General features: G+C 41.9%; 1 protein-coding gene and 1 long non-coding RNA gene across 10 annotated transcripts; both read left to right on the top strand.

Annotated features, from left to right (window-relative positions):
- Positions 1–6,030: 6,030 nt before the first annotated feature.
- LOC102459119 (uncharacterized) lies at positions 6,031–9,454 on the top strand. The gene is made up of 3 exons (XR_331368.4): positions 6,031–6,830; positions 8,906–8,985; positions 9,359–9,454. It is a non-coding gene; the product is annotated as an uncharacterized LOC102459119 (long non-coding RNA).
- A 10,839-nt stretch (positions 9,455–20,293) lies between these two features.
- Positions 20,294–221,213, top strand: CHD7 (chromodomain helicase DNA binding protein 7). 9 transcript variants are annotated; one of them, XM_075920641.1, is made up of 40 exons: positions 20,294–20,725; positions 22,504–22,606; positions 91,746–91,873; positions 93,534–95,383; positions 146,781–147,211; positions 156,752–156,887; positions 167,075–167,212; positions 168,361–168,426; positions 175,158–175,213; positions 176,584–176,698; positions 178,637–178,720; positions 180,799–180,936; positions 181,033–181,154; positions 181,620–181,863; positions 187,974–188,150; positions 190,760–190,903; positions 193,530–193,785; positions 197,917–198,127; positions 199,005–199,200; positions 199,417–199,584; positions 199,884–200,063; positions 200,372–200,482; positions 200,561–200,766; positions 201,900–202,099; positions 202,722–202,881; positions 207,556–207,645; positions 208,133–208,236; positions 209,582–209,711; positions 210,063–210,135; positions 210,337–210,394; positions 211,209–211,437; positions 211,620–211,828; positions 212,006–212,671; positions 213,691–213,851; positions 215,479–215,706; positions 215,971–216,414; positions 217,039–217,260; positions 217,685–217,825; positions 218,264–218,368; positions 219,288–221,213. In XM_075920641.1, exons 4-40 carry the CDS (start codon positions 93,707–93,709, stop codon positions 220,227–220,229), a joined length of 9,018 nt encoding a protein of 3,005 aa, XP_075776756.1. In that variant the 5' UTR covers positions 20,294–20,725; positions 22,504–22,606; positions 91,746–91,873; positions 93,534–93,706; the 3' UTR covers positions 220,230–221,213. The 9 variants fall into 9 exon arrangements, with proteins under 9 accessions (XP_075776756.1, XP_075776760.1, XP_075776761.1 ...); XM_075920644.1 differs by lacking the exon at positions 20,294–20,725 and adding an exon at positions 21,142–21,156; XM_075920645.1 differs by lacking the exon at positions 22,504–22,606.
- Positions 221,214–222,607: the final 1,394 nt, after the last annotated feature.

Raw genomic sequence — 222,607 nt, 5'->3', positions numbered from 1 at the left:
AAGACTACACTATAAACACCTATATTCCTAGAGAGTTAATGCCTCCCTGGTCCCTACCCAACTACAGTTCCTCTGCCATATAGCTTATGTACAACCTTATTAACAATGTACAGTAGTAATTTGTTTTATTATGGTATCGAAGTCTCAGTTTGTAAATAATCCATGTCACTGCCCTGTAAGTAGCTGATGAAATGTCTTTACTAGGTTTGCTGAGCATGAAAGAAACCACACCATTTGGCAATAAAAACTACTAACAGAATCTAACCAAACCAAGACCACGACAAAAGCAGCATGTTGTCGATCTATCATTTTTATTCTTGGGACAGATTTTATTATTTTTGGAGCTATTACAAGACCTATGTTAAATATTGTGGATAAGAGGAAACAGACTCTTGGCAAACGTGGAAAACCAATTACAGCACATTACTCTACTCTGGCTCCAGAAAAGGAGGGGCTAAGCCAGACATTTATTGCCTGCTTTCCTTAACAGCTGAAAAAGTGTTCTAGGGTAGGAGCAGCTTGAGGAAAGAGACTATAACTATGATAACCTTATTGCTAGCAATCCAAGCTGGGGAAGGTAAAATGACACACTAAGCAATCCGTTCTAAAGGGATATACTGCTGTCAGGGGGGCTTTGATTAAGGAAATCACTCTTCTATATAGATATATTGCTCACGTAAAAAATAGTATCCTTGGTTGCAACCTTCGCGCTTAGGCATTCCTATCAAGGAAGTGAATACTTCTGAAACTTGCTATAGGAAATAAAATGGAATAGGCGCCTGATGTCCTGATTTGACAGATTTATAATTTGATCCTTTTTTTTAAAAAAAAAAAAAAGAGGAAAGAGGTAAAATATAGAGAGGAGAAAATCATTTTAGTTGATTTAACCAGCATGAAGTCTAAGGTAGATCAAAACACCCCTAATCAAACTGTTGTTACAAATTAGTTTGGAGATACTATACCTGTTTCTCTTTTTATCATTTGGGAAATTGCATCTTTGTCAGTTGGCAGGTCTTTTTGAAGCAATGTATCAATGTGTGTGGCATTTACAACGTGTATTTTTTCCAGAATGTAGATGGTGTTGCTCACAATTTACCTCCCATAGAGTTTGGAGCCACTGATGGCCATATTTATAAATGGGGAGACAGTCTTTCATGTCTTTGGGGAGGGAAAGTAGGAAAGGATATGGTGTACTTAATGTAATCTGGGACACCTCAATGGTTCCTCCTTCATTTCTGTGTGCCAAGGAAAGCTCAGACAAATGGACTGACTTTTATGGAAACTGAGCATATTCACTATTTCTTTGGATCAGTCACACAGAATATTAGGAGGCAGGAAGTTGAAGAGCACAGGTCAGAAGAAACTAAGGCAACCATGAGGGAACTATTAATTGAGCAGACAAGGTACAGGATAATTGAAAAAGGTAGACGATCTCTAATTATGACTGATGAATAATTAGAGAAACTAAGTTTAGATACAGGAGAGGATGCCCTTCATCTATGTGAACTTGCATACAAAGAAGGTGGGTAAGAGAAAAGTGTTCAAGAGGCAACATGGCAGTTAAACTTACTTCCTACTCCTGCAGGCACAAACTAAAACTAAGAAAGGCTTAACACACACAGGCTCACAGTTTCTGTTTAGAGAAGGTAAGTAAAAGGTGAAATAGATCAACTCTTCATTGAAAGAAAACTTTTGTTAAACTATTTTATTTCAAATCTTTAATAAACATAACATTTTTTGAATTTTTCTGCTCAAGCATTGGACTGGTTTAAAAAGACACTAATTCAAGCTACAGTTGTGTAGGAGGGTATGTCTACACTGCAGAGTTTTTTCGGAAAAACAGCTGTTTTTCTGAAAAAAATTCACTTATGTCCACACTGTAATTGTGTTCTTTTGAAAAAAAATTGAAAGAACAGACATTGATAAACCTCTTTCTACAAGGAAGAAGCCTTTTTCTGAAAGAGCTCTTTCGGAAAAAGGCATGTGTGGACGGGGAAGAGGGAGTCCTTTAGAAAGAAGAGGAAAGAAAAAAAAGCACAGGTGCCCTGGTGGCCTCTCCATCCATAGTAATCATAGCTTAAATGTGAGAGTGTGTCCATTCAGTGTGGATTCTATCTTTTGAAAAAGCAGATCGCTTTTTCGATTTGCTTTGGCAGTGTGGACACTCTGTTTCGCAAGAAGTTTTTCGTAAGATCTCTTCCAGAAAAGCTTCTTCCGAAAGAAGCCTGCAGTCTAGACATAGCCTGAGTTAGGTGAGGTAATTGGGGAAAATATGCAAAAGTATCCTAAATCAGTGCTTAACCTTCCCAGGCTGCTGTACTCCTTGGAGTCTGATTTGTCTTGCATATCCCAAATTTCACCTTACTTAGAAACTACGTGATTACAAAATTAAACATAAAAATACTGAAACATCATAGAATACTATGATGAAAAATTTGCTTGCTTTCTCATTTTTACAATATAATTATAAAATAAATCAATTGGAATATATAGTACTTATATTTCAGTGTATAGCATATACAGCAGGATAAATAAATCGTATGAAATGTTAGTTTGTATTGACCTCACTAATGCTTTTTATGTAACTTTGTTGCAAATATCTAAATGAATTGACGTACCCCCTAGAAGACCTCTGCCTTTCCACAAGATACATGGACCCCTGGTCGAGAACCACTGCCCTAAGTAGCCAACTACATGGGGAACAATTGACCTCTCTGTATCTAACTGATGGTATGCGTAATTCAATTTCTTGGTGTTTGTTTGTGAAGCTTGACAGCAAGAGGAATTTCAGGGGCAATGTAGTCAGAAACATATATATAATGTATTTTTGTTCTAAACCACTCTATATTTTAGAATGTGTTGACATCTTTTAACAGTGGTATTTTCCCCCTTAACCTTTGCAATTATTCCTTTGTAATTATTTTCACTATAGAAAGCTGTGGCCTAGAAAAATATAAACACAAGGCTTAGCTTTACAGAATTGTAGCAGTGGAAACATTTTAGCAGCTCTATGTGTAGCCATGCTAATTAATGGAAACAGGACTGCCGTGTTATATTAAACTCAAGGATGTTTGCCTTCTTTGGTAGCAGCAGTGTATCTGGAAACCATAATGCAATAATTTTATATCCCCTTTAAATTTCCTGCCCCTCTATATCCTTAGAAGAGGGGCATCAGGGCAGGTAGGGCACAGGCATGGGCCAGAAATCATTGCTGTTCTAAACAATTCTAATCTTTGGTATAGGGGTATGCAAACATCCAAGACTGGAATATAAATAGACAATCACTTGAACATCAATTATATAAAGTAACTAACCTCTTTTTCCAGTAGCTTCCTGAAAAACAAATGTGTGACCGCATTATATCTGAATTTCCGCACAACGCACTTAAAATGATCTTCATAAAAAACTGGACAACTAGATAGTTGATCACAAAATGATGATAAGCTAAATTCTAGACTATCTGAGAATAGTAAATTGGGCTGAAATGAAAGCAAGCCAATGGGAGCTGGATAGCTTGGCTTGCATCCAACAAAGTTCAAGATCTAAGAAAGGTTTCTTAAATTCATTATTTTAATTAAGGATGTGTCACTAGAATGAATGAATATTTGACTACTTATAGAACATTTTCAAAATATCAAGTGTTCTACAAAGTATTTTTATTTCTAAGTATTGTAATGTTTTATTTGCTTTATATGTATTTGGCAGTAAATGGCTTCTTGTAATACTTCCATCTGGTTTTGATTTGGGGAAGTGGGATGTTGTATATGTTGTGAAGGAAATAATGTCCATCAGACAAGAGATGCTGCATGCTGTTTAAAACTAAAAATAAAATCATAAAATAAATAATCTTCTAATTTTTTTGTTTATTTTGTAAAGCTCTCAACTTTATACAGATTATAACACTGAAAACCTTTTAGCAGAGACGACACATGGTGGGGCTACAATGTAAAGGTTGGGGCCACATGACCAACCCAACATATTACCTCTGGAACGGGGGAGACATGAGGTAAGTTAAAACTTACTTGCTGCCAAGTTAAAACTTACTTTGCCAGCAGTTGGAGCAGACATTCAGACATGAGAAGTCCTATCGTGTGAAGTGTATGGCCAATGGACTGAGGGAGGCAGGCGGGATTGTGATTGGGAGTCCTGTAGACTGCAAGGCCAGTGGGCTGTGTGAGGGAGGCAGGTGAGGCTGTGACTGACTGGGGGAGGTTTTGCTTGGGGATATAAGCCTGGAAGGAGCAGTGGAAGAGAATGGTGGGAGAAGGGGAGGAGCTCACTGCAGTCCCATTATACAGGTTGCTTCATACTCCAGTGGAGAATGCGGGGAGGTGTGGGCTCAGCCCCTTCTCATCTCACTGCAGTTAAAGATGGCAGGGGATTGGGTGGGCTCTGCCCTGCTACATCCCTTCAGAAAGCAAAGCCAAATGGAAGGCAGAAACCTGGGGGGCACATGATCTCATGTCCTCTCCTCCCATTCATTATCTCTGCCTTTTAGTATTTGACAGACTTACCACAATAGCAATCAGTGGAGCTGACCACCATAAACCATTAACTAAATAATTCTTATACCTTCACTGGCTTTATCTATGTTTCTTAATCTAATTCAGATGATCTTCCTGGTTTTCCAAACTCTATAGATCTTTCCTTATGTGTATCCCACTGCAAATTATGCATTTCATTATTCTCTATTATTTGCTCCCTCCCAGACCCTCATCACACCAACAATTGTTTTTGGAAGAAGTTGTTAAAGGATGTGGAGCAGAAGTGAGGCAACACGGGGGAGAGAGGCTGCTGTTTTACTTGTAGTACACTAGCTCTCTGAAAAGGTTGTATTCCAATTAGGCACGCAGACCAGGGAGATGCGGAGCAAAGCCGCGGCAAGAAAAGCCGCTCTGCGTCTCCCTGGTCTGCTGGGGGGGGGGGGGGGGGGGGCAGAAGACTAGGGAAACGCGGAGCAAAGCCACGGAGGCTTCCTGGAAAGCTCTGCCCCGGGCTTCCTGGAATCAGCCACTGATCAGTTTCAGCAGCAGCTGACTTGGGGACACCTGGAGTAGAGCAGCTGGGGTGCTGCCAGGTTGGTCCCCGCAATGTCGAGGTGCGGCACTGTGGGGACCTACTCAGCAGCGCCCCAGCTGCCCTGTCCCAGGCATCCAGATTCAGCCGCTGTTGAAACTGATCAGCGGCTGATTCCAGGAAGCCTGGGGCAGATCAGCTTTGCCTCGGGCTTCCTTAGTCAGCCGCTGGTCAGTTTCAACAGCGGGGGCTGAATCTGGACACCAGTTCCGACTTATATACAAATTCAACTTAAGAACAAACGTACAGTCCCTATCTTGTACGTAACCCGGGGACTGCCTGTACACAGAAGCTGCACTTGTAAAGTTTTGTTTTAAGTTAAACTAGTAATTCTCTGAATTTTTGTGTCCCACCATAAACCAGAATCCCTAAAACAGTGGCCTCTTAACAAAAGTTGTTCTAGTGTTGTTTTTAGCTTTTGAAATCTGTAACCTCCCTGTTTCTGTGGCACCCTGATTTGCAGGTTAGAAGTGAACTCACATTCCCCTGCCCCGATCCCTGTGTCTTTTCCTGTTTGTTCTTTATGCTTAAGTACCCAGATGCCAGCTCAAGGGCACCCCCTCGGACTGGAGTCCTACCAGGACAGGAAAGGACTCTAGCTGCACCAGGGCCAGTTTCCCTCCGGGCAAAGTCGAGGGAGGCTCCTTTTATTTTGGGCGGAGCTGGCGTAGGCAAAGCAGGAGGCCCTCGCTGAGGTCAGGGCCCTGTCCTGCATGGTGGGACACAAACACAGGGGAGGAAGGGAAGGACTTTCAGTCTAATCAGACCGGACGAGGCGGGGAAAGGCCGAGGCGAGGGCGGGGGGGGGGGGTGGGAGCGGGGAGGACTCCACCTTGTATTATCCGCCTAGCTGCGGGCGGACCGAGGGCGCCCCGAGGCTGGCACCAGGGCAGGCCAAAGGCGGACTCCCTCCCCCAGGTGCTGTGGCAGGGCCCTACTCGCCCCCATGGGGCACGGCAGGGGGCCCGCGGGAATTCCCCGCGCCACGCAGGGGGCAGAGCGCGACCAGCCCGGGCCGCGCGTGCAGCGGGACCCATTGTCCTGCCCTGCTCACGCGCAGCGGTGGGCCCTGTCTCTTTAAATGGTGCGGGGCAGCTGTTCGGGCATTTTCGAGATTAGCCCAGGGCCACCTGGTGCCTGAATTCGCTCGCTCCTCCCGCCTCCCTCCTGATGCCCCCTCCCCGGGGAGCGGGGAACCTGCCCGCGCCGCGCCAGCCCAGCAATGGTGTGTGTGTGGGGGGGGGGGCCGCTTCGTTTCCATTGGCCCGAGACTCCGGCCAATCAGCGCGACGGGGAAAGTGCCGTCAGGGAAAGGAAAGCCCTGAGGGTGACGTCACGGACCGAGAGGCACCTTCAGCGGGGATGGAATCCCGGGCAGAGGGGCCGGCCGGGACTTGCGGCTGCCGCCGTGGAGAGGGGCCGCGCTGAGCCGATGATGAGCGCGCAGCCGCCTCTGCGCAGCGTGCTTGGGGAAAGAGCCCGGCCGCTTGCATTGGTGTGCGGGGGCTAGGAGATTCCGTGGAGCAGGGGGGAGCTGCCCACGCGTGGAGGGGGAACACGGGGTGTTTACGACGGACCAGTTCCCGGGACCTGCCCACTCGAGGGGGGTGGAAGGAAAGATTTGCGGTAGCTACCCACGAGGAGACGTGGGGGGAGCAATCCCGGGGAGCTGCCCCCCAGGTTGGGGGGCGATTCCAGGAGCTACTCAGGGGATGGGGGACCCCGAGGAATTGCTCAGGACTGGGAGCTTCAGGGTAAGAGCATGGTGGAGCGGAATAGGGGGAGGGTGTCAGCTCTGGGTGTAGTGCGGGTTGAAGGGCACTCTGCGTGATGTTGGGGGAGGGGAGCCTTGTGGGTTGCCATGGGGAGGGGACAGAAACTGCCACAGAACGGGTTCCCAGAAGTCTGTGGAAATGGGTGTATCGTGGCATCATGCTCTGTTATGGGAACTGGTAGTGGCTGATGTATATCTAATGTTATTTATACAGCTTCCATACTAATCACACTGTACCATAATCATACTATGCCCTATATTCATTTTATGCTGCATGTTACATTACAAATAAAACTCCAAATGTACTTATAGCTAGTATTTTTCAGTCTTTTTTCCTCAGCATAACAGTGGGAAAACAAGACAGTATGATGAAAATTATAAGTAATCTTTTTTAAAATAAAAATAGCAGCTGTCAGCTACTATTTGAATTACTGATTTAGATTTTCAGACTGTACCTACCCAATTAGTACAAGGGTGAATATAATACAACTGCCTACCTGAGCATATTACAGAGACTAATAATTAGCATTCACAGATTAGTCTTTATTGTTAAAGAAATGATACAAATGTATCAAAAGACAGCTCCATCCCATTCTGGCATAGAGTTTTAGAGAATTCTGAGAGGTTGCCTCCCAAATTACATTGAAATCAATGGTAGTTGGGTGCCTAACTCCCTTACACATCTCTGAAAATCCCAGTCAAACTGTCTTTTTTTTTATGTTTGTACAGTGGCCTGAAGAGTGGGTCTCAACCCTAATCAGGGCCCTCTGGGAGCTATTGTACTATAAATAAAATGAAACACTAGGTCAGGGAAGTAGGTTTTATATTTCAAGTCTTTATAAACCATATTCATTAACAGGTTATATGTTTCATACAGTTTTCCTCAGCAATGTGCTTTGAAACAGTTTAAAGCAATGCTAGTCAGGGAACTTATTTCTATCCTGTCCAAATTTGTCTAAAAGATATAGTGTCTTTCAAAACCGAGATCCCTTGTTAGAAGGTAAAGTTAATATGCTTGAGTGCCATTCAGTTGAGAGTGAGGCGATGTCTACACTACAGAGTTTTTCTGGGATACCTCAGGTATCCTGGAAAAACTCCGCTATATCCAGGGAACATGTTTGCTTTTCTGACATTTTTTGCAGAAGAGCAGATGTGCTTTTTTGGAAGCCCTGTAAACCTCATTTCACAAGGAAGAAGAGCTCTTCTGAAAGAGGAGGTTTTTCCAAAATTTGCCCAGTGTAGACGGGCCAACTTTCAAAAAAGCCTATTCTGAAAAAACAATCAGAAAAAGAAATGTAGTGTAGACACAGCTGCAGAAAGTCAGGTCAAAGTGAGTCCCTTCTCAATTACAGTAACAGGTGGATGAGATCTGACTCTACAATAACCATGGCAATATTCTCTCACTTACATGCTCACTCAGAAGTACAGAGTCAGGAAGTAGACCCAATAATAAGCTTGTGTACTCTTTCAAACTGACGGAGCATTTCAAAATTAATGACTTCCTTATCTGTACTTTTACAGTTTATTTCATAACCTTTCTTGTAGGTACCCCTTTTCCCATGAACATTTTCTTATTAGCCTGAGCATGGTCAATATGCAAAGGAGGTGAGGGTGGGAAAGGGCTGGTTTGGAACCAAATTCACCTTTATGACCTGGGGCCAGGATTCTCGTGGCCACCACTACAGCCTACTGCAGCCACCAAACGCTGTCACCATTTGCACAATGTATTGGTTGGGACCACTAGAGCTGTAGGATTCTACATCACATGTCCCCTCCCTTGCAATATTTCACATTATCCTTTGCTGTAGACTTTGTCTGAAATGTACAGAGACCTTTAACACGGTGGTATGGAGATCCTTATATGTATGGGGCCATTTCACAATCCCCTGGTCTCCCTGTGCTAACCAACCACAAACTTTATGTGGCATAGAATGTCTTATAAGGGCACTTGGTACTGGTGTAAGAATTTCATTGAAAGTGATGATATGATTCAGTTTTTTTAGGGTTTGAGTTCTGCTTCCATTAAAATCAACACAAGCTTGTCCTTGTTTTCAGTAAGAGCAGCACTGGACCTTTAATGGAGAAAATATATACAAGGGATTTAGATTCAGATCCTCAAAGGCAATCAGTGAGAGGTAGGTTCTTATATATCTTTGAGCATCTGGGCCTTTGTGGCTATGACTCACATCACAGGGTTTTTTTTTTTTTTTTTTTTTAAATCTGCTGTTTTATTTTTGCTAATGGTTCTCCATTTCTGACTGCATTTGGAACTGTTTGTAAAATCCTTAAACAGACAAAATTCCCGTCAGAGTTTTCCCTGACTAAAGATTGCCGGACCTGGGTCTCATAAGTAATAATTGCTATTTGGGTAGTGCTGATCAAAAAGAGGGTACTTCACACAAAATGGAAATATAATATTTCATTAAACAGCTTTTATTTTTCCTTTTATAAAAATTTGAAGAATAAAAAATATTTTTTCAACAATTTTTGAATTTTTTACTTTTACAGGTAAAGGTGGAATGGAAGAGAGAATGAATGGATTTTTACCCTATCAAAATGAAATAAAGAATGTGGATGATCTTTTTTTGTCAAAAATGATAGAGGGAGGACAAAAACAATTTTTCATACAAAAATTTCTTTTTTGTTGAAAGCCCATTTTTGTTTAATTTTTTGACCAGTTCTATTATTCTGTATCAACAGGTGTGTTGTAAGCAAAACTCGTGAAGTCATTCTGCCGCTCTATTCTGCACTAGTTAGGCCTCAGCTGGAGTACTGTGTCCAGTTCTGGGCACCACATTTCAAGAAAGATGTGGAGAAATTGGAAAGGGTACAGAGAAGAGCGACAAGAATGATTAAAGGTTTAGAGAACATGACCTATGAAGCCAGGCTTCATGAACTGGGCTTGTTTAGTTTGGAAAAAAGAAGATTAAGGGGGGACATGATAGCGGTTTTCAAATATCTAAAAGGGTGTCACAAGGAGGAAGGCGAAAATTTGTTCCTCTTGGTTTCTGAGGACAGGACAAGGAGTAATGGGCTTAAAGTGCAGCAGGGGAAGTTTAGATTGGACATTAGGAAAAAATTCCTAACTGTCAGGGTGGTCAAATATTGGAATAAATTGCCAAGGGAGGTGGTGGAATCTCCCTGTCTGGAGATATTTAAGAACAGGTTAGATAGACATCTGTCAGGGATGGTGTAGACGGAGCTTGATCCTGCCTTGAGGGCGGGGGGCTGGACTCGATGACCTCTCGAGGTCCCTTCCAGTCCTATTATTCTATGATTCTATGATTACTTTCAGTACAGTTGATTCATTCACGTGTGGACTTGCCCAAAATCTTCCTGTATTATGTCCTTGTGTTTAACGCCTCGTGCCTAACTTGATATATTTTGTACATAAGGGCAATTTAGCACTAAAATAAAAAAGTGGGAATTTATAAAGGAGTACTGCATAACCAGTTTTTTCATTAACTACGTCCCTTTTTCTAGAATTAATCCAAATAAATTAGCGCTGGACCTTAAGGCATGAGCATTTTATTTAACACAAAGATATTTTCTCACCAAAATTTTACTTTATACTATACTCAACTTGTTCCAAGCCTGTATTTAAAATAAAACTTTCGTGGAGATGGTTGAAATTAGGATGCAGTGTATCTGACTCAGTATAAACTGTTGGTTTTGCTAGAACCTCTTGACTTTCAATTTTCTTTTCAGGCAGGTATAGTACATCATGGACATGTCATGTAGAACCTCAAACTCTAATCTCATGCTGAGCTATTTGTCATTTAATGGGTAATTTTAAGGGCTTTAAAAAACTGGCAAGCAACACTTCTCTTCTTTTTCTCTCTACATTTTCCAGTTTAAAGATGGGGTCAGTTCTATTACACAGTATCTAATTGTTTTGTTTTATGCTGGTAATTTGGATCAATTTAATTCTATTAAATAGAAAGACAAGCATTGTCTGAACAAAACATATTATTTAATTGATTCCAGATATAATTGGTCTGGATTTTTTCTCTAATTCCAACTCAAATGACCTCCTAGAAATTATCTTGATCATATGTACTAAACTGGGCCCTGATCTTACAAACACTATTATGTCATGTGTATTGCTTTCTTCTTACTTGTCTCACTGAAGTCATCTTAGCAAGCATTATGTATGGCAGCAAGTGTTTGTCCTACACCCTCTCCCCCGCTTCAATATGCATTAACACCAATTTATAATTTCCAGTGTCTTCACTCTTTTTGGGACTCATTTTTACTAGCGTAATCAAGGATATGCCATCAAAAGTGTATGATTGTTTGCCATGTGTAGAAGAGATGAATATTTGTTTAAAGTTGCAAGATTATTTCAATTAGTAGTTAAGGTTTAAGAAGTTACTGTTTTGAATGTTGAAAAAACTTATGTTGACACAGTGTTATTAATGACACATGCAGGATGACAGCACAGTAGTTACATTTACATAATGGCACAGGGCCTAGGACAATATAATGCATCAGATATGCTGCCTGATTCTACAGTAGAACATTTCAGAAGACTTGATTGTAAACAGCGCAGCCAAGAGTAGCTTAAAAAAACCCCACTTTTATTATCTCACATCTCAACTATGACAGCCACCTGCTCTCTAGGCTTGACAAATCCCCATCTTGCCTCCACCCCATTAAATCTTTTAAAAACGTTTTGGCTAATAAAGGTACTCCCCGACTTACAAATGGGTTATGTTCCGAACACCTGGTCATAACCCGATTTGGTCGTAAGTCGGAAATACCCTTAAATGCACTGCCCGCACTGTTTGAAAAACTTGACATACATGGTTCTCAACTTGAAAATATTATAATAGAGTTAATTGGAGGTTGGTCGTAAGTACAGATGGTCGTAAAGTCGGTGTGTTCGTAAGTTGGGGAGTGGCTATATAATCTTTCTGGCTTATTGTTTTGGTCACATTACTCGCTTCCTTGTATTCCTCCATTGAGTCCCCTTTTCCCACTGTACCAAGAACAAACTATTCATCCACACCTTGTTTGGAGGCCTGCCAATGGGCAAACCCTTGCTTACAGTCATGAGATTGAATGATAGGAGATCCCTATAAGAAATGTTGCTGAGTGGAAATGGGCATCTTCCTGTTCCACCTTCCATTTTGCTGCAATTCCACTCCTTTTTAGTGCTGCAATGAGTTGCCTGACTCAGAAAATATTTTTGTTTAATTTAAAAGTTTAATAAAGCTGTGGTTACTTGATTGTGCCTGTCTTTGTCATCATTAGCTCCCTGCTAAAGGAATCAACATTCTCTTTCAATGCTTATTTCCCACAAGGTGTGGCCAGAACTGAACAGAATATTTTTACTTGGAAAAAATCTATTTGACAAAATTCTTTGTTGGCGTAACTCCAAAAAGTCAAGTTGATTAAGTTATTACACAAGAGATGAAACTGATCTACTGCCCTATAAACTGTGCAACCACACTCACACTTGCACTGAATATTTGTGTTTGTCTTTATAAAATTAGTATCCAGCAGATAGTTTTATTTTATTTATTTTATGTAAAGTAAAATAAGGCAACCTTAAGATATATTCTCCATGTTAAAAAAGTAAGATCTATTTTTCATTAATTAGCAATATGAGAAATTGTAGCATCCTATTAAACCAATGATACCTAAAGTGCAACCTAAGCTAAATGTTAGATCCTAGCATCACAAAATGAAACTCACACCTAACTGATCCATAACATCAGGATGAAGACAAAGCTGATCAGCTGCAAGGGTTTATGGCTGATTAACTCAAACAGCAAGTAATTTCTGTTCAGCTATCAAGAAAGTACAAACAAATATAGTTTGGCACGCTTGTTTCTAGTATAAAAAGAGTCAGTGAATTTAGGCAAATTAGGTGTGAATTTGTTTCATGTTAACCAGGTTTTCAGTGCAGCTTCCTCCATGCTTCCCTAGCCCGTATGCTATCTATTATCATAAGATGTGTGGGGACGGTTGCAGCATGGAACTCAGAATATTTTGAGTTCTAATTATGGCTTTCACAATGATTTCTGCTATGATACTGTGAAATCCTGGCCTGTTTTTCAGAGGTACTGAGCACCTACAACTTCAAGTTAAGTCAACAGGAGATGATGCTCAGCACCTGTAAAATCAATTAATATATTTAGTGTTCTCATCTGTGCACTGAAGATAAAGAAAGGAAAACTCACTTATCAAATATCTAGAATTATATCAATGAATTGCCTTTCCAAATTTGGAGTGTACATACCGTTTTTTGCTTTTTTGTTTATTTTGTTTGTAAAGCATCTTGACTGCATATAAAAAATGGTTTAAAGAGACATACAGGAATATAGACATAAGGTTTCTTTAAGAGTGAGTTACTATATTACAAAACAAGCATCAATACAACATTTATGACATCATTTCTAGTGCTTTTTTATTAAACTGAGTGAAATCTCTGATTATGCCTATTTATAGACCAAGCCTTTCTATCAATTGGTAGTATTTTTAAAAAATTGGTCTTTTTTGCAGGTAAATGTACTTTGGTTATGTATTAAATAAAAAAAACCAAATATATATATCTGTCTGTCTTCTGTCTATTTTGCTTGGTATATAATTGGTGTGTAGAATATATCTATATATATAATTTGAACCATTCCTCTGTGATTAAACATTTTTCTTTTTCCAGTGAAAGGCTATCTATCAGTATCCTGGCAGCTACTAGTAACTGAGAAATTAATTCATCATTTCTTTTTTGTGTGACTATTTTCACTGAGAATCCCAGGAGTATTACTAACAGGTCACTCTGTAAGAAATATCCAGTGTTTTATGATATTTGGTTTACAGCAGGGATGTTAAATATCAGCTAATTCAATAGTTGAATAACCTCAAGAATTATCGGTTAGTCGACTATTTTATAATCCCTGGGGGCAGGGCCAGCAGCCAGTGTGCTCCAGCATCACTCCTCAGGAGCCCCCTGCCACTTTGCGCTGCTGTTGCATCTCAATATTCTCTATGGCTGGTCATGTTCACCATATATGCATACATTTACAGTGCATAAATATGCATCATTTTCCACAATTTCTGCAATATTTATCCCCATTCAGTCTCTCTCTCTTTAACCTGATTTGTATGTAGTGCTATTGAAATAGCATTTTAAAGACATTTTATTTTATTGTGCTAAGTTGCTGGTCCTCTTTTGCAGATCAAACTCCATTCCTCTGAGGTAATTAGTCTACACAGGTCCTTCTCCCAGTATGTCATATGTGGACTTGTATTTATTAGAAAAGTTGTTTGCAAAGATAAATGATAACTTAATTCTTATTTTGTTTCCTAAATGACTTCACTTCTCTTAAAGTTAGCTTTCCATATAAAACAGTTCCACAAATTTTGAGAAGCACAGTGCCTATCTTGAAAGTACAGGTACCTTGGGAAAGTGAGACAGTTCAAATTAATTTTTATTTCTAAATTAGAAAAGTTTATTTACTGAGTATCTTACTAGCAGTATGTATTCCATGGCTTTCCTAATCTTTAAAGCTCTCTGGTTTATGATTTGGGTTAAGATCTGGATTATTTGCAATGGGTTCCATTAATGAAGGAAAGAAACTTTCCCTAACCTATAGAGTAACCTTTGGTAAAGAATGTGTATACTTTTTATTAATCCACGGTAGAATAACAATGTTTTCACTGCCACAATGTTCATGACTATAACTATTTATAAGAACATTATCAACATAAAATCACAGTCCTCCTTGAATTTTTAAAAAATCTGCTATTTAAACAAGGAACCACTATACATCTCGGTACTTACATAGTCCCCGAGAGCACAGAACTCGAGTACCTCTTGAGTATTTTGAAATACAAAACCACAACAACACTACATTTCTCTTACTTTTCAACTCCTATGATTCAGTTTGAGCAGTCTGTTCTTTGTATCTGAAGTCTAGTTAAAGAGCTGAGTTTGGCTTTCAGTTTTTATATGGTAAGGCCCATGATCTGTCTGTCCTATGGGAATGAATTCCATAGTGTGTGAAAGTTATGTGTTTCCTTTACTGTTGTCCAAGAGTTCCACTGCTCCAGTGGAATAAAGCTGTAGAGATAAGTTATGATCACAGAGGCAAAAGGAACCTTTCAGGTAACTAATTTAATTCCTGGATAGCTTGGAATATCCAGGCAGAGCCCTTCAGCTAAGCTTTGTATTCCATAGGGAGCTGATGCTGAGAGGAAAGCTCCAGGTTGGTCTGTTTGTGTTGCTAAGCAGATGAGCTATTTTATTTTGTACCATTTGGAGCTCTTTCAGGGAATGTGGCTTCATTTTTAAGTATATTGAGTTCAGCGATCAAGCATGGAGATTAAAAATACGTGGTTCACCCTGGCCAGGTCTGAGCACAACAGGGAGGATTGCAATCTACTGAGCAAAAGGAATCATGTCTGTTTGGGTGTTGTGGAGTCCAAAAAGACTCCAAGGTTGCAGACCAATGTAATGACCTGAAAGCAAATGTTCTTGTGACAGGGATGTTGTAGAGGACAGTAATATCCTTCAATGTTCTTCACTCATTATAGAAATGCAAGAATTGCCACACCTGATGAGAAGTGGATGGGAAGCCACTAAAGTACACAGTTATGTAATCACTTGCTTATAGGGAAAGAAGCATCAACGTCTCCTTAGTTTGCATGAGAGCTGATAGCCTTCCAACTTTTTTTAAATTCTCCCCCAGCGTAACTCTTCCTAAGAGTTTCATTTCCACCTTGCCTGGGGTTTAGATTTAGAAAGATCTTTCTCTACCTGCTAATTTCAAATCAGGTTTCAAAAAAGCCGGAGATGGAACTGTTTGATGTAAAGAGGATGTAGAGCTACTTGTCAGCTGTGCTCTGTTGGCACTTCAGTATGTGTTATCTCATCTGCACCCCGACTGAGTGATACAGAAGAAGATGGAATCTTGTGGGATTCTACTGCCAGGGGCTTTAGAGGCTGAGGAATAGCTCACAACAACCCTCTGGCTTCTGTCTGAGATGAAGGAACTGAGCCATTTCAGGACATATCTGTTTACTCTTGCAGAGTTTTGGAGGCAGAACAAGATTATCAAAAGCGGCAGAGAATTATAGCAACATGTACTCTCCTTATCTGTGGACAAGTGAATGTCATCCACTAGACCTCCAAGTGGTGTGTCTGTACCATGCTTCAGCATAAACTTAAATTAAAGGTTCCTAGAATACTGACAGATAATTCCTGAGGTAGGAATAAGTGATCCTCCGGAAAAGGGCTTTATTTCGGAGGATCGCGCCAGTCTAGACGCTTTTTTTCCGGCTTTTCCCCAAGCCGGAAAAAAAGCGGCAGACATGTTTATTTAAATCCGCGGGGGATATTTAAATCCCCCGCGGATTTCCCTATCCTGACTTACTGATTTGCATCCCTTTTCCGGAAATTGTGGCCAGTGTAGACGTAGCCTTACTGTTTAGGGGGAGTTCTTGAACAAACAGACAAATTCTCTCAAATATATAGATTTCAGCCGGAGGATCCAGATTGAGGCTTGTACATCTAGGGATTACCTGTGAAAAATCTAAGGTGGAGAGTTCAAGGTGTTTGGGACTTTATGGATTAGCTGGATGTCCAGATTAGCCTTATTTCTGCATTCATAGATTAACTGGATACACTCAAAGGATTTTGCTGTTCCTGCATTTGATCCAAGGAGAGAGTAGAATAGCTACTTTATTCAGATGTGTCGTCTCTGTTCAGTGAGTGAGTTGTTTAAGATTACTGTAATTGCGCTTGCATTACCCCAGAATTTATCTTAAAGTGTTGATTCCCCATTACAGTTGTTTGCTTTTGTGCCTTTGCTTGGTGCATCAATTTTACTTCCTCCTGCTGAATCTCACTTCAATCCAATTCAGGAGAGAGAAGCCTTCTTGGCTGTGTCTACACTGGCAAGGTTTTTCCGGAAAATCATCTGATTTTCTGGGAAAACTTGCCAGCTGTCTACACTGGCCGCTTGAATTTCCGAAAAAGCACTGACGATCTAATGTAAAATCATCAGTGCTTTTCCGGAAAAACTATGCTGCTCCCGTTCGGGCAAAAGTCTTTTTCTGAAAGACTTTTGCCCAAAAGGGCCAGTGTAGACAGCACGGTAGTGTTTTCCGCAAAAAAGCCCTGATCGCGAAAATGGCGATCGGGGCTTTTTTGTGGAAAAGCGTCCTGCCAATCTAGATGCACTTTTCCGAAAATGCTTTTAACAGAAAACTTTTCCGTTAAAAGCATTTTCGGAAATTCATGCCAGTGTAGACGTAGCCCTTGAGTATTGTGTTGTATCTCTTCATGTTCAGGGGACACACACCACATCTTATTGGAGAGAATGGAGCATCTGAGATGTCTTGAATCTTCCAAATGACAGTAATCTAAATACAAACCACTGCTTCAAAAGGCTCTGCATCAAAACACAGAGAGACAGCTTTTAACTGAGATACAGCTTTTTAAAACTCTTCTGATAGAGATGCTTTGAGTCAAGATGTGAAGATTTGGGATATGCATGCAGAATGTCCTTTGAACTTCCAGCTGTAGAATCCATGCAGGGCAATAGCCCTTTAATATAGACATCCTGAAATCATGGAGATTAAGGTAGGTAATGTCTTCTGAAATGTGGCCTTGCTTCTTGGGTCACAAAGAAGCAGATGTGCTTACATCTGTAGCTTCTTTAGGTAGAGGTGCCTGTTTATAGTCCTACAGTGTTCTCTACTTTGTATTGGTAGTTCTCGAACGCTCAAAGTTCCCAGAGTATTTATGAACTGTTATAGGAAATGAGGCATAGAGTAGTGAGACCTTGTACCTTTAAGGCCTGACTTTGTACAGATGATTTTTTTGGTGTTCTACATATTACTGTTGTATAGTTCCATCCTTCTTTTCTTTGAAGTGACAGTGTCTAGACCTGAATATCACATTTCACTAAACCTGCCTTTTAAAACAGATGCTAGTTAATCAAAGTCTACAGAACCCAAACTTCCCTATGTATTTTCATGTGATGGTAAGTCATTCACATTTTATAACACTGAAGCTTTAACCCAACACTTTGTAATGCCATGCAATTATTTTGATTGTTCTAAATTGGAAACTACTTATCTGAATATATCATTTGATTGAATTCCTATTCATGCCGTTCTCCCATCACAGTACACATACAGAATTCATTGGAAAACCATATTATCTGATTTCATTCAGCCATATATGATATATAATAGAACTCTAAACTCTGCTCATCAAGAAACTGAAAGGGAATGTTTTAGGGGAGAACAAAGCTCTGGCTGTTTAGTATCAGAATGAATTTTGCCTTCCTGTGTCACAGAGGGCACAAACTCGTTGATAGTTAGCTGATCTCTGGCCTGATTCATGCTAGGGACCTAAGAGCAGGAAGCAGTCAAATGATACCTTAAGAGAAGCAGAATTACAAGTAACTCCCTGTCTCTCTTGTTTGTTTACTTTGTGCCTTTGACAACATTGTGTAATCAGTTTCAGTTTCCTCTTGTGTAGAAGCAATTACTATGTTAGTGTTCTCTGTGAAGCTCTTTCACACATTAGGAATAAAATGCTTTTTAAAATTAGAATAAATTTGATTATAACACTACATAAATCAGCAGGGCACTTGGTGTATCTGTGGCATCAGACTTCTTTAAACTAATTTTAAAAAGACAGAATAAATCCAATCATCTTTTAAACTCTATAGAAGATCTCCATACATAACGTTGGCGCCAGCAGCTTTTAAAAAGAATTCTCCATTGCAATAAAGGAACCTAATGACATGCCCCTACATATACACAGCACACAGGGGTGCTTAACATGTGCATCCAAGGGCATGGAGTCAGCCTCCTTCAGGAACTGTCCCTTCTCCTTCCTTAGGACTTTGTGAAAGGTGTTACATGAATATAGTATTCACACAGGAAGAATGGGCATCCCCCAATTTTGCAGATTTCTGAAGAATCTGATTTTTTTTTAAACAATGGAGCTGCCCCTAGTCCTGGAGACTGCTATAGCTAAAGGGACTTGTTAATCACACACATTCCATAGAGCTGCTCTGACAAAGAACTGAGAGACCAGAGCTAATGCAGAGGCACTGGGCTGTCCTGGATCCACCTGACTCTGGGCTAGCATCCTGACATGTTATATCGGACCCCAGCCCATGCTGGAGTAGTTGAGAAAGAACTGTGTCAATGGATTCTTCCAGACCTGCCCCCTTGGTTTTTAACATGAAAGGGAATGTTGCCCACCACAGAAAACCATCAGTTAAAAACAGATAGTTTGTGGGCTCAGGAAGGAGGGCACATTATTTTCTGACTCTCTCAGTCACACAACCGAAAGATATTTAAACAGTTAACTTGCTATTCGGATCACTTTTAAAACTCACCCTTATATTATCTTTACGGTAGCAGAGGTTTTCAGTATGATTCTGGAAAGGGTAGCCTTTGTGAATGTTAAATAGGCCAGCAGAGCATTCTTTGTGGGGGGTTACCTATGGAATGAAAAAGATGTTGCTCTTTGTATGATGAATGTGAATTTATAATTTATGAATAGGAAACTGGTCTCCACTGAGCCTTAATCAGCACCAGCCTACCACCCAAATAAAATATCAACTCTGCCACAGATGCCAGGATGCTTGCATAGGCATGCTGGTTAGTACTGGAGGGGCGGCTTGATTTTGAAAAACATCACTGCTGCTGAAGGAAGGTGAGGAGGAGCCTGTGGGTAGAGAACGGGCAGTAGTTTCACAAAAAAGCATGTTCACTGGCGCTACGGAGCCTGTCCCAGGTATGTTTCGAGGCACGGGTCCCTACTTTTCCTAAGACGCTCTCCGCGTGAGGAGCTGCAGCGGTGACACTCCAGAGCCGCTGGCGGGGGGTGCCGCGGAGCCCGGGCGGGAGCGCTCCCCTGCGCGGCTGCACGCGGCGCGAAGCGCAAGCCGAGGGAAGGACGCGGCGGCGCGAGGGGCCGGGGGTGCCCGGCGTGGCAGGCAGGCAGCGAGTCTCTCGGGCGGGCGGAGTTTCGCTTTGCAGCGGCTGGGAAGTTTGCGGCGGCAGCCAGGACTTGCCGGGACTCTCCCATGGGTGGGCGTCTCGCTGGAAGCCCGGGCCGGGGAGCGAGGCGGCCGGGGGCGGGTCAGTCCGTGTGGCCGGGACCCTGCCGCGGGGCTCGCGTCCCGGGCTGTATGGCGCGGGGCGGGCGGGCTCCGGGTGACTCTGGGTCCCTCGCGTCCGGGCAGCGCCTCAGTCCCCCGCCGCCGCCGCCGGCCGTCCAGTGGCTCCCTCTCCTTTGCGGCGCAGCAGGCCCTGCCCGGAAGTGGGGAGGGGAGGAGGAGCCCCTGGCGGGGCGCGGGTGAGGGTGGGGGCGGGGGGGAGGTTAGTGACCCCTCTCCCCCCCCCCCGCCCAACGGGGCTGGATTCTTGCATAAATTATGCTAGGCTGGAGTGGTGACGTGTAGGGGCTGGGCGGGGCCTGAAGGCGCGCTCGCCCCCGGGGAGGGGGCGGTGTCGGGGGCGCGCCTTGTGGCGGCGGGAGGGGGGCGGTAGCAGCAGCCGCCTGGCTGGCTGGTGTCTCGCTCGGCTCCTGCGGACGCGCTCGGGAACTATCGGATTAAACTTGAATCGAGTGAAAATTACACAAAGGAGCGGAGCGGAGCCGGGACCCAGCGCGGAGCCCGACCCGGCCGCAGACCCGCGCTGACCCCGGGCAGGGATCTTCTCCGCCCCCACCCCCCGCACCCCCGGCCCCGGCGCCAGGGAGCAACTCCGCCGGGCGTGCGAGCAGCCCCGGGCAGCGGCACCAACTCCGGAGCGTGTCCCCTCCTCCTCCCCGGCCCCTGGGCAGCGAGGGAGCGAGCGGGGGACACCGAGCCCAGCCAGCCCCGCGCTGACCCGGTGAGTGACCCCGCATGGAGGGAGGGCGGGCGGGGAGCTGCCGGCCTGGGGGGCGGATGGGAGCGGGGGGGGGGCAGACCCGCGGCAGGTCCTTGCCCCCTGGGGTGTCAGCTCCTCCCCCTGGGGGCAGCCCCGCGTGGGGCCGCGCGGTCTCGGTGGGGCGCTGCCCCGCGGGCAAAGGGCTTTTTTGTTGTGCTCCGGCTGCCCGGGGGGGGGGGGTATAAAGGGGACCCCCGCCAGCCCGCTCCGCAAGTTTGGAGGGCGCTGGGAACCGGGGAAAAGTTGGGTAAAACTGCGCGAGGAGGGGGGGAGGGAGCGGGCGGCGAGGCGGGGGGCCGAGCCGCGGGGAGAGCGGCTCCCTCCGGGGAGCGCCGCCTTCGCTGACCACGCTGACTGCTCCCGGCGCCGGCAGCACAACAAGCGCTAACAAAGTGAGGGAGCCCCCCCGCCCGCGGTCCCCGGGGCTCGGCGCGGGCACATGGAGCCGGGGCGCGGGAGGGGGAGCCCCCCCGGGGAGGCCGGGAGCGTGTGTGGGGGAAACACGCGGTGCCTCTGGGGGTCTCTGTCCGGGAGGGGCGGGGGAGGGGGGCCGGCTGGCGATGGGGCTCCCGGCTGCTTCTAACAGCCGGAGAAGAAAGAGAAGGGGGTGGGGGAGAGACACTACCTAACGCTAGCTGGACTGGTGCTGGCGGCGCCTGCATAATAGAGACTTAACCCTGCGAACCAACTCGGCTCCCCTTCCTACCCCGGCCCCTTCCCCAAGCTGGGTCCGGAGCGGAGCTCTGGGCAGAGCGCAGGCGACTCGGGCCTGTTCTCCCCCCCCCCCCCCTGAAATCAAGGCCATTTTGTGGGTGAGCGGAAAAGGTGGTTTGAGGCCAAGCGGTCAGGGAAGGGGGGGGGGAGGTGGTTGTTTGTGTTTGATTCACACAGGGAAATGGGGCTGGCAGGCGATTTTCTCTGTCTCTCTGTTTCTCTCTGCTCTGCTGTGGGTTAGGGTTGTTGCGGCAGCGGGGTTGACTACTGAATGGGGGGCTGGTGGAATTGGGAAGCGGACACTGGGGGGGGTCGGGGGGGGTGGAGGGAAGGTTGTTGGTGAGACTCAGGGAGAAGGAGCTGCAGGCAATGAGCAGCCATCATTACGTTGCATTCATTTATCCTGATAGCGTTACATAAGGGGACACCCTCCCACACTCTGGGGTACCCCCCGAACTGCTGGCTGTGTTGTTTTAGGGGTCACTGAATTTTGAAAAAGGGGGTGACTTTCGTGCACATACTGTAAATCGGAGGGGTTTCTTTAGATCACTTTTACACTCTGCTCATGCCTTGGTTTAAACTAGTTTTTAAAACGGACAATGGACAAAAGAAAAGTAGCAGTGTACGGGGAGTTCCCTTTGAATTACTAAGAGATTGTTAGATACACCACACAACTCTCCACGTACTTGTCCCACTTTCTACCTTTGTTTTCGTTTGGGAAGGTACTGAATGTGCCTTCTGACTACATTTAGGTGAGATTTTTCGTTTGTGGGAGCTTTTTCAGATACTTGCTCTGGTGGATTTGGGTTTGGGAAATATCAGAAAAACCTTCTCAAGGCATTAAGTTTCTTTCTATGTGTATATGAGCCTCGATTTTACTTTCATCACAGTAGCATCTGAGCAATGTTTGTACTAAAAGATGGCTTTCAGGGAACTGTTTGTCATTTTCTATCATTGTATATGGGACGAAGGGAGATACAAAGGAACAAGTTGAACAAAAAATGTTTCTGTTCATTTCCTCACAGATCATCCATTCTAACGACGGCAAAAAATCTTAATGACTATGACCTTAGCAGCCTGGGTAGCTGATTTATCCCAATTATAAATCCTGTTAGTTTGCAGTAATGTGTGAGTATCAATATATAATTCATATTAAAAGCATGACCAGTACTTATTTTTATAAAAGTTGAAATCCATCATTTTCCTGAGAGAATGCTGCATCTGTCGCTTGGAGTGTTTTTGTCTTGCTGTTGCACAACAGAGACTCTCCAGTCTTTAACCTAAAATGGCAGCTTTAATTTGACTGGGGCCCATTCATTGACAATGATAATAAAAAGGCTGAAAGCTAAATGTAGCTGGATGCTTGGGGCACGTTGCAGGACTCCCTCTTGCATCGCTAAGCACAGCACAGAGAGGAACTTCTAAACTCTGTAGTTTCTTCATCAAAAGTTTTCAACAAAAATTTACTTTACAAAATCATGTTGCTCTGTATAACATATGCTAAACAACGGGATAGCTTAAGAACTTAACTGTGATGAGACAGCTAGATAGGGCTTATTTTAAGAGAGAACTGCTGTTTAAACAAAAGGGAAAATATCAGTGGTTCCCTTCGCAATAACCTGCAGTTTTGGGAAATTGAGCATTTGTTTCTGAGGTTTGTAACAGGTGATTGAAGCAATGTTGACTTTCTTACCATTTAGATCTCTGAGAGAATAAATGTTACTTTTTCTTTTGATTATTTATATGGAAATAGATGCTGTGTTCATATGGCACTTGATACTATGTTGTTTAACTTTTCTCAATTAATACATCTTGGAGAGGTGTTACTTACAAACCATTATTTGAAGGTTCAAAACACCCGTTTTGGGAAAACAGAACAATAGTTTGTTTTTGGTTTATGGTTTTTTTTGGGGGGAGGGGTGTTAGGTAGAAATAGATAATGCCACAATCCCTCATAAGGTCTCTCTTGGTTAACCATTTTATTTTATCTGCTTATTTTTAGTCCTTTTAAACCTTATAAACACTTTATTTTAAGAGGCATTTAAAATATCCGAAGATATTTTGTTCTAAACTATATCATTTCCCACTGAATCCGTAAGTTAGTTAAACTTGCATTGCTACCTGTTGGATAAACACACTCAACCAAGCTTCTCATTAGGTATTTAACACTATAATGGTATGCCATTTAATTTTTTAAAATTTCAGATTGGTTTAAACAATGGGAAAACTTGCTTTCTCTTAATTTAGAACACATGCAATTTTACTACTTGTCTGGCTTTTAGATAAACTTTTGATGAAAGCGAGTAAATGTTTGTAAGGATTGTTAATCCTCTTCCCAAGTTTTAGAATTGAAATGATGTAACAAATATTAATTTATAACAAGAGATTGAAATCTGCTTACCAAAAGCAGAAAAAAATTCATAAATAGTAGGCTAAATTTCAGTATGCTTTTGGTGGCTTCCATTAAAATACCTATTACTACAAATGTGTGAAATTAGTTTTAAAAGAGCACTGGAGTATCTTTTTCCTCCCTCTTAAATGTGCAAACTGTATAGTGCAGCTGTTTTATAAAATATTGAAGGGTTACATCATGTAGCATATACCTACTTTGGACAAATTACCATATTTACAGTCCAAAAGGTTTACAATCTTGATCTGTAATTATCACACATTGAAAATTAAAATGTATCTGAATCTTTATTTTCACATACATTGTTTAATTTAGAAAGATTGTTTAACTTTTAGCTATTTCCTATTAGCTTCATATATTTTCAAGCCATCTGTGACAATTCTGAAATTTTGTGTAGGCCAGTTTTGATTTGAGTGAAGATGTTAGATACATTTATAAAAATTAAGGTGCTAGAAGTAAAGCTGTGTGCACGTTTTAAGTATGTTACAGATACACAAAGGCCCTAATCTTAAAATGGTCAATGGAAATGACCAAGGCCTTATCCAAAGATGGCCTTTTGTGTAAGGAGACAGTGGAGAAAAACAGATTATTTTAGAGCATCTGTAAAAGGGGGGGGGGGGGGGACTTGGCATTAAAACTAGTAAATTTCTTCTTATTTCAAGACAAGCTGCTAGATTTTGCATTGTGACTGTATTGACATGGCCATATTGACTGATACTGGCTATTTCTATCTAAATTTTGATGTGATGCACTGAAGCAATGTGTGGAGAGGGAGGAAGGGGCCTGAAAGATGGGAAAGGGGGAAAACAAACATGTAAGTGCCTTTAATTCTATACCAAATCTTTAGCCTTCATTTCCTGTAGGTAGTATATCTGTCAATTAATTTCCAGATGGAAGGCTTTTAAAATCTGCTGAATGTTTGAATGAGTGAATTTAGTGTTCACAAATAGGCTGTCTGGATCAAGTTGGGGCTGGTGGTGCGGAGTAGTTGCACAGCAGGCTTCCCCAGTCTCTATGCATACATCTCATTCTTGTCTTGCAATCCCTCTCCTATGTCATTCCTATGGATAGATTACCAATTGTTCTGGATTAGGGAATGGTTTAGTGACGTTCACAGGCAACGTGGATGAAACAGCACACTTTCTACTCCTGTGGCTTAGGTCTTGCCTGCAATATCAAAATTGTATTAAACTGATTTTAGTACATCACAAGAAAGTTTTTAGTATAGACAAAACCTTTATTTCCATTTTTAATCTATTCCTCAAAGGGGCAAGAGGGTGTTTCATTAATCTGCTGCCACTATCCAGTCCTATCTGAGACAGATTCCAGCTTCTTCCTTCATGCATCCTCTTCCCTTATTTCCCAACTAACTCCTACTCCCACAGAGTATAGTCTTGGAATAGACTCTAATATAATTTAGATTTGAACTGAAATTTAAGATTACTGTTGCTGGAATGCTAAAAAAAGTTAAGACTAGGAAAGCACTTTATTCTAAGGATCTGGTTTTAGGGTCCTTTGTGTGCAGGGAGAGGGATAACTTATTGTAGAGGAGCAGGAACAGGATATCTAGCAGGTTGGGTTTTTTAAAGAAAGCTTTTGGACATGTGTTAAAACTTCAATGAATTTTGTTTTGTTTCCATCCGTATCATCTAATTGTAACTTTCTGTGACTCTTACCTTACCATGAACTGCTCAGAGTGAAAATGTATTGTATGGTTACCAAATGAAATGTCTATTCTCCACTGTTTTCTAAATAATCTTTTAATTCAATAAGAAGCATTCTGTTACACAAAGAATACATTCCAAGGTTCTCAATATGACGACAAAGCTTTAAGGGATAAATAAAGCTCTAAGGAGTATTCTTAAGTATGCAGAAACTGATTACTTCCTAACCTTCCAACTAATCTCTATATATAATGTTTTGTTTTTAAGCTGTAAATATGCACCTAGGAAAAAATCAGGAGCAGGTTATCCCTAAGCTTCTGACCTCTTTAATTTCAGACAAACTGTTCCATAGCTGCTTATGAATATAGTGCTTATTCTTTTGCCTTTTCCATGTTTATATGTAATAGTGTACTTTTCTTAAAACATGGAAATGTATACTACTGGCAGTGTATGCAGTAAGTTATATAAACCCATACTCCACCAATATTCAGGAACATGGGCTCGGTTTCAGAAATGTTTATGCTTATATTTGCAGAGCCATCTCATTTCTAGGATGGACTAGGACAACTGCCTTGCCCCCACACTTTGGAGGGACTCTGCACTTCATGAGGTTCAGGATGACCTGAGGGGTTAGAGTGGCTTGGCGCCAGAAGCAGTAAGCGACTTGGCTCCGACTCACCCCACCTCTTTCCCAAGCCTCCCAACCTCTTCCTGCCCCTGCTTCACCCTGCTCTGCCCCGCCCCCCTTCAGTTCCTTGTGTCCCTGCCTCACATCTTTTTGGCTTCCACTCCCCTCCCAAGTGACACAGGGAGCTGGTGGGGGAAGGTGGCCTGGGACTGGATCAGTTGCTGCAGCTCATGCCAGGCCCCTGCTAGCTCTGCAGGCTGCTCTGGATCCCATGTCTCCCTGAAGCTTGGGGCCCCTCCAAAGTGTGGGGCTCAGGACAGTTGCCCTGCTCCATCCTATGAATGGGACATTTCTACTTGGACTTATTCTGGGCATCAGCAAAAATTATACAAACCCAATGCCTCTGGAGGGGAAAAATAAGAAAGGCCATTCATTATAACAATAGATCAGCTTAGCGGATTGGAACACTCTACTTGGAAAGTTGATTGGCATTTGGGACTGTAGGTGCTGGACCTAGGAATGCTGGAGGTGTTGCCACAATCCATGACTTAAATGGATTCCATTGTGTACAAAGTTCACAGTTTGGTTCAGTAACTATCAGCACCTATGCTATACAAATTGCTCCAGCACCTCTCATTGGGAGTTGATCACAAGCTTTTGCCCTGTGACATGGACTATGGAGCACTTTGTGGTATTGTGACCCCTGTAGCTATTTTAAATGTGGTGTTGTCTGACTTGGGGGGGAGCTGCATCCAACCTTCCTCTGACAGACAATTGCTAAACAGTAGGGCCTTGAAGGGAATGGCCGCAAATAAATAACTTCAAGAATCAATTGTCTGGGGAAAAAGTCAGTACAGCCAAAATGTCTGCCTTCTTCCTAATGGTTCTATGAGGAAAATTAATTTTTACCACATATAATCTTTATCCTTGGTTATTTTGTTCAGGGTTCATTGAAATATAGAACAGTGCATTTTCTGTGATTAAAAGTTGCCTTCATGTGAATAATCAGCTTGCTGGAGAAAGCAGCACTGAATAACTTTTAAAACCTTACAGTTTTGTAATACTGCTGAGTTAGTTTATAAAGATACATTGTAAATAACTGTGAGATGTGGATTTCAACAGTTAGCTATCCATTAAATGTTGCTGTAGTAATCACATTTTGCAATAAATTGTCCTGTATGGAAATGTTTGGGGGTGGTGGGGTGGTAGACAATTCAAACTTTTATCATGTGGTATTTCACTTCTACTATTAAAACTGTTTTGTGACATGTAGTAAACTTGGCTGTAGGTAGAAATTGATCTTTTACCAATTTTAGCACAACTATCATTTTAAAATGTACCTGTAATACCGTCTTTGTTTTTTTTCTCTCCTTTTACATTTTTGTTCAAAAGTCCTTTGTCAAACCATATCCCAGTTTATACTGATCTTCACTTGTTTGATGGCGTTATCTGCCTTCCTCCCCCTCGCCCCTGGGTCAGATAATGAGCATTGTTGCAAAAATAATCTGGCATCCTCAAGTCCTACTAATCTTATTTTGTGCTTAAGATGTAAGGAACCTTCTGACCAGTGTGTGTAAAGAACCAATGGTCTGATCCAAAATCCACTAGTCAGAGATTAGAACCCAAAGAGTGGAAATGTATTGTGTTTAGGGATGTAAAAAGAGTAGTTTACTACTCGCATTTCCCCCACCCCCTCTTGCAGCCTCTATATCAGAGGAAGCAAGTGGGAGGAAGGGGAGGGGGCAACCTTAAAGTCCCCCCCCCCAGCACAGTCTCCATGGTGCGGGGGGAGACGAAGGCGCTGAGGCTCTGCCTTTTAAATGTAGTAAGAACTGCAGTGGTCTGGAATCAGCATGAGACGGGACTGCTTCAGTCCTGGCTTGCAGCAGGTCCCCGACATACCTCTGCTGTTTAAATGCTGTTTAAATGTAGTAAGAGGTGGCTGCTTGCACACACAGCTCCTACATTTAAGCCACAGCAGCTCCTTGTATCAAGTACATAATTAATAATGTATTTGCTACTTAACCCTAATTGTTGTTTCTAAAATACCAGAATAGTTCAACTTGGTCACATAGTATATTTCAGAAAGTTGCAGCCAGAATGATTCATGCATCTTTGAATAGGAAAGAATTTTCAATATATTAAAGCTTTACACTTTATTTTGTTATACATTTCATGAAAATGCTAATTCTTTAGAGTTAAAATGACTGGAAAAATTAGTTGAGGTAAAGGCAAGGAGAAATGTATTAAGATGAAGTGTCTTTTTTTTTAATAGAAATAATTGTATATATGGGATGGTTTTGCATGTGACAGGAGGTATAAGGAAGAAGATTCCTGCACAGGGAAGGTTTTCCAGAGAGGTACTAAAGCCTAGAAGAATGATGGCTGTACACTAGACATAAGCAGATGAGGGACTGAAGCAATCTCCGCTCATGCCGGGTTCCCCACTGTGCCCCCGCCTTATCGACTAATAAAGTCGATTAGCTGATTAATTCAGGTGCCACTCCAGCCTCACACCTACTTAGAGGATTGTGCGTGTGCACGCGCACACGTTCACCCCCCCCCCCCCCCCATATAGGCCTGCCTTATCAGTGCAGGAGCCTTAACAATTCTGGGAGAGATTGTGGATAACTCACTGTTCATGTTAGCTTTGGTTAAGTGGCTGTTATATGTGAGCTCACCTGGCTACTAGAGGAAGGAGGCAGACTTGTTTTCTCCCTCTGTTTTGGTTTAGCCTTCCTGTCTTGGAGACAGATAAGAAGACTTTTTGTGGTTCCTTCTTGCCTCCCTCCTTTTTCTTGATTTCTCCTCCCCCCCCCCCCCCCCCCCCAACACACAGGGCTATACCTTTTTTACTTTTGTATATAAGTCACAGTTACAAGGTTATTAAATTCTTCCTCCTCCGGAGAAGCAATATTTAAACAGAAAAGCTTGTGGTTCATACTGCTACTGCTGGAGCTCTGCTTGACAAGACAAATGTAGTAACTTCTCTTCCTCTCCCACCCCTCAAAGTCTTAATTTGCACAGCAGAAAACAGGACAAAGATTTGAATATTGTGGCATTTCATACAGAAGGAGTCTTGTCACAGACATGGAATTGACATTGGAAAGAATGGTTTGTTAAATAGAAGCAGAACTACAACTGGGTCACCCCAATTGGACTAAGCAGGGTTGTCCTAGAGCAGGGTTACTCAACTTTGGAACTCTGGGGACCATAATCAGGACTTGACAAACTGCAGCGAAATCCACTCGCTAGCCCCACACTGCACATGCGCCAGACTCTCATTGTGCATGCGTGTGCTGCTGGTGAACCGGGCGACCAGCTGGAATCTACTTGCCGTGGGTGAGTAGATAAACTGATTTGTCGAGCCCTGACCATAATGATACTCGCAGCATTTGCCAAGGACCTCAGCTTAAGCATTGTTGCATGTACTTGCAAAAATATATGCAAATAACTTCTTTCACACTGACCGACATGAATATAAAGATTAAGGCAAGACTCCGCAACGTGCAGGCCCCATTTAAGTCAGTTCTGCTGATATTAATAAAATGCAGTATTTACTTGATTTCTACCCATATGACAGCACTTGTAATCAGCAATGACAGTCCAGGAATTTAACTACTAAACCATATATCATCAGAAGACCATTATATTGACTACGTTTTGTTTTGGCTCCCACCCGTGGGCCTTGTGTTGAGCCACGGCTGCAATACTTCATCGTGGGCTCCAAACTAATGGGCTATGGGCCGGCCTCATGTGGCCCTCAGGCCACATGTTGAGTAGCCCTGTTCTAGAGTCATGTGGTGAGCGCTGCATTGGGGTTAAAGAGTTAAGGGGAAAAAATTCAGTTTTATGTTGGAATTTTTACGGTGATTAAATTTAAAAACCTGCTGAAGTGATTGAAGATCGAGAAGACTATTTTCCAAGAACTTCTCTTAGGAGAAAAAAAAAGGTAGTCTGGAGAGAGGGAAACAGTTAAGTGCTGGGTGAATCTTTTTGGAAGGCAAGGCGCTGGAAAGAACGTTGGGTAAAGTACTAGATTAGATCTCTGTTCTGAGTAGAACTGGTTCATATGAAAAGTTTAAGGTTGTTACACAGCTCAAAAAAGCCACTTGTCTGCTCTAGGTGCTTAAGGTTGAATAGTTGAAGTAGACACAGGGTTTTGAACAGAGCACATTACCTTGATGCAAACACTAACTAAATAGAAAGCAAGTAGAGGTTCTTCCAGATATATAGCTGATTGCAACTGCATGCCTTGAACTTAATCAGAGTGAATTGTAAGTCAAAGATTTTTGCACCTAAGCTTCCAGTTTGCTATTTTAAACAGCCCAGTTCTGCAGTGAGAATGATGTGTGTTCATTTCTTGCTTTTCAAGTGAAATGACATATCTACAGTAGGCAGTCTTACAGGGAGGTAAGTAATCATCCACTGAGAGAAACCCTGGTTAGGAAACCGAAAAAACTGGAGCTTTAGGTCACTCTCATCGGGATATGGAAATATAACTTGCCATTTGTGGACTTTTGTCTTTCTACAAACTCTTTGTGTGGGTTGCTTTTGGGGAATGCCAATGTCATCCTCTTGTAATACATTTAATAGTGGTGATGGATTCAACACTTTCCTCCTTATACAGTAGACTTCCGATAATCCGGAACCTGTGGGACCTAGGTGGTGCCGGATTATCAGATATGCCGGACTATCAGGAGGTACTATAAGCTGGTTATATATACTGTATACATTATATACTGTATATAAAGTGTTCTTAACCCTTTTTATTGTACATACTGTATACAGTATACTGTAATGTTTTAGTTTTTTAAGCTTTTTTTACCCTTTTTGCTCAGTTCAGCTGCTGCCACTGTTACCTTGTGACTCATTTTTTGCCGAAGCTCACTCACTAGGCTCTTGCCATTTTGATGCCGGACTATCAGGAGTGCTGGACTATTGGATGCCGGACTATTGTAGTTTTACAGTATTAAGAAAAAATGGGCAAGATTGATGATTAGGAACATGGGTTTTTAGAATCTTAATGGTGAAGCCTTCTGTGAATGTATGGTCATTTAAGATGTTGACTTTATAGTTATGGTAGCTAATTTGGTTGCCTCTTTATTCGTTGCCAAGGCTTTTTTCATTTAAGGGGAAATCTGCAGGAGGGTTTTTTCCATTTAATTTCATTATCCTCCACTTCTAGTTAACTTTGTCTTAAGGTTTTTCTTAATCATCAATTGCAAAAACTTCTCAAGCTTTGGAAAAGCTGAGTGCCTAAACAATAGGCATGACATACGTAATGTATTTTGATTTTTACTATAATAAATAGTTCTATAGCTTTCAACACAATTTGAAGGCTATTGAATATCTCCCCAATGAACATCAATGCATTATACAGAGAAGCCATTGGTGGGATCAGAATGTTTCCTGAGCTTTGCAGTGGCGTGCATTGTCATTGAGTTAGAGTAATCTTAGCTCAAGACTGCATATATTTATTTTTAAACCATAGTCAGTTGCAGTTAGTGAGGATGTGAATGTTCCGAAGGCACTTGTTGTTAGACTTAGATTTCATCTGTGTTATTTTTAAGATGGTGTGTGAAAACCAAATTGATCTCTTTTTGGATAGAGTGAGAAATCTGAAGATTTAATCATGTATAAAATGCCTTACCTAAGATAATGTACTTAAAGTACTTAATCTTCATCATCGCCTTTTCAAAAAAAAAATGCTTCTATTATCCGACTGGTACTTTCCTTGCACTACCTATTTTGGCAAATCTAAAGTCCTCGATTTAGACTTCGTCAGAGTTAACCTGAATATCTCAAATTTTATCAAATTAGTAACCGCTTAAAATGGTCTCAATTATTCATACCTGTATGTTTGCTAAATGTAATCAAACTAATGAAAAAATCAAATGAGAGTATCTAGGAATAATTTGTATCTCGCAAAACTTCTCAGCATGGTCTCATTAGATGTTTATTGCTATTACACTGACTTAGGTTATATTTTTCTAATGCAAGTCTAAGATTTAGATTATTTAAATAAACGTAATACAATTCACATCATATAAAACATTCCTCAGATTTAAAAAGGTTGGGGAAAAATAAAAAGATAATGGATGAAGTAAAATATCAGTGATAGTAACTGAGCACTTTTAATATTATGCTGTCACTGTTCTCCAGAGAAATAGAAATTGACAGTTATACTTAAACACATTTTATACATCACTCAAGGAAGGGATGAACATCTTACATAAATTACTTACAGGATTTTTTTGTACTGTGTATCTTACTCAGGTTATCCTTTACAGAATGCTTCTGTAGTTTGTGTAATTTTTAAGACTGCTCTAAAGGGCTAAGCTTCTCATATGACAAGGAGCAGTATTGTATAGATACATAAATTGATTAGTGTCATGGACAGACATTTATTTCTCAGTTAAGATTAAGGTAGCTTTGCACTAAATGTTCACTAGTTCTTTCCTCTCTTCTTATGTTTTTAAAACCGAAGCTTAGGTCTGGATTTCTACTTAAGATAGAAGTCTCTGGAAAGTTTGAGGCAGCATAGATGTGAATTCTTAATGAGGTTTTAACTCCTGATAAATTTCTTGTTTGTAATATTGTGGTAGCCAGAAAGACCTGAAGAGAAGCTCTGTGGAGCTTGAAAACTTGTTTGTTTCACCAACAACAGTTAATCCAATAAAAGATAAATCTCCCACTTTTATCTTGTATCTCCAGTGGCTCAAACTAGAAGTTCTAAGCTTCTGTTGTTGGTCTCAGTGAAGATTTTTGGCTTTAATTATATTCAGAGAGAACATTTTAGTTATATGCTTGCTTTAATAGGCTTAGGGAACATGAAAGCATGGCTGTAAAATGGGTGGGGAACCGAAGGCCTGGGAGCTGGATGCAGGGGCTCCCCTGGCATCCTGCTCCTACACTTTTCCTCTCACTTACACCCCACATCCCAAGCCAGCTTCCCAGCAGCCATCTCCTTTCCACACACCGAACAACTCATTTTTGGCCTTACTCCGAGCCTAGGGGGACCCACAAAATCTACTAACCTGAGTCCCCACGCTCCCCTTAAACATCAGACCCTAGGGGTGTGTCTTTTGCCTCTTCTCCTCAAATTTGGTCTGCAGCCCCAACACAAATTAGGTTCTCCACCTCTGCTATAAAACAACCAACCCTGGGACCAAATCTAGTCTCTGATGCATTTGTGGCCTGCATGGCATGCCCAGATTCAGCTGATTCTATGCTGCTTTTTATTTAAAACAGAAAACTCCTAGCCATTTCCCTAGTGTAGATAACCTTCCAACTGAAAATCAATGCAGTGTCTTGAGTCTGTATTGAGCCTGAAACAATGACACAGAAATGAACTGTGCTCCCCAGTAATCTATCTGGGGTGCTGATTGTGCAGCCTGATGATAACACTTCAGTGTAGATTAACTACTTAGTAGATGAAAGGAGGAAGATGGTGGGAGTGAAGCTCCTTAGGATGAGAAATGCTGAGGAAGAGACAGAAGGACACACGGATAACGATGAGGGAGAGAGACAAATAGGAAAAATTACAGTATGTTTTTCCTTTGCCAGTCACCAAATTGAGGAAGCAATGAACAAACGGTAAACAGAAGCTTGAGCTACCATGTATAAAGACCATAGTTCTTTGTGCAGAACTATCATGCGACCGAAGCTAGCTCGGGTACGTCTGTACATTCTGCAATCGCATCTCCCAGCTACAGTCTAGACAAAGCCTCTAAGACCTCTATATGGTCTGTCTTCATGAATCTAGTGAGAGACCGCTTTTGTCTAGAGGACCAAACAGAGATGCCAGAAACCTATGAGTTTTATTCTGAACTGGTTTCCTAAGTAGTCATGGTATTTTCAGATCTGCTATAAGGGGTTAATAAATCATAACATTTACATAGCACCTATCATCAAATGATCTTAGTACTTTGTATGTTTTAATTTTCTTACTGCTAGTTTCTATTAAAAAAAAAAGTCAGTCATTGGAATCTGAGTTGAAAAATTGATTTATTTGCAGGAATTAGTATTTTATTTTTTACAGAGTTTGGATCTCTAGGGTTGGGGACACAGGAAACTAGTTAGTGGGGAAAGTATAAAACACGTTTATAGACAAAGTAAACTCTGAAAAAATGTTGTTCAGCTATAGGCAGAGCTGGTAGCAGTTAGATAACCTAAATAATATAACACTTTCCATTGCAAGCCCCTGTTTTCAGTTGCTTGCAACTTTGCCTAACTTTAAGCCTTTCAACTGAAATGTTCTATGGTTGGCCACTGCTCAGACTGAATATTTTAGAAATCTCAGCAAATATGACAACTATGTCTGAGAATAAGGCTAGAGGGAAAATATGTATTTTGACAACTTTTAAAAATGTTCTTTGAAGAAACTTACTATTGTTTTTAAAGTACGATTTGTAATTGCTCAGGGATGTGCTCATTGGGCGAGAAGTGTGTTTTACTGTAATAAAAATCCAAAGAAATTTGGCCAATTTGTAGGCCTCTGAAAATCAACCATTAACAAATTCTTATTAGAGGTTTGCTACAGCTTTGAACCTTCCCATTGCACTTCTAGTATATTCCCCAGTCTTAGGGAGGGTGAGCAAAGCAGCCACCCCTTTGGTGTAAAGGAAGGAGTGTAGGTTGGAAGCCAGGAGCAGGTAGTTTCAATTTCAGTTCTTCCACTTGTATGGTATCTATATATTTTTCCATATGAGGCAGCGAGGGAGAGAGTGGGCAGGACCTCAGAGCCAGCATGCACGGAGAGCCAAAAGCCATTTGTCTGCACATATTGTCTCTAGCCTGCTTCCCTCACCCTCGGTGCTGCTCTTTCTCTATCAGCAGAAGCAACAAAGGGTGAGGGGGAGTGAGCGTACTGTAGTCGATAAGATTAACCGGTTAATTGTGTAGTGGACACATGACATCCCAATTCTTGCTCCTAATTTAGAGGGCTGACAAGATTAGCCCCATTTTACAGATGAGGTTGCAGAAGATCACATCAGAGCTGAAGATGGGTCTGTCACATTTGAGACAGCTCAAAGTCTTATCCACAGTCATGCTGCCTTTCAGAGTGGATATGCCAGATTTATTAGGTCCTGATGTCAGTAGTTACTAGATGATGTTGCTTTGAAGAGTAAGGAATAAAGCCTATAAATTCTTATTCTTGACACTTGATTATACTCTTAAATAATTGTAGAAGGGACTGGCATAATTTGTATCCTAGCCTTCGTTAGTGGCTGGTCCAGCTAGTTAAGTACCTGCTACTGGTTACTACTTCAGCTTAAGTGCTAGATGTTTCTGCTGTGGACCTAAAGTTCTTGATCTCACACCCTACTGATGACCCTAGTGAAGATCAATAGTGATTCCAGATAACATTTAATTTTTTTTGTCCAATATCAGTTAAAGTATTGGACAAATTATTACATTTTAGTGTAAATGCTTCGCTTACAGAGTTGTGTAGTGTAGACCAGGCCTCAAATCAGAACAAAATTCAAGCACTTTGGTCAACTTAATGATGTAGTAGGCAGGCCGTAAATTAATGTTAATATACAGCAAGTGCAGTAATTGAGTCGATTTCACATGTCCACACTATGCTGCTTGTGTGTTGATGGGGCACATCCTCTCCAGGACCGCTTCTGTTAATTTTAACTGTCAATGTGGGGCACTGTGGGATGGTTCCTTAAAGGCAGCAACAGTTGATGTAAGCAGTGTAGTGATTCTGCTGCACTGCATTGGCTTAAGTGCTACACCTCTTGCAGAAGTGGAGTTAAGGGTATTGTGGCCAAGTTACATTGTTCGGAGATGCGTTTTTGTGTAAATGCTTAGTAGTGTAGTTTAGGTCAGGTCTCAAAAATCAGGAAGTGCCAAAAGTAAGGTTACCCATTCCACTTCAATTCTACTCGTGTATATGGTTGGTAGAACTAAATGATCATCACCTTACTCAGTGTCCATTAAGTACCAATCTGATGGAGGGCTAAAAGAGTAAATGATCTTCTTTTGTGTTTGAGAGAAATCAGCACAACCTGGTTCTATTTCTATAATGTAATGTTTGGCAAAAACTATCAATTTACATATTCAAAGTTTCATGGGCTACCTTAAATTTCGTTTCCTAACTTTTGAGTGCTTATCTTGAACCTAGATCTTCTTTACTATAGTAATCTTAAGGGTTGCTTGTAACAACAGTAGGTAAAACATTTTCAGACAGCGACTTTCATTTGATATTGCTCCATTTTAAACTGCTAAGTCAAGTCTCTGGAAATGTGTATAATTCATTAAGGTGGTTTTTTGCACACCGTGACTCTATTTGCATGTTTCCTCATTAAATGCAACTTTGAATCCCCTTGCCTTTAGAGTTTTTTTTAAACATTCTATAAAATTACAAATCCTTTTAACTGTATTGAAAAATAACCTATGACCTATATATATTGTTTTTTGGCCTTGGAATAGATCAAATATGAGAATTAGTGTATCTATTTGGTAGTATCTAGACAAGATGTACTATCCATATTATAGTATATCAATGTCAGAATTTTGGTACAAACCCTTTTCCAAGGAGTTATAATGAAACTATAAAATCATAGAATACTAGGACTGGAAGGGACCTCGAGAGGTCATTGAGTCCAGTCCTCTGCCCTCATGGCAGGACCAAATATTGTCTAGACCATCCCTGGTAGACATTTATCTAACCTACGCTTAAATATCTCCAGAGATTCCACAACCTCCCTGGGCAATTTTATTCCAGTGTTTGACTACCCTGACAGGAACTTTTTCCTAATGTCCAACCTAAACCTCTCTTGCTGCAGTTTAAGCCCATTGCTTCTTGCTCTATACCCAGAGGCCAAGATGAACAAGTTTTCTCCCTCCTCCTTATGACATCCTTTTAGATATCTGAAAACTGCTGTCATGTCCCCTCCACAATCTTCTCTTTTCTAAACTAAACAAATCCAATTCCTTCAGTCTTCCCTCATAGGTCATGTTCTCTAGACCTTTAATCATTCTCATTGCTCTTCTCTGGACCATCTCCAATTTCTCCACATCTTTCTTGAAATGCGGTGCCCAGAACTGGACACAATACTCCAATTGAGGCCTAACCAGCGCAGAGTAGAGCGGAAGAATGACTTCTCGTGTCTTGCTCACAACACACCTGTTAATGCATCCCAGAATCATGTTTGCTTTCTTGGCAACAGCATCACACTGCTGACTAATATTCAACTTATGGTCCACTATAACATACTTCTCTGTGAAATTTGTACTCACACTAGGGTAGCTTATATACAGAATCCTTTAGATCCAGGAAATATATGGCAGAATTGTGCCAGTTCATATTATTCACATCTTCAGGGATAATTATTTCATTCCATGTCCTAATGTTACAAAGTGTGACATTTTTAGCTGCCATTTTTGAAGCACTGAGCTATGACTTGAAATGGAGCTTTGTGGAAATGAAGGTAAATTTGTGGAGTGATATCTTTATTTTAAATATTAGAAAAATACTGTAGTTTTAAAAACATACATACTAAATGCACCATATTACTTAGTGTTATATTTGTGACAAAGTAGAAGGCAGGAAATTCAAACATGATGTGCTCTCACTCATAAATTCATCCTGTTTTCTCCATCTGTTCTTACTGAACTTCCTTTTTGTCATTTTGTCACAACAGTTATTAAATTGTTTTTGTTGATACAATACTAAGGCATGTTTATTTTAAGTCCTATTTTTAAGGCAATTAGAACTTCGAGGGGAAAACCCTATACAATGGCATTTCTCATGCGTAGTAGCACAAAGGTGACCTATGTACATATATGCATCGTTTAAAAATATCCAGTCTGGGGAGGTTTATTAGCAATTTAACTTAGATAATATTTATTTTATTCTTTTAATGGCTTATTTTTAAAACTTCTCATAGTTTTACTCCTCATTGACAACAAATGTTTTCCACATCTAGGAGAAAATTGGTCCAGTGTGGCATTAATAACCTTATACTCTTACACCTCAGTGAAGTCTGATATTGTATACTAGAGCTACACACATTGAAATACAGTGTAAGCTGGTTAAAGTGGATCATCCTTTCTACCAGTGCCCACTAATACTCACGTTTAGAAACTATGCAATGGATGTGGCTTGTGTGTGTCACATACTATGCTCTCTTCCTTAGGCACATTTTGTGCCCTCTGTAGGATTTTCTATTTGCTAGGAGATGCGAAATATGAACGTACAATTCTATAAAAGTTCTGAAGTATGGACTAATGTATTTTGGTCGAGACTTTATACATAAAGTTAGGAAATTCAGTTACAATTCCCACAGCAACTGTAAATTGGTTATGCCATAAACTTGTCTCAGTATATAATGGTATAAATAATATCAATATGTAACTGGATCAAGTTGTGGTTATCATGGGAGCCATAATTTGGATTTTCCCGACTGTATATGAAAAATTCAACTATAACATTGCATAATGTATATTTATACAATTGTTTAGAATTCAGGTCTCTTAAAAATGAGACCCGCTCCACCCCCTTGTCTTATGAATGTGTACAAAATGTTATAATACAAACCTGAATAAAAATCTCTAGCATTTGCGGTTATGATGGAACAAGTGAGATTATTCAATTGTTAGCTATGTGTGATGTATACATTTTTTCAGAAACTAGTAGTCAGAGAGAGAGCTTGATTTCAGAAAGTTAACATTTTTACTTTATAAAAAGCAGCAACTACATACTACATTTTTTATGAGACATGATTGACAGTATTAGCTAGATAAATCTAGTTATCTCAAAAGTACTTCAAAGAAGATAAGTAACATGACTATCTAAATTATGGCATGGTATATTCTAATAAATGCAACTGAGTAGCGTGTTGGGTGTAAAATCTGAAGCAAAGCAATCACTTCTGAAAAAGGTTACAATTAAGGTGTAAGGATGTAACCGTGTGAATAGGTAATTGGTTACCTAAATGGTTACATGTGGCTCCCAGGGAGTAGGCTGCTCCCTCTATATCAGAGGAAGCAGTATGGGGCAGCAGCCAGCTCCCCGGGAGCGAGGTGACAGGCAGGAACTGGCATGCATAGGGAGCTGGTTTAAAAGCCAGATCCTGGTGCACACCAGCTCCTGGGGAACTGACTGTTGCTTCTGATACAGAGGCAGCAGCCAGTGTGCTCTGTGAGCCAACTTAAAAGCTGGCTTCTGGGAAGCTGGCTGTTGCCTTGTGCTGCGGGTGTGTGTAACCGTTTCAGCAGTTACATGATTAGCCAATTACCTGCATTTTAACATCCGTAATTACACATTTTACAGTGTATTTGGGAGATATTGTAATGCAAGCACAACCATACATTTTGATGAGCTACATGTTAGCAATGGGGGAAGTGATTGGTGTGTAAAGATTGTGAAGTACCCTGTAACCCCTTGGAATGAGGTGCTAGATAATTGAGATGATTGATTTATTTATAATGTGAAATTTTCCAAACTGAATGCTTTGAAGGTCTGTGACTATGGTTTCTTTTAACCTGGCTAACAATTGAGTAAACTCAGAAAGGAAACCATTTATTCCCTTTGTCAGAATATAGATTGCATAATTTTGTCTCTATTTTGTACTTTTATCAATTAGGTGATACAGTCCTACTCTGATAAATTTAACTGTCCATGATTTCTACTTTGGTTTGTAACTAACATGCTAAATACAGTCATGTTTGCAATAAGGATGTTAAAATGAAGTTAACTGGCTAGTCGATGGAATTTCCATCAACTAGTCAATAGGCACCTCAGCATTCCTCCTTTGAAATGTACAAGAGTCCTTGCTTGGACTCCTGTACATTTCAAAGGAGGAATGCGGAGCTCTGCATACAGCCCGGGGCCAGCGGGAAGTCCTGCCCATGGATGCCTGCTTTGAAATGCATGAGAGTCCCCAGTGGGGGTTCTTATGCATTTAAGAGCCATGGAGCCCAGGGTTAGCAAGGGACTCCCCAGCTGACCCTGGGCTCAGCACGGCACTTCTCCGGAACCCACCCGGGATCAGCGGGGGGGGGGGGTCCCCCGCTGATCCCGGGCTCTGTGCGGCATTTCCCCAGAACCACAGGCTCCATGGCAGTTGCCCATTTGAAACACACTGTGGCACTGCCTCTTGGAATTACTCCTTCCCTCCCTCCCTCCCTCCCTCCACTTTGCTGCCTCTATCTCATAGAGGCAGTGGGGGAGGAGGGAGGATTGACTAGTCAAGAGACTATCCAATAGCTTATCAGATAGTCAGATAGTCTTTAACATCCCTAGTTTGCAATAATCAATTTTGTTCACCCCCCATATATTTAACTGAAACAAATTAATAGAATGCCGTTGTTTATTTTAAATATGGTCATGTGAAATTTCCATCATTGTCTAACTTGCTCTTAATAAATCATAGACCATAGAGCTGGAAGAGACCTGAGAAGGTCGAGTCCAGCCCCCTGCTCTAGGCAGGACCAATCCCAACTAAATCAACCCAGCCAGGGCTTTGTCAAGCTGAGACTTAAACACCTCTAGGGATGGAGACTGCACTACTTCCCTAGGTAACCCATTCCCGTGCTTCACCACACTCCTAGTGAAATAGTTTTTCCTAATATCCAACCTGGACCTCTCCCACCACAACTTGAGACCATTGCTCCTTGTTCTGCCATCTGTCACTACTGAGAACAGCTTTTCTCCATCCTCTTTGGAAGCTCCCTTCAGGAAGTTGAAGGCTGCTATCAAATCCCCCCTCACTCTTCGCTTCTGCAGACTGAACAGACCCAACTCCCTCAGCCTCTCCCCATAAGTCATATGCTCCAGCCCCCTAATCATTTTGTTTGCCCTCTGCTGGACCCTCTCCAATGCGTCCACATCCTTTTTGTAGTGGGGAGCCCAGAACTGGACACACGACTCCAGATGTGGCCTCACCAGAGCCAAATAAAGGGGAATAATGACATCTCTGGATCTGCTAGCAATGCTCCTCTTAATGCAACCTAATATGCCATTAGCCTTCTTGGCTACAAGGGCACACTGTTGACTCATACCCAGCTTCTCATCCACTGTAACCCCCAGGTCCTTTTCTGCAGAACTACTACTTAAGTGGTTGGTTCCCAGCTTGTTGGTCCTCTTCATAGAAGCTAATCAGATTGGTGAGGCACGACTTGCCCTTTGTGAATCCATGCTGACTATTCCTAATCACTTCCCTCTCTTCCAAGTGCCTCAAAATGGATTCCTTAAGGATCCCTTCCATGATTTTTTCCAGGAACTGAGGTAAGACTGACCGGCCTATAGTTCCCTGGATTGTCCTTCTTCTCTTTTTTGAAGATGGGCACTACATTTACCTTTTTCCAATCATCCGGGATTTCTCCAAACCTCCTTGACTTTTCAAAGATAATGGCCAAAGGCTCCTCAATGACATTTGCCAACTCCCTCAGTATCCTCGGATGCATTAAGTCCAGACCCATGGATTTGTGTATGTTGAGCTTTTCTAAATAGTTCCTAACCTGTTCTTTATCCACCAAGGGCTGTCCATCTTCATCCCCTCTTGTGTCACTTAGCGCATTAGTCCGGGAGCTCACCTTGTCCACGAATACAGAGGCAAAGAAAGCATTGAGTACTTCAGCTTTCCCTACATCATCTGTCACTAGGTCACCTCCTTCATCCAGAAGGGGCTGTACACCCTCGCTGATCACCTTCTTCTTGTTAACATGCCTGTAGAAACCTTTCTTGTTATCCTTCACATCAATTCCATTTACACTTTTGCCCTCCTGATAACCCCCCCCCTCTCCCTCCCCCCCGGCATTCTCGAGCTATACATATAAACCCCTCCCTGGTCATTTGTCCAAGTTTCCACTTTTTGTAAGCTGCTTTTTTGTGCTTAAGTTCACCAAGAATTTCCCTTGTAAGCCAATCCGGTCTCCTATCATGTTTGCCTATCTTGCTACGTGTCAGGATAGTTTCTTTCTGTGCCTTCAATAAGGCTTCTTTAAAATACTGCCAGTTGTCCTGGACTCCTTTCCCCTTCATGTTAGCATCCCAGGGGATTCTGCCTATCAGGTCTCTTAGGGTATGTCTACACTACCCTCCTAGTTCGAACTAGGGGGGGTAATGTAGTCATACGGAGTTGCAAATGAAGCCCGGGATTTGAATTTCCCGGGCTTCATTTGCATAAAGCCGGCCGGCGCCATTTTTAAATGCCGGCTAGGTCAGACCCCATGCTGCGCGGCTACACGCGGCACGGACTAGCTAGTTCGGATTAGGCTCCCTATCCGAACTAGCTGTACGCCTCGTGGAAATTCAAATCCCGGGTTTCATTTGCAACTCCGTATGACTACATTACCCCCCCTAGTTCGAACTAGGAGGGTAGTGTAGACATACCCTTAGGGAGTCAATCTGCTTTTTTGAAGTCCAAGGTGTGTATTTTACTACTCCTCCCCCCCCCCCCCCCCTTTGGTCAGGATCCTGAAATCTACCATCTCATGATCACTGCTTCCCAGGTTGTCACCGACCTCTCCTTCCCCTATTAGTTCCTCCCTGTTTGTGAGCAGAAGGTCACGCTGCGCACGGCCCCTGGTCGGATCCTTCAGCACTTGTGCTAAGAAGTTATCCCCAACATTCTCCAAAACTTCCTGGATTGCCTGTGTACTGCTGTATTGGTTTCCCAACAGATGTCAGGGTGATTAAAGTCTCCCACGAGAACCAGGGCCTGCGATCAGGAAGCTTCTCTCAGTTGTCCAAAGAAAGCCTTGTCTACCTCATCCATCTGATTCGGGGGCCTGTAGCAGACACCAACCACAGAATCACTGCTGTTGTTTGCTCCTTTAAACTTAACCCATAGACTCTCAACAGGTTTTTTTCCCTCTTTATACTGGAGTTCAGAGCAGTCATAGTTCTCTCTTACATAGTGCAACTCCTCCTCCTTTTCTCCCCTGCTGTTCTTCCTGAACAGTCCTATACCCTTCCATGACAGTGCTCCAGTCATGCAAATCATGCCACCAAGTCTCTTTTTTTCCCAGTTAAATCATATGTCTTGGACTGGACCAGGGCCTCCAGTTCTTCCTGTTTGTTGCACAGGCTTCTCGCATTAATGTACAAACACCTCAGAGAACCAGTTGATCGCCCTATCTTCTCCATTCGAATCAGGGGTCCTCCTTTCTTGCTCGTTCCTCTCTGCATTTCTTCCCGGAATCTGACTTTCCCACTCCCACTCAGGGTTTTAGTCACCGTCCCCCGAGGAACCTACGTTAATGCCCTCCTCACTAGGTTTGCAAGCCTGCGTGCGAAGGTGCCCCTTCCTCTCTTGGTTAGGTGGATCCCATCTCTTCCTAACAATCCTTGTGCCCGGAACAAATTCCCATGGTCAAAGAAACCAAAGCCCTCTCTGCGACACCACCTGCGCAGCCATGCATTTACGTCCTCAATTCGACAATCCCTGCCCAGGCCTTTCCCTTCAATAGAGAGGATGGACGGGAACACCATTTGTGCTCCGAGTTCTTGGATCCTTCTTCCCAGCACTACATAATCCGCAGTAACCCGCTCAAGGTCATTCTTGGCTGTATCGTTAGTTCCCACGTGGAGAAGCTGGTAGGGGTAGCGATCCTGAAGGTTTGGTCAATTTGGTAAGCCTCTCAGTCACATCCTGAATGCGAGCTCCCGGTAAGCAGCACACCTCTCGAGATTCCAGGTCTGGACAGCAGATGGATGGCTCACTCCCTTTTAGGAGGGAATCCCTGACCACCACCACCCGTTGTTTTCTTTTGGGGGTGGTGGCCGTGGAACCCCCATCCCTAGGACTACACATCCCATGCTTTCCAGTAGATGGTGTTCCTTTCTGATTTCTTCCTTGTGAGGTCCCTTCCAAAGCATTCAGCACTGCAGCGCCTGTGGAGAGAGCCTGAAAGCGATTACTTACCTCTATAGCATTGGGGGATTCCCATGCTGTCCTTTTTCCCCTTCTAGAAGTTACATACTACCAGTTCTCTTCCTGGTCCCGTACTGCCCTCTCTGGCTCTTCCGCCTGCTGTGCTTGAAGGATCAAACGCTGCCTTCTATTGAGGAAGTCTTCATCGTCTCTGAGCGTAGAGTCAACACTTGGGCCTCCAGTCCTCTAATTTTTTCTTCCAAAATGGTGACCAGCTTGCACTTAATGCAGATGAAATCTGTTTTCTTCTGGGACGAAGACAAACATGGCACACTCCGTGCAGGTAGCAGACCTATCACCATCCATCACTGTTGTCCTGTTCGCAAGCCCCTTGGTCACTTGGCCACTGCCTTATAAAGACCTGGAGTGCCTGAAAGTCCCTCCCTCTACCAAGGCTCAGCCGATCAGCAGAGGCTTCTAGAATTCAAACTTTAATTAGAAGACAACGGTTTCCACCTGCCAATCACAGCACACTCCATGAAGGGATGGGGAGAGCAAAGGGGAAGTGTGTGTGTGGGGGGGGAGGGGGGGAAGCCTCACTCACAAACACAGGGGAGAAAACAAACACAAACAAAACAAAAAAACCCACACATCAACCCTCTCTCTCTCTCTCACGCGCTCAGCACAAAGCAAGAAAGCCCCAAACACAACACACACTTCCCTTAAGGGTCCTGTATCTGCTTCTCCTTTACGTGGCGAACTCCCTCTCTAAACTCCCTGTTAGCACTCACCTGTTCTGGGATGATTTGTATAGAACTGGGAGGTGTAAGCAAATCATGCAAGAAGTATGGGAATAAGCAGGAAGAACTCATAATGCTAGGAAATAAACACAGCTACGATATCAGAGAGACTTGGTGGGATAATGTGTATGGCAGGAATATTGGCACAGAAGAGTACAGCTTACTCAGGAAGGACAGGCAGGGAAAAAGAGGAAATGTTGCTTTATGGTGTAAAAAGGTACACACTTGGACTGAGGTTCAGATGGAAATACGACACCAGACTCGTAGAGTCTGTAGGTAAGGATAAAAGGGGTGTAAAACAAGGGTATAATGTCATGTAGGGCCTACTGTAGGTCACCAAACAGAAAGAAGAGGTGGATTAGTCTTTGTGTTAGCTTAAAAAAAAATCAGCCAAAGCACAGAACTTAGTGGTGATGGGGGACTTCATCCAGAAATCTGTTAGGAAATTAATCTGTGCCCTGCTGTGTTATCCAGTAACACAGGGTTCTTGGAGTGTACTGGAGACAGTTTTTTTTATTTCAGAAGATGTAGAAAGCTACTGCAGAGGGAGGGAGACTATTCTAGATTTGTCTTTCAACAAATAGGGAGGAACTGGTTGAAAATTTGAAAGTAGGGTGAAAGTGATCATTAAGTAAGAGTTCATGATTCTAAGGTAGTGTTTCCCAACCTATGGTCCACGGACCGCTGGTGGTCCACAATGGTACTATACGGGATGCACGGCAAGTTTAAAATAGAAATTAAAATAAATGTACAGAGCCTCTTGCAGCCAGCACAGCCTTCAGCCTGCATTGCTTCCTGTGGCTCAGGAAGCAGTGTGGGCTGAGGGATGTACAGGCTGCAGGCACAGCTATATTGTTTAGGGGCGGTCCATAACATTGTAATAGATTGAAAGGGGATCTGTATGCTAGAAGAGGTTGGGAGCAACAGTAGGAGGAAAAATAGCAAAATAAAGACAATGGATTTTAAACTCAGGGAATTGGCAGGTAAGATCTAGGGAAGCAAGTCTAAGGGTGAAGATCAATTAAAGTCAGTTGGCAGTTTTTCAAAGAGAGTAAGGGCACAAGAACAAACTATTCCACTGCATAGGAAAGATAGAAATATGTCGAGACTACCATAGCTTAACCAGAAGATCTTGAATGATCTAAAAATCAGATGTGCTGTAGAAAATGGAAACTGGGTCAAATTTCAAATGATGAATATATACAACACAAGTACATAGGGGCAAAATTAGGCTGAGGCAAAAAACAAGCTCAAGCCAGTCAGGTGTAAAAGGTAACAACATTATGCAAATATATTAGAAGCAACGGGAAGACAAAGGACGAACTATGCCTGTTACTCAGTGAAGAAGGAGTAACAGAAAATATGGAGATGGCAGAAGTGGTTAATGACTACTTTGTTTTGGCTTTCATTGTTCGGCATGCAGTCTCCACTAAAATTAATATCGTGAATTCCTGTGAAAACGGGGTAGGCCCAGAAGCTAAAATGGGGAGAAAAAACAAGTTTGACAAATTAGATGTTTTCACATCTCTTATTAAATGTGTCCTAGAATACTCAAGGACTGGGTGAGGACATGTGTGAGCGAGAGATTCCAAAAGACTGGAAAAGGGCAAACATAGTGCCCATCTATAAGGAAAACACAGGAAATTTGACCAGTCAGCTTGACTTCTGTTTCAGGAAAGATAATACAGCAAATGATTAAGGTATCCATTTGCAAACTTCTAGAAGATAAAGTGATAAGTAAATAGAATGTCAATAACAAATCAGATCAAATCAACCTGATAGCTTTCTTTGATGGGATAACACATCTTGTGGGTAAGGAGGAAAGCTGTAGATGCAGTATATCTAGACTTTAGTAAATATTTTGGTACAGTCTCACGTGACCTTTTCAGTAACAAACACACTAGGGAAATGCAGCCTAGATGGAGCTATTGTAAGGTGGGTGTTTAACTAGTTGGGTAGCCATTCCTAAAGAGTAGTTATAAATGGTTCAGTCATGAAGGAAGGGTGTAACGAATGGGGTTTTTCAGATGAGTTTTTGAGCCGATTCTGTTCAATATTTTTAAGGATTTATATGGCATAGAGAGTACGCTTATAAAGTTCACAAACAATGCCAAGCTGGGACGTGCTTTGTAGGATACGATTATCATTCAAAATGATCTGAACAAACTGGAGAAATGGCCTGATATAAATGGGATAAAAGTCAATATGGACATGCAAAGTACTCCACTTAAAAGAACACATACAAAATAGGAAATGACTGCCTAGGAAGTAGTAATGAGGAAAGGGATCTAGGGCTTAGTCAAACTACAAGCTAAATATGAGTCAACATTGTGATACTGTTGCAAAAAAGAAGCAAACATCATTCTGGGAGGCATTAACAGGAGTGCTGGAAGCAATACAAGAGAAGTAATTCTTCTGCTCTGCTGATTAGCCTCAACTGGGCGGTGTCTACACTGGCAAGGTATTCCAGAAAATCAGCTGCTTTTCCGGAAAAACTTGCCAGCTGTCTACACTGGCTGCTTGAATTTCCGGAAGAGCACTGACGATCTAATGTAAAATCATCAGTGCTTTTCCGGAAAAACTATGCTGCTCCCGTTCAGGCAAAAGTCTTTTTCCGGAAAACTGTTTCGGAAAAGGGCCAGTGTAGACAGCACAGTACTGTTTTCCGCAAAAAAGCCCCGATCGCGAAAATGACGATCGGGGCTTTTTTGCAGAAAAGCGCATCTAGATTGGCCACGGACGCTTTTCTGGAAAAAGTGCTTTTGCGGGAAGCGTCCTGCCAATCTAGACACGCTTTTCCGGAAATGCTTTTAATGGAAAACTTTTCCGTTAAAAGCATTTCCGGAAAACCATGCCAGTGTAGACGTAGCCCTAGAGTATTGTGTATTCTGGATACCATGTTTCAGGAAAGAGGTGGAGAAATTTGAAAAGGTCCAGAGAAGAGCAACACAAATGATTAAGGGTCTACAAAACATTGTTTGAGGGAAGATTGAAAAAATTGGGTTTGTTTAGTCTGGAAAAATAACACTGAGAAGGAACATAGCAGTTTTCAGGTACCTAAAAGGGTGTTACAAGGAGGGGTGTGTGTAGAAATAGTTCTCCTTGATTTCTGATGATATGACAAGAAGCAATGGGCTTTAAATTGCAGCAAGGGAGGTTTAGGTTGGACATTAGGAAAAACTTCCTAACTGCCAGGGTGGGTAAGCACTGGAATACATTATTTATGGAGATTGTGGAATCTCCTTCATTGGAGATTTTTAAGAGGTTGGACAAACAGCTGTCAGGGATGGTCTAGTTCAGTGGTCCCCAACGTTGCGTGGCTGCCGCGCGCCCGGGGGTGGGGCCACACAGGAGCCGTGTGCCCGGGGGTGGGACAACACAGGAGTCACGCGCCCGGGGGCGGGGCCGGCAACGCACCCCGGGCCGGCGCCGCGCGCCCGGGGCCGCCCACGAGCCACGCGCCCCAGGCCGGCACCGCACATGTGCCCTGGGGCCGGGACTGGGGCCGCCCACGCGCCCCGGGCCGGCCTTGCGCATGTGCCGCATGCCCAGGGGAGGGGCCGCCCATGCGTCCCGGGCCTGGAGCCAGCACCATGCATGTGCCGCGCGCCGGGGGCGGGGCCAACCCAGAAATCCCCCGGTGGGCGCCATGGCGCCTGCGGGCACCGCGTTGGGGACCACGGGTCTAGTTGGTGCTCAGTCCTGTCATGAGTGTAGGGAACTGGACTTGATGACCTTCAGGTCCTTTCCTATTGTACTATAACTTGCAATTGCTGTGGGTCAGAGGGAAGGGACCAGGAAGTACTGGGTCTTGATTTTTGACAGGAACTTAAAAATTCCCATAGAGGAATAATGGGAAAGGACTTATTGTATGGAAATTGTTTTGTAGTAGCTTGTAATTTGTGTTTTAGGAGCAAAGATTTGTAGAACATCTTACTTTAAATCTATAAGCTGGTCAGGGAGAAGTTTCAAACCCTGAATATTTTATGTTTAAAGGTGATAGAACTAGAGTGATTAAAATGTGAACTCTAGTGAATCTAGTAGACAGTATTTAAAGATTCATGTAAAGTACTCAGCTCTCGAGGAATTGAGCAGAAAAGTTTGAAAAATATGCAAGTTGAAAATGAAAAACATCGGGACTTTTTTGTCCCAACAGCTGCAAAAATTGTCCTGTGATGGCACAATGCATGATTGATAATGAGGTATCATAGGCATTTTGGCTTTTTATGTGTGTCCAAGAGAGCAGAGGCTTTAAAAGCTAGCTGACTAAATTGGCATAATTGAATCTACAACTAGTTGTTAGCATCATTCAGTCTTCGTTAATGATTGGTAGCATTATTTTCTATATAGGAAAATGGCATCAAATTACATGAAGGGATTCCCGTCACAATATGTAAACAGATAAGGTGGGTGTTGTAATATTTCTCCACCCCACTGTATCTTAAAAGTTGGCATTGGCAACTTATTAAATAGAGAAATCATTTGGCTAGAAATATGAAAAAGCTTATCTACTGTTGCTTCAGCTGTCTTCAGATTTGAAAATGTGTACATAAAGAAGAAAATATGCGTACAGTTTTCTGTGTCTGTTCATTTTTTCTACAAATTTGGAAAATTTCACTTGTTTGGGGACAGGAAGTGTCTTCACTTTGGTCAGTACCCTGGAGAGGTGCACCTAGTCCCAAATAGGCAGGTTAAGTAATGCAAATAATCATCTGCAGAGATCTAAACTTTCAGCAGTTGAGAAGCTGAAACATCTGTGGATGAAGTTTTCTTATTTTTTGTAAAGTGTGGCTAGTATCAGAAATTGAGAGTTGTAGATTTGAATTAAAAAAAAAATAAACCCTGACTTTATTTGCAGCTTGACTTGTAAGGTAGCGGGAGTGTTAAGATTTGTGCAGTTGCCCTGACATACAATCTTCCCTGAAAGAAAAGATTCCTACATTGATTGGTGCATGTATACCAATACTTGTGTGTGGGGGGGAGGGGGAGTGTTATGAAATCGGAGGATGGGCAACCTTGGTAGGCTAACACCAGAACTAACTTTAAACCAGAACTTAAATCCTTTGAAGCTTAATTTTTAACTTTACTTCACATTTTCATTGATTAGATGCACATCTGTTCTTTCTGGCTTTGGTTGAAATTCTACAGGGAGCTCTACAGGGAGCACAACAGGGGCTTTCACTGATTTGGCAGGAAAAAAAAGCAAGATGCTGGGAATCTCCTGTGGAAATTATTTACGAAGTGTTCATTCTTAGAATGAATTTCCTGCTGCATTTCCACCCGCATTCAATTTAACTGCTGGTATGATGGAAATAGGCAAAAGTATTTGGGAGTAGTAGAATAATTACATTTGCTTCTTACCAAGATGCACTCATTCTAGGAATGAGACTTCAGCAGTGGCTGGGCATTAGTGGAGGAGAGTGTTTTAAACAAATGATCACCAGGTAGGCAACAGTTGGAGCTAAAGAAGCTCTTTGTGTAACTTTGATATAGCTGGGCAAAGTCGGGCACTTTCTCTGGAACAAGTTTATATTGTCTGCTGCTCTTGGTGTCCCTTCACTGAGATGTAAAATCCCAATTAATCAGTTAGGTTAACCTAATGTTTAACTGGCTAATGGTTAACTGATTAAGCAGATTCTCAGGCAGAGGACCACTCCACCCCTGCGGGAGCAGGCCCCAACTTGTGGGGCTGCCAGCCACAGCAGACTGCAGAGGGAAGGCTGCTTCTGGACACTGGTTAACAATTAACCAGTAAGATTCACCCAGTAAACCCGCTAACTGGTTACCTGTTCACATCCCTAACATTCTGCCTGATGGTCATATATCGGAAGATTACGTGATATTTACCCTCCCTGTGAAGGCCAGGGTGAAGAGCAATAGGTAATTACTGAGACTGAGTAACTTAGTCCAGATTCAAATGACCCTTTATTTAAAGTTATTTTCCACTGTCCACAACACTCTAGCTGACTGCATCTAATTTTTTCAAGGAGTCATAGATTGCAAGGCTAGAAAGGACCAGGGTAGTCAAATATTTTTTGTCACGGTCCAAATTTCTTGGTCAAGGTATAATTCAAGACACCAGAGAAGAAAATATGCCCCCTCCCTGAGAAATAAGTAAATAAAGACTTTAGGATCTATTCAAAAGTGGCAGCCTGGACTTGATTGGCAGTCTGCCTATTGACTACTTCTGATAGCTTGTATAACATAAGCAATAACTTCCCCAAAAGCATTCCTAGATCAGGTCTTTTAGACAAACATCCAGTCTTGATTTAAAAATTGTCAGTGTTGGAGAATCCATCACAATCGGTGGTAAATTGTTCCAATGGTTAACTTTGGAGGGCTATTGCTGAGTGTGAGGAAGCAGCATGGTATTTCTTCATTGCCCCCCAGAGTAAAAATGACTAGGATACATATCAGCTTTATGCTTCAGTTGTGGGAGCAGAAGAATCACTACATACAAGCAGTGTTCCCTCTAATTTTTATCATCCAAGTGCAGAATAAATTTTATGTACACTGAGGCATATGAGGATGTGTACCATCCGGTAGAAACACAAGTTGCCAGTTGTGGGTGCTCTGTTAATCAGGTGGATGGCACTTTAGAATCTCTTCTGGGTGGCTGCTCAAGGGCTCAGCTTAAGAGAACACTACATATAAGTTCATTCTTAGGCTGCAAGTGTGTCTGTTAAAGTGGCTATTAAAATGCAACAAGTTGGGTAGAAAAAGTAGGGATTCTCGTAATCCTACTACAGGCAGTCCCCGGGTTACGTACAAGATAGGGACTGTAGGTTTGTTCTTAAGTTGAATCTGTATGTAAGTCGGAACTGGCGTCCAGATTCAGACACTGCTGAAACTGACCGCCAGTTCTGACTTACATACAGAATCAACTTAAGAACCCCAGGCGTCCCCAAGTCAGCTGCTGCTGAAACTGATCAGCAGCTGATTCCAGGAAGCCCGGGGCAGAGCAACTCTGCCTGGGGCTTCCTGTAGTCAGCGCTGGTCAGTTTCAGCAGAAGCTGACTTGGGGACGCCTGGGGCAGAGCAGCTGGGGTGCTACTGGACCAACCCAGCAGCACCCCATCTGCTCTGCCCCAGACGTCCTGATTCAGCCGCTGCTGAAACTGACCAGCAGCGGCTGAATCAGGACCTGGGGCAGAGCAGCTGGGGTGCTGCCGGGTTGGTCCAGTAGTGCCCACGGGCGCTGCAGGACCAATCGGCAGCGCCCCAGCTGCTCTGCCCCAGAGTCCAAAACAAAAGCCTGGTCTGCTGGGGGGGGGGGGGGGGGGGAGCACACTAGCTGCGCCCCCCCCCCCCCCCAGCAGACCAGGGACACGGGGAGCAGAGCCGCAGCGGCAGCGGGGTGCCGCGCCTCTGAGGCTTTGCTCTGGCAAAGCCTCAGAGGCGCGGGACCCCCCCGCGTCTGCGGCTTCAGTCTGGGTGCCTGTGGTCTGCTGGGGATCGTCCCCAGCAGACCACAGGCACCGGGTCTCAAGGGGCAGCAGCAGCGGTTCCCGCGCTTCTGAGGCTTTGCTCTGGCAAAGCCTCAGAAGCGCGGGAACCCGCCCGGTGCCCCTGGTCTGCTGGAGACGGTCTCCAGCAGACCAGGGGCACCGGAGCAGCTTACGAACGGGGCTTTCTCGCCCCGACTTCCGGGGCGAGAAAGCTCCGTTCGTAAGTGCGGATCCGACGTAAGTGCGGATCCGACGTAAGTGCGGATCCGACGTAAGTCGGGGACTGCCTGTACTGTGTTTAAATCTTTGGGTAAAGTTTCCAAAACCTCAACCAGACAGCTTCTGAAATAACACAACTACAGAAAGTAGTATGAAAGGCTGTCATTCACCACTGAGCTGTGCCCTCTATACTTCTTGTTGCTGATCCTAGGCTCATTGCTGGTCCTAGGATGAGTCTTGAACGTGGGTGATTTGTGGCTTATGCAGCCTCTGCCTCGTAAGGTAATCTTCACACCCTGACTGGCAATGGCAGAAAACAAGGCTGATGCTTGATTTTTACAGTGAGCTTATTGCTGAAAATAGGTCCGCTCTAACTATACACTGTCTATTATGTCTTTTTAAAACTCTGTACAACTAGTATTAAATAAACAGCATCTCAAAATATGACAATAGCTGCTGATCTAAACCCTCTTTACTTAAAAATAACTCAGCATTTTTCACCTATGTCTTGCCCAGAAAAAACATTATCTTCATTTATAAAATCCCTTGGTGTCTGGCCACTCATACCATAGGTTGTCATTCACCCCATGTGACTGCAGGACTCTGTCTTGTACTTGTCTTGTCCTGTACTTAAATTGCATACACAATATATTGACAAAAACATGCACAATTGGTATTTGATTGTATTTAAGCATCGAAAAACCAAGTACTAGCGACTCCTTTATACTTGGGTTTCTAGCTAGCAATAAACATGTAAACAGACTTCTGCATTCCTTTTAATGTTTCTGTAAAATATTATGACGCTAATGAAGTCTTATGAGGCAACCATTAGCCCTTTTCCTTTTTCTCCCCAGCTGAGGGAATAGTAGTGCATAGGTGTGCTACTTGTAGGCTTTCCTTGCTGCTGGAGGTGATGAAGCAGTAGGTGATGCCTGGGACCGGTGTGGGATGCAAAGGCAAATAAGTGCCACCCTGCATACCCAGTCTGCTACGCCCTCCCCCCGGCCCCACACACTACCGTAGCCTCCTCCTTCACCCTCTGTTGCTCTTCCTTCTGCCAGATACTCTCACCCCACCCTGCTCCCACACCTTCCCTCCTGACCAGACAGAGTGTACACCCCCAGGCTGCTCCTCCATTCTCCCTTACTGCAGCTGCACCCTCCCCCTGGCCAGACACCCTACTCCTAGCCTCCTCCTGCACCATCCAGACCTCACATCCATACTCCCTCCTGCACCAGTGTTTCCTCTAAACTGCTGCAGCACAGCTTCACAGATGATTAATCTGCCCCGCCCAGTCAGAGGCTCAGGGCTCCATGCAGGGAGCTTAGAGGGAACACTGTCCTGTACCCCACTCCTGCTCCTATCCTGCACCCCCATCCCTCTTGCTGGCAACCCTGTTCCACACACTGAACCCCTCATTTTTGTCCCAAGCCCAGAGCCTAGAGGGGTCCACAAAATCCACTAACCCTGGAATCTCTGAAGAGTTAATCTGGTCTATGGGAAGTCTTGACCCATAGTCCTCCCTGTCCCTCACCCCATGGGGCTGGATGGAGCACCAGAAGAGTGAAATGTCAGTTGGGGGCCATCAGTGAGGATTGGGGATTTTTGGAGAAGTGGTGTGTGTGTGTGGGGGGGGGGGGGGAGTTTTGGAGGGGGAAGGGGGATTGGCTTCTCACTTGTGTGGGTCCCAACTGATTTTTCTGAGAGTCAGTGGCCCCTGACCCAGAAAAGGTTCCCAACCCCTGCTATAAATAAAGCATTGAAACCTTTTGTGTTGGACATAATATTTTACTTTATTTAATATGAAGTTTGATAAACTAACATGAGAACATTAAAACCTTAATCTATTTAATAATTTAAATTAATATTTCCTTTCTAACTGGTTAAATTAAACCATTCTCCCTAGCTGCAGCACTAGCAAAATAGCTCAGGCATAATTATGTAATTAACAGCGGGTTTCCATTAGCAACTGGTGGTCCATGGAAAGGTTTTCATTGAGCTAGGTGGTCTGTGGGCCAAAATGATTGAGAACCACTGTTCTAGCTGCAAAGAGATGGGTTAATTTATATTACAGCAGTGCCCTGGGCCTTGTACAACATGTTGTACAAACACTAAAGTACATGCAGTCCTGGATTCAAATAGCTTAGTATATAAGATAAACAAGCTTGGTATGAAAAGCAATAAACCTGAAACATCAACATGAACCAGAGTTAATGCAATGTATCTACTATATATTTGAGAGAATTTGTCTGTTCAAGAACTCCTCCTGAATGGTAAGGACCACCAAATTTGGTATGCAACTTCCTCTTATCAAAACTTACATTGCTTTAAGGGTTTGCTTGTGCCAGGAAAATGGGATATGCCTGGAATAGCATTGCTTCTCATGAAACCAAAACTAAAAGACACAATCACCAGGCAGGTGGAAGGGGCTCTTTCCTCTCTGGGACAGTCCCCACCCTGAGCCTCCCATCTCCCTCCGATGTCCTTTAGGGAGGATGGGAGCTGCTGGAGGTCCCCCCCCACCTGATTTGTTCAAGGACATTGCTGGCTGTTCCCCCTTCATCAGGGAGCAAGTGGAAAGAGCAGAGTTTGCTGCATTCCCTGTTTCACTTGTTTTTTCAGAGTCTCTTTTAAGGATGTGAATGACTAGTCGACTATCCAATAAGCAAATGCTTATCGGATAGTCGACACGCTAGTTGACTAGTTGGTCTCCTCTTCTCCCCCTTCTATCAGAAAGAGGCAGCATGGGGAGGGGGAAGACATGAGGGTGTTTCAAAGTGGCAGCGCCCTGTGGAGCCCAGGGTCTGCCACTTTGAAATGCTGCATGCAGCGTTTCATAGCAGCACCACCACCACCATGTGGAGTCTGAGATCAGATGGGCTGCATGCGGCACGTGGCATTGAAACACCACAAGGAGCACTGGGCAGCAGGGGACTTCTTGAGTCCCCTCTGGCCCCATGCTCCCCACAGTGCTTTCACCTTTGAAGTGTAGTAAAAGCCCTGGGGCTGTTGCTGCACTTCAAAGATGGAGGTTCCCTTAACTAATCAAAATTTTACGTTCCTAGTCTTTTTAATACAAGGTTTAAATAGAAGACTTAAAATGTTCTTCAAGGCAATTTGCTTCTTCGTTGCTCTTGGATATGAATAGTATACATGATACACAGATTGTACCATGTCATACAGAACCTTGTAAATGGTAGCTTTGGATATTAATTTCTTAGAAAAAGCTCAAACATAGTTTTTCCATACACTTGTATTCACCTGGAGGAGGGTGATGACTGAGAAATTGAATTGTGTATAGGCAATCAGTATTGTCACTAATTCTGGCCATCACTAAAATATGTTAGATGTAATCTTTGCTAATGTCACTTGTTTTCTTTTCCTTGAAATGAAAAGTTGGAGACTCGCACATTAGAGCCAGAAGGGACCATTGTGGTGATCTAAACTGGGCTCTCTCGTGATAGCCTACTCAACTGAAATTTTTAATAGGTATAGCTATAATGGATCAGACCAATGTTTTTTTTAATTGTCAATTTTGGTATAAACTTTCAAAGATTCTAAAGTTATTTCTCCTTTTGCCATAATTTGCTTTTATTTTAAAAAAATTGAAAGTGCCAAAAAAGTTCTAAAGGTAATAGACACGAGTCCCCCTTTTTATCAGTTAAAAAAATTAGCAATAAGTAACTTCGTGACATGTACATAAATGAAGTCCTATCATGGATTTGTGACATCTTTTTCCCACTTGTTCCTGTGAGTCACAAAATAAGATCTAGCCAGCCTCTTTCAGAATTTGCCATATTCTTGTGCTCAGTCATATTGTCTGTTAAATGGGGATTTACATTTGCATATGTAGGTAGTATACTGTTTTGATGTAGTCTGTACTCATTTAGTGCCTGATCCACAGAAAGGAGCAGCTTTCTGCTGCCTGCTATTGTAGTTTATTAGTGTAGAACTCTTTGCTAATACATGGAAGATCATTCAGATCCAGGTGATTGAGGGAGTGTGTAGGAGATGCACATCATAATAGAATTGGTAGGGTATTTTAAAATTAAGTAGATTATGTAAATAATGTGTTTATTAGGATTGCAAATTAAGGCACTACGAAGTTAAATGTTGGTGAAGTCTTAATTGTTTCCTCATGCATGTGCATGCTATATAGTCTTTTATTACATGGTGACATGTCTTTTCAACAGGTCCTCAGCCTAATGTTTAGGATGAATGTTCAGGGAATGAGTCAGCTATTAAATAGTTATTCTCAATATTCAATAGGTAAGCCCCATATCTTTTCTTCACACCATCAAAACCTTACCACAAAAATGGAGTTGGCTCTACATTTTCAGACAGCCAGATACAGGAGGCCCTTGCTATACAACGGCCCGATTTATGACCTCCTGCACTTTCGATCTTTTTCCATAAGTGCGGAAGGGGCCAAAATCCCCCGACTTATGTCCTCGGCCTACATATGTGGTGGCGCCTGTCGTAAATGGGGGCTTGAGTTACGACACCCCTGACTTGCAATGCTATCCCCGGAGCCAATCATGTTGCAAGTTGGGGGCACCCTGTACAGGACTTGGAACTTCCTCGCTCCTAGCCCTGTTCTTTCCTCCTAACAAGATTGACCAGCTGTCATTGACTTCAGTTGCCATGATAAGTACTCATATTGTGAAAACTAGTCTGAAGTTGGGCATGCAGAAATGGACATGGTCTTGAAAATTTGTTTGTACAAGTAATAATGGCGTAGCTGGGAATAGAACCCTGTTCTCCTTAGTGGTATTCAGCTGCCTAACTATATGTCCATCCTTTCTCAATGAAACCCCCTCATTCTCTCTACATCTTTGAATTTCCACAGCAATTGCAGGTGGAATCTCATTTGCTACAGACAGCAATCTCATTTGCTACAAAACCCTGATTTTTTTTTTCAATGACCGTTATCCATCCTGTGCTCCTGACTGAGAAAAGTATATGATCATGTAAAGTAAAGGCTCTAACATACATATATGTGAAAGAGCTAAATTAAGATGGCATATCTTCATTCTGACACTTCCAGACTTCTGAGTGGTTGAATTTGCAAAGTTAAGATTCTTTTTAATAACTTTTTAAAATGTAAAATATGGCTACATTTTAAAAATATAGCATTAGTAAAATTACGGCTACCTTCGCGACTTGAGCTTCATGTGTGTGTGTGTGTGTGTGTGTGTGTGTGTGTGTGTGTGTGAGAGAGGCGAAGGTTTTCAGTTCTGTAGTCACATCTATTCTTTTGGACCCTTGGCTTATCAGTGTAGAAGCTGGGCAGAGCTCTGGGGGTGAGGCAGTTTTTTATATCTATTTTATTTTATTGGATTCAGTGTGTATTCTGTACTTAATAGTCTGCACACTATGCAAGACCCCATCCTGATGGAGGCAGGGGTTCTGTGGGAAAGCAATGGGATATTGGATGCTGTATTACAGTGTAGTATTTCTCAGCTGGTTGCCAAGGCACTCTGGTTTACCATTATGCCCATATAGGTGTACTGCTGAAACTTCTTAAACTGTATTTGAAAACCAAAAACTCCTTCTCTTGTATTTTAATTGGTGCCAAGCCAGATCAGTCTGTGCACTCTTGCTTTTGGAGACAAGGCCACTTTCAAACCCTTTAGCTTAGATCAAATTATGTATGCATCACCTTCTGTTAAATCCTGTGGGGTGGGGGAAGGGGACAAGAATGACTGTCTTCCTTACTGCACTGTCTTCCCAAGGGACACAACCACCGATCAGAACTGTCTCCCCTCCTGTGAGCAACAGGTTGGCTCCTCTGCCCCACCCCTCCTTCCTGTACCTGCAAGGTTGGGGGAAGAGCCCATGGAGCTACCCTCAAGCCTGGAAGGGAAGTTGGGACCCTGCTTCAGCCCCCCAGCATTGGGAGGGGGAAAGAACTGCAGAAGAAACAGAGGTATGAGCTGGGAGCAAGGATGCCGGGACAATTTATATCCACAGAGGTGTTAAGTATCACTGAACCAAATTGTAAGCCCTGTATATAATGGAAACTACTTCAAGCCAGTGGTGCTGCAGCACCTCTATGCCCTTAATTCCAGCACTTGTGAGGAGGGCATCGGGGAGGGGGGGGCAGAACTGGTGTGGGGAGTTGAGTGGGGGCAGAATTGGTATGAGATTGGGGTCTGGGTGTTGCTTTCTCCACTGAGCATACTCTTTTTCAGGATTCTTGTATTTAATCTCAATATTTAGTTTTCTGATGAAAATGTTAGTTCATGATCTGTGTTTTGCACCACAATTAAGTCACCCTGGTTGTCTGGTTTTAACACCAGTAGCTTCATTCTGAATTAGCTAATGAATATTCATTCGTTTGGCAACAGGATGGTATGTCAAAATAATTAAAGATGTGCGGTGGCAGAGTAAAGATTGGGAACCATTGTTGCATCTTGGGAGATAAAGATACCTTTGCATTTTGGACTTAAGGTCTTCACTGCGTCTCTTGTTTTTTTAACATGAGGAATTTCTTAGGTTGTTAAACATTGTGTACAACTGTGTGTTACAGTAGCAGAACGTTTGACTGTGTGCACATAGTCCAATAAAAGGCTTCTGAGGAATGAACTGAAGATCTTTCAGAGCTTTACTTTTTTTTTTATGTGCATGCTTACATGAATATATATAAATAGGCAAGGTTCTTTTGGAGTGTCTGTTTAGTGGAAGCTTCCACTCTATATGTATGCAGTTCTAATTCAATGTTGGCAGATTGTTAGAACAAACACAATAATACCTGTGCTTTTTTCAGTTCTTAAGGCTGTCAAATGTCTCTTTTGGCATTGATTTATGACCTAGATTAGAACTTGTGTCCTACCTAAATGTAAATTGTCCACCACTTTCCTTAGGGAAAAACTAGAGCCAATAAAATTAAAACAAACACTTTTCCAATACTTAATGACTATTTGTCTACTAGCTTAGGTTACTGTAGCAAATTAGTAGTTTTACTGTATTATCCATCCTTGATTTTGGTCTGAGTATATGGAGACAGTTGTTACAATCTTTGACTTAAACTCTCATAAAATGCATGTTGTCTATTGGAAAAGTTATTCTTTAGTGGCTAAACTTTACACGTGTTCAGTAGAATTCTAATAGCATTTTGTACATGGAGTTTATTATGTCTTAGGGTTTGGACCAATAACAGTATTTGGCAAAATGTCTATGAATATTTTGTTGGTTTCAAGGTTTTGTTTTTATTTTAAAATACCTGTCAATTTAATCATAATTATGTTCTGTGAATAAACAAAGTTTTAGTGAAAGTGAAGGGCAATTATTATAGGTTGAAACTCTCCTAATGTCTGGTCCACCAACATCCGTGGTCCAGCATGGATGTTGCAGGACCAGAGAGTCCCAGTGGAGGGCCAGTGGCAAGAATCTCTTTGGGGCCGGCAGGGTAGTGGGCTGCCCACAGCAAGCTGACTGTGGAGCTGTCCAGTGCATGTCAACAGGTGTGCCCAGCAGGGTTGGGAGATGTGTGAGGCTGCCCAGCATGTCCTGGAACCTCAGCGTGGTACATGTGGCTGCCCTGCAGTCCCAGAGCCAGGACAGGGATGGCTGCCCTGTGTGTTGGTATGACAGGGAGGCCAGCAGGAGGTGAGGAGCTGGCTGGGAGGTCAGCGGGCTGGTGTGGGAGAAGGGCAGAAATGTCCTCCTTTGGTCCATCCAGCAAAACCCCTCATCCAGGACCAGTCAGGTCCCAAGGGTGCTGGACCAGGGAGGTCCAGTCTGTAATGGAGCTCCTCATGGATTGTCTCGGGACCAATTCTTAACATTTAACATTTCAGAGGAGGACCAGAATATCATACAAGACCTGGACAGCCTTGTAAATTGGAGTTGGGATGGGATGAAATGGGATGAAATTTAATAGTGCAATGTTCTAGTCATGCACTAAAGGATTAATGGCAAAAATTCTTGTTGTAAGCTGTGGCTATATTAATTGGACCTGACAGGAGGAAGACCTGGGTGTATTGGTTGATCACTGGCAGATCAGTCATCTCGTGTGATGTGGCCACAAAAAAGGCTAAGAGTCCTAAGGGGAGAGGTAAGCAACTAATCGACTGGTAGACTAGTCACTCCACCCTGCCCCCTTGTTGCTGCCTTGGATAAGAAAAAGCTTATTCAATAGTCACACTGTAGTCGACTAGTCACTATCACAGAGGCAGCAAGGAAGGGGGGGTAAGGAGAGGGGAGTGCTGGGGGGAGCTGGCTTAAAAGCTGGTTCCCCCCCAGCTCATTGGGAGGGGGCAGGGGTGCAGCGGTGGTGGTTCAACTTTGAAATGTACAAGAGTTCTCAGTGGGGCTCTTGTACATTTCAAAGTGGAAACACCCACATGGAGCCTGGAGTCAGCAGGGGACTCCCTGCTGGCCCTGCCCCTCTCTCCCCCCTGGCATTTCAATCTTTGAAATGCACAAGAGTCCTCTTATACATTTCAAAGGCAGAATGCCACGCTAGTCCTTATTGATTAATCGAGTAGTGGATGGAATTCGCATTGACTGTTCAATTAGTTAATTGAAATTTAACATCCTTAGTCCTGGGATGCATCAGGAGATGTATTTTCCCACACAGATTAGGAAATGTTAATGTCATTATACAAGGCATTGGTGAGATCTCATCTGGAATACTGTGTGTAGTTTTGGTCTCCTAAGTTTTAGAAAGATTAATTCAAATAGGAACAGGTGCAAAGAAGGGCTATTAGGATGATCTGAGGAGTGGAAAAACTACCCTGTGATAGGAGACCTAAGGGGCTTGGCTTGTTTAGCTTAACCAAAAGAAGGCTGAGGGGAGATATGACTGCTATCTATAAATACATCCGAGAGCAATACATACTAGGGAGGGAGAGGAGTTATTTAAGCTAAATGCCAATATGGACACAAGAACAAGTGATTTAAACTGGCCACCAACAAGTTTAGACTTGAAATGAAATGAAGGTTTCTAACCATCAGAGGAGTTATGTCCTGGAACAGCCTTTGAAGGGGAGCAAGAGAGCCATAAAACAGATCTGGCTTCAGGACTGAATTTCATAAGTTTACAGAGGTGATGGTGTGATGAGACTATGTACAATGACACGTAGCTGATCTGCAGCTACTGGTAGCAAATATCCCCAACAGCTGGTGATGGGTCACTACATAGGGGAGGGCTCTGAGTTACTACAGAAAATGTTTGGGTATCTGGCTCTTGGGTCTTGCTGAAATGCTTAGGGTCCACCTCACCACCATGTGGGGAGGGGGAAGATAATTTTCCTACAGATAAGGTTAGCAAAGAGTGTGTGTGTGTGTGTGTGTGTGTGTGTGTGTGTGTGTGTGTGTGTGTGTGTGTGTGCCTTCCTCTGCCACATGGGTAAGGGTCACTTACAGGTTTAAACTAGAGTAAATGGTTTGTTTTCTGTGAATTGAAGACTTTAAATCATGATTTGAGGAGTTCAGTAACTCAAGCAGAAGATATGGATTACATTAGTGGTGGGTGGATAGGTTCTGTTGCCTCCAGAGTGTGGGTCGTCAGACTAGATCATGATGTTTCCTTATGGCCCTCATCTGAGTGAAGCAAGTTGGAGTTTTTCTTGCTCTGGCACAGACAATAGGGATGTTAGAATGTGTGTAATTAAGTACATAAGAACATGAGACTGGCCATACTGGGTTAGACCAAAGGTCCATCAGGACCAGCATCCTGTCTGCCAACAGTAGCCAACACCAGGTACCTCAGAGGAAGTGAACCAAACAGGTAATGATCAGGTGATCTCTCTCCTGCAATCCATCTCCACCCTCTGACAAACAAAGGCTACGGACACCATTCCTTACCCATCCTGTGTAATAGCCATTAATGCACTTAACGTCCATGAATTTCAGTGGTTACACACAGGTGGTAGTCCATTCCCCCGGGGCTGATGCTTATGGAGGGCTGGCTTTTAAGCTGTCTCCCTGTGCATACTGGCTCCTGCCTGCCACCCTGTGCTGCTGCTGCCCCTCTATCAATGTAGGGTGGCTCCTGGGAGCTTGCGCGCTAGTAGCTGGTATGCACCAGCTTAAAAGCCTGCTCCCTGAGCATACTGTGAGCCTGGGTGTAACTATAAACATTAACCAATGAGCCCAGGCTCATCAGTTACACTTTCACATTTGTAATAGACATGGCATAATCTTGCACAAGGCAATCTAAATGTGTGCCTCAAGTTTTCTGTGTAAAATTAAGTTAATGCTCGCCCATTTTTTGTGAAATACTTTGAGATTTCCAAACCAAGAATGTGCTGTACAAATGCTTATAAAATTAATGTGTTGGCCTGTTAATTTTGCTTGTTTTGACATTAGCAATTTATGAAATGACATTTAGAAAATACCTTGTTGCAGAATGGCATGGGTTTTGTCTATAGTCATGGAACCCAAACTAAGTATTTTGTGACTTGGAAGGAGTGAGAAGACAAATATAGTATAGATATTTATTTTCTTACTCCCATTGTGCTGAAATATTGAAGCACGCTTGGTTATACAAGATCACAAATGTTTACAGTTACAGTAAATAGGATGACTTATGTCATGGGTTAAGCATCTGCAACAGTTTGGTATGAACATGACATCTGAGTCACATTGATAAATCTGAAACTATTCTGGCTATGTGAAAGTTACAGGTGATGAAAATAAGCAGACTGAAACCACTTAATATTTTCAGCTGAAATATTGAAAGCTTATTTCCATTATATTGCAGTACTTGACAATACTAATCCCTTAAGTAGTGATTTATGTATTTATAGTCAGGACATCACTCCTTCCAAACAGTTGCAAATCTTAGTATTTCTAAATTGATAAAATCAACAAATTTAATGTGTATTTGCTGTACAATGTAGAAAGTGGCGACTGCCTCCAGCTTGAGTTAGAGTATAGGATGGATGCAAGCACTTTCTTTGAAATGCTTATGTGCATAGTGTGGCATTTTAAAACATGCTTTTGCTAAGTTATCCGGCAAATAGCCTTTGGGCTGATCTTTGCATTCAGTAAGTTACTAAGTGGATGATACCAAAAAATTTACAATGGAGTCTACTGCACTTTTGCGTTGAATGAGCTGTGGTCTATTCAGACGTAGCTTTGCACCCTTGTGACTAATAATGAGAGTAGAATGTAATTAGAATGTGTCCCTGTCTTTATTGAGAACTAAAGAAACCACAGCTCAGAGGTTAATTCAAGTAATAATTAATATTGGCTTCTGTCAGTACAGGGTGATGATATCTTTTCTTATTTTGACTGTAAATGTGAATAGGAGCAAGGTAGATAAGGACTTCAGTGCTGATTATGTTCAGTTATCCTACAGAATATCAAACTGAAGTTGGATAAAATATAATTTTAAGGGTCGGGGGCACATTTTTATAATATAGGAAGCCACAATTAAAATTGTCCAAATACTATCACATCTGGGTATGAAGAGAGATTCAATAGTAGCTTATTTGCTGGAATTCAGAGCTGAACTCTGAGTGATATTAGACTCTGACCAGTAATTTTTTTTGTTAGTGACTGAGCGATAATACAGCATTGGGAATGGATCCCCTGCTGGACTTCAAAAATCCCTCATCTTCTACCGTAGTGTAGGTATTTTGTAACTGAGTTAGTGTAATTGAAAACAACAGAACAGAGACTACTGGACAGCCAGCATTGTTGAAAAGGAAAATAGAGACTCTACTGAAGGTCAGTGCTCTCAGACTGTGTGGCACTGTCACTGTTGGGAAGCCAATGCTTCAGAAGGTCTTAGAGCTATTCATGGTGCTAGCTGGTACTGAAAAAAGTTGTTCCGCAATTTCAATCCAATTTTTAAAAAAATTTAGGGCTGCCAAATGATTATTAAAAAAAAGGGTAGTATTACAAAATATTTAAATACTGGATTTTTTGTCTTCTATATTTTCAAATATATATTGATTTTCAATTACAACACAATACAAAGTGTGTAGTGTTCAATTTATATTTTTGTTTACAAATATTTGCACTGTAAAAAACATAGTATTTTAATTCACTTCATACAAGTATTATGGTGCAGTCTCTATCGTGAGTCAACCTTACAAATGTAGAATTATGTACAAAAAATAACTACAGGCAGTCCCCGACTTACGCGGATCCGACATATGTCGGATCCGCAGTTACGAATGGGGTTGCCCCAGAGTACACGGACTGTGGGACCTCGCGGTCCTGCCGCCCGTGTAGTCTGGGGCTTTGCTCTGCGTCTCACTGGTCTGCAGACCAGGAAGACGCAGAGCAAAGCCGCGGAGGGGCTCGGGCAGCAGCTTTGCAAAACTGCGCGGGGGGGGGGGGGGGGGGGAAACGGGCAGCAGGGCACCCCAGGCGCGCCTGGACTGCTCCGCTGCCGGCTTTCCCGCGGCTTTGCAAAGCTGCGGGGGGGACTCGGGCAGCGAGGCAGCCCAAGCCGCCTGGGCTGCTCCGCTGCCGGCTTCCCCGAGGCTTTGCAAAGCCACAGGGGAAGCCGGCAGCGGGACAGCCCAGACGCCCCGCGGCTGTCCCGCTGCCGGCGTCCTCAGAGGCTTTGCTCCCCGTCTCCCTGGTCTCCTGGTCTCCAGCAGACCAGGGAGACGGAGAGCAAAGCCGCGGAGGACCCAGGCGGCGTGACCGCGGTGTGTCTCGGTCCGCCGCCCGTGTCTTCCTGGTCTGCTGGGGTTGGGGGGGCGCAGCTAGTATGCCCCCCCCCCCCAGCAGGCTAGGCTTTTCTCCGGACGCCTGTGGCAGAGCAGCTGAGGTGCTGCCAGTTGGTCCCGCAGCGCCGCTCTGGGCGCTACTGGTCCAACCCAGCAGCACCCCAGCTGCTCTGCCCCAGGCGTCCTGATTTAGCTGCTGCTGAAACTGACCAGTGCTGACTACAGGAAGCCCGAGGCAGAGTTGCTCTGCCCCGGGCTTCCTGGAATCAGCTGCTGATCAGTTTCAGCAGCAGCTGACTTGGGGACGCTTGGGGTTCTTAAGTTGATTCTGTATGTAAGTCAGAACTGGCGGTCAGTTTCAGCAGTGGCTGAATCTGGACGCCAGTTCCGACTTACATACAGATTCAACTTAACAAACCTACAGTCCCTATCTTGTACGTAACCCGGGGACTGCCTGTATAGTCATAAATAAAATGGTAAAACTTTTGAGCCTACAAGTCTACCCCATCCTAATTCTTGTTCAGCCAGTCTCTCTAACGAGTTTGTTTACAATTTGCACAAGATAATGCTTCCATCTTATTGTTTACAATGTCCCTTGAAAAGAGAACAGGCATTCACATGGCACTGTTGTAGCCTGCACCATAAGATATTTACCTGCATTACAGAGTTGTATATCCGTTCATGCTTTTTGATGTGTAATGGAAAGGTCCTGTACTCTGCTGACCAGATTACACCTAAGCCAAAGCAAGATTCCCACGATGGTGGCAGCCTTCTGTGACCCTCAATTATTATGGAGCTAAGGGGGAAGTTATCTGTCAGGGTATGTCTACACTACAGCGCTAATTCGAACTAACTTAGTTCGAATTAGTTTGAATTAGCTTAGCTCGAATTAACTAACGCATCCAGACTAAAAAACTCGTTCGAATTAGCGTTTTGCTAATTCGAACTAGCTTGTCCACACAGAGTGGACCCTGAACCGGGGTAAAGGTTGGCCGGAAGCAGTGCTGGCAGGGTATCAGATGAGGACTTAGAGCGTGGAGCTGCTGTCTCAGGCTAGCCGAGGGCTGTGCTTAAAGGGACCCGAACCCCACCCCGGACAGACAGTTCTCAGGGGTGCCCAGCTTGCAAAGCAGTCCAGGCTTGGATTGCCCGGAGTACCCACACTGGGCACATCACAGCACTCGGCCATCAGACCGGCTGCACTTGCCGCAGGCTGCCATCTGGGGAGAGGGGGCAATTGGGGGGGCTGCAGGAGAGGTTCCACCCCCAGAAGCCAGTAGAGCCACCCCAGTCCTCCCCATTGGGAGCTCGTACCCCATTCCTCCCTCACCTCCTTCCGCTTACCCCTCCCTAGCCCCCCTCCTGATGTACAAAATAAAGGACAATTGTGTTAAAAAATAGAATCTCTCTTTATTGAACAAAACTGGGGGAGACTGGGAAAAGGAGGTGGGAGGGGGAAGAGAGGGTGGGAGAGGGGAGGGCAACTACAATGATGAGGGGTTTGGAACAGGTCCCATATGAAGAGAGGCTAAAGAGACTGGGACTTTTCAGCTTAGAAAAGAGGAGACTGAGGGGGGATAGGATAGAGGTCTATAAAAGCATGAGTGGAGTGGAGAGGGTGCATACAGAAAAGTTCTTCATTAGTTCCCATAATAGGACTAGAGGACACCAAAGGAAAGGAATGGGTAGCAGGCTTCAAACTAGTAACAAAGTTGTTCTTCACAAAGCAGAGAGTCAACCTGTGGAACTCCTTGCTGCAGGAGGCTGTGAAGGCTAGAACTAGAACAGAGTTTAAAGGGAAGTGAGATTAAGTCATGGAGGTTGGGTCCATGGAGTGGTATTAGCCAGGGGGTAGGAGTGGTGTTCCTGCCCAAAGTTTGTGGCAGGCTGGAGAGGGATGGCATGAGACAAATGGCTTGGTCGCTGTCTTCGGTCCATCCCCTCCAGAGTCCCTAGGGTTGGCTGCTGTCGGCAGACAGGCTACTGGGCTAGATGGACCTTTGGTCTGACCCAGGACGGCCATTGTAAGCTCAGGGTCGGGGGTCTCAGTTGACCACCTTGATTTTTCATGCCAACCTGCTCCTGGGTGGCCAGGCTGGCAGCTCTCCTGCCCTAGACGGCCACTTTCCTGTGCCTAGTGCGGAGGTTGTGGACGAGGTCCATGATGTCCGTACTAGACCAGGCGGGTGTCCGCCTCTTGTGGTCCCGGGCAAGCTCCCGGGAGCCGCCAGCCTGGTCCCGGGAAGAGGGGGAGGGCTGGGGGGCATCGAGTGGCTGGCTCGAGCCGTGCCAGGTGCAGGGTCTGCTGGCTGGGTGCTGGCAGGCTTGCACCTGACACAGGCACCGTAGCCAGCCCGTGCCCCTTTAAGGGATCCGGGGCCGGGAGGGAGGCGGTAGAGTTTCCCTGGTGTTGGCCAGAGTGGCCACCAGGGAAAGCTGGAGAGGGCTAGCCTCCCACTAGTTCGAATTAAGGGGCTACACACCCCTTAATTCGAACTAGTAAGTTCGAACTAGGCTTAGTCCTCGTAGAATGAGGTTTACCTAGTTCGAATTAAACGCTCCGCTAGTTCGAATTAAGTTCGAACTAGCGGAGCGCTTGTGTAGCGCCTATCAAAGTTAATTTGAGCTAACGAACGTTAGTTCGAATTAACTTTGTAGTGTAGACATACCCTCAGGGAGAGGGGCTGAGGCAGAGCACCTAGCCACAAATTATGAGCAACTACACACCTGGGCAATAAGGAGAGCTCAGCGAGGGACAACAGCAATCAGAGATGCATTGAAAGAAGGCTTTATGAATGGCCAGTTTTGAGTCATGTCTGTTTCTCCTAACAATGTGCCCCAGCTTTGTGGGCTTGCCCCTTCATCCTGTTATCTTTCCCTCCCCTCAAAACAAGCAATAAAGAGACGATTGTTTCAGACATCATACATTTTTATTTAGGTAACACGAATGGAAAAGAAAAGGACCTCAGGGCAGTAATGGGGTAGGGAGGAATTGGTGGTGCGGGAAGGAAAGCCTTTTGCTCTGGAATGCAGCATGGGGGTGAGTGGGGATCGAGGCTGCCATTGACCTCACCTCCTTTCTCCCCCAAAACACATTGTAAGGCCCCTGGGAGAGGAGTCTATGGACCCTGGTGATGAGGGAATGTTGCTCTGCAAGGGAGGGGGTTCTGTAGGAGCACATACTGGAAAACCACCATGTGGTCCATCACATCCATTATGGACAACATCAGTCTCTCCTGGTATCTCAGTTCCTGGTCCCTGCACATTCTCCTGTTCTCATGTTCAACATGCATCTCCTCTTGGATCATGCACCTCCATTCTCTTTAGGGGTGTGAATAAGTAGTCAACAAACCAGTAAGCTACTGGCACCACCGCAGACAGAGGCTGCTTTGTGGCAGCCTCCCTGGCCTCCTTACCGCCCCAGCAGCTTCTGTCCATGGGGAGCTTGGACGCGCCCCCCCCCCCCCCCACACACACACACACAGGGGCTGCTGCCACTCTGCGCTGCTGGAGTGTCTTGGGAAAAATCCATGGTCTGGCTTGGGAGGGTAGTTGCACCCTCCTCCCCCCAGATCGCATGCAGTTGATTGTAAAAGCATCATGTTTGCAGCAATGCTCCAGACTGTCCATTTGCCTCCTATGCCTTCTGGTAGGACCGCCTCGTCCTTTATTTTAACAAAGCACTGCTGGGCATCCCTTGCATATCTTTTCTCCAGTGTGCCCTTTGCAATCTTGCCATAAATGTCTGTGTGTGGTGTGTGGTTTTTTCGCTGACTCGTAGCTCTGTAAAAATGGATTCTTCTCTCTGCACACCAGTGAAGTCCAGAATCTTCTGCATGCTCCATGCTGGTGCATATCTGCAAACCTGGGCACTGGAGCCCATGGAACTCCTGGAACTTGAACTCATGCCTAGGTGTGCTAGTTCCACTGCCCACTCAGGAAATTAAATTCAAATTTTCCCAGGGCTTTTCCTGTTCACCCAGAGAGCAGAAGAGGTCACAAGTCCTGTCTAGTGAGCTCTCAGCAGATCACTGTGGGATGCCTCTCAAAGGCCAAGAATGTCAAATTTGGTTAACTCCTGGTTAAAAGGAATGCCAAAATCTACTTTAAGGGCCCTTATAGTCAATGACATTGACTTGCTAGGTTGGTTTTCTAATCAAGGAATCCACATTAAGGCAGTTATATTCAACCTGAACTCATAGTGTAGACCAGGGCTAAATTCCAAATATCATGGAAGGTGGTACCCTTCTTCTCCCTCCTTAGGCAGCCAGAACTCATGGGATTCAAGGTTCTTAAATCTGGGCCATAATTTTAAGCTGCACTTGACTCTGCAGGGAGGCATGAAGGATTAGTCCAGATGGGTTCCTTCTGGAAGATATATGGAAGCCTTAAAATGCTGAGGAAGCTATTTCCAAAGTTCTAATAGGTAAAGAATGTATTAGTTTCACAGGAGGCTGTGCCAGCTTCAGGACCTTTAAGAAGGCCAGATGAATGGGCATATCAGAAGCTTAATTTCTTCTTCGGGTGATTGCTCATGTCCATTCAAACGGTTCCCGGAGCATTTTCCCCCAATGGTACCTGTTGGGCCAGCAGATCGCCCCCTGGAGTGGCGCCGCTATAACAGAGCATAAATATCCGTCAGTCCTCCCCCTCCTCAGTTCCTTCTTACCGCCCGTGATGATGTTGGAGCTGTTACCTTGTGCTGATCCCAGCGTCTTTTCATCGCCTGTTGGCAGTTCTCTGTTTGCATAGAAGTAGTTAAGTAGTTAATTAGTTAAGTGCATTAGTTAGCTCTCCCTGAACCCCTCTTCTCCCCCCCCCCCCCGGAGGACGGAGATGCCAGGCCTGCACACGGTTGTGTGTGGAGTGCACTAAACCCATGCCCAAGGGAGACCCCCATGAACAGTGTCTTAAGTGTTTGGGGGAAGTTCACCTGGTGGTCGCCTGCAAGAACTGCAAGGGGTTCAAGTCGTGAACCAAGAGGGAGAGAGATTCCTGTTTTAAGTTGCTCCTGATGGGGTCGACGCTGCAGCCTGCATCCTCCAGAGAAGCTTCTGTGTGCAGCATACCGGCTTCGGTGCGGGAGCCACAGTCAGACCTTCCCCGCACCGAAGTACGGAAGAAGCTGGCACCAGTCCCAGTCCCCGGCACTGAAACGGGCGAAGGACTCCAGGGGGAGATCACCCGAGCGCAGAGCCCACTGGGATGGTCACCGGCAGAGCTGCACTCTGGTGCTGGATTCACCTATTTGGCCTCCAAAGGGGACTCCGAAGAAGAGGCTGGCCACTCGCAGGGCTGGGAGCTCCAGGCCCACCCTGACTTGGTGCCCTTCCATGCCTGAGGTCTTCAAGCCAGCTCAGGACTTGATAGAGCTCACGGTCTCACCTCCTTCCCTCCCCCTCGGAGGGGTCTTTGACTTCAGCTCCGGAGGCCCTGCGGGTACCTGTGGTCTCCCAGGCCTCTGAGTCCTGGACGGCACTAGTAGAGTCGAGGGACCGTCTGTCGCTGCCGGCGGCAGTGGTACGAGGGCAGACTGCCGGTACCGGTGTAGGTAGTACCGCTGGTTCCGTCTCCTGCCCAGCTGATCCCGGAAGCTCCACTGCTGGCACCCGGCAGCCATAGGAGCTCCGTGCCATGGTCATCGTCGCAGGTACCGGCCTTGTTGGCTCCGCAGGTGTCATCTGTGCCGGCGCCACAAACCCTTCCGATGCTGCAAGCACCGCCGGCACTGGTTCTACTGGCACCTCAGGCACCAGCTTTGCTGGCACCGCAAGCAGTGTGTGGCCCGGTGCCACAGCCTCCACGCCCGCAGCTCCGTATCGGTACGGGGAAGCCGGAGTTGAGGGTGTGATACCGCCCTGTGGCAGTTCAGGGCATCTGAACTGTCATCAGAGTCCAAAGCAGAGTTGCTGCGTTCTGTGGGCTCTTTGTGGTTATCGTCCCATTCCTGGCACCAGGCGACACCGCAAGGATTTGAACAGACGTGGCCGCCACAGGTCCAGCAATCCTGGCCTTTTTGGACACCCTGGGCCTATCACCAGTGGCAGGGGTCATTTCTGCCTTGGGGGTCTGTCAGTGGCTTGCGGCGGAGGTCCATGCCCTTGGCCTCCCTGTCCAAAGCCCCACCCTCATCTAAAGGGGCTAGCCCCAGGGGACCCGACGGCAGGGACCCAGTAGCAGCCTGGAGGGCCGCAACAACCAGCCCCTGTTCAGGGTGTGATGGAGCAGCCAGCCCTGAGTCGCTAGTCAACATCTTCATCTTCCCTGGACGGGGCCCTGGCTGACCTGGCCCCAGCTATGCTGGCCATGGACAGTAGATCCCACCAGGAACTGCTGCGCCGGCTTGCTCGGTCGTGCATGAGGCTACTGGGCCATATGGCAGCCTGCACCTACATTGTCAGACATGCCAGACCTGAAGCTCAGGCTGCTGCAGACATGGTTGGTGGGTTTGTTCAACCAGGCCGGAGATGGTTGGAACTGCCTCGCTCCATTGGTGGACATTAGAGAGCAAGGTGTGTTCAGGAGTCCCCTACCGTGCAAGACTGCTGTCGGCCAAACTTATCACGGACGCCTCCGATGAAGGTTGCGGGGTGCACCTGCAGAACCGCAGGACACGGGTTGTGGACCCCCCAAGAGAGGGGGTTGCATATAACTGTCTGGGAACTGATGATGGTCAGGAGGGCCTGCGAAGTCTTCCTGACCATGCTCTCGGGGAAACTGGTGTCAGTGCTGCTGGACAATACCGCAGCTGTTTACTACCTAAACAAGCAGGGGGGAGCCCGATCATCCCTACTGTCAGGGGGCGGCTCTCCTGTGGGAATTGTGCATAGCCCACCGCATCCAGTTACAGGTGGCATACTTGCGAATACTTTAGCAGACTCAATGAGCAGGTCCTTCAGAGTCCGCGAATGGTGCCTGAAGAGGAAGGTGATGGCGCACCTCTTCTGGATGTGGGGTCATCCCCTAGTGGACCTTTTCGCTACCAAGGGGGAACAGGAAATGTCTCCATTACTTCTCCCTCCTGGGTCTGGGAGCGGGCTCAAGAGGGGACGTCCTGACTTGAGTGTGGCCTCAAGGCTTGCTTTATGTGTTCCCCCATTCCTGCTGGTTCCCAAGGTGCTTATCAGGATCAGGCTGTTCAGATCTCGGGTAATCCTGATAGCCCCGGATTGGTCCAGACGGTTTTGATATCCCATCCTATGGGAAATGATGGTGGCCTACCCTTGTTGCCTGCTGCTGACCCTGGACCTAGTTACCCAGGACAGGGGTGGGGGCATCCTGTACCACCTGGATGTACAGTCCCTCCACCTGATGGTGTGGCTTATCCATGGCTAATGTCCCCTGAGAGGGCTTGTTCTAGGGGGGGTTCAGGAGATTCTTCTAGGCAGCTGGAAGCTGATCACCAGGCAGTCGTATGCCACCAAATGGAAGCGTTTCTCGGCCTGGGCTCAGAGTAGGGGTGTTTGCCCTTCCCGGGCTCCTTTTCCGGTGGTTTTGGATTACTTACTTGGGCTGCGACAAGTGGGCCTGTCTACTCCGTCAGTTCGGGTGCATCTGGCATCCCTAATGGCGTTTCATGAGGGATCGGGGGGCAGGTCTCTGTGGTCTGACCGCCTGGTGAAGAGGTTCCTGAAGGGCCTGGATAAGCTGTTTCCCCATGTGAGGGCCCCGGTGCCACAGTGGGACCTTAACCTGGTGCTAAATAAGCTCTTGGGTCCCCCCCTTCTAGCCCCTGGCGTCCTGCTCTCTTAGGTTCCTGTCGCTCAAGGTGGCTTTTATAGTCGCCATTATGTCAGCATGTCGGGTTTCTGAATTGCATGCTCTGACGGTGGAGCCCCCGTACTTAGTGTTCTCAGCAGACAGGGTTCGTCTGCATCCCCACCCTGTGTTCCTCCCCAAGGTGGTGTCAACCTTTCATATGTCGCAAGACACATACTTCCCAGCTTTCTTTCCCAAGCCCCAGAGCTCCCCTAAGGAGCGGGCTTTGCACTCCCTTGACGCAAAAAGGGCACTGGCATTTTGTATAGACAGAACCAAGCCATTTTGCAAGACTTTTCAGCTGTTTATTTCCTATTCTGATCAGGTGAAAGGGATGCTGGTTTCAGCCCAAAGGCTGTCGGGGTGGATATCCTCCTGTATTAGGGAGTGCTATGCTCTGGCGCATAGGGAGCCACCTTCCATCTCGGCGCATTCCACCAGGGCGCACGCTTCATCTGTAGCCTTTGGGGCCCTCGTCCCAGTCCTTGAGATCTGTAGGGCGGCTATGTGGTCCTTGATCCATACGTTTTACAGAGCTCTCACCCAGCAGGCGCAGGAGGACTCTGCCGTGGGTGCGGCTGTGTTGGGTTCTCTCCTGTGAACAAAGTGAAGGGAAGTGGTTGCATGGCACACAGCGTGTCATGTACCTGCTATATCTGTCGAGTTTTTGTGTTGTGTTCTGTTCTAGTTCTAGTTCTGCATTAAAGGTCTTGTTGCCAATGAATGTTGGTGTGAGGGTTCTGTAGGGTGACTCCGCCTCCGGGGAAGGGGTAACTTGGTAGTCACCTCGTTCGAATGGTCATGAGCAATCACTCGAAGAAAACAGGGTGGGTTACTTGTAACCGTTGTTCTTTGAGATGTGTTGCTCATGTCCATTCGATTTTCCTCCCCTGCGTCAGTTTCCGGCAAGAAGGAACTGAGGAGGGGGAGGGCCGGCAGGGGTACTTATGCTCCGCTATAGTGGCACCACTCCAGGGGGGCAATCTGCCGGCCGGCCGAGTACTGCTGGGGAAAAAATGCTCTGGGAACCATGCACCTCGTTCGAATGGATATGAGCAACATCTCTCGAAGAACACCAGTTACAGGTAAGTAACCCTGTTTTCTCTGGGATTCCTTGTAGCTAATACAAAATACAGGACTATGTAGCACTTTAAAGACCAACAAGATGGTTTATTAGATGATGAGCTTTCGTGGGCCAGACCCACTTCCTCAGATCAAATAGTGGAAGACACTATTTGATCTGAGGAAGTGGGTCTGGCCCACGAAAGCTCATCATCTAATAAACCATCTTGTTGGTATTTAAAGTGCTACATAGTCCTGTATTTTGTTTCAGCTACACCAGACTAACACGGCTACATTTCTATCACTATTGTAGCTAATATGCTTTCTCCTCTTCAGTATTTGTATTCTGAGTCTGTAGAGGGGCTATCAGCTCAACTTGCATAAAAGGGATCAGAGAGCTCTGACTCTGGGTGCATCATTTCCTGATGAGTCAATCTGTGTCGGCTAGATCCATCTTGCCCAAGGCATCTCCTGAAGAAGAAAGTAGCTTGTGTCCTGGGGCCTTTAGAGTGAGGGTTATTGCTTCTTCATATGTTCCTTTTCCTAAGCACTTGAAGAATTGATCCTAAATGGTCATGTATGCATGGTTTAATAATTGCTATTCTTTTCCTTATTTTATACTTAACAGCTCTTGTAACAGATTATTACTAGTAGGCTGTGTCTACACTGGCCACATAACCCGTAATAGCTATGGAAATGAGAGAAGTCAGAATAGGGAAATGCGCGGGGGATTTAAATATCCCCCGCGGGATTTAAATAAACATGGCCGCTGCTTTTTTCCGGCTTGGGGAAAAGCTGGAAAAGAGCATCCAGACTGGCGCGATCCTCTGGAATAAAGCCCTATTCCAGAGGATCTCTTATTCCTACTTGCAAGTAGGGCTTTATTCTAGAGGATCGCGCCAGTCTGGATGCTCTTTTCCGGCTTTTCCCCAAGCTGGAAAAAAGCGACGGCCATGTTTATTTAAATCCTGCGGGGGATATTTAAATCCCCCACGTATTTCCCTATTCTGACTTCTCTCATTTCCATAGCTATTATGGGTTATGTGGCCAGTGTAGACACAGCCGTAGAGTTTAAACAAGTTTTAGCAGAAAAAGCTAACATTTTTCCATATCTATCTACACACACATAAAGGGCAGGAATTAAGTGTTGATGGACTGCAGAAAAATAAGAGGGGGACAAGTGGAAGCTTTACCATTGGTTCTAGACATGCATTGCAATGTAATGTGTAACCTCTAAAATATTTTAACTCCAATTCTGCATATTTCTCCAGTTTTAAACTTACTTTTCTTCAATCCTGTGCTGGGATTTGCAGGTAGCATATTAATGCTGTTTTACACTTACATTTTACTTGTGTAATTGTCATTTGTGGTCATTTAAAAAAAAATTGAGTTATACCATTATAAAGGCATCTTATACCAGTATCAGTTATTCTGCTCCCTAAACTAGAATAAATTCTACTCGAATAAGCAGATGATGGGAATTTTACTATAACTATTTTGGTATAGTTAAAGTGGCAAAAAATTTCTAATGTAGGCAAGTCCAAAGCAATCCCATACTTTTCTATATGCCCTACTCTCCCAGCCCCTTGGAATTATTCAGAGGGAGATTCTTCCAGAGGGCCACACCTGTTCTGTGGCTTAAGCAGCAGTAGTGTGAAACTGATGTGAGCCTTAGTTTTACTCCTCCTTCACTAGCATTCACTCTTACAGTGGCATGTAGAGGATCAGCACAGAGGAGTACAAAGGCCGTCTGTTTGGCTAGCCCAAATCACCATGGATGTGATAAAGGGGACTCATTACCATGGCAACTCTCAGACAGAAAGGAATTTGTTCTGCATGTCTAGAAAATAGTCTCGTTATGGCCAGCTCTAAGAACAAAGCAGCTTCAAGAGAGTGTGAGATATTCAAAAAAGTTGTACTTGTGATGAACTACTTTAAAACAAAGTTTAAAAACTAACTTATTCTATCCCAAAGGAATCTTAATCTGAGTAGAATAGTTACATAGGCATGGGGCAGGAGAGGAGTTTCTTTCCAACTTCTCAGAGGTATAGGGTGGTCAGGGAGGTTAAGCTGAAAAGTTGCTTGCTTTTTTTTTTTCTTGAGTACAGTTGGCTTTCTTAATGCATTTCCATACCCACTGAAGCAAGCAGCTAGTAATAAACTTAAGTGGATGATACTTCATCTCCATTCAAGAGTCGATAGGGAATGCCATTGGACAGTAATATTGAGGAGAATGGTGTCCAGACGCTCGGAGCTAGCTGTTCTGGGTATAGGTTCTTTTCTCATCAAGAGTCACAAAATGTATGCTCAAGTTCTTGAATACAAGTATGTGTGTTTTATTTTCCCTAAAAGTCAGATATGTTTCCTTCATTAAAAATATACTGAAGCAAACACTAAAATGTTTGAATATTCTTAACTGAAATCATTAGACATCCCTTCCAACTCTGCCAGCTAGGAATAATTGGGGGAAGTGTCCTAAATAACCATGTTTCAGGTTGGAAAGCTTTAATGTTCCTTTACTGACTCAGTTTGGGACCTGCACTTAGCTTGTTAAATGTTTCCATCATGTATGTATCCAAAAGGCAAAGTATTTTCTAAATTTAGGATTGTTGATTTACCTGTTCAAGAAATTCTTGGAGAGGTTGGAGACAGTCAGCAGAATGATAGCATATTGTTTAGACATGGAAATAAGTACAATAGAAAACTGAATAGCGAATACAACGATCACTACAATTTTCTACTATGCTATCAGTATTACAGTTTCTTACATTTTGCTGATTTCTAGCTGCATATCCTACCATCATGGTCAGAGTTCAAAGTCTGTGCTTGTGCTAAAGCACTATCAAGGTGATACTAGTGTTTTACAATTTGGAGGCCGCTGTTTTACGTATGAATCCGTTTTGCTTCTCTGTTCACTACAATTTTTCTGGGAGATGCCCTTCACTTAATCAGCTGTCTCGTACGTGGGATGAAATGATCTTGTCTAGCTTTCTAGATTTACCTTCTATTCATGGGGAGTTTTACTTTTATTAAATAACAAATATGTTTTATAATTAGCTCTGCTCTTTATAACCTCAGTCCCTTTCTCAAGTTTTGGTACTAGTTATAACTACTTCCCAGACTGCTCCAGGAAAGAAACATCTCCTATTCCCATGCAGCTGTTCTATTCCCACTAGAATCAAGCCCCACTGCCCACATGCTCCTCCAGTGATTCAGATACATTCAGTTGGAAGCTAGTTGGTGTTACTGTGTGACTCAGTACGGTTACTCTGTTTACTGTGTGCATTGCTGTAACAGTATAGTAGGGGTTTTCCTTTTATTTTCTTTCTTCTGTTTTTCTTTCTTTTAGCATCTCTCCTCTATCCACTTTTACTAAAATACCTTTCTTTTCTTCAAAGCATTCTTGATTTGTACTCACAACCTTATTTTTTCACCCTTCCTGTCCTTGCCCTTCTACATCTCTTGTGCCTATCTCTGTCATTTTTATTTCTCCTGTTCACCCATTGTTGTTTTTTGCTTTGTAATTCACCTAGCCATTTTGTTTTCTCGGTTGCAGCTGCTTCTTTCTCCCCATTTTTCCTAAAGACACACTTCTTTAGCTGTTCTTCACAAAGAGTGGGAGGGATGCCGTTACCTTTTTTCTTTTTGAGGGGGCTGCCATTGGGCTCTGCCAGGTCTGTCTACCCATCTTTCCTAACCCACAACTCTCCTCTGTGGGGAGGAGTTGGCTAGATGATTCTGCACAGGTGGTGTTGATCCTCATACTGATAGAAAGGCTAAAAGCCCTAAACCATACCATCATTTCTCCACTTCCTGCCTGCTGAGTCCTCAGGTCAGCATGCAGGAAAATAGTGGCACTGTGCAGGAAACATGGCTGTTTGTTTTGTTTTTTACTCTAAACAATTTAGGGGGGGAGCTGCAACTTCTTTTTACTGTACAACTCAGCTCACTTTCTATTGTCAGCTGTTCTTTCTTTTCCAGCTGTCACATAACCCAGGGACTGCTACCTAATCCCACTAGCTGAACAGAATTTTTAAAGACCAGACAGTAACCTAGATTATTAGAGCATCACAGAAATTTCAGCTAGAATTAAACACACTTCTCTCTCCCCACCCATACACTTTGGCCAGGGGGAAATACACTTTATGAATAAAGTTCATGTTTTGTGTCTGCTGTTCGCTTGTCCATAATCTGCAGCTGTGTTTACAGACAAATGCTATTGTTTTCTTTAAAGCAATAAAACTTGTATTCAAGGCCTTCTTTTACTGTGTAGCCTAGTAGATGCAAAGCCCTTAGTATAAACTACATTCTGTTCATTGCTGAATTGGGAATTAGGGGCAGTGTTAATTGATTAAGAAAGTATTTAAGAACTTGCAGCCTAGAGTAGAAGCAGACAGTCGCAGAAAGGGCTGAACCTTGTTTTGTGAGGAGCAATGGGCAACTTGCAAGAATCAGTGCACAGGTGACAAAGGCAGCACTATAGTTTGTTGCTTCTAAACCATAAGTGAGTGATGCTCAAGTCTGACAGGGTTTATGGATTTTGGGGGGGGGGGGAGGGGGGGAGAACAGGGCAATTGCTGCCTGCTACTTTTGACACTGAAATAATTCAGTTCCTTTTAGCCATAGCTCCTCTCCTGGGGATTAATGGCAGGTAGGCAAGCTGGGAAGCTGTAAGCTAAAGTCCCCCTTTTCTGGATTTATGCAAATTGGCACATTGGCAAAATGTAAATGATGTGCTCACTTGTGCCGTGTCATTCATAATTACAAGTGGGACATGAGTTCTACTTGTAATATTAAAATGCAATACTCTTTACCATTCTATTAATATTTTTAAAGTAACCCATGCCTTTTCTGAGAGGACACCAACTTACATTTGATTTGTCTGACAGCTTTGTACATACTGTAGTTACTAATACCACCTCTGATTATTGTAACTAAAATAAGCATAATTTTTTTGCAATTTTCTTTGTATTTTGAGCATTTGCAGTCTTTCCATTGTCAGTTTCACTTTCCTCAATGTTCTTAAAATGACCTATGTAAACGTCAATGGGGAAAAGTAGAATCCTTGCAAAATATTTTAAAGGAATGGTTAAATTCAGAAACTGGATTTTTTTTTTAAACTTGGCAGCGTAAAAGTTGTTACTTAATGTCTTTAACTTAGAACAGGCCTGCACAACTTGGAAAGTGTCGAGGGCCATATTATTCCAAAGAAAACAGCTGCAGGCCACAAGTAGGGATGCTCTTCCAAAAAATACTGAACACGCGGGCTAAAAATTTTTGTCGAGCGCAAAAAACAAAACAAAACACGTGTGTGCACTTGGTGCCTTCCGCTTTCTCCTTCTGCCCTGCCTCCTCTCCCCTCAGCACAAGCCCCTTCCCCTCCCTACCTGGCTTCTGCCTTCCAGCTTGCGGGGCTGCTGGAGCCGTTTTTAATCCGGCAGTCACCAGCTGTTACGCCACATCATGCCAGCATCCTAGCGTCTGCCGGTGTCCCGCCCTCTGGCTCGCGCCCCACCTCCTCGCGCCAGAGCTGCATGCAGGCAGCTCAGTAGCGATAATTGCCGCACTTCCCCCTCCCTGGTGGCGCTCCGCTTCTCCGCCTGGCTGGCGGATCGGATGGGGATGCGCCTCCCGTAGTCAGCACGGGCCATATGTTGTGCAGGCCTGACTTGGAATAAAAAAGTTATATGTAGTTCTTGGAGTACAATATGTAGCTTTCTACTTTTGAAACTTTTTACAAGGAACAAGAATATAGATTGACTTTTTTCCATGAAGCTTTCAAAATGTAAATAATGGGTCCAATGTTTGCTGTCCTTGTAAATGTCATATAAAATTTGCAATTTTATAAATAAAATTGTTTTGTTGTAAATAACGGCACGTCAAACCCATTTTGGGATGTGATGGTCAAGCTGTTGTTTTTCTCTTGAGTCACTATTAAAAATGGATTCTGAAGTACAAATCTTGCACTTAAGTAACCCTACTGATTTTAGTGAGGTTATTCAGGTGACTAAGTGTTTTCAATGGGGCTGACTGGGTGTGAGAGAAGAATCGGTCCCTGCTTCTTGAACTTGGTTGTTAATTTAGTTGCTTCATAAGCCAAAAAGAGAATCTAGTCTTTTTGAGCTATCTGCATTGGTAATAGGTGTGAAAACAGAAGAAAAATTGGCATTAAAATGATCCTGAATACACATAACCAAATGGTTGAGCAACAGTGTTCCTTTTATATTACTTTTCTGATTGTACTTAGTTATTTTTCCCAGTGTGCCTAAGAGCAAAACTGCGATTGTCTATTTTGCTCAATTATTATTGGCATAATCACTTGCCAGTCATTTTGACCTAGAAAGAGCTTCTTCCATCATATCTGCATGCTCTTAAAGGTCCAATTATATCATTTCTTAGAAGATTAAGTAAATTGACTTGGGCAGTATCGTATTTATTTTAAATATATGTAATCCTCTAGTCCGTTGTGTATAAATTTCAAAATGTTAATTACCTCAAATCTTTAAGGATCTCCTTTAGCATGGGTGCTATGGCACTCCGTTTTTAATTTCTTTGGGTAACATTTTTATGGTCTTACCAAAGATGTCAATGTGTAGTCCGCTATACAATTAACTGATAAGCCTTGGCTTATTTCACGGACAACTCACATTTCCATGACATGCCAATTGACATGTTCAACTTGGGAAGACTTGAGGAGCTAGTTAAAATGGCCTACTTGACCAGATTCCCAGAAATAGCCATGCTTGAGCACAGCAATGGTAGTTGTCAGGCACATTAAATCTGCATTTTCACTTCATGGAATTCCAAGCACAATAATAAATGGACCACAGATGAACAAGGAATTCCAGGACTTGGCTAAAATGTGATTTTTTTTTTTCTTCATGTGACGGCTACACTTAAGTCACTGAACTAGCTGAATATGGAGTATGTTTAACGGAGAACTTGCTCAAAAAATGGTTGCAAGAGAAAATCTGTAGCAAAACTCAGTAGACCTGAATTAACGCAGCCTGGAAAATCACCTGCTGAACTGTTATCAGGTACAGCACAAACGATGACCAAATTCTGTGATTGCACTTTCCCAGTCATTTCCTTAGTATCAGACATAGCATTACAATAAGAGCAAAACTTATTCCATACTTTACAAAAAACCTAAGACTCAGTAAGAATTTGGTAAGATTGGGCACTAGCCGGTCAAAGCTACAGTAGTAAGAATTATCTCACTTGGGGTGCAGCTACACTGCACCCTTAGCTCAAAATAAGCTATGCAATGTGAGCCATGGAAATTATGTAGCTTATTTCAAGTTAATTTTGAAATAGCTTATTTGGAAATTTGGCGCTGTCTACATAGCGCCAAATTTTGAAATAGAATGCTATTCTGAAAAGTTCCTTAATTCTCATGGAATGAGGTTTACAGCGATGTCAGAATAGCATGTCCATTATTTCGAAAACTATTTCGAAATAACAGGTGTGTTGTCAAGATGTGGAAAACACTATTTGGGGATACTGGAACTATCCTGAAATAGCACCATTGTCTAGATGCACTGTTGGTGACCACAGATGAAAGCAAAAATCTCATAAAGGAATTGTACATATCTGCCAAGAAACCTGACAGTTTGGCATATACAAGTGAAATGAGAGCACACATGGAAGCGGAAAATAATTCACAAACTGATTCTGCTAATGAGAGAGAGAGAGAGAGAAGTTAAGGATTTGCTTAAAGAGGTTTAGGAGTATAGCAGAGTGAGAAGATGGCTGAAACATCCTTGAAGTCTGATGGACACAATTAGAGTTTTGTCTAAGCAACCTGAGGAGTCATCAGTTATAGTATTTGTAATAGTTTGATAGTGTTTTTTAGATTGCTCTGGAAATTTTTAAAAAAAGAGACCAAAATTTTGTAGGATATAGGGCCCTATCAAATCAATGGCCATGAAAAAAGCATCATAGATTACGAAAACTGGTTGGTCCCTGTGAAATCTGGTCTTTAGTGTGCTTTTACCCTATATATACAGGTTTCAAAGTTTAGACCAGCATTTCTCAAATTCAGAATCCTGTCCTAAAATGTCACTGGGGAGTAAGGGGGTTGGGGTCACAAGATTTGGTGAGCAGGGTCACAGTATTGCATTCTTACTCTTGCACCACTGCTGGTATGGTGCTGCCTTAAAGGCTGGGTATCTAGCCAACATCTGCCATGTTCCTGTCACCCAGCTCTGAAAGCAGCTCAGAAGTGTAGTAGGAGAATGGTAGCTGTTTTCTGGGCACCCAGCTCTGAAGGCAGCACTTATTATATTTTGAATTGGCATCATTCTTAGTCTTACAGATATATTTGCCTAATGGCTTATGTCCATTGTCAAGCAGAATGTGTTAAATCTTCTGATAATTCCAGGCTAGCCATAATCCTAACATGAGTAAGGATGGACACTGTAAAATCATGCATACAGGTAGAGTGACTTGAAATGAGTTCCTCAGCTTTTCCGGATGGATGATGTATCCGGGAGAGCTGTTTGGTGCATATAAAGAGCAAAGGACAGGGACTGGTAAGAGTCAACCAAGTACAGGCAGTTCCCGGGTTACGTACAAGATAGGGACTATAAGTTTGTTCTTAAGTTGAATTTGTACGTAAGTCGGAACTGGCTCCAGATTCAGCCGCTGCTGAAACTGATCAGCGGCTGACTACAGGAAGCCCTAGGCAGAGTTGCTCTGCGCCCGGCTTCCTGGAATCAGCCACTGATGAGTTTCAACAGCAGCTGAATCTGGACTCCTGAGACAGAACAGCTGGGGCACTGCTGGGTAGGTCCCCGCAGGACCAACCTGGCAGCACCTCAGCTGCTCTACCCCAGGTGTCCCGCAACAAAAGCCTGGTCTGCTGGGGGGGTGGGGGGTGCACTAGCTGCGCCCCCTCCCTCCCCCCAGCAGACCAGGGAGACCCGAGCAAAGCCGCACAGGCGCGGCGGGACCCCGCTGCCCGTGCGGCTTTGCTCCTTTACCCCGGAGCAAAAGCCGCAGAGGCGGCGGGGTCCCCTGCCTCTGTGGCTTTGCTCCGGGGCAAAGGAGCCAAGCCGCACGGGCAGCAGGGTCCTGCCGCCTGTGCGGCTTTGCTCGGGTCTCCCTGCTGTGCTGGGGGGGACTGCCCCCTCCAGCACAGCAGGGAGACAGGAGCAAAGCCGCAGAGGCGGGGGACCCCACCGCCTCTGCGGCTTTGCTCCGGGGCAAAGGAGCAAAGCCGCACGGGCAGCGGGGTCCTGCTGCCTGTGCGTCTTTGCTCGGGTCTCCCTGCTGTGCTGGGGAGTCCCCCCCCAGCACACCAGGGAGACCCGGAGCAGCTTTTCTCGCCCCGGAGGACGCGGTGGCGGGACCGTTGCGCTCTGGGCGGTCCCACCGCCCGCGAACTCCGGGGTGAGAAAAGCCCCGTTCATCAGTGCGGATCCGACATAAGTCAGATCCGCGTAAGTCGGGGACTGCCTATAGAGCATGTAGTGGGCCATCTGTGTTTACCATGGGTTGGGATAATGATAATCAGTGTGCTTTATGGTGTAACATGGATTTTGATCCCCTGTTCAAAAGTTACAGATGTTCACTGTGAAAAATGATACTGGCAACATGGAATAATTGACCATATGTCTGGCACCCATCAATATATTTTTGCACAAAATAAATATTGCCCTGTCAACAGTGTGAAGGGAAGAGCTATGAGAAACACTTATGGCAGGCCTCACAAGTTGGGGGATTTCACTTCATAATACAATGGGACAAAGCAAATGATTTTTTTTAACAATTCGGTGACTGGAGACAGTGGTAGTATACCTCCACTTATTACCATTATCAAAGCTAATAGAAGAAGCTTCTCATATCTGCTGTGATATGAGGGTTGCGGGGTGTCAGTTTTTCAACTGGAATGCCTGGCCAAAAAGGAACCCTGCTGACTAGACCAGGTTCCCTGCCTGTCTTGGCTCTTACTCATCTTCCAGAAGCAGCAGCATGTTCCGCTGTGTAGGGGCGGCCAAGGGCCTCCACATGCTGCTCCCCAGCTCAGATGCTGGCTCCGCAGTTCCCATTGGCTGAAAACTGTGAGTAGTGGAAACTATGGGGTAATTCACGGGGCCAAAGCAGCACGCAAAGCTGCCAGGCCATGACTCTTGCCTAGGAGCTGAGGGCCAGTGTGTCACTGCCTCCAAGAGCTGCTTGAGGTAAACGCCACCTGGAGCCTGCACCACTTCCATGCCCCAACCCTGATCCCCCTCCCATCCTCCAAACCCCTCCATCCTTCCTAGCGATGTAAATAGCGTAGTCAATTAACCAGTTAACCTATGAGCTTTTGCTTATCGATTAATATAAACTACACGCATCTACCTCCCCCCTTGACTGCATCCTAGGATTTTGTCTACACTAAGCCCCTCTGTTAATCTAATCGATGTGACTTCAGCTATGCAAGTAGCATAACTGAAGTCGACATTTACTGCACTGTCATTTGTGCAGTAAGGTCAGCAGGAGCTGCTCTCACATGAACTCAGTTGCCGTTCTTGTTCTGGTGGAGTTCCAGAGCACACAGAAAAGCATTTGGATAAATCACTGCTGCATAGATCCACCATGTATTGGAGACAGACCCTAGGACTTCCTGTGAATGTTTCTGTAGCACTGACAAGTAGATGAACATGTTGTAAATCCACACTTTCGCTTACCACATAGTACCTGGCCATGTAGACAAGTCCTAGGACTAAATTTTTATTCTTTCTTTATGGCAGTCTTAGCTGCCATTCGCCCAAGGCACAGAAAGGTGTCAGCCATATATCCCGTTCTCTAGTCATTCTCTATAACCCAAGTTCATGGTTGTCTGAAGGGGGTATGGGAGGAAGTTGTGCTGTACATCACAAAAAGATCCTCAACCAGAACGATGAGAAAATCCATGTTGCTGTGAGGACAACACAACAATTTTGGCATTACATTTAGCATAAAACCACACTTAATAGACTCCACCCCCCCCCTCCGCCCCGGGCGCTGTATGTAGATGTGGCATTCTAGACATACAGGACAAAGTATTTTGAAAATCTGAAATGTATTGTGGTATAGTGAAGATAAATAGGATCTTCCTGCCTCTAACTCTGGAATACTTTAACTTCCCCTTCTGTTTATGAAACCTAAAAGCTAAGAAGTAAACTTTTAGCTCCTCAGACTTGCACTGTTCCTTTTGGACTCTTGGCTGCTTCCTGGACCTTGAAAGCCGAATTCAGACTAAGAAATGGGTGGGTTTGGGAATGAGTAATTTCCCTTCTCTTCATTATAAGCTAGAGTGATATCACATTTGACCAAAAGAGTCAGTTACACTGCATGGTGTAATTCCTTAGATTCTTATCATAACTCAGTTTGGATTGCTGCTTGTTTTCAGTCCTAGGTTGGCATGCGGAATATTAGATTATTTTTCTTCTTGAAGAACTGTATTATGTTTCTCTATATCAGCCTAGGAACCCACTTTAACTTAGGATTTTTTTTCACTGTCCTACTGATCATGATCTCAATAAATGGTGCAAGTAGCCCCCAATGTTTGCCCATCCCATCAATTTGTATCGTAGAGTGCATTACTTGTAATAAGTGTTAATGAATTTTTTTCTTTACAGTAGCCTTAGTGTTTAGTTGGTGAATAACACTTAAACTTACTATTTTAAAATGGACAGGATATCTGGGCAAAGACTTAACAATTCTTTACATAGGCTTTTTGCCGCTGCAAGATATTGAATTAAAATCTGAAAGGCTATTATAAAACAGGTGGGCAAATACTGGCTCGTAGGCTGCATCCAGTTTGCTAGGGTTAGCCCATGGCAGGCCTCCACACCACCATGTTTACCTGCACCTCCATAGGTACAGAGGATTGCAGCGCTGGCCGCAGTTCACTGTTCCCAACCAATGGGAGCCGCGATCACCTGTACCTGTGGAGGTAAATTAAGTGGCAGTGGCCCACCAGAGGCTAATCCTGGTAAACCACTACCATTGTATTGCCCATCCCAATATAAGACCGATTGCCATGAAGATACAGTTGAACTGTACAATGTCAGATCACATTTGTGTTGGCATTTTTAAATAATCACTGTGGTTCATTACGTGAGTGTCATATAGTCCTTTTGTAACCTGTTAAATAGCTCACATTTTCTTGTAAGCTAAATTACCGCTACTACTTAATATGCTCTGTAAATATCGATATTACATACTTACTAAAGCTGCAAGATAAATGTTTATTTTATTGATGCCAATAACTTTTTTGCCCAACTCTGAAAAGTGAATGCAAACCTAAATGCCAGAAGCAATATGAGTAATCTCCCTAGATGTATTGCAGCACAAGTGAAGAGCTACCATTTTATTTTACCCAAATAAAATGTGTGTTCTACCGAGTTTCATGAAAACTCAAGCTGACTTTTCACTTGTAATATACGAGGTATATTTATCTTCTCAAAAATGTGTGGATGTGGTTCTTGTACAAATGTAGACTGTAATCTTCCAGTGTTTATGAAGAACACATCAACAAGAAAATAATCTTGAACTACAGAAGTCATAAATTGAAATAACAATATATATTGAAAAATACATACTTATGTGGTATTAGTTCACTGTAATTTCATTAAGTGATTTCTCAGACTTTATAAACTCTGAAAGAAACAAAATTGTATTAGCCTTATAACAGATAAGGTAAATAACAAGTTCTGGCATCCTTAAAATGCTCAGAACGCTATAGCTGGCAATAATCACTTCAGGAGTGTTTAAATCTTTAAGAGAACTGATAAGCTCTGTGTCCAAAATCCCAAATAAATAAATTGTACTTCAGTAGAAATAAAATGTTTAAAAAATCATGGAAAATTGAGAATTGTAAAATACATGAAAGCTCTTTTCAACTATCAGGTTCAGTTTTTGTTGTGTCCTCTTGCAGCTTAAATGTTTTATGTGTCTTTGCTATTTTATTGGCTTCAGCATTTTCAGGTTTTTTTTAGCTTGTGATTAGGATGTGTTTCTTACATAGGATATTTTAAACTTGAAATGCTCTTGCCCAACGTTTGTTTTGCATGCCAAAAATTGAATGAAGCAGCCATGCATTAACAGCCACAGCCCTGCGCAATCCCTCCAGCTTACTGTTGTGACCTCTACCCTTTTGTATCCTGTGACACTCAGCTTGTCTTTGTGCTCAAGTTTATTCATGATGGATACGTTTCGCTCCCAATCACATATGCTGTGCTCTTGCAGAGAGATTGGGCTGCAGCCCTTCCGAGCTTGGAAAAAAAGAATGTTGGTACTGTGCATAAGAGGAGGCTGTTTGAACAGAGGCCCCTCCATAACACGATCAGTACAGGGTGCACTGCAGTCTTAAACTTCTTCTAGAATATGAAAGGGGGGTGACTTTCAGCCTCTCAGATCCTTTTTAAATGCAAAAGAATGTAGGAAATTGCCAGATCAGTTAGTTAATCAGTGACAACTGCAGTAAGTATACAAAAAGCATGGCCCTTAACGAGAGTAATCAGTTGTGCTTGGAGTTTTTTCAGTGCCTCAGCATGTTACCATTGGCCTCACTTCTTGAATCTTCCATTGGTTTAGTGTCAGCTTTATAAGAGAATGTAATTGCTAGGAGATCTTTTGATAGCTGATAGCAACAATATAACTCTTCCTTCTGGCTTTCTCCCTGCTCCCTCCCAGTCTTACTTATCTTTTTTGTGTACTGAAATTAGTGAACTGTTCAGTTTTATACTAGGGGATTATTCACCACAAGAGTTGTGCTGTTCAAGTTCTTTCTTCATTTAGTGAGCTTAATGTATTTAAGGCTCATAAGTATGTATCATGCAGTTATATGAAACACTTGCGTTAATTCCCTTACAAATTCTTTTCAAAATAATCCCACCAGATGTTTTGAAAGTAATTCCTGAAATATTTGAAAATATCTTGCTTGTTCCCTATTTTCTTGAAGGATTTTAAAGAAATCTCCTTCCCCCATATTTGCTTTGAAATTCTGTAGGAAGTGTACGTGGTCATATGACCAAACACAACACTTTACAGTTTCAGTGTGATGCAGTCTGATGTTAGTGTGTTTTACCTTAAAATATATAAGCATATTTCATTATAACTTAAACTTAAAAAATAATGGTACTCTTTTAGTGCTGTGCCACTTAACACCCCAAATTTGTAGTGGATGGCTAGAAATTCTGATGATTCTGGTTTCTTTTTAGGTTGGGAAGAAAAAATCGTTTTGTTTTTGTTATAACTGTCAATTTAAAACCGGCAAATCCTATGTTAATACTATAGTTTGGACTCCAGTTAATGTGGTACATGTAGAAGATGGGATAGAATGGAAAATTGGGGTACATTTGTACCGGGAAGACCTTACTGCTTTTGCTTCTTAGCGGTGTTCTGTATATGATTCTGTTATTGTGGCTTTATATCATAAAGTGTCCATGAATTTGAATGACGTGGGATATTGTTTCCAAATGTGCGGCACTGACTGAACTACTAGCTGGTCATTCTCGCATCAGCTGCTTGACAGCAACAAGCTGCCAAATGTTCTGAAAACTCTTGTGCCCTCAGTTGCCTCTGTGTAAAAGCAAGTTCTGTGCCAGATACTTGATGTAATAAGGGGGCGGGGGGAAGATCTGATTCTTGCCTAATATTACGTGAAATCTAGGTAAGTTACTTTCAAAGAAATCTGAGACACAGTATTTATATAGCCTAGCCTTAGTTTTTTTTCAATGAACCATTTAGTATAGATTTTTTTATTTATTCAAGATGTCTGAGGTAAGGTAGATGTTTTTCATTGAAGATTCACATGAGACTTCAGTGAAAGACACTTGATCCATTTGTGTCTAAGATGTTCTATTTAAAAAGAGTGCTTCTTTTAGTGAAGAATTAACTAATTGCAATGAGATATTCAAAATTATATTTTTTTACTCTGAATAGTCAAAATGTAGACACTAAGGCAGTGGTGTCTATCCTTTTTACACCCAAGATTGCTTTTTAAATGTCAGGGCAAGCCCAGATCTACCCCATCCCTTCCTCAAGGCTCCACCCCTTTGAGGCCATGCCCACTTCATTCTCTTCTCCACCCACCCCCCACCTCCCAGATAGGAGGTGTGGGCTCTGGGGTGGGAACAAGGGGGTGGGTGTGGGAGGGAGGGAGAGGTTTTAAGTTATAAGAGGGAATTTGAGTGCAGGATGGAGTAGAGAAAGGGGATATTGCCCTGGGAGGGGGCTGTAGGCTGGAGAGTATTGGGGTCAAGTGGGGGGGGGGGGGGGGGTTAGGGTGTTGAGCAAACCTCAGGCCATAGAGAAAACCCCTGAATGCTTGTGGGAAGCAGGGCTTTTAATTTCCTCCCTCAGCATATCCACCCCACTTCAGGGGAAAAAAGATGTCAATAATGTAGCTAAAGAAACAAGTTTCTGTACGATGTGTCTAAGTTTCTGGTTTAGAAAATACTACATACCTGAAAATATAAGTTGTCCTAGCTTCTGTAGCATTCTTCAGTGAGGTTGTAGTCTAAATGAATATAACGTAGTTCAACTATAGACTACCGGCTCTCCAGTGTGGCCTTTCCAGGCTACTTTCTGCAGAAATTGGGGTCAAATGGGCCAAAATCAAGTGAATCATTAAACAAAACTTATTACTTTATTTTCACCAGTTTCCATGGAAATAGTAGCAGGCAATGACCACCAACATCTGAAATTGACTCCACTACTGTTGGCTGGCTCCCACTGGAGTTTCCTGAAAAGCCTGACAGCTCGTGGAAAATAAGCATTCAAATATAACAGTCTAATTTTTTTCATGCATTTGAACTTAATTTCTTGAGAAACTGGATTGGAAAGGCCATGCCACTTACCAGAGTGAGAATTCTAACTTGTAGATCTCAGTTACTGAGTCTGAAAGCCTGTGTAACCGGCAGCGAGGGAAGTCTCTCCCCCAAGCTCCCCTCCTCCCTTGTTTCTTTTTCCCACCCTCGTTTCCTTTTAAACAGCATAATTGTTTGAGAGAGTATATTGGTGAACAAATTCTGGCCTGTATATTATGTTGGATAAGGACCAGTTAGATGATTGAGCAGATTGAGCCAGATTCTTTGGTTTGCCCAAGCTGTGTTCCATGCAAGAGAAGATGTGGGCAGGGAAGCTAGTGTGACTAACAACTTTTTAAAGCTTCCATGGAGCTTCAGAAGCTATTCCATTCCTTGGCAAAGAGGCTTTCCTGACAACTGGGGGCTGATTTTGTAGAAGGGTGCCCCAGTTGCTCTATGCATTATACCAAGTTCCAGGAAGAGTGGTAGTGTAGGAACTGCTGAAGTGGCTCTAAGGCACTGGAAGGATTCCTCTATATCAGTGGTTCTAGACTTATTACCACTGTGGGCTACATCCACACTATTTATACTACCTGTATAGCCCTGATGTCATGTGGTCGCGGTTGTGTGCTGATTGTGCTGCAAGTGAGTCCTAGGTTGAAAACCACTGCTCTATGCGAAGAAAGTTCAGGGACCGTTTATCCTCATTTATAACAATTTGTGCCCTAAAGATTGCATGAGTGAAACAGGCCTTAACATCACTGTTAGATTTTTCTGACTTCCAATTCAGAGTTAATCCTTTTACACTGATTTTTTTTTAATGAGTTGGTACCATTAAGAATATTTGAGACATGCAAGAAATGTATCCTAAATGATCTACATATCATTGAATTGATTATGGTTTCAAGGTGCTGATGAACGGATTAAAAAAACAGTGGGCACTTGTATTTTTCATTTTGCTACTTTGACATATGAGACCTTTAGAAAGTGGTTAAAAAGCACACCCAAAATCTGTTGATATTTTCCCCTTTGAAATGTGTCTCCCAGTTTTGCTGGAGGATACAAAATGTATCATGTTAGCTCACATCTTTGAGTGAGGATAATGGTTGAACTGTAGAAAGATAGCATTTCTTCAAAATATTGGATATTATGTTAAATTGTTTAAAAACTTGTTTTTACTAATAACTAGTTTGGTAACTCAGAAATAAGTGTCCTCAGAATTGTACTGAAATAATTAGTTACAATGGAGTTCGTTATTTTGGTTCTAATTACCATGTGGATAAGCCCTGAACCATGGTGAGAGAACCTCTCAAAGTCCCTTCCAGTTCTATGATTCTATATTCGAAATTCAGATTTTGTGGTCTATGGCTGGAGGACAAGTCTAGCCGACTGCCCCCCTGGCAGGATTAAGCACCATTACAGATCTTCCCTGATAGATGTCTGTCTAACCTGCTCTTAAAAATCTCCAATGATGAAGATTCCACTATCTCCCTAGGCAATTTTATTTCGGTGTTTAACCACCATGACAGTTAGGAAGTTTTTCCTAATGTCCAACCTACACATCCCTTGCTCCATTTTAAGTCCATTGCTTCTTGTCCTATCATCAGAGGTCAAGGAGAACAATTTTTCTCTTTCCTCCTTCTAACACCCTTTTAGATATTTGAGAATGCCATCATGTTCCCCCCCCCCCCCGTCTTCTCTTTTCTAAACTAAACGAACCAAGTTCTTTCAATCTTCCTTCATATGTCATGTTTTCTAGGCCTTTAATGATTTTTACTTCTTTATAAAATGTTTAAATTAGGTTTGGTTTAAGTCCTCCATTTAATAAAACAAAAAAGCCCCCCTAATTCCACTTGTAAATGACCTTTAAAAATGTCATTCATCCATCCTAAACTTCATTCCGGGAGGCCGGGGGGAGAGAGGACTAGAACTTGGAATTGTGTGTTTGAAACTGTCACTCTAAAATTAATGTTTTTAACTGAACATCATGTGCTGTAATGAATTATGACATTCTTCTCTAGGTCTGGGCCTGAAGAACTCTGTCATTCAAAAGCTTGTCTCTTTAACCAAAGGAGGTTGGTCCAATAACTTAATACATCTTGTGTGCCTCTATTTTGGGACCAACACAATACAACAATACTGCAAACAGGTATACTTACCTGATACATAAGTATTTCTGTAAAGTACTATAGGCAGGACCAGTTTTTAGTAGTTAGTTTTTGTTTTCAGGAATAATACCATTTATGTATAACTCAAAACTTGTCTTCCTCTGAAGCTTTGTGGTATGCAGTCACAAATGTATGTTATGTTCAGGGCCCTACCAAAGTCATGGTCCATTTGGTCAATTTCAAGATCATAGGATTTTTAAAATAGTAAATTGCATGATTTTGGCTTTTTTAAAAGTGAAATTTCATAGTGTTGTAACTGTAAAGGTCCTGACCCAAAAACAGTGTGAAAGGGCAGCAAGGCTATTTTAAGGGAGGAGTTTGTGGTTCTGCTACACTTACTTCTGTGCTGCTGCTGCCTTCAGAGCTGGGCAACTGGAGAGTGGCACCTACTTGCCAGGTACCTAGCTCTGAAGGCAGAGCCACTGTCGTCAGCAGCAGCAGCACAGAAGTAGGGATGGCATGATATGGTATTGCAGTTCTGTGCTGCTGCAGCCGGAGTGCTGCCTTCAAAGCTGGGCACCTGGCCAACAGCTGCTGCTTTCTGGATACCCATCTTGGAAGGTAGTACAGGAGTAAGGGTGTAATACTGCAATTCTCCCTCCAAATAATCTTGTGATGACCTCCTCCCCTGTAACTCACTTGAGTCAGGACCCCTAGTTTGAGAAATACTGGTTATCCCTTTGAAATCTGTATAGTATAAGGTAAAAGCGCGCACGACCAGATTTCATAGTCTGTGACACGTTTTTCATGGCTGTGAATTTGGTAGAGCTCTAGTTATGTCATTAGTAATGAGTTTGCCTGAAGGCAAATAGTGAATCCCAGTGATTGAACTTCCTCTATCCACAGACAAATTCTGGCATGGATTTGTTTGCTGTGGGTTTGGAGCCATGGGTATTAGTTCGAACATGGTTTTTAGAAATCTGCCCTCTTGCAGAATGAGAACTTCATTTTCATTTCAATTTTAAACCTATTAACTGCTTAGTTTTGCTGTGGGGGAAATAGTATTGTATAGTTCCATTTTTAATTTAACAAAATCGCCATTTGAGAGAAACATCTCTGTGCATCTGTACAAAAAAAAACCACTTAATTTTTGTATTTACATCCTTTTAAAAACCTAGGTTTAAAAACAGTCACTACTGGTGTTTGCACAATCCTGTTGTCCATTTAACTAACTTTAGCTTATCATAGCCCTTGATGCTGCTGCTTGCTCATCTGATTACACTGCTCAGGGGAATAAGGTTAAGGACATGCTGTTGGTAACTAGAGCATTTTCAGGGCTTTAGTTCAGCAGATGGGCTGCTTGGCTATATTCATACATCTGCCTGCCTGCTGTGGCAGCTGCTGCTGCTGCATGTTGTGTTCTTTTGTTCTGTTCCATCCAAGAATGGAACAGTAGGAAGTGTAGTGAATGGATTAATTTAAGGTTAAGGTTAGTGTTTTGCTTGCTCTCTAACTCCCTATCATAATAAAGCTTCTGATGGAAGCTAATGAGTTTTTCTTAGTGAAATAGATTTTAAAAATACACGTCAGGGATTGACACAAGCTAGTGTCTTCTGACAGTCAGGTCTGTTTTAATATTATGACAATTTTATTATTTGTTTCCAATGGTGTGTTTTTTTTCCCCCCCCTTCTCTTTTCCAGGACCAGTAACCAGACTTTGGTTGACACTACGTGGTCCGAAAGAATTAAGGAAATATGGAATGACATGAAGGAGATTAGCTGAGGATTAAAGGCTTTGAGGACAGACACCTCACTGAGGTGAAGCACAGACTAACATTCTACTTGTAGCTCTGAGGAGCTGTGCTGGAAAAAAAATGGCCGATCCAGGAATGATGAGTCTATTCGGAGAAGATGGGAATATTTTCAGTGAAGGGCTGGAAAGTCTTGGAGAATGTGGATATCCTGAAAATACAGTAAATCCTATGGGGCAGCAAATGCCCATAGATCAAGGATTCCCCTCCTTACAGTCTTCTCTTCACCATCCTCCCACCAATCAAAACCAAGCAAAGTTGACCCACTTTGATCATTATAATCAATATGAACAGCAAAAAATGCATTTGATGGATCAGCCGAACAGAATGATGAGTAATGCTCCTGGGAATGGGATAGCATCTCCTCACGCACAGTATCACAACCCTCCAGTTCCTCAGGTTCCTCATGGCAGCGGCACTGGTGGTCAGATGGGGGTCTATCCTAGTATGCAGAATGAAAGGCATGGGCAACCTTTTGTAGACAGTGGCTCCATGTGGGGACCACGGGCTGTTCAGGTGCCTGACCAAATAAGAGCACCATACCAGCAGCAGCAGCAGCAACCGACGCAGCCACCACAGACACCATCAGGACCCCCTGGGCAGGGCCATCCTCAGCACATGCAGCAAATGGGAAACTACATGGCTCGTGGTGATTTTTCAATGCAGCAGCACGGTCAACCACAGCAGCAGAGGATGAACCAGTTTTCTCAAGGTCAAGAAGGCCTTAATCAGGGAAATCCTTTCATTGCCACCTCAGGACCTGGCCACTTGTCTCATGTGCCCCAACAGAATCCGAATATGGCACCTTCTTTGCGACACTCAGTCCAACAATTTCACCACCATCCCCCCACCGCGCTCCACGGAGAATCAGTAGCCCACAGTCCCAGATTCTCCCCTAACCCTCCTCAGCAGGGTACTGTTAGGCCACAAACACTTAATTTTAGTTCTCGGAGCCAGACAGTACCCTCACCTACTATAAACAACTCAGGGCAGTATTCTCGGTATCCTTACAGTAACCTAAATCAGGGATTAGTTAACAATACAGGGATGAATCAAAATTTAGGCCTTACAAATAACACTCCAATGAATCAGTCTGTACCAAGATACACAAATGCTGTAGGTTTTCCATCAAACAGTGGTCAAGGACTAATGCACCAGCAGCCCATTCACCCTAGTGGCTCACTCAACCAAATGAACACACAAACTATGCACCCTTCACAGCCTCAGGGAACTTATGCCTCTCCACCTCCCATGTCACCTATGAAAGCAATGAGTAATCCAGCAGGCACCCCCCCTCCACAGGTTAGGCCTGGTAGTGCTGGAATACCAATGGAAGTTGGCAGTTATCCAAATATATCCCATCCTCAGCCATCACACCAGCCCCCTGGTGCCATGGGAATTGGACAGAGGAATATGGGCCCTCGAAACATGCAACAGAGTCGTCCATTTATGGGTATGTCTTCAACTCCACGGGAGATGGGTGGGCACATGAGACCGAATGGTTGTCCAGGCGTTGGCCTTGCAGATCCACAAGCAATACAAGAACGACTGATATCTGGCCAGCAGCATCCCAGCCAACAGCCATCTTTTCAACAGCAAATGCCAACCTGTCCCCCCATGCCACCTCACCCAGGGATGCATCATCAGTCTTCACCGCCACCACCACATCCCCACCACCAGCCTTGGGCACAGCTTCACCAGTCACCACAGAATACACCACAAAAAGTGCCTGTCCTTCAGGTAAGTTGCATCCAGTTGAAAGAGAATGTTTGAGTTGTATATCCAGAACCCGAGACACAGGTTTACTGCTCTGAAACCATTGTTCTACCTTGACTGTCCTGTGTACTGGTGGTTGCCTTTTTTTCCTGTTGTACTTACAGTTTTATTAAGCAGCAAGCTACTAGAACGTCCTTCTTCGCCTGTGGTCTTGTGATTGGTTTTTCCAGGATTACACTGTATTATGTATAAATGTGAAGCAGCATCAGACTAACCCTGAATGCAACAGTGATTTTATTATGGTGAATCTTTTGAGGAAAAAGCTGAAAGTTTGTCTAAATTTCCATGGTATCCTTAAATCAATCCATAGCATTTGTGAACTTGCAGAAGGAAGCCCATGTTAATATAGCTATATATCTTGATTAAAGCAAAGTTAGGCTTGGGATGCAGATTTGCAATGTTCTTAATTTAGTATAAAGTTCAAGGAAAAGTTCCATAGTCTCTTCATATGAAGCATTGCAACACTAATGCACCTGATTACTGAGGGGTTGGTAGCATGGTTTAGATAAAATAAGAACTGATGTGAATCTTAGCCCAAAATCAAACATCTTGAGATTTTAGATGAGTCTCTCACTGCTCACAACTTTAGTTTTACCAAGTTTCTGAACTTCCTGCTTACACTTAAAATGGCAGTGTTTCCCACTCAGAAGCAGGAAGTACTGGAAATCTTGAATTATTTCCAACCTAATGCAGCAGATGTGACTAAACCTCTATATTCCTTTTGTGCTTGATCCTGTCAGATCTCAAACTTTTTGCAAGTTTGCCATCACTATATCTTGATTGATCTGCCCAATCAGACACGGTGTGCTTTTGTTGAATGACACACCGTACTAGTGAAGATTCCATTTTTCAATCCCTCATATCAGAAATCAGTCCCAGGTAGCTCTACCCATAAATTGGAGACAATTGTTGGAATGCAGTCATAAGGTCTGACACAATAAGTCTAATAAATCATATGAACACTTGTCCCAGCCCATGTCCCAAGTCTGTTTGGAAAGCAGCTGCTCAGTAGCTCCTCTGACTGCTGCCTGCCGGCTGCTTCTGTTAGCTGCTTAGCGCAGCATGTGATGGATCTGGGAAATCAGATGCATGCGTCGAGAGAGGCAGCTGGTGGGGGGTGAGAGGGAGATGGTGACTCAGCAGGTGGGAGAGGCTTTCTGCACTCACTGGACAAAATGAAACCATGGGGGAATACGGGTTAAGCCATAGGGTAGGTGAAGCAATGGACTTAAATCAAGAGGTGAAGTCATGTGGGGGAGAAGAGGAGACACTGTGGATAGGAGCAGAGGTAGAGAAATGCGGTCGAGAGACTATAGGGGTAAGAAGGGGGTGAATATTTTCAGGAACTTTTTTGTCTCCCAAATTAGTTAGTGATCTGAAGGAGCTTTGTGTAGGCTGCGTACATTCTAGCAAACTTTGAATATTTTATTTGCATTTTATTTCTCCACTCTGTCTCCTTTTAAAGTGAACTTTCAATTACAGGAATGCCCACAAAATTATCTGCCAGTTGGCAGAATTGTTCTGGAAATACTTTGTGTTGTCTTCTCCGTTCCTTGGGACGCAGCTGACAAGAGTGTGTTAGAATGGGAAGGAAATGAGAAAGAGGAAGACAGGTTTGAGAGAGTGGTATGAGAAGGGAGCTGGAGGTCAGAAGAGAGGCATGCTCCAGCAACAGGGGTGGATTAAGAAAGGAGCCCTGGGCTGCAACCTGTAAAGCCCCTGTGTTCTGGGGAAGGGAGACCACTTGAGTGCTGCTGCTGTCCTCACACACACCCCTTCACCCCTGGACTGGAGCCATGTCACTATGAATTCCAGGAAGCTTGTCCCTCCAGCTCCCCTTGGCTGGGAATCATTGCCAATGGGAGTTGCAGGAGGCGGTGACATCAAGTTTGTGTGGGGGGGCACAGAGCTACCTGTTCGCCACCCATCAAATGAGGGGCCTTAAGGGGTAAGCACCTTGCACCCCAGTTTCCTGCCCCAATCCCAAGCCTCTTCCATCATCCTAATGCCTGTCCAGATCCCACACTGCCACTCCTGCCCTGAGCCTGCTCCAACACTCCAAAACCCTTGACAAGAGTCTGGAGTTTTCTCCTGCACTTCGAACATCTTGTTCCCAGCCCTACCTCAGAGCCTGCACTCCTAACCCTGAGCCTCCTTCCAAACGCTTTGGCTACACCCCATCACAGACCATCTTGTGTGCAGCATGAATTTTGTTATGTGCATATAACAATTCATTCTGGCATAGGCATAAAAAATTAGAGGGGACACAGGTGAAGACAGATGAAAAGAAAAGGATGAGAACCTCAAAGCAGCAGGAAGGAAAAATCCATGACTAATGGAAAGCAAAATTGCAAAAATACGTTGACAGATGTGACATAGCATGAGCAAAAAAGCAGATGACACACAGCTCAGGTGAAGATGTCATCAAATGGTGGTAGGGGGATGTACCATAATCCCCAAGAGGCTTGCAATACAGGTTGAACCCCTCTAGTCTGGCACTCTTGGGACCTCACCAGTACTGAACCAGAGAATTTGCTGGGAGGTCAGTACAGGGCATCACCGCTATACGTTCAAGATACGTTAAAAGTGTATGTATAGCCAAAGGATGTGAAGCAGGGAATGTTTTTCCTGCAACTGACTTCTGTTTGACAAGTTGCCCCCCCCCCCCCCTCCCCCCCCGGTGCAATGGAAGAGTGGGGAATGGAACGACTTAAAACAGAACAGTTCCCACAATCGTCAACGATGCTAGTGTGGAACCAGTGTGTACCAGGGCAACTTACAGCAGGGATGTGCTGTATTGTATAGCAGTATTACCAACTCTTCTACTGTTCACTGTGCTCTTAGAAGATGTGTAGAGGAAATTAGAGCTAAATAACAGCACAGAACACTGAGAGCCAGGACTGGTGGCAATAAACAAACTTTATGGAATGGGGAACTTGGCAACACACAAGTGTACATTCAGCTAACTAAAATTATGCCAGGTGACGCATGTTGCCAGATCAGAGTGCTGGACTAGAGAGGGTCAACCTGTATTTAAATTCCTATAAATATGCTTATCTAAATATATGTTGCACTTCAAATTTACACCAGGGTTCCGTTCTGTTAGATTTGGTAGAACGTTAGTACAACTTCCCAGTGTGTTACATTTGCATCATTAGAGGGTTTGGAAGAAATCTTGTCTTTAATGTAGAAAGTTTGTTCTACCATTTCAGTGAAAAATCTTTCCAAATGCACTTTTGAGATGCTTATTAATTTTAAATGACTATTGTGGTGAAATATAAAATAAAAACAATTTGTGTGCAAAATAAAAGCTTAGATACTTCATTAGTGATGCTGAACTGCATAAATATAATTAGACAAAGGTAAATGGTAGAGTAATTGGTTTCATTCTAATATTTTAGTCAATCTTGATCATAAAGTATGAATAAAGCATTTGTGGCTAGATGTTATTCCTTTAGTGAAAAATCTGCATTCCTCTAATTTGACCAAATTAAAATAGAAGAAAACACGTTTCCTAATGGGCATTTAACAAATGGATTAAATCACACTAATGAAACAAGGTTGTGTGATACAGTATGCAACTTGGCTTGCCGAGTCTCGCTTGCCTAATATGAAACCTAGTATTCCTTCCTCCTTAACTCTGTGACTTGAACATAAACTGCTTAAAGGCACAACAACAAACTATCCCAAAGCAGAGTGAAGATAGGAAGAGTAGTAAGTGGCAAGTGTTGCTTCATTAGGAGATCTTTAATCAGAAAATGATTCTAATAGAAGGCGGAAATGTGGACAGTTTGCTAAAGAGCGGTACAAAAGAGTAAGTCTGCAGGGACAAAATCAGAAAGACTAAGGATAAGCCTGGGCATATCGGTTAACCTTAATGACTACATTCTTCCCCTCCCCCCCATTGCCTCTGTATCAAAAAGCCAACTTCCTGTGAGCACTGGCTCTCACCTGCCTCCTTTCCCCCATGTAAACTTGAATTTTCAGGGGTTGCATGTTTACACAGATAACTGTTAGTTAACATCCCTACTAAGGACTTATCTGCACTACATGGTAAATCAGTGCTGCAGCGGTCAGTCCACTGGTGATCCATTTTTTCGTGTCTGCTTAGATGTGATAAATCGACCTCTGAGTGCTCTCCCGTCAACTCAGTACTCCACCAGGATGAGAAGATTAGCTGGCATTGATAGGAAAGCAGCCTATACCATGTGTGGAGTAAATTGTGTGTGCACTGAGGCATGTGTGTTGGGGGGGGGGGGGGGGGGGAGGGAAGAGGAGGGAAGAGGTGGGAACTGGTACTCATGAGGAGCTGGTATAAAAGCTGTCTCCCCCTGACTGGTACTCATGAGGAGCTGGTATAAAAGCTTTATCAGCCAGCTCCCTGAGAGCACTGGCTCCTGCTTGTCCCCTCCCCCATGTGCAAATGTGTAACTGCTAAAGGGATTGCTTACATCCCTATTTCAGAGTGCAGGACAGGGCTCTGTGTTGAGGCAGGGGTTAGGTGAAGGAGGGGGATGAGGGCTTCGGCTGATGAGGGGTTTAGAGTGCAAGAGGGAGCTGTGGCCTGAACCCAAGGAGTTTGGTGTGTGGGAGGGGGATGGGACTCAGACCAGAAGCTTGAATTGGGGGTTGTGGTCTAGAAGAAAGAGTGCTGGAACAAGTTCAAGGGTGGGGTTTGGGAGGGAGTAACGGTACGGAATACCTTCTGGGGCAGCTTCTTTTTGTTGGTGGGGGCACGAAGCAGGTTGTTGGCATCAGTGGTCTTGTCTTACACTCACCTGTAGGCACTGCCCTCGTGATTCCCAGCCAATGGAAGCTGCAGGGATGTAGCCTGCAGGTGGCAAGAGGAGCTCAGGGGCAGAGCTGTCTGCCTCTCCTCTCCCCCTACCTTCTGCTTCCACCAGACTGGATAATGAACAAGGGCTTTAGGGGCTATTGCCAGGGCCCTGGGCTAAGGGAGCCCTGCAAAAAGATCTGGTTCAATATGCTGGTTGGGAGGCTAAGGATTAGTAATGGGATAAGGATCTTTAGAATTCTAGGGCACCAGGTGATATCTAGACCCAGATAATGTGGAATCCTTTATTGCAGGGGTGGGGAACTTTTTTCAGTCTTGGGCCACAGACCCACATTAAATCAGTTGGGAGCCACGCACAAGAAAAAACAAATCAAACACACAGCCCACATCTCAGGCTTATATGCCAGTCTGGGAAGTGGCACTGCCAAGGCGAAATGATCTGCTCACCCCACTCCAGGGGGAAGCCCCGCACCTCACCACAAGCTGTAGATTCCCCACCCCTGCTTTACTGTTTGGCCTGCTAGGAGTGAGTTGCAGGTTTCTGTTCGGTTCGTTGTAGGCAGATGTTTGTGTCACAAGGATCACCGCTGTAATTGGCACCCCCTGTTGGCAGACTTGGAAAACATGCAAAAAATAGAATGGGCATAGATACCTTTTCATCAGGATTCAGACATACCTTGGGATGCACAATACAAACTTTTTCACAGTAGCTGTTCATAAGTTGAAGTCTGTGTCAAGTTCTGTTTGTCAGTCATATTTTGTAAGCACCAAGTAATCTGCACTTCTTTCTTTTTAAATCCTTGTACTCCGAGTGGAGCATAGGTCATCTACAAGTCTCCTCCACTTCACTCTGTCTTGAGACAAAACTTCTAGCTGACTCCAGGAATACCCCAGTTGTTGTCCTTCAGTCTCAGTAGATCTTCTCCATGTTGTTTTTAATCTGCACTACTGTAGTTGAATATAGGAATAATTAAATAAGACAATAATAAAGGAATAATACATAATAAACAATAAAGGAAAGGTTTTTTCCATTAATGGTTGGAAAGTAAAGTAAGGTGCATGTACCCCAAGAGGTGCACTGTAATGTTGCTGCAGAAGGAGTATACTAAGAGAGGTGCTTGATTTCTTCCTGAAATGGAGTTTGAGAAGTGCTAAACTAATGCTTCTAGTTTGTGTCAGTACTGAAACGTGATGATGCCCACTGACTCAAAATTTACCAGTTTACCAATGGATACAGCATTGAAACAGGCAAAGGAGTGAGACATTGCCCCATGTACTAGATTGAGGAGTGTGAGAACAAAAGGAGGGACCATTAAGAGTTGATCCTTACCAAAGTAATTCTTGGGGTAGGTCCGTTCTTTTTTTCCCAAGCTGCTTGGGATTGAGCCTCATTACTTTATTCACATATTTCCAGATACAAACTTTTAAAAATCAAAATAGCCAAATTCAGAGGTAGTTTAATTGATAAAGTAAGTTACACATCCGAAAGTGAATACGTTGGTATAATTTGCATGAAAGGGTAAAAATTTAACCTCCAGTTGGCTTAATTTGCATACTAAGTGGGTGGGGTTATAGCAAGAAAAATGACTAGCACATGTTTTCTTACTGAACTGATTTTACTAGCCGTCATAGTCAGTTTCAGCATAAACAAGGAGTCCAGTGGCACTTTAAAGACTAAAACTAAAAAGTTTATTGGGGTATTAGAACATAAGTTTTTGTCAGCTACAGCTCACTGCCTCAGATGCTTAAGATTCTTCAAATCTGAGGAAATGAGTTGTAGTTCACGAAAGCTTATGCTCTAATACCCTAATAAATTAGTCTTTAAAGTGCCATGACTCCATCTTGTTTTTTCTAAAAAGGCATTTTAAAAAGCCACTTTAGTTTTTAAAAATAAAAATGTCTTTATTACTTCTGTTTCTGATACAGGCCATCCTCGCTCTAAGTTCAAGATATGTTCAAAAAACTTAGATTTATAACGAAACAACTTTCCCCACGGCTGACTTCCATTTGCACAAATTGATTTTTTTGTTTGTTTGTGTGTGACTTAAGAGTGGGGAATGGGAGGGCTTATAACACATCAGTTCCTACAAGAGTCAACAACTGTTGTGCGGAATGGATCTATATTGGGGTGACACATAGCGGGGATGCCCTATACAGAAAGTAATTTTCTCATATGATGCTGCTGTTTTTGACAGACCTTCAGGGAAGCATCCTCTGTGTTGCTTTGCCAGTGTAGAGTAGTGGTTACGGCTGGAAATCCTATTCTCTGAGGCATCTTTTAGGCCTGAAGACCATAGTGAGAGGGTATAAATTCTGGCAGTTAAAAACTCTTAGCCAGTTAGAGTGGAGAGGATGATCTTCGAAAATTAAGGTGTGTTTTTCTCTAGCTGAGCCAGCTGCGTATTTCATTAGGAGCCAAAGACAGCCAAAATGTGTATGTACCATTCCTTCTCATTGGCTGGCTTCTGGGTTCTTCAATGTGCTAGAAAAAAATTGAGAATTTTCAAGCAGTAACCATTGTTGGTTGCTGTGGTTGTATCACTTTGCAAGAAACCACGAACTTTCCAATATTAGCAGCATTGGCTGAAAATTATTCTAATAGAATTGAGAAGTAAAGAAGAAACTCTGTAGGTGTTGGGAGGAAGCATAGTACAGAAAAAATACGGTGTAATGGTAATTTTTTTTGCCACACTTTTCTGTGTCTTGCATTTGTAGGAGGGGTAAAACATAATTAAAATGTATCTGTATTTTCCTTCAAGAGGCTGAACAGTTATGAGACTGTTTAAACTTTTTTCAGTTAAGGTCAAGGAAGATATTTCATGTCTATTCTTAAGTTATACTGACTAGCTGTCTTCTATTTGTTATTATGGAAATGCTCCAACAGGGAGCTTGTCTGTATTCCATCTTCTCTCATTCAAAGTGTATAACATTTTAGTGCCAATTATTTTCTTTTATATTTTGCAGAGGAAATTCAAAGTGCAAACTACAAAACTCTTAATATGTTTATGAATAATTAAAAAAAGTATGGCATCTAAGAGAATTGTTTGCATTTTTTACTGCTGAGAACATCTTGGGATTTAACTCTGGATGTAAAGATTACCCTCTTCTTCCTCCATTTCCCTTCCCCCTGGCTTCCAAGAAAACAAAGGGACTATATACATTCTTGTAAATAAGAGATTAGAGACTAGCTCTTGAGTGTATTTGCCCTTGGGCAAAAAATCTGTTTAAAAAAATAGATTTAAGGGGGTACAAATGACTTTGGTGAGAAACATTGTTAAAAGTATCTTGCCACATCAGATGCCATAAGTTAACTGGAGGAAAGTAATTTGTGCCATTAAATTATCTGTTCATAAGGCTGGCTGAAGCCAGTTTGCAGTATTAGCATAAAAATACAAGTCCACAACAGCATGATGATTTGGTAGACTGTGGAGTCACCTGACTTGTTCTGAGAGGTTAATGTGTTCATTGTGGGCAGTTGGAAAAGCTGACCTGGATTTTTTTTTCCTCCTTTGGAATAGCTGGGGAAGGAGTTTTCAAACCGTTTTCAGAACAGTGAATTAAGAAAGCAAATTTTGTTAATGATTATAAAGACACATACATTTAGGGTTTTTAACTACAATGTACTGTATTTGGTATTGAAGCTGTCATTTCAGATCAAATCTCTTGACATTATTCTAGCTATAGAAAAGTGACAACTGTATACATACTTTGGCATATATTTAAATCTTCATTTTTAAAGTCTTTTTTTAAAACAACTTAAAAATTCTTTTCTAAAGAAAAATATGATGCTTTAATATACATCTCAATATCTGCATGGGTCAGCAGTTGAACCAAATGTACAATAATGGAAAATTGGTGTAAAGGAAAGGAGAAAATTGATCTTTGATCTGAAATACTCTGAAAATCCTGGTATAGAGTGATCTTCAGGTTAAAATTGAATAGCTGTCACTCTTCCCTCATATATTTTGAAATACATTGCTTTATGTACAGTGAACATTGGCACCCTCCAGGGAAGAGATCAGTGCCACTCCTTATTTCTTGGCTTTGATACTTCCCTCATCCCTTTCTGACCTCTCAAAGCTGAATATAGCTGAGGATCCATTTTTTTGCAGACTTATATATAAATTGGTCTACACTACACCACTTTTAGTGACATGTCAGTTTCAACCTGCCCATGTCACTAAAAGTCTGGCATGTAAACACTGTCTGCACTTTTGTGGACCAAAATACTTCCACACCCAACAAGCCTATTCCTTTGGATAGGGCTGAGTGTGCCTTAAGCACTGTGTGCATGGATGCATATGTCTTTCTCTCAGTGTATGTGCATGCACACCTATGACTGCCCAGCTCTCCTGCTCTGACAGTGATTTTACGTTTCTACTGTATGGTCTGGGTGCTCAAACTAACCTGTCTGCCTTATTGTGGAGGGATTTGTGACCATTCTTGTGACTTTCCTTCCCTTACTTATCAGAAGTCATTTTTCTGTGGGGAAGCAAAGAAATCTGCAGGGACCATACATTCTGTGCACACGCAGTGACACAGATTTACCGCAGGTGTAGCCCCATCTCATCTCACTGCTTGCAGTTTGTAGCTTTACCAGATTCGTGCATAGCTCAGTGTTGCTATGGTACAGACTCCTGTGGAAAGTTGGGAAATTGAGTCCGTTAAGGAGAGGGTGGGAAAAGCACAAAATGTGTTCAGCCATCATGAAATCACTGCCTCTGTAGTAAGACGCTTTTCAAAGGGTGGGTGTTGATTGGAGGACACTTCAAAATCCTCACAATGTGCATAGAACAGAATCTGTTCTTAAAGAAGGAACAGAGCGTTCTCCCAAAGAGAATGTGTTTTTTTGTGTACACATAGCCTGAGGTAGACAGAGTAAGCCTGGAGAGGATGTGCCAGGAATGAATTTCATGGACCTAGACCTCTTCCGCCCATCATCCCCACGGTGGCGGGTGAGTTCTCTCAACACCCTACAAATGTGAGCACAATGAACCTTGGAATAAGTGACAAATAGCCATTGTTTACAGCAGCCAGATGTAGAACCAGTGTAGGTGTTCAGCAGGTCTATACAGTAATGGGGTCATGCTATCATGGGTTGAATGACCATTGGTTAAGTTACCCCAAGATTGCTTATCCCACGCTTGGAAATGTAGTCTTGCCTTCCATTACTCTGGTATTTAAAGGCTGCTTTTAACACCCTCAGTCTTCTGTTGGAGGGTGCAGCATGCAGATACTGAATTCAGCAGGTCAGTGCAAACATACTTTCTTTTCAAAGTGGTATTATGGCCTTTTAAAATAACTGTAGACAGCCATATGACAACAACAAAATTAAAAAGGAATTTCACAGTTGAGTTGACTTTCCTGAAGAAACACCAAACACAATTGTAATTGACAGTTTTCAGTGTTTATCATGCTGGTGAAGATTTATTTTAAGATTATTCTCTTTTTATAAATCCACATTTTTCTCCTGTGGAGATGCCATAATACTGGGTTTTCGACATCAGTCTGGGGAAATGGAGTCTCAAATTCAGCATAATGGCATGACTGCAAGAGAAAACAGTTTGAAAAGATTGGCTGTTAGGGAGAGTGTCCTTAATTAATAATCCTAGGTAATGGCAAAAAAAATCCATAGAACTATATCTTATAGATGATAATGGTGTCTGTAGTTTTTGGCATGGCATGAAATAGCTACCAACAGCAAGGTTTTAAGATACTATCTACAGATGTTTGGCATCCTTTTGGCTACAGAGGCTTAAAATTTTGTAGCCAAAAGCAAACCTGAAAACTAGCCCCCCCCCCAAAAAAATCAGAATTATGCTCGCTGTTGATGATACCATTACCCAGACTGTTCTCTCTTCTCAGCTGCCTCAATTAGTAATTTGTTATAACTTATTTGTTATTTCAACCACCTCTTTTCCCTATTAGATTTCTAAATATACAATAAAATCAAGTAAAACTTGCCTCCATATCTTTGTTTAAATAATTAAATAAAATCCCACTATTTGTGCAGTTTTCTCTATCCCTTCTGTAGGCTTCATCATCAAACATAGCATTTAGTCACTTTCCCTTATCCATTCAATGGGTAGAGACGGATTATATCTGTCATGTTGCTTGCTTTTCTGGGGCTCCAAATAAACACACTGTAACAGTACTACCAGTCTCCTGAGTTCAGAAGTCTTCAATCAGATCCAAAAAGTGAGATTTGTTTCAGATAATATACCCTGCGTTCTTCTAATTTGCCCTAGTCTTTGAGCATATGCTGTATATTTTTTGTGCAGCCAAGAGAACTAAAAACTTTGCAAAAATGAAACCTGAAATTCTCATGCAATCTTGTTTCAAGGCCTACATGTTGTCCAGTTTAGATTTATTTACATTTTAAAGTTTGCAATAAAAAAAATCTAAATTAAGATTTAAGAAAGCTAATGAATTAGGGCTGTGATAGTGTCCATGGTTAAACGGTTACGTGCAAGCTCCCCCTGCCTCCCGCTCCTACCTCTGTATTAGAGGCAGCAGGGGGAGGCTGGTGGCTCTACAGAAGCTGGTGCTTGCCTGCTCTTCCCTCAAGGGGAGGGCCACAGGCAATTCTTAGCCTTGCGAGCACAGGCTCCCGTGGAGCTTCCTCCCCTTTTCTTTGCATGTAAACATGTAACTGCTGAAATTTTCAACAGTTACACATTTACAAAAACTTTTTAACATCTCTATTATGAATAGAGGTCATGAGAGAATGGATCAGTGGTCTGGCCAGATGTCTGAGCCAGTTTTAACTTGTTCTGTGTCTGACTGACCTTAATGCATCACCTGAAAAATGTTAGTAATGACTTTCAACTTCCATATGGGGCAGGTAAATAGTATTGTCCCCAGTTTAACAACTGAAATAAATCTAGGGGTAGAAAGGTTGTGAAAGAGGAAACAGAATCTCACCTATGTTTCTTGAGTGGAAAGGGCATCTCAAGAAATGTCCAAGGTTCTAGAGTGAGTTAGGCTTGCAGAGAATCACTGGTAACTTCCATTTTTTGAAAACCATTAATATTTAGCTTCAGGAGAGCAACAGCTATTACATTTCAGTAGCGTTATGTGGCACAGAATAGCTTTACTACGTTAGTTAAAAAAATACTGTAATGAAGACTGAAGGCTTGGTGAGATAAGTACAGAATTGATTTCTTTAACTAGACTGAGCTTGTTTAGAGAAGAGCACTTCATTATAAAATATTTTTTTATTTGAAACATGCAAATGTTTCAGGGGTGAATGAGTAATAGACACTTCTTTCAAAGCAGGGAATTTAGCCATATGGTTAATAACTGTGTACTAATTTGAAAAATCTCAACCAGCAAAATTTAATTATACATAAATGTGGCTAAATTATTTCTGAACTGTAGGTCAGCGGTTGTAACCAAGAACACAATGACCACCATTGCTGAGAAGTTAATACTTTCTTCTGCCTTTAAATCTTAAGTTTTAGATGGCAGTGTGAACTTTGTGTTCCTAGTTTCCTTTCCATCTCTGTCTCTCCAGATGGCCCTGTATCCACTTACAGCTCTGGTACCCCATATCTTTTGGCCCTGTTAGAGTGCGATAACACTGTAATTTTCCCTATGTGGGAGGGATGATTGATATGAAGTGCTTAGTTTTATTTTTGGAAGAAATATTTCATCTCTATCAGCCAGTTAGTTTCTGGATACAATGTACAGTTTATAAACATGGGGTATGTTTCTCAATTTGTTGTATTTTTGAGGAAACGTTTTTTACACACACGTATGAATATGAATGACACTAACCAATACATATGTGTCTAGGTTGGGGCAACATATACTTTTAAATCTTTGGCTGTGAAAAACATGCATCTAATATCTTAAACAATTTCACAATGGGGGTTTGAAAAATGTTTCAGTGGTAGGGACTGTGAACTGGAAGAAATGTCAGTAGAATAAATGGCAAAAAAAGGTTTCAAAATTGGGTTTTATATTTAAAAATAAATCTCTTCCTTTTTACTGTTCTCCTGGAAAAAATGTGTTGGAAATATGGTTTTGTGGTCAAGGTATCGAAGAGATCCAATTTTTATTCTTACCTCTAGTACAAATTTTTTGAGTTTTTTTTTCACCGTCAGTTATATTCTCTCTTAGTTCCATATCCGTAAAATGGGGGATCTTTCTATACTTAGTGTTTGAAGTGTTTAGTACACTAGTAAGAGCCATAGAAACATGTACAAATAAATAAAATGCCTAAAATACATGCATGTATATTAGGGATGTATGCAACTAGTCGATTATCCGATAAGCAAAAGCTTATCAGATAGTCAGTGCACTAGTCTGACTAGTTGCTCCCCTCCCCCCACCTCTATCATAATAAAGAGGCGGCAGGGAGGAAGAGGTGAGGAGGGGTGGAGGGAGCTGACTTAAAAGCCGGGCAAGGGCAGCCAACTTTGAAATGTACAAGAGTTCCTACTGGGGCTTTGGTACATTGCAAAGGCGGAACCTAAAACTTCTTATAGACTAATCAAATAGTTGATGGAAATCCCATCGTCGATTCTATTAATCAAAATTTAATATCGCTAATGTATATAAATGAAATGCAAGTCCTTGACGTACTAAAATAGGCACCATACTTGGCCACACTTCCTGGTCAGTGGACCTGCCACCTGTACTTGAGCAGAGGAAAAACAGGCACTAACAGCCATAGGGTATTATCTACCCTCAGCAGTTCTCAAACTGGTGGGTCTAGTTATAATGCCTAGAGGGCTGGTTTTAGACTTGCTGGGTCCTAGGGTTGAAGCTGAAACCCAAGCCACATACCATGGGGCAGCAGGGTCTGGCTTCAATTTCCCCTCCTGGGGTCATGTAGTAATATTTGTTGTCAGAAGTGGGTCACAGTGAAGTCTGAGAACCACTGAAAGTTTAGGTTAATGATTGGTTTAGGAATCATGCCAGCTAGAAACTTGACCCCATTAAATATAGGGATTGTGGGTCTGGGATAGGGTGCAAAAATGATTATAATATTGGCATTCCTTTCATTTTTGTACTAAAACAAATAGGTAAACAAAGCTTTCCAATGAGCACTTGAAACTTGTACCTTAGTAGCCCATTTAGCTGTTAAACTAATTTGTTCATTTCACCCAGTGAATCCGAAGAGTTTGATTTATGGAGAGTTACTGTAAGAACAGGAAAGCCTTGTGTGCATGACATTGCTTTGCACTCATTTTAAAATCCTGATCAAAAATAGAACTTTAACCAGAATTCCTAAATAAGATGTGTGTTCTTCAAGGATGAAAATAAGGTTTGTTTTTAGGTGCACTTTTTCATGTATGCTTCTTTCTAGACATTAACTGGTGTTCTAGGCATCTTGGCCTAATACTTTGCATGATCATGCTACTTTCCTAGTATCAAGTTGAGGACTGAACTAAAGCTGATGAACAGGGTATTGGAAGCACTATTTGTATCTGATTAGGGCACTAGGAACTTCATTGTGAGGCTGTTTGAGATCTATACACTCTAAATCTCTTATTAAAATCTTAAGTAATAAGATTGTCACAAGTATCGAGCAATTCACAAAGCTCACCATGATTAGTGTGTATACCAACTAATTAAATAACTGCTACAAATTGTGTTTGGCTTATTAGGGGGGAGTATCTGTCTTCCTTTCTTTGCTGCTTGTATCTTCTCTCTCCACTCCACCCCGTTCTCCACCATTTGTTAGGACTACAGCTACTCCCTGGCAGGTTCTGGGAGGACAGGAGATTCTGTAAAGGCTCTCTTTATTGCTGGCTTCTGTCTCCAATCTTGAAATAAGTTCTTTATCAACATCCTTGATCAGATATACTCAATATAGCTTTCATGGAAAATAAATGTCTCCCCATCCTTTTCCCACAAGAGCTGTTTTAGAATTTAGAATTTTTCTCTTTGCTCAAAGGGAATGAGGGGTCCAGAGAACTTTCGCCCTCTTCTTATGACCTTTTCCTTTGAAGTATTTCTATCTCAAGATTTAACCATGCTTGATGCAAAAGTTAGAAGTTACTTTTTAAGCTTAAGATAGGCAGGGTGTTTTTTGGCAACAGCTCTGCCACAGGACTGACCTATTTTGAGTAAAGAAGCAAAATTGTGACTGATCATAGAATCATAGGACTGGAAGGGACCTCGAGAGGTCATCGTGTCCAGCCCCCCGCCCTCAAGGCAGGACCAAGGCAGGACCAATCTCTCCCCCCCCCCCCCCCCCGACCCCCCTCCAGGAGCAAGAAACCCGAGCAAGGATCACTGTTGTTCAATGTCGTCAAACTGATTTCCCTTTCTACCCTCTCCCCTCCTACATCCCAGTTAGGCTATGCAACTTACAGTAGCTGCTGTCACGTAGGTACTCTTATCGCCAAGAGTAATTAGATGTTAATCAAATAGCATTTATTGCTACCCTGCTTGATGGTACTACCTAAATTAAGTATTAGGACTCCTAAGTTGGAATCTTGCTTTAAATAATTATTTAGAATTAATCTAAGTCTGTGTTTTAAGTATCCATGTAGAATGTCTATTATTCACAGCCCATCATTCAATGACTTCAGAAGCTAGAAAGATCTTGCTTTGATGCCACCTTGTAAAATGATCAGAGATAACAATCAAGGGTGGTATTATTTGATACTTTGAGTGGTATGTTGGGCCTCTCACCATGCTCAGTTCTTGGGCAGCATATGCAATTTGAAAGGACTATAGCAAGCTTTATATTTCAGGCCCAATTTGTTAATTTTCATGCTGAAATTTGATGAAATTTGCCGCATTTCATAAAATACTGGAAAGACGTTTTGGAAAGAGAGCATCTTCCTTTCCTAAACTAAATCTGTAATGGATAGATAAGTCTTCAGTTGTGTTTGACTGACTAACTTTTCTGGTCTTGTATATCCATTTGACCCTCTTGTTCCTCTAGCAGCAATGGACGCTAGTAGAATCTGTTGTGGCTATGGATTAAAATAAATTACTGGAAATGTCAATAGTTGTACCTTGCTGTAAAATTAAATGTACAAATGACTTGTTCAGGGAAAAATCTCCCAAATGAATACTAGACTAATTGAATAAGTCAGTGTTCCATTGGTTACTTTAAAGTAACAAGTTACTTGTATCTTAGTCATTTTTTGGAAGTTCAAGAGCAACATAGGTTAGAAATGAGTGTTTTAGACATTATGGAATTTAAGAAGTTTTGTAGTCAAGTTGGTTTTATCACATCAGTAAGCGTACTGGGGAAAGATCATTTTAGTTTCCTCTGCACTATATTTCTATAGCCACTTCCATCAGAGGATTTGAGTAGGTCACCACCTCTGGCAGAGATGAGGGGTGGGGAGAAGGGTGTTCTCATTCATAGTTCTTTGCTTCAACCACAAACCCATCCTTGCTCTCAGAGACTGGCTGCTTTATCAAGAGTTCCATTATTTATCCAGATCTTTTTTGGTGGATCAAATTCCAGAAGTTTGCAATCACTTTCCCTTTTTGAGCAGTAATCAGCTACTCTATTGTCTTGTAAATTCCTCTAGTGCCATAAAATGATTTCTGCCATATATTGGAGTGTGCTATATCCTCAGATGTTATACTTTTGGTACAATGGGCTGAGTATTACAAAATTTTGAAAGTGATTACTCTAGCTTTAGACAGCAGCTGTCTCTAATATAGAAGATCTTATACTTTTTTCTGTCCCAGATATTTCGTGCAGCATTGTTGCATGGACTTACACAGATGATATTTTTTTGATTTGGAAATGGCTATTTTGACCCTAGAAAAATGGCATTTAATACAGGTTGGACCTCCCTGGTCTGGCACCCTTAGAACCTGAGTGGTCCCGAAGGAGGGATTTTGCCAGACCAGAGGAGGTCATTTCTGCCACCAGCCCCCCAGCCTGGCTCTGCTCCTGGTCTGTCCTCCTGGCAGGCTCCCCACTTGTAAGCAGCCCTGTTGCCCAGCCTCTGCAGCCCACAGTCCTGCTGCTGGGGCTTTGGGGTTCACAGCTGCAAACCACTGCCCCACTGCTGTTGCTCCTGACCCTGCCAGCCCTGCTGTGGCATCACCAGCCCGCAGTCCTGTCGCTGGGAACCACTACCTTCCTCCCCCTGCAGACTGCTGCTCAGCTGCCAGGGTTCCTGACCCAGTCAGCCCTACTGGGGCAGCCCCCGGCCCCATTGCTGGGGCTCCATGCTCCGTCAGCCCTGCTGCAGTAGCTCCGCGGTCCGGTGCTGGGACTCCTGGCCCCACAGCAGCAGATGGCTGCTCTGCCAGAGCCCACTGGTCCTGCTGGACCAGGGAGTCCCAGTTGAAAGAGTTTCAACCTGTATCTCAAAAGTCACAAATACTGCTCACTTAATTCTGGTATTGCAGAAGTTACCATGAAAATTATGGGCCTATTAATATACAAACTTATTCTTTGTGTTACAGCAACTGCCTAAAATATGCTAGTTTGTGTAAGGCAGGCACATAAAACGTTTTGATTTTACCTCAAAAACGGTATCTGTTCAACATCTGGACCCCAGGAAATATATTTTACAAGAGTGATTTACCTTACTACCTTTTCCCCATGATTAACTGCTTACAACTGAGCTCCATACCTGTAGGACTAACCATGCGGAAGGGAAAACTTGTTTTAATCTGTTAGTGGCTTTTCTGTAATATCTCCACATCAGTTTGGACAAACTTATCCCAAAATAGAACACCTGAGCAAAATGAGGTAATCGACTGAAAGCAAGTTCCGTTCTATGATGATAGTGTTGTGAAAGAATATGCAAACTGGTGGTAGAAATTACCTGGAGGCTTATAAAAAAGCTTTCTTGTGGCTTGTCCTTCATTTAAAAACAAATGAAAACAGTCCTGTTTAAAAACAAAGCACTAAAAGTTGTATCTTAATCTCAACTGATGTGCAGTTTGAAAGTTTTTCACAAGTGATTCTGAGGGGAAGAAACTGAGTTTATCTAGCTCTGGGTATCTTTTGTTAAATTGGTTTTCAAAATAACCTTATCTATTATCCCCTCCCCGTTTTTTAAATGGAAAATATAAACAAATACTTTTTTGGGGGGTGCGGGAGGAGAGGTGCGGGAGGAGAGAAGAGGAGGATTTTGGCAGTCCTCCCTGACTCTCATCACTTGTATCAATGACATTGTGTGTGAACTCTTGTTAAGAGGATTATTTTTCTACAATATGCTAAATGGAAAAGACACATTCTTTTGGGAACCCTTTTTCTGGCTAGATTCCTCTTTGCCTTCCCCATCTACTCTAAAACAGAAGTATTGGGAAGATTGCCAGGAAAACCTCTTTCCCCCCCTCCCTCCCTTGTTTTGCAGTTAGACAAGGTTTGATTTTTATATTTGATATTTATAGTTGATAGTGAAAAGTCTAAAATTGTCAGAAGATGGGCAACGTTTTCTTCTAACCTTTCCCTGCCATGTACAGATTTTTTCCACCCATATACAGAAATAAATGTGTGTTCCACACGCATGTGCGAATGTGCACCACCTGTAGAAACAAAACTAGTTGTGGGTTCGCTACTAATCAGTTGTGTGGCATTTGAATCTCTCCTCAGTGACTGCATGAGTGCACAGTCTACAGTGAACACTGAGGGGTGTTTTTTTTTTGGGGGGGGATACGTTGTTTTGTATTAAAGAAGAAATATTTGAATTTGAAAAGAGATCCGGAAGCTAGAGACACATGAGTTTTAATCCAGGTTGTGCCTTCAATTAGCTGTAAAGCCTTGGTAAAGTTTTTACTTTTTTTTCCCCTCCTATGCAATGCTTATAAATGCTTTTTTATTAGTAGTTTTCTATTTTAGGGTTATCTTTTCTGCATTACTGAACCTGTTGTTATTACTAAGTAGTTTTCAATGCAAGTCTTTACCAATATTGTCAGTTTAGTTTTGATTTTCAGAGATGACTCTATTTTCCAGAATGACTCTTTCCAGAAGGAAGTACTTGAAAGAAACCGTTTTATATAAACCGTATCAGGTTAGTTTTTAAGAAGATCTTTTTAAAGTGAATCTGATCTCTTTAGTTACGCTGAAATAAATTATAAACATGCATTCTGGGCTCTAAATACTTACATAATAGGATTTAAATTAAACATGGTGTATGTATGTGTGTATATATAAAAATAACAATCTTGAATATCTCATTAATCAATACTTTTTAAAAAATCCCTCAAGTCTGCTGTACTCAGCCTATTTGGCCACTTGCAATGTGTCTCAAAAGTTGTCCAAACTGGACTTAGAAAATGCCAAGAGGAAACTTTGTACAGTAAAACTTCATTGGTCCGGCATCCAATGCTCCAGCACTGCTGATGGTCCGGCACCATCGGGAACCCGGAAGTGCTCCGAGCAGCGGGCAGCCGGACAATTGGAGCTGCTCTGCACCTGGCTTCCCCGATTCAGCGGCTGCTGAAACTGACCAGCTGCTGAATCGGGGAAGCCGGGGGCAGAGCAGCTGGGGTGCTGCCGGGTTGGTCTGGTAGTGCCACCCCTCGGCGCTGCAGGACCAACCCAGCAGCACCCCAGCTGCTCTTGGGGACACCTGGGACAGAGCAGCTAGGGTGCTGCCAGGTTGGTCCCACAGTGCTGAGGGGCGGCGCTACGGAACTAACCTGGCAGCACCCCAGCTGCTCTGCCCCAGGCATCCTCGATTCAGCCACTGCTGAAATTGACCAGCAGCGGCTGAATCAGGGATGCCTGGGGCAGAGCCGGACTATCGGAAGGGGGGAGCTATGAGGAGTCTGGGGTGGCATCCCTCCCACCCCACCCCAGACTCCTCATAGTCCTCTCTTCCGATAGTCCGGCATATTTGATAATCCGGCATCCCCTGGGTCATAAAGGTGCCGGATTATCGGAAGTTTACTGTAGTTGAGGGTTCTTCTGTTAGAACACTTTGCCAGCAGTCCTTTTCATATTAAACAGAGGGCACTACAGGTGCTGTGCCTTTGCAGACCAAAACTGTGGCATGAACCAATAGAGTAACTTTGTAGCTTCAACTATGCATATTTACAAAGGGTTTCTTTAAAATATTTAAGCCATAAACCATGCATAACATGGTGTAACCCAGCTATGGGCAACCTAGAATAGTGGGCCACATGAATGGCCCTACTTCATCTCAGTGATTCCAGTGGTGAGCAGCCCGTGGCCCACAGCCCATTGTGGTTCCATCTGCAGCCCGCACATTTTCTGTTTTCCCCACACATACCCCACACCCCTCACATGCACTGGAGCCATGCACTTCCAACTCCTTCCCTTCCCAGCACTTTCGGAGCACCACGAATCCACTGATTTGTGTTGGTCCAATTCTGGGAGGCAGGAGAAGTGGGGATGGAATGTGAATCAGTGGATTCATGGTGCTCCATAAGTTCTTGGGAGGGAGTGTGTGTGTGTGTGTGTGTGTGTGTGGTCCAGTCCAGTGCACGAGAGGCACCTTGGGGTAGGGTGCAGAGAGTGGGTGTGTAGGCTGCAGGTGGAATCCCCCCAGTGGCCTGTATGCAGCTTTTGGGCTGCAGGCTGCCTATCACTGGTGTAATCCATTTCTACATCTGAAAATATAATAGTGTTACAATTCAAATTTGTTTGTTAAAATGAATCTTATTCTGAAACCAAAGGAAGAATCTCAGCTCCCTTTGCTGATTTCTTTACTGTTTAGTTCAGATTTTCATCATGAATACTTTGCTCAAAAGTTCTTAGACAGATAAACTTCACTCCAGCTAAAGAGCTTTGTTGTCTGTTTTCTTTGAACATACATGAATGCTAAAGTTTTAAGGACAATAATGTAACTATTGAAGGGCAGATAACTTCAAACTAAACAGATTCTGCCTAAGAAATGATAGTTCAAATGCTGTTGGGTTTATATTGGCTTAATAGTTTGAGAGGTAGCCCTATTAGTCTGTAACTGAAAAAACTTAAAAAAAAAAAAATGAATAATCTTGCAGCATGTTAGAGACTAATGCAAAATGTAGATGGTATCATGAGCTTTCGTGGGCACAACCCACTTCTTTAGAAGTGTGCCCATGAAAGCTTATGATACCATCTACATTTTGTGTTAGTCTTGCAGCATGTTAGAGACTATTTGTTGTTTTATTGGCTTAATAGCTCATGAAGTCTTTGGGAAAATATTTTCAATATGTCAAGCTTTTTAAATTACTGTGCACTTTCTTAACTCATGGGATTCTGAACATCTAGTGAAATATCTACTAAAGTCACACTGCAATATGAGCTGAAGCTGCTCAGTGTATAATAGATACAACCTTATTTTACAACCACATTTAAAAGTACTACTACTCCTTCACCTACCTCCACTACTCCCAAATTGAGTTCAGGGCTATAATGGATTCCATTATGGGTAAAAGGTCTGTGACTCAGCCAGTGATCCACTCAAACTCTTGGCTTTTTTAAATTACCACCATTAAAGCTTTAGTAGTTTTATCTCATAAAATAGATATCATTGATGTAAAATACCTCACTGTTGGCGATGCACTATATCTTTGTGCTTAAATTTATATTAGTTAATCAATCAACCACTTGAGTTTGAAGGCTGTTTAGGTATGCTGCACACTGTATAAAGTTTTATTTTCCACAATTAGCCACTTGTCCTTTATATTTAAGAACTTGTTTAAAATCAAGGAAGACATGTGGTGACACCATCTCACAAGGAATTAATTTTCAGTTTGCACTTTCATTACTGTGATTAATTGAAGAAAAACTACTTCGCCCATCATATTTTGACTGCCTTCTGAGGACTTGTAGTTTACTCCAGGGAGCACATACCTTTGATGTGACTACAATGATTATTAAAAAGTCAGGAACTTAAAGGGAGAAATTAGTTCTTGTGCATCTTACCTGAGTAAGCATCCAAATGATACAATTGATCTTGTTTTTGTATTCTTTGCTTGCAATGGTAGAAGAAATGGACGTTGAAATTATTGCAAAAAAAAAAAAATCAAAGTGGAGAGGAAATTCCAAGAACACAGTGAAGGTTAAATGTTCAAATGTTGAAAGCTACTTTGTTCTTCTGTCTTTTTTTAATACACCAGGGTGTCACGCTCATTAATTATTCATATTTCTGTGAACAAACAAGATAAAATGTCTGTACAAGAGATGTGCAATGAGAACATCTCGGGAAAGTATAACTGTGCTTAACTACATGCAATGCAACTTCTTTGTGTGTATAGTAAAACTTTTTTAATAAGCTTTAGTTACCTGTTTCATTGATTACTGTTTTCATATGTACTTTACACCCCCCACCCCATAAAAAGCATGAATATTGAGGTGTCCCCTAAAAATGTTGTAGTTAAATGAACCACCTTCCTTAAAAATATCCCCAAAAAACAGAGAACAAGCAGTATTAGTCTAATGCAGGGATGGGCAACAATTTTTATGGGAGGGCTACTCCAAGAATTGGGCAAGGGGTCAGGAGCCATACTCTTTCATGATATTAGTGGAGGAGATGCAGGCTCTGGGATAGAGGTTGGGTGCAGAAGGCAGCTTGGGGTAAGGGATGAGGGTACAAAAGGGAGTGTGATATTTAGGAGGGAGTTTGGGGTGAGTGAAGGGGTTGTGATCTGCAGCAGGAGTCTGGGGTGTGCAAGAGGAGGTGCAGGGGTTTGGGTTGTGACCTGGGGCAGAGAATTGGGGTGCAGGCTCAAGGAGGGGGTGTAAGTACAGGAGGAGTGTTAGAGGGTTTGGATTATGTAATGTAGAAGAACAGGGATGGGGGAGAAGAGGGCTGTGGGGGAGGGAGGGACTAGGATGCCACAGGCAGTAGTGTTCAGCAGACAGGCTCCCTGCCCTCCATGCCCTGGCAGGCTGTTCAGAGCAGCTGGCTGTAGGGCCATGTGCATCTGTGAACAGCTGCGAGCCAGAGGAGAAGGGGGGCTAGATCCAGCCTGCGGACCATATCTTGCCCAGTCCAGGTCTAACACTCTTTAAACCCTAAAATCAATCCACAAACAGCACTTATGAACACACTCAATATGTTATTAAAGTTGCAAAATGTAGCATTTGTAGGTTAGGAAATGCGAAAGCAACCTTAATTTTGGCAACTCTTGTTTAGTATGTGATCATGTAAATAAGGAGTGACTCATAATGCCTATTTTTTACAGGACCTCATCTCATTCAGTGGACAGTGACTATTTCAGTAGCTATTTAATATTTCTTTATTTTCATTGTTCATTGTGTGGCCCTATGCTTTAGTTACTGTATTCTGTCCAAATCCTACACTGAATAAGGAATTAATTGGCCCATGAGCTTTTTCTGTGGCACTCATCACAGTGGTATGAGAGACCTTCAAAACATTAATGAATTTATATTTGCAACTTTGTAACAGAAGAGTATTGTTAGACTCACTTTATGGATGGGAGAATACTGGCAGAAAGACAGCAACTTGCCCAAAGCACACAGTGAATCAGACACAGAGCTAGGACTCTGGACTACCAAATGCTCACCTTTGTGCACATTCCTGTAGACCAGGGGTGGCCAACCCATTACAGACAAAGAGCCAAAATAGCGGTGGATACAGCACAAAGAGCGGGGTAGGGTATTGTTGGGGGGAGGCGAGAGCCCTGGCCGCCGTTTTGGAGTCTGCACAGGATGCCATGAATCCGGCTCTATCTTGACAGAAATATAATGCCCATTTAAGAGCTGCCAGGTGCGGGAGCCCCAATTTTTTCTTTGAAGAGCTGCATGCGGTTCGCAAGCTGCAGGTTGGCCACCTCTGCTCTAGACTGCATTGCCTGAATGCCAGAGATGCTGAGTTCGTGCCTCTCAAAATCTGGCCACCGTGGTCATTTGCAAAATGTTTGGTTTAAATTACTAGAAAAACATTGTATTAAGAGCCTGTCGGAGAGGAAACATGGATGACATTTACCAGCCTTAACCACATGGACATCTTCTGATACGATCTCCTGTCCCTTTTTGTGTACTCCTATTTCAAGAGCAAGTAAAGTTGGGGACCTACAGATTACAGCCTCTTTGATTCCCTGATTTACATCTGCTCTGTGAACTGAGTGAGGCAAGGGTTCAGCAGGTGGTGGACAGTGTATATATGGTCATGTAAATCAAGATGGTACCTTAATGTTTACGCATAAAGAAGCAGAATTGGTTGAAAAGGCAACCTTAATTCTTACACTTAACTTTCAAGTGCTTGACATTAGCAGTTTTTCCCCCTTGTATGTGACTTTTGAGATTTGCTTTAAAGTCAAGAAAATTCTGCACAATTGTAACAATCATCTGCTTTGTATGATTAGGTTTTGAGCCCTGAACTTCTGGTGAACGTTACTGACCTATACTGCTTGAGCTACAAGGCTAATAACTCCATTAGCTGGGGCTGGAGAGGGTTGTTTTCATGTGTGAACCTGTCACTAATGAAGGATGAAAGAATGCACTGAAAGGAGTGGGTTCTTTTTTTGAGTACAGTACTTGTCCTCTGAAAAGGTTACAAAGCAGGGGTGGGGAACCTTTTTTGGGGTGGGGGCCGCACATAAGTGAGAAGCAAAGTGCAAAAAAACCCCAAAAAACCCCACCAATCCCGAGGAGTAACACTTCCCACACTCCCCTCACACACTGGAGCCTGGGAGGCCCAGGCTAGTACATTTTGTCTGCTCCAGCCCTGTGGAGGACAGCAGGGAGGGAGGGCTGGAGCAGCACCAGTGCAGGCTCCCCAGTTTTTTTGGGGGGGGGGGGCAGATCCAGGCAAGCCAGGGGCTGCATCCAGCCCCCAAGCCTTAGGTTCCCCCCCTCCCCCCCCAGTATAAAGCATGATCATCTCTCTGATTTCTTTTTATTGCTGAGTCTGAGAGAACACTCAGGTGCTCCCTTTAAGTATCCATACATATTTATTTAAGAAACAATTTAACTAGTTTTAGTATAATAAGGAACTAGAGGCCCCCTCCCCTTTGGAAGGGTGTTTCTTCTGTCTTCCTAATCTAGTAATAAGGCTATGCCAAAAATATGATTCAAAACGCGTATCCTTCCCAAGAGACCTTCCTGGTCAGCAGTAAGCGCCAGAGGTGCCTGGAGTGGTGAAGATAGAGTACTTGGCATTAGTCTGCTGCTTCTTCCCCAGCCAGATGTGCCTGACATCAGAATTCAAGCTCAGGAAACATCTTACAGAAAAGGCAACAAGCTAGTAGTGGCTGGGCAGAGCCATCTGTTCATTGGACAGTGGTATTGAGTTCACCCACTAGTAGGTCACTTCCAAAATGGCCTGAATAGGCATAGAACTAAGGGCTCTCTTATTTAAGACGTACAGTCCATGTTTCAGAGAAGTCTCCTTTCCAATCCTCCTCTAAGAGGAAAGCTTCTCTCTAGTTTGGTCTGTTGGCTGAAGCATTGAATGCAGGGCCTTCAAAGACACATGGTGCCAACTCTTAGGCTCAGAAGATAAGACTGTGGTGGTACCATCTATTACTGCATCAGTGGAAAGAGAAGTAGCCCAGATCTCCACTACCAAAGGTACTAGCTAAGAAGTTTCGCAATGAGTCAAAAGCATTGATAGTACAGTACACTGCCGTTCAGAAGCTAAAACTTTTAAGGAACTTCCTACACTCGCTTCATCTGTGCAGGGAGACAAACTTCATCCTCTGCCCTAGGAGAGGTATACCACGACTGGGGATATCACTTTCCAGACTGATCCACATTCTTCCAGAGCTACGCTTCACCAGAAACCCTTTGGTGCAGGATTACTACAAGGAGAGAGAGACTTCTCTACTACTGCTCACCAGTGAGATATCAACAATACTGAGGGCACCGCCATTAGAGACAGACCCTACCTTTCTATCAGATGCATCCGACATTGAGGAAAGGTTATTACCTCCACCAAGGTGATTAGCCTGGATGTAGAATTGAGAATCTCCTGTTTTCTTTTGGTGCACCATTGGGTGGCAGACCCTTCCTAAGACTGCTAGTACTGCATGCTTGCAGACTACCACAATCTATGATGGATTTTTCCCACTGGGCACTGGAACTATATAAACACTTCCCTGAGTTGGTTCAGTCCCAAACAGTGTCACATCTCTCTTCTCCTTCCACAGACCAGCTAGAGCTCCCTCTGGAACCCATGGATGAAGTGAGGGACGGCCCTGGGGGGAAGAGGGGAGAGAACCAGGTCTGGCAGCATTTCCGGTTCAGTTGGATATAACCTCTTCCTCTCCTGAAGAGATGGATGCTTCAGCAGCATGATGACCACAAAGAGTTCCAGAAGCTAGTAAGAAGCATTGCTGAGGAGCTCCAGATCCCTCTGGAGAAAGTACAGAAGTTATCCCACAAATACCTGTGTGTATATATATTTTTTAAAGTGCACAACTGAGTACAGTGGTGCTCATAGTAAACACAGTGATCCTGGAACTGGCTAAAGTGGTGATGCATATACTCCAGCAACACATGCACATGACACCTAAAAGACCAGAGAAAAGATACTTTGTTCCAGCTAATGGAGCAGAGTTCTTGTTACTGCATCTCATGTCAAATTCCCTGGTAGTGCAAGATACACTGGAAAGGAGTAGTCAATATCAAAGCAGATTTGCTCCTTTGGATAAGGGAAACAAAATGCTTGAAAACTTCTGGGGAGTGATTTGATCAACAACCTTGCAATTCCACATACTGTAGCTAACTATTAAACCCTTTTTGAAATGTGCAACTTTAAATTTTACAAGCTTGGAATATTTGATAGAGACAAGTTCCCAACACGAGGAAAAGTACAATTCCAAGCCCTTATTCAAGAAGATAAGCTGGCAGCTTGATCCATCCTTCTCCATGGATAAATTCCAATTAGTGAACTTTCTGATCAGTTAGCTCCAAAAGGCCCACACACATCATCTTGGAGGTGCCTGATCCTCCTGGGTCATGTAGCCTCTTTTACCTATATGACCCCAACTTTGCTGCCTTCAAGCTTGGTTTTGTACACTTGATGTACCAGGCAGGCATTGTTTGAACAGATTAGTTAGGATTCCTCATAGAGTATGAAAATCTGGTTTGATGGCAGGACCAAACAAGAGTAAGTGGGAATTCCTTCAGTTGGGTTCCTTCTCTCTCTGAGTTGAGAAGCTTATCTAAATGAACTCATAGCTCAGGCAATGTGGAGTCCTCTGTGTCAAGAATGTTGTATGCATTACCTGGAAGTGAGAGCAGTTTGGAAGACTTGCAAAATATCAAACCATTTATCCACTCGGAGTATATTCAGGTGACATTGGACAATATCATAGTATTCTACATCAACAAACATAGGGGAAGCAAGAATTTTACCCCTTTGCATAAAGGTGGTGCCATATTAAATTGATCTATTCATGTCAAATTACACTATTGGCAGCACACCTCCCTGGAATTCACAATACAGTGGCAGACAACCTCAGCCATCGCTTCTTGACAGAACACAAATGGTGAGTGATGACTTGCATTCTAATGATGACAATCACTGTGTCTGGACTTGCTTGAATTTCAGGACAAGAAGCACACACAGTATTGTTTCAGGAAGTCACAGGGCCAAAACTCCAGAGGAGTTCTAATCCTATCATCTAAAAGTCTGGTTTATGATGCTTTCCTTGCATCCCAGTCTTACCTTCTGTTCTCACGGGGAGAGACTAGGCTACTGTTACTCCTGGGGGAATTTGGTACTACTGTGAAATGCAGAAATTAACGTGTGCAGAATTTCCTTTCTCCCCCAAAAATGGGCTGCAATGCAACAAGCTGCCATGATGGGCTACTGGACTTCATTGACATTATTGCTAGGGGGAAGGCGAGGGACCTAGTGGATTCCTCGCAGCTGCAATTAGCAACATGCCCTGAAGGCAGAAGGTGGTGTGTAGGAAACTTGCTAGCCTGTGACAGTGTTTCTCCCGCTGGATCTCTAGACTCATGGTGGGGGAAGTGTCTAGGAAAAGGGTCCCCCCCCCCCCAAAAAAAACCTGGTCTATAGGGAGTATGTGGGATAGGTCTCTGGGCAAAAGGGGACCACAACTGTGTTCTGGGGGGTGGGGAGCAGTGGGTTCAGGTGTATTGGCTGGACAGGGAAGGATTCTTCCCCCCCACCCCCCAATAGCTGGTCTCTAAGGAGGAGGGAAGGGTACAGAGAGATTCCTGGGGTAACTTTTTTCTATACAGTAAAACTCCAGTGGTCTGACATCCAATGGTCTGGCACTCCTGATGGTCCAGCACAATCTGGAACCCGGAAGTGCTCCGAGCAGCCGGACAATTGGAGCTGCTCTGCCCCCAGCTTCCCCGATTCAGCCGCTGCTGAAACTGACCAGCAGCTGACTCGGGGAAGCCGGGGGCAGAGCAGCTGGGGTGATGCCGGGTTGGTCCCGTAGCGTCGCCCCTCGGTGCTACGGGACCAACCTGGCAGCACCTCGGCTGCTCTGCCCCAGACTTCCCCGAGTCAGCCACTGCTGAAACTGACCAGCGGCTGACTCCAGGAAGCCCGGGGCAGAGCATCCCAGCTGGTCTGCCCCGGGCTTCCCGGAGTCTGCCGCTGGTCAGTTTCGGCAGAGGCTGACTTGGGGTACCTGGGGCAGAGCAGCTGGGGTGCTGCCGGGTTGGTCCCACAGCGCTGAGGGGTGCATCCCCCTCACTCAATGCCACACCCCTCATAGCTCCCCCTTCCTATAGTCCGGGATATCTAATAATTCGGCACCCCCTGAGTCCTAAAGATGCCGGATTATCGGAAGTTTACTGTATATTATTGGTAGCCATATTTTCTGATAGGTGTTTTGAAATAAATTACTAAAATAAATTGAAATTGAACTAAATTGAAATATGTAGTGTTATTTTGACAAATTATTCTGTGCAGAATTTTTACTTTTTTGGGTGCATAATGCCCCTAGGAGTACACTGTGGGGGATCATCCTCATCTTTCCCAGGTAATTGACAGTTTTGCTTCCCTATTCTTCAACTGTCACCCTGTCCACTAATCAACATTCAGTCCAACCCAGGTTACTTGGCACAGGGCAAGGGCAGGTTCACGTTCTAAATGCAGTCACTTCTCTTTGAAGTGTTACTCAGATGGGTGTGGAACCTGAATCAGAAATATGTTCTACTTATCAATAGTAGAAAAGAATTAATCAAAGTACTTATTAGTTAAATGGAGAAAAATTCTCCATTTAAGCTCTTTGTTACCATATGTCCCTAGAGGAAAGGAACATCCCTACTATTTTGGACTACCTACTTGTCTTGAAATCTTCAGGTCTTTCTCCTTAGCTTGTTTCAGGTTCATCTGGCAGCCATCAGCTCGTGTTGCCCTTTGACATCAACTCCTGCTTCGTGCATCCAGTGATGATGAAGCTTCTGACTGGTTTGCCTTTCTGCCAGTAACCAGCCTGCACCCCGCTGGGGGCCTTACTTGCCTTTGGCGCTAACTAAGCAATGTTTTGATTGGCAACATTTTTTTGTTCCATTTTAGCTATGAAAACCGGTTTCCTAGTGAATGGTCCCGCCAGCCAGAAGGGTAGGTGAATTGGGGGCGCTAATGGTCATCCTACCCTACACCTGTTCCATAAGGATAAGATTTACATAAGATTACATCTGAACTGTGATCCCAAAGTAGTCTCTGATTTCCATATGAATCAATCCATATTCTTACTTGTATTCTTTTCCCATAGGCGTCCTACAAGTCAGGAGAGAAGCGTTAGTGTTCTGTCTTTAAAAAACAAAACACTTTTGGCTCTTGCTTTCCTTTGTGGTATTCATGAAAGGAAGCTGATCATGTTCCCCAGTTTCTCAATGGATTTCCAGTTGTCTCACTCTGTTACAAGTTGTCTGAGACTCCTCTGTTTCATGGAGTGAAGGTGCTTCCATAGTGGTCCATGCTCTGGAGGACTGCTTTGCTTTGGCAGTTCTGTTCATACCTTCATCACATTACTTGCTGGTGCTCACCACCTCATCTGTTGCATCCTTTGTGTCTGTGGACCTTCAGTCCTTCACTGTGGTCCTGTGGTCTTTCACTCTGCACAGGGATGATATGGTATTTAACATTTGCTTTTTGCCAGGTAAAATCATGGATTGTTTTTACTGCCTTGGGGGGGGGGGGGAGGGGACTATTTAGTGTCCATTCAAGGCATTTTCTATTTAATGTGGTAGGCATCAGTGAAACAATATTAGTTTTTAGTTTCACATTCACATTATGACTTATTAAATATTTGTATATTAATTTAGAGTTGTACAAATAAAAGTAATTATGCAATACTAAATATTGGAATGTCTGTATCCATTTTGAGTTACTGTTTTCTCAAGGAAGTTATACATGTGACATTTCAGTTTTCAGTATTCTATAAATAGAAACTGAAAACATTTGATTACATGAAAACGACAATATATTGTTGTAGGTTTGAAGCATTAAAGAGTGAAAGCATGCAGACTACTAGTCTAAGTCCATTTGGCCTTGCAGGGTCTGTATCAGACGACCAGCTTTTATGTATTGGCTAGACCAGGAGTGGGCAAGAGGCGGCCAGCGGACTGGATCTGGCTCATCAAGCCGCCTAATTCAGCCTGCTACTGCCTCCCCAACACCCTTGCTACACATCACCTGCTAATCGCTATGCTATCTGGGCAGGAAGGAGACAGCTTCGCACACTCTTTGCCTTCTAGCAAAATCCTCCAGCTCTCATTGGCTAGTTTCTGGCCAATAGGAGCTAATTAATTTTGCTGATGGCAGGGACAGCGAATGAACCTCCCACCCCCATGCTGGAGCAGAGACATGTGGAGCCAGCTGCCCCAGCACGTAGGCAGGGAGTTTGCCGAGCTGCTGGCTGGGACTTGCCTAGGTAAGGGCCTCCCGGACAGAGCCTGCCTCTGGCATCCCATCCCCCTCCCCTTCACCCAAACTCCCTCTCAGACCCCACACTCCCTCCTGCACCCCAGTCCTCTATCCCAAGCTCCTGTCTACACCCCACCCACCATCCCAGACCCCATGTCCCCTCCACAGAGGTACAAGCCTTGACCACTTACCAAAATCTTGGAGTCCTCCCCCCCCCCCCCCCATTAAAAATGATTGCCCACTCCTGGGCTAGACCAAGCTTAAGCCTCAAGTTTTGCATGGATGTACCTGCAGTTCTAAACTCACTAAACTTGTTGGTGATGAAATTGGTCCTCTCGTACCCTCCAGTTTCCTCATAAATCAGTATTTACCAGACTCTGTCCTAAACTAGATTTTCCTGCAGAATTGCCACCCATGCCCTAATGTGCAATTGTAGGATCTCAACAGGTCATCTAGTCTAGTCCTTGCAGTCAAGGCAGGACTAATTATTATCTAGACCATGCCTGACAGGTGTTTGTCTAACTTGCTCTTAAAAATCCTCAATGGTGGTGGAGATTTCACAGCCTCTGTAAGCAATCTATTCCAGCGCTTAACAACCCGGACAGAACAGTTTTTCCTAATGTCCGACCTAAATCTCCCTTGCTTCAGTTTAAGCCCATTGCTGCTTTTTCCTGTCTACAGAGTCTAAAGAGAACAATTTTTCTTCCTCCTACTTGCTAACATTTAATGGACTTGAAAATGAATTATGTCCCTCCCCTTCTTCCTGTCATCTTCTCTTCTCCATACTAAACAATCCCAGTTTTCCCAGTCTTTCCTCAAAGGTCATGTTTTCTAGACCTTGGGTAATTTTTGTTCCTCTTCCCTGGACCATCTCCAGTTTGTCCTCATCTTTCCTGAAACATGGCACCCAGAACTGAACACAATATTTCAGCTGAGACCTAGTCAGCACAGAGTTGAGCAGAATTATTATTTATCGTGTCTCGCTTACAACACCCCTTCTAGTGCAGAATTATATTTGCTCCACCCCTTCCCCCTGCCCCAACAGTAGTCCACTGTGACTCTACTTCACTTTCTGCAGTACTCCTAGCCTAGACAGTCATTTCTCATTTTGTATGTTTGCAACTGACAGTTCCTTCCTAAGTGGAGCACTTTGCATTTGGCCTTATTAAACTTCATTCTAGTTAACTCAGATCATTTCTCCAGTTTGTCCAGATAATTTTGAATTTTAATCCTCACCTTCAAAAGACTTGAAACCCCTCCCATCTTGGTATCATTTTCAAACTTGTTAAGTATATTCTCTGTCATTCTGTAAACAATTTAATAAAGATACTGAATTGAACTGAGTCCAGAACTGATCTCTGTGGGACACTGCACAGTATGCCCTTTCAGTTTGACTGAAGTCACTGATAATTACTCTTTGGGAACTGTGTTCCCAAACAGTTATGCATCCGTGTTATAGTATCTCCATCTAGTTTGTATTCCCCTAGTTTGTTTTATGAGTAAGGCATGCAAAACTGTATCAAAAGCCTTGATGAAGTCAAGATATCACCTCTACCACTTCTCCCCCATCTACAAAGTTTTACATTTTTAAAGAAAACTATTGGGTTGGTTTAATATGGTTTGTTCTTGACAAATCCATGCTATTACCTATCACCTTATATCTTCTAAGTCTCTGCACATTGATTTCTTAATATGCTCTATTATCTTTCTGAATACTGAAGCTAAGATGACTGCTCTAATTCCTCAGGTTGTCCTTTACCCACTTTTTCTAGATTGGCACTATATTTGCCCTTTTCTAGTCTCCTAGAATCTCTCCTGTCTTCCATAGATTTTTCAAAGATGATCATTAATGGTTCAGATATTTCGTTGGTCAACCACTTGAGTATTCAAAAAAATATGTAATCAGGACTTTGTGTCTGAGTAATTTTTAACTTCTTCTTTCCCTATTTTAGACTCTGATCCTACCTCCTTTTCACTGACATTCAAGATATCCAATTGCTACTAAAGTTTGTTGAAAACCGAAACAAAAGTTGTGCAGCACTTTTGCTATTTCCAAATTTTGTTGTTGTTTCCTCTCTCCAAACTTCACTGAATAAAGGGCCTGCCTTATCCTTGGTCTTCCTCTGGCCTCTGATGTATTTGTACAATATTTTCTTGTTACCCGTATTTATCTCTAGCTAGTTTAATCTCACTTTGTGCCTTTGCTTTTCTAATTTTATCTCTATATACCTGTTGTTTGTTTGTTCATCATTCGTAACTTGATTTAGTTTCCACTTATTAGTAGGATTCTTCTTTGAATTTCAGATTATTGAAGATCTGTTTAAACCAGATTGGTGTTTTGCCATACTTCCTACCTTTCCTATGCAGGGGGATAGTTTGCTCATGTGCCCTTAATGTCTCTTGAAAAACTGCAAACTCTTTTGAACTTACCTAGCAACTCCATGCATTTCTTACAGTTCTGCCACCTTGAAATGTATTTTCTTTATTTTGCTGTTTTCCCTCCTACCATTCCTTGGAATCATGAACTCTCATTTCATGATTGTTTTTACTCATGCTGCCTTCTGTAGTTAGTGCTTGTCAGTCACTCACAATGGAGTACACATAGGCTGTGTCTACATTGGCATTCCCTTTCCGGAAAAGGGATGCTAATGAGACACATCTTAATTGCAAATTGCATTTACATGGCTGCCGCTTTTTTCCGGCTTGGGGATAAGCCGGAGAAAAGCGCCAGTCTAGACGTGATTCTCCGGAAAATAAGCCCTTTTCCGGAGGATCTCTTATTCTTGAAAATAGGAAACCTTCATAGAGCTCAAAGTGTTTGGTGCCTTTGTCTCTGATAAAGGAGGATTCCAAAATAACCTTTTTCTTTCTCCTTTTATCTTTGAGTTCATTGACCCTACTTCAAGATGTAGGAAAGCTTCCTGCGGATGCAATCTCCATCCCCCACAGAAATTCAGTAGTCCTCTTTCCCCACTTTCCTGACGGCTTGGTTTGCCTTTCCCCATGAAAGTGCATTTCTTTCTTTCGTCTCACTGTTTGAATTGCACGGCAGACCCATTCAAGCAGGCAGAACAACTTTCCTTGGTATGCAACAGGTATAGTGTAAGCACTGCAAATACTTTTTAAGAACATATTTCCTACACACATCTGTAAAGATATTTGTGGATTTACTATGCATACATTGTGCAATAATATTAATGATCAGTGATTAGTTTTTCAAATGTTTCATATCCCCTTCTATGTCCTGTCATGGCAGGTGTGCCAACTGGTATTGAGATGTTCTTAGGATTAGTTACTTTCCTTCATTGTAGTTCTTTGAGATGTGTGGCCCCTATCTCTATTCTGTTACCTACCCTGCTTTGCCTCTTAACTATGACTTGTAGTGGAGAAGGAACTGGAGAAGCCCACTTCCTATACTTCTGGTTGAGAACACAAGGGGGGGGGGGAGTGCAGACCCATGCCAAAAGACCTTACTAGCAAGGTTCTTCTAGTCTCGGGTGCACTCAGTATGTATGTACAGTCCCCGAGTTAGGCAGAACCGACTTATGTTGGATCCGCAGTTACGAACAGGGCTTTTCTCGCCCCAGAGGACGGGAGCGGCGGGACGCCCAGATAGAATCATAGAATAATAGGACTGGAAGGGACCTTGAGGTCATCGAGTCCAGCCCCCTGCCCTCAAGGCAGGACCAAGCTCAGTCTACACCATCCCTGACAGATGTCTATCTAACTTGTTCTTAAATATCTCCAGAGAGGGAGATTCCACCACCTCCCTTGGCAATTTATTCCAATATTTGACCACCCTGACAGTTAGGAATTTTTTCCTAATGTCCAATCTAAACCTCCCTTGCTGCACTTTAAGCCCATTACTCCTTGTCCTGTCCTCAGAAACCAAGAGGAACAAATTTTCTCCTTCTTCCTTGTGACACCCTTTTAGATATTTGAAAACCGCTATCATGTCCCCCCTTCATCTTTTTTTTCCAAACTAAACAAGCCCAGTTCATGAAGCCTGGCTTCATAGGTCATGTTCTCTAGACCTTTAATCATTCTTGTCGCTCTTCTCTGGACCCTTTCCAATTTCTCCACATCTTTCTTGAAATGTGGCGCCCAGAACTGGACACAGTACTCCAGCTGAGGCCTAACTAGTGCAGAGTAGAGCGGCAGAATGACTTCACGAGTTTTGCTTACAACACACCTGTTGATACAACCTAGAATCATATTTGCTTTTTTTGCAACAGCATCACACTGTTGACTCATATTCAACTTGTGGTCCACTATGACTCCTAGATTCCTTTCTGCCATGCTCCTTCCTAGACAGTCGCTTCCCATCTTGTATGTATGGAACTGATTGTTCCTTCCTAAGTGGAGCACTTTGCATTTCTCTTTATTAAACCTCATCCTGTTTACCGCTGACCATTTCTCTAACTTGCTAAGGTCATTTTGAATTATGTCCCTATCCTCCAAAGAAGTTGCAACCCCACCCAGTTTGGTATCATCTGCAAACTTAATAAGCTTACTCTCTATCCCAATATCTACATCATTGATGAAGATATTGAACAGTACGGGTCCCAAAACAGAGCCTTGAGGAACTCCACTTGTTATCCCTTTCCAGCAGGATTTAGAACCGTTAACAACAACTCTCTGACTACGGTTACCCAGCCAATTATGCACCCACCTTATCGTGGCCCTATCTAAGTTATGTTTGCCTAGTTTATCAATAAGAATATCATGCGAGACCGTATCAAATGCCTTACTAAAGTCTAAGTATATGACATCCACCGTGTCTCCCTTATCCACAAGGCTCGTTATCCTATCAAAGAAAGCTATCAGATTAGTTTGGCATGACTTGTTCTTCACAAACCCATGCTGGCTATTCCCTATCACTTTATTACCTTCCACGTGTTTGCATATGATTTCCTTAATTACCTGCTCCATTATCTTCCCTGCGACAGACGTTAAACTGACCGGTCTGGAGTCCCGCTGCCCGTGTCCTCCGGGGTGAGAAGCACCCCCCCCCCCCCCACAGCAGACCAGGAAGACGCGGAGCAGAGCACGCAGGCAGTGGGACACCCGCGGCCGTCTAGGCTGTCTCGCTGCCCGCGTGCTCCACGGCTTTGCTCCGTGTCTCCCTGGTCTGCTGGGGGGAGCCCCCCCAGAAGACCAGGGAGACGCGGAGCAAAGCCGTGGAGGATGCGGGCGGGACTGCGGCGCGTCTCGGTGGTCCCGCTACCCGAGTCTCCCTGGTCTGCTGCGGGGAGGAGGGGGGGCGCAGCTAGTGCGCCCCCCTCCCCCCCCCAGCAGACCAGGCTTTTCTCGCCGATGACGCCTGGGGTAGGGCAGCTGGGGCGCTGCCGGGTTGGTCCCGCAGCGCCTCTCCTCGGCTGAAACTGACCTGAGGCTGACTACAGGAAGTCCGAGGAAGAGTTGCTCTGCCCCGGGCTTCCTGGAATCAGCCGCTGGTCAGTTTCAGCAGCGGCTGACTTGGAGACACCTGGGGTAGAGCAGCTGGGGTGCTGCCGGGTTGGTCCCCGCAGCGCTGAGGTTTGTTCTTTTTCAGAAGCTGTAAGGTGAAGTTGATGGTACTTAAGTATTTTGTGTACAAGCTGTGAGTTTGCTTCCCAATCTGTGCACTCATTATAAAAGGCCTCAAGGAAAATAAGAGTGCAGGTTACTGTCACCAGTGGAAGTAACATGCCTGGAACTAGTGGTCTCCTGGTTCCTATTATGCCACATTTCCTAAATCAAACCAAGTTTTGAGGGAGTAAAAAGAGAAAATGAAGAATCTGTGTGCATAAGTGGCAGGCCTGAGCTCCTTGTATGGAATGCTGAAGTTGAAACACCATGGTGGTACATGTGCAGCGTTACAGAATGCTGGGATTTGGCCAGACCAAAACCAAACTCTGTTCTGTAAACAAACAGGAAATGGTGTTTTGGTTTTGGATTTTTTTTCCCTAACAGTTTATAACTCAGTCTAATCTGAATTGATTTTCATGGCGACAGCAAAAGTCACTTACTTTCTGGACTGCCCCATATCAAATTTCAAAATCTTGCTGCAAATCATAAGCTTTTTTTTTTTAATAGTAGGGTCTCTTCTGTTTCTACTATACAACGTTATGTGTGCACATGGATATAAACTAAGGGTTCTAAAACATTGCCCCATCTGTAAGAGTGCTATGTTAGTTATATATATTCTCTTTGGCTACATGACATCAATGTTTCTACATTTTCAGTTTGCGTTTTCAGGAAACAATCCTCCCTCTTTTTGACCCTATAAGTGTTGGTAAAATGTTTAATTGCTTTAATGACTGCAGTTTCAGATCCTTCTGGAATGAGCCTTAAGGATATAATTAACCTCTTTACATCTTAAACTGTCTGCCTAACCTCTAGTAAAGTTTCATGAGTTGAGGGTAACTAAATTCTGTTGTCAATAAAGTTAAGCATTTGATTGATTTTTGGGAGAAGGGGAAAATTAATAGACCGTTCTCCTACTCCTTGGTTACTAGATGGGGGAAAGAGTTTTGCTGCTTTATACATACAGAAGTTGGTAGGCATGCTAAGTGACCAAAGTTCATGAAACTTCTTTGTAGACTGAACACATTGTTTTCATTGGCCCAGTAAACTGGATTCACATTTGTTACTACACCTGTAGGCTGATTCCTGTGCAGACTTCTCAAAATGAATCAATTTAGTCATTTAAAGAATTTTACTCTTTAGGATTAAAAGCCGTTCCTCCATAGTAAGTGATAGTGTTTCTCTCTCTTGATTCTTACTGGTAATGGGAGCCTCCTCTAAAATTAACAAGAAAATATGAAGTCAGATAAATTGAATCTTAACTTAAAATCCTAGTAAAAATAACAAGTTGTCCTGTGGCCTCTTAGTCTTACAAATATATAGACTAATGAAAGCTCATGATCCTATGTATTTGTTAGTCTCTAAGGTGCCACAGGAATAATTGTTTTTAAAGTTACAGACTAACATGGCTACCCCCCCCCCCCAGACTTTTTAAAATCTTTGTATACATAATGATTCCTCCGTAATATCATTAATACAGTTTTTATAGTATTCTAAATATTAATTTAACTATTTTGTAGACCTCACCATTTTTTCTAGTGTTTTAATATGTTGAACTTCTAAAGCATCCTTCATTTTATGAAGTTCATTTTGTAAACAGTGCATTAATATTCACAATTGATCAGGTTGGTGGTATTTCTGTTTTACAGTTGAGGAACCAGCTTGCAAAAAGGATGACTTAGCTCAGTCTTTAGCAAAATTGACAATAGAACCCAAATCTCCTGCTTATCAGTTCTGAGCTTTAACCACTCAAAAGATGATGCCTCCATTAATGAGCTAGACCTACATATGATACTATTCTTTCAGAATTAGAAGTTCACTAATCAAGCAGCAGTGACATATCTTCTGAATTTATAATTGCAATTTAATTATGCAGCTTTGTCCCTCCCTGTTTGTATGGGGTTGGGAGAAAAGGCAGAACATTAGAAAATTAAAGGATTCAGAATTTTCAATGTGTATTAGGTTAATTTTGTTTCCTAATTTCGTCTTGAAGTGGGAAGATAAATGGACCTTTCTAGCTTGTCCTTTGGGATCAACATTAGTGATTTGTCTGCTTTGCATATTGGTATATTTAGTACTGCTCTGCACTGAGGCTGGTGATGTTTACAATATGCCACTCTAAGATGTGGATGGGAGAAGTGAGCTTTACTCCTCAACGAGAGACTAAATGAACAAGAGCAATTCGCAAAGTTAAGTGATCTGAAATCTTGCTTGATTTTTAAAAAAAAATTCTTAGGGGATATTTATTAATTACAATAACTTGGCTGTACAGGTATTGAATATACCAAGTCAAGATTGCTAGTTTTAAAAAAATCAACCAAGGCCTTACAATATGACTACAATGTCATGTCAAGTTTAGGAATTGGATGCGGAAACCGCCTGGTTCCAAATCAAGCTAAACTTTACAGAATGGAACTTCAGTAGCTAGCCTGAAAGAAGTTTTCTGTTGGGGGGTGAGCTAGAAGCATAGCAAGAAGAATATAATTCTCATCCTTCCACAAGAGCTTTCTTGTTTCTAGACACAAGATGTGAAAGGGTTCTGATTTTTTGCTACAGCTATTGGGTTCAATTTTATGCTAAGAAACATTTTTTGCAGTTACAATAGAAGTTCTCAATTTAAGTCATCTATTGTTTGATATGCTATTACAGGGAGTTGGCAAAACTGAGTATTTCTAAAAACTTGCATTAAGGTGAATAGGTTTTTTTTTCCTTGTAGCAGCAACTTAACTATTATTGAATTTCCACAAAACTGTCTCCTTCAAATTCTTCAGTTTTATGTACTATTGCTTCAAAGTATTTGAAGTTATATGCCTGGAGTAGTCTTATTTTGTTATCAGAATTCACCCAGGCAACTTCCATTAGGTTAGCAAGAGTTGTATAGCTAGCACCTGTTGTAAATAAAGTTGTGTATAATTACTTTGCATTTATGGGTGCTGGTGGAATAACCACAGGGACTGTCTAGTGTTAGGCTCCTTTTTGATTTTGTGTTGGAGAAACTGAAAACTTTCTGCTTATGTTATAAGGAAACTAATAATTTAAAAACAGGTCTTTGGCTCAGGGCATACTTCAAAGACATGAGATCAAAAGTAATGATGAGTTAGTTGAGTGTACATCAGGCTTCCTTTAGTGTGACCATTCTTTCTCCACCTTTTGCTTAATGTTTTTGAGTTCTTTGGGCGTGTGGGAAGGGGGGGGGCTTCATTAGTATGTGTTTTACCTTTTGGACTATAGAGAACTGAAATTGTGTTTGTAAATTGGTGCCAAGAATTTTCAGAAAGGGGACTATGGGTTTAGATAAGTGAAATCCATTTGAAATAATACTCTGTTAGCAGGACGCTGGAGATGTTATGATGATTTCAGTGCCTGGTTTGTTCCATCATGTCAGGATGGCAATACGACTGGAGTTGGTAAAATCTGTTAACTTGGGAGATTTTGACTATTTTGTTCATAGGAAAAAAATGTCAAGTTAGGATATGTGCATTACTATGTGTAATGTGTAGAATTCACTTTAAGTTATTTTGCAGTGATCTTGCACAGTTCTCTTAAGCAAGGAGTCCTCAACACTTTCATACTGTGAATCAGCTCACAATAGGTGTTGACCCGTGAACCATCCTACATCCCATTTGTAATTGTATAAAATAGCTATGTCATTAGTCAGTTCTCCATTAGGGATGTAAAATGTTAACTGGTAAAAATCACCCTGCATGGGTTGTGCTTACTGGTTCCAGTTAACTGGTAACTAGTGGGGGGGCTGGAGCAGCTCCTCACTTGCTGTGGGCAGGGGGCTGCTCTAGTCCCACAGGGGGCCCACTGTGGACGTGGGCCGCTCTTGTCCGGAGCAGCCCTTGTTCATGGTGATCCCGGGTCCCCCGAAGGCAGGGGCTGCCTTGGCGCCTGGGGCAGCCTCCCTGAGGGGAGCTCAGCCCTGCTGCGGACAGGGACTGCTCTGGCAGGGGCTGGGAGCCAAGAGCTGGAAGCAGCCCCAGAGCCAGGGCAGGGGCTGGGAGCCAAGAGCTGACACTAGCCCCTCCCCCAGAACTGGGGGCAAGAGCCCCGCAGCCTGGGGATTGCTCCAGCTAGTCTGGATCCTGCTGTGTTGGTTAACAGTTTAAATGTTAGGTTGACTTAACTGATTAACCAGCATTTTACATCCTTACTTTCTATAGTCATCACCATGTGCTCAGTGCTTCAAGGACCACAATTTAGGAATTGTAATCGCTTCCAACTACTGCAAAACATACCCATGTGCTTGTTTGTTTGGGGATCATTTGTAAACCTAATTTCCTTGAATTCTTTCCACTGGCTGCCAACACAGTAATGGGAGGAATTATCAACTTGTGGTAACACACTATTTTAAATGGGTTGTGGCCCACCTAATTGAGGGGCCTGCTGTCTGTCTGTTCTTCATAGATGTTTTTTGTTTCTTCTTTTTTTTTTTTTTTTTTTTTTGCTAAACCATAATTGGATAATATCTTCAACCCATCTAAATAAGTGGGTGAATGTATGCTTGAAATGATGGCCCATGAATATAAAATTTTAGTCTATGAGAGGACAGTTTTAACCATTCTCTCATGATCTTTGGGACACAGTCAACTTGAAAATCTGAAAATTTTGTACCAATTATAAAACATCTAAGATTACTTTAAATTAGCAAAAAATGAATTTGTTTTTCAGTTTATTTTTAGTATTTTGGAAGAACTTTATATAGCTAGTTTTATTACTTCCCATTTTATATTCAATCAGTTTCTCCCTTTCAGAATAGACCTTTATAAGCAGTCAGGAGGATTGGAAAAACTTGCTTTCAAAATAAAATAGAATTTAAAGGACACTTCAACAAACTGAGCATTTCACTAGGGGAAAAATGATTAATAACAGTTGTCATATGATGTGATGTCACCATATTGGTCTTAGGATATATGAGAAACAAAGTGAGGTGAAGTAATAACTTTTATTGGACCAAAATTGTTGGTGGGCAAGAGAAGCTTTCAAGCTACACAGAGCTCTTCGGGTCTGGGAAAGGGACTCAGTGTCACAGCTCAATAGACGATTGTACAGAGAGTTTAGGGGGCCATTCACGATGAAGGACTCTGGGAACACAGTTTTTTGTTCAAAAACTATTAATGTAGCTGCTGCAGGATATGGTGGGAATGAGTGGAAACCACAGCCATGGCAATGAGTCCCTAACTTTACTAAGTTACAAGATTAATTATTACCCTACCCATCTGTAAAACAGTTTACAATACTTCGTCCTTCTCTACATTGTTCAAAGAAAACGTGGCAACTCTTCAGAATTGATCTGAAACTTAACTGTTTTGGCTTTTCCCTATATTGTAAAAGAGACCTCTGGAAAAAAAAATGGTCGGTGGTGGATAAAATCTGTTGTCACTATGGATCTGGAAATGTTAGCTATGGTAAGTATTTGGCATCTTACCTCTATAGTATCTTGTAACTGAATGGTACCGAATACAACTGTTTTGCCTGGATGCATAGGTAGTATCAAACCCACTCCTGCCCCCAAAAGATCTTGCAGTTAAAGTTAGGCATGGGATGGTGGTTTAGGAGCAGAATAGCATAGCTCCAGTCAGAGAGGATTATTTGAGGAGATGGGTTGAATAGAGGGATTTAAAAAAGAAAGAATGGTCTTGATGAATGACTGAGGCTATTCCCCATATTCCAGCAGTGGTGCATCTCTACTAGTAATTGATGAAGACTTCATGACTGGGTGCACTTGTGTTAAAATCAAAAGGTGTGATTGCATCTCATGTAAGCATTCCCCTGGTAGGTTTAATCTAACTAATGTCGCTAAAAATAGGAATGAAGATGAGAAGATGTTGATCATTACTTATTACTAGTGCATGTATCAATGGTTCTGGTTGCAGCCCACACCACAGGATCTACACCACTATTTTTAGCCTCCTAGAAGGATTATAGCTACATGCAAATACCTACATTAGCTCCAAGCTCACCTTCAATTGTGCATTGACAATCACGTAGTTCTGAGTTCTGTTTCCTCTACCTCTTCTTTCCAACTTTGCAGCTAGACTACTGATGTTGTTTTTGTTAGTATTGACCAGACCAAGTCATGTTCCAGATTCAGGGGGGCAGCATAAAAGAAGACCTGATGCTAAAAGTGGTGAAAAGGCAGAGCAATCAGGTGGGTGAAAGTTTTAGGAAGTACATGTGGAGTGAGAGGGGAAATAAAAGCAAAGGGAGAGCACAAATATTTAGGGGGGGAAAGTCTTCTAGGTGCTAGTTCTGATAGGTAGAGATTAGGAGCATGAATTCATTAAAAGACAGGAAGCTAATGAAGGGATTCCAAGTGGTGGAAATGGCATATATTGCATGTAGAAACTTCATCTCCTTGGTGACCTTGCTTGCCATTGAGCTTGACTCTACTAACAACCTCCAGGCCCAGTCAATTTCACAGTCGTAGTATTTTTAAAATAGTAAATGTCATGACTTCAGATATTTAAATCAAATTTCACAATGTTGTAACTATAGGGGTCCTGCTTGAGAAGGGAATTGTGGGTGGGTGGGGAAACTGCATAGCTATGGGAGGAGGAGGTCATAGTATTGTCACCCTTACTTCTGCCCTGCCTTCAGAGCTAGGGGGCTGGAGAGCGGAAGCTGCTGGTTGGGCATCCAGCCCTTGAGGTGGTGTCACCACCACAGCAGTGCAGAGGTAAGGATGGTATCATATAGCATTAACACTTTTACTTCTGTGCTGTTGCTGGTAGGGTGCTGCCTTCAGAGCTGAACTCCTGGCCAGTGCTGACATACTCTCTAGTCTCTCAGCTCTGATGACAGTGTAGAAGTAAGGGTGGCAACAGTGCCACTCTCCCTGTTTGGGTCAGGGACCCCAGTTTGAGAAACTCTGGTCATCTCCATGAAATAGGATAAAAATATACAGAGGACCATATTTCATGTAGTAGATCAGATTTCATGGTCTGTGATGTTTTTTCATGTCTGTGAATTTGGTAGGGCCTTATCTATGGTACTACACAGAACTCTGTTTTCCAGATGCATTGCTGCTATCTCCTGTTGTCTAAGCTCTTTCCCAAGGGTTAGGAATTTTTTGCGGTTAAGGGTCCACTGACCCTCAGAAAAATCAGTTGGGAGCCTCATGCAAGTGAGAAGTGTCCCCTTCTCCCCCCCCCCCCCAAATCCCTTGTGGATGTGGCCCCTGACTGAGCAGGAAACTTAAAGAGCCTTTCATCTCACTCATGCAGTTTGGGGTGCCAGAGTTCCCCTTGCACTCCAGTGCTTGTGGTGGCTTCCCCCCAGGGCTGGATTAACTCTTTTGGGGGCCTGGAGCTAGTAGAATTTTGTGATCTCCCCCTAGGCTCTGGGGTGGGGCCAGAAATGAAGGGTTCAGTGGGTAGGTGTGCAGTTTAGACAGGAGTAAGGGTGTGATGTCTGGGTAGGGGTGAGGGTGCACGAGTATGGTGGGGATAGGTCTGGGCCAGAGGTGGCAGGGAATGAGGCTGCCTACATGGTGCAGCTGCTGGGGGGAGAGGGGGGAAAGAGTGCATATGGCTCCATGCCACCATGTGTGGTCAGGCACTACCCCAGACACTTCTGGCAAATGGGAGTGACATAGAAGCCTGCAGGCAGCTCAGGTGCAGTGTCTTCCTGCGCTGCTGTTCCTGATGCAGAGCTGCTTCCTCCCTGCACCAGGCAGAGCCCACTGGCCAGATGCTGACTCTGACTTGCCTTTGTGTGGCCCATAAGGCTTGGGCACTCCCTCTCACCAGCAGTGGGGAGTGGCTGTGCCCCCAACCCCCCCAAAGTGACTGGAACATGAACACCAACTTGCCCTCCTGCATGGGTGGAGAGAGCCCCAAGCCTCACAGACTGGAGGTTCCCCAACCCTGCTCTTGCTCCTACTGCTTCCTCTTTAAAAAGAGGCATTAATTCATGCCCTGGGATGCTGTCTGTACCTTTCTGAAGAGAATCAGCTTACCTATTTAGGTGGAGGAGGTAAAACTTAATAGAATTACACTTTTTATTGAGGAAAAATATTCAGCAGTAATTTGCTTATATTGAAAAGTTTGGATCTGTATCAGATTGTCCCACAACTTGGGGGTGGTATTGGGAACAGTTCAATTTTTGTAGCTGAGAAACTAATTGGACATTTCTTCTCATGTTACCTACTATGATTAACAGCTGAGATTTTGGAAGTGTAAATAAAATGGTGCTTCCAGAGATGTGTTTCGTAGATTTTGAAGATGCTCCTAGAGTGTAAAAGTGCACCTGATGCAAATTAAAATAGGGGGTTTTCAGCTGTCAGAGTAAATAGGATTTTTAAAGAAAATGCTAGTGTTGATATCTGACAAAGTTACCTGAATCGTGTCACGTACTCTGCTGCTCTTACTGGAGAGCTGAGAAGCTCACTATCTCAAGAGGCTCCTCTGCCAGGAAACTGACACTCATCTGCTATCACTACTTACGTATAGTTTACCTTGTTTCAATCCTTGTTCGAGCAACAGAAAAATTGTCTCCTCCTTAATTCCCCTCTTCCTCTTCCTCCCTCCCCACACTAACCCTCATTGGATTAATTCTGCATCCTGTCCATCCTGCCACTTTACATAACAGGTCTCATTTGAGCCATCCATCTTTTCTGAGCAGCAGAAAATTAGTTTGGATCTAAATGTGTAAACATTCATAGAGCACAAGCTTCTTTATTTTTAATTTATTAAATCTTTTAAGTGTCAAATGTTTGTTTGCAAATTATAAATAAATATCAACTCCAAGGGTGAGACGCATATTTATGTGAAATTTGTTCATTATGGTTGGGGTTTAATTGTATGGAAAATCATTTTATTATCAATGGTAATCTGCGTGGCAAGATTTTTTTTTTAAGTTGAATGTTTAAAATCTTTGAAGACTTGGGAATCTCCACATTTGCTCTAATAAGCAAGATTTTTAGCAATGTCCTATATGGTGATATTGCATGTTAATGACATTGATTAACTGTCAAGCAGTGGGAATTGATGAGAAAATGTCCATAGTAAAATTAAATGGCATTACTGAAGACAGTACTGCTGGTTAGGGAGGTGACTAGACCCAGTCGTCTGTTGTAGGAGTATTAATGTGAGCTCCAGGTTTTTTTTTTCACATGATTAAAACGGGCCATCTGTTCTTTGTTAAATGTTTACAAAAACAGCTTTTCTCTAAAAGATTTAAGGAGATGTGGGTCTAGTAAACACTGCAATATTTCTGAGCACCTTTTTCACCTTATTTCAAATAGTACCAAAAATAATTTTGCCTGCATATCAAGTAGGATTAATACCTATTTGTATTTAATCTTTACTGGTTTCTTTCCTGTGGAAGATTAAATTCTGTACCAAGTTGCTAAATTATGGCCTAATTTATTACTAAAAGCTGTAGGAAAAAAATTTATGTTCTGAAGTGTGCAGGTAAGTTTTCAACCTTTCTGTAAAAAGTATATAGTAAATATCGTTTTATGGGGGTTTTTTGTAAATAAAAACCAGGGTTTTGTCACTGAAAATTGTGACCCTGTAACTAAAGTTAATCCAATATAGATTTAAAGATGAAGAACTATTTGAAATATATCCCCATGATAGGTTTAAGCCAATATTTACTGGCAAGAACCTCTCCTACCTTCTTCCCTTTCTTAACCCTGTTTAAAAAGAAAATTCAGACAACTGTTCTAGGATGAAGAAATGCCTCCTTTATGCCGCTTCTGATCTCTCTTCCTCCTCCTAGATTTGTGCTGCTCCTACACAGCTTCACACTAGGGAGCAATGTGGGGCTGTCAGTCAGGGATATGCAGTTTAAGAATGGTGCAACAATATTCACACAATGCACAGCAAATTATACAATCACACCCACTTTTAAAAAGTATAATGCTAAAAATTAAAGACCATATCGATATAGTAAAATTCTAAACTAAAAAAATTGCAAACTAGGATGAGAAAGTAATACAAAACAAAAACTAATTAGAGCAGACTTGAACGGTTTCACTAATGTATGCTTTTTATATATGTGAATGAAAAATTTCTAGCAATACAGAAATATTTAAATATATATGATACCTTTTGGTTGTACATGCCTATTTTTAATTTTCATCCTGTTAATTTCTCCTATTCACAGTAATTCACTACTACGGTTTTGAGAGGTTAAGAAATGAATGAGATGGGGAACATTTTTTTAAATGTAACGTCTTGATACGAGGCAGAAAAGTTAAGTGATAGCGTGGAAATGAATAAAATTGTTATTGCAAGGGGAATGTTGGAGAGAATGTGAATCTTAACATCAGATTTCCTGTTTTGTATTGGCCTGTTCTAAATCTTGCCATTTCTAGATAGTGTTTGAATCTTTGAAAAAAGTCACGCAGGGGATGGAGTGGCAAGGTAAGGCAGGAGTACATTTGTACTAAAAATGTCATTAACGTATACGTGTACACAAATAAAATAACATTAGTTTTTAAACCAGTGGCTCATTCCTGTGGATTTTGCTTAAAATTATATCCTCAGTCTTGTTGCTTATTGAGCAGATACATAGAACTGAAAACACTTTATTGAAACTGTCTTGTCAAGCTGCTGTGCGTTTAAAAAAAATCCTTGTCATTTTAAAAGAAAAACTCAATTTTAATTTGGCCCAAAAGTTAGATCTTTTAAACAAGATTTTGCAAAATTTAAGATCAATAGACATGACTGTTTAAAATTCCAGTACACAATATTTTCCGACAAACGTTACTCATCCGTGTTGCAGCCAAAACTGGAAGCTCTGCATATCTACAAATGAAACAGATTTTAATTGTGCAGCACTGTTGCCTGCTTTACACTTGTGTTTACAATGCTGTAATTTGCTGTGCTTGAGACAGGGTGTGTTTTTTCACACCCTTGAGCCAGAAAGTTATAGTGCTGTAAAGTGCCAGTGTAGACTTAAACTAAGTGCAGTGCTAAAAGCAATCAAGAAGCATAAATAACTTCAGATAAACATAACAAGGATGTTTCAAGGACGTGAACAATTGTAGTACTATCCAGAAAACTAATCTACTATCTAAAGTGATTTTTTTTTTTAAAAGAAAGTCTCTGTGATGATATCCGAAAGCAGCTACCTGGAAGGTAGCCTAGGAGGCATGTTCACCACCCCAAGTTCCTGGGAAAATGGAAGGTAATGGGATTCCGACCAGATTGCAAATTAAATGAACAATGAAGAGGAAAATTTCAACTACTCATATACCTTACAGGGTTATAAATTCACTATTTTCATTCAGGGAAAGGATCTGTATGTCACTGTGGATAGCTGAGTGAATACCTTGGCTCAATGTACAGCTGCAGTTAAACAAGGTTTTAGGGATATATATGGGAACTATTATAATACTTTTGTGTAAGTTGACGGGATGTAGTCAGACTTTGTATTTGGAGTGAAGAAATGGTTGCTCATTTTTTTAAAGGCAAAATTGGAAGGTTCTTTGATAAGAGTGGAATTATTCCTTTGTAAAATGCTTTAAGCACTATGTAAGAATTTACAGAGAGGAGATGAATAAAATGGAATGTTAAAATTGAGGGGGGACATGATAGCAGTTTTCAGGTATCTAAAAGGGCGTCATAAGGAAGAGGGAGAAAACTTGATCATCTTGGCTTCTGAGGATAGAACAAGAAGCAATGGGCTTAAACTGCAGCAGGGTTGGACATTAGGAAAAAGTTCCTAATGGTCAGGGTAGTCAAACACTGGAATAAATTGCCCAGGGAGGTTGTGGAATCCCCATCTCTGGAGATATTTAAGAGTAGGTTAGATAAATGTCTGTCAGGGATGGTCTAGACAGTATTTGGTCCTGCCATGAGGGCAGGGGACTGGACGCGATGACCTCTCGAGGTCCCTTCCAGTCCTAGTATTATATGGTTCTATGAATAGTAAAACAGCTGTGGACCGGCTGGCTAGGTAGCAGTTCAGCAGAAAAGGACCTGGGAATTACAGTGGATGAGAAGCTGGATATGAATCAACAGTGTTCCCTAGTATCCAAGAAGGCTAATGGCATATTAGGATACATTAGGAGGAGCATTGCCAGCAGGTCTAGAGAAGTTATTCTCCTTTATTTGGCACCAGTAAGGCCACATCTGAAATATTGGATCCAGCGGAGGGCGACCAAAATGATTAGGGACCTGGAGCACATGACGTATGAGGAGAGGCTGAGGTATTTGGGCTTATTTAGTCTGTAGAAGAGACAAGTATGGGGGGATTTGATAGCAGCCTTCAACTTCCTGAAGGGAGGTTCCAGAGAGGATGGAGAGGGGCTGTTATTGGTAATGATGGATGGCAGAACAAGGAGAAATAGTCTCAGGTTACAGTGGGGGAGGACTAGGTTGGATATTAGTAAAAACTATTTCACTAGGAGGGGGTAGTAAAGTACCGGAATGGGTTACCTAGGGAGGGGGTGGAATCTCCATCCCTAGAGGTTTTTAAGTCTCAGCTTGACAGAGCCCTGGCTGGGATGATTAATTTAGGGTCAGTCCTACTTTGGGCAGGGGGCCTGACTCAGTAACCTTCTGAAGTCTCTTCCAGCCCTATGATTCTAAAAAGATATTTTTGAAGAGAAATTGGCTTCCATCCTGAAGCATGAGATTTAATCTCTCTCAGGGATTTAGGAGGAGACTTAATGTACAGGCACAACTGTCTAACTTCTGGTGGTTTTCACCTTCTTCAGAAGTATCTGTTTCTACTGGCAGATATAGGATTAGATGGACCGCATGTATGATCCAGTGTGGCAATTCCTACATGAGATCTTGGACCCTGCTTTGGGATACCGTGTTTTTATATTCTCCAATATTAGTAAGGTGTCTGATACATTGGAAATATCTCTGCCTTCCCCACTGTTTCCTTGAAAGAGTGAGGTTTTTTAATATCTCCCATCTCTCCATCATCCTTTTTCTTTGCTGTAGCAGAAAATCCTCCTTCCTTATAGCTATTGCAATAGTGCCTACAGTCTGAACTGAGATCTGTGGCTCCTTTGCTGCAAATGGTTGAGCTTACAATCTAATAGAGGCATAGAAAGATTAAGTGAATGGTCCATGGTCACACACCAAGTCATTCTTAGCTAGGAATAAAACCTAGGTCTTGTGTTTCCCAGTCCAGTTTATCTTTTCTCCATCCATCTCCTTGGTTCCTGTGCTATCCCAGGCTTTCCCAAGCAACAGTAAAGTAAAAGTGGTATTTTTGATAGTCTCACTGCAGTTACTTTGGAAATCTGTGAACTGCAAATCAGGGATCTTATCCATGCGAAGAATTGTCAACACTTCTACCGTTGTTTGGCGTAGCATTAGTATAGCTCCATTGATAGAAGTTTTGTATATATTATGGGTCCTTACTGCTAAGCATCTATTATGTGGGTAAAAATGCTTCCCCCAGCCTCTACTGGTGTTTCTGCTGTCACAACCACTGGTAAACTTGCTGTAGTGCAAGGTCAATAACAGGGTAAGTGATGAATATTCTGTGTACACATATTGCTACTAGCATAGAACTACTTGGATTTACATTCAGCAGCTTATACTAACAACCACAAGGAATTTAAAGCCTGAAATAAAACTTGGATGACAAAATAACTTGTCTGTATTGGGGGGGGGGGGGGGGGGGAAATTGACATGCTATCCATAATTTGGATCCCTAACAAAAGTGTAACATACTATAGGTTCACATACATTTGTTATATTAGATCCTGGTTGGTAATAAACATAATATCCCAATGTGTTTATACACTGGACAGTTTGCACCTTTATGAATATGTAAGTGGTAGACCAGGTTGGAATTGGAGTCAGTTGCAACTCTAAAACACCCAACACCTGATGAAGAACAGAAAAAGGATATTAGTGACATTATGTACAATTATATAAGGCTACTTGTCTCCCCAAAGTATCCACCTCACTGCTTACCTTCCCGTGCTGTTCCATGGCTCAGTGATCAGTCTTCCGAAAAGCCGAACTCAGGAAAAGCCTGGTGTAGAGCTCTCTTCCGTCAATAATAAGGCCCGTCATCTCAAGCCTTCATCTTCAGGGCTGACCAAAAAAGAAGAAAACAATTCCGTGAAACAAAACAAGAAGAAATAGGGAAGAAATTGCTTCTGCATCACCAACACAGGCTATCTCTGGTCCGTGCTCCAATTACTGCCTACGCATTGGCTTTCATCTTCCAAATCATCAGTGAGGTTTCTTCCAGGGCCTTTGTTCTATACCCTCTACCAAGTGTAGGAAGTAACCAGAAATGGGTGGCATAGGACAGAACAGGATTCTGTGTTGAAGGAGAGCAGAATGGAAGCTGAGATTGGGGTCACCAATAGGGTTGCCAGATGGTTTAAAAAAAAATACCGGACAAAAATTTGATAAAAATTAGTTGGGAGGTGGGAAAAAAAAAAAAGCGCTGGGAAGTAACCAGGGAGACATGGGGGTGGGAGATTTGGGAGGTCAGGACGAAATGCAATCATGGTCCCTTTAATTGCCACGTGTCCCAAGTGGGCTTCTGCTGGGCATCAAGCCAGGCCTGAGAAAAGTAGAAAGACTTCTTTAATTAGAAAATACTGGACATGTATATGTCAGTTATTGTCTCAATTTGTTTACTGGACACACAGTCAAAATACCGGACTGTCCAGTAAAATACCGGACTGTCCAGTTCAATACTGGACACCTGGCAACCCTAGTCACCAGCACCTTATGTGCCAACTTGTAATGTCACTCAAATTTGGCCTGGGTGCCCTTCCTTACACTATCAGTAAAGGGGCTCTGTTATGCCACCCAGCTTATGCTGCTGCCACCCCTGATTCAGCTCCTCAGCCTCTCAAAATATATTAAGTTTTCATATATTAACACCCCACCACCACCACCACCACCACCCCCCCCCCCCCCCCAAACCAACAACCTTGGTTGGCTGTATGAGGCCAATGGCTGTCTTATACTTTTCCTTTTCAGTCGAAATAAAGTTTGGGTTTTTTTTACTGTATGAACTGTGGATTTATCTTTTATACAGAGTTTTTAGTCATAAATAATTTTATACTCGTGACATCCAGTACTTTATAGATGATCTGCCACAGCCGTAACAGCATAACAATGCTTATAATTACTGATTGTACGATACTTGTTAGAAATGTTACCAGTCAACTTTACCCTCTGTTTTCTCTTGTCTCCCTCCATGACTTCAGTTCCAAAGTAGAGAGAACTTTAAATTTTATGGACCGTGTGTGTGTGTGTGTGTGTGTGTGTGTGTGTGTGTGTGTGTGTAATCATGCTATACTAATTTAATGCTTGTTTGTATTTCTTAGCATTCTCCATCGGAGCCCTTTGTAGAGAAACCAGTGCCGGATATGACTCAGGTTAGTGGACTGAATACCCAGCTAGTGAAAAATGATGATTACCTGCCATCTATTGAACAGCAGCCTCAGCAAAAGAAGAAGAAAAAGAAAAACAATCACATTCTTGCAGAGGGTCCCAGTAAAGGTTTTGGTAAGGAAGATTTTTCTGGTAGTCTTGACAGCCAGGATCCAACCAGGAACTCATTGGATTGCTCCCAAGAAGAGAAAAAGAAAAAGAAAAAGCCCAAGTCAAAAAAGGAGCCGAAGGATCCTAAAGAACCCAAGGAAAAGAAGGAGCCTAAGGAACCCAAGCCTCCCAAAACCCCCAAGATCCCCAAAGAGCCAAAGGAAAAGAAAGCAAAGAATACCACATCAAAACCCAAGACCAGCAAAAAGACAAGGTAGGTCAGGAAATAAGATTTAAAAAAAAAAAGTCATACAAAAAAACAGAAGCATTTTGTTGGCTAGGCATTGTACCAATTTTAACTATTTTTCTTTTTTGAAAATGAGGGGGGGAAAACGAGGGAGGGAAAAACCCACCCAGCCTCAAGTGAAATAGTTCTCTTGTACCAAATACTAGGAAACAGGATTAGAGAGGCTACAATTTTTGTATCAGTATAACTATTTCCACTTGGCATTGTGATTCTTTTTACGGTCAGGGTTAAAATTTTACTAGGCAATAGGGGAGAGATCAAATTGCAGTACTTTACACGGTCATTCTGAAGCAAACCCCCCACCAACTATCATGAGTACAAATTTTCACTGAAAAAACTGAGGGGGGAGGGGGAAAGACATTAAAACTGATTTTTTTCATTTGTAGCTAAAATTTCTTACAACTGTTCTGAACCTGTTCCAAACATCTGAATCTGTTTTTCAAGATGTGGCTAATGTTAGAAAATATATAACTTCCAGATGGAAGCACAGCCAGACCTGGTTAATCCAAATCAGTTTGCAGAATCCATTTATACTAAGATTAAAAAAATGTTGATTAACAAATCTGATTTGCATGTCTTCTGCAAGGCTGGTTACTGTTTAATTCTTTCTGATACCGAGATATGGATAAAGGAAGCTCAGATAATACGGGACTTCTAGTAATAATGAAAGGTTCTTTGGATGGATAGCCTAACTAATATTTATTGAAGAATCTGTATAAACTGGCAGGGTAAAATAAATGTTGTTTTGTAAAGGCTTTATTACCTTTCCAGTATAGTACAATGGAGCCTACTTAAAATATTACAAAAAATATCTGATCCAGCTTGCCAAAATGAATTGATAGGTTTATATATACAGTTGTTTGAATTTTCAGTTGCGTGTTATTGAATCTTAGTACTGGACTGAATAGCTTGCTCACTGTATCTGTTTGTAACCAGAGTACGATGTCAGTTAAATGAAAAGGTTAATTGTTTATAAGGAGACAGGATATTTTGTGAGGGGCACAAAATATTCATAGTACTTGTTTTTTGTGAGCTTCTTTTAAAAGGCCACAAAAGGAGGGGACTTTTATATTATCTAACTCAGGCCTGGGCTGCCTGTGGATTCAGCCTCCCTGCCTGCTCTCTGGCAGACTCCCTGCCTGCTTTCCCTCCTCCCACACACGGCTGAAAGAAGCTGCCATTGTGGGGATCTATTTGAACAGCTGTGAGCCTGGAAGAGGGAGAGAGGCTTCATGTACTGCCCTCGCCCCCAGCACAATCCCATTGGCCAGTTTCTGGTCAGTGGGAGCTGCCTGTCAACAGGCAGCTTGTGAAGCACCCTCCCCTCAGGCTCACAGCTGTTCAAAAACTACTTGGCCCCTGCAGCCAGTGCAGGGGTAGAACAGGCAGTCTGCTTGAGAAGGCTGCTGGCTGGGAGTCAAGCAGGTAAGTCTCCCAGCCGGAGCCTGCCACTGGCTCCTCAACCCTTTGCTCCCCTACCCCACATAACCCAAACCCTCTGCCCCCCCACCTATATCCCCTCCCAGATCCTGCACCCCAATCCTTTGCCCTAGGTCATAACCCAAACTTGTCCTCCTCTATGTCACAGCCCAAACTCTTCTACCTCATCCTGCACCCTAGTCCCCTTCCCCAAGTCACAACCCCCTCTTCCCCAAGGTCACAAGCCAAACTCCTGCACCCTAGTCCTCTAACCCAGTGTTTCTCAAACTTTTTTTATAAAGTGCCCCTTCCCCCCCCCCCCCCCCCCCCCCAAAAAAGGTAAAAAGTATCCCCAGTACCTACAGTTTTCGGACACACAATTTTTCTACCATTGCAACACATTTGTTTATACAACTTAATCGTAGCTGGGTGAACGATGAAATTTTTGGGAGTAAAAAAGTACAAAAATAATAAAATGCTGTAAAACTTAAAACAAAAATTCAGTTTTCTCCAAATTTCAGTTGTTGACATACACCCCAGACTTCTCTTGAATACCCCTAAGGGTACTCGTACCCCTAAGGGTACTCATACCACTGGTTGAGAAACACTGCTCTAACCCAGGTGACATCTGTCTCCTTCACCCAAACTCCCTCCCAGACCCCACACTCTCTCCTGCACCCCAGTCCCTTACTTCAAACTCCCTTCTGTACCCAACCTACACCCCAGACTCCACACTTTATTCGTTAATAGGGAACTGTGTGGCCCTTGACCCCTTCCCATATTCTTGGAGTAGCCCTCATCAAAATTATTGACCATTCTGATCCAACCCAAATTCTCAATGTAACACGCGTTTCACAGTAATTTCTACATCAAGAACTTAGATATGAAATTTATTCAAAAAACACTTTTTACTACAGACCTTTTCAGCTAGGTGCTATGACTGTACTAATGCTTAACAAACCAAGATCAGAAATAATTTGCTTCCAAAATAGATGTAGTTTCCTATGCATTGGGATTGACAATCAGACCTCAATTTGAGGCACCGCATAATCTAGGCTGATAAGTCTGTGCAGGTCTCCCCAAGTGAAGTTGTGGGACCTCACATTGGGGACAGGAGGGCAAGAGAATTGCTCTCTTGAATGTCTGAGTGAGAGGGAGACTTTATTATTTTCTCCTCCTTCCTTTGCAGTACCCCTTGCAATTGGAAGAGTGAATTTTGCAATACTATTTATAGCTTCAAGGTGCAACATCTTCAGGTTAAATCTCCCTGGTGCCTGCACTGTTGGGACCTGACCAGTCCCAAATCAGGAAATTCGCTGGACCAGGGAGGTCAATGTTTTCCCTTCTGGCCCCTCCTTGGACACCACAGATCTGGCCCCAGGGGCTCCACTGCCCTGGCCGCTGGGATGCCCTTGTTCTCCCAAGATCCTCTGTTCAGGCCTGTAGGCCCACCAGGGTGTACTGGCTCCGTGATTCTCTAGTCTAGAAACACTTCTTGCCTCAGCCTGCTGGTTTTCCCCCAGGTGTGCTCCAACCTCAGAGCACCGCTGGTGTGCTCACTGATGATGCTGGACCGGGGTGTTGCTGAAGTAGGGAAGTCCAGATTAGAGAGTTTCATGGAACATGAACTACACTTTGCGCCTCCTACCCCCAGTAAGTAGGGCAACTTAAAATAAGTGAACTTGTCAAGTCATTGCCAAATGTACCATTCAAGTCCAGATATGACTTACTCCATCTGCTTTGAGAACTTCAGTACCTGGGAGGCAAACCTGGTGGAAGAACCTGTGGACTTAGTGATGGTAACATTATTGCTCAGGAACACAACTTCTCTGAAAGATATTTGCCGCCTTTTATCACATGCTGCCATAGACTGGGGAATCTGCCCAGTACAATTGGTAATTAAATCAGAATTTTAAGCGAATCAAAAGGCTAAGCCAATAATATTTTGAGCTACAGTGTTTAAGATGGTCAGAGGAGTGTTAAGTGATGCATCTTGACCATGCTATAGTGTTACCCCAGTAGGAAGGAAACAATATCACAATAGTACAGATGACTAAAATGGATGGCACCCAGAAGTAAATTCTGCTTGGCAAACCATAATTATGTAAATAGACATTGGATTACAGTAGTGCCAATTCTGCATGTGATGCTGGTTACTTTCAAACTCGGCTAAACTAACTGGATAATTGTATATAAAAGCCAGGGAAGTGAGAAGTATTTGAAGTGAGAAAATTCAGACACTATCTGAGGTATATGTGTCTACATACATAGTACCAGGCATTTCCATTCATCAAATTCTTTTGGAAAAGATAGCTCTTCTTCTGGATCCTTCAGAAAGTATAAAGATGGTCAGGAACTGCCAATGAAGTAAAAAAGTACTTCAATTATAAAATGAACAAAATACACTAAAGTAGCAGATTATTTTTATCAATATGCATACTTTAATTTTGATAATGCTGTCTTAATAAACTAGCCATGTAATCCTTTTATTGACCATGAAAGTATAGAAAAATCTTGGACTCTCTCCTCCTTTCCTTAGAGTAAGCTTTGAAGAAATGTATAGTCTGCTTGATTGAGGTGTACCTTAATCCCATGGTGAATAAACAGATGAATAACAAAATAAGTTAACTTTTTTGTGGTAGTCCTTGGGAAATGTATTTCCAGTGGCACCACAGAAATCTAAGTGACTTCAAAAGAATTTGAAAGTGAACATCACTGTACAGTTGGTACTGTTGGAAAGCAAGTTCGTGAATTAGGGTGACATGGTTTAACTTCATATGGCTGCTAGCCTGCCCTAAAAACAATAGGTAAAAGATACACAACAATGGCTGCTAGAAGAAATGGAGAAAAAAAAATCTTATTTCAATTGTGAGAGAGATGTTGGAAAAGCTTCAGGTTTTTCAGTCTTCAATGCATCCTATGCTGTACAGAAATGTTGGTGCCAGGATTTTTTTTTTGAAGGGTGGGTGGGTGTGTGTGTGTGTGTGTGTGTGTGTGTGTGTGTGTGTGGCGGGGGGGGGGTGAGAATAGTAAGTTTTGTCTTGTTATCTGTGTCTGTAGGAAAACATTCATTAATTTTCAGGAAGATGGGGAAATGTACACTTCTGAAATCTCTAGCATCTGCTCCTGAAGTCCATTTAGATCTCCTTAAAGAAGTCAATTAAGGTGCCGTCTACATTGGGTACAGATGACTTGGTTATTACATGGTGGTTTCTGTTCCATAGTTATAACGTGGTCAGTGCTTCTAATGCAGGGACTTTAACCTAGATTCAAGGCTTTAGCCCAGTCATGGGAATTTGTAGGGGCCCATTCATAATTGGACAAGGAATACCATGTTGTAACACAGTCTCCTGCCTCATTTGTATTTGTATTGCAAAACAGCCCTGTGCAAGCGATACCAGTTTGGAGGATTTGTGTTTTAAAGCTCTCTGCTTAGGTTTAGTCCTGTTATTAAGAGGACTAAACCTAAGCAAAAGGCCATTAGAAAGATGGAGTCTAGGGCAGCATTCTGCTTGATAAATAAAAGGAACTGTTGGGTTTTTCACTTTGGACTCTGCTGGTGGAACTCTTGGCTTTTTGTATCGGCTTAACTAGTGAATGTTTACTAAATTTTGATCTAGGGCATGTTTAACTTACTGCCTTCTGGGTTGAAGCTCCTCTCACCTTTCCATAGTCCAAGGCTACTGGAATTTGGGAAGGGAGGAGGAAATGGCAATGCAACACATTCATATCCAGAGGATGGAAGCAGACTTCTATCTCCACTAGAAATGAGGCAGAGGATCATTATCCCTTCAGTGCACCCTGCTTCCTCTTCTGCTTGCAGCACATAAGCAGAGCACCAGTCACCAGACTCATCTGCTTTCCTTGAGATCAGCCTGCTGTTCTTTGGGTTGGCAATGCTGCTCATTGCTCTGTTGGCAGGTGGACTGAGGCGCAAAACTCAACCGTGGGGCAGAATTGTTTGCTGAATTCATTTTTAAGGGCAAGTGGCTGAGTGCTGATTTTTTTAGGTTTTTCTTTTATCACAAAGTTTACTTCAGAAATTTGTCTCTAGGGTAGTCTCCCACAAATGGGGGGGGAAGAAAGGGATGAACACTTTAGTATTAGGATTTATCCAATACTTTTGGTCAGTTGGCATTCGTTTAAAATTACACTAAAGAATAAACAGACCCATTTGTTATCCCTGATCAGATGAAATATTACAACAGTACATTTATAACAACTACTAGTTGATCTCTCTGCACAGTCCTTTGGAGCCTGTAACACTGTTTGTTGAAACGTTCACATGACATGATTCAGCTACTCCAGTTTGTGATGCTTTGACCTGGTTCTTTTGGTGGTGGTTTATTGTCTGACTGCCCAAAAGCATTGTTTTGTTGGGATACATACTGTCTCCAACTTGAGTTCGTTCTTCCTTGTTGTCACTCTTTTCTTCTCTCTCCATCATTCTTTTATCATCACTGTCTCCCGTTGTCATTCGGATGCCTGTGCTACTAAGTGATTTTATTAGGGACAGTATGTTATACTGCCTTAAGGAATAAGAACATTCAATGCAATGTTGTTATTGGGATACCTAGACTGTGAATCATGTAATCTGAAATTATGCCTGGTTGTGTCTATCGAAAGGGCAGTTCTTAACACTAAATCTATTGGTTTTTTTTATTTAAACTGTGCCAGGCTGATGCATTCTGTTTGGTGCCTAGAACCACTTGACCTCTGAGGTCTTGTGTCTGTGACCTAAATATGTACAAATAGCTTATCTCATAAACTTAAATTTATACCAAAAATTTTAGATATACCATCCTGTATATATATTCATATATTATACTGACACCTAATGCATCAAAGTTCCGGAGCAGTTTAATGTAATTTGTATTTAGATTCCTAATTTTAGGCACCTACTTCAAAAAACTGGGCCCTAAATACCTGAATTATGTAAACTCTGAATAGGTTTTTTAACTTTTTTTGGTTATTTTGTTGTTGGTTTTTAACCAGCAGCTGGACCTAGCTAATTAGGTAGCAGAGCAAGTTGTAAGTGGTCCACTTAGAAGTTATGAACATTATACCTGCTTTGTAAAACATGGAGAGGACAGCAAGATTGTTGATAGCTTCAAGAAGTGCAAGGTGAAGACTTCTCCTAATGGGCTTACAGCATAACTAGTATGGATGCAAATCCTCATGTAGTTCAGAGGTTGAGCTTTGTTGCTCATGTAGTTTTTTTCCCTGTTTCTAAATGATGTAGTAACTAAATGGATTTTTAAAACGTTTAATTATTAAACAAAGGAGTCTGCAGTTTACTTGTTCTTTAAAACCAAAATAGGACTTGTGGAAAAATTGCTGCATTGAAACAGTTTAGATGATTTTTCCCACATGAGAATAGCAGGCTTATATGTATCTGCTTTCAACAGACATTGCATGAAGATGATTTGAAATCCTGTCCAAATTACTTGGTACCATAACTGTGTTACTAAGAGAGACTTGGGGGAGTTGAAGTACAGCTTGTATATGTAGGTCATAAAAGGCACGTATGAATGTGTTTAGCTCACACCCTCCACTGTTACTAAGAGGGAAAGGTGTAATAGAGTTTAGAAAAATCTTTGTGTAGTTAAATCTGCTACAAGTAGCTCACTTGAATGCAGGTTCTTTGTCTGAATCTTCCTGTATGATAAGCATTTGGAGATGCTGTATGACTTGAACAATTGTGGACATTCCAAGAGCATTCTTTGAAGGGCAGAGAGAGAATCATTAGCGCTCTTTTGCCTTTTAGCAAATTTGATAATTTTATCAAACATGGGATATGCTGTTCTTCAGGACATTATGCCTGTTATTCATATGTGATAGTGCACCCAGGGCACAGTAACTAGTACTAAATTAAATTGTATGCTTTCCTCTGATTTATAGAGGTCACCAGTGAAAAGCACTAGCCTGTCAACTTATTTTACCTGGCAGTGGTTCAACTCCCTGACAAGCTTACCTTTGATTTAAACAAATTTGAGAAATATGTAAAGTTTTGGAAGCAGTTTTGCACTGATTTGATAAAAGAAACCACAAAATGCTGCAGCGCAGGTGTTGAGAATGTTTGAAAGCTGATTGAGAGAAGCAGATGGCTTTAGTCAGTGGCATCCAGCCAAAAGAGCAGGTGCTGGTCATGTGACCACTGGTTACCAGGGTAATCTGATTGCTCTTGGCGTGCAGATGAAAGGAAAGGGGCCCAGTGTTCAGCTGTAGTATTGTATAATTTGTGGCAGTTAGAGCGGAAATAAATGCTGGAAATGGAGCCTCATAGTAGGGGAGACTTCTGTCCATGTGTAGCATGCACACTAGGACGGTTGGAAGGGGAACTGTTGTGCAGATTATTTTTTTAATTGTTTTATGTGGCTCTTTCAGTGGTACCACACTCTTTAGAACGTTCTCAGAATTTGAGAGAGATTGGAAAGCTAAACTATGTTACTGTGCTTTAGAATTTTGCTATAATTAAGTTGTATTTTTAAAAATCTCACTATTAATGTGTAAACATACAAAACCCTCTTGTGAGCATTTAAAAAAAATTTATAACCATGTTATGAAACCAGAAAAATACACCCTAGAAATTCTTAAAACCAAAACATGCTGTAACTTTGTATAATTAGTCTTACTAATGTTTATATGTAAATGTGCTCTTGTGTGATAAATGATTAAATCAGCTCAAGTTTGAATTTCTTATTAAAAGTTACAGGGTTGAAAATTATCAATTTTTTGTTTTCCAAACCAGCATCTCCGTTAAGCAATTATGAATTTAAATAAAAGGAAACTGTTTAAAAGTTCTTGATATGTCTGCCTATTTGTTTTTCATTTGGCAAATTGCAGCGTTTGATTCTCCATTACATGTGTGATGGTGGTTTTTTAATGTTTAGAACAAATGTTAACTACTCTTTAAAGTGGTAGTCTGTCAGACCTGTAATAGACATGTGCGGGAAAGCACATATATAGAGCAGGCATGTCTACCTAAAACTTCAAAAGTTGAGCACGTTTAAAATTGCTCATAAAATCCCCCCCCCCCCCCCCCCCCAGTTTTACATTTTCTGTGCCATATAAGAATTTGACCTGTACAGTGTTCAAAATACCTTCAAATTAAATACTAGGGGATATCTTCTCAAGTATGTAGTTTCTTTAAGTTATATATGTACAGATAGTGATAAATACAATAAGAGGATTATGCAAAATACCTAACTCATTGGAAGCTTGAATCTATTAAAAAATATAAACCGCACAATTTTTTCCTCATCACATTACTGTGATAATGATGTAGCCTTTCTCACAAGTCTTCAGCTATTGGTGTTGGAATTTTTTCCCCCCATCTCAGTAAAAAAACATTGGAGAACTTGGGCAGTGCATGAAGCTGCAGATGAAATAAAAAAAATCAATTTGGCTACTATGGACAATTATAAACCTAATCAGGTAAAGTGAATGTAACTAATCCTCTGCTGCATAAACTGACCACACCTACAAATTATGGTTGCACTAATTAACTGGGTATGTCTGACCTGAGACTTGAAATAAACACTGTCCTGCCTCAGTTTTCTTGGAAACACCACAAATCCACAGAATAAAAGAGGATGATATGCCCATTCAGTTCATATTTTGATACATTTAATCTAGGGCTTGTTCCCCATACTTTCATTTCAAGAAAATTTGAATGTAGTGATCGCTTTCTTCACTTTATCATGGAGCTCAACTATTGTTTAAAATTCACAGTTACTAAAGCAGAAGTCCAGTTTTCCTTTTAGCATTTCATTTGACTCTTGTCAAATATATCAGTCAGTCCATCCAGTATTGAGTACAAGCCACATCAGCAGCTTGCCCTTGGTGCTAACCGCTCCTCTCCCCCCTGAAGAGTAAGGTGTCATGCTAAAAAGATCAAAGGAAAGTATAAAAATAACAGAGGTTAATGATACTTTAAAGATTTTTTTTAGCACCTGAAATAAGTCAAAGTGATTAGAGTAACAAAATAACTAGGGATAAAATGCCTTTATAGTCCATCATATTATAGTACAGTATCATTCAAATTTTTCCCCACTCAATCACTAATCAAAGATATTTATATTTTAGTAACAAGAAACCAGACTCAGAAACTAGTGCAGCAAAGAAAAAGGTCAACAAGGGAAAAGAAGGTTCTGAAAACTCGGATTTAGAGAAAACACCGCCACCATCTCCTCATGATGATGATGATGATCCAGGTGTTCAGGTAATGCCATTATTTGACATTCAAGACCTAATTATTCAGTATATGGTAACTATATACACGTGTAAAACATAAAATGTTACTCCATCTTTATCAGAGAGATACTTTAAAGATATTTTCTTTGTTGGCTGAAACAGTATATCAAGAAAGGTAAGAATCTGAGATCCCAGTGGCGAATAGTGTGTTAAAAGAACTCTCTTGTTTGTAAATTGGCATCTGTGAACTTGGTTTGCCATCTGTGAATACATACAAATGAGCTTCACTTTTTCACCTGTCACTATACGGTATTCTCTGATGCTGGCCTTTCTAGCATAGGTGTATTACTAGAAGTCTTTATGTAGTCCAGCCTACCTGATATTTGTTGGTTTGCATTTACTACCTGGTGGTCCCTTTTAGGTCAATGATGAAACATGACAGAGCCGGGTAGGGAAACTTTTATTGCTACTGCTTGTACTATACCTATCTTGTGGATAAATAAAGAATTTACATCTGTTGGTCTGTCAGTTATGAATGTTGAGTGCTGGTCTCCCTTAGAAATTTATGGATGTATTCTTATCAATGTTATTCAAGCATTCTTTATTTTAAATAAAGTCTGGACATTAAAAAAATGTTTTGTTTAATGAAGATATTCAGATACTGCTCAGATAACCCCACACACTGTTCAGTACACACGTCACAAATGTACTATTTTCTTTTCCATCCGTGAACCTATTAAAGTTGCTCTATTCAACAGCAATGCTGCAGCAAGTAACATTTCTTGATATCATGAAGGAGACTGGCAAGAAATGGTATTTTAGGGCCTGGCACAATAGTCTTCTCTTTCACCAAGTTTTTCAATTAAGCTTATAGAATTTATTATAATAACATAAACTCTTGTACTATACTAGTTGAAAAAGCAAACAAATAGGAAAAACCCAAACCACTATTGATCTGTTTCCCTCAGTCCAGTCGTTTTTCTTGTGGCAATCCTCAATAGCTATGACATCTCAGCTTTTTGTATTGCCATATAATACTCCTGGGGGAGGGGGGACCTTAGAATTTTTGCTGTTGTCACATTGTAATATGTTATGATGTCATATTGTAAGTATTACCACAATGGAAAACTAACCATAGTTCTGTAGTTTTTATTCAAAGTCTTAAAACAACTCCAGCTATCCATCTTGCTACTTACAAGCCAGTTAATTAATGAGTAAAATTTTAAATTGAAAGCACACAAATACACACATGGATTCAGGCAAGAATACATAAAAATTGAAAAGCCTCTTGTGGGCATTACAGGAAACAGGAAGCTAACCACGTAAATAAACATAAAATGCTAGATTTTCCTTAGTTATTCAGCATATTTTTCATTAAGGAAATGCAAGGAGAGATTTTGGCACCAGAAGTAGTATCAAGTCCTACTTTTTAGCTAAAGAAAATTTAGTTTTTTCTCATTCATGGTTATGGAAATAAAGGTGTGAAATTGTCATGTATCTTTTCTCAAATATCCAATTATTGCCTTCTTTGCAGTTTAAAAGGAACTCCCCTAATTCATTTCTTCAAAGATGTAATTATATAGTTACAGTATCTTGCCTAAAGAAAACTATAAACTCAGGCTTGCCCCAAATTTAGATATTGTAAGAGAACCTACCAGAAGGTAGTATTTTAAATATAAATATTTATATGACTATATAAATATTTCTACATTTACCCAAATATAAATATCTTAGCTCCATATTGGGCTATGTGGCTTGTTAGATGGTACAGTTAACATTTTAAGCTGTAACTTTTTTATTATTCAACTTTGTAATCATTGTGTGAAGCAGGGGTGGGGAGCCTTTTTTTGGGTTGGGGCCACTGACCCACAGAAAAATGTCAGGGGCTGCACATAAGTGTGTGTGGAGGGGGGGGGCCCTCACTGACATGGCCTCTAACGGAGAAAGCCATTCCCCACATTCTTCTCTCACATCAGAGCCATGGGGAACCCAGGCTAGTAGATTTTGTGTGCTCCAGCCCCAGGAGCTGGAGGAACCCAGAGCCTTGGGGGGCCAGATCCAGGCAAGTGGGGGGCTGGAGCATATCTGGCTCTATTGCCTGAAGTTCTCCACCTCTGGTGTAAAGAGAATGGAGAATTAGTGCTCTGAAAAGATAGATTTCTGTTAATTTTCTTACTAGAGACAATTGGTTTTTATAAACCCCTTCAGTGTTTGCATACTGAACATTGTAGCATGAAGGACCACAAAATAAAAATTACTCCATGCAAAATTGTAACTTACGATTTTTCAATCACTAACCTGAGAAATGTAAAATATAACTAGTGTAAATATTGAAGAGTTAATTGAAATTTTCATGTTGTCATTACTAATGAACTAAAGTGTTTAACCAGGGGTCTCAAACTCACGATCCATAGGCCATCTATGGCCAGACCACTTTTGCTATCCAGCGCGGGAGTCTCTGCAGCTTGGGGTGTGTGTTTCCTTGCTCATCTCCCAAGCCCTGCTCCTTTTCGCCACCTCTCTCTACCTCCTTTGCACTCCTTCACCTGGGGGATGTGGCCTAGGGCAGGGGTTCCCAAACTTTTTGACACAGGGACCAGTAAATCCATTCACAAACTTTTGGAGGACCATTAATGTTCATGCTGGCCACTGTCAGTAGACAGGATACTGGGCTAGATGGACCTTTGGTCTGACCCAGTACGGCTGTTCTTATGTTCTTATTTGCATATTCATTAATCAAATGATGAATATTCAAATAAGTTGTTTCTGGTGCTCCCAAAACCTCCAGTGCCAGCTTTAGCAAAGCTTTTGATATGGTCACCCACATTATTCTTGCCAGCAAGTTAAGGAATATGGACTGGATAAATGGACTGTAAGACAGACAAAGCTGGTTAGACCAGGGTTTCCCAAACTTTTTACTTTAGTTGGAATCCTTTTTTTTCAGTACTACTTTTTGCAGCCCAAAAATATAAACACACAAAAAACAAACTGAGAAAATACCAGACATATAACATGTCTGGTATTTTCTCCTTAGGTAAATTGTATGATTACTAGATGTATCAGTTTGTATTAGTTTTGAACTGCCTGGCTGGTAAATGTGCTCAGGCTGCATGAATGTGTCAACTACTCGAGGTGGGAGTAGGGGGGGAACAATAGAATCCCCGGGCTGGACTAACTCATCCTTGTGCTTTGTGGGGGGGGGGGGGGAGGGGAACGGGGGCAGCACCCCAAGATCTACATATGGCTGGGTCAGTCCCACTCACCGCAGGCCGATTCATTCCTCCCCCTGCTGCGCCTCTGGCCAGCTCCACTTCCACCAACCCCCTCCTGGGCAGCCAGTTCTCCCCCGCTTCTCCTCCCAGTCTCCCTTGGCCAGCCCTCCGTCCGGCGGCCGCTTCTCCCACCCCCTCCACATCTTCCCTGGCCAGCTCCCTGCCCCCAACCTCGCATCCCCCGGCAGCCCTACTTCCACCAGTCCCCCAATCTCCCCAGCCTGCTCCAATTTCCCCCATCCAGTGCTGCTTCCGGTGGCCAGCTCTCCTCTCCTCCTCACCCCAGAATCCTCTGGCACCTGCACCTTCCCTTAGCCCTGCACCCTCCTGGTACCTCCCCCTTCCCTTACTGCCCCTGCCCCCTTTGCCCTCTCTTTCCCCTAATACTCACCCCCTCACCACTCTCTGTCCCATTCCCTTCCTGCCCCTCTGTGCCCTCACACATGACTTGCTCCATCCTGGCCTTCCTCATGCCCACCCCTTCTTTCAAGCCTTCTCCCAGCACCTCCTCCTCCAGCCCCCAATGCCCTTCTCTCCTCTCCTCTCCCAGCATCACCCTGTCCCCCCTCCCACTGACACCTCCCCTCCTGCCCTTTCCCTCATTGTCTGCACTTGACCCCCTGCCATTTGTCTCTCCTGCACCCTGTCCCTTGGTGCCTTCCCTCCTTCTGCCCAAGCCCGCCTCCACCTCGCCGTCCAAGCTTGTTCCCTACCTTCTGCCTTCCACATTGCAGGGCTGGAGGCCGCGCCCAGGCCCCAGAGGCCGAACCTGGAGCCAGTGTGGCCCCACCATGTGCCTCCGAAGAGTTTTAAAATTCTGGGCCATGACATCACATCATGCCCGGGCGTCCTCCCCGCCCATGTGCAATGGTGCACATAGGCAGCAGCAGGCGGTGAGGAGGAGCTGAGCACGGCAAGGATGCTCTGGGGGCAGGGTGGGAGGACACTGGGGGGGGGGGGGGGCGAGCCCTGGGCCCAGGCCTGCTCCAGACAGAGCCGGGGGAGAGACCCAGCTCCACGTATTGGTGGAGCAGGGCCCCCAGCTCTGTAACTCGCTGGCACTTCCAGGTTCAGGGGCATGGGGCCCGAATCGGCCTAAGGCAGACCCTACCGGCAGCCACCAGGTATGCTGAGGCCTGGTATTTTTTTTCCTGGGACGCGGCCCATAGTTTGGGAAACGCTGGCCTAGGGGATTACCAGGGGGGCCTGGCGTAGGGAGGCAGCAGGCATCCAACCATCATGCACTCACTATGACAGCAGGAGCCATGGGGAAATGGAGTGTGTGCGAATGTGATCTCCTCTTTATGGCTCCCACTGCTGCAGTAAGTGCAGGGAGGGTGACCCCTGGTTGTTGCTCTGTACCATGCCTTCCTGGTAATATCCAAGGCTTTCGCTTTTGGGAGAAAGGGTGCAATGGAGGGGCAAAGGGGTGGTGTTAATAATGGACCGCGACTGGGGAACAGGCATACATGCATGAACATGCACACACCGTATCAAGTGTCTCATGCCAGATTGCCATCTAGTCGTAGATGGCCCGCAGGCCGAGACTCGCACAATCAAGGTAGTATGATTTTTCTGTAAAGCATTATTTGTTACACCAGCTTTCTTCAACTATGCAAAAAAATTAGCTTTAGAAATGTAACATTTGCCAGGCCAGTGACTAATTTAAAAAGTTGAGAATTACTGCAGAAAATGGGAGTTAAATGGTGACTCTTTAAAAATAAAATCTGAATTTTGTAGTAGAGGTGCATTTTTTAGGACACTTCCTTTAGTTTCTCTCTTCTCCCAATACATATATCTGAAACAGCTTGTTTTAACATAAACGTTATTTAGGTTGCAAAGCCAAACACTCAAAACTTAAATTGCAGCTATATGGTTTCCTTCATGGGCAGTGTATATAAGAGGGTTGGGGAAGCTACATCTCTACAAATTGAAAAAGGCGAGCCATTGAGATGCCAGATGTAGCTCGCCTCCCTTTGGAGGCTCAGAAACTTGTCCCCATGACTCGCTGAAAACAGGAACACTGGAAGCTCCCTAAGAGTGGGGATTGGAGATACCAATGACTGGTGACCCTGCCCCCAGCTCTCCTCCTGCTATGCCTGAGCAACACCTGTTGCTTTCTTCTCTTTGCCCATTCCTCTCCACATCACTCACTTTTAAGGCAGGAAGAAGTGAGAGGCTGGCCTGACCGACTGGAGAAATACAGGAGCGAGCAGCAGGTGGGACTTGAGAAGAGGTAGAGTGGGGGAGGAGTGAGGATGGGCCCATGGCGAAGGGTAGAGTGTGGCGGGGCTGCAGGAGGAAGGATGGGACAACAGTTGGAGTACAGGTGTGCCCCGGCTTCTGGCACTCGTGGGCATAGCCTCCCCAAACAAGACTCACATGCCACCTTATGGTTCTCTTTGCAATATTAATTCTGCCCTCTTGTTGATCCAACGTGCACACTAAATGAGGCACAAGTCCCCTGGAAAATGCAGTATGTGACCATGTAACTAAATGTTCTCTCATAATGCACACAACTAAGAAAAGAACGAAGATTGCATTGAAAACTGGAAGTCTGCTGTGTTCTAAATTTTGCAACTGAAATGTTTGTTTTTAAATATTTGGTTTTTAGGTGTACGGTAAAACTCCAATTATCCGTCATCCAGTGGTCCGGCACTCCTGATAGTCCGGCACCAACTGGAACCCGGAAGTGTTCTAGCCAGCTGGACAGCTGGAGCTCCTGTGAGCCCCACACATGCTCACGTTCTGGGAAAGGGAAGGGGAGGAGAGGGAAAGGGGATTATACTCCTGTGATGGGTCTGCCGGGATCTACATTGCGGCCCGCCGAGGGGCAGGGTTGACGGGGAACAGTGCAGCAAGGGGCTAACCCTCCACTATTTTGCAGGGAGGTGGGGGAAAACCCCTGCAGCCGCCTGCTATAGGCCAGCTGGGGTTGCAAGCAGCAGCGGAGGAGAGGGGGCGCGGCGAGGGGCAGTGCTGCGGGACCAACCCGGCAAGCATCCCAGCTGCTCTGCCCTGCCGCTTCCCCAAGTTCGTTAGTTTCAGCAGTGGCAGACTTGGAAGTGGTGGGGCAGAGCAGCTGGGGTGGTGCTGGGTTGGTTCTGCAGTGCCGTTCAGGTGAGGGGCAGCACCCCAGCTACTCTGCCCCGCCGCTTTCCACAAGTCTGCCGCTGCCACTTGCAGCCCCAGCTGGCCTGTTGCTGGCAGCTGCGCAGGGCTTCCCCCGCCTCCCTGCAAAAGGGCGGAGGTTTTGCCCCTTGCTGTGCCGTTCCCCGCCCCCATGCCCCCAGGCAGACCCATCACAGCTCCCCCGCCAGAGTACCTCCTGATACTCCGGCATATCCAATACTCCGACACCCCCTGGGTCCCAAAGGTGCCAGGTTATCGGAAGTCTACTGTATATAATTTCTTATTCTTCTTTTAAAGAAAGACGTGAAAAATAACTTTTGTGCAACTGTAACAACTCATCATGCATCCCACGTACAGCCTGAACCTTGAAGTCTGATAATTTATTCATTTGTTGGTGATCCCTTGATTCAAGGATGCTCTCTACCTTGGATTTACATATAGTCCTGGGATAATTCAGGAATCGGCTCTTGGAACTACAAACTCGCTTCCAGTAGGTATAGGCATTTAGGCTACATCTACACTACAAGGTTTTTGTGCAAAAATTGGTGGAGTGTCCACACCACAAGCGTGTTTTTGCACAAGTAAATCAGCAGAACAGAGGGTCTACAAGACAATTCCCATGAGGGAATTGCATGACAGCTCTTGCACAAAAAGGCAGGTGTGGACACTCCGGAGGGGTTTTTGTGCAAGAAACCCCTATCTGCAAAAGCACAGGTGCTTTCTTGCACAAGAGCATCCATGCAGATGCACTTTGAGGTCTGGATGCACTTTTGCACAAGAAGTTTTTGCAGAAGATCTCTTCCACAAAAAGCTTCTTGTACAAAAACCCTGCAGTGTAGACGAAGCCTCCATGGCAGGCCATTGTCTGCTTGGAGAGAGGTGTGTGTTTGTTTTCCTTCCATCTCTCTCTCTCCAGGTTTCAGGGCATGATAGAGGTTATGGTACCAATGGAATCGGTTGGTGGCTTGCTCCTCCCAGCTTATCACATCCACATCAGTTTTCTTAAGATATGTTTTCAGTGTGTCTTTATAGTGTTTCCTCTGATGGCCATGGGATCTCTGACCATGGGTGAGCTGAGAGTAGAGGTCTTGTTTTGGTGGGCAAGATGTATGCATAGAATTGTATATCCAAGTTGGTGCAGGAGGATCATTGTTTCAGTGATGATATTAGCTTCAGCAAGGATGCTGATGGTAGTGCAGCAATGTTGCCACTTAACATGATCTTTTGGAGACATCAGTGGTGGTACCTTTCCAGACACTTGAGATGCTGTTAATAGGTCATCCAGGTTTCAAATCCATAGGAAAAATTGTCTTGTAGACCTGGATCTTAGTATCCGGCATGATCCATGAAAAATGAGTTAGAGTAATTTCCCAAATGAAGCACTTGCATGTTGGATCCTGTGCTGGATCTCTGTCGACTTTTGCATTTTCAGAAAGTTGGTTATCAAGGCAGCAGAAGTGCTCAACTGTCTCCAAAGTCTGACTGTTGATGGTGATTTGTGGTGGGTTGTGTGCAAGGCCTGAAGCTGATTGGTATAGCTCTTTAGTCTCTTCAATATTGAATGAAAGTCCTAAACTTTGGTAAGCTTGTGCAAGGAAATCCAGTATGGACTGAAGGTCATTCATGTGCAAGTATACTCTCATCAGCTTTTGCCCTGAGGACTATAGACTGCAGGCAGAGTTGATGAAGATCAATGAGCTGCCCATCCATTCTGTATTGAAAGTTAATTACATTGGGGAAGTGATATTTAATGAGGACCAAAATAACTGCCAAAGAAATTGAGACCAGAGTTGAGACCATGTATCCTTGCTTGACTCCAGTTTTGGTGAGAGGTTACAAAGAGCTATGCATTTGGAGGGTAATGAAAATCATATTCATGGTACCATGGGATAGTCTAAAAATGCACTGAGATTCCAGCAATATCTGCTCAGCAAGGGGAAGTAATTGGTTTAAGAGGATATGGGCAAGAATTTTCCCTGCTGTGGATAGCAGCGCAGGGGCTTTGATAGTTTCTACACTATCAAACAACTGTAGCATTTCTGGTAAGAAGAAAGTTTGTGGAACTTCCTTACCTCCAAACTTGTAAATTTCAGCTGACATGCCATCTGTCCTTGCTGCCTTGTTCTTTATCTTCAAAATGGTTTGTGTTACTTCCTCAGTGGGATAAGAATCTCTTGTTGAACCTTCATATTGTTGAGGGATAGATTTGATAGTGGCATCAGGCATAGTTGGATCACAATTCAGGAGGAACTCAAAATGCTCCTTCCATCTGGCTTTAATCACTTTGCTGCCCTTAAAATAATATTGACCCTCCTTGGGCTCTAAGGGGTCTGGGTCCATGGAAACATGGGCTGGTAATTGCCCTCCTCATGTAATGTTTATCAGCATAAAGCCCAATCTGTCTGGCCTTTTCTCACCACCACTTATTTTGATGTCACAGATTTTTCCTTTGGGCTTCTACCTTGAGTTTCTTATATGACACTTTCTTGCACTGGTATATGTTGTTTTGCCATATGTGATAAGCTGTTCTTTTCTGGTAAAACAGGCCTTGATTATCAGCATCATTCTCATCAAAGTAATCTTGGTGCCAGTGGGTGACAGCCAATGGAGAGAAAATGGCAGCCTCCCTTCCAGAAATTTTCATTATCATATAATTTAGGCATAGTGAGCAAACGTTTCTTGGAATCACCACTTAAGTTTCTTCAAATAACTGTAGTGACTTTATAAGTACTACAACATAGAGTAGTGGCACAGTACTAGCTTCTTTATCTGGTAGCAGCAGAACAGGGCTTGTCTGGAGGAGAAGGGAATAGACTGACAGTATTTGCCAAGTTTGGGGAGTGTTTGGTGGGAGTCTGTGCCAGATTTTTCTCAGTGTGTGTGGTGCCCCCTTTACCTTTTATGGTGTCCCCAAAAGGAGCTGATGTGGCATTTGCCAGATTAATGGAGAGACTGAGGAACTTTACCTGGCTTCCCTCTTCTCCCTAGACTATGGCTACCACAGCAGCTTCTAAGTGTTCCTAGTACTGTGAAGCAATTGCAGGGAGAGCTGCTAACTACTTCTGGCAGCAGTGTGATCCTACCTTATCATATTCCGTTATTTAGGCATGCTGTCGTCAATTCTTCTGGGGAATGGAATTTAGAAAAGGGAAATGACTCTTTTTTTCCCCCTCCCAGCCCCCAAAGCATGAATAACCAAACTTGATAAGCAGAAAGCACATCTACCATGTTTCAAAGGCTGGCTATAAGCCGTGCAGATATTGGACATTCTCAAGAACCTTTTCTAAAAGCAGGTGTGAAGCAACCTAAATATGGATCTCTGCCAGCTCTCCCTGGAATTCTTTAAAGCACGTATGCAGGGGCAGATGACCATTTTGCGGGGCCCAGGGCAGCACAATTTCACAGGGCCCCTCTTTGCCACGGTGCATGCGTGGGGCTTCTTGAAGCGTGGGGCTCGGGGCGGCCGCCCCACTCGCCCTGCCCTATATCCGCCCCTGCACGTATGACTAAAGTAAAATTTCAGTTCATTATCTGGAGTTAAGGAAAATATGGTACACTTTTGGTAGGTTCTGTTTTCAAACTTGGAAATTTAAAAAATTAAACAAGGGGCTTAGTTTTGCAAAGGCCCTCAGCTTGCAATGAAATAATGAAGACGAGGCCCTCTTCCTTCATGACTACATATATAGAAGTCTGAAGTGCCTGGAAACAAAACTAATTGTACAGTGTGTAAAAACTGTGAAGATGCTTTTTTTTATTAATTCTTATCTCCACTTTTGCTTTCTTACAAAGAATTTTAATGATCTCTTTTTAGAAGAGACGATCCAGCAGGCAAGTTAAGAGAAAACGTTACACAGAAGACTTGGAGTTCAAGATTTCAGATGAGGAGGCTGACGATGTAGATGCTGCAGGAAGAGACTCCCCTTCAAATACGTCTCAGTCAGAGCAACAGGTCAGTTCATATTCCAAACGTGGATGGACTAGAAATGTTAGAACAGCAACCTAGGTATTTAAATTTTTAAGTGTTTGCGTCTTTACCAACGGATTTTCTTCTCCCAATTGGCAAAAAGAAATTAGTTGTTTAGATTTGCAAAAGCCATATTCATTCATAGTTAGGATTTTGTTGCCTACAGCATGTAATTTGAGACAATTTGATGAAATTAACTGCCTTTGCAAAGGAGAAGCCTAAAACTAGAGTGCACAGAGACTGAATTTACCTCTATGAATTCAGTGGTCTGGCTTCTATGACTTTAATAAACCACTCAAGCTTGTCTCCTGCTGTTAGGCACCATAAGAACCCCTTTATGAAATTACTGCCTTGTAGTACCCAGCAGGGTACACTTTATTCTTTGTGCAATGTAAATGATGAATAAAATAGTTTGACTAAAATGAGGGGTAATAACATATGAATGACTATTACAATCTTATTGTTTTGTAGTGCTCTTTTCATAGCACTACTTCACTTAACTAACCAACCTGCCATTGGTGAATGTATACATGTTTTTTGGTACTTCATTTGGTAATTTATGCTATGTTAAGCTCTGTGAAATATATGTGTGAACTCCTATAAATACCCCTAACAGAAAAGGCATGGGTATGTTTACCTGCAGCTTTGATAATGGGGACAAATGGGTTTTTGATACATCTGTCACATGGACATTGTTACTCTGCATTGCCAGCTAGAATTTTTTAATGTCCGCTAACTTCGGGAGTCTAGACAGCAGACCATGTGTTCAGTTTTATGGGAGAAGTAACTGGCCACGTAATTACACAACAAGAAAACTACACGTGTCTCTAGTACATGGAGTGTGTCATTGATTAGCCTTTCTGCAGGAGTGATTCCCACAAATGAATGTCAACCAGGAGTTTAGTCATCGTCCTAGTGCATTTAAAATATTTCTTTTAAAATGTAATTTCCACCAGAATTAATAAAGCATTAAATGCAATTGAGTTCTACAGTCTATGCATCAGAAGAAAATTCTCTAGCTATTAAACTCTGATTATGATAAAATATTAAAAGATGTCTTCCTGAAGAAAATTTCTAAAGAACAAAAATTCTCTACTCACTTCTGTAATTATTGTGCAACGTTAATTTTGCAGGAATCGGCTGATGCTGAAGGTCCAGTAGTAGAAAAAATTATGAGTAGTCGTTCCGCCAAGAAACAGGTATTTATTAATTTTAATAAACAAAAGACGCTCATACCCAATTTGTTTTCATTTTTTAATTTAAATATTTACAATTAAACGTCCTCTTTCATTAAGGGAGAGGGCTTAAAAGTATCATCAAATAAGCTTTTCAAGAATGTAGTGTGTGTGCATACTTTAATCGAAAATCTTTAATCGACCTTCCAATTTTTTTTTTCTGTGCGTGCATGGGTGGCCAGTATGCTAAGTGGGGGAAGGCATTGCCTTCCCAAACTGCCACCTTAGCCTTGCCCACACTCTGCCCCTGCTCGCAGAACATCTACTGTAGCAGGGGTGGGGGCTTGCCTCCCTTAGCCCTACCTTCACCGACCAGCCATGTGTGCATGTACAAGTGAGAACTTTTTTACTTTTTGCAAATAAATTCACTTTAACCGAACTTTCGCTGGAGGTGAAGTGGGAGATACCCTTCTCCTGTATCTTAGGTTTTTAATTAGGGTTGCTACATGTCCGGTTTTGAACCGGACAGTCCGGTATTTGAGCTCTGACCGGGAAACAAATTGAGAAAATACTGGACATATAAATATCCGGTATTTCCCAATTAAGTTTTATTGTTATCATGAGTATTAGTACGTAGTTGCATACTGTATGAGCATGTCTGCCAGTGGGGCGGGGGCAGGATGGAATCTCCAGGGCCAGACTCACCTATGCGTCCTGCCGGGACCGTGTGCAGGACGGGCAGCACCCTGGGATCTGAGTGTGCCTGGGTCAACCCTGCTCCCCCCCATCCCCTTTCCAGCCAGCCCTGCTTCCCGCCAGCTGGGTCCTTCCTCCGATCTCCCCTGGCCAGCCGTGCTCCTCCTGACCCCCTTCCGGCCAGCCCTGCTTCCTGCTGGCCGGTTCCTTCCCCTGATCTCCCGCAGCCAGCCCCGCTCCTCCCGGCCGGTCCTCCCCTTCCCTCCCCAATCTACCTTGACCCTCTCCCCCACCCCCCCAGCCAATTTACTATCTAAAGTATGTCTGTGCAGTCATTTTACTGAAAGCAAGAACAAGAGTTCCTCAGTAGAGCTTGGCTGACCTTTACAGCAAAATAGCATTCTAATTCCAAACTATTGGATTGTCTTATTCTGTGAGAAGTGGAAGGGGGGAGGCATTTACCAAATGTCTAAACTTTATTGCATTCTACAGGACATTCTGTATAACCTGCTCATTGTTTATTCTGTAGCTTTGGTGTGAAATTCAATTTACAGGATTCACCTAAATATATTCAAGTTCAACATGATTAAATAAAAAGACGTTCACATGTCCTAAGAGAGTGTATTCCAGAAGGAGAGGAAAATTTTTTGTCTTCATTCTTGTAGGGTTTTGAACCTTATTCCTGGCTGGACTTTCAGGTGCTTTATTAATCAAAATTCATGGCATGTCATGACTGTTTTTGATTAAATTTCACTGATGGCTTGGCCTTCCACTCACAGCACAATAATTCTAACTTTATAATAGCATAAAAATATGTTTTGTATTTCAACCCACAGGCTTTTTTTTTCAGGTAAATGTATTGTAATCTTAAACTCAGTAATTAGTTGTCTTGATAGCCTTCTGGACAAACTGTAGAATTTGGTCTCTTCATAAATGTCTTCACATTGGAGGCAGTTTGTCACCAATTATTCTTCTCTTCTTCCTCTTCCCTGCAAGCAGAGGTGTGATTACTCATGGGGAGTGTGTATTTTGCTGCAGTTTGTGGGAAGTGGTTTGGTTTGCTGCCTGCATGTCTTTGATTGCAAGCTCTGCTGGAGGCAATCTCTATTTTGAGCTCTTCCTTTAATGTTTTTTGTGGATTGCATTTGCAGGTTTGAAGGGTATCCATCCTCTCTCCGTTCTCCTCTTCTCCATCTTAACCCTACTCCTTGTACCCAAAAACAGTTTTGACATTGTTAAATATAAACATCTGAAGTTCCCAACTGTGCATTTGTTAAATTATCTTTTGCACTCTTACTAATCTAAGCAAAACTATGGTTACTAGATTAGTAATCAAAGTAAAATGGTTGTGATCAGGACTAGTACTCAAAGTAAACTTTTGAAAAGGCTTCACTAGGAAATCACTCAGCAAAAGGGGGGAGGTGCAGCAAAAAACTGTCTTAGCAAAAGACAATATTACATAATGAGGTTGTTTTTGAACAGTCATCTTGTCATCAAATTACATTGGTTTCCACCAAAATATATGGGGTATGATTTTGGAATTGCTAGATATAAAAAGTTTCTGTGTAAAGAGCTTAAAGCACTGGGCTAAAAACTCATTTTATTTAAATGTACTGAAAACAAAATGTAAAGCATTTCATTATGTAAACATTTAAATAGGTAAAATACTTCTGGTTTAAAATTTTGTTTAGTTTTATTGATTTTTGCCTTGTCTTTATTGTAAAGGGGCAAATAGAGCCAGTACAACTAGCTAGCCAATTTGATAAGGTAGGACTCTCATGCTGGTGTGAGATTGTTGCGAATAGATAACTCTGACCTGTCCACTCTTTGAACTAACAATCCCAATGACTTCAATTTATTTTCTTTTGGAAGCTGTTCCATGTCTCTCATCATTTTGGGGACTCATCCTTCATCTTGGTTTAGATGGGTTGACCTAGAATCAAACACATTATTCAAGATGAAGCCAACCTGATTTATGGAAAGAATACACTGAAAATGTGTACCTTTTTTTGTTTACTATTAGTGCATGTTGAGCAGATAGAAGTTCTCTCACAGCTGTGCCCAATGCTCAAATCTTTCTGAACTGGGTAGTTTAGAATGCAGCGATGTGTATCAATAATTGAAATATGTATATTACTTTGCATTTATCAATAGTAATTTCCATTATCCCTTGTTCTAACCATTCATCTAGCTTCCAACTGTTCTCAATTTGCTCATTTTTCTCCAGTCCTATTTAGATTTCATAACTATCAGCAAATACTGTCACAGAGTAGGTACAATACAGGAAGTGACAATGCAAGCTTATTCATGCCGCCCAAGTGATGTGAACTATAATGTTAGTTTCAGACCTGGATATGATCAGTCCTAAAGCTGACCGGGAGGATGACACCTCTCTCTCTCTCTCTCTCTCTCTCTCTCTCTCTCTCTCTCTCTCTCTCTCTCTCTCTCTCTCTCTCTTTAAGATAAATTATTTTATCCTTTATCACTGCAGAGCAGGGATTTGAACCTGTTTCTAACCCATCCTGGCACATACTTTAACCAGCCAGCTATAGTCTCTGTCCTCTCCTTTCCCTTTCCTCCTTCCCACAATGGACCCAAAAACCTTCTTTAAAAAAAAAGCTTCGTGAAAAGAGACTTTTCTGTGAAATGTTACAGCTTCAGTAACACTATATATTTCAGCAAATATGTTTGTCAGTGCTTAACAGGCAGATTTAGCATATCTGTGGTTGCCCAAACATCATGCATACCATCTCTGTACACGTTCATCAGTGCTTGAGAAACACACAGACCTTCTACTTAGACTGATATCAGTCTAATTTTATTGACTTACGACAAATTTAATGATTGAATATTTTAGAGTGCCACTATACAATATGTTTAAGAGGCTTTCTATAATTTGTCCTGCAACAATATAGTGTCAACCTTAGTGTTTGTAGATATACTGGGAACAAATGAGTTCTTGGACTTCGTAAGAGATTATTCTTTTTTGGTTACTATAGATATCATAGCCAAAACTTACTTTTAAATGTTTTTTCCAGTAGGAGTTTTGTTTCCAAAGTATTTCCTTTTTTAAAGAGTGACTTAGATGCATAAAATTTGAAGAATTGCATTTACTAGACACAAAATAGATTACCTATTAGGTAATGAGGTAATACTTTCTGTTAGTGCTATATTACAGGGTCTTTCAGTATTTTCAGTGTAAATCATTGTGTTGTTAATTTATTAGTTGGGTAGAGAAATTTGCATGAGGCTAATACCTTAAACAAAAACCTGTTTTCTAACTTCAAAGTTATATAGATGTTAAACACATCAGTTTTCAGATGATATTGGCATTTACATTTTTCAATTTAAAAATAGATTAGTCCACAGTGTAATTAAAGTACAGGTTCTAAAATGTTCACCAATGTATTTAATCCTTTTTTAATTAATGTTTTAAACTAAGGGCAATTTTCCTAAATGGGTGCTATTGCATAGAGATGCTGACTGGATTCAGATACATAAAATATTCCTAGTTGGAGCTTGTACTTCCATTATGTTTGGACCTGCAAATGCAAGTATCCAATTTATAAATCTCCACATATCATTAGTTGTCTTGAGTGGAAAAGCTTTGGTAGCCTTCAGAGTCTTTCTTTTGAAGTTGTCTTCATGGAGTGGATGTGTGACCTACTCCTGCAGAATTAAGGTTGGGCATTATTTGTACATCTCTGCAGAGAACTCAGGAGAAACTGGAGATAGCATCCGAACAGCTTTCCTTCTCTCCCCTGATGTAACTGTGTATGGAGATCTCGGTGGGGTTACTTCCTTCCCTGAGAACAGGCAAAGGGAGCATGGAGTAGAATGGAGTGAATTTCTTGCTGGTATATTAAGAAAGGGAGTACTTGGTGGAGCAAATCATAGAAACACAAGTATGCCAGAACAGAGCTGAGAACAGCTATTGTTACTGCAAAGAGTAGAAACATGAGTGTTGGAACAGAGCTTCAGAGCAGTTATTGTTACTGTCAGTAGCAATGGATTGAATGAACAGAATATCTAATGAGCAAAATATTTTTAGTACTGTTTTTGTAAGTAATCGGAGCCTCAAATCTGCCTCAGTGCATCACATCCTTTCTCCCTCTTTAATGGAGGGTTTAAGGGTAGCAGTGGAATATGCCAACCCAAGGATTCAAGGCATAGAACGGAATTTAGATCTATGTAGCCCTGTACATACTTTTCACAGAACCCCCAAATCTGACCCTGCTTGTGTGCTATGTCAATTTAGAAAATTCTCTTTGCTAACATAGATCGTAACAGTTCTAGGGATGTTAAATATCAATTAATTGAATACTCAAGTAACCGCATAAATTCTTATCAGTTAGTCGACTATTCTATAGTCCCCAGGGGTGGGGCTGGCAGCCAGTGTGCTCCAGCCCCACTCCTGAGGCATCCCCTGCCTCTCTGCGCTGCTGCATCTGTATCAGGCTGTATCAGAGGCAGCAGCACGGGATGCCAGGAGAGAGCTGGTTGTGAAGGGAACCAGTTTAAAAACGAGCTCCCTCTGTGGACTGGCTGCCTGTCACCCTATGCTGCTGCCTCTGATAAAGGGGCAGCAAAGCAGGGTGGCAGCAGCCCCTGTTTAGGAGAGCTCCCAGACCCAGAACAAGCTGGAAATGAGCCAGCCAGGCTGCCTGCCCACCCAGCTCCCGATACATTTTAAATGCAGCGCCGCAGAGGGGGTAGGTCCCAGACCCATTAGAAGGCAGTACTGAGCTGGGCTGCTGGCTAGCTTGCTGAAAATTTTACTGGAGGAGGGGAGGGTAGAGTAGGAGAGAAATGCGTGTAGTCTATAGCATTAACCTATAACAGTGTTTCTTAAACTGTGTTCCGCAGCACACCGGTGTGCAGTGGAGAACAGAATTCAAAATGGACACCCTTAAAGGGGCAGGCAACCTTTTTTTCTCTAATTTTCCCCGACCCTTTTTTCCTCAATAACTTCCCTTCCTCCCTCTCTTCCCCCCTCCCCCCCCCCATCAAAAAATCCTTGGTGTTCCTCATTTTAAAAAAAAGAATTTGGTGTTCCTTAGTCTTAAACTTTTTAAGAAACACTGACCTATAAGCTTTTTCTAATCGGTTAATTGACTACACTATGACATCCCTAATCAGTTCCAAAACAGATTAACACAACAAAAACTGTTTAACTTAATGTTATGACACAAACCAAATCCTGAATTTGAGGCGATCCTCAAATTTGACCTTAATCTGTCCTATAGCAGGGTTCAGGACTAAGATATTGTTGTTGAATTACTTGCCATATGTTCCCCCATACTCTGGCACCAGGGATGAGTTAGTTGAGACTGTGCTTAAACCTGAATGCCCTTGGTTTTGCTGGTTTCTATCACAAATGCAACCTTGCCTAAATGTAGTATTTTGGTGTTAATTTAATTTGGCCGCTCTGTATATGAGACATCTTGCCTGAGTGAATTTAATTGCACCATTGAGTAAAACTAAATCCATGGCCAGTGATGTACTAAAATTATAGCAGAAGTACAAGGCTTAGTTTTATATGGCTTCTTGTTTAGTGTTATTAACTATACAGAGGCATAAACCCCCTTTAAAAGTCTATTTTAAAACATTACAAAACCCACAATGTAAAGTTGCCATGAGCCAGCCAAAAATAATACATATGGCATTCAGGAGTACAGTTGCTAATTGGCTGCTGCCTGAGAAAATGGTACGCTTGGCTTCTATTTAACACTGTGGGTTTGGCAGAAAGCCAGAGTTGGGGTGAGGTTGTTGTGAATGAAGCTGCATGTGGTTAGGGAGGAGTTAAAATGATTCATGTCTTGGAAGTTGTAGTAAGCAGTGTAATATGTGTTTGAGTAAGCTAACAGAGGAAGGATCTTACCCCTATTCTATAGATATACATACAGACACACACACACACAAGTGCACATCCTCTCCTTTGAAATTTTGTCAGTAATATTTTTGGACAATATAGTGTATTTTGTTTAGTTGGAGGGAACAGTTCAAGTTATTGGGATATTTACTAGTTTAGCACAGTTGAAATCTTAATTTTGTTGCAGATGGAGAATGGAGAGGAAATGGAAACAGAGGAATTCTATGTAAAGTACAAAAACTTGTAAGTAATCTGTAACTTTTTTGTTACTTTTTTCTTTTAAATATATCTGAAGGTTCCAAACATTTCTTCAAACTTGAACTTTGAAAGTGACTTATTGTTAACATCTCACTCAGGAGGCATTTTTACACTGATATTGTGCTAGATTTGGTGATATTCTTATCTGTATGCTTTTGTGTTCTCTCTAAAACAAAACCGTTATAAGAGCAAGGTCAAACTGGTTTTATTTTTGGCCCTGATTCTGCAGTTGGATCCATGAGGACTGACACCTGAGCCTCCATAGATCTGACTGAAGCACTAGAACCTTAATTTCTTAATATGTTACAAAGGTCATCAAAATAATTAACCTTAACAGTCATCTAAAAAATGAGAATTAAACAGAATGTATGGTGTTTTATTAGACTGCTAAATTTTATTTCTAGCAGTTTCATGATGGCAGTTAAATTTTTCTGAAATGTTCAGAGTTAAGAATGGAAATGTATAATTTTTTACTCTGCATTTTCCATTTTAGGGGAGGGATGGAGGACAAGGGTCTGAACTGGGAAACATTATATAAAAGTGTAAAATAAATTTCAACTCCTGATAGAAATTCACTTACATTTCCAGTTAATTGCAGGTTGACTTCCTTTTAACTATACTGATTACAAAATATAAGCAGCTGAATCACCCAATGTTGTTGTCTTTTGTTTCATATTGATCTGACATGATGTTTAAGAGCTTTAAATCCTGTTTGTTTTGTTTCATTTAATTTGTAATTCTTATTGTAGTGTGACTGATGCTTAGGGCATCTAGTAATTCCATAACTCAATATTGAACTTTTTATTATTTAAAAACAATTTCACAATAAAACCAATTTTAATTTCAGGGTTATGATAATGGAACATTTCATCTCCAGAAATGTGTTAAGGCGTAAGCTATTGATTATTGAATATTCCCAAAAGTATGATTAAAATTGCCTTATTGGGCTAATTGGCTTGCACAGGGCCTCTAATTACAACTCTATATTAGAAATGTGCACTGTGTAGCACAGTGGATTTAAAAGTATTTTTAGATGGTTGCAATGATTTTTAATCCCACAATACTTTAGAATGTAATAAGCAGTGAAGATCATTGTGTACATTTTTGTCTTGTTACCTATTCTAAATGCTCCCAATGAAATTTATCTTGAGCACTCTAATCCAGTGGTTACAACTGTGGGGTATGTATGTGGACCATACTGATTTTTCTGACCAATATCTTTATTTCATAGTACAATTGCTGCTAAGTTTGGGGGGAATTAGATAGGAATACATGCAGACAATCAAAATAAGAGCATACAGCGGAAATATTTGGGCTGGGATTGTTTTGAAGTTTTTTTTAATTCCATCTTCTAGCTCTTACCTTCATTGTCAGTGGGCATCTGTAGAAGAACTGGACAAAGACAAGAGAATTCAGCAAAAGATTAAGCGGTTTAAGGCAAAGCAGGGTCAGAACAAATTCCTCTCAGAGGTATGATTACATTAATAACTCTTTCAGTTTGGTTTTCTTAAAGCATAGTGTGATAAATGTTTTAATCTCTTATACTCATAAGACTTTGAACATCTGAGCTTTTTGTCCCAATGTAAATATATTTAAGCTAAATTCTGAGGCTTTTGAATTCGGTTACCTGAAGTTAACCAGCTTCTGTTTACATTTTATTGCTGTTTCTTACTGGTAAATGGCTAATTGCTCACTTTTATAAACAGGAAGTTACATTGCTTTCCTGTTGCTTGCTTGTTCCTCTCTCAATACCCTCACAATTTAACATGGAAATGTGTGAGATCATCCTAGCATGCAGCATCTCTATTTAGTGATCCTGAAGGGGAGAATTGGAGACAAAAGTCTGTAGAATTTAATGCAGGTGTGAAAAGGGGTTCTCTTAAATGTAAACACATTTAAATAAGCTGTATGGGTTTTAAGTAAACAGACTTCAGCAAATTATCTTAGAATTCAGAACTTAAGCAATAACGTTAAGCCTACTCTTAGGTATCCATAGCGGCTGAGTGAGTCTCCTGCAGAATCGGTACCAGAGCTCTCCCCTGAGCAACCAATTATGCCAGAAAAATGCATGGCAATTTTATGTTGTTTGGACTACTGCCCACTAGGGAATCTGAGCTTTTGATCACCAATTTAATTTCACTTAGAGTCACAAGCAGTACTATAGCAGGGGTCTTGCTGTTAAAGGGGCAGATTTACTGATTTATCTATCCTTGTGAAACTTTAGTAATTTAAAATAAATGGTTTAGGGCCCAGATCTTTTTTCTGTTTTATGCATTTTTATTTAATACAGTAGTTCAGACTAAGAGAGGCCTGTAGGAAATGGGAAATTTCCATTTAAAAAAATTGTTGGTTTCTGACTAAATACAATTAGCAGAGAGATCTGTAAATTTTACCAGAATTCTATTTTCCACATTCTGTGCTTTTGCAAGTATGTACAAAATGCCTTAAATGCTGTAAAAGAGGACTTCTGTAAAGAATAAACTTTATCCTAAAGTTCTAAAGACTAAGGAACATTCAGGTTAAATGAGTATTTCAAAACAATGCTGATAATTGAATAATCTGCCAAATCTCAGATGTACTCTAGAAAAATGAGCTAATGACACAGCATTAATTTAACAATGTGTGAAATTCAGTACCAGACCACATATTTCACTTTTTTACTATTTATATTTTTGAGTATATCATTTCAGTTTAACAAGTGCTTGTAGATGGTTGTTCAGTTGACTAGGCTGTCAAAATATTAAACGGTATACATTCTTACAACTCTTCCTTGTCTCTTTCCCTACCACACACAGTCATGAAAGTAGTTGAGCACAAAGCAAAAGAATGAAAAAGCATTTCTGCACAAATATCATGAAGTAAAGAGGAGTAAAGCAATGGAAGAGGGAGGGAATGAATTATAAATTTCAGGCAGGAGGGAGTGTTGTATGTTTTGCTTTTCATTTTTTAGAATGATATTCTCTGAATCTTGCTTATGAATCAGTCTGACAACTCCTGTAGTTATGGTAATCTAGTGGCACTCAGCGTACACTGCTCTAATTTCTTTATTGCAAGCTGTAGTTTTCAAGAATGCTAAATGCATTGCATGCCATAAGCCTTTTCGATTGCTCATTAGTGAATTGTAATTTCACACTTCATTTAAAATATTCTTAAACATTCTCTCACAGTAAAAGGTTTCACACAGTAATTAAGAGGCCCAGTTAACAAAGTCTGAGAAGTCTGATTTCCTCACGGGGAATGATCTTGCTGAATTGTGGCATTTCAATTAACATGTTAAAGGTTGCCAAATATAAATTTTATGTTGCCGTAATCCAAAATATTGTTACCTGGCAAAAAGTATAATTTTTGCTCCAAGGACAGGCTGACAAAGATTTTATTTTATTTTATTGCCCTGCTGTCTTTCAACAGATAGACGATGAGCTTTTTAATCCAGACTACGTGGAAGTCGATAGAATAATGGATTTTTCACATAGCACAGATGATAATGGAGAGGTAAAGAAAAGTGTCTGTATATCTTCAGTCATTTATACAACTTCCTATCTAAATATTAGAAACTTCAGTAGGTTTGATTGCTTACTTTTATCCTGTAGAAGTGAGGATGGAGAGCATTGACAGATATATATGTTCATGCACGTATTTCAGTAAAGGTCATGGACCTTCTGCCACTCTGCAGCGGAAATATAACAATACATTTCAAATTTTAAAAAAGCCTTGTTTCCAGAACACCTGATCAGAACATGACAGGATGTCCAACTTCAGTTTTTATTGCGTTGCTGTTTACTAATATGGAATGTACCTTCTTAAACTGGGACTTTCTAGTCTGGCAACATGCCAGTCCATGGATGTTCCTGGATCAGAGTGCCCTATGGCTGGGAACCCAATGGCAGGGAGGCTGGTATTCAGTAGCCCAGCTGAGGCTGGAGCCAGCAGTAGGCAGGCCAGGGCCTGGCAGCCAGCGCAGAAATAAAGCTGGCAGTGGGAAGAGGTGCTGGTTGAGGTTTGGTGCCAGGGTAACTTCCCTGGTCTGGCAAATTCCCTCATTGGGGTCCAGTCAGTTCTCGAGCATGCTGAATCAGGGAGGTCCAACCTGTATTTTGAAATGCTACATAATCTATTACCCTCTGGATAGATCTGTGCACCAGAAAAAAAAATAGGTTAATAATGTGAGTAATTTTGTAAAAATAAAGATCTCAATGATTGCCCATTTTTAAAAGAAAATATTCTGAACAATTATGGAAGTTAAACATACAGCTAAGTAGTAATTAAACCATATTTACTCTGAATTTCTAATTCACCATCAAAAAAGGAGGTAGGAACTTTGTTAATCCCTATCTGATCATCGTTACACATGGATCTAAATTGTCTGTCTGCGCCTCACTTATGACTCACTCTCCTGAGCAGAATCATTTGCTTAGTTGACTTCCAAGAGAACTCCAGTGCACCATTCTGCTCTTGAGAGCAGAAAAGGCTTTAGCAATACAGGTTGTACCTCCCTTAACTGGGACTTTCTGGTCTGGCAACATACATGGTCTGGCAGGATCACAGATGTTCCTGGATCACAAAGCCCAGGTATAGGAAGATCGGGCCATGAGAGCAGGAGTGGTGGGGGAGGAGGAGGCCAGTGATTTAGGCGGGAGTCCCGTGTTGGGGGAGGGAGGTGGGATGGAAGGTGGCACATCAGGGAGTTCTGGCCTGTGGCTGGGCTGTAGCAGGGGGCCAACAGTGGCCAGAGCTCTGGCCCCGGCTGTGGAGCCTGGGGGCTGGTGGCCCTGGCCACTGCGTGACATGTCCATGGCTGGACAGGCAGCAGCAGGGCCAGGCTGGAGCCCTAGCTGGGGGGCAGCAAGGAACATGTTGGGAAGGACCTCCGCTGGTCTAGTAAATCCCCTCATTTGGGCCCAGTCAGGTCCTGAGGGTGCTGGATGAGGGAGGTCCAACCTATACCTATTTGTTTTATCACCGGTAACAGTGAATACTGATATTTCCCTTTGACGGTTGCTGTTTCAGTGATTCTGGATTTCCTGCTGAAAAGTTTCATGATACTCTGACAAGAAGACTATCCCTCTGTAATTGTGTGGCAAAGGCAGGAGACCTTCATAGTTGTACAGCAAAATTTTCATTTATTTTAAAATTGTATTTAATTTTAATGATTTAAAATTACAAAGTTTAACTTTGCTACTCATTGTAGTAATGAACTACATTCCCTTCATTCTTATCTTACATGATCAGATTTACAACAGGTTAGCCTGCTGTTGGATCCACGGTGTCCAACATGCTAGCCCCTAGCTACCTGTGGCTATTTGGCTGGTTGATTGTGGCTAGTTTGCTATAGTAATAGCCACTGTAGCGGCTACTACTTCAGAACTGGTTTGACAACCCGGTGTTAGATTATACTTCTGGTTATTTTAGGACATTTAAAAAAAATCTAAGTGTTTTATATTGTATTAGTGTCATGTTACATTGCAGATTGTCTTTGTTAGTTACATGTCATTTAGAAAAGTTTGTAATTTTTAACATTGAATCTAATTTTATCCAATCTTACCCGCTCTTTAACAATTGATCAAAAACAGCCTGTAACTCATTATCTGGTGAAGTGGTGTTCACTTCCTTATGAAGACAGCACTTGGGAGCTAAAGCAGGACATAGACCAAGCTAAGATTGAAGAATTTGAGAAACTGATGTCTAGGGAGCCACAAATGGAGCGTGTGGTAAGAATTGGCTCTGTGTAGAGGATTTTATTTGAAAATAGCAAAGTAATGTGGTCTTTCAGAAACCACTAATGGGATTTGCTGTATTTGAAACAGGAGCGACCTCCTGCTGATGACTGGAAGAAATCGGAGAGTTCCAGGGAGTATAAAAACAATAACAAACTCAGGGAATACCAGTTGGAGGGAGTAAACTGGCTTCTTTTCAACTGGTACAACACGTGCGTAAAGTAACTTTTTTTTATTGTAGAACTATTGCTTTAGAGCTGTTTTTATCGTTTACATTTAATGTTAAAATTTTAATGTTTTATAGTCTTTTAAAAATGAGGCTTCAAAACTGTTAACTATTTTTATTACTTGGATTACATAAAGTTAACAGTTTTTATTATGTTAAATATATTTGTAACATAATGTTACATAATAAGTCCATGTTTATATATACATGTCTTTATTCTGTGACAAACCTTTCTTGAGAGAAAATTATTTAAATGAGAAATATGATCATCTTGCATCACCTAATAATATATTGTTTGTTTAAAACTTTTTGACAGTGTTTTTTTCACTTTAAGTCCATACTAATCTATTAATTTATATATCTGTCTAGCCGATATTAACTTTTTAGATATTTTTATTTTGTAATTTCATGTTCAGAAAAGAACCATAAGACTTTTTGTATTTTTTTTCAGGCGAAACTGCATTTTAGCAGATGAAATGGGGTTGGGGAAAACTATCCAGTCTATTACCTTTCTCTATGAGATATATTTGAAAGGAATCCATGGTCCTTTCTTGGTTATTGCTCCACTGTCCACTATCCCCAACTGGGAAAGGGAGTTCCGCACGTGGACAGAGTTGAATGTGGTTGTGTATCATGGGAGTCAAGCCAGCCGGCGGACCATTCAGTTGTATGAAATGTACTTCAAAGATCCACAGGTAGATACTCCTTTTGGAATTTTGTGAAACAGTAATCTTTAAAAGTCAAGTAATGAGACTGTCTTGGACTGATTTTTTTTTTTTCTGCGCTATTAATGTCAGTTTGTAATACTACTATGGTAGAATTAAGTTTAGTGTACATTTCTATATTTTATAAAGAGAAGGTCTCTTTTTTTAGAGCGGTCATTGGTTGGAAATCAGTAGTGTAGTTGAGGTAACAACTTGCATAAGGTTTGCTCTGTTTTATACTTTTCAGGGCAATGGAGTGAAAAGCTTCTTAATGAGGTGGCTTCTCTAATTTGAAAATATGCCATAAAATGCATAAATGTGTCTTGGTCACTATAGTCTTGATGGTAAGACATTGTGTGTTAAGGAGAAAGTGAAATGAGGCTTTTGATTTTAGGTTTTAATTGATAAACACCAGTAAAGTACTCCGAACACAAAAAAAAGAAAGTAGTGCTTATGCAATTAACGCTGGAAATTATTACTAGTATCTAAGCAGATACTATTACAGGAATGTGATTTCTAACATGCACTAATGTGTTTTGCATTTATTGGTCTGTGTGTAGACCTTGTTGGTGCGCACTAAATGTCCCCTAGTGCACTTTGATATAGTGCTATTTGAAACACTTCTTCATTAAAGTGCACCGTAATATATTAAAGTAACACTTTGCTCACAACAGCAGATACAAAGAGCCCCACAATCTCCAGTTTTGGATATCTGCATATAAAACTCCAAAATAGCTAAAAATCCGTACAAATAAAAAATAACCTCCCCAAAAGCACTTTGAATAAACATGCTAGAAATAGAAAATTAGTTGGGATGACCGGTGTTGGGGCTGTTAAGGGGAAACAAAAAATATTTTTAAAACACATGAATGGATCCCTAAAACCCATCATTTTGTATGTTGCTGCCTACTGAAGTAGCTGAGTAATTACTGTCTTTAACTTTTGGGGATTGTAGTGCAGGTTGTTTAGTATTAAAATGAATGTGATTCCATGAACTCTAGCAGATTGCTAGTTTGTTAGGATAGTAGAAGGATATTAAAACTGCAGCTTCACTCTACTTTTCTTCAATTTATAATCAATGCCTATGAACATGTATATGCAGAAAATAGATCCTGCCAGATTAACTTGTAATTTTAGCCAAAAAAAGTTAAGTTTAATTGACAAAGAATAATAGTGCTGGTGTGATATACATAGAGCTCTGTAAGGCATTTAACTTGACTTCAGACATCTTAATTAAAATAACTAGAATGGTACACATTTGACAAAAATGGATTTAAAAGTAGCTAAAAGTTAAGCCTCAAAGTGTAATTGTAAATAGGTAGTCATAATAGTGAACAGATGTGTTTCTGCTGAGGTCCTGCCAAGATCAGTTTCTGTCCCTATTTTAATATTTTTACCAATGAACTACAATAAAATATAAAATCATTATGGAAAAGTGATAGCTACTGGATAGGTAACTGATGAAATGTAATCTGAATCACTTATCCAGCCGGGCACAAGCAAGCAATGTATGTTTCAGTACATCCAAAAGAGAAGTTGTATATCTAGGAACAAAATCCATGTTTACAGGATGAGGGACTCTGTCCTGGGAAACAGCTACTCTAAAAGACTTGGAAGTCATGGTGGAGAATCAGATGAGTACCCAGTGCACTATTGTGGTCAAAATAGCTAATACGATCCTTGGATGTATAAGCGGAAGTACAAGTAGGAGTAAAGAGGTGATTTTACTTCTGTATTTGTCATTAATGTAACTAAAGTTGAATATTGTTTCCTCATTTCAAGAAGGATGTTGAAAAATTTGTGGGGTTTTAGAGAAGAGCCATGAGGAAAGATTAAAGAACTAGATAACATGCCTTTATAGTGAGACATGGAGTTTAGTCTATTTAATTTGTCAGAGAATGTTAAGGATCAACTTGATTATGATCTAAAATACCTATATGGAGAGCATAAATTTGTCAATGATACAGGGCTCTTCAATCTAGCAGACAAAAGAATAACAAGATCCACTGGCTGGAAACTGAAGCAAGACTAATTCAGACTGGACACAAGACACATTTAAAGAAATTTACCCTTTTAACAACTTACCAAGGGTTATGGTGGATTCTCTGTCACTGGAAATCATTACATTGAGATTGGATGTCTTTCTGAAAGGCATGCTCTAGAGCAAAATGGAATTAGTTCAGTATGAAGGATGAGAGAATATCTTTTATTGAACTCTCACCCATCTTGTGTGTCTAGAATTAATTCAGGGAAGTCCTATGGCTGTGGTATGCAGAAGTCCAGACAAAATTATCATAAATGGTCCCTTCTGGCCTTATCATAGACTGACTCATATACGAATTTACTGACTTGATTTTATTGGCTTTCAGAACTCAAATATATTTATGCTTTTAAACACCTAAAATACTATATTAATAAAGTATGATTATGGTTCTTTGAGTATGTATATGTGAATCCCAATGTGGATGTGCATATGTGAGAGAGTGGATTTTTGTTTTCAATGGCAGTATCTGTTAGTAGCAGTGTATACTCCTCTGCCATCTAATCCTCCCTTCAGAGAGCATAAAGGGTGAGGCAGGCTCAATTTTCCTTTAGTTTCCTTTTACTGCTTATGACAATAAGACAACCTGGAGAGCGATCTTTCCATTTATTCATTGTTAAACTTTTTCATGCTCTTCATAACACCTTCAGAATTCATCTGATTTTCTGATATACATAGACTATGAATGATGTTGACTCATCTGGATAGAACACTTAGACACCCCCAGCCACCCTCAGTGCATGGTGCATTTGAAACCCATAAGCCTGAAACTCGACCTATCATGTGATGGACACATTCCAAATCCCACAGACTGGCACCTATGTTTCAATCTCTACAAAAATGTAAGTTGCAAGATGCATAGTTGAAATGTCATCTCTTGGAGCAATCTGTGAAGGTCTCTTCAGATGCTGTGAAGAAACAGAAGCCAATATCATCCAACACATCATCTAGCAAGCAAACTACTCAAAAATACCATGGAAAAGACAGTACTGAAGGAAGGGAAATTGGTGCCAATGTTGGTCTGACACCATAGGTTCTTCAATCTGGGTTCAAGTACTGTTACGCCCAGCCCAATCCTTTGTCATTTCAGGGACAACTGAAATCAAATAAGGTACTACAGAAACAATTGGAATCAAAGGGGTACTGCTAATGATAAGCACCCAAAAAGCCTCAATCTGTTTGGAAGAAAAATCTTACTCTTCTGCTTCATCAGACACTCCAGAGAGGCTGGGATGCCTTCCTTTGCCACCTGCAGATGAAGGGCACTAGATGCCAGAGTGATTTGTGCTGCATATAGACTTCCTGGAGATCAGGGCACCTCGCTGGCCTGTGTGGCATTCCTGAAAGATCTGTGGTTCAGATCTTTATGGACAGCCTGTCTAGAACTCACTGTAACAGCAAGTGAGGAGGTGCTTCATCATCCTATTACTTCAAAGTCATCAGGCTGTGGATGTGGTGTCACCAAAACAGGGTGATTCCCCTTGGTTCTGAACCTTATAAATATCAGTAATGACATGGCAAAATTTCATAAGTGGACAGATGATAACCAGCCAAGAGTGGCTGCTATAGAAATCTATCATCAAACTAATAGTTTGTCATTGGAGGACTGTTATGATTTATCTGGTCACCACGCAGGATAGTGCCAAATGCCTGAACTTTTGTCCCACAGAGGGTATGAACCTGCTCTTCTAATGACACATCTTTCTTCTACAGTGGACTACCAGCCTCCTATATACCTTTTCCCTGGTTCCTTTAATGCCCAGGGTGATATCCAAAGTCAGTCAGGACAAGGCCATACTAACCCTATTGGACAAAGCTATTGTGACTGGCAAATCTCTGGCACGTGTCCATTCAGATCGCCCAGCCTCTTTATCTTCCCAGATATATCCTAGACCTGCAGTTATGGTATTTGGGGACTTGGATGTTTTCTGATTGAGCACCACTGAGAGACTGTTCTCAACAGGTTCAAAAACTGTTTAGAGCAGGAAGATAAGACCTGCTTAGAAAATCTACTTCTCCAAGTGGAAACAGTTTGGCAGCCAATTATAATATGGGTTCACCTGAGGCTCTGATACAGCAGATCTTCAAATATATTTGAACCAGAAACAAATTGAATTGGTGCTTAGTTCTCCCAAAGCCCATATTGCTGCAATATTATGTCCTGTTTCCATTCAATCATACTCCATTCTCACATGTGACAGTACCAAGATTCTTTAAGGATTGTCCTGCATACCTAAATAAGTATTGGAGACCTGATTTCTACATGGGATAGCAACATATCATCCCTCTCCTTCCAAGCTGTTAACATGGCCTTTAGCATGGAAAGTCAATAAGCTCCATGTTCTCGTGGCAAGATCTCCCTACACACCTTTTCACAGGGACAAGTCGATTCTGAGACTTTATCTTAAATTTATCCCAGATGACAAGACCAAACCTATTTAACGGCCTCATCTCTTTTTGTGCTTATATGTGGCTCACTAAAAAAGGCAAGCAAGCTTATCACAGAGAATTTCAGCATGCTGAGCTATAGCTATCAAGCATCTGTGCAGATGTTGTCATTAGCCTGCTTCAGGAACATGTCAAAACTTGATGTATGCATATCCACGAACTTTCGTGAAACATTATGCCCTTGATGTGGTGGCTAGGTTTAATACCAAGTTCAGATCAGCAGAACTGCATATTTGACTCCTTGGCTGGCACTCCTCATTTTCCACCATTCAGAATCTACTCCTGTTGGGATCCACACTGATGCTTAAAGAAGAAAGAACAGTTACGTACCCTATAGTAACTGATTCTTCAAGATGAGAAGGTCAGTGTGGATCCCACAACTCCTCTTCTGTTTTAGTTTTGAATTGCATGGTAACTAGGGAAGATTCCTGCCACCTTTCTCTTTATGCCTTTATAAAGGAGCAAGAGGAGTAGCCTCAAGAGACACTGCTATTAAAATAAATTTTGCTGTTGCATCCTGGAGGCATATATAGTTGTGTAGAGGGTTCCCTGTAGTATAAGAATGTGGGTAGAAGGGAAATATTGGGCAAATGACCACAAAACTCAAATGTTATCAGTTTATAGTATTGACATTAGAACTAAGACATATGTGGGAAGATAACTTTTTATTGTCTGAAGAAGATTGGGAAGGAATATATCAAAATTCCATCCATTATCTTCACTATATTTTTCAGAAAAAAAATCTTTAATATGTTTTAAAAAATGACTAACAAAAATATGTAGCATTGTGGCCTTTCTGATTAAAAGGATTTTACTAACAAAAGCTGATACTATGTTTTTATTAGTCTCTAAGTTGCAACAGGACAACTCTTTGTTTCTAAAGTTACAGGCTAACATGGCTATGCCTTTGAGGTTTACTAACAGGGTTTATTGGACATCATTGTTTGAAAAATTCAGGAATAACTAAACATAGGAAATGGAGATGCCCCCCAATAATCAGCTAAATTATCCCATAGAATTTTCTTGCCTCAAATTAAATAAATATTAGGGAAATGTATGCAAAGATTTTTCTACAGCTGTGAATCTGTTCCTCTCCAAAACTCTGCTTATTAGAATTAGATGAATTAAATATGTAGTAAACACGAAGACGTGAGTACTGACATGTCAATTAGCAAAATATGTAATACTCAGGAAATTGAACTCTTAACATACCTCCCGTTTATTCAGAATGGCTGAAAGAACTGTCAAACAGCTTTGGTGGAGAAGATAAATCTAAATAAAATAGGAAAAAATTACATTAAAACCTGGTGTTGCATTGTTATGTTAAAATTTTGTGGTGTAACATGTCACTGCAAAAATTGTGTCTATATCTAGTATGAACTGATAAAACCACTGGTTCTTTGTAAAATAAATAAATAAATAAATTTAAAAAAATGGGGCATAAAGCAGCAAACTTGTTTGCCTTCCTTTGTTCTGATGTTAGTGATAATGATTGAATTTAAATATATTGCTCAGTACACTGCTTTGTATTTTATGTGAAATTTTAAAAATCTTTTTATTTCCTTTATTTATTAGTGAGTTTGTGTACTTACAATTATCGCTATTCTTTCAGGGTCGGATAATAAAGGGGTCCTATAAGTTTCATGCTATCATCACTACATTTGAAATGATTTTGACTGACTGCCCTGAGCTGCGTAACATTCCATGGCGTTGTGTAGTAATTGATGAAGCCCATAGACTGAAAAACAGGAATTGTAAGCTCTTGGAAGGACTGAAGATGATGGATCTGGTCAGTGCTTTCGTTCTTCCATCTTATGTACTTACTGTAGTTCTGGTCGTTAATTTATTAAGAACATAACTTTACAAGCCTTTCTGTGTTCTGCTAAGGAAACTCAATTCTGAAAGAGAATTGTTTGAGAAACTTTTCTTAATTTCTAAGCTAGTTATATGGACATACCTGCAAACCTTTATTTTTAGTTTAAAGTTTGAAGGGCTCCCCACTCTCCTCATTTAAATTAATCCAGGAAGTTGGTCTTCCCCCATAAAAAAGGAAGACCGAGAAATCTATATTTCCCACCTTTCCTTCTATTCATTCCATTTTTAAACTCCCTTTTTGTCTTGTCTCCATCTACACCTTTCTCTGCCTCCCATCTTTAAAAATTGTTCGCTTATCTATTTTAAATGAATTTTAAATGAAAACATGAAGAGAAAAGATCTCTGGTGTAAGAGAAACTGCTAGGCTCCAACTACCTCTGCCATAGATTTGTGATATAACCCTGAGAAAGTTCCTTAAAGTTGACTTTCATGAGGAGATAGTTAAATGGTAGTGCCCCATCTTCTTTAGTGCATATAAAAAAGTTGAAAGTTGCTTTTAAAAAATTTTTTGCCTTAAGATTTGATATTTTGTTATTGTTGTCTTGTTCCTTTGCTGGAGGATTCTTTGCACCATGATGGAATGAAATAGTGGTCTGCAGACCTACAATGGGTTCTCCAACAAAAGCTTCCTGACAGGGGTTTTAAGTCTTATTGAATGTTTGTAAAGATTTTTGTAAAGGCATTTATTATGATGTTTGAGAGGAAGATGGGCACATAGATAAGGCAGTTGACTAGGACTTGAGATCTGCTTTTGATTGCTGCTTTAGTACAAGCTTTCTCTGTGATAAGCAAGTCACTTTACCTTTGTACTTCCTTTCCCTACATGTAATATAGGGATAATAATGCTTCATTTCTCCCACTCAGTCTTGTCTATTTACACAGTAAAATCTTTGGGGCAGGGACTCTGCATTTGTTGAGTGATGGCGTCTGAAGGCTTACCTTCACCATGGAGTGGATTCACGCTACAAGGATGATCCACTGGTGATTGATTTATCGCTTCTGCTTAGATGGGATAAATCGATCTCCAACTGCTCTCCTGTCAGCTCCAGTACTCCACCAGTGTTCCCTCTAAGCTGCGTGGCAGCACAGCCCTGCAACTGCTTAATGAGCCCTGCCCAGCCAGGGGCTCAGAGCTTCCACACATGGAGCTGTCTGGCAGGTGGAGAAGCATGTCTCCCTCAGTGACAGCAGCAGCTCCCTGCAGAGGACAGAGCAGCAATTGTCCCCTCTCTACAGAGTCGCTGCTGTCACTGAGGGAGAAGTGCTCCTCTCTTCCCTTCTATAGGCAGCTTTGTGCACAGCAGCCCTGAGCCCCTGGCACAACTGTGGGGCTGTGCTGCCATGCAGCTTAGAGGGAACACCATACTCACAATGATGAGAAGAGAAACTGGAGTCAATGGGAGAGCAGCCCCCGCTGATCTTACCTCACAGAGCACACTGCGGTAAGTATGTCAACTGCAGCTATGATTTGTGGAGCTGAAATTGAGTAGGTTAGATCAAAGGGAGAGAGGTGATGTTGTGAAAACGAGGTCCCAGTCTTGGATCAGCTTCTGGATGCTACTTCAATATGAATAAGCACTATTCATCTTTGATTGTTTTTTCAACCGCTAATCCACAAAAACTAAACATGCTATTTTTTAAAGTTTTGTTTGTCTTTTTTCTATTACATAAGTAATATAAAATATTTCTTTTTGCTCCCCCACCTTGCTGCTACAGTTGTCCTTCCCCATTGACTCTGGGGTCAAATCTTAAGTCCTTCCACACTTTCTGTCTTGCATCTTGTGACTTCCCCCTTGCCACATCTGCTTCTTTCATCCTAATCTGCACTCTGATCATTTGGCTTCCTGACTCTTAAGAAAAAAACAGGTCTGCTTTGAACAGACATTGGGTCCTGTGGACACATGTTTACTCAGCTGGTTTTGAGATGTTTGAAAAATTAGGACAGATAGGTAACTGCCCCTTTCTAGTGCTATGTGGATACTGTGGAATTTTTACTATTGAAGTGGAGATGGAGTCCTGGTACAAGACTGCTTTGTAGCAGTAACTGGTTTCTGTTCCTGGAGAAGCGGTGACTAGTTCTAGCTATCTTGGTAATGCAGCAAAAACATGAAAACTGGACAGCCCAACTGAAGAAGATATCGATACCCCAATTTATGTCAGCTTTCATTGCAGCAGACATTTAATGTAGTATGTGTGTATCCTTCAGTTATGTTAGCGATGACAGATGGAGGGGAAAGCAGAGCTGTTAGAGCTTATCGTGTCTCCCTAGCTTAAAAGTCTGTAAGATTTGTGGAGATGACGAGGTCATGCAGCACAGATAAGTCCGAAAGGACCCTGGCTGGCTAAAGGACCTATCTTTGGCAAGAAGCTGAGTGGAGTGCCTGGACAGATTTGGAGGAAGGCCAGAGTGTTCAGTCTCTCAAAAAGTTTACAAACAGCTATAGAGTTGGAGGAGCTACTGAATAAGGAAAGAAAACATCTGCATGGATTGATTCTAGACAACTGCTTTTTTTTTTCTTGCAGGAACACAAGGTTCTGCTTACTGGGACCCCATTACAGAACACTGTAGAAGAGCTGTTCAGCTTGCTTCATTTCTTGGAGCCAGGTCGCTTCCCATCAGAAACCACATTCATGCAAGAATTTGGGGATCTGAAAACTGAAGAACAGGTAATTTTACTTTGCACTTTGTTTTCCCTGTTTAAAGAGACTCTTAATCCTGCTACAGTAAACTTCATTGAAGATGATGATTATTTATTACAAACAACACTGTAGATATTTAGAAAAGGAGTAGTAAAGGAGAAAAATGTTTTTCTAGTGTATTTAATCATTGAATACTAAAACTGGAAGAGACCTTGAGAGGTCATCAAGTCCAGTCCCCTGCCCTCATGGCAGGGCCAAGCACCATCTAGATCATCTCTGATAGATGTCTATCCAACCTGCTCTTAAATATCTCTAGAGATGGAGATTCCACAACCTCCCTGGGCAATTTATTCCAGTGTTTAACCATCCTGGCAGTTTGGAAGTTTTTACTAATGTCCAACCTAAACCTCCCTTGCCTCAATTTTAAGCCCATTGCTTCTTACCTATCATCGAAGGCCAAGGAGAAAAAATTTTCTCACTTCTCCTTATATCACCCTTTTAGGTACTTGAAAATTGCTATCATGTCCCCTCTCAGTCTTCTGTTGTCTAAACTAAACAAGCCCAGTACTTCCAGTCTTCCCTCATAGGTCAATCTAGACCTTCAGTCATTTTTGTTGCTCTTCTCTGGACTTTCTCCAAATCTTTCTTGAATGTGGTGCCCAGAATTGGACATAATACTCCAATTGAGGCCTAATCAGCTCAGACTGGAGTGGCAGAATGACTACTTGTGTCTTGCTCACAACACTCCTGTTAATGCATTCCAGAATCATGTTTGGGCTTTTTTGCAACAGTGTCATGCTGTTGACTCCTAATTAGCTTGTGATCCACTATGATCCCTGGATCCTTTTCTGTAATATGTCTTCCTAGACTGTCACTTTTCATTCTGCATGTGTGAAACTGATTGTTCTTCCTAAGTGGAGTATTTACTTTGTTAGTGTATGTGTAATAAATTTCATTGTTTCCTCTGTTCATTTGTATAGCACCAGGGCAGTTCCAAATATTTTAGAAAGAATTTAAGAATGTCCTGGGGATTAGGGGACAGGTATAATAGCAGAAACACCTTTCACTTTTTTTAATTTTAGACTGACTAGGTTTCTAGTTGACATTGTCCCTTTAACATGACAATAGAATAAGGGGCTGCTTTTTTTCCCATAAAACAAATGAAAATACTATCATTGACTTCAGTGAGAGCTGGATTAGGTCTGATCCTAAATTAGTGATATAACCCTTGACAGACATTGTGTTTGTAATCTTTAATCAGAAATATACTACTCTAGTGTTCCCCATTTAAATGAATGAAAAGATCTCTCAAAATTTATGCAGCAACATTGATAAATATCAAGAGAAATTAATTTATAACCTATAAAAACTACATTGAAGGAGGCTCAGGTTGCAAAGTTGAGCACTCAAAAGCTAAGAATAAAGGTTAGCCACCTTGTGCGTTTAATTATATGCTTGCACACTTCTTTTTTCACAGGATCCTATTCTGATTTGGCTTCAAAGACCTTAAATCTGGTGCTATTAACTTCTGTTTGCTTGATTTGTGACCTTAATTTTCTTTTAAGGAAGTCCTTTGTATTTAATTTACTTACATTTAAAAAAAATCAAACTGGAAAATAAATCTGTTATATTATATGGGTCATAATGACCCACCACATGACATCTACATATAGAATCTTTGGATTCACGGCACAATCCTGTACCTCTCAAATTAACCAAGTTGCAGGCAGAAATATCCTCTAGCCCACATGAACCAGCTACAAGACCAGGATGAGGCACATCACTTTGACAGTGGATTTTCATAGCTGTTTGCTCCATAACAGATGAGTGGTGAGACTCTGAAATCATAGAATTGTGGGAATGGAAGGGACCTTGAGAGGACACTAGTCCAATCTACTGCACTTATTGCAGGACTAAATGTTATCTAGTTACATTTCTGACAAGTGTTAGTCTACAATGATGGAGATTCTATGATCTCCCTAGCCAATTTAATAGTTAGGAAGCAGTTATTTTTCTTGGAACTTTATATAATAAGCTAATATTGTTCATCTGGCAGAAATCATCATGGGAAATTTTAGCCTGAACAATTAGTTTTATAAGCAACTGAAAACAGGGTCTTATTATAGGTTGCCTTTTCATTATAGGCATTACCACCAGCTCTATTTAAAATGAACAAAAGTTCTGAAGTGTCTTCAGGTATCTTACTATTTCACTCAGTGGCCATGATTGGAGTGAAATGATGCTTCTTACCTTGAGAAACTTTTATTGAAGTGAAATCTGTTTGATAACTTCAAATGCATGGTCACACCAAGGAAAAATGTACAAGTCAGAAATACAGTAACAATACCTTTTTAAAACGGTAGTCTTATGTATCCCTAGGGTAACCTAAGTAGTAATCATTTGTTAGTGTGTTGTATGAAAAAATTCTGTCTTTCAAAAAGAAAGTATTTGAGTTCTGGAGAGTGGAGCAGAAAGTGGAGAAAAGGAAATTTTAGAGGCTCACGAACTTTCTAGGATTAGGGTGATCTATACGGTGAAGATAATCAGAGCATCTCCTGAAAACTGAAGATTACATAATATCATTTTGAAAATGAAAGCATAATATTTAAGGCTTTACTGTTACACAATTATTTACTAAAGCTGTGTGTCCTAGGTGCAAAAGCTTCAAGCCATTTTGAAGCCAATGATGTTGAGACGCCTCAAAGAGGATGTAGAAAAGAACCTGGCCCCCAAAGAAGAAACTATCATTGAAGTTGAGCTGACCAACATTCAGAAGAAATACTATCGTGCTATTCTTGAAAAGAATTTCACATTTCTCTCTAAGGGCGGTGGTCAAGCTAATGTACCTAATCTTTTAAACACTATGATGGAACTACGAAAATGCTGCAATCATCCATATCTTATAAATGGTAGGCCTGCATTTTTCTCTACTTTTTCTCTTAACAGCTGTGGGGAGCTTCAAGATGATATAGCGGTGTTCTAATATGCACGCTAAATAGTCGTTTCTCTCCCTTTCCTTCAGGATAAAGAGCTATGGATGGATGTACTACATGTCCTGACAAAAGCTGTAAAATGCAAGCATCCTATTATATTTTCCCCCAGCAGAGTGACAAAATGAGTCTCTTTAGAGATCATCATGGGTTCACAGCCAAGTTTGGGACCACTGCTTAGAAAAGTTTGTTGGTCCTGTCGCCCTGTTAAATTTTGATCATCATACTAGCCTCATCTAACTTTTCTTATCGTCTCTCTCCCACTCCACCATTTGAATTCCAACATGACTTTAGTGGCTAATATGGCAAACCACTCAAGTTAGATATTATCACGTTGTCTCTTTCAGAGCTGCATTTGGGTATATCACATCTTCTAGCTCTAGTCAATCTTGATATCGCAGTTAAAATCCTCTCTGAATTGAACTTGTTGGGTAAGAAGTGTTGATCAGTCACGATGTTAAAGCGGATATTTCAAGTCCTGCTAGAATTAGAAACAAATTCTGGAAACAGTGTTTACATTTATATAACATACCAGATTTTAATTGTCATTGATCTTTCTGTGTGGTGCTGTTGCTGTTTTTAGATCAGGACTGAATACAGCAACTATGCAATGATGGACCAGTATAACTTCGTTACTAGCTAATATAATGTAGCTAACTAACTTATGCTAACTTACATGTGTTCAGTGATCAAAGCCATTTTCTGCTTTTTGGGGACAAAGTATTTACACCTCTGTAAATCTTGCTTTCCTCCTATTGTGTTTCTGCCTACCAATGCTTCTTCCCTTTCCCACAGTAATCTATCATTTGTGGTGTTTGATTTGATGCTGATTGTAAGTACACTTATTTGAGGACCATTTCTATACAGCTGCTTGCACAGCTATGGTGCTAAAGACATTATTTTTAGTTTTGAGTATTGGGGGGCATCCAGACTCTGTTGCTTAACTAAATTTTCTTGGAATATCTTTGTTAATAGAAGGAAATGGAAAAGTGACATCATTTGATTAATCTGGGATATGATGTAGTAATTTGGAATATCTTGCATTATGCCCTGCTAGACAGATGTTTTCTAGCTCAGTTTCTAAGCTGAGCTGATTCTGGACTAGAATATCTTAATAAAAACTTTGATCCAATAAATAAACTGAGGGCTTTTTGTTTGAAAATTGCATGCGTGTGCGCACGCGCACTATCCATTTCCTGGCACTAAATGTTTAAACAAACACTCAGATTGAGCTAGAAAAATCATGACTATCATTATGAGATGAAGTTTATCAAAATAAGTCCTTTAATTCTAGAGAAGAAATTTTTCTATTTCTTGGCTTCTGTAGCTGTTTTATCTTGTTGATCAGTAATTAAAATCTTTTCACATATGATGCAAGCTCATTGTAATTTTCTCTCAAGACCTTACAATGAATATACAGCAGCTTTGCATTGCTATTCTATGGAAAAACAGCAGTTGCAATATCTAAAGAAGGACTTTCATTCCTGTACTTAAAACTGTCCTGCAGGTTATTCTTTTGCTATTTTGCAGTGTCCACAATTATGCAAATAGTGTGACTCGTTAGGTCAGTAGGTCATATTTGGCATAGATTAGAGTGATGTGTAATTTTTAATGGGAAATTAAGAACACTGCCTATTTTTAGAGTTCATGGAAGCTTTTCTGATCATGTACTATTGCACATAAAGGTTTTAGGTTTGGGATTTTTTTAAATCAGCAATTTCTTTTGTCAAAGCAGTGCACCAAGTATATTGAATGATGTGAGGCGTCCCATGTAAATTTTGAGGTGGCTTTTCACAGTGCTTTTAAAGTATGTATTTAATATATAGTTGTTCAAGTCGCATGGCATTTGCGTGTGTCTGGGTGAGTCTGTTCCATGTGGAGACAACAGAAACTATTTAGATTCCTCTAATCTCAGGGAATAGCTGCGTTGTGTGTGTGTGTGTGTGTTCTGAAACAAATAGTGTCTGTGTTTCTAGGCTCATGAGTGGTTTTCCCCTTACAATCTCTCAGGGATTTATGGATAATTTTTCCCAGATACTGGAGAGCCAGCACAGTGTGTGACTCTGTGTTGATTCTTGCTGCAGTGGGACATGGTGAGAGGACTTAGGATTCTCTTGCTCTCACTACGCTGTAGGCCCCTGAAAATAATTTTTTGGTTGGAGAGCGTGAGAGCACTGGCTTGTCTGGTAGTCCACATGTTCTGCTTTCCTCACCCAGCCAGCCCAAAAATAAATAGTCTGGAGCAGAAGGGAGAGAAGGAGCTTTAGTGTTACTGGCTTGCTATCAGATACTTCTCCTGAAAAGGAATTACCAAGTTAGGGACAGTGAAGACAATTGGAGAGCGAGGAAGACCAAGGGCAAAGTGGGTACTTTCTTTAACAGAATTTTTTGGAGAGGGGTTGTGGAAAGGTACATTGTGTGGTTGCAGAGGTCCTGTGTATTATCTAAACCAAACTATGACTCTTTTGGAGTTCCTCAATCAGTACATTTGCATGTAGATTTGCAATGGTGTGTTTTAAGATGTACTTTTTATGTATAGATTGGCTACATATAAATGTAGAGGTTTGCATGTTTTTGATCATTTCATAATACAGGTTGGACCTCCCTGGTCGGCACCGTTGGGACCTGACTGGTTCCAGGTGAGGGATTTTGCCAGACCGTAGGAGGTCATTTTTGGATTCCTGCCACTGGCCCCTCTGGCCTGACTGCTGGCCTCTCAGTTGGCTCCCCATTTCCTGCTGTCCCCACTGCCTTGCACACTCTGGGCAGCCATTGCTGCTGTGGCTCTGCCAGGCAGCCCAGTGCTGGGGCACCATGTGCAGCAGCCCACTGCCCTGCCAGCCCCTCAGGGATCTTTACTGTTGGCCCTCCACCAGGACTATCTGATCTTGCAACATCTGTGCTGGACCACAGATGTTGCTGGACAAGAGAATCCCGATTAAGATGTAACTGAAACATGTATTTTTAAAAACCGCTTTTGTTTAACATTTCAAAGAAAAAAATGTTCTTTGTCCTAAAGGATCACAGAAAAACTATTTCTTAGGCATGGTATCACCTGAATGCAAATTGTGAAAAATACCCATGCTCCAATAAATCTGTTAGTCTACAAGGTGCCACAGAACTTCTCATTCTTGCAGATTCAGACTAACATGACTACCCCTCTGATACCTGAAAATAACTATCTGATGTGCTTTTGTGGTTTGTTCAAGTTCTTAATGTGCAGGTGTCCACAAAGTAAACCCCTGTTCAAAATGGCATTTTTGATGGCAGCCTCAGAAGAGAGGTCAAAGAGAGAATGGGCTTGAAACCTGAACTACCTTTTGTCCCATTCAGTTTTTCTTAACTATAGTAGTTTTACATGAGAGTGAGTGATGTGTCTGTGTGTATGTTTATAAAATGACTTCTGCAAACTAAGCAGACAGGAAGGAATACATGCAGTGAGAGAGAAGCTAAGTAGAAGGTAAAACAAAATCATTTCAAAGCTCTTTTCTTTTCCAGTGACACATTTCGTTGTGTGAATTTGGGCTTTGTGATTGTGCAGTGGCAGGCATCTACAGCTTCTACTCCTTTACACTTGAATATAATATTTTTAGAAAACTAAATACAATTTCTTAATACTGTAATGTCAAAATACTCCTCTTTCATATTTACATTTATTTTCTAAATTGCACTTTTTCTATCCCTTAAACATCTATTTTTAAATTGTTCATTGCCTCGTTTGTTGCTTTTTATATACTTCTGGCTTGGCGCACTCTTGTTGAAATGCATATATTACTTGGAGTCAATATTCATTTTCTTGGAAGGAGTTTTCTACTAATCTTTTTCTATTGAAAGCTAAGATCCTTTTTTGTTCTTGTGTGTTGGTTTTGTGTGCACACACACATTCATGTATATATGTTTAGTTTTAACTAAGCTAATCTATTTGTGTAAATGTTTATGCACAGAACACTTAAAACATTCCTGGAGCTTATGCAGGGTATTGAAGGCAAGCTCATTGTTTTATTAATAAAACCTTTACAGTAATCGTGTATTGCTGTCCAATCTTTGCAGGTGCTGAAGAGAAAATTTTGGAAGAGTTTAAAGAAACACACAATGCCGACTCTCCAGATTTTCAGCTCCAGGCAATGATCCAGGCTGCTGGCAAGCTAGTACTGATTGACAAGCTGCTGCCAAAACTGAAGGCTGGTGGCCACAGGGTGCTTATCTTTTCCCAGATGGTGCGCTGCTTGGACATACTGGAAGACTACCTCATTCAAAGACGGTGAGAGCAACAGTACAGTATAGTTCTAAATAAATTGCATTTTCCTCAGTGGCCAAAGTATTTAACCTGCAAGTGATCTATATTGTAAAAGGATGGAACTCAGACATTTAACAATGTTACACAGTAGTGATTTGGCTAAAGGAAAAAGCATACCTGTAATTGTAAAGGAATGTGGTATTTTTCTTAATGGTCCATTAAGGTTCTGAGACATCACTGACCATCATTTTATTTTGTTGTTCAGGTAGATTGTCCATCTGAAGTTTAGAATAATAATGTCTACTCATAGCTTGAAGATCTTGTGCTCTCTTTTGGGTTAGAGCTGTATCTACAGTGCAAGTTGCTCAGAGGGAGAGAATGGAGTATTTTATTCACTTTTTGCGCACAGTTGGTTCTAAGGATGTTAAATTGCATTGAATCAGCTAATCGAGTAGTCAATGGAATTTCCATTGACTACTCAATTAGTTAATAAGGGGGTAAACTGCCTCGCCACAGCAGGATTTGGCTCCTGGTCCGAGGAGCTTAGCCCAGCTAATGCTTTTTAAATGTAGCAAGGGATGGGAGGGGAGAAGCGACTCATCGAATTGACTAGTCAATAAGCCTAGACTTTTCGACTAGTCGCTTATATCCCTAATTGGTTCTGGAATTGTCACTCTCTACTTTGCAGATACTGGGTGAGGTAATATCTTTTAGTGGAACAATTTCTGTGGTGAAAGAGACAAACTTTCAAGCTACGTAGTGCTCATCTTCAGGTCTCTACTTTGCTGGCATTCTTCTATACTAGTCATGCTGAGATTTTTTTTTTTAAATATTTTGGAAGATGTGAGAAGTTAGTGATGAGAAGGTTATGTAAACTTCGAATAACACAACTTTATTTCAGGTACCCATACGAGCGAATTGATGGTCGAGTAAGAGGCAACCTTCGTCAGGCAGCTATTGACAGGTTTTCCAGACCTGATTCTGATAGATTTGTTTTCCTGCTGTGTACAAGGGCAGGAGGTTTAGGCATTAATCTTACTGCTGCTGATACCTGCATCATCTTTGATTCAGACTGGAACCCCCAAAATGACCTCCAGGTAATATGACAAGAGGCAATACTTAAACCTTTTCTTTAGTTGTCTGGAATTTTTTTTTCTACCTAGTTATGAGAAATTGTTTGTTATTGCTTCTTAAGTGTATTAAGCTTGGAATTCATCTTTTAAAAAACTCTTAAATTCAGTTTTTAAATATATTAAGTTCTAGGCATTGACTTTTCATTCTGTAACTGAATATTCCTTTTTATACTTCTCCAGGCTCAAGCTCGATGTCACAGAATTGGACAGAGCAAATCAGTGAAAATCTACAGGTTGATAACAAGGAATTCTTATGAAAGAGAAATGTTTGATAAAGCTAGTTTAAAGCTTGGCCTTGATAAAGCTGTGTTGCAGTCTATGAGTGGAAGAGAAAATGCTACAAATGGGGTGAGAATATATTCAGATGCAGATTTCCAAAGATCATAAATGTATTATTTCTTGTTTACTGTATTTTTAGTTAAAGGATATTAGTGGATTTTTGATTATCATCTTTAGAATAGATGTTACTTTTTTTTTACTGTTCTTCACAGAAGAGAAATGCAACAAATGTAAGTGTTTTTACTGACTGACGGAACAGTTTAGAAGTTTACATTTTAAGGGCTAAGTAAAAGGGAAACTGACTATGCTAAGAGATATAAACAATGACACATTCAAGGAGATTTTTTTTCTCTTCTCCTAAATTATAGGTACAGCAGCTTTCTAAGAAAGAAATAGAAGATCTTCTACGAAAGGGGGCTTATGGTGCTCTTATGGATGAGGAAGATGAAGGGTCCAAGTTTTGTGAAGAAGACATCGATCAGATTCTCCTAAGGCGAACACACACAATTACTATTGAATCTGAAGGGAAAGGCTCAACATTTGCTAAGGTGTGCTTTGAAATTTGAAGAAAAAGTTGATAAAATATTACCTTTTCACATTAATTTAGCTTTTAGATTTACATTGTCCAGCTTACTGTTGCCTATTGATTGGACAGTGTAAATCGTCATAAATATATATTGGTGTTTCAGCGTGTCCAGTCACTACATTTGTGTGTCTTCATAATGTTAACTTTCAAGGGCACTGCACTTTGCTTTCATAACATTTTTTTAAAAGTTACACTTATAACTGAAAATTGAAAAATCTCCCCGGGCATATACAGTAAATAACTCAATGTAGTGTTTTTCATATTGTCTAGGCTAGTTTTGTTGCATCTGGGAATAGGACAGACATTTCCTTGGATGATCCCAATTTCTGGCAGAAGTGGGCTAAGAAAGCTGAGTTGGACATTGACGCCTTAAATGGAAGGGTGAGCTCTTTATACAAGTTCCTAATTCATTTAACAGGATTTTTCTGAGTTTTCACGTTTCTTTCACTTTCATTTTAGAACAACCTAGTTATTGATACACCAAGAGTAAGGAAGCAAACCAGGCTCTATAGTGCAGTCAAAGAAGATGAACTAATGGAGTTTTCAGACCTGGAAAGTGATTCTGAAGAAAAGCCTTGTATAAAACCCCGTAGACCTCAGGACAAATCCCAGGGCTATGCAAGGAGTGAATGTTTTAGAGTGGAGAAGAACCTTTTGGTCTATGGGTAAGTAGAAGGCTTCTGAATGGATATGTGAAAAATGTTTGTTTGGTGGTTTTGTTTTTGTTTTTATACCAACCTACAGAGAGCTGTGGCTAAATATTCTGAAAAATGGAAGTCTTATAATAGTCAGTAACTAAAGCATCATCTAGTACAATATAGGGATGTTGAATTTAAATTAATTAACTAATCGAATAGTTAATGGGATTTCCATCAACGATTTGATTAGTCAATAAGGATGCCTTAGCCTTTGATTAGTCAATAAGGATGCCTTAGTCCAGTGGGGCTCTGGTACATTTCAAAAGGAAGCCCCGTAGGGTGTGTGGGGCCAGCGAGAGTCCCACATTGGCCCCATGCTCCCTTCAAGGCTTCTGCTTTTGAAATATACAGGAGTCCTGCCGGGGATCTTCTACATTTCAAAAGCAGAATTGCAGCAGAACCAGTGCAAGTGGAAACTTCTTCAGTTCCCGCTTGCACTATTTCCTGCTGTGCCTCTACCTCCCCTGCCCACCGTGGAGATGGTGTTTGGGGGAACTGACTTTTATGCTGGCTTCCGCTCCCCCCACTTGCTGCTTCTCTCTGATAGAGGCAGCAAGGGTGGAGGAGAATCGACTAGTCGCTTTCATCCCTAGCACAATACTGAAATCCAGTTAATTAATTGGATACTGAACTTTTCTTATCTCATGGTAAGGTAGCCCAGTTTCAGTTCCTGTGTCTTCAGGCAGCTATACATGGCTACCATCATATGGTGGGCTTTCATAATAACTTTGTATTTTTCTTTCCTAGGAAGTTTGCATGTGATTATTGTGAATAATGGGCTCAAAATCCCAAAATTGTTCTAGGGTTGAAATCCTATTCATGCCTTCTTGAAACATTCTTGTTAGACACGTGTACTTTATTGTTACCAGTATAGTTCAATTGAAACTTTTATGAGCAGTGAACTTATTGCCTGCTCTGTAAAATAAGTGTTCATAACTTTTCAATGCTGGAAAGTGGATTTCCTGACATGACTTGCAAATGCTAAGTACGTTAATGCAAAGGTAGGACTACCAACCCACATGGCACCCAAGGATTAAAATTAAGTCACAGGTGGAAATTCCAGTGCCAGAATTGTGTTCTTGAAGATATTTTTCTTGTAGTTGGGGTCGGTGGACAGACATCCTCTCACATGGGCGCTATAAACGTCCATTAACGGAACAAGATGTGGAAACCATCTGCCGGACAATCTTGGTGTATTGTCTTAATCATTACAAAGGGGATGAAAATATCAAAAGTTTCATCTGGGATCTGATCACTCCAACTGCAGATGGACAAACACGAGCCTTGGTTAACCACTCCGGTACGTCTGCTACCATACTAGCTTAATGGTACTGCTAGATGGGAAACCCTCCTGCAGTCATATAATTTTTTGAAATGTAGTCCTGATTTGTACTGTGGTCCTGTCAGATCTGACAAGCTTAGCAGGGGAAGGGTAGTTATTTGGGAGCCCTCAAAGGGACATCTTATGTGCTGGGGGCAGTGGTACTGGTTCAGTAGGCAGTACTCATTCTGAGTCAGACCATAACAAAGATCCAGTATGGTGTTAGTGGGCATTATGCTGTTGGAGGTGCTGTCTGTCAAATGGGACATGAACCATAAATCCTGACCACCTGTAGTCATCAGTTCCCATGGAAGTTTTCACAAAAGCAGGGAACTTAACCCCATTATCTGATCCAGATTCCACCTTGGATAATTGCACTCCTCATAGATACATTCTTCCTGTATTTTAGTGGACTTTGTATTCAGATTCCCATGTACTAAATTGTTGTGGTGTTTTCATAGTTAGTTGTCATGATCTACCTCAAGGGTGGCTGTGATGATGCTTATGGTTCCTGTTGGTTTGTTGGTAATGCATTTTGGGATCCATGGGATCAGACTTCTTCAATTCAGACTCTGAGAAGCGTTGTGGGATATTTTTGTAGGCCTATCTGCACCAGTGCCCAGGGGAAGGAAAGGCAAAAAAGTGAAAGCCCAGAGTTCACAGCCAGTGCTGCAAGATGCGGATTGGCTGGCAAGCTGTAACCCAGATGTCTTGTTTCAAGAGGACAGCTATAAGAAACACCTCAAACATCACTGTAATAAGTAAGTGTGTTGAATGTATAGTGAGCTTATTGTTCTTAATATGTGCGAAAACCTTCTTCTGGATATCTTCTAATATAACCAAAGGACCACATAGTGGGACTGTAAACTGCAGTACATTGCTGTGGTGCTTCCTCACAAGTTAACATCAGGTGGGTGATTGACCATAAGCTTTTTTCCTGGATGATTGGCTCTAACCAAGACAATTCAGGAAGAAAGTTTGTTTTGCTCACTAGTGAGAGAGATTCTTCATTATTTCCAACATGGCAAAAAGAGGAGTGGATCATGCCTTTAAGACAGCCTTTCCAATGATGTGTTTCATCAGTTATCTAAAGCTGTTCCGATTCTAGCTAGTTCAGTTATTTTTTTCTTTCTCCTCCTAGTCTCCCAGACTCATCATCACATCACCTTTTCTTTGAGTCCATTCATGTGGGTTCATACCAAACTCTTGAGTTCTCCAGCTTTTACCTCCCATCCTCATATGCACTTCTTACTTTCTCTTATTCTCTCTCTTGCATCATCTTATACCCAGACATCTCTCCTTTCTGTTCCTTTTGTCCAATGTCAGCTTTGCTGCACTCTGTGCTTGAAGCAAAGTTCAATTTCTTGCCTCCTAAGCCTCCACTTCCCTGTTAATCCCTCCTTAAAACTCAGCTCCTTTGGGAGTTGTTCCAATCTTAATTTTCCCATCAAAATCACAACATCCATTCCTTCCTGGATAATTATTCCAAGTCTAGTCTTTCCAAATTTATAGGTTCAGAGGTTCTTCTAGTGTCTTTTTTTTTTTTTAAATCTCTGAATATTTTGGTGCTGAGTACAGTGAAAGCTTTATCTGTTAACTGGTAAACTTTGTTAGTTGGCATTGCCCCAAGCCATGATACTACTACATCTTCAGGGGTACGCATGCCTGATTCCCACCTTTCCAGCTAGCAGCTTTGTGGGGCTTCTGACAGCTGGCACTGCCAGCTGACATCAGCAGACGCCTCCTTCCCCCTCAGCCTGCCTTGAACTGCCAGGAATCAGATCTGCCAGTAGGAGGTGGGGACAGAGCAATAAGCTTTGTTATCCGGCACATTCAGTTAACTGGCAACCCCCATTCCTATGCGTGCTGGACGTAGGCATGCGCAGCACATTTCATTAGGGTGTGCACCCAGGGAATTTTATTTATTTTATTTTTTTAAGGCAAACATTTATTGAATACTCAATTATAAAGGACATGCTGCGAGCGAACGCGGGCTTTCTATACATTTCTACATTCGGCGCTTATTGCATAATACAACAATCCATACTTTAAAACTAAAAGAGCATATCATGCGATTAAATTAAAACACAAAGCCACTTTTTTTTTGAGACATTAGGATGTGCCTGGGCACACCCGGCACACTCCCTGCGCACGCCTATAGTGCTGGATAACAAAGCTTTCACCGTAAATGTATAGTAGGAACGGCCACCTGAATTATTTTTGTTTAGCTTCTGTTGTATCTTAGGCTGTTCGTGCACTTATGGCATCATGTAGCATATAGGTACTAGCTATAGCTACACACCACAGTGAAAGGGAGGCTGCATTCAAATTTGTCACTGTAGAATGAGCTTCAATGAAAGGCTTCTTTTCCTACAGCCAGAGCCTTTCTGGGCAGAAAGTGTGGATGTAACTTTAGTAGTTGGGTCTTTTGTCACTGTCCTTGTATTATATGCTGGTTCTCTTTGACATCTTGGCTGTGCATACTCTGCCATAGACTTTAAATGGGATTCCCAAACTTTGACCAAAGACCTTGGACTTAATTCTCCCCACACAAAAGAAGCCTCTTGTTTAGTTACTTTACCACATAGGTATCAATATATAATATAGCCACATTGAAGTGCCACTCCGAGGCTTTTATGACATATGTTGCATGTCTGATTACTACTGTCATGCTTTTTAAAAGAAATAATCAGTACTAAAAAGATATTCCTTGAGCATGTCTTTGGGCATAATAGGTCTGGAATGGAGGAGAAGTGCAAAGGCACTTCTGTGAATTATCAGTTATTTTCAGTGTATTAGCATGATTAAGAGAGAGTTTCTACCTACTGATGAAAATGAATAACAGTATGCATACTGTCACTCAAATCCATTTAGTACCTTCATTGGCCCTTCAAATAACGATTTAATTCTTGCACCATAACCATCCTTTTCAGCCCCAAATAGTTGTCCTGACTACTTCCTATATCAATCTATACATCAGAATCCTAGATTTCCAACTTTTGGCTTCTGTATTGATATAACACAATCAATAATATCAAGAAAGCTGATGGTAGATCATTATCCAGAATAATTTTCAGTCTCTGTCTAGTCATATGTTCATCTCCATGCATGAACCTGGGAGGGATCTGCTATAGAGCAAGGATGAAATGGGTGGTAATTTTGTCACCTATGTTTGGAGTTTTGGACACAAGATTCTCTCAAATTCTCACTACAGCCTAACCCCTGCTACTTTCATAGGACTTCTTTAAATCACACACACACAACTGGGTGTTCACTGCTACTCCTCGTTGCTGGGGAGATGCTCTCAAAATTGATGATGGTTTTGAAGATTTTACAGTTTACTGCCTCTCTGATCACCCTCACTAGTCCAAGAGCAGCAGCCTTTCAACAGTTGGTGTGATGACTTCAGATTCAGCTTGAGAGGATGGGCTGAACAATCCGTTATAATCAACATTGATGTTACTTCATTAATTGGGCAGTAGGGGGTGCTTATTGGGTAAATGTAGTAAGCATGTATTACAGGTAAATTTTTCTGATGTAAAGAATGCTTTCCTAGCCATCTTGATAATCCAATCTCTGCCATTTCCAGTTGTCTAAACTTTGATTATAAATACAGGCAGTCCCCGAGTTACGCGGATCCGACTTACGTCGGATCCGCAGTTACGAATGGGGCACTTCCTCTCCCTGGTCTCGAGCAGACCAGGGAGAGGAAGCAAAGCGGCGGCGGAACGCGCGGCCAGCTGACAGCCCAGACGCGTCTGGGCTGTCAGCTGGCCACGCGTTCCGCCGCTCTGCTGTGCTCCGCTCTGCTCCCCCTCCCCCTGATCTGCGGGGGGGGGGGGGGAGCAGAGCGGAGCACGCGGCCAGCTGACAGCCCAGATGCGTCTGGGCTGTCAGCTGGCCGCGCGATCTGCCGCTCTGCTCCCCCTCCCCCTGGTCTGCAAACCATGGGGGGGGGGGGGAAGCAGAGCGGAGCACGCGGCCAACTGACAGCCCAGACGCGTCTGGGCTGTCAGCTGGCCGCGCGTTCCGCCGCTCTGCTCTACTCTGCTCCCCCTCCCCCTGGTCTGCAGACCTGGGGGACGGGGAGCAGAGCAGAGCAAAGCCGCGGAGCCCGAGGGCAGCAGGATAGCCACGGCGCGTCTGGGCTGTCCCGCTGCCCGCGTGTTCCGCCGCTTTGCTCCCCGTCCCCCTGGTCTGCAGACCAGGGGGACGGGGAGCAAAGCAGAGCAAAGCCACGGAGCCCGAGGGCAGCAGGATAGCCACGGCGCGTCTGGGCTGTCCCGCTGCCCCCGTGCTCCGCGGCTTTGCTCCGGACGCCTGTGGTACAGCAGCTGGGGCGCTGCCGGTTGGTCCCGTAGCGCCGCTCTGGGTGCCACTGGACCAACCCAGCAGCACCCCAGCTGCTCTGCCCCAGGTGTCCCCTAGTCAGCAGCTGCTGAAAATGACCAGTGGCTGACTACAGGAAGCCCCTGCCCCGGGCTTCCTGGAATCAGCCGCTGATCAGTTTCAGCAGCAGCTGACTTGGGGATGCCTGGGGTTCTTAAGTTGAATCTGTATGTAAGTCAGAACTGGCGTCCAGATTCAGCCACTGTTGAAACTGATCAGTTTCAGCAGCGGCTGAATCTGGACGCCAGTTCCGACTTACATACAGATTCAACTTAAGAACAAACCTACAGTCCCTATCTTGTACGTAACCCGGGGACTGCCTGTACTTAGTTCAAAAATAATTTGTAACGTTTTGGAAATGAAACAGAGTAAACCTTAATTACTTAAGTCCCACTTTCTGCTAGCAGCTATGTAGATATAAAGGTGAAATAAAATAGCTTGAATATGAAAGTGTAAAATAGCTAATATCTCCTAAGAGAAATGGGAGGATTTTTGTTTTTTCAATCTCTGAAGCAAAAAGTTGTATAATCTGAAAAACCTGACATTCCATATTGAGGGTTTATGGTAAGGTAGTAAAACCAGATTTTATATCTCGTTTATTCCTACAACTTCTGATGTGCTTCCAAAAATGGTATTAAGGCAGCAGCTGAGGAAATTTTATGAGATAATGAAGCAGAACAGTTACTGAAAGCCATCTGCTCAGTTGTTTACAAACTTGCTTCAATACTTCAGAGGCAGTGGTAGAGTACGTGTTTAAACTTCACAAGCTGCACTAGGTAGAACTAAATGAAATGCGCCTGGGCTGGGTTGAGCTCGATCCCTCTCTGTGCAGTGTAAGCGGTTGCCAGGCAGGCCTGTTGGAAGCCAGCAGAAAGCACCACACAGAGGTGATTATGTGCCACCATCTGTCACGCTTCAAGCCTACCATACAGCATGGCTAATCAGCCTTGGCAGGATGATGGATGAACAGCAGCAGCTGCCAAAAGCCACTGTTGGCAAACAGTCCTGAAGTTAAGAACTTTTTTCCCCTCTGCCTTCCTCTCCAGGGTCCTGCTGCGTGTCCGCATGCTGTACTATCTAAGACAAGAAGTTATAGGGGACCAAGCAGACAAGATCTTAGAGGGTGCTGACTCAAGGTTAGTGCAAGTGCAGGTTTATTCTTTGCTTTGTAACATCGAATCGTATAATCTGAAAATACTGTAATGTGACATTTAAAGACCTTCATAATCCATCAATTTGCACTTCCATGTTCAAGTTACTTGATAAATCATTAAGCATTGGATATTTGGCAGAGAAGGGGGAGAGAGGGGGTGAAAAAATGGGATTTTAAACTTTGATGGAGGATTATTACAACACAATACATTTTAAAAGTTTATATTAAAAGACTTAAATGAATTACATTTGGAAAGTCTTTAAACATTACAGCTCAAAATAATTCCTAATAAAATTTGTCCATTTGTTCATTATTTTGAGGCATTTTGATTTCAGCTTTGTTCCTAGAAATGCACGTTTGCTAAATAGTTTAAATACTTCACTTGAATGCTTATAGCTGTGGTGCTTAGTCTTCCGATAGTAGGTTTGGTTTTTTTTTTTTAAAAAAAAAAGCTAACACTGTCATTCCAGTGAAGTAGATGTGTGGATACCTGAACCATTCCACGCTGAGGTTCCTACAGACTGGTGGGATAAAGAAGCGGATAAATCCCTTTTAATTGGAGTATTCAAACATGGTAAGTGATGTCTCACTCTAAGCAAAATGCAGTTGTAAGGCTTTGTGTATGTAAAACTATCCAGTCATAATATTAACAAGTATAGTTCCAAAGAACTGTTGGCTTCTCTCTCCTTTTTTTCCCCTTGTATTAAAAAAAACTCTAATATGAGTTGTAAATATCAGATGCTGTTTTTAAATGTTTGCCGAACATTTGAGAAGAAAACAGTACTTTCTTGGCTGTAAATAAAACAAAACCATATTTGTTTTAATAATAGCTAGACAATACTATAGATCTCCATAAACTTTGCTTCCAGCACTGCTTCACTTGCTAACTCTGCCAACCAGTGTCAAAGTGGACGGTGGGCTTAACCTCTGCTATTAATCTGTACAAGTGCCTCCTGGGCTTTGTTCCAAGCAATATTTCACAAATGTCAGTGCTGAGAACTCCCGGCTCCCTTGAGTGGGATGCAGCCTTGTTAACTTTGAAAAGCTGGGGATGCAGAGCTGGCATGATATATACAGTGAGCGATTCCTGATTATAATCCCAATTCTCTGGAGGTCGCAGAGGTATTCTCAGCAGCCCAGCCTGACTAAAGGGGAGAATGATGGCTTATAAAACCTTTCATGATTACAGTTTGGCTTGAGGCTCTACAGCAGTTAGGAGCAGTGTGTTGTAGTACAAATCCTAATTGAATTGTGCTGTTCTGCCTATGTACAGCAGCTCCGTTTTGTGGGCTCAGCTGAGGCAAGTCTAGTCTAAAAATCATTTTCCTGCAGTGCACTGTTGGGATCTGCCATTTTCCATCTAGTCAACTTGGGCAGTAAAAAAAGCAAACAGCAGTTTGAAAACTATAGAGGGAACAGTGTCATCTTACTGACATGCATCATCCTAAACCTAATAAGACAGGTTCGCTGGCCTTGCATACAACCCATGTATGCAGCATTTTTTTAGCCTATAATGTGGGTTCCGGCATGACCAGAGCTATTAAAGGCGAGGGGGTGCAGGAGGAGGGGGTTATATGTGGAAACTACTGCAGAGGCTATAAGGTAACTATTGAAAAGCTTTTTATGTTGCACGAAATTGGATATTGGGGGGGAAGCCCTGAAAATGTTCCCATTTAGCATTTGCTATTTGTTACAAATATTTTCGCATTAGTACTTTTTAATAGTGGTAAAGTTACTCCTATGAAACTGTTTCTTACACGAATAAAAGACAATTTTTTAGGGTCCTTGGTATCTTTATGAAACAGTTTGTTTAAAGGAAGACATTTGTTTTATAAAGTAAAACATGTGTGATTTGTCCTTATAAATCATTGTGTTCAGTGATGATATAATTTCTTCCTCTACCCCACTTCTGGGTACAGGCTATGAGAAGTACAATTCTATGAGAGCTGACCCTGCACTGTGCTTTCTGGAACGGGTTGGCATGCCTGATGCCAAGGCCATAGCTGCTGAACAGAGAGGGACAGACATGCTAGCAGATGGTGGTGATGGGTAAGAAGGATATTTATAAATTTAATAAACTTTTTATCAGTGCCATATATATTGGCATGAGTTCACTTACTGTGTTTACATCTGACTTGATACTAAGTGATAATGTATTAGCTACTACAGTGTAAAAATACTTCAAAGTAATATTTTCAGAGAAGCAGATAAAGGTGAACAAAACACATTTGTGTATCAATACATCATTGCAAATGGATGCTTGTTTTTTCACGTGTTCTTTGATATTTCCATTTTTGTCATTTTTTTTAGACTAATACTGTCAATAATATAAGTAGTTGTGGGAAAAATAGCTTGAGTTCTGGTCTGATAACTATTTTTATCATTTTAAATTTTGCATAGAGGAGAGTTTGACAGAGAGGATGAAGATCCAGAATATAAACCAACCAGAACACCTTTCAAGGATGAAATTGATGTAAGAACCTCAGTGTAATAACGCACATGTATACTGTTGACATTCAGTGCTTATGTTAAAATGTTCTTAGGATGATTAATTATGAAAATTCAAAAGCAATCATACCTTGCTGCTAGGTTTTTCTTTTGAAGATGGTCTTTTTTCCTCTAAATGATAAAGAATTGAAACCTAAAACTAACTCAGTCCTTGTCTTCCCCAAAGGAATTTGCAAACTCACCTCCAGAAGATAAAGAAGAATCCATAGAGAGCCACACAACAAGTAAGGGTTTGTGAAATTGAAAAGGGAGGCGGGGGGAAGGGGCTAATGCAAAAGACCTGGTAATCATTATCCATATTAATGCCTATACTTAAGGTACTAGCTTAGTCCTTTTGGACAAATCTGTTCTAAAACTTTTTAGTGCTTAGAAAAGCCAAATCTGTCAATCTTTTAGATCTTTCCAGTAATTCTTTGCTACTTGTGAATAATCCCACTTTATTATATGTCTTGTTCAGTTTCTGATTACACAGTGGGATTTATGGGATGGTAAAACCCTGCATATTTCAGATATGAAAGTCTAGCCATTGATATTTTTCCGGGGGATAATCTTAAAATGATTTAAGATAGCATTCTCAGTACTGAGAGAACTTGCCAAGTTTAAGAGAATAAAAAATAATAAGGTGGGAAATCGTAAACTTAAGTGTTTCCACATAAGGGACTGAATAACTTTAGTGTGTGTGTTTAGAGATCTATCGCATTAACTAACTCTCTAATGCAAATCTCTTGATGTCACAAAGTCAATAAGGAAGGTGCATGTGATAGAAATATTAGGAATAAAAGGAAAGCAGTTGGCTATACATACATTTGACAAATATGTACATAACTTTCTCAGAGGTCTTTTATTAATCCTTCCCATTCTTACCCTTCAAACAAAAATAGTTATTTCCAAGTGTATTTATTTCACTTCTACAGTAATGAAGTGTACTTGAATCTTACAAAATTAGAATTCTGGTTAGACTAAGACTTTTAAAAATGCCTAATGTTATCATTACAATACACAGGGTTTTTGTTTTGTTTTATTTTGTTTGTTTTCTAGGCAAGCATAATGAAAGCAATGCTGAGTTAGGCCAACTCTTCTGGCCCACCACTTCAACCCTGACTACCCGTTTGCGTCGCCTCATTACTGCCTATCAGCGTAGCTATAAAAGGCAACAAATGAGGCAAGAGGCACTAATGAAGACTGACCGACGGAGACGTCGGCCTAGGGAGGAAGTGAGAGCACTAGAAGCAGAAAGAGAAGCTATAATAACTGAAAAACGTCAAAAGTGAGTTTGATCTTCCCCCACCACCACCACCCCTTTCAAATGCCAATAGAAGATATCTTTGAAAATGTATGTTATGAATTCAGTTTTGCTTTGAATCAGTAGTTGACGTTTGAGGTCTGCTGGTGCATCTAAACTGTTGTCAGGCTTTATTCTCACTACTATCTTCATTTTTTGTGCTCTAGATGGACAAGAAGAGAAGAAGCAGATTTTTATCGTGTAGTGTCTACTTTTGGGATTATTTTTGACCCTATGAAACAGCAATTTGATTGGAACCAGTTCAGAGCTTTTGCTAGGCTTGATAAGAAGTCCGATGAAAGTTTGGAGAAGTACTTCAATTGTTTTGTGACTATGTGCAGGCGGGTATGCCGAATGCCAGCCAAACCAGACGAAGGTAAGTTTACTAACAATAAAAATCCACATGAATGCATGACTGTTAAAATCAAGAGAACAATCCTGTTGAAACATGTTTAGATTAAAAAATATAGTATTTGAAAAATTACAAAATTTGTAACTTTTTTTAAAAAAAAATCTCATTCAGGTTAAACAATGTAATCCAATTTTGTTACAGAGCCACCTGATCTTTCCACCATGATTGAGCCAATCACAGAAGAGCGTGCTTCTAGAACTCTGTATCGCATAGAACTGTTACGGAAGATCCGTGAGCAGGTTCTCCATCACCCTCAATTGGGAGAGAGGCTAAAATTGTGCCAGCCAAGCTTGGATCTGCCAGAGTGGTGGGAGTGTGGTAAACATGACAAAGACTTACTGATTGGTGCTGCTAAACATGGAGTCAGTAGGACAGATTATCACATCCTGAATGACCCCGAACTCTCTTTTCTTGATGCCCACAGAAATTTTGCTCAAAACAGAGGGGCAGGGAATGCAAGTAGTGTGTCTTCACTAAACCCACTGGGTACTGGTTGCAGTCAAACACCCCCTATTGTTCCATCCACACCAGTACAAGATGACAAGGCTACAGACCAAGTTGAGTCTAAAATTGAGGGGTCTGAAAATGCAGCAGCCAAAGAAAAGTCTGATATTAAAGAGGAGACAGATATTGCAGAAAAGGGCATTAAGCAAGAATGTGATGCTGAGACTGAGCCATGTGAAAGGAAAGCAATAGAAATGAGTACAGATGTAGATCCAAAATCTATTTCTGAAAAAGGTTCAGAAGAGGACGAAGAGGAGAAACTTGATGATGATGATAAATCAGAAGAGTCCTCCCAACCTGAAGGTAATGCATATAGAAATGATTTGACTAACATAGAACAGCTGCGAAGTTAATTTTTCAGTTTGTGCTAGCTGATAGTTGGCATCCAAGGTCAGCCATTAAGGCTACTGAATATTAGACAGATGCATCCACTCCTCAGCCACACTCCCTATGCCAGTGGCTTGATAGGGTCCTGTAAGAGAAGCTTACACTCTCTTAGTTTAACCTGGAGATTCCTCCACAGCAGGTTAATATCAAGATTGACTTGTGCCAATAAAATAGGCCCTTGGCACCATCAGAGCACAGCAAGGCTGCATAGAGGGTCTGCCCCAACAATTAAATAAGGCATGTCTAAACTACATCCCTCTTTTGAAAGAGGGATGTAAATTAGGCAGATTGAAATTGCAAATGAAGCCAGGGTTTGAATTTGGTGGCCTCATGTTCATTCAAAAAAGGGTATGTCTAGACAGCAGTTTCACTTTCAAAATACCCTTTCTTGAAAGAACGCACGGCCGTCATTATGCAATGAAGCGCGGGAGATTCAATTCCTGGCTTCATTTGCAGTTTCGATCTGCCTAATTTACATCCCTCTTTCGAAAGAGGGATGTAGTTTAGACATAGCCTAAGTGTCGAAATTACAAGCATTACCAATCTAAGTGTTTTTTTACTTTTTTAGTTCCTGTTTTAAAATCTTACAGGAGAAACCTGAAACCCTTCCCTTAAAGAGTTAACAAAATAGTATACTATATTCTACTTTTTTTTGACTGAAATCTTACAGTGGTCAACCTTTTACAACAGAAGAATTTAAGTTAGTGATTTTCCTTAGTAGTATATGGAAAGCTCCTCTGGAAAAAAGTGTTTATAGCAAATGTTACTCCACTCTGAAGCTTCAGACAGACTAAACTACATCACAGATAAACCCAAAATTGTTCTTTAAAAAAAAATAGGTTCCTTTTCCTCTAATACTTGTTTCTAATGCCAAGATTTTGAGTTAGGATGATTGGTCTGTTTGTAGCTAATGCCCAATGACTGTTGTTCCTCAGCAGGAACAGTTTCTCAGGGTAAGAATTTTGATGAAGAAAGCAATGCATCTATGAGTACCGCAAGGGATGAGACCCGTGATGGATTCTACATGGAAGATGGAGATCCTTCAGTTGCTCAGTTGCTTCATGAGAGAACATTTGCCTTTTCTTTCTGGCCTAAGGTTGGTTCCGGACAGAATGGCACCTTTCTTATTATGAACAGAATATGGAAAACATCCTGCTTTATTTCAATAATAGTCTTTCACTTTTGTCAAATGTATGTTTCTCATGTTTAAAACACATTTTATTAATGACCAAATAGATCCCTAGAAAGTTTATGAAATAAGGTTGTACATTTCAGTTTCTTTGAGAGTAGGCAGAGAAAAGAGTAGGAATTGACTTCAAGTTCTTTGGTACAGACAGACTACTGAAATGCATTATTTTTCTTGCAATCTATATATTCTTACGTCAACAGAATCACACTTTTGTTGACAGAAGGAAATATATCTTGATTTATGGGTTTCGTCTGCAGAGGTGCTTAGAGTGTTAAGAACAGAGGTTTGGAAGATGACCATTTATGTTGGGGGCGAGGAGATTGTAGAGAGAATGTACTAATGACCTACTTTATCCAAGCCATTATGTAATGTTGACATGTAATGGTATTAAGATTTCCTCTAACCATAAGGAGCAACTGTATGTGAAGTTTTATTCTGTATTTTATTTCTGTGTGTTTTATTTCTGTAACAGCACAGAAAATCATTTAATAGGAAACATCTATAAAACAGTGACTTTTTTGTTAATAAATCCTTATAAATTTGTTTCTGACTTTTGCAAAGAGGGTAGGGAGAGAAATAAAGTAGTAATATTCTTAAGCTTACTAATCACCATAACAGGGCCATCTGGTTTAGGGAAAAAAAAAAACCTTGCTCTAATAGGCTTATTCCTGGGGAAAGCAAGCAGTCTGCTGCAGCTGCTGAGACTTGCTAGTGGCTTTTGCAGTGTTCTGCTGTCAGGAAGCTAAAGGACAATCCTATTCCCCAATCAGCCATATTTTTCACATGGTTTTTTTTTCCCAGAGTATTTTTCAGTATACTTCAAGCTAAAGTACAAAAAATCATTGACTATTGAAATAGAAAAATCAAGTGATCCTTTCTCATTTCTTATAGTAATTGTGGGAAACATTAAAAATGCTAAAATCAGCTTTTGCTAGGTGCATAAAGTTTCACCAAAAGGAGTTTAAAGGTTCATGGTAACAAATACTTTTAATCTGTGTAAATTCTATCTCTATAAACTAAACTGTAATTAGATTTTTTTTTTTTTTAAAGTACACGCTTCAGTGAAATTTGAAGTGATAATGGGTGTGGAATGAAAATTGACATTCATTAGATGTCCCTAGGTTGGTGCCTGTTTCATAATGTTGAACTTTATTAATAGTGACGTTAATGAGGAACCACTTCCTGGGACAGAATTGCACAATCCAGCCTGCTGAATTTGAAATACCATAGCTTTAAGATACTGATTGCAGGTGTTTTAATTCTCCAATCCTAATGGATGATTTTGCTGAACAATTGACATTTAGCAATATGTAAAACAATGAAAAGTCACTTCAACTCTCTCTACCCTAATTCTGTGTGTGAGATCTGTTTAAGACAACCACTTTATTTTCTAGTCTGCAAGCTTTCTGGTACATACTTTAGCTTGTATTTTTAAGTATTACAGGCTATTAAACTGTGCAGTTGTGCTCAGTCTGCCTCAGTTTAAATGGCTACCTTCACACCAAAGGTTCATAATGTACTTTCCTTTATGCAGGACCGAGTAATGATCAACCGATTAGACAACATCTGTGAAGCAGTGCTAAAAGGGAAGTGGCCAGTAAACAGGCGACAGATGTTTGATTTCCAGGGGCTCATACCTGGGTATACTCCAACAGCTGTGGACAGCCCTCTACAGAAAAGAAGCTTTGCAGAGCTTTCCATGGTTGGTCAAGCCAGCATCAGTGGCAGCGAAGACATCACTGCTTCTCCTCAGTTATCAAAGGCAAGCTGGATCTTTCTGGTTACATTATGGAAAAAGAAACCTCATTTTGCATGTCAAATAATGGAGGGAGGGAAGGATGAAAAGGGAAAAAAAAGGCTTCTTTAAACTGCTCTGTTGAATAAAATGAGGCCTTTCTGTCTGTTAAAATGTTTGTACAATCTTTCTCTCTTATGGTCAAGTGAAACATCAGATTTTTTTCCCAAAGTTCAGTACAGCTTTATTAGTAATTAAAAATTATCTTTTCTTTTTTTCTTTCTTAATTAGGAAGATGCACTCAATTTATCAGTCCCACGTCAGCGGAGGAGGAGACGGAGAAAGATTGAAATTGAGGCTGAGAGAGCAGCTAAAAGGAGAAATCTTATGGAAATGGTTGCTCAGTTACGAGAGTCTCAGGTGGTCTCAGAAAATGGGCAAGAAAAAATTGTAGATTTATCAAAGGCCTCACGAGATGCAACAAGTTCTACCTCAAATTTTTCATCTGTTACTTCTAAGTTTATCTTGCCTAATGTTTCCACACCTGTGTCTGATGCCTTTAAAACTCAAATGGAGCTGCTGCAAGCAGGTCTTTCACGCACACCCACAAGGCATCTGCTAAATGGCTCTTTAATGGATGGAGAACCGCCCATGAAGAGGAGGAGAGGAAGGAGGAAAAATGTAGAAGGGCTTGATCTATTGTTTATGAGCAACAAACGGACATCGCTGACTGTTGTAAGAGAGCACTTTTTTCTATTTGTTCCTTTGTATCATGCTAAGAATCTGAATTTAAAGTGCTATTGTAATCCTAAGTGATTGTGTAAAAAATTGCTATTTTTATTAAGTCAATCAATGTTCATATTTGGAGCTATGTTTCCTTCAATTGTTGACCAAAATATTATGCATTTCAATTAATCACTTTTAATTGTGACAGATGACAGCTTTGTTATATGTAGTATATGCCTCTTAAATAGTAACTACAAACCTTACTTTTCCTCTCACACACAAAATGTACAGGTGTGCTAATAAAATGGCATTCCAGTTTGAGTTTTACTAAATACTAATTACGGTGAAAAGAGGAAAGATCAGGGATACTACTTTGAGAACAGCTTAAAAAGAGCCTCAAAGCTGACTATTTTGGTTATAACGTGTACTTGTAAATCATTCACTAAACTTTTCAGTTGTGCATAATGTAACAATATTGCTCTATATGGTAAGATTTATTCAAACCACTTTAATAGTCTGGGCATTCTGAGATGGGGATAAGTTCTGATTTTAGCTAGTCTTTTTGGGCAATCACTCTTCCCAGGTAATATTCCGTAGACATGAGAATTCATACCACTGTCAATTTTTTTGCAGGAGGATGCAGAAGTGACCAAAGCATTTGAAGACGATATGGAGACGACACCAGCAAGAAACATTCCATCTCCTGGACAACTGGATCCAGACACTCGGATCCCTGTAATTAACTTAGAAGATGGGACCAGGCTGGTGGGAGAGGATGCTCCTAAAAACAAGGATTTAATTGAATGGCTTAAATCGCATCCTACCTATACTGTTGATATGCCAAGTTATGTACCAGTAAGTAGATGTTACACATAGAACTATAGTGGTTTTAAGGCTTAAATAAATTAAAACATATGTCTTGAAAGCAATTGTGTAGGCCATTCATACTCATTTAGCATCTGATACTATCTCCTACTGAAATCAGTCAGTTTTCCCCTAGATTTCAATGCAAATAGGACCCATAGGACACCTGAATATTATTTGTTTTCATTTTTATATTTACATTGAGTGGTGATGTGTACATTGGAAAATATCAAATTGTGCTGAATATTTGTTCCCCTCAGGTCATAAAAAAGAAGAGATTTTTTTGGAGAAAATCTTAAAAACAAGGAATTTGGCTATATATACAGTCTTTTATTGCAGTGGGTTGATTGAAGGTTTTCTTTTGACCAGAAAATGGAAAAAACAAAAGCAATACATTTTATATTTTTCCTTTTAGAAGAGTGCAGATGTGCTGTTTTCCCCATTTCAGAAGCCGAAGCAAAAACGACACAGATGTCGAAACCCTAATAAATTGGATATAAATACCTTGACAGGAGAAGAGAGGGTACCTGTTGTAAATAAACGAAATGGAAAGAAGGTAAAACTTAGACTAATCCTCTTGTATGCTAGAGCTGTTTCAGAGCATCTCTGGCACCCGGAAACAAGTCTTCCATTCCATGATAATTTAGGGTTTTGCCAAATTTTTAAACAAAATATTTAGCAAACTTTTTAACTGACTAATTCACAAATATTGGAGCAAAAATATTTACAGTATCCTTAGAATCCAAGGGCTTGTCTTTATAGACGATGCATCCCATGTTAGAGCATTCTAGATTTCCACCCCAGCTAGCCCCCCATGAAGTCTTGCCATAGATACTATGACCTTAAGACAGATGGCATCTCACCTCTGAATTGCACTACTGAAAGCCTCTATAACTCCCTTTTAGAAAATAAAATTAAAGTATTCTTAATCTACTGCATATGAAATATGTGCATTGTTTCATTCTTTAAAAGAGTCATTGATGTCTTTAATTAGATGGGTGGAGCTATGGCTCCTCCAATGAAGGACCTGCCAAGGTGGTTGGAAGAAAATCCTGAATTTGCTGTTGCTCCAGACTGGACGGATATTGTTAAGCAGTCTGTAAGTATAAGACTCAGTTTGTGTTCCATTTAAAGTTTATTCACAAAAATAAATCAAGACTGTGTACATTTTGCCCACATAAGCATTGACTATTCTGCTTTTAGCGTGTAGCTTGTTTTGAACTAAGTAAATATTAGTGGCAGGATGAGGTTATCTGGCATTTGAGAGAGGATGATAGAATTGTGTTATGGGATTACACTGGTGACTGTTTTAGACATTTATTGTATATTTAAGGTTTTTCCATAGTCATATAAACACAAATATTCATACTCTAATTGAATATTGAGTAAAATAATGGTCACGTCCATATAAAAGAAGTGGATTCTTTAATTGGAGCATACTGATATCAACTAGCATTAGGGGTTAACTTTTCCAGCTTTTCATTTTAAAAGATCCATCTGAAGCAGAAGCAAGCAGTGCTGCAAATACTCATTTATTCTGTGAAAGTGTAGGATAACGGCCAGATGATAAACAATGGCTCAGTAGAAATAGAAAAAGCATGGCCAGCGTGTAATTGCAGTGTTTTCATCGTGTTTTAATTGAATTTGGTGAGCAGTGTGTGAAATGTGTGTTTCACAGGTCTGATTTTATTCAGCATGTTTTGTCCTATCATTGTGATTATATGTGTAAAATTAGCATTTTTTGCTGTTCATTTTGTTCTATTTCCTATGCTTTCTGCCAGCTCCAAGCATTCATATTTGTTGGTCTCCATTTGTCATTTACCAAATTTGAGATTTTTTTTTTTGTTATAATCAACATGGAAGAATTCAAAAGGATTGTTTAACAATTCTTCTCACATGTGACACTTTAGATATACTGTATGCTGAGCACTGAACACTGATCTTGCATAATCAACAATTCCTATTTAAAACTGAAAATATATTGATAAAAGAATCTCTTTTTTCACCACTTCGTTCAGGGTTTTGTTCCAGAGTCCATGTTTGACCGTCTTCTCACAGGACCAGTTGTGAGAGAAGAAGGAGCGAGCAGAAGAGGAAGAAGGCCAAAAAGTGAAATTGCCAAAGCAGCTGCAGCAGCTGCCGCTGTAGCTTCAACTTCGGGAATCAACCCACTGCTAATGAACAGTCTATTTGCTGGAATGGACCTCACAAGCCTTCAGAACTTACAGAATCTACAGTCTCTCCAGCTTGCAGGTCTCATGGGCTTCCCTCCAGGACTAGCAACAGCTGCGGCTGCTGGAGGTGATTCTAAAAATCCAGCTGCCATGCTGCCTCTGATGTTGCCAGGTATGGCAGGATTGCCCAACATGTTTGGACTAGGTGGATTGTTGAATAACCCAATAACAGCTGCTACTGGAAATACCACTCCTGCTTCCAGTCAAGGAGAAACTGAAGATGGCACTTCAAAAGCAGAAGAGAAGAAAAATGAGAATGAAGAGGAGAACAAAGACTCTGAGAAAAGCACAGACGTTTCTGCTACTGACTCTGCAAATGGAGCTGTCAGTGCTGCTACTGGCGCTGCCGCCGCCACCACCACCAGCAACAACACTGGATTGCCCACAAACCCTCTGGCCTTCAATCCTTTTCTGTTGTCCACCATGGCTCCTGGCCTGTTCTATCCATCTATGTTTCTACCTCCAGGACTGGGAGGATTGACACTGCCTGGTTTCCCAGGGTTAGCTGGACTTCAGAATGCAGTGGGCTCCAATGAAGAAAAGGCTACTGACAAAACTGAAGGGGCTGCATTTAAAGAAGAGGAGAATTTAGAAGGCAGTGATGCAGAGGAGAGCCTTGATAAAACTGCAGATTCCTCCGTTTTAGAAGATGAAATAGCACAGGGTGAAGAATTAGACTCGCTTGATGGGGGGGATGAAATAGAAAACAATGAAAATGACGAATAACCAGTACCAGTTACAGTTAAAGTGTTTTAAACTTTTGACAAGTGGTAGTCCTACTGTTTACACTCACAGTTAATGTCCATACTTAGTTTTTATAAGCTGTTCTGTAACATAGTGTAGCAAAAAAAAAAAAGTTCAAGTCATGTTATACAGATGTGTCAAAAGGTATCTTGGTCATTAAGTATTGTGCAGTGCATTATTTATTATCCCTAGGAGAGATGAAATTTGAGAGGTGATCATGTCTTTTTAAGGAAATTGACATAATGCTCTGCTTTTTTTTCTTTTGGTACCATTGGTATTATTATAAAAGCAGCAATTTGTAACCAAGTGGCACTAATAGAAGGAAGTGCTGCTTAAAGGAAGTATGAAGTTATATATTTAATTTTTTTTATTTTTTATTTTTGCTGTGAAGGTCAAGATGAAATTTACCATACATATCATTTTTGCGCATCATTTTGACTGTATGGGAGTTCATACACTCGCGCGTGCACACACCCACACACACACTCTTTCTGACAATCTCCATGATAGTGTGAATGTCTCTGTCTTGAGACACAGCAATAATAAGGCAGCTGTTGAATGTGAAGAGTACCTTTTGGAAATTTACCCACTGAGAAGGTTCTTACAGGATAAAACTACAGTTTAATCGTCTCGTGATCTTGTAATGCACTGGTATAAACAAAAAAAAGAAAGAAAAAAGAAAGAGAAAAAAAATCAGGTACCTTTTTTAAATTAAAGGACTTTGTTACTTTAGCCACAAAGCTAAACAGCATTACCTCAACTCTAAAACTAGCCTTGAAGTTTACAGACATGACTTTGTAAATGTATTGTTTTCTTTGTTGTGATGTCTTTTTATTTTTTCTTTGGGAACTGCTATCATGTAAGATAAGATGTAAATTGCTGCCAACTGTAGTAATGATGCTTTTAATAAAAGTGACTCATGATATGCAGAGCTGTTATTATAGAATGGAGTGTTTAGAGAAACCACATAGTGTGTTCACTCTTTCTTATTTAGGTTTGGGTTTTGTTTTGGGGGTTTGGGGGTATTCATAGTAGAAGCGAATTACAGAATTGTGGCCTTTTTTTACTAGATTAACTGTTAGTAATAAGTCAAATTGCCTTCAGGAGACTAAACAGGATGAAAAATCTTGAATTACCTTTACATTATTTCACTCTAACTCACTGCAGAAACCCACACAAAAACTCTGCACTACTCCCTCCAAAGGACATGTGGGACTGAGAATACTTTAAAATGTGTTCAGCATGTGATAATGTGGTACACTAAAGAATAAAAGGCCAAAAGAAAAATGAGGCTTTAATAGGCACAATATCTAGGTCATTTATCCTTGGTTAATGGGTAGAAAAACACAATGCTGTAATGTCAGCAAGGGACACAAAAGCTCTGTGGTATCCTGTAGACCAGAGCTTGTGATGCCAGAAACCACCATGTCAAACAACCTACATGAAACTAAAAGTGACCCACTTTTCTAATACCAGAGCCTCTTCTGGAGAGCTACTGATTTGTACCCTTGGGTGACCTTTGATATTTGAGATAATGTATCATTTGAGAACTACTGTTTTCACTTTGTTGTGTCACTTGGGCATACACATAACCTTCCTAACATGAAGTTAAAGGGGTAGACTTCCACTACAGTGCATGAAAAATTACATTTTTAACTTCTGTGGGCACACAACTCCTGAGACAAAAGTAAAGCTCATGCACAATGTTGAAAACGTTCGGAAATTCTGGGGAAGTTGCTAAATTCTAATGCCCATTTGGAGAAAGCATATAATGTTGGCCCAGTTACAGTTCTTAAACTGATCTGCAGTACAGTTTGATGCAAAGTCTTGATTCCAAGGGCCAAATTCTGTACGTTGTTGTGTATGAGAGGGACAGAATTGACCTAAAAAGAGCATTTCATGAACCATGCAAATACAAGATTAGAAATGAAAACTAGAAAATGAATATTGTATGAATGAATCACATGCATGCATTCTTTAAATAGGGAAAAATCAAATGGTTTGTACTGCCCCTTTAATAGATCATTCAGAGTTAATGAAGGTCAGGGAGGATTTTTTTCCCTGTATGCTTCACTGCACAGTTGAGTAGATGCATTATTCTTGCCTTTCTCTAAAACATCACACACAGACCACTGTAAAAGGTTGATACCAAACTCTAAAGGCCATCAGTCTGAAAAGGTGTGGCAAGTTCTCAAGTGTCTGTTGTGAATGCTTATTTGCAACTATATATTTTTACCAATATACAATACCCAGTTTTATTCAATTTCACAATTCCCAGTGAGGAATTTACACAGGTTAATGCTATCCTGTGGAAACAATTTTTTTGTAAATTGACAAGAGTAGGAATGAGTTTTTAAATC

The sequence above is a fragment of the Pelodiscus sinensis genome, chromosome 2 (assembly GCF_049634645.1).
Source record: "Pelodiscus sinensis isolate JC-2024 chromosome 2, ASM4963464v1, whole genome shotgun sequence".
In the NCBI taxonomy this organism is placed as follows: domain Eukaryota; kingdom Metazoa; phylum Chordata; order Testudines; family Trionychidae; genus Pelodiscus; species Pelodiscus sinensis.
The sequence above is the reverse complement of the archived record's forward strand: the minus strand, read 5'-3'. Positions and strand labels throughout refer to the sequence as shown.

Coding starts and splice junctions, on each gene's coding strand:
- CHD7 (XM_075920643.1), top strand. CDS start 93,707: ATGGCCGATCCAGGAATGATGAGTCTATTCGGAGAAGATGGGAATATT. Junction 190,904..193,529: donor ATCTGAAAACTGAAGAACAG/GTAATTTTACTT, acceptor TGTGTGTCCTAG/GTGCAAAAGCTTCAAGCCAT. Junction 208,237..209,581: donor AATTGGAGTATTCAAACATG/GTAAGTGATGTC, acceptor TTCTGGGTACAG/GCTATGAGAAGTACAATTCT.